Source organism: Xenopus laevis, chromosome 2L, assembly GCF_017654675.1.
Source record: "Xenopus laevis strain J_2021 chromosome 2L, Xenopus_laevis_v10.1, whole genome shotgun sequence".
Taxonomy (NCBI): domain Eukaryota; kingdom Metazoa; phylum Chordata; class Amphibia; order Anura; family Pipidae; genus Xenopus; species Xenopus laevis.
In genome coordinates this window covers 72,267,699-72,556,056 of record NC_054373.1, presented here as the reverse complement: position 1 = coordinate 72,556,056, position 288,358 = coordinate 72,267,699, and the positions used below count along the sequence as shown (strand labels likewise).

Here is a 288,358-nt window from a genome sequence, read left to right as displayed (position 1 = left end):
CTCTTCTGTAGAACGATTTTCTAAGGTTTGGTTTTAGGTGCATGACTCTCTTGCTGCAGCTACATCTGCTCAAAGGAAAGCTGCTGATAAATCCCGTAGGGAAGCACCCAAGTATAAGATAGGAGACTCAGTGTGGTTATCCACCAAACATATTAAGTTGAAGGTTCCTTCTCCCAAACTGGGTCCCAGGTTCATAGGTCCATACCCCATCACTCCAATAATTAACCCATCCTCTGTTCGTCTTCAGTTACCTGATAATTTTAAAATTTCTAATTCTTTTCATGTCTCCCCTGCCACTCATGTTCGTCATTCGTCTGTTCCTCCCCCAGTATTGGTTGAAGGTCAGCCTGAATTTGAGATCCAAGAGTTCCTCGATTCCCGCCTCGTATGAGGCAAGCTTCAATATCTCACTAAGTGGAAGGAGAACTCTTGGGTCTCAGTAGAGGACATCAAAGCTGACCGTCTCAGGAAACAATTCCACTCCAAATTTCCTGGTAAGTCTGGGGGTCCAGTGGCCCCCCCTAGAGAGGGGGGTAATGTAACAACTTACCCCGGTAGGGGTGGTGGGGGTCGAGAGGGACACCCGCCGCACTCCAAGCGGGGACGCCCGCAATGATCTTCTGCACCTAGGGCGCATGCGCGGTGTCTTCTTGCATCTTAAAGGCGCAGGCACACTGACGTATGACATCAGCGCGCAATGGCACGAATTTTAAATGTATTTAAAGGTACATTTTCTTTTTACAAACTGCCCGTGATAGGATCGTGTTTCCTGGTGCTCCTGAGCCTTGTGCTATTTGTTTCCTGTATCCTGAACCTGTTTGATTCCTGTTGTGACCCCTGCCTGGCTATTTGACTATTCTGACTTCTGGATTCTGACCCCTGCCTGATTACTGACTACCTCTTCTGATTAACCCTCTGATTGACTTCCTGGTTTGACCCTTGCCTGCCTGACTACGTTTATTCTCTGCCTGCCTCGACCCGGCCTGATCTGACTACTCTATTGCCTAACGCCTTGTACTACGACCTTCTGTCCAAAGACCTTGCTCTACAGTCGTGCCCCTCTGCCTATCCAGAACCTTCATCTAGCACCTCTCTTTAAAGTCCAGGTGGCATCCAAGTAATCCGAGGGCTCCTCCCATGGCCCAAAGGCATTCACACTACTTGTGAAGCACAGGCCCGAGACCAGGGTGCCTGGTGTTTGTTTTGGTGTTGGGTGCCGACCGTTACATAACTTTTTCATTTAATTTCCATGGCTTTTCTTCCCCTTGCATCCTAATGCTGCCAACCACAATAATACACCCACTGGGCAGCATCCCTCGCCCCCAAAAAATAGGACCCTTCGGAGTGTAGGATTGGGGACCACCTCCCAAGTATTATTCAAAACCACCATGGAGCAGACCCCTGAACATTACCATTATCGAAGGAACCACCACCACAGTTGAATTTGATGCCTGTAAAGTAATTCAGTGTGATTCCCTAGAAACTGCTAGATCCTTTTCCAGGGAAAATAAATATATGTGCATTATTGAACACCCCAACTGTTGCAGGAACAGACCCTATGGGATTGATTAATATAACTGTAAGTAGGACAGGCAAAAGACTCTCCAAAAACTCATCCCCCAAAGAGAACCTTACTATACTTGGTGATCTAGGCTCAAGCCCTCGAAAAAAAAACATTTTGAAATAGAGACAGGTTTCCCCGAGGGGAACGAGTGGTTAAAATGGGTCACATTCACGGCCACCTGGGAAGGGAAAGAAAACTGCTTTGCTGGCGCAAAAGCACGGCCAGCCCTTGGTACAGTGCCATTCCCGCTAAACCCTGATAATGACAGAAGGGTTGCAGTGTGTGCTAAAGTTATACACAAAAACAACCTGCAACCTGTACCACCCTGTCCCTTCTCTACCCTGCTAGCCCTTTGAAAGATTTGCCACCTGCCATTACAGTGTATGCAGGTAATCACACCTGCTTCCAAGATGGTCAAGGGCACTGTCAGAAATTACAGATGCTGCCAGCTTCCTTCTGTGCCCACAATATAATTCTGACACAGAAGGATACTACATTCAAAAAACTATGGTTCCAGGGCCACTGTAATGTGCAGGCAGATATATGACTGTTATGTGGAGACATGAGATTGCGCCCCTTACTGTCGAGTCTCTGGAGTGGGAGCTTCTGTTTGGTACAACTGATACTGACTTTCTATGCTTTTCCCGTAACCTCTATTTTGTAGTCATACAGATTGGGAATGATTCGCCGCTCTAAATGACAAGTCTGGCCTAAAGGGTCTTTCGACAATCATGTATACATTGATGCTATAGGAGTACCCCTAGGAGTCCCAGATGAATATAAGGCCAGAAATCAAATCACCGTTGCTTTTGAGTTTTTCCTCGTCTGGTGAGCAACTATAAACAAGAACAAATACATCTACTACAACCAACAGAGATTTGTCAACTTCACCCGTGATGGATTTAAAGGTGTAGCAGGTCAACTGGAAATCACCTCCTTATTTGCCTGGTAAAATTTTATAGCCTTGGACATGCTTCTTGCCGAGAGAGGTGGCATATGCAAAATCTTCGGTGACATGTGTTGCACCTTCATCCCTAATAACACGGTTCCAGATGGGAGCATCACAAAGGCATTGGAAGGACTGACTATGCTATCTAATGAACTGGCAAAAAACTCTGAGATATCCAACCCATTAAAGGAAAACTATACCCCCCAAACAATGTAGGTCTCTATTAAAAGATACTGAGTAAAACCGCTCATGTGTAAAACCCTGCTTCATGTAAATGAACCATTATCATAATAATATACTTTTTTAGTAGTATGTGCCATTGGGTAATCATAAATAGAAAATTGCCATTTTAAAAAATAAGGGCCGCCCCCTGAGATCGTAAGATTCACTGTGTACACATACAAACCACATGTAAGGTCACATGAGCCAATTAACAGACAGAGTTCTGCCTTTTGCTTCCTCACTTCTTCCTGTTACAGTTAGAGTTGTAGTATTTCTGGTCAGGTGATCTCTGAGGCTGCACAGATAGAGTCACGAAATGGTGGTTCGAGGCAAGAGATGTAAAAGGGCAATATTTATGTAAATATATATTCCAGTTTGGTAAGATTCTTTAATATGTCATTCAATTTGATATAAACTATCTGTTGCTTAAGTATTCATTTTGGGGGTATAGTTTTCCTTTAACATTCTTTCTACAGACTTGGTTCGGGAAATGGAGTGGACTTGTATCCAGTGTGTTAATTTCAACTGCCATACCTGCAGCTATTTTGATAACCTGTGGGTGCTGTTGCATCCCTTGTATTCATGGCTTATTTCAGCATCTTACTGATACTACCTTTACCAAAACCATGTATACTGCAGCCTCACTCCGCTCTTATGAATATGTGGATAATTGTGAGACAGATACATGATGCGTAGGATAAAAGCTATGCTAGTCCTAATCACTGATGTTTTTCTGTCACACATAATGCATTCACAAGAATAAAAAGGGTGGAAATGTAAGGGAATTTAAGAGTTAATACTTGAGATACATGATGTGTTGATATGATATGTTGATATCATATGTTGTGACGGTTGAGAGTTGAATATGTAAGCAGCTAGCTGACCCGAAATAAAGGAAGTGTAAGCGGGACCAGATAAGGTGCAGATACGCTTACAGCATCTTTACAGTATCTATAAGTCTGATACTTCCTGTATGTCAGACAACTTGCAGCTTGCTTCTGTATTAGCTTGTCTCCTCGTATACAGGAATAAAAGTAACTTACCTTACTCCTTTTACTAACAGTGATATATTCAGACATAGAGGATACCATCCGACACCCTAGGGATCTCCCCTCACCACCAACCTGAGAGATGGAATTAGGGGTTTAATGGGTATACCAAGTTTACATGCAAATTCAGCATCCAAAAAATTCCTGGCTGCCCCAGAATCCTAGAAAGCAGGACTCTGTATGCAAATCTTATCCCAATTTAATCCCAATGTTGGGGAGTAGAAATGGCATGACCCAAACATGACTCCCCAGACCTGCTAACCCGTTAGCCAACTTACGACCCTTCTTTTCAGGAGACAGACAGGTAGTACCCAATTGCATGGGCATAAGAGCAATAGAAGGGGTTTAGGCGCCATATCAGGAGAATTAATAGGAGTAGCAACCTATGCCAAATCCTCTTGGCATCTCTCCCTATATCTCCTATCTATCTGGCCAGGTGCATGAAGGAGTCTAGGGAAAATGGGGTAGGGAAATTTACCAGACTATTCTTAATAGTTACAGCCAGGCCTACCCTGAACTGACTCTTTAAAGCTGTCTCATTCCAACCTGTCTCTACTGCGCACCGACGGAATTCAGTGCAATATTCCTCAACCCGCTGTCTACTCTGCCTGAGATTACGAATAGCAGCATGAGCAGAAGTGGCATGGTCGGGATCATCATAGAGGACAGCCATTTCCTTAAAGAAGCCTTCTAGGGAGAGATGGGCTGGGTCACTAGCTGACAGGCTGAACACCCAAATCTGGGAATCTCCTTGTAGCAGGGTTATCACAAAATTAATTGTGACGCCTCCTTAGGGAAGGAGTAGGGAAGGAAACTGAAGTGGAGCTTACAAGCCTCCCGAAAAGCAAAATATCTGCTCCTGTCCCCTCTGTACTTCTCCAGAAATGGGAGTTTGGGCTCCACCATAGGATTAATGGATGTAGTCAAAAGCCAGGCCGGGTCGGTAACAGTCAGACAATGCGGTACAAATTCAGGAATATTTGGGGTCACAGGCCAGGTCAAAACACACTGATATCACAGTACAAAGCAGGATTCAAAGGAGTAGACAAAACTAGCAAGGGTCTCGACAGGCATCTAACTCTCTAACAAGAGAATCAGGGACAGGCAGGGGCAATAACAGATCAGGAATACTTGAGAAAACACACCCAGGAGCTAAGTAAGTAGACCTTTAGTTGGACAAGGAATTTAAATATTTGGGCAAGTCATTTAAATATTTGAATTTTGTGCCAGTGCAGAGATAATAAATACAATTACAGCCCACACTCATGGAACAACGACTAACTTTTATAACTTCCCAGACAACCACAAAATGAAACCTTCTCTCTGAAACAGAAGAGGTTATTTCCTGCCAAGAAACAATTATCAGTAGTTGCTGGATGAATACACACATACATACCAAAAAAGACAGTAATTCAGACAGTAAATCAGACACTGTAATTCATACAAGCAAAAGGTTATATTCTAACTTGCATTAAAAAAATGCTTATTCTCTTAAATGATGAAAAGCAAAGTTTACAGTAACTTTACATTGTGATCAAAGACAGATATAGCGAAAGAATGACCCTTATAGTTGCACCACCCCACAATGTATGCCAGAAGTTCCCACTATATGATCATACTTAAAACTTAGCGTTTATTGAAATATAGTAAAAAATATGCCCAGGAATTTTTACTATATTTCAATAAACACTAAGTTTTAAGTATGATCATATAGTGGGAACTTCTGCCATATATTGTGGGGTGGTGCAATTACAAGGGTCATTCTTTCTCAATATCTATCTTTGATTATCCTTAATTTGACCTTGCACACCATTTATTTGTTTTCATTGGTGGGAGGTGCGCTCTAACCCACACGTTCTTAGCAACTTTACACTGTGTGTGATCATTTACACCCTATGACCCACCCAATCTGTGTAGCAAATATTGTTGATGTCCACTAAACTTGCACCACATTTTATATACATACAGTTAATGGGGGTAATGTTATAAGCAGTCTAAAGTTTGCTACTTGTCTAGCAACCCATTACTAGGTAGCATTTACATTTACCTACTGGTCAATTGTTTGAAAACACATACCTGATTAGTTGCTATAGGTTATGAGATGTGGTCAAACTTTAGACCTTAATGTAACGGTTGGCACTCTAAATATAGAACTGATGCCAAGCACCCTGGTCTCGGCTCGTGCTTCTTGGCTGTAGCAGCCGCCTTTGGCCTCGGGAGGAGCCCTCAGCTACTGTATTTAGTTGCCGCCAGGTCTTAAAACGAGAGGTGCAAGGTGAGGGGTTCTAGACAAGCAGAGGGGCACTATAAAGCAAACTATAAAGCAAAGTCTTTGGGCAGAAGGTCATGGTACAAAGTGTTGAGACAGAATCGTAGTCAGATCAGGCCGGGTCAGGGCAGGCAGAGTGCAAACGAAGTCAGGCAGGCAAGGGTCAAACCAGGAAGTCAATCAGAAGGATTAGGCAGAAGAGGTATTCGGTAATCAGGCAAGGGTCAGGATACAGAAGGTAGAATCGTCAAAAGCCAGGCAGGGGTCAAAACAGGAATCAGATCAGAATCAAATAGCTCAAAGCTTAACACCACCAGGATAAATCTATAACGGGCAAGGTCTGAAAGCCCAAATGGGTCTTTTATAGTGTTCCACTTTCACGCCATTGTGCGCACTTGCACGCTTGCGTCATTACGCCAGCACGTCCGCGCCAATATAAACGATGCGACACGGGCACGCGCGCCCTAAGGATCCAAGATGGCAGCTGAAGAGGAGAATAGGGCAGGCATAGTATGGCACACCCAGGGAGCATAGGGCTGGCAGAGTATGGCACACACCAGTAGCTTGAGTGTCAAGACCGCCGGGAGCGCGAGGAGTCGCGTCCGCTCCCGGCGGCGAAGAATCCAAGATGGCGGCGCCCAGGCAACCCACGTGGGTTCCGACGCCGGCGTTGTGACGCCAGCACGGCGCGACGGTCGCAGGCGCGCTGGCGCTGGCGCAAGGGCGCCAAATTCAAAGATAAAAGGACGCCTGAGGCGCCAAGATGGCGCCCGAAAATAGGATCCTGTTCCCTAAGTGATTCCTGGGTTCCCTTGCTGTTTCCCCTGCTATTTCTGCCTGATTCCTTGGAGTGACCCCTTGCCTGGACCTGGACTTCGCTGTTACTCTGCCTGCCTTTGACCCCCTGCTTTACCCTGGACTTTGTTTGTATTCCGCCTGCCTTCTGACCTGTGCTTGGACTTTGTTTATTCTCTTGCCTAACCCCTGGATACCACGACCCTGATCCCTCCTGAGGGGCTTCCTCCTAGATCCGGACTACTCCCCAGAGGGGGCTCCCTGACATTATTTTCGGGCCATGGATCCTTCTGGGGAAGCCACACCTGATGTCGGACGAGCACTCCGCGGACTGGCATCCCGCATGGAGGACTACGAAAACCAGCAGGTTCGCATTGGGCAAGCACTCGATGTCCTGCTTGCTCGAGTGCCTTCTGCGCCCTCCGCTGCTCCACCTACTGGAGATCCCCCCATGGCGGCAGCCTCTATGAACGCAAGCTACCCGACAGGTGAGCCTCGCATTCCACCTCCCCTTCGCTTTAGTGGGGATCCACAAGCCTGCAGGGGATTTGCCACACAGTGCCAAATTCAATTTGAGTTCCAACCCACACAGTTTCCAAGTGAGCGTTCCAAGGTGGGGTATGTGATGTCTCGATTGCAAGGCAAGCCACTGGAGTGGGCAACGTCTCTTTGGGAGAAGAATTCCCCGGTGACTTATGATGTTAAAGACTTTCTCCAAGCTTTTCGCATAGTCTTTGATGCTCCAGGTCGGGTCACGAACGCCCCTGCCCGTCTCTTGTAGCTCCGGCAGGGAAGCCGCAGTGTCAATGAGTACGCTATAGACTTCCGAACACTGATGGCGGAGACTTCCTGGTGTGATGATGCTTACAAGGCCGTATACTACCAAGGCCTATCCATCCGCATCAAAGATGATCTCGTCTCCAGAGAGACTCCTGACACCCTGGAAGGACTGATCGCTCTATCTATTAAGGTGGACACCCGCCTCAGAGAACACCAGGTGGAGAGAGAGCGCAGCAGACGATTTTCTCCCATGTTGGCCCCTCGCTTTCAAAGGCCGATTCTGCAAGCACCCGCTGTCCCTGTGACTCATGTGTCCACGTCTCCCCTGGAGGAACCTATGCAAGTAGGAAAAGCTCGCCTCTCCGAGCAGGAAAGACTCCGAAGATGTATGGCAGGGCTCTGTTTGTACTGTGGTGGGCATTCCCATTTTGCCAACGCCTGTCCTGCCAAAGCCAAGAGTTTTGTACCCCGAGGTATGTCTCAGGTTTCTCATGTAGGGGGCATCACTCGAGGGCCTCAGGAGAAGTATCAAGAAAATTCACGCAGACTTCTCCTTCCTTTGCAGATTCACCTGGCAAGTAAGTCTATCTTCGAAAAGGGCCTTCCTCGACTCCGGAGCGGATGGCAATTTCATGGACGCCTTCTTTGCCGAACGCATGAAGATTCCCCTGCTTCCATTGTCTTCACCCTTGCGAATTACCGCCATAGATGACAAACCCCTGGAGTTTGAATTCGTCACAATGTTCACGGCGGAACTGTCTGTACAAGTTGGGGCACTGCATCAAGAAAAACTTTCATTCTTCATCATCCCCTGTCCTTCTACTCCAGTAATATTGGGTCTTCCATGGTTACGTCTGCATAACCCCACCATAGACTGGTCCACTGGGCAGATCTCTCGTTGGAGTTTATTTTGCCTGCAACATTGCCTTCCGCCAAAACCCCTCGAGAAGGTGAATGTCTCCACTGCGGAACTAAAGACTTTGCCCTCCACTTACAAGGGATTTTCCGATGTGTTTTGTAAAAAGTCTGCAGAGTTCCTTCCCCCACATCGCTCCTATGACTGTCCGGTTGAACTCCTGCCTGGAGCCATGCCCCCCAGAGGGCGCACTTACCCTCTCTCTCCTGCAGAGACTACCGCTATGAAGGAGTACATCCAAGAAAATCTCCAGCGGGGGTTTATCCGCCCTTCTACCTCTCCTGCACGGGCTGGGTTCTTCTTCGTGGAGAAGAAGGACGGAGGCCTTCGGCCTTGTATAGACTATCGGGGCCTGAATAAGATCACCGTGAAAAACAGGTACCCCCTGCCCCTGATTGCCGAGCTCTTTGACCAGCTGAAAGGGGCAAAGATTTTCTCCAAGTTGGATCTCCGGGGGGCCTACAACCTCATTCGCATCCGGGAGGGTGACGAATGGAAGACGGCATTCAACACTCGGGATGGGCACTATGAATATCTTGTTATGCCCTTCGGCCTATGCAATGCTCCTGCCGTCTTCCAGGAGTTTGTTAATGATGTGTTCCGAGATCTCCTAGGAAGGTTCGTAGTCGTATACTTGGACGACATCCTGATCTTCTCCAAGGACCTTGAAAGTCATCGCTCCCAGGTGAAGGAGGTACTCTCTCGTCTGAGGAAGAACTCTCTCTTCGCCAAGTTGGAGAAGTGTGTCTTCGAGGTATCCAAGATCCCCTTCCTAGGGTACATTATCTCTCCAGAGGGATTTGAGATGGACCCCGTGAAAGTGTCGGCCATCCAGGAGTGGCCTCTCCCACTGAGTACCAAGGCAATCCAGAGATTCATCGGATTTGCTAATTATTATCGACAGTTCATCCGGGGGTTCTCTTCCCGCATTGCACCTATCCTGGCCCTCATCCGGAAAGGGGGTAAACCCAGCCTGTGGCCTCCATCTGCCATAGAAGCCTTTCAGTCCTTGAAAGAGGCCTTCACGTCCGCTCCTGTTCTCCGACATCCCAATCCTGCACTACCCTTCTGCATCGAGGTTGATGCTTCAGAAGTCGGAGCCGGAGCTATCCTTTCTCAGAGACACTCCACTGATGGAAAATTGCACCCCTGTGCGTATTTCTCCAAGAAGTTCTCATCCGCAGAGCAGAACTATGATGTCGGTAATCGAGAACTCTTGGCAGTCAAGCTTGCCCTTGAAGAATGGCGTCACCTCCTGGAGGGCTCTGAAATTCCTGTCCAGATTTACACAGATCACAAGAATCTGGAGTTTATACAGTCCCTCAAGAGGCTAAATCCCAGACAAGCCAGGTGGGCCCTTTTCTTTTCTCGATTTAACTTTGTTTTGACTTATCGCCCAGGTTCCAAGAATCTGAAGGCCGACGCCTTGTCTCGTAGCTTCACTCCGGTGGACCGTGACCCTGAGAGGCAGGAACCAATCATTCCACCAGTCAAGATCATTGCCTCTCTGTATCCCCAATTTGCCGACCAGATCCTGGCTGGGCAGTCCTCGGCTCCTCAAGATACTCCGATTGGCATGGCCTTCGTCCCTCCAGAACTTCGCCTGGCCATCCTGCAACAAACCCACTGCTCCAGGCAAGCTGGACATCCTGGTCCGGCCAAGACCCTTGAACTCTTGAGGCGCCTAGTCTGGTGGCCTGATATCCGCAAGGATGTAAAGGACTTTGTGACTGCTTGTAATGTCTGTGCCACTTCTAAGCCTAGCCATTCCCGCCCCAGCGGGTTGTTACAGCCTTTGCCGGTTCCCTCTCGTCCGTGGACGCACCTCTCTATGGACTTTATTGTCGAACTTCCTCCCTCCGGTGGGAATACTGTGATCTGGGTTGTCATAGACCGCTTCAGCAAAATGGCCCATTTCATCTCTTTGAAGAAGTTACCCTCTGCGGTGGAATTATCCCAACTCTTTATTAAGTACATCTTCCGCCTGCATGGTTTCCCGGTGGAGATTGTCTCCGACAGAGGCACCCAGTTTACCGCCAAGTTCTGGCGTTCCCTATGTAAAGACTTGGGAATAGCACTTCAATTTTCGTCTGCCTACCACCCGCAGACGAATGGGGCAGCTGAACGTGTGAACCAAGCCTTAGAACAGTTCTTGAGGAACCACGTGTCTCTTTGCCAGGACGATTGGTCTGACCTCCTCCCGTGGGCGGAGTTTGCTCATAATAATGCATGTCATTCCTCCACAGGAAGGTCTCCATTTATGGTGGTGTATGGACAGCACCCTCAAGCCTTTCCTCAGGACTTCGTGTTGTCGGACGTCCCGGCTGCAGATGATCTGGCAGCCCATATGCTTGCTATTTGGGCTGCAACCAAGTCTAATCTGGAGAAGAGTGCTCTAGTCCACAAGACTTTCGCGGATCGCCGTAGAAGGCCCTCTCCTCCCTACAAGGTGGGTGATAGTGTCTGGCTCTCTTCCAGGAATATTCGCTTGAAGGTGCCATCTCCCAAGTTGGGTCCGAAGTTCCTGGGTCCGTTCCCCATCTTGGAGATAATTAACCCTGTAGCCATCAGACTTCAACTCCCACCAGAGATGAGAATCCCCAACGTGTTCCACGTCTCCCTGGTGAAGCCCACCGTCTCCAACCGTTTCTCTGGTGTTCAATCTCCTCCTCCTGCCGTCTCTGTGGAGGGTCAACAAGAATTCGAGGTGGAGAGAATCCTTGATTCCAGAATCTCCAGAGGGTCCCTTCAATACCTCATCCATTGGAAGGGCTTTGGCCCCGAAGAATGCTCTTGGGAGGGACACCGTGATGTGCATGCTCCTCGTTTGGTAAGAGACTTCCACTCCAAGTTTCCCCAGAAACCAAGTCCCGGTGGTCCTGAGGCCCCCCGTGAGGGGGGGGTACTGTCAAGACCGCCGGGAGCGCGAGGAGTCGCGTCCGCTCCCGGCGGCGAAAAATCCAAGATGCCGGCGCCCAGGCAACCCACGTGGGTTCCGACGCCGGCGTTGTGACGCCAGCACGGCGCGACGGTCGCAGGCGCGCTGACGCTGGCGCAAGGGCGCCAAATTCAAAGATAAAAGGACGCCTGAGGCGCCAAGATGGCGCCCGAAAATAGGATCCTGTTCCCTAAGTGATTCCTGGGTTCCCTTGCTGTTTCCCCTGCTATTTCTGCCTGATTCCTTGGAGTGACCCCTTGCCTGGACTTGGACTTCGCTGTTACTCTGCCTGCCTTTGACCCCCTGCTTTACCCTGGACTTTGTTTGTATTCCGCCTGCCTTCTGACCTGTGCTTGGACTTTGTTTATTCTCTTGCCTAACCCCTGGATACCACGACCCTGATCCCTCCTGAGGGGCTTCCTCCTAGATCCGGACTACTCCCCAGAGGGGGCTCCCGGCTCCCTGACATTGGGGCAGACAGATCATGACACATTCAAGCACAGTAGGACCAGCAAAGCATGGCACACACATGGAGCATAGGGCAGGCAGAGTACAGCACATACAGGGAGCATAGGGCACGCAGAGAATGGAACACACAATGAGAATAGTGCAGGCAGAGTATGGCACACATAGGGAGCATAGGGCAGGCAGATTATGACACACACAGGGAGCATATAGCAGGCAAAGTATGCCACGGGGAGCATAGGGCAAGCAGAGTTTGGCACACACCAGTAGCATGGGGCAGACAGATCATGGCATACACAAGCAGAGTAGGACCAGCAAAGTATGGTACACATGGGGAGCATAGGGCAGACAGAGTAAGACACATACACAGGCAGCATAGGGAAGGCAGAGTATGGCACACACAGGCAGATTATGGCACACACATGAGCATAGGGAAGGCACAACAGAGCAGGAGACAGGGAAACCTATTAGGCCCACTCTAAGATGTACTACATACAGTGACACCATGATGGTGCCCCTTCAGCAGTTTGTATGAGGTGTACAGTATGGGCAGTTTCATTCTGGGTCTGAGGTGTGAACAGTACAGGATTTTAGGGGTGTGAACCTTTAGAGGTGTTACAAGTGTGAACAATGCAGGGGGATTACCCGTGTGAACAATGCAGGGTATTACAGTCTAAATTTGAGGTTTAAACAATGCAGGGGCCAGTTAATCTCTGCAGTGATACCTTTTAAATTTTACACATGCTAAACCAACACAGCAGATAGACTTTCATATTGGGAGCCACACAATGGAGGTATCCCATCAGTTGGACAGCCCTGCACTACGGTATGGGAAAGGCCACCTCTTCCTGCTTCTGCTTCTGAGTCTTCTGTTCCTACAGTCTTATTATTATTAGTTATTTAAAAATTCAATTTAGAATTCCTGTACCATGTCTTAATATCAGTAACCTTTTCATACTTGTCTAAATCCTTTTACTGTCAAACATTCCTGGACAGTTGGGAAATCCATTAGTGATCTGTTTTCTGCCCTTCTCAAAGAGATGGCTACATAACCTCTTCTTCTGCAAGTGAGCTGCCTCCATTCTAAAGAAATTTGTATTCTGATAATCAAATGACCAGCAACTCAAGTCATTTTGGAACTTATATACACCGAGGGGCAGATTTATTATGTGATGTAAAAACCAGCAGAATAATTTGCCACACATCTGCAGGCATCGTTGTGTAAAAAACACAAAAATGGCATCATTTGTTTGCGCACTTTTTCTTTCAGCAACTTCTGCTGGAACTTACAAAGGTCTGAAGCAGTAAAATATGAGTAAAATATCTTGCACTCGCGTCGCGTAAAATAACACACACCTCATTAAATTGCCATTTATTTTACACAGCTTTTTACACAGTTTTTCCAGTGAATTTTGTTTGACACAGCATAAAGAGAACTCGCTGACTGGAGTTTGTTTTGTCAATATAAATAGAGAGTAGGGATTTTTTTTCCCATAGAAAAGATCAGAGAACAAAAGAGGCCACCAAAGAGGCTACCCCTTTAGATTTGAGGAACTGAATTTTTATTTGAGCAGCGATGGTGGCTCTTCAAGTTAGGGGCAGTAAAGTTGTGGAATGCCCTCCCAGGTGTTGTTGTAATGGCTGATTCTATTAATACAGGGATTCATTTTGAAAAGTTGAACCTGATGGATGTTTCTGTTTTTAAACCCAAGTTAACTAATTAACTAGCTAACTAGTCACAACAATTTCCAGTTCACAGTATATTTTCTTTTAATAGACATAGGGGCTTATGTAATAAAAGGCAATAAGTTTGCCCGGGTGCAGTAACCCATAACAACCAATAGGATGTTTGCTTTTAAACAGGTGATCAGTAAATGCTACCTTCTGATTGGTTGCTATGGGTTTTTAACATTAGAGACAAATATCACTGGTGATGTTGCCCATAGCAACCAATCAGATTTTGTTTTTGATTTCTAACTTGTAGGTGACTATTCAAATCGAATTGCTATTGGCGTGGCCTGGTAATGGAGGAGAGAGGACGTGACTAACAAAGCTCCGATACACGAGACTGCACTACAGAGATAACAGCTAGTTAAAAATACAATGGGGAAAGAAAACAGAAACAGCCGGATATAGAGACACATCCATCCAGGTAAAAAATAGATGCTTACCTCCCAGCGTTGCAACAGCAAACAGACATGCCAGAGGAAGTGTGGAGCAGCTGCCATCTTGGTCTGATGCAACAGATCTCCCTGAAGCGCCACAAAATGTAGAACAGCGGTCATAACAGACTCGCCAGTGTGGGAAAACGGAGACAACTGGCAGCAGGGAGGTAAACGAAACCAGCAGTCCCATGAACGGCACGGAGACTTAGATGGGGTTGAGTGGTCGGAACTGCGCCATGCCGCCTTCAGCACGCCAACATCAGCGCACGGGAAGGGCTCCCCATCAAGAGGTAATAATCCCTTACCCGCACAATTTGCACATCAAATTGGAGATGGCAAACGGCACTAGACAGAAACTCATTGAGACCTATATGCATGAGCCCCAAGAAACAGCATCCAGGGCAATAAGAACCCCAAACACTTACTGGGGTAGCCAAGGGACTTCAGACCCATATATAAGGCAATTGCTATTGGCCTTACCAGACAAAAAGGATCTACAAAAAGTGACAACCCAAGTAGAAAACACCCTTAAAATTGAAATTTCAGTGCTGAAAAAAGAGATAACAGGACTAGGGGAGAGAGTGTCAGACAAATCAAGGGAAATCGACTTTGACAGAGCAAAGCTGGAAATCTTTCCAGATCTATCGAAAGCAACACTTTATCAAAGACGGACGCTAAAGCCACTCACAGAAAAGCTGATAGCCGCAAACATATGCTACAAATGGGGATTTCCGTTCTCCTTAACCACAACAAAGGATGGCAAAACAGCCACAGTAAAGACGCCAGCAGATATTCACACTTTTTTAACAAAGCTAGAGATTCCAAAGGTCAACATCCCTGGATGGCAGCTTCCAGAACCCCCAACGCACTTCCCACAAAAAGAGATATGGCAGAAAAGTGGAAAGAAAAGAGCCAGGAGCAGCAACACCACGACATCGGAAGCCACAATGGACTAGAACAAACCACAGCAGTGAAGCACCATAAAGGCTCCCCAACTCAACATAGCAACAACTGAATACATGAGACATTATAACGAACAGGCAAAGATCTACTTAGACAGTTGATCACCACAACCCACAGAGCAGGGGAGACTATGGTTTGAAACCAGATGATGGCCTAAAGAAGCTAATGGTGGTGGTAACTATATTAAAAGTTATTTGGTGTATACTTTTCTTGCATTATATTGATACTGCCAGAGAACATATGATTACAGTTGGGGAAATAATTAATCATCAGGGTTATAATAAGCAAGCAGAGAACTATTCAGACAATTTACTACCACGACCCGTAAGTTAATGGAGACCAGGATATGAAGCCGGTTCACAAGTTACAACCCTGCGATGTGGTGATATCATTCCTAAAAGTTACATATTGCATATTTTACATGCTTTTTTTAAATAATAGATGCCTTCGCTACTGAAGAACATATGTTTAAAGTTTGGGAAATATATAATTATAATCAATTGAGACACTCTCTCTAAAAGTTACCTATTGATATTTTAAATGCCTTTCCTTCGTTACAGTAGATGCCTAAACTGCTAAAGAACATAAATATATAGGATAGGAAATATATGTATGCCTTTCTCTTGATAGAGTAGATGTTTTATTTACAGAGAACATATGATCAAAGTTCAGAAATGTGATATACTTTTACTATTTATACAGTAGACATTATAATTGTTATAGAACATAAGTTCACAGTTTAGGAAATGCATAATCTTAATTGTTATGATAAAAAGGTAACATAAAGGTTGATAAAGCTTAAGTGGTTGAGAAAGAAGTTATATTTTATACTATATAGAATGTGGAGCAGTCTGTGACAATTGGAGCAGATGACAAGTGCTTGGCCCTCTTAACCCTACTACGCTCCCACAGTAGGGCACAGCAGTAAAAGATGCTGCAACAAACCACATGGCAAAATAACTATCCTAACTGGTATCCTAGACTAGCTGTGGTACCATCATTGTTAATTGTTGTAAATGTCTTTCTCTCACTGAAGACTGTTCTCTTTACTTACCTCTCCTCTTTAACATGTAGCCACTCCATATCACAAATTGGGCCCAAAGGCCATACACATAGAATAAGCAGCACTGAAACACTGTGAAATGCAATAATGGCAATAACGATATGTTCATACAATGTAAAAGGACTAAACAGTCCACAAAAGTGCTCACAAATACTGCATGAAATTCACTTTAATACAGGAAACACACTATAAAACTTTTCACAGACCAGTGATCAAGAACAAACATTATACAACTTGGATATTTAGTGACAACCCACTTGTGAAATTAAAAGGAGTGGCAATAGCCTTCCACAGAAGGCTAACGCACACCATAATAGATAGTAAAGTAGACTCACAAGGATATATCTAAGCAAAAATCAATGTCCAAGGCCAAATAATGACTCAAGTCAATATCTACAGCCCTAATGTAAAACAGACAACTTTTATCACAGCGGTTCTAACAAATGAACAATGGTGGCGCCCATAGCTACCACACAGCTGGTAATTCTCCTCCAGTGGCCTCATCGTCTGGTGAACCCCGTATTTCTCCAAAACCCCGCTACAATGAGGATCCTCAAGCCTGCAGAGGTTTTGTGACGCAATGCTTGATCCAGTTCGAGTTTCAACTGTCTTAGTTCTCCAAGGTGGGGTATGTGTTGTCTCGCTTGGAGGGAAAACCACTAGAGTGGGCCACACCACTTTGGGAGAAAGATTTTCGCTGACCTGCAATGTTAAGGCCTTCCTCCAAGCCTCCTGCACAGTATTTGACGCTCCTGGTCGGGTCGCAAACGCCTCTTCTCTACTTGTACAGATTCGGCAAGGCAACCACAGCGTCAGTGAGTATGCCATTGACTTCAGAACCTTGAAGGCCGAAACAACAAGGCATACACTGCAGTGTTCTATCAGGGCTTGTCTACCTATCTCAAAAATGACTTGGTCTCCAGAGACCGGCCTGAATTGTTGAAAGATCTAATTGCTCTCGCTGTCAAGGTGGATACACGGCTCAGGGAACATCAATCTGACAGGGAGCGCGGTAAAAGACTTCAGTTACCTTTGGCTCCCCGCTTCCAAAGACCCCTGTTGCCTTCGTCCTCCCAGCAGTCACCTTTGGTCTCACACGTTCAACAAATACCCCTGTTGCCTTCGTCCTCCCAGCAGCCATCTGTTATTCCCCCAGAGAAACTCATGCAGGTCGGAAAAGCTTGTCTCTCCGAGCAGGAGTGACTTCGGAGGTGTCTGGCAGGACTGTGTCTGTACTGTGGCGGCCAAACTCATTTTGCCAATTCCCGCACTGTAAAGCCAAAGGGTTCTCTTCTCCAAGGTACACCTGTGATGACACATGTGGGGGGCATTACTCCTAAAACGTCTGAGATAATCTCCATGACTACGGGGGAATTGCCAGTGCATGTTAGGACTTTGCATAAAGAAAAATTATCGTTCCTGATTATTTCCTGCCCTTCTGTTCCTGTCGTCTTGCCATTACCCTGGCACAATCCTTCCATTGATTGGTCTTCCGAGCAGATCTCTCGTTGGAGTCCATTTTGTCAAGAACATTGTCTACCCGCTACTCCCCTCCACCGGGTGACTATCTCTTCGACTGATCTGCAAGCCCTGCCGTCTTTCTACAAGGAATTCTCTGATGTCTTCTGTAAAAGGTCTGCAGAATTCCACCCTCTGCATCCTCAGTACGACTGCCCTGTCAATCTTCTTCCTGGAACCATGCCCCCTAGAGGCCGCACCTATCCTCTCTCTCCGGCGGAAACCTCCGCCATGAAGGTCTATATCCAAGAAAATCTCCAGCGGGGTTTTATTCGTCCCTCTACCTCTCCGGCAGGGGCTGGCTTCTTCTTTGTGGAGAAGAAGAATGGTGGTCTGCGTCCCAGCATTGATTACCGTGATTGCCATATCCTTTGCCTCTGATCACTGAACTATTTGACCAACTGAACAGGGCTAAGATCTTCACTAAGTTGGATCTACGCGGGGCATACAACCTCATCCAAATTCATGAAGGGGACGAATGGAAGACGGCATTCAACACTCGGGGTGGGCACTACGAATACCTTGTGATGCCCTTTGGCCTCTGCAAAGCTCCCGCTGTCTTCCAAGAATTTGTGAACGACATCTTTGTGGTCGTGTACCTTGATGACATCTTAATCTTCTCCAAGGACTTGGAAAGTCATTGCTTCTAGGTAAAAGAGGTACTCTCTCATCTGAGGAAGAACTCTCTCTTCGCCAAGATAGAGAAATGTGTCTACAAAGTGCCCAAGATCCCTTTCCTTGGCTATATCATCTCCCCAGAAGGTTTCGAGATGGATCCTGCCAAAGTCTAAGCAATCCAGGAGTGGCCACTTCCTTTGAGCACCAAGGCTATACAAAGATTCGTCGGGTTTGTAAACTACTATCGACGGTTCATCAAGGGCTTCTCCTCCCGCATTACCCCCATCCTTACACTTATCTGAAAAGGGGGTAAACCTAACTCATGGCCTCCTTCAGCTGTAGAAGCATTCCAGTCCCTGAAGTGTGCTTTCACCTCTGCCTCTGACATCCTGATCCTGTGTTACCCTTTTTTATTGAGGTGGACGCTTCCGAAGTTGGAGCCGGTGCTATTCTTTCCCAGAGACATTTTGCTCTGGCGGAGCAGAATTATGATGTTGGGAATCGTGAACTCTTGGCAATAAAGCTAGCTCTAGAAGAGTGGCATCACCTCTTAGAAGGGTCTTTGATCCCGGTCACTTTTCAAACTCTTAAAAGATTGAATCCCCTACAGGCAAGATGGGCCCTCTTCTTTTGCTGCTTCAACTTCGTCTTGACCTACTGCCCTGGTTCCAAGAATCGGAAAGCGGATGCACTATCCCGTAGCTTCACTCCAGTGGACCGGCTCCCTGTCAAGCAGGATCCTATTATTCCTCCTGCCAAGATTATTGCTTCCCTTTTCCCTCAGTTTGCCAGGCAAATCCTGTCTGTTCAGTCTTCCACTCCTGCTGATACACATATTGGGGTGGCATTTGTACCCTGTGAGCTTCGTCTGCCCATCTTACAACAGACTCATTGTTCCAAGCAGGCTGGGCATCCCAGTCCAGAAAAGAATCTATGACAGTTTTCGGACAGCATCCCCAAGCATTTCCACAAGATTTTGTCTTGTCAGACGTCCCTGCTGCAGACGATCACGCAGCCCATATGTCTGCTATTTGGGCCGCGACTAAAGTGAATTTGGAGAAGAGTGCTCTGGTGCATAAGACTTTTGCTGATCGCAGACTGAGATCCTCACCTCCATTCAAGGTCAGAGACAAGGTGTGGTTGTCCACTAGGAACATTCAATTAAAGATTTCTTCTCCCAAGTTGGGTCCAAGGTTTGTCAGTCCTTTTCCCATTTCAGAGATAGTTAATCCTGTGGCAGTCCGACCATCACTTCCCTCTGAGATGCGAATACCTAATGTGTTTCATGTCTCCCTGGTGAAACCAGCAATTTAAAATCGCTTCTCTTCTGATCAGTCACCTCTTCAGCTTTCTAAGAGTACGAGGTGGAAAAGATCTTAGACTCCAGACTCTCCAGGGGTTCTCTCCAGTTCCTTATTAAGTGGAAGGGCTTTGGAAATAAAGAATGCTCTTGGGAGAAACACTCTGATGTACATGCCCCTCGGCTGGTAAGGGAATTCTAGAAGCATTTTCCCCAGAAAAAAAGGGGTGGTCCAGTGGCCCCCCATGTGGGTAGCGGAGGCGCTGGCGATGTGACGCCGGCATCAGAACGGCGGCACGATGACGTCACAAACCGGCGCCAAATTAAAATAAAAGGATGCCTAGGACGCCGGTTCAATGCCCAAGTATAGAAATTGTTTGGTGAGTTCCTGGGTGCTTGTTATTTCTTGTTACATTGCTTATTGGACTTTTGACCCTGCTTGTACTTTGACTTTGCTTCTATTCTGCCTGCCTTTGGACCTTTTGCCTGCATTTGGATTACGATTCAGCTTGACCCCTATTTGTACCATGAACTTGGACTTTGACCCCTGGGCTTCCTCCTTGGTCCAGACTATTCCCGCTGGGTGCCGATAGGCCCCCTGACAATCACCAAATCTGAAGCAATGGGCATCACATTAAAACCAAATATGCTGGCAGACCTAAAGAAGAATTTCCCCTTTGTTTGGTCGCAGACACATATTAAATACCTGGAAGTTCTGGTCCCTGGAAGGGCAGTAGAAACGTATGCACTCAACCACAATAGGATGATACAACAGATAAAGAAAGATCTAGAGGATTGGGATAAAGTACAGCTTTCCTGGTTCTGTAGATCAAGCGTAATCAAAATGAATGTACTCCCCAGGCTTCTGTATATAATACAAGCATTGGCTTGCCAGATCCCAAATGCAATTCTATGTGGAAACGCAAAACTGATCACGAAGTTCCTGGGAGGATGAAGGTCCAGCAGAATCTCGAGATCAATCTTGGTGAGACCAAAAGCAAAAGAAGGAATAGGACTCCCAGATATATTCACAAGCAATAACAATGGCTAGGATACTGGATTGACAATATCACCAATGTAGCAAAGTTAGCCAAAATGTTAACAGCACTCCCATGGATATGCAAGTCGAACGGGCTGCCATACGATAAATATCCAATAATAACACAAACTATCCTAAAACATTGGGACCAGACAAGACAATATGACGAGATCATAAACCCCGCTGGCCCGCTTATGCCAATAACTGGAAACCCCCAGTTCCTGCCAGGCATGACAACTATAGACTTCCTAAACAGGTAAGAGGGGAAGTGTGTTAGAGCATATGAGGTTTTAAATAAGAAAGGATTACTCCCTCTAAGCAAAACAGACAAAGTTCAAGACAAGACCTGCATACACCATAACATGGGAAAAAGAAATCGGATGCTCCTTCACAGACAATGACTGGCAAAAGGCTTACACCCTCACGCACAAGATGAGCATAGCAACATTCTCACAAGATGGTTTCTTTGCGCATCCAAATGAAAGAAAATCTATCCTACGACCACTGTTCAGTGCTGAAGGTGTCATAGAGAAGTGGGTACTCCACTCCATATTTGGTGGGCATGCCACATTAGACCATTTTGGGAACAGATCATTAAAAATCTGAAACAAGCTCTAGGGTTAGACTTACCTGAAACTCCAGAAACATTGATACTATCCATGATACCAGGTCCTATAAACAACGTTAAAAAATGCGGCAAAGGATTTGTATTACAGGCAGCAAGGGCAGTTATACCCAGGCATTCGAAATCTAAACAAACTCCTTCAGTGGGAGAATGGATAGAGGAAATAGAGACAACTGATTTCCGATACAAATGGAACGCAGGAACAATATATAGCTACATGGACATCGTGGACAATATATAAAGAAACAACCGAATCTAAAAAAACCTTAACACCAGAACCCCTGTGAACAAGAGACAACAACATGACAAGATTAACAGATAACATGCAGAATTTGTACAAACAGAAGGGATACAAGTGAGATGCTCAACCAAAATGAATAATACAATAAGGGTGGCTACATTCTTCCTCTACTACTCTCTCTTTCCTTTACCCAACTTCTCTCTATTCGTTTCTTTCCATACACCAACAAGTTGCCAATGCAGAAATGACATTGAAATTGTTTATGTAATGTAAATTGGTGTATTTATTTTAATTGTTGTATAAAAGGAAAAATGGAAAAATAAAGAATATACAAATCGAATTGCTGATTGGTTTCGATGGGCAACACCACTGGTGATGTTTACCTCCAATGTTAATAAATATGTCCCTAAATCCACACCAAGTCTGAGCTCTTTTTTTCTCCAGATTCAACTTCGTCCTGGTTGTAGAGAAGGGATTTCTTGTCCAGGTCCATTGCTCTTGATGACATGTGGGCCTTGACCTTGATCAAGCTCATCAAGCTCTTATGTGGGCCCATTCCTCTAAAATGTGTTGTCATCCTGGAATCAAGAAAATGCTTAAATTTGTTTCTAGGTGACAACAGTGCAAACGATTTTTGTTTCATATGTTTTATAATGATCATACCCACCACATGTTGAAATGATTTAAAAATAGCAAATGTTCAATACACAATTATTATACAGTATGCCCTGATAGCCAAAAAATGTAATAATGTATTAAAAGTCTTTAATTATTATGCTTTGTGTATAACAAAGTTTCAACGTTCATGACCTTCAAAAAGCATTGCTAACCTAATTAACCCATTAATCTACATCTGTGGATAAAAGTACTTAATGTACAGTATGTGGCTGTATGCCAATGTCACGGTCGGCACCCTAAATCCAGAACCATTGCTAAGCACCCTGTTCTCGGCTCTTGCTTCTGCCTTTAACAGCCACCTTTCACCTTGGGAGGAGCCCTCGGCTAATCGGATGCCGCCAGGTCTTATTAAGAGAGGTGCCAAGCGAAGGGTTCTGGATGAGCTGTCAGGACTGCCAGAAGCACCCGACGGCGCTGCTCAACTTCTCGGCGGTCGCGATGAAATTCCAAGATGGCGGCGCCAATGTTGAACACATGGGTGCAGTGTCGCTGCATGATGATGTCATCACTGGTGCCGGGTTTTTGTCATAAAAGGGCGCCCTGGACACTGAAACCCTGCCCAATTATAGGTTTCTTGTGCTATAGAACTTGGGTGTGTTTGCTATTGTTATCCTGATCCTGATTCCTGCCTGAAACTCTGACTTTGAACCTGATCTGCCTGCCTCCTGAAACTTTGCCTGGACTTTGACTATTCTCTTATTTAACCCCTCGGATACCACGATCCCTTTGGGAGCCGCTAGGCCCCCTGACATGAGCAAAGGGGCACGACGGTAAAGCAAAGTCTGTTGGGCAGAAGGTTGCAGTACAAGGCGTAAACAGAAGGCATAGTCAATCAGGCTGGGTCAGGAAAGGCAGAGTACAAGCGGAGTCATGCAGGCAAGGGTCAAACCAGGAGATCAATCAGAAGGGATTCGGATACAGAAGAGTTGTTTACCAGGCAGGGTCAGTATTTCAGAAGTCAGGATTGTCACAAACAGGCAGGGGTCACAACAGATAATCAGAAGCTTAAACAGCACAGAGGCAGCAGGAACTCTTTGGAAAGAAACCTATAATGGGCAGTGAGAAAATCGAAATTGTGCCTTTAAATACATTTAAATTTTGTGCCATTGCGCGCTGACGTAATCATGCCAGCGCCAATGCGCATACAACAATGGGGAGTGCACGCCGCGCATGCCCTAAAACAGAAGATTAACCGGCAAGCCAAAGGGGCAGCACCACGCGGCAGGCGTCCCCGCTGGCCCACTGGACCACCAGGGTCAGTGCCCCTTACAGCCACCTAGTTTGGTCAATTTTTTCATATCAGGCATTAAACTGTTCAGTAGACCTCTGGCGTTCATATTTAGGATGCCTTTTGCTGGTACATTATGAAATGTGGGGTATATAATGGGGCAAAATGCAAGCTTTGTGATGCACTAACTTCATTTTGGGTTCTCTATGCCAGATACTTTTACCCCAGAAATGCACTCAATGCGTTGATTTTTTGTTAGCTGAAGTGACCTACAGGACTATTTGTATGCGCTAACTTTATTTTGGGCCCTTTAAATGCAAGATATTTTGGTAAACCTATGCACAATGAGCATCAATCAGTTTGGAGGACCCCTGACAATCATATTTAGGGTGCTTTTTCTTGGTACGTAATGATACATGGGTGATACAATGCTGGAAAGTTAAAGCTTTGAGACAATTTTCAGGTATTTCAGGTATTTCACCAAAACGTAAAACTTAATTTGGAAAAGCCTTGCAACTCTGTAGTTTGGAGCAGAAAGGTATGGGTACCCATTTTAGATTTGGCAGAAAGTATATTTTCGAAAAATATATGGTTTTTGGGGTAAACATATTTTCTGTATTTTTACCCAACAAAAAATTTGGTCAATGTGTTGATTTTTCATTAGCTGAAATGACCTACAGGACTTTTTGTATGTGCTTACTTCATTTTGGGCCTCTAAATGCCAGATACTTTGGCAAACATATGCACAACGGGCATCAAACTGTTTGGAGGATCCCTTGCAATCATATTTAGGGTGCTTTTTCTTGGTGCGTAATGATACATGGGTTATATTACATGCTGGAAAGTTGAAGCTTTGAGACAATTTTCAGGTATTTCACCAAAACCTAGCCTTGCTGCTAAGTAGTTTGGAGCAGAAAGGTAGGGGTACCCATTTTAGATTTGGCAGAATGTGTACTTTCCAAAAATATATGGTTTTGGGACGTAAACATATTTTCTGTGTTTTTTAATGCAGCAAATGTGTTGATTTTTCAGTAGCTGAAGTAAAGTTCTCGACAATTTGTATGCGCTATACTTTGGTAATCCTATGCACAATGGGCAATCATATTTAGGGTGCTTTTTATTGGTATGTAATGATACCAAAGCGATACAATGCTAGAATTGCTTTGAGGCAATTTGCAGGTACAGTTTTTCACCAAAACTTTGAATCTTGGGAATGCCTTGTTACTAGTGTGACCTAGTTTGGATCAGAAAGGCAGGGGTACCCATTTTAGATTCAGCAGAATGTGTACTTTCCAAAAATACATGGTTTTGGAGGGTTTTCACCCCACAAAAAAATGTAGTAAATGTGTTAATTTTTCAGTAGCCGAAGTGACCTCTGGGACAATTGCCAGTTTTGTAATCCTGTAAAAAAAAATTTATACAAACCATTAAGTTTGGACAAGTTTTGATGTTTGGTAGTTAGGAGTAGAGAGACATAGTTACCCATTTTGGAATCAGCGAATGTGTACTCTTCAAAAATATATGGTTTTCTGGCGTAAACCTAATGTTTCAGGATATTTTGGCTTTGGAATCTTAAGTATGCAGATTTCTGCTTAGTGCTTACAAAATTCGGTAATAATCTCCATAAAACTATACATATCTGGTATTGGCGCATTTGAGAGACATTAGGCTTTCCAAATAAGTTGCATTTTTGTATTTTTGCATAAAATGAAATATATTTCTGGTACAAATTCAAATATTATGAAAAATAGTAATTTTTCTCTTTTTTTGGTATTTAGCGCTATCAATCTTTTTGCAGAGCTGGAAATGCACAAAATCTCAGGGAGATTTAGAAAGCTCAGGTTCTCTAAAAAAAAAACAATGTATAGTTTTCCTAGGTAAGCTAAAGGTTTCCCCTCAGAAAATGCCCCAAAAGTGAGAGAGCTCAAAATGTTCCAAAAACGTCTGGCACTGAGTGAATGAAATGCAAAATACTGCTGACACTTAAGGGTTAACACACAAATTCTCTAAAAAAAACATGTGCCATAAATTGTGCATGTTTTAAGTTGTGGCCCATGATACTGTATATTGTCAGCCCCTGCAAAGAGGGAGGAAGGAGCAATGCCACCTAAGTCAATGTTCTTACCCTGCCTATTGACAGGAGCACCCCTGCACAGTGAGTAAAAAACAGGGCAATTTGCATCTGTTTTAATACTTTGCACTTAAAAACATGTTCTTTATGTCCTTTTAACCCATAATATAGTTTTCCAAATAATTTCTGCATAACAGAGAACTGTTTCAAGATTGCGGACGTCAGTAATCCCTGATCCTTATGAGGTTTAATAGTGAATGTATGGGTGTTGGTGTATACTAAGAATGAAAATTCAGCTATAATAGATGGTTTCATTCTGAGATGTACTGTGGTGTGTGGATTGTGGGGAATTTGCATTGATAAGTACTATGAAAAGAACATTGCAGCATGCAGAAGAATTATGCCCTATATGGTTCAGAAGGCTACAAAGCAGTTGCTGCTCTCTAATGCCCACCACTGCCATATTATGATAGATGTAAAAAAAAAAGTTTAACATCAATTTTTTTATTAAAAAATTTGTTTGTGTAGAACGAAAAATACACAAAGACATATTAAACTTTTAAATCGCTAAGTCTTTATTAAGAAATAACTTACCAAAACTCCACCTGTGCTCCTCTTCAGAAAAGGTGATCCATCGTGCATCGATCGTTTTCTCCTCCCTGCTTTCCTTATAGGAGATAGCCAAGGACGAGAAATCGAGCACCGCATGATGGATCGTCGCCGTTTCGCCTTTTCTGAAGAGGAGCTCAAGCGGAGTTTCAATAAGTTATTTCTTAATAAGGACTTAGCGATTTAAAAGTTTAATATGTCTTTGTGTTTTTTTTTCCTTCTACACTAACACATTTTTTAATTAAAAAAATTGATGATACTGATCCTTTAATTTCTGGTGTCAGCATCTATTTAAGACACAAATTAAGATCAACTGACTTTTACATATCTAGTGCACCTAATTGCTATCCCTATAATATAAAGATGTGCAGCTTGTGGCAGATCCTTTACAGGGGAGGACTGTGAAATTTGTGTTTGGGAAGACTAAATAAATATGGGATCACTTAGAACTCTGCAATGTGGATTGGACTCCTTTTGTGGAGGCTATGCCTTCTTAAAACATCATTATTTTCCTCCAAATATGTCAGAATTAAAATTAAAGGTAATAAAACTTATAAATACCCAGAAAACACATAGCAACAAGTTAAATTAAATGTCTCAAACATTATTAGCAGCATAAGAAATAGTATAAAAAAGATACAGATCAGGCAAGACAAAAAATATAAACATAACTGCTCTTCAGACAGAAAATAAACAAGTTCCAATGCAGAGTTTACTTAATATTAGTAATACTTTTTAGATGTCTACCTGTGTTTTCTTGCAGATACAGTCAGGTTAAGACTTTAGCTCTATACAGGCAAAAAATAATCCTTGTGCAGTAAGTAAGTGGTTCCTCCAACTTGAACTCTAACTGGAGCAATAGGTTATGCAGTAAATCACAATGGTAGACTTTGCATTGTTAGTTCATGGTTCACCTTTAAGTTAACTTTTGGTATGTTATAGCATAATTGTTTCTAAGCAAGTTTTCAATTAGTGGTAGTTCAACTTTAAATTAACTTTTAGTATGATATAGACATTGATATTCGGAGACAATTTTTCTTCTTCAGTTTTTTGTGTGTTTTTTCAGTTATTTACCTTTTGTTCAGCAGCTGTCCAATAAATCTGGTTGATTCAAACCAAGCAGTTTGAATGAGAGACTGGTGTTAAAATTACATCTGCTCCTGATTCAAGGCTGTGGTAGCTCCAGAATTTTCTGAATTTTCTGTTTCAGATATACCTAACTTACCAGTTAATACTGGGGCAGATATCGGCACTATTTGTCTTTTGTGACTGTGCATCCTCTTGGACTCATTTTATCACTGCTGCTCAGATATTAGTTTTCACCATTCTAATTTTCTTTTCTCATTGTCATTTTCATTATTGTCTTCATTGTCTTCTAGTTTAGGTTGACATTTGTTTTTCCTTTCATACTCTGCTGATTGGGACATTTGTTGTCAAAAGTGCAGCCCTTTAGAAATGATCTTGCATTCTTCCTTTTTTTGTTGTAGTTGTAGTGTATATTTGATCATTCTTTCATTGCAACTGTAATATTTGCTATATATTTATGTAATATTTGCTATATATTTATGTGATGTATCCACTGATGCAATGAATGATATAATTTGACTTCCTTTTATAATTTGTTGTCATTTATTTTGTTTCTCATTGTTTTAAATTAAATATTGGATAAGGAGATCAGTGCGGGAAGGAAAAATCAACAATTGGACAAATGAAGAATTGTTGAAGAACTGAACTAAAATAGAAAGTACAATGGTCTTGGTTTCTGTATATCAAAGCTGGAAAAAATAAAAACAATCATCATTTTATATATATCTGAAAATGATTACCAGTTCTTACTTTATTACAGAGCAACAAATGAAATCAGGTCAATAGGGTGAGAGGTACACATGGCAAAAGTGTAGCTGCTTTTACATAGATTAATAAAGGTATAATGAATGAAATGTGAGTAATTTGGATCGCGTTTGTATGTCTGCAAACCATTTTGTAAGCAAATGACACCTATACGTTCCTTAGAATCCAGTCTTTAGAATCAGTCTTAAAGGATACCAAAAGAGTCTGGAAAAAATGTTTTTATTTTTACACTGAACTGTTTTAGTGAATAATCAGCATGTATGCCCACTTCACAACTAAGTTCTACTTCAGTATGTCACTTAAGGATAGGGGATGATCATTTCCTGAGGGGTCATTTGAGAAGTGCAAAAACTGGTGCAAACTGACATGCACCCTGTTCTGCACTTTTCCAAACCGCCAAATTGGGTTCAGCAGTATAGTAAACAAAGTAGTAACCAAACTGTCACGTTTAGGCTCATATATTTCACTATATATTGTTCTAAACACCCAAAACATATTTTGGCAAAGCTTTACAAGACATTTATACACAATATCATGGATATATGCTATCTATAAGTTAGTGCCATGCCTAGGTCCAAAAGCACTAAGCAAACAATCAAATAAATATGCACGGTAAATCACTTCAGGCATTTATTTGTGCAAATTCACAACAACAATTAAATTACAAAATTGTAAAAAAATTAATATCATACCACATGGCAGTGTCTCCCCCCTGTCCACATACCTCATGCAAGCCACTCCCTCCTGATGTTAGGCTTTTCAATGATTATTTGCTTAAAGCTTTACAAGACACTACAAAAAGTACACTGAAAACTATGTATTTTATAAAAACATCTACTGAAGTCACAGGGGTATATTTATCAAAGAGTGAAGTTAATAGTGAATTTCCGCCACTAGAGTGAAATTCCGCATCTCTCAATTCATTTCTATGGGATTTTGAAAGGCGTATTTATCAATGGGTGAAAGTGAAAGTTCACCCTTTGATAAATACACCTATAAAAATCCCATAGAAATGAATGGAGAGTGGTGGAATTTTACTCTAGTGGCGGAACTTCACTATTAACTTCGCTCTTTTAAAAATATACCCCATAGTCCTCTTATGTATTTGTAAATCACAAGAAATTGAAAGGGACAGACAGACCTTTCAAGTTATTGGTAAGAGCCTGGGTTCAAGTGATGTGAGGGTGTATCTGAAACACCTGTAGGTTAATGGGTAAGGGGTTGCTAGTGTGGATTTGGGCAGGTCAAGCTTTTGGTATTGCAGATCTGCCACCTTGAGCCCATGTAATTACCGTTGCTGCGATCTACTGGTGAACCCTTTATAGTGGTGACATCAGTGGCAGGCCCCATGTTGTCCATGACATCACTGATGGGTTTGAGTTGAGTTAAAGGTTAAGGTCGATGGGCTTGTGTGGGTGCTCACTAAGGTCAGGTTAGGAGTGGGTGCTGGTCACAGTTTTTTGGCCTGCACATCACTACAGGGTTCATCCCTTAGTTGATCAGAGTTATCTATTGAAAATGTACCTTTATAGCAAAATCAGTGGTACTATTGTTTTAAGTAGTGCTCATCTTGGTATCACTTGATTACTGAGATTTTTGTTGCCATAAATGTTTTTGTATTGGAAACATGACCAGTGCTGATTTCCTGCAATCACATAACAAATATATTGTAGCACCTTGAATTACCTTCAACTAAGATTGCCACAAACCCTGAACTAGTTCAATATGTTTCTGTTATAACCCACCTTGGGTCTTGCAGAAACATTTAAATCCTCTTGGGTTTTGCTGGCCCACTGATTAATACGGGAGGTAACAGGTAATGCTGACAAATACAGTATCCAGTAAATGTAAAACCATGAACATAGAGACAAACATGAAAGATGAATTTAAGGTAATTTAATATAATCTATAAGAACAAATATGAAAAAAGCATTATCTGTTTTCCAACAAATATATTTCTGATTCAGGAAAAATTTGATGTTAACAAGAATGTGTGTCAAGCAAATTATTCCAGCTGATAGGTTGCCATGGGTTATAGCACCTGGGTAACTTTATTGTGATATGTAATGTTTGTGAAGGTGCAGTAACCCATTTCAACAAATCAGCAGGTAGCATTTATTGAGCACCTGTTTAAAGTGATACTGACACTAAAAAAATACTTTTTAAAATATGAATGTACATTAAAAGTTACCTATAAATCATGTTGATTGTTTTTTGCTGAGAGGTTTGTTTTGTAAGCAATTGTTAGTTGAAGTTTCTAAACCTGACTGTTTTGCCAACCTGACTGTACCATCTCAGCCTCTCTGTAAAAGTTTCTAATGCAGCCCCTCATACAGGAACATGGGGCATCAGACAGATAATGTAAAAGCATTATGCAAATACTTACCGTATATACTCGTGTATAAGCCGACCCGTGTATAAGCCGAGGTACCTAATTTTACCTACAAAAATGGGAAAACTTATTGACTCTTGTATAAGCCTAGGGGGAGAAATGCATTTCACACTCCTGATCCCGACTGTGTGCCAGCGAACTACAAGCCAGTGAACTAGAAGCCAGTGAACTAGAAGCCAGTGAACTGAGCACAGTGGGGGGGCTGAAGCTGAAGGAGGGCTGGAGAGACTAAGGTTGAACATAGTTGTGTGGCCAGACCAAAAGTGACAGGAAAGTTGCAGCAAGTTCTACTCTGCACACACTCACCTCCACAGTCTGTCCCAGCTCCAAATGAAATCCCACCACACACACAGCATGCAGCCAGGCAGAGAAACAATCCCAGGGAATTCGTGCTGTGCTGCTCAAGTCCTCCCTCTCTCTCTCTCTTGTGCTGCACGAGTCTGCTCGATCTCCCTCCCCCTCCCTTCCTGCTTTTCAAGTCTCCCGTTCTCTTCGTGCTGCTTTCTCCGTGTCACAGCCCGAGTAATCTGATCAGGCTGCAGGAATGTGACAAGGGAGGAGCGGAGCCGAGCACCAGTTGATTCAGACAGCAGAAAAGAAAAGCTGCGCATGTGCCAGGGTTCTACTGCGGGTCAGTGTAAAGCCGGGAGGCGCTTCCTGATGACGCACTGAAGCAGTCAGAGAGGAAGACTTTTGCCAGGATGGGGGTGAGTGAGAGCACGCAGGAGCTCCTAAGCGCAGCCTTTCCTTTTGCAGCCTGACCCGCGTATAAGCCGAGGTAGAGTTTTTCAGCACATTTTGGGTGCTGAAAAACTCGGCTTATACGCGAGTATATACGGTACTTACTTGTAAGTTGCTTTCAAAGGCAAAATTATGATAGCTGTAAAAAAGAGTTTCATTTTTGGTGTCAGTATCTCTTTAAGTCTCTTGTGTACCTGTGCTGCAGAGGGACGTTAGAGAAAAGAGGATTTGTTACTCACCGATAAATCCCTTTCTCGTCCCGATAAGGGTTCCAAAGGGTTAATGTCCACTTCCCTTTAGGAGGCAGAATGATAGGAAAAAACTGCAGGGCTGCTCCTCCTCTTCCCGACATTAGCCCATCCCAAATCAGTTGTTGTTATCAAGTATAGAAAGGATATTAGTCTGATTGCATAGGGTGGGACATCCTGTGCTGCCTCATCAGGACCACAAGAAAGGGATTTATCGGTGAGTAACAAATCCTCTTTTCTCTAATGTCCTTCGGCAGCACAGGTACACAAGGGTTACATCCCAAAGCAGAAGGGAGGGAGAAAATTATTATGAAGATAAAGAGGAAGAGAGCTAGAAGCTTAATTGTTAACAGCGATAAAGTCATACCTTATGTAGGAGGAGTCTCACGGCCACTTGTAGAACTTTACAGCCGAAACTTGCATGTGAGGAGGCAAACACATTAAGTTTGTAAAACTTAGTAAACGTATGAACAGAGGACAATCTGGCTGCGTGGCAAATTTGATCCACTGAGGCCTGGTGCACTTGAGCTCCATGAGTGTGGAGTGCGCTGAAACATTGAAGGGAGCTTGCCGTCCCTTTGTAGTGTAAGCCAGCGAAATGGTTTCTCAAATCCATCTGCTGATGGATGTAGCACTGTCTTTGTTTCCCTGTTGTGGGAGCCCAAAAAGGAGTCAGACTTTCGGAAGTTCTGTGTCCTGTGAAGGTAGTACTTGATAGCCCTCACTACATCACTACAGTGTGTGTGGAGAGACTTCTCCTTTGGAGTTTTGGGCTTTGGGCATAGAGATGGTAGAACAATCTCCTGGTTTACATGGTAGTCAGAAACTACTTTTGGTAAAAAGTCTGGTTGAGTACTTTATCCTCATGGATAACGCAGAGAGGTTCGACAAGATAGAGCTGCTAGTTCTAAGACCCGTCTTGCGGATGCAATTGCTACTAGGAAAGCCACCTTAAGTGAGAGCATTTTAACACAGATAGAATGCATGGGTTCAAATGGCAGTTTCTGTAAGGTGTGGAGAACTATTGTTAAAATCCCATGGAGGCATTGGTGAACGCCATTGGGGGCGTATATGTTGTGTGGCTTGTAGAAAGGTTTTGATTTCCCTTAGCTCTGCTAAAGCCAATCACATTGGCTGTGGTGTGGTGTAACTTGAGTTTCTGTATAACTTTGTGTAATATGGGTAGCGGTGGAAATACATAGACTAGGTCAATGGTTAGAGTGTCCACTGCTGTGGCACTGGGGTTGTGGTACAGTGTGCAGTAAACTGGTAGTTGGTGATTGAAGGCTGTGGACATGAGACTGACCTGGGGCCAACCCCATTTGCTGGTGATTTGCAAGAACATCTTGCATTTTAATTTCCATTCTCCTGTTTGTACCTTATTGAGGACCCACAAAGGCACTCTGTCCAATGAAATAGAGCATGTCTGATGGCTCGAAGTTTAAGAAAGTTGATCGGTAGCTTTGCTTCTGCCGTGGACCATCTTCCTTGAACAGTCCTGTTTTGGAAAACTCCTCCCCAGCCAGAGAGGCTGGCATCCGTGGTGACGGTTAGTGTAATAAAATTACCTGCGCGGCGGGGTCGCCCGCCGCCTGTTTCCTAGGCGCCATATTGATTGACCATCTGCCTGCCTAATCCTTTTGTACTGTGACCTTTGGCCCAAAAGACTCTGCTAACAGCCGTGCCCCTTTGCCAGCCAGAACATCTCGCCTTGTACCCCTCGTTAAGTACAGGTGGCACCCAAGTAAGCTGAGGGCTCCTCCCGAAGCCCAACGGTGGTCACACTACTGGTGAAGCTGAGCCGAGACCAGGGTACTTGGCACTTGTTCTGGTATTGGGCGCCGGTCGTGACATTTTGGGATGGAGCACGGTCGTCCTACCGAAAGATTCTGGGTCTTTGTCCACCAAAGTAAGGATTGTTTGATACGGTGACAAAGAGAGATTTTGGTCTTGAGTGATGAGGGCCATCTGTTCCTAGTTGAAGGTGTCTCATGTGGAATTGTGCGTAAGGTACCAGATCTATGGACGCAGTCATAAGTCCCAAGAGATGCATCCCAATTCTTATGGCGATGTTTGACTTCTGTATAACTGTTTGGGCTGCATTGATGAGCTTCTTGATTTTTTCTTGGGTGAGAAATACTCGAAGTTTTCGGGAATCGAAAAATGCCCCCCCAAAAATTATGGATTGGGCTGGTGCAAAGGAAATCTTCTTGGTATGAATTATCCATCTGTGTTGTTGAAGGATAATTTGACAGGCATTGGTGTGTCTTTGTGCGACTTCTCTGAATGGGGCTCTCAGGGGCAAATCATCTAAGTATGGTATGATGATTAGTTGTTGTTCGCTCATGTAGGCCACTAGGCTGGCGATAACCTTGGTAAAAACTCTCGGAGAGTGGTCAGGCCGAAAGGTAGAGCTTGAAACTGGAAGTGCTCGTGGGTAGGGCGAATTTTTGATGATGTGGGTGTATGCGGATGTGCAGATAGGCATCCTTGGGATCTATTGATGTGAAGAAATCTCTGTGTTCCACGTTGGTTATGAATGCTTTCAAAGATTCCTTCTTGAAGGTTGGGATCTGGAGAAATCGATTGAGTTTCTTTAAGTCCAGAATGGGACACAGGGAGCTGTCTTTTTTGAGTACCATGAAGAGGTTTGAGTAGAAGCCTTGGTTGCGTTGAGGTACTGGAACAGGAATGATGACTTCTATCTTGCGCATTTCATGAATGGAAAGTTGCCCTCTTGCTTGGGGTGGTTGGAATTTTGGATATTAGGAATCTGTTTGGTGGGAGTTGCCGGAAAAAAGGTTTGTATCACTGAGTTAGAATTCTGTGTACCCACTTGTCGGATGTATGAGCAAGCCATGCCTCTTTGAAAAGACGGAGTCATTCCACCGCCGCCTCCAGTGGGGTAGAGGTGGCTCAGGAATTAGGAATTTTGTTTGTCTGTGACGGATTTAGTTGGGCATCGTTGAGAGTTCCATGATGTCTTCCCGGGGCCCTGAAACCCCTTGGGATTGGATGTGGTGGAATTTCTAGGATTCCGGGAGTCATTTTGTGGGAACCATTTGTTGTAAGAGGGTCGAAAGGAGCATTGTGGGTTGTGTGTAGGTCTGGATCTTTTGTCCTGGGGTAAAAAGTTGCTTTTCCCACCTGATATCTTGGAGATTAAGGTAACCAGCTCGCTGCCGAAGAGCGTGGTTCCTGTAAAAGGTAAAGTCACTAAGCTCATTTTTGGAGGCAGTGTCTGCGATCCATGGTTTTAGCCTCAGTGCTCTCCTGGCTGCTATTGCCAATGCTGATGGTTTGGCATGTAAATGTAGTATGTCCATGGATGCATCACATAGGTAATGGATTGCATTAAGCATCTTGACAGATGGACTGACATATCAAAATTGTCATCAGAGGCTGCTAGAATGGCTTCCTAGGCCCACAAGGTTAGTGTAAGTGATACGCACGCAGTTGCTATAAATGGTGTGAAAGCCAAAATGGAGGATGTAAAAATGTTCTTTAACAGGTTTTCAGTCTTATGATCCATGGGAAGTTGAAAGAAGTTACATCTTCAAGAGGAATAGTTTTCCTTTTGACCAGTCGGGCCACTGGGACATCTACCTTCGGGACTTGATCCCATTTGTTGGTGTGTTGTTTGTGAAAGGGGTAGAGATTTTCAAGTCGTTTATCTCTGGAAAGCTTCCTGTCGGGAGATTTCCATTCTTTCTTAATAACTTCCTCCACTGTCTCGTGGACTGGGAAATGCCTCTGTGATTTTGTGACTGAGCCAAAAAGTTTGTCAAGAGTTTGGTTTCCTCCTGTAGGCCTAAGGTGAGGAACATATCAGCCAGTAGAGCATCTACCGCTTCAGATTGTGATTTTTTTGGTGGATCTGTAGAGGCCTCTATTTGATCTGAGTCAGAATCATTGTCATTGGCATCTATGGAAGGATCCTCATCTGATGCTTCTGGGCCTGTTTCAGATGTGCCAGGATTGCTGCTATGTGTAATAGTGCTGGTGGGCTGTTGTTTGTGTACGGCTGCTGCCTTCAGTTTTTCAATGGATGCAGTCATCCCTAAGAAGGATGTTTGAAAATCTTTCAGCCAATCTGGCATTTCTGTAGGTGGAGGTGGGGAAGTTTCTGCTGGTTTTGCTTTCTTGCCCGGGGCACTGGTAGTTGCCTTAGACCGCTTGTTGGTGGTCTTTTTGGGGGGTTGTGTCTGGGATGTTTCTCCCATTTGAATTGTGCCAAGTGCACCAGTTGTATTCTCCCCCTCCATAATGGTACAAGGCAAATAGTACGTATAATAGACAGGGGAAAATGGAGAAGAAAAAAAAAGATGACTTATGTTCTTGGAAGCATGATGACAAAAAACTGATTTGGCATGGGCTAGTTTCAGGAAGAGGAGGAGCAGCTCCCTAAAGGGAAGTGGACATAAACCCTTTGGTACCTGTGCTGCCGAAGGACGTTAGAGAAATAGTATTTATTACATAAATTATATAATTCTGTTGCCAAGCTGGGCCAGGCAGGTGCCCCCGGCAACCTCGGCGGTTGCGGCAATTCACAGATTCACATATGAGAATCGACACCGAGTGGACAGTCGGGCACAGAGGAGAGAGGGGACCATACTAGAGGTAGGAAGCAGAGAAAGTAAGTGCCTGGCACCCCCCATATAACGAAAGCTGAAAAACAGCTAGACTGAAAGACTTGACAATGCAAGCAAAGCCTATGCTGCTGCAATCAGATTGACACAGTGGGGGTCATTTGTCAACATTAGGCAAATTTGCCCATGGGCAGTAACCCATGGCACCAATCAAATTGCTCCATTCATTGTTCTACTTGCAGCTGGCTTTAATTTGCCAAATGTTAATAAATGAGCCACAGTGCCTGTTAATGCAAACAAAGAAGAGAACGCAGACAAGCAGTTAGCTGTTTCGTAGGCTGACAACAGAGCTCTCGCTCTTGCATTTATTGCAGGCTGGAGTCACACTTCTATTACTGGAGTATAATAAAGGAAAGCTTCATGGCTGCCAGTTTTGTTTGCAAAACAATGAGCATGGTTGGGTTGTATATATTATTGCTTGCATTTGTATGGTAGTTCTCATACCTTTCAATGTGTGTACTCATGTTTACATGTGTGCTTGTGTTTACAGATATTAACTACCATATGCACATGTAATGGTTGGCACCCTAAACCCAGAACCGATGCCAAGCACCCTGGCCTCGGCTCATGCTTCTGCCTGTAGCAGCCACCTTTGGCCTCAGGAGGAGCCCTCAGCTACTCAGATGCCGCCAGGTCTTATAACGAGAGGTGCAAGGTGAGGGGTTCTGGACAAACAAAGGGGGACAACTGTAAGCAAAAGTCTTTGGGCAGAAGGTCGTGGTACAAGGCGTTAGACAGAGTCGGATCAGGCCGGGTCGAGGCAGGCAGAGAGTAAACGTAATCAGGCAGGCAAGGGTCAAACCAGGAAGTCAATCAGAGGGGTTAAGCAGAATCAAAGTCGGATATCAGGCAAGGGTCAGGTTTCAGAAGTCAGGATAGTCGAATAGCCAGGCAGGGGTCACAACAGGAATCAATCAGAATCAAAACAGGATCAGAACAGATAGCTCAAAGCTCAAACCACAGGATAAACCTATCACGGGCAAAGTCCTGCAGCTTTAACAAGCTCTTTATACTTTCAAAATCAGAGGCGCGCTGCGTGAGCCCTAGGAACCCGGAAGTTTGGGAGAAGAGGAGCGGCGAGGCGGGCGTCCCCGCCGCACCACTAGGCCACCAGGGTAATTTTTAATTACATTACCCCCCTCTAGGGGGGGCTACTGGACCCCCAGGTCTCTCAGGAAACTTACGATGAAATTTGGTCCTGAGACGATCAGCCCTAACATCACAAACAGGAACCCAAGAATTCTCCTCAGGGTCATAGCCCTTCCAATGCACAAAATATTGTGCCAAGGAGTTCTTGGATTTCAAATTCAGGCTGACCTTTAACCAACACTGGGGGAGGAAAAGACTGTTGGCACACCTGTGTGGCTGGTTTCAATTGAGAAACATGGAAGGAATTAAAAATCTTGAAATTATCAGGTAGTTTGAGATGAACAGAAGAAGGGTTAATTATTTCAATGATGGGTTATGGACCAATAAACCTGGGACCCAATTTGAGTGAGGGAACCTTAAGTTTGATGTTTCTTCTAGGAATGGTTAGCTAAGGTTGAAGAAGTAAGACAAATGGAGGAAATCACATATCTTACTAATAATCAAAGTCACAAGTTTTGGTCAATATGGCATCCATGGGTAAACTTTATAAAGTCAACGAACTAAAATATACAGGACACTTATTATTTTACGCAGTAAGGAGGAACTATACGGGACAGGACTTGTTACTATAGTGATGAAATAGATAAAACTGCTATAAAATACAAAAAAATGGATATGCCTGCAACAATTAATAAACATACTCGGAGCCAAACCTCCCCCCTTCTACCCCCCCCATTTTGTCCTTTTTTTTTTCTTGTACCCCTCCCCTTAATAAACCTTTTCTTTTTTCTGTACCCCAAAATATTTAAATAAAGAATTGTTAAAAAAAAAAAAAGTTTGATGTTTCTTGTACTGTAGATAACCATACAGAGTCTCCTACCTGATATTTGGGTGCCTCGCTACGAGACCTATCGGCTGCTTTTTTCTGAGCGGCTGTAGCTGCAGAAAGAGAGTCCTGCACCTCAGACCAAATTTTTGCAAACTGTTTGACAGAAGAATGACAGAGGGTACAGGGGACAAAGAACCAGAAAAAGAAAAAGCTTTGGGATGCAAACCATTAACAATAAAAAATGGAGATTCACCAATGGAACAATGAGTTGCATTATTGTAAGCAAATTCTGCCCAGGATAATAGATCAGCCCATGAGGACTGGTTATCAGACACAAAACACCTTAGAAATTGTTCAAGGGACTGATTAACCCTTTCAGTCTGACCATTGGTTTGGGGGTGATATGCGGTAGAAAACGACAATTCGATACCAACCAAAGAGCAGAAAGCTCGCCAAAATTTTGAAACAAACTGTACCCCTCTATCAGAAACAATATTGACTGGAAAACCATGCAACTTAAAAATATTGGAAATTAATAATTCAGCCAAGGTTTTGGCAGAAGGGAGTTGTGGGAGGGAAATTAAGTGGCTCTTTTTTTTCTAAACCTATCCACCACCACCCAAATCACAGTCTTCCCCTGAGAAGTGGGAAGATCAACAATAAAATCCATTGAAAGATGGGACCATGGTTTGTCGGGAATTGGTAGAGGATTTCGACCTTTGACAAACAGGGCAGGAATCAACAAATTTTTTGACATCCTGCTTAAAGGAAGGCCACCATACATTGCGAGACAAAAGGGACACCGTTTTAGAGATGCCAGGATGTCCTGCCATCTTGGAATTATGGGCTTCGCCCAAACCCTGTTCCCTCAAATCTTCAGGAACAAATAACTTCCCAGGGGGAGTTTCTACAGGGGCAGAAGACTGAACTGAGGATAATAGTGTGGCAAGGTCTGATCCCAGAGCTGCCACAATTAATTCGCCAGGAATGATGGGAATGCACTCACTAGATTCAGAAGAATTGGATTCGAAACTTCTAGAGAGTGCATCTGCCTTCATGTTTTTAGAACCAGGCCTAAAAGTAAGAGAAAAATTAAATCGGGTAAAAAACAAAGCCCTGTCTAGGGTTCAATCGTCAAGCAGACTCAATATACAGTAAATTTTTGTGGTCAGTAAAGACCGTTATCATATGCTTAGCCCCCTCCAACAGATGTCACCATTCCTCAAAGGCCCATTTGACAGCTAACAATTCTCTATTCCTGAAGTCATGATTAGCCTCAGCAGGCGAAAAAAATTTTTAGAGAAGAAAGCACAAGGTTGTATATTGTTGGTTGTTGGATGCCTTTGGGAAAGGACTGCCCCTGCCCCAACCTCTGAGGCATCAACCACAACAATGAAAGGAAGAGTGGTATCAGGATGACGAAGAATGGTGGCAGACACAAATTCTTTTTTAAGGATTTCAAAGGCTTGAATAGCATTGGGGGGCCACATACTCGGATCTGAACCTTTTTTGTTAGATCGGTAATAGGGGCCACAATCAGGGAAAAGTTTTTAATAAATTGGTGGTAATAGTTGGCGAACCCTAGGAACCTTTGGGTTGCACACAAAGAAAGAGGCTGGGCCCAGCCCAATACCGCTTTAACTTTCCCAGGATCCATTTCCAGACCCTTACTAGAGATATTAAACCCCAAAAATTGAACGGAAGAAACCGTGCACTTCTCAAGTTTAGAGTAGAGGTTATTTTTTCTCAGCCTGAGTAATACTTCTCGATAGGGATGTAGCGAACTGTTCTGTCCGCGAACGTTCGAATTTTTTGCCGGTGTTCGCGAACGGCGTTCGCGAACACCAAATCGGCAGTTCGCTACATCCCTACTTCTCGAACTTGTTTTTGATGATCAGTCAAGTTGGAAGAAAAAATCAGAGTATCATCTAGATAGACCACTACGAATAACCCCAGCAGGTCCCGGAAGATGTCATTGACAAATTCCTGGAACATTGCGGGGGCGTTACAAAGACCAAATGACATTACCAGATATGTCTGTAGTGGCCATCCCTGGTGTTAAAGGCCGTTTTCCACTCATCCCCTTCACTGATATGGACGAGGTTTAATGCACCTATAAGATCAAGCTTGGAATAAATAATGGCATTTTTAACCTGATCAAATAATTCGGAAATCAGAGGAAGGGGGTAACCGTTCTGTATGGTGATCTTATTAAGACCCCTGTAGTCTATACAAGGACGAAGACCACCATCCTTTTTACCAACAAAAAAGAAACCCGCACCGGCAGGGGAACTAGAGGGTCTGATGAAACCTCTCTCAAGGTTTTCTTTGATATAGTCTCTCATTGCCTGGGCTTCAGGCAAGGAGAGAGGGTAAATTCTTCCACAAAGGGGATTAGACCCAGGGATGAGGTAGATTGGACAGTCATACTGCCTATGTGGGGGTAAGGTCTCTGCGGCTTTTTTAGAAAAAAACATCTGCATATTCTACATATGCCACAGGTAAATCCTCTAGTGAGGTAACTGCCACCACCTGAGGAATACAAGAACCCTCACATTTTAAACTCCATTGAAGAATCTCCCCAGTTATCCAGTCAATATGTGGGTTATGAGTTTGGAGCCAAGGTAACCCCAATATTAGAGGAGAAGAAGCACCCTCAATAATCTAAAAGGTTAACTTCTCACTATGCAGGTTGTTCAAACACATGGATAAGACCACCGTTTTCTTGGTTACCAGACCTGGCCCTAAAGGTTTTTTGTCAACCGCTAATATTTTCATAGTAGGATTTAAAGAGGTTAAATGAATATTAAACCTTACTGCGAAGGCAGCATCCAAGAAATTCCCTTCCGCCCCAGAATCCACAAAAGCTGAAACCTTAACCGAGCCCGCAGGCCAGGTTAACTCAACTGGTAACATAATCCTAGAGGAAGAATGGGGAGAGGAAACTTCTTTACCCAAATGGAGCTCCCCTTCTCCATTTAGGCTTGGAAGTTTCCCGGCGTCTTAGGGCATTGATTTAGAAAATTACCCTTTTCCCCACAGTAAATGCATAGACCCAAAGATCGCCTGCGAGCCTTTTCCTCAGGAGTTAGATGGGATATGCCCAGTTGCATGGGTTCTTCCTGAGGTAAAGGCACAGAGGAATTAGGAGGCTTGACATTTGAAAAAGAAGTTTTAACATTGGTAAGACCAGTATGAAAGGAAGTACCCCTCTCACCCCTTCTTTCCCTCTGTCTTCTGTCTACCTGGATGGCTAGAGACATGAGATCATCCAAGTTGGTAGATAGAGGGTAGTTAACTAGATGGAACTGGCTACGAAGAGCCAAGTCGTTCAAACCAATTTCTACAGTCCACCGGCGGAACTCAGTGCAATACACCTCCGCATCCCGTTTTCCTGGCATAATTTAAGAATCGCGGAATTGGCTGATGTTGCACGATCCAGGTCATCGTAGAGTACCGCCATGGTGTTAAAAAAAGTTTCTAGGGAAAAGTGGGTAGGATCAGTGGAGGGTAATCTTAGGGCCCAAATTTGGGGATCACCCTGTAACAGGGTCATAACAAACCTCACTTTCTCCTCACCGGTTGTGAATGATTGAAAGAAAAAGCTAAGGTAAAGTTTGCAAGCCTCTTTAAATACAAAAAATTTCTCAGGGAAGACAACTTTGGGTTCATGGGTTTTAGTAACGTTACCCAACATGGCAGAAGAACCCACTGGAGTGGCCACAGGAGGGGTGACTACTGGACCTGGAGACTGTAAAAAATAATCCAATCGTCGGGTCAGATTATGAAAACCTTGCATCAGGTAATCTTGCCTCTGCTCATGTTCTTCCAGGCGCTGTAACAGAGTGGTGAGTAGCGCATCAGTGGTGGAAGGAGCAGTGACAGCAGCTGCTTGACCTTCTTCGTCCATGGCCCGTGATAATATAACGGTTGGCACCCTAATCCCAGAATCGATGCCAAGCACCCTGGTCTCAACTCGGGCTTCTGCCTGTAGCAGCCGCCTTTGGCCTCATGAGGAGCCCTCAGCTAGTAACGTTACCCAACATGGCAGAAGAACCCACTGGAGTGGCCACAGGAGGGGTGACTACTGGACTGTAGCAGCAGGCAGAGAGTAAACGTAATCAGGCAGGCAAGGGTCAAACCAGGAAGTCAATCAGAGGGGTTAAGCAGAATCAAAGTCGGATATCAGGGTCAAGGGTCAGGTTTCAGAAGTCCGGATAGTTGAATAGCCAGGCAGGGGTCACAACAGGAATCAATCAGAATCAAAACAAATCAGAACAGATAGCGCAAAGCTCAAAAGCACCACAGGATAAACCGATCATGGGCAAAGTCCTGTAGCTTTAACAAGCTATTTATACTTTCACAATTTTGCGCCACTGCTTCTGCACCTTTAAATAAAGCAGAGGCGCGCCGCACGCCGCTAGAAAGCAGCGAGGCGGGTGTCCTCACTGCACCACTAGGCCACCAGGGTAAGTTTTTATTACAGCACACCTGCTACAGTTGCTATCTGTCCAATTGCCTAGGGTCAGTGTGTAGTACAAGTAATTAATTGCAGCAGGTTAATGCCTCTATTTATCATTTAATGTTGTAAGGACCCTCAGGTTGTTGTGGAAAGCTCCCAGCCACCTAAGATGCTGTAATTTAATGTCAGATGAACAACCTTAGGTGGAACATCAAAGATGCAATGTAATCCGCTATGTACTCCTGTGAAAATTTTTGATGCTTAATATTGTATTTCAGTTATCAATAAATGTCCCTCAATATTAGTTAAAAAAATCTCTCAGTCCCTCACCTTTTTGGTAGTGCTGGGAGCATTATTTGTAGGGTTATCATCTTTCTCAAAAATGCTTCGCTTGCTGGCAACACCATCTGATGCTCCAATGACACATCTACTTTGGGTTTTGTTTATGCGGACACTTGATTTCTACAAAGAGAAGCAGGCATTAAGCGCGTTGTACTTTGAAGTGGTAACTGCATCTAATTCTTCTGTAGGAATTTTTTTTTTACAGTTTATGTTTATTTCTTTCTCCAACAATCCCCAGGCCCAAATGCAGTGAAATTTGTTTGATTTTGCCTTCTCTGTTATATATAGTAAAAAAATAAATAAAGAAATAAATAAATCATAGAATGTCCCATATGGATATTTCTAAACGTTTACTTTTTAGCACACAAGATGCCACAAAAATTCTAAATCACACTGCTCATACACCTCACCAACCTCTCATCCACTGCCATGACACTTTTTTGTTCCTTACACTTACGTCTACTTCCTTTCAGAATAAAGTAAAACTACTGCCAGCAATGGTCAAAGGAGTTCTGCCCTACCATCTCTACCCTGCACAATTAAATAATACCAGAGAATTGGGACAATATTTTGAATTTTAGAAGCAGCTTTTCAATTCGTCATCTGAGGCTACCTCACTCCAGAGTTAAAATAAAAGTTCCACCTACATCAGCTCCAAACTGTTTTCAAGAATATGAGGAACTAAATTTTTTATAACATATGTAGTGGACTTGCCCAATATCCAGCACTTATTAGAATCATGTATATACAGGTATGATATCTATTATCCGGAATGCTTATGGCCTGGGGTTTTCCAGATATGGGGTCTACCAATAATTTGTATCTCCATACCTTAAGTGTACTAAAATCATGTAAACATTAAAGGGGTGGTTCACCTTTAAGGTAACTTTTAGTACGTTATAGAATGGCCAATGCTAAGCAACTTTTTAGTTGGTTTTCATTATTTCTTTTTTATTGTTTTATAGTTATTGTTTTATAGTTATTTGCCTTTTTCCTCTTTGCAGCTTTCAAATGGGTGTCGCTGACCCCTTCTATAAAACAAACGCCCTATAAGGCTACAAATGTATTGTTATTGCGAATTTTTATTACTCATCTTTCTATTCAGACCATCTTCTATTCATATTCCAGTATCTTATTCAAATCAATGCATGGTTGCTAGGGTAATTTGGATCCTAGCTGCTAGATTGCTTTAAATGCAGATTTAAGAGCTTCTCAATAAAAAGCTAAATAACTGAAAAGCCTTAAATAATACAAAATGAAAATGCATTACAAATTTTCTCAGAATATCAATACATTTTATTAAAAGTTATATCAAAGGTGAACAACCCCTTTAAACAAACCCAATAGGATTGTTTTGCTGCCAATATGGATTTTTGCTTGTTTTGTTAGGATCAAGTACAAACTACTGTTTTATTATTACAGAGAAAAAGGAAATCATTTTAAATTTTTTTAAATTATTTGATTAAAATGTTTTCTATGGGAAATGGCATTCCTGTAATTTGAGCTTTCTCAATAAGGATCGCATGCTTTGTGGTTAACAGGATTTATTGTACTTCCATTCTGTCTGAATTTCTACCAACTTTGCTTTCTACAGCATAAAAATTTGACCAAATCTCAAAATAAATTACAAAAGTATATACATCCAGCAAAACAAAGCACTATCAATTTTCAATAAAAAAATAGACTGGACACCATGCAGAATTGTATCAATAAGACTGCATTATTAGATGATTCTGCAGATAGACAAACAGATATAAGGGTCCATTTTTTAGGGGGGCAAGGTGCAATTGTAAAAGATCAGCATGTGTTTGTTCAGAACCCAACTTATTCCCATCCCTCTGCTGTATCTAGTGCTGTCTTTGTTGTCATCACACTATCATATTAAAAATGTGGTAGTACAGTATTGCATGGCATTACATTTACTTGGGAATATATCTTTGTAATCTATCTTTGTAAACAAATTAAGCAAGATAACATAGTGGATCTGCATACTATATTTAAACATTTCAATGGTAACTAGTAACGGTAGTCAGTTGAACACAGATTAATAAATTCTACCTGCACAGCTGATGCATATTTCTCCATTCTGTCTTCTATATTTCGGCTCAGAAGAGAAAATCGTAAACTGGAACTGCAATGCATTTCAGAGTGTCAAGGTTACATGATCAGTGAATCTAATAAACAAGGTCGCTAAATAAGAAAAAATCTTTTATTATGCAAACTTCAAATTCATAGATGCAGAAATATTTCCAGAAACATGCCTTACTTGCGTGAGAAAACACCATCATCTTTATCTTCACTTCGAGACACTGCCTGAAATAAAATCTTAAAATCAGCTTACAGAATATTTAATGTTTTTCTCGTAAACCTGTTTAACCAAATTTTACTCACCCTGAAGGAGCTGGTCCGTGGACTAAAACGTCTAAACTGATATGAAGGTTGTGGGGACAAAGGAAGGTCATCCTATAAAAAAAGATATAATTTAATATATTGCTAGAAAACAAGATCAGACATTTATGTTAGAAGACAATGGTTATGATTATAATCTGTATAATGGTATCTGCATTTTAAAGGAAAGATTGGTATTTGCATTTTTACATACATTTACTGCACATTTAAAAGCCTGGAAATATGTTCTGAAAGGACTCTGCATTTTGACATACATTTGCAGCTCATTTAAAAGCCTGAATATACAGTATTATGGGGAATCTTAAGCAAGCAAGCTCTTAAGATCTGTGCTAATCTGTTTCAGGTTTGTACAAAACACTCTTTTATTTTTGGGTTGTACACAGGGGCGATCCTGGTCCCTCCACCACCGTAGGCAGCAGCAGTTGCTGCTGCACCTCCCTCCCCCTTACCTTTTTGCGCCTGAGGGGGTCTGGGGGGTCCACCAGGGCAGCAGAGAGGGCCAGTGCACTAGCGCAGAGAGCCTAACTGCGCTCTCTGCGCTTTCTGCGCTAGAAGAGCCGAATTTCGGGTTTGAAAACCGGAAATTCGGCTCTTAAAGTACCAGGAGGGGCATTTTTGCAGCAGTGGGGTCGCTGCCGCCTGAGGCGACAGTCTCAAGTCGCCTCATTGGCGAAGCGCCCCTGGTTGTACAGTGGAGAAGAAAAGTTGGTTAACTGTACATATTTGCTATTCTTGTACTTGAGAATAAGCTCTTTTAAAAAAAATATTTTTTGTCAGTAAACCTTTTGGTAACAGTTGAAGAAAAATGACAAAACACAATATTTACAAACACAGAGTGCAAAAAAAGGGCCACAGTCAGCCATTTTCTCGCACTTTGCATACTGTATCTGGTGTGTGCAAATAGCTACGGCATGACCTTTGGCTCCAACACTGACTGCATTAGTCACCACAGGATCCAAAAGAGGCAGAACGGGGAAGGCCACCTCCTACCTGCACCTAACTTGAGTGTAATTTACACACACAAGTTAGGGAGCTTCAGAAGTTGCATTCTACATCGGGCCCTATCCTTATCACCTGCCTTGTACTCGGGGTCTAAATAAATACCCCCAAGTATGTGAAAGTGGAATTTGTGCTGCAAATAAGCATAAATAATGTTCCTTATTTTATGGAGATTATCTTCCTTACACATTTTTGATTAGGAGCAAGAGGTTTTGAGCAGTTTGGAAGATATCACACCATGTCACCCATGTCACACCAGGCCAATTTGTTTGTTTCTGCCCCAGCATTAGTGAGCACTAACAAGCACTGAACTGGCCTGTTAGTGCACAGACTGGGCAGATTTCAAGTATGCACACCGTCTGCCCACTAATAGGCCAATGCCATGCCTGACGGTGCACAATGATGTCAGGGCAGAAGAAAGCAGACTGTTGTTTTCTCCTCTGCCTAGATACACTGACAGAGAAGACATCTGGTTTCAGATTTTTTTTTGTTTATATCAATGAGGAACCTGAGCTAATGATGCCATTGTTTACCCGGAAAAAAACAGGTTTAAGTTAAGAATAGCTGACTGGTTGATTCAGCAAAAAGTTCAAAAGAAGCTAGAAAATTTGAAGGCAAACAAAAGTCCAGGACATGATGGTATTCAACCCAGGGCAATTAAGGAGTTCTGCTAAGAGCCGAAGCACTGTACTTATAGGAGTAGCTAACTTTTTGTTCATTTTTAGTATGTCATAGATTTCACTATTCTTGGCATTTTGTATATGTCTCTTTATTTTCTATTGGCTTAAGTTGTTAGCCTTTCTCTCCTGCCTCCTTCCAAATTTTCACTAACTCCATGCCCTGTTATGTCCAAATTCATCCAGTAACATACTGTTTATGCTGATAAATAGAAATGAGTCGATAACTACAAAATGACGGATAGCACTGATAAATGCGTAAATGCATAAAGTTATGCAAGTTTTCAGTTATACTTTAAATGGAGTTAGGGGTTTCTTTAACTTTTATTGAGGGGGGGGGCTTGTTGAAAAGAATTCTAGACAATTCTGTGCAGCAATCTGGCCACTATGGTCCAAATTACCCTAGTAACCATACACTGATTTAATTAAGAGACTGGAATATAAATGGGGAAGGTCTGAATAGAAATGTGAGTAATGAAAAGAAGCATTAACAATACATTTGAAGCCTTGCAGAGCATTTGTTTTTTTAGATGGGGGCCAGTGAGCATCCCCTTTAACAGTATAGATAAAGATTTTATATTTGTCAACATGGAAGTTGACAGCTTACATACCTGCTTACCACATGTAGCGGGTTTGGAGGCTGTTAGAGAATTAATGAGTGGCAATGCATTCTACAAAGGTCCCCCTATTGAATTCATATTATCTCTAGTGGAGTTAATTGTATACAACATGTATTTCAAATTGGAAAAACAGTTTTTCTTGCAACTCCTTGAGTTCAAATGTTGCACCCCTGTATATGGATACTTTTATGCATATGTATGAATCTAAACTAAAAAAATCTAAATTTTTGGCAACCTCCTATTCCATCAATATGGTGGTTACTATACAAGCTAGAAAGATTTTTTTGTGTTTTTGGATAGAGGAATATTTAATACATTTTGTTGAAGATCTCATTAAAACTGAAATCTAACAGAAGAAATACCCTACTTCATTACACTAGCAGTCACTCCAGGAATCTGTTAAACTTGGACCCAAAATCCCAGATTCTACATGTAGTAAGGATGATGAATGACCTACAGAGAGAAGTGTGGCTTTGAATGACATGGCTTAGAAAGGGAAAATTGGAAATTAATGATGTTAAACAATGGGCCATGTCACTGGAAGTAATAAGGTGTGATATAAGTACAAAGAGATTCAGTAAATCCAATGGCACTAGAATGGGGCTAAAGAGCCAGATGAGAGATGCTTGCACAGTTCCCACTCAGTCCTTCCATGGCTGTGCTTTTCCTGGGATTCTTTTAATTCAGGCTTGTTTCATACAGTACATCAAGGAGAAATAGAGTGCCGCAGGATGGATCATCGCCATGTCGCCTTTTCTGTACAGGTGCGGAAGTGGAGTTTCCGTAAGCTATTTCTTAATAAAGGCTTTGCAATTTTAAAGTTTATTTAGTGTTGGTGTATATTTTTCGATGTATACTAACACATTTTTTAAAAAAAATTAGTTTTGATGTTACTGGTCCTTAAGGGCTTCCTGCCCGTGTTTATTTTCCAGTGGCTGCAGAATTTTCCCTCACAGGGGAAAGGTAACTAAAGAAGCAGTTAGACAGAAACATCCAGTCTCCTGGCTAATACAAAATAAATGTCTTTCTTTTCTCCTGACACTGAGAATGGTAGCAGTTTTCTCACACACACACTCTCAGCCCTGCTGCTCAGCGTCAGGTGTACTAAATAGGCCTAGCCTCTTGAAAACCTGGCCTACAGATCTGGGAATCCATCCCACCCTACTCTTGTGGATTCCCAGTAAGACCAGTCCCGGATCATCAATTAAAAAAACCCTGCAGAGAGACAAAGTGTCTGAGAATCTGTGGCCCAACATACACGCTATCAATCACTTTTCCCCAGGAAACTGGGGACCTTTTTGTCACCATACCATATATACCCCCCTCTGACCCATAGGGCTGAGCACAGTATGCTACCAATGCATGTACCCTGGAGAGAGCATCTGCATTCCCTTGCATCTTTTCAGGTCTATGTTCTACTGAGAACTTGAAATTTTGAAGTGACAAAAACCATCTGGTGACCCTGGTGTTCTTTTCCCTATTTTGGGCCATCCATTTAAGTGGGGCATGGTCAGTGACAATAATTCGGAAAAAGAAAATGAGAGGTGCGCTGGGAATACCTATAGAAAAGGGAGATAAAGCCTATATGGCGTAATATCCTCTGTACACCGGAGCAGGTATTATGTAATTAAACCTACTCACATTCATGAAGGGATCGTATCACAAAAGAGATCTGATCGCGTCTGTCTTCAGTCAGTTTTGTGCCTGTTGGATAAGAATGCCGGATAGTGTAGTACCGTCACTTTAGATAGGGCTATTAGCCGGTAATGCGCTTACCTGAAGTTTGTGTAAGGCTAGCGTATAAATCACTGTCAGGGCGCCTGCTGTCAGGAACCTAATCGCGTCTGTCATCAGTCGGTCTTGCGCCTGAAGTATGTGTAAAGCTGGCATATAGATCACTGTCGGGGCGTCCGTTATCAGGAACGGTTACATTCGAGTCCGCCTCTTCTGAGCTGGCTGAGCAGCACTTTCGGCCGTGATGTACAGATTTTTGTCAGACTGCGGTCAGATGTTTCTGGAAAGAATGCGATCGTTTCTTGCAGACACTGATCAGGTGTTTCCCGCAGTCTCTAATGTCGGCGTTCTCTTACACACGGTCTCTGATCTTGCCTGGGTATGTTTCGGCGATGCCTTCCACTTCTCCACAGGATAGTTTAGCTCAGGGGGTTTTTTTCAAAAAGAAAATTCACGGCACCGTATTTGCCTTAGAAGAATTTATTACAATCGGATATTTTAAATACACAGTAAAAGGCCCAACGCGTTTCGTATCCAATGATACTTCCTCAGGGGCTGATTTCCCATGTTGCTTCACGGAGGTGGGTGGTTCCCTCAATTAAAAATGCAAATCACATTTATTTAATTGTACAAACTAAAATATATAATATATAGTAAAATAGATTAAAACATTCAATCTTTTAAGAAGCATTTTATATCAATATCAATATTAAGACCATTAGGGGTCAGAGTCTTTAATTTATGTATCCAGAAAGTTTCTTCTTGTGATATTATTTTCGTCATATTGCTCCCACGCCAATGGTTCTTTTTTAGGGATATTCCCATAAAGGTAAGCAGTGTGGGATCTGAATTGTGATGTGTTTTAAAATGGGCAGGGACGCTATGAGTGATCATTTCTTTTTGTATGTTATTGACATGTTCGCGTATTCTGGTTTTTAAATTTCTAGTGGTTCTCCCTACGTATTGTAACATACACGGACATTGTAACAAATATATTACATTTTTTTTGTTGCAAGTAATTGTATCTTTTATGTCAAATTCTTCATTTGTTACATTTGACTTAAAATTAAACTATTTTCTTGTATTATTTTTGCAGGTATTACATGCTTTGCAACTTCCACATGAATAAAATCCTTTTTTCCCACTGCTAAGAAATGTATTGTTTCTTGCTTCATTAAAGGGTAAACAACTTGGTTCTAGCATTTGTCTTATGGTTTGCGGTCTCCTGTATATTACCTTAGGTTTTTCAGTTAGGAATCCAGACAAATCTTTATCATTTTTTAAAATGTGCCAGTGTTTCTTTATTATTTGTTCCAGATTTTTATTAGAATTATTAAATGTGTAATAAACAAAATGGAGTTGTCTTGTGTGGTTTTTTGTTTTTTATAATTCTGTTTTAGCATTTTGTTTCGATCTTTCATATCACAAATCTTCTTGGCATTATCCACAATTTCTTTTTTATATCCTTTTTCTTTGAATTGATTATATAATATGTTGCATTCTTTTTCGTAATCACTTGTTTTACTACAATTTCTTTTCACTCTATTAAATTGGCTTAGAGGGATGTTCTCTAACCATTTCCTATGGTGACAACTGGAATTCAGGATGAAGCCATAACAGTCGGTGGGTTTACGGTAAAGACTGGTCACAAACCTATTATTATCTATTGATACTGTCAAATCAAGAAAATGTACATTCTGAGTACTATATTCACTAGTGAAATTCAGATTAAATTCATTTTGATTTATGGTATTCAGAAAGGTTTTTAAAGATTGTTCAGGACCTTTCCAGATAAAAAGACAATCATCTATATAGCGTTTTGTATCATGTACATGCCTCTCTCCCCCCCATGGGACCCCCCCTCTTGACCTACTCTCCCCCCTACAGGGCCCCCCACCTAACCTACTCTCCTCCTTCTCTTCCTCCCCCCAGGAACCCCTCCCAGCGACTCCCCAGCTGGTGTTCCCCTCTCTCCCCCTCCTGCAATGACTAAGATCCCACATAGTGTGGGATCCAGCTGACCTCTGCACCTCTTCAAGCCTGGAGACGCATTCCCCCTTCTTCTCCTCGTGCCTCCTGCGTGAAGCCATAAATTGTATATTTGCCAAAAAGTACTCCTGCTTTAGATATAGCTCCTCCACCTCTGTAATCTAAATAGCAAGTGCAGAATCAACAGGAAAATGCACTTAAAATGGCCACTGGAAAACTTCACGTGTGAAAAAAATGACAGAAAGGAAGTGGGGCATTAAAAATTTTAAACAGTTGATTCAAATTTATGTGGGGCAAGGTCAACTTTTGATCATATTCGACTTTACGCTACGGCCAAAAACTTCATTAAATACAAGCTGTTAGATTAAAGAGTCAAAATTCTACTACCTTGATAAATATGTAAATAATCGAATTTAAAAAAAAAAATTAAGTCGAGCTAAATCGAAGTTTACTGTATTCGAAATTCAACCCTTGATAAATATGCCCCATAAAGTAGTACATTGTGCAAACCCTTCCAATACATAAGTAAAAACATATGAATTCTCAAATTTTATGTGCTGTACTAATGTAATAGTGAGTACTGTTCTGAATCAAATGCATACCTCCAAACTGTCCTGTTTTTAGAGGAACAGTCCCTCATTTGACAGCTCATCCTTCAGTCCCGCATTTGTACTGGAAAGTCCCATTTTTCTCTGCGCTGAACAGCCAGAAAAAGAAACTATGGGGCAAATTCACTAAAGGACGAAGTGACTAATGTTAGTGAAAATTCGCCAGCGTGACGTAATTTCATTACTTCGCTGATTTACTAATGGGCGTATGCGTAACTTCGCTAGCAAAGGAGATAGACCCTATCAGTAATTCGCTCCCTTACGTCTGGCGAAGTTGCGCTCTGGTGAAGGGACGTAACTATGCAAATTCACTAAGATGCAGATTTTACTGAACGTTACCTCTTGCTCCAGACTTGCCTTTGCCACCTCAGACCTGGCGAAGTGCAATAGAGTAGATAGGAGTCCTCAAAAAATAGTAATTGTTCAGGGTGATAGGCTGCAAAAGATAGTAAATTTTTTCTGGGGTACCCGATTTCCCCCCCTACATTTCCTAACATGTGGCACATAAACGATACACTGAGATAATGTGTAGGGCAGTATAACAAGTCTATTTATGTTATTAAGGTTTCCCGGGCTTGTGTAGTGTAACGTATTGGCTGCAACATATACGTCCATTCAACTTTAACTTCCCACCGTATGCAAATTAGCCAACGCTAGTGTAACTGCACTTTGCTTGCCGCAGTAACGCTAGCGCTATTTCACCAGTGTTTGGTGCCCTGGAAGCAACTTCGGATTTTAGTGAATTAGCGTTGTGTGGCGAATCTACTCCTGGAGAAGTGCTGCAATGTGAGCGAAGCAGATGCTAGCGCAAATTCGGTGCTTAGTGAATCTGCCCCAATGTTTCTAACTTAATTGGCTTTTGGCAGAGAGCCCATTTTTGTAACAATTTCAAGAAGGAAATAAGTAATTGTAACAATATAAGATAACAGGTCCCTTGGCAGAAGTTAGGCTCACAGCCTAAAGGGAAATTCACCTTCATTAGCAAAACTGTAATTACTGAAAAAAACAGAAATATGTTCAAACTTTCATAAACTGCCAAATTTTGTAAAATAATTAGGGGACGTGGTCACAAAAAATTAGACACGCTACACGCACCAACCTTTTTGTCCCTGTTTTTATTTCCAAAATGTTGGGAGGTATGCAAATGCATGTTGGGGCAAACTGGTTTAGAATAGGGATGTCTCACTTCTGGCACAGGGGCAAGGTGTGGGCACATCTACTTTTGTGAACAGCATCAATGCGTCACCTAGTAACAAGAGGTGAGATTGATGGGCGCCATTTGCGCCGTGACTTGCTGCACTTGATATAACTAGGCCCGGGAGTGAGCGAGGGGGGAAGGGGGCCTAGGAAACTTTGGCTACAATTCCCCCCTACAAATTTTTTAAATATATAATTCTTTCCTAGCTGCGGGACATTATATAAATCCGGACAAGGAGGACTGGAACACGCTTAAGTGAGGAAGAGTGCCACGTGGTGAGAGACTCTAATAATTTATATATGTCTTGGGGCTCTGCTATTTATATATTCTTATACTCTCTGCCTTATGTCATCGCTTGATATTTGATAACAGATATCGGATTAATGACTTACACCAAGTAACCCTACACTATTGCTATGATTGATAATAAGCACATGTGCCATAATTGTGAAATTCCTCTTGGAAACAAAAAGAGTTGGGATTTTATACGAGGAACATCATGCCCTGGGAACAACAATTAGAGGGCACATTCCACAAACTACAGATATCTTGCAGTTCCTCTACCCTTCTCCTCTTTGCTTCCATTAATTTATCAATGCTTGGAGGATTTACTTTATATTCTTACTTATTATATTTTAAAGAGACATGTTTATATTTATGAGTTTATATGCATATATTCTAATACAGCTAAACACAATGGAGGAACAGGCAGTACAACAGATTATGGAAACACAGGACACAGCAGTATTCTATATGAATGACATTGATACATTGAATCTTACACGGGAGAACAGAGCGGATGTTCTATTTACAAGTGGAACTTTTGTCCAACATGATGCGGGTACAAAACCTATGCCATTATTGTTTAACGACATGGAAAAACTCATGCTGATGGAACAGAAAACTTGGTGGGATTTTAGCACGATGCAACGATATTTAAACAAAGGAAGAATACCTAGGGGACTAAGAATTAACAAATACCCCTCCTTCTATGTGGATTCACATGACCAGGACTTTATTACATCATGGAATGAGGTTTTAACACAATGTTCAATGTCTCTTATGGGACAGAGATAAATAATTTACCTAAGAACAATGATTTTTTGCAACGGGATAAGAAACTGAGAACAAAATTAAATTTAAATGAGAATAATATTATGCAATCTAAACAGCAGAAATATAATCGGGATAAATTAGACTTTGATAATGATAATGTGTACACATGGCATAAAGATAGATTGTCGCGATCCCCCAAATCTGTAATTAAACAGAAAAACTTTGGGAATGGGAAAAAGAAAACTAAAGCCAAAACTGCACAGGTTGACATGTCTTCTACCCGGGTCTCATTCTCAGACATGGTTAATACAAGTGATGAGGACTCTGAGCCTAGTTTGAGAGAGAAACCCAGGTTCTTACAGAATGCTAAAAGGAAGAGATTCTTGGAGGGTGGGCCCACTACTGGGGAAAAAAACTAGAAGTGCCCAACACTAAAAAATGTAATGAGAAAAGTAATATTATAAATGTATCGTCACATGTTTTAACAGATGCACAGCATTCCCTTTTAAATAAGGGTTTAAATTTTGCACCCAATAATGATTTTTCACTTTTTTCCACTATCGTAGATTTAAACAAGTTCACCAGGAAACTCACTTTAAAGAGATTTTTTCACCAACACATTGGAGAGCAGTCCAATTCCACACAAGTGGAGACATTAGCACCTACTGAACACATCAGTGATGAACAGGTAGACATAGAACCAACACTTTCTCAAATGATTTCTTCTTCTTTTTCTTTTTTTCAGCACTGCAACACTATAGACACTGATTCAGATAGAATTAGATACACAGATCTTCCCACTAGTGTTATAAGAGTACCCACCCCCTCTTCCTTTAATCCAGCCTCCAATAGGGGACACTATATAGACTTGTTTCAGAAACTTGTGGAACAGGACATCATTACATTAGCCCAAAATATAAGATAGATCCAGAAATAGAAAGAAGTATGATAACCTGAATAGAGCAGAACGTATGGCATTAAAACAGTTAAAGGACAATTTGGACATCATCATTAAGGATTCGGATAAGGGTGGTTCAGTAGTAATAATGAATCGATTAGATTATTTTAAGGAATGTTCTAGACAATTGGATGATTGTGAAACGTATGAACCCCTACAATGTAATCCGACCAGTGAGTATCAAACATTACTGAAACAAATATTTCACTATGGTGTAATTGCCATAGTATTCAGTATAGATCAATTGAAGGACATAGTGGTTAATACTCCAAAGATACCAATTTTTCATATATTACCCAAGGTTCATAAAGGTTTAGAGAACATAAAAGGGAGACCGATTATCTCAGGCATATATGGACTTAATGAAAAATTGTCTAATATAATTGATATGCTGTTACAACCAATTGTTAAAGCCCTACCCTCATACCTAAGAGATACGGGACATTACCTGCAAATAGTACAAAATGTTGAATGGATGGGGAGTTATAGTTGGTTAACGTTGGATGTAACCTCATTATATATTAGTATTGAACATAGACTATAGGATTGCGAGCAGTTGAGTTTTGGTTGCGAGATTCCGATCTATATGGTGATACAACACGGGAATTTATTTTATTAAGTATTGAATATTTACTTACCCACAATTTTTTCATGTTTGATGGGGTGTTTTACCTCCAGAGACGTGGCACCGCTATGGGGGCAAAATTTGCCCCAACCTATGCCAACCTAGTCATGGGTTGGTGGGAGCGGTGCCACGTCTATGGATGTGGGAACCCCTGCAGACACAGAATTATCACTTATCACCGTTTTATAGATGATTTAATATTTATTTGGGGCAGCACCGAAGAAGAGAGTATCAAATTTTTGGAATATTGCAACCAGAATGAATACAATTTACGCTTTACCTATACAACTCATAACAAAGTGATAGACGTTTTAGACATCAAGTTGGAAGGAATGGAAGCTGGTGAAATACGTTGTGACCTCTATGTAAAACCAATAGCTAGGAACACTTTATTGAGAGCTGATAGCTGCCATCCTCGTCCTGTTTTGGGGGGAATACCGGTGGGCCAATTTTTGTGACTTAGACACATATGTACCACATGGGACGCCTTCAATAAACAGGCGATGATACTTTGGGACAAATTGGTTGAGAGAAAATATGATGTTACTGTAATAAAGAAAGCTTATGAAAGAGTAGTCAGTACCTCCAGGGAAGAACTCTTGTACCCAGTTAAATACCAAAACAACAAGAGGAGAACATTTAAAAACAAAAATGAGAACAAAAAACTTAATGGATCTTTATTACTAAATACAGCAACCAAGCCGACCAAATAAGGAGAATTATAGACAAAAGATTGGATGTATTGAAGGTAGATCCCTTGATAGATAGAGGGAGGTTTGAAGTATGTATTTAAAAAGAGCAGGACCATTTCAAATGACTTGTCACCCAGTCTATATCAACCTAAGAATAAACAAATGGAAACAAACAAAAATTGGTTAGTGAAACAAGGATCGTTCAAATGTGGAAAAAATAGATGTAAAGTGTGTAAATACATACTAGTTCAAAATTTCTTTAAGAGCACAACATCAGGGGAGATGTATCCCATAAAAAGTTCTATAAATTGCGATTCAAGGGGTCTCATTTACCTAGCGACCTGTAGTTGTGGTACTCAATATGTGGGCAGAATGTACAGGTCACTGAAAGTGAGGGCAAGGGAACATTTAATATCCATTGATCTGGACAAAATAGAAGAAACAAATTTTTCAAATAAATGCACATCTGCTATTGGTAAACATATCATGTGCAGACATGGGGGTGATTTTTCACATATCAAATTTCAGGGCATAGAACATGTCAAATTGGGACCACATGGAGGCGATATTAAGAAAATAATTGACCAAAGGGAAATCTTTTGGATTTTCACTTTAAAGACTAGGGGGCAAATTCACTAAGGCGCGAAGCGCCGAACGCTAGCGTTAATTCGCTAGTGTTTGGCATTTTCGCTACTGCGCAAATTCACTAACGAACGCTGGCGTAGTTTCGCTAGTGTTACTTCGCAACCTTACACCAGGCGAATCTTCGCTAGCGACGAAACTACGCAAATTCACTAACTTGCGCAGTGTAGTGAATGCTACCTTTTACGCTAGACTTCCTTTGCCACCTCAGACCTGGCGAAGCGCAATAGAGTAGATAGGGATTGCTTCAAAAAAAGTCAAATTTTTTTCTAAATCCCAAAAAACGCTGGCGTGTTTTCTACATGATGGCTGATAGGCTGAAAAAGATCGAAAATTTTTTGGGGCTCCCCTTCCTCCCCCCTACATTTCCTGACTCATGGCAACTTACCTAGACAGTGGGCACATGTGTAGGGCAAAATAAAATTTTTATTTGCAGATTTGAAGGTTTTCTAGGCATTTGTAGCGCAGATACGTGTTCCTCCATTGAAATTTGAATTTCGCGCCGTATTTAAATTGGCCTTCGCTAGCGCAACTTCGCTTTATATAGCGAAACAACGCTAGCGCAACTCCGCAACCTTACGCTACCCCTGTGCGCAACTTCGGATTTTAGTGAATTTGCGAAGCGCTGGCGAAACTACGCCTGTCGAAGTGCGGTGAAGTGCGGCGAAGTGCGGCGAAGTTGCGCCTGGCGCAACTTCGCATCTTGGTGAATTTGCCCCTTGGCATCCGCATGGTCTCAATAATGACTGGGAAGTAACATGCTTTTTTCAGCCATAATGTGTGTATAACAACCCAAAAATGTGCAAATGTAATGATTTATGAGTGAATAACATCGCTGTTAAGGAAGTCTAAAACTAATGTCTCTTATATTACATTATGATAATATCTGTTGTGACCAATATGACTTGTAACAAATAAAACATATATTCTTTTGTTTGCTTTGTTTTATATCTGAGATTTTTTTAATGAACACAGGTATATAAGGCACAGGATATCCTGTGACCTCACCTCTGATGAAGTGCCAGAAGGGGGCATGAAACGCGTCAGGTGATCTAACATGTCAAAGGGTAGGAGTACATCTGTTAAGGATGCCTGTTTGTTGTTTTAATTTTTCCAATAAAGCTGGACAGTGATTTTTTATCCCATGTGTGTGGAATGGCTTTCTTGCCCGCTAAACCCCCAGCATCGATGCAAGCTCAGTTTTGTGTCCATTTCAGTGCTTTAGAATGTAAATAAGTTTCAGAGAATGTCATTTAGCGCTTAGAAAAAACTGATAACCCAGTGGACTGGTCAGAAATGTTGCCAAGGCTAAGTCCATACACAAACTTTATTGTCATCTCAGCAGTATACAAATATACAGTGAGACGAGACGACGTGGCTCAAGCTAGTACATATCACAAAAAGGCACTTAAAAATACACAATAAATATGTAAACATGAAATGTGCAATATATTGGCAGAAATTGGATATATACATGTGTAAACCTTTAGAATTGTGCAAATAAATTAACGGTTCACAAAGTTAAGTTCACAGTTCAGGTGTGTCTGGAATGTAGTGGGAGGGCAGGCAGTGAGTTGAGGAATCTGATAGCTTGTGGAAAAAAGCTTTCACGCAGCCTGGTTGTTCGGGTTTTAATACCGCAAAAGCGGCTGCCGGATGGGAGCAGCGTGAACAGTCCATGTGAGGGGTGTGTGGAGTCCAGTGCAATGCAGGAGGCCTTTCTTACACAGCGCTTGTGGAAGATGTCCTGCAGTGGTGGAAGAGCCACTCCAATGATGTTGCCAGCTGCTCTGACAGTCCGCTGTAGACTTTTCCGGTCAGCAGAGCTGGCACTACTGTACCAGATGGAGATGCAGCTCATCAGGACGCTCTCTATTGTGCCTCTGTAGAACACTGTGAGGGTGGGAGGCGGAAGGCTGGCCCGTTTCAGTCGTTTTAGGAAGTGAAGACGCTGCTGAGCCTTTTTGGTAATGGAGGCGGTGTTGGTGGTCCAGGTGAGGTCATCAGAGATGTGGACTCCCAGGAATTTGGTGTTCTTTACTGTCTCTACTGTGGAGCCGTTGATGTTGAGTGGTGTGTGAACAGGGAGAGTTCTCCTGAAGTCGACAATCATCTCTTTCGTTTTATCCACATTCAGTGACAGGTTGTTCTCACTGCACCAGACTGCCAGCTGCTGAACCTCATCTCTGTACGCCGACTCGTCGTTGTGGTTGATGAGCCCCACCACAGTTGTGTCATCGGTGAACTTGATGATGTGGTTCGAGCTGTGTCTAGCTATGCAGTCATGTGTCAGCAATGTGTACAACAGGGGCTGAGAACACATCTTTGAGGAGCTCCTGTGCTCAATCTGATGGTGCTGGAAACCTTGTTGCCGATACGAACAGACTGAGGCCTCTCTGACAGAAAGTCCAAGATCCAATTGCACAAAGTGGTACTCAATCCCACTCAGCTTTTGAGGGATGATGGTATTAAATGCTGAGCTAAAGTCTATGAACAGCATTCTCACATAACTGTCTTTCTTGTCCAGATGAGTTAGTGAGAGGTGGAGTGCAGAAGATATGGCATCCTCAGTTGACCTGTTTGGCCGATATGCAAATTGTAGTGGGTCCAGTGAGTGGGGGAGGGTGCTCTTGATGTGTGCCATCACAAGTCTCTCGAAGCATTTCATGATGACCGGGGTTAGTGCAACAGGGCGGTAGTCATTCAGGCAGGTTACTGAAGATTTCTTTGGCACTGGAATGATGATGGTGGACTTGAAGCATGTGGGGATGATCATCTGGTTTAGCGATGTGTTGAAAATGTCAGTGAAGACGTCAGTCAGCTGATCAGCACAGTCTCTGAGCACACGACCAGGAATGTTGTCTGGTCCATCACGTCGGCCGTGGGTAGACAGATGACTTGGTCGGCGAGAGGAGGTGTGGGTTTCCTCACAGGCTCTTTGTTTAGCGCATCAAACCGTGCTTAGAACTTGTTCAGTTCCTCTTGGAGTGTGGCGTCTTCGTCGCTGCTGCTCCGCGCAGGCTTGTACTGTGTGATAGCCTGAATGCCTTGCCATAAGTTGCGTGAGTCTTTTGAGTTGTCAAAATGATTTTGAATCTTCAGTGTGTACTCCTGCTTTGCTTGTCGGATGGTTCGAGAGAGGTTGGCCCTGGCTATTTTAAGAGCAACTCTGTCCCCTGATCGGAAAGCGACATCTCTCTCTCTCTTAGCCGTGCACGAACTTTTGCTGTAAACCAGGATTTTTCGTTGGCTCTCGTGGCGACAGTTTTGGAGACGGTAACATCCTCAATGCATTTGTTGATAAAGCAGGTCACAGAGTCTGTGTACTCCTCCAAGTTGATGGAGCCATTGTGGGTAGCAGCCTCCCTGAACATGTTCCAATCTGTGCAGTCGAAACAGTCCGGAAGAAGAAGACCCAGTAGAGAAGGATTTTAGCCTTTTTTTTAGCAAAACAAATTAATCCAATTGTATTATCAAATTATTTAAAGCCAGTCTGAAGTCTGTGTTGATCTGGTTAGAGCAAACATATTAAGTCTGGACACACCCATTGGGAATTGTCCACATAAAAGAACCAATGACTTTCAATTTATCATATAAAAATTAAAAGGTTATTCACCAAAAAACATTTTTTTCATTACGCAAAAAAAGCACACCGTAATTATTAAAAGTGAATAGAAATGTCCAATGTTACAGGACCACAGCTAAAAATAGGAGACTGTATAATTGAAATATTAGCTATATATGGGCCCCTTGTGAATTATGTACAATAAAAGACACAAACAACACTCCTAAAAGTAGAGAAATAAAACAAAAAATGAATGAAGGGTATTATTAAGGTCATTATATAAATAAACAAACTAGATGCAGATTTGAAGTGTTACATTGCACATGAAGTATAGAATTGTACTAGTTAGTAATGGATTAGTTATTATTTACTAACTGTAAATGCAAGCACTGGGTACATAAATTGCAACACAATGCATCACTGAAATGTTATTTATTTACTACTGAACCTGCCTGCAATCCCAAAACAGAGCTTTACCTTTGTATATTTTTGTTCTGATGCAAGAAATTCCTGTACTTAAGATGATTTGACTGACAAAACACAGCAAATTTTATTTGACTTCTACCCTGAATAGAATCTAGAATGTACAGATTCTAGAATACAGTATGTATCATGCAGTAGCATTGCTCTGTTAAATAAAAAAAAAAAATATATATATATATATATACTGTACATATATGGAGAGGAAAGCCAACATCTGAAGTGCTTCACTGATAACCAAGAATAGCAGCATCTGGAAAAAGATCTCCTCCCATTGCAAATTTTGTCCTCTTTCCTTGAGTCAATTATAATTACACACCCACAACTCTTATCAGGATACTTTAAAGATATATATATATGATGCAAATTCTCTTTCTTTCCCAGACTCAACTTGCTTCCTCTGTTTTTGAACTCCCAAAGGTAAGATACATGTGTTTTTTACATTTTATATCATAAGTAAAGCTAAAATAAATTTGTACAGTATATGGGTAGGCACATTCCTTGCTAACTTTATTACATCAAAGAACATACATGTTTTTTACATTTTATATCATAAGTAAAGCTAAAATAAATGTGTACAGTATATGGGTAGGCACATTCCTCCCTAACTTTATAACATCAAAGAACATACTATAACTGTTCAATCTATCACAGTAATATGCTGCACACTTAGTATATAATGTCACATAACATTGTGCTCTACAGATACAAACTAAATATTTTAATGAAAATACTGCTAAATTGGAAGCGGTCAGAACTCCAGAGTTGGAGGAGTATATTTTTTGCACTACTAATACAATTTACATGTACCAATTCAGAAACAAGACCACATTTTTTGCTGAAAAGCAAAATCAAGTAAGGAATACAGTGAGTAAACACAAAAACACTTATATTATGATGGAGCTGCAAATATTTCAACAATCCAAGTTTGAATATATGAAAGTAGGTCCATATAAATACTGAATTATTGAAAAGACTTTTTTGGAAACACTCACTCTACGGGGTGAGTTGAATTGCTGAGATTTCTGCAGCTCCATCATTACTTAGCACTTACTCCTAATCTGGCTGTGTGAATAATATTTATGCATACAAATACATCAGTTTAGGGGAAAGATGACATGAATTTGCTCGTAACCACATGTTCCCCTTTCAATATGAATAGTTTGTGCTTCGTGCATAAGCCAGAGTTGACATATCATATCCATGTCACACCTATAGTTACGCTAACACCAGAATGTGAATTAATAATAATAATAATAATAATAATCATGGATGATAAAAAATGTATTTGTCGGCAATTTTCTTGTATGCATTTCAATTATTTTAAAGTTTCATTGAGGGCCCTTTCAACCTCTTGTATAGGTAAATGTTTTTTTGTATAAAATCTGTATGTTCAATGTATACCCATTTATAGTACAGCCTATGAGTAAGTGCCCCAATAGGCACGAAACGCGTTAGGTTTTTATATCTTAATAAAAATGTTCTATTTTTTTAATTAACTGCTTCTTCATTATTGGAGGTCCTCACATCTTTTATGAAATGCTGTTCAGAGGCACAAGTTCCCCTAATGTTCTATGATTAAAAGAAGGAAAACACTGACAACTGAAAAAAAAAAATAACAATTTTTTTTTAATTCATGTATTTTGGATATGAAATTTGCTTAAAATTACATGTTCTATCAATAGAACTTTTCCCATTTTAAATGCAATCATACATTAGGTATATTTTATAAGCTAGCAATCATTTTACAAACATGCTGCATCTCGTTGAAATGAATGCACCCCAAAATTGCATATATTGCTTTTTTTTATTTTTTCTACTGATATGTTTAAACATTACTTAAACATACAGATTGCTTAAAGAAACAAAATGAATTCACACATTTATCATTAAAGAGTTCCGAAGGTAGTAAAAGTGGTATACACTTCTGTATCACCACAGTGTATCAAAGACAGTGCAGTAAGGATTTTTTGAGTGCTATATTGATGTTCCCAAAAAATACCTTGCCCATTATGAACACATTCTATTGCATACCTCCAAATTGTCCTTTTATGTACTGGATAAAAGACCGAAAAAGGGTGGGTGTGGGGCATGATGTGACATGGACAGTTTTTGAGGCAAATCTTGGGCATGTTAGGCATAACTGGGTATGGTCAGGGTGGGATGTCTACACACACACTCTAACTATATATAGAGAAAGAGAAAATTTTGTACGTGAGTCCTACACTGTTTGTGAGCATTATAAGTTTGTAGTGCAGAATCAAGTCCCCCAGCAACCAATGTGACTGAGTAATAAGACCGTTGTGCACTTACTCTCAGGAACTAGAGCTCAGGAGCTCTAGTGGGAAAGCAGGGAGTTACACCTGTAAATAATTACCTTCCTACACTATCTATTAGCATTTAAAGTTTGTAGTGCATTTAAAATCAAGTTCCCCATTAAACAATGTGACTGAGTAATAAAACCATGGTGTACTTTCCCTTAACTCAGTGGCTATAGTTATAAAGCAAGCTGCTTTTTAGCCCCAGACAATTAACATACATCTAAGTAATTCCCTGTTTTAAAGGCTAAATGGCAGCCATAGCAATATTTAGCTACAATTTGTACACGAAACACAGAAAGAATTAGTCAGCACTCGGTCTAACTCACGCAGTGGCTTTGACCAGCTGCAGTAGACACCATTGTCCAAGCATTCAGTCTAACCCACACTCTGGAATTCACCAGCTGGCATAAACGATAAAAAGCCAATATTTGTGCACAAATAGAAAGAGAAAATCTTCCTCTAATATACTTAACTCTTCCATCCCCTTAACAGAAGCTTGCGGTACTCCACTGACAACACTGGCCCAATTAGAAATATATTCCATTTACCATAAATCTTTGTAATAAATCAGCCAGTTGTTTGTCCAAGTACAAATATTATGTACCAAACCAATAATCCTTAATAATTGATGTGGCCAAATTTGTTCTATTTTTGTGAATTCAAATGTCTTTGCCCTTACCAGCCCTTACAAACAGCTTAGAATTATTACACAAACGGGGTTATGCAATAAAAGGTGCAAAACCTGTTACCAATCACCATTTTATTGCATATGTGGGCAAAACTGCTAATATCTACCCAGGTATAGTAACACATAGCAACCAGTCAGTAATAAATTAAAATCAGTCATCTGCGGAAGGCTAATGACAGCAAATCTACTCAAAGATGTTTCCAATTATACTGCTTGCTAGATAATTTGCTGTGACTTTTTTTTAATAGAAATTAGCTGATGCTATACAGGAAACATGTAAGTTCTGGCAGTTAGGTGGTTAAGTGTGGCAGCAGGAATATTGTTCTAAATGTTGTGCTATATGCCATAGATGGAAATGTACTGTGAGTGTTCTGATAAAATGACACAGTGATAAGAGAGCTTGGCCTAAAAAGAGTGTACTAGAATAGAACAGTAAGATAACACATTCTTTCAGTCTTAAAGCTTCCATTTCTGTCATTCCTTTGTACTTTGTCACATGTATTGATTAATATTTGTTTTAAAATTGTGCATTTTGAGTGTTTTCTTCCAAAATCATACAGTAATCTTGTGGCCATATTTGGCAATGTTAATTTTATTTTCAATAAAATCCACGCTAGCATAAATATATGCCCTATAACACTAGTGACAGCACTAAGCAAGTCTAACTGATTAAATCACAAATGATTATTAATAATATAATTTTACTGGTTATTCCTCTTGTTTTTGTCATTTATCAGAACATAACTATTACATATTGCACATGTATAAAGCAGTACAGCAGTAAATAAATGTGATACTTTTAATAAATTACAGTATAAATACCTTTGTTGAACACAAATTAAATTGTTCTAAACAATAATGGAATGCAGTTTGGGGCATTTTGCAGCCAGTACAAACATGTTAAGATTGTGGCCATCAATTATGTGTTACTAAGCTGGTATGTGGTATAATTCAGAAAAACTAACACTGTATATTATATGAATTAACAAAACATTTCTCAAGCCCTACTTTAAAGGGTTCACATTGTTATTGTAATGGGATGTCAGGTAAAGCTTTAAGGAACTGTAACACTATTTTAGTATTTTAACACAATTTTTTATTAAAAAATCCTTTCTACCCACACTAATAATAGATCTACCCTGCATAAAGTTTATTAATATCAATGCTTTATTAAAAAAAATACTGTTAGAAAACACTGCTTCTTGTTGCGACAGCTTCACTAATGTCTCTTTAAATAACTGATATGCTCTAACCATAATGATGCCTGGGTGGCTCAAGGTCTGGAGCATAGTAACCTCCTTGTGAAGTTTGTAAGTGGCGAAAGTGCGGCAGCCAGTGGGGTCGCCATATCGCCGCATGCAGCAAGTCACATCTTTGCCCTTGTTGTGCGCAGATTTAAATGCAATCTCCTTCCGGTTATGCAAAGTTCCATGTGGACAAGTTTAGTGAATCCGGAGCCCACATACTGGAGGCCAGTTACATAGGTGAGATCCTCGCAGCTTAAAGCCCCTGTCAATGGGAAGGAGATCACACTCAAATCTGTACAGAACGAGGGGAACGATGTGATTTACTGCGTGCGTCGATACGGCGACCCCACTGGCTGCCACACTCTTGCCCCTTACAAACTTCACAAGGAGGTCACTCTGCTCTGGACCTTGCGCCACCCGGGCATCGTTATGGTAAGAGCATATCAGTTATTTAAAGAGACATTAGTGAAGCTGTCACAACAAGAAACTGTGCATTACCAGATTTTAAAAGAGACCAATTCTTCTAGGAAAAGTCGGGTTAGGGGGAAGATGCAGGGCGCAGTCACTCTATCGCCATTTTCCGTAGACAGGAAGCAGTGTTTTCTAACAGTATTTTTTTCATAAAGCATTGATATTAATAAAATTTATGCAGGGTAGATCTTGATGGTATTTTTAGTAGTACCATTTTTGACCTTGTGTAAGACAAAACTCAGTAAAGGAAAACCTTTAGTAATTGTCAGGCAATTTATTCATACAGAATACAGCATAACAGTTTTGTCTGGGTAAGCTGTTGGAGTAACACACTGAATGTCACCCAAGGACTTAACAAAGACACACCTCTTGGTCCAAGCATTATATAGCTTTCAGAAGGCATTTACAGTAATTATGACAAGGGGTACACGGAAATACCATACATGGTCTGGCGAGGAGTTTTACTGGCATATATATTTATACATTCCTGTAAGATGTGCAGTTTTGCAACATAAGAGATTTCTGGTTCCAACTGTCCACAGCCTCGTAGACATCTGTTAGCTAAATATAGCCATTGTGGTACAGCCAGTAATTGAGCAGCACTTCTGCAAAAGGGGCCCCAAGAGACATGCTGACACTATGCTGACACTCTGGAATCTAAGTAACAGAGTGGAGATCATTTATTTATATGGCCTAGTATAAGTTATATAAGTGACCATTGTCCACAGTTGACCATAAGCCCTTATAGTCCATCCTGCCTTGGGCCCTATAGCGTTATGGCGTCATAGAGGGCGGGGGTGTCAGGCTCTTTCGGAGACTTTAGTAGGAAGAGCAGTTAAAACTGCTGTTAGTGTACAGCTCGCAGGGATTGACACGAGGAAGCGAGTGCAGGTTACAAAAGCGTGGTCGAATCACAGGCAATGGGTCAGTAGGCAGGCAGCAGGGACAGGCCGAGGTCGAAGGGCAGGCAGAAGATAGTCGTATCGGTAATCAGGCGGAGGGTCGGTAGGCAGGCAGAAGAGAATCGAAGTCCAAAGTCAGGCCGAGGTCGGTAACGAGAAAAGCAAATCCAAGATTAATCAGGAGACACAATAAACGAATACAAGCAAGGGAAAAAATCACCAAGCACTGTTTGCTCGTGCTGACGTCTATTTACAGGGACAAGTTTGGCGACAAAGCGTAACGACGCAGCGTTAACGCGCCCGCGTCATCGGGACGCGCGCACGCCCAAATGAACGGATGCGCGCCCGCGCAAAGACGCCCGCGCGGACGGCAGACGCCGAGAAAACGCCACAGTTACAGGAACCTTACAGGGGGTAATAGATATCAACCCTCTGACACTAGCCATTCGTCCGTCATAGGAATTAGACCGTTCCAGATATATTTTATATAAACAATCTATTATTAGTGTGGGTAGAATGGATTTTTTAATAAAAAATTTTTTAGTGTTACAGTTCCTTTAAATAGATTGCTGATTTGTTTTTCTACTAAAAACATGCTCATGTACATATATTGCACACTAGTATAAATTCTAATGGTTACTTGAATTTTTTTCACTTTAGATTGTGGTGAAAACATGTCTGATACAGATGATATAATAGAAGAATATGAGTAAGTATATATTTATATATGTATTTGACAGAACTTACTGTTTCTTCTGCACTGCTCAGAACATTCCTTCAAACACCCACTGTATAATTTAAACGAGCAGTACATCTGATCCATTTTGCCTTTCAGAAATTCGTAACCTTCCCTTCAGCTATCCCATAGTATCCCATCTCTCCAATTTGCCTCAGTGAGGGAAAAAAAAAATCCTTCCTTTACTCCAAAATGACAATCAGACTAGTAATAATTATTTAGTTGTAATATTTAAATGCATATCTCTTCTTTGCTATTAACTTTTTAACTTCTTTTTTAAGCCATAAAGGTTGATTCTTAGTGCTTCTACATTTACTCCTTAAGGAAATAAATTGAGAACAGTAATGATTTAATATCATTTTAAATGACAACCATTTCTGTTCTGTGTTTTAAGCTAAAAACTAAGCTCCGAAGGGCAGCCCTCAAAGTACTAGAATTAGCTTTTCTGAAATTCATGTTTTTTGTTGCCCCAGTGTATATTTGTTTTTTGCACCAGACATTAAATGATATCAGATTATGATCACTATTACCCAGGGGTTCAATTATTAACATATTTGCTATACGTTCTTGGTCATTAGAGATCACTAGATCCAGTATAACATTTTTTTCTGGTTGGCTCCTCAACAACTTATAAAATGCAATGAGTTTATAAATTGAACTGGCAGTACTTTTGCCCCAGTCAGTTACCTGGGTAATTAAAATCCACCATCATTACTTTCCCCAAGCAAGCAGCCTTTTCTATTTGCATAAGGATCGTAGCCTCCTCACTTATGCAGGGAATGTCTTAGTCAGCTAGGTTGGGTCCTTTTTCTCAGAAGGGAGGGGGAGTAGTTCCCCAGCTGTTATAAAGTTAGATCTTGCCATGTGTTCCCTCTCTTTCTAGTGCAGCCACTCACTGGATGAGGTGGTGTGTAGCTGGGAGGGCCTTAGGTGGAGGTAAGCCGCAGTATAGGAGCAAAAAAGTGTCAGGTCAGAAACTGTAATAGGTCACTATTGGAGTAACAGATAGGTTCAGGAAAGTTAGTGAGCAGCTAAAGCTCAAATGAGGAGTTTAGTGAATGGTTAGCACTCTGTGGCGACAAGGCCGCCAGGTTAGGGACTCAAGCGGTTAGGCTTAGGGATAGAGAGATCCTTGGAGCATGAGACCAGCTGTGAGATTCACCTTTGATGGGGATTGTGCACCAAAGGCAGACAAGGTGACTCAATTCAGAAAGCTGACTAACAAAGGATTAGACAGTAACCGTGATTAATACAATTGTGTAAATGACCTGCTGCCACTACTTGCTTTGTGGAGTGTACCATCTGAGCATACATCTTGATTTTGTGGCTGACTATTGAGAAGTGTACCATGAGCGCCCAAAGTCTATTTAATCAAGAGTGATTGCTGTGTGCTTATACCCAAGTAGTAATCCCTTACTCCATACCATAATGGGCCCCACCTGAAGATAAAGAGTCTAATTCTATTGTGCTTATCGGGAGTTGCTGGGAGTTGGACCCCTTGCCTGGGTACCGAAACCAGTATATAGTAACCAGCCATGTTTCAGCCATTTTAGCTCACATCATATTTTTCCTCCAGCACCAGCACCTCCAGATCTTCCATTGTACCAGTCAGACTCCTTGCATTTGCAAACATACATTTAATACTGGTACCATATTGAACATATGACATGTGGCCCTTCCTTTGCCCATCTAACCTGTCCTTTATTGAACCCACCCCGCCCCACCCTAGTTTAAATTCTAGCCATCTTCTACCCCAAAACAGCTGCATCATCATCATTGAGGTGCAGCCCATCTTTAGCAAAGAGCCTTTAGCCAATTGAGAAATCAGCCCAGTTCTCCAAAAACTTGAAACCCTCCTCCCTACACCAATCTCTCAGCTATGCATTAATCTCCCTAAACTCCCGCTGTCTTTTTAACATTAAAATATCAAACATTTAAACTCTAATTCTAGTTTGTGAGCTTTAGCACAAACATTTCCTGTTCACAGATGATACTCAAAAAAAGTTACTTAAAACCAGGCGAGACCGGCCAGGCTCCATAGGCAACCTGGCCTGTCACGTTGCCAGCTAGGCACGCACATGCGTGAATCACAGCAATGCACAAGAGTAATCTAAAAATGACTGGGAGAGAGAACAGGCAGAGAAGGTACGTGCCTGGCGCCCCCAGCTTTGCACCCTCACCATGTGCCTACTCTGCCTACCCCTAGTTCCGGCCCTGATTTACCGTGAATTTCAGAATTTCACAAATCTTTTTGTAGAACATTAGGTTTGTGGAGCTAAAATGATTATGGATTTGATTCAGTTCCCTTCAGAAAAAAGCATTCCTGGGTCAGTGTGGGTGTGGGGCCACAAAGGCCAGGGTCCACCAGGTTTTTCCTGGTGTCCCACTGGCCCAGTTGAGTGAAAAATATTCCTTGAAGGGTAGAGGCTATTACAGCAGCAAAGGAAGGACCAAAGTCTTTGTAGAGCCCTTTGTTTCACAGGCAGGGGTCTGCATATTTTTGCAATATAATAACTGTAGACTAGACCTTTTCAGGGCTCATTATGATCACAGTCACAAGGAAAGCTAAAATGGGCACAATTGTTGCATGTATTCATTAGATGCTTGCGTCCAGTGGCGTAACTATAGAGGAAGCAGTTTAATTTTATTCTCAAGTTTTGACAGTATCTGTTGCTGTATTCCAAAAGAGGGGTTATTGTGTAAAAAATTTATTTATTGCATGTGATGAATTTTTATTTTATTGTTTGTTCCACAACAGCATCTCAAAATTTTTAAGTTTAACTTTAAAGGCACTTCTTTATATTGCTCCAGATCTATTGTTATATTGTATAAATATCTATTACCAGAAAATAATTACCTCAGTTACCTGCATGTTAAATATAAATATAAATATATATAAAGTTTATTGGCAGACTATGCATTTACTTTTTTTTCAGTACTGATCAGTGATGTTCAGTGTAGCATAAGGATTATAGTGACAGTTGCAAAGCTTGCTCCAGTAAACCATAAAACCAGATCAGATATTTGTTTTTCAAATAAGTTGCCAGTAAATTATTCCTGCTACTTGAATGCTATAGATAACTGGAGATGGCACAAACTTTGGAAAAATAATAGGATATGGAATGATGATATGGAATCATATTTTTTTTAAGGCCATTATTCTAAATTAGCTGCAATCCAAAAAACAGTTTTTTTGCTTTCATTGCAGGGAAGAAGATAAAGGTAAGTTATTTTTCTTATCTGACTGCCAAAAACAGTGAGACTACAAAGTAATGACGTATATGCTACATTACGTAAGTAAGTCAAATCAAATGGACTGAATGTGTTTTCTTTTTCCTTGAAAAAGTTTTGCTAGTCATCAACTGGCTGAATCGCCTGAATGAATGAGAACTTTCACAAACGTATATGCTTATAAGCATTGCTAGGAACAGGGTTAGAAAAGTGCTGGAATGTGTGCTTCTCAGTGCTAGAATTGGGGCAGGATTCGGCGACTGAAGGCTGAGGGCTGAGGGCTGAAGGTTGAGGGCTGAGGGCTGAGGGCTGAAGGCGGAGTTAGCATTACTGACAGCTGAGAAGAGAGGGTAGAGGACGGAGGTGTGACTGCAGATTTGGACGATGAGTGACGGTAAAAAGCACCCGATGCGCCATTCAGAAGGCATAGGACATCGCTGGAAGGAAGGGTATTTCGCCGCAGGATGTCCTAAAATGCGGAGTGTGTCCTAAAATGACACACTCCTGCTCAGCCAATCGCATGGACCCTTTCTCTGGCCCAGCTCCCTCAGCCAAAGAGAAAGTGAGAATGGGGCTCCCTTGCACATCCTCACTCCATGCACATTCTCCCTGCCCGGCACTCACCGAGGAAAAGAAGTGTGAGCGTCAGATCACCTACCCCAGACCTGGCAGCCTGCCAGTGAATGAAAAATGGATGAATGTTGAGAGGGGCCATTAGACTCGCAGGGAGATTTAATGCTTGTGCTGGAGCCGGGTACAAATTGTCTCCTGAGCCTGCAGCTCCTCAGCCCTGTATGCAGCCCTACCACAGTCTCAGCACAAGCAGGCAAAGCAGCCCGAGGAGTGTTACACACGGGGTCCTGTTGCTAAGGTGCGGAAAGAATTTTCAGGTATGTCTCTGCACAAATTTATGGCTGTCTACTTTCCGGATTATCAGACCGGTAAGAACTCTAGTCTTAACTCTTCACTTGTCTGCCATTATCTGGAATAATATGTGATGTTTATTTATTTTTATAAATGTGCTGAGGCTGTTTTACATAACTGTTCAGTGGGTATTATTTGTGACTCTGCCACTATGCCATCCTACTATGAATTATGGGAGTATAAATACCCCCAGAATTCATAGTAGGATGGCACAGAGGCAATTACATGTATAAACATGTAATTGCCTCTGTGCCATCCTACTATGAATTCTGGGGGTATTTATACATCTAATTGCCTCTGTGCCATGGGTATTTAAATGTGTAATTGCCTCTGTGCCATTCTACTACTATGAATTCTGGGTGTATTTATACATGTAATTGCCTCTATGCCAGTCTACTATAAATTCTTGGGGGTATTTATACATCTAATTGCCTCTGTGCCATCCTACTATGAATCCTGGGGGTATTTATACATGTAATTGCCTCTGTGCCATCCTACTATGAATTCTGGGGGTATTTATATGTTCAATTGCCTCTGTGCCATCCTACTATGAATTCTGGAGGTATGTATACATGTAATTGCCTCTGTGCCATCCTACTATGAATTCTGGGGGTATTTAATTGCCTCTGTACCATAATACTATGAATTCTGAGGGTATTTATACATGTAATTGCCTCTGTCCCACCCTGCTATGGGTTCTGGGGGTATTTATACATTGCCAATATGCCATCCTGGTTTAGTTGGGGGCGTGGTAGTGGGAATGGCCGCTAAATGGGGTGTAGCCTCTCAAAAAACTTCCGCGGTGCGCGAGCCTGTGGGCGGCACTTTTAGCTTTGGGCAGGGCTATAAAGGCCATACCCCCATCCCTTCACCTTTTTGTTCCCAATTCAAGCACTGGTGCTTCTAGAGTAAAACCTATAAATCCTATAAAAGGTGACAATGACACAGAGAGAAATGCAAATAAAGAATGGTATCACACTTCTGGTTTAACCCTTTAAGTGTCAACAGAATTTCGCATTGTATTTGCCAGATGGTTTTTGAACATTTTGCACTCTCTCTTTTTAGGGGCATTTACTGGGGGGAATTTTTACTTTACCTAGGAAAACTATACATTGTTCTTTTCGGGATAACCTGAGCTTTCCACTTCTGGAACAAGATTTTGAGCTCTAAATACCACAAAAAATAGAAAAGTTGCCATTTTTTTTTACAATATAGGGATTCATACCAGAAAATATTTTATGCAAAAAAATTCAACTGATTTGGAAAGCCTCTCATGTCTTGAACATGCTAATACTAGATATTTATAGTTTTATGAAGATTTCTGGCTTCGATAGGTCAAAAACTCCCAGCAGTAAATAACTGAATTTCAACGCAATACAGTAGAATATGGCATACATAACCATTTATGTTTGAAAAGTACAGATTATGTTAAATCCAAAATGGGTAACCATGCGATTTTTTATAAAAGTTCATGAAAATTCAGAAAAATCACCTCAAAGGTTCCACTTTCTAGAATCTTATCTCCCAAGTACCATTAGGTACCAAGAGAAAACATTCAAATATGAATGCCAGGGGTCTACTGAACATTGTGATGCCCAATATGCATAGATTTACCAAATTATGTGGTGTACAGGGATACCCAAATCAAAATAGTGCATATGAATTTTCACAGCTGACATTCTGGCTGCTGCAATATGAGCATCCGGTATGTGTATTAATTGCCATAAGACCCCCTAATACTATGGAGACCCTAGAAAACCAATTTTGAAATGTACAAATTCTAATGAATCCAAAATGGGTAAATACATCTTCTATTGCAAACTACCAAACTGCAAAGCTATGCTGAACTTTCTGAAAATTTCTGAAAATTGTCACAAAGCTTGCATTTTAGCCCATTATATGTCCCACATTACATAATGTATCAGCATAACACATCCTATATGTGGACATCATGGGTCTGCTGAACAGTGTGATGCCCCATATTCATAGATATACCAAACTATGTGGAGCACAGAAACCACCAAATGGATATATAGCAGACAAAATTTCATGGGCAAAATTTTTTTGCCTAGTGTAATCAGCAATCAGATCACAGTTTGAATAATTTATTCTGGCCAAATAGGTTTCACGGGCAGAAACAAGCAAGCAACACTTATGCAGAGCTGAAAATGCAATAAAATGGCTAAGAATGCAATAAAATTGCTAAAAATGCCATATAATCACCTAAATAACATACAAAAGGTACTGCACAGTGCAAATATGCTATTCACAATGGCAATTAAACAGTTTTTTTATACAAAAAAAAGACAATGCTTGTGTTGTTCCCCAACTCTTTTTACAATTGAATGTGGCGCATGGATGAAAAACATTAGGTATCCCTGCTCTAGAGGAAGGACACCATGTGAGAATAGATATTTCCTCTTACTAAGGTCTGCAGTAGTGAATTTCTCCCATTTCAGCAAAAAATTTGCGAATTTCCCACAAAATTTGTGAAACAGCAAAAAATTCACGAAAATTGGAAAGCTCACGAAAAAAATCGTGAAATTCGAATGTTTCCACGGAACAAAACAAAAGGTGGACAAAACAAAAAAGGGAAAAAAAAACCCAAAACAGCAAAATAAACCCTTGCCAGCTTGGCAGCTAACTATACATTCAGGCTTCCCTGACTATCAGACCGGAAACAACCTTGAGTTGCTTTGGTCCCTACATTAGCAACAGCAGTCTTTACCACACACAAAAAGGTTTGTATTTCACCCAAAAGTTTGCTTACTAAAAGAAAGACATTTTAAGAGACCATGATCTGTAATTAAATCAAAATGTTTCCCAGACAAATAGTACCTCGGAGAGTCTAGACCATTTTATCGCTAAGCATTATTTTTCAATTGTTGCATAATTTTTCTCATGTTCATTCAACTTCTGGCTCAGGAAAACTACGGGGTGTTCTTCCCCATTCTGCACTTGTGCACTGGGGACCATTTAATCATGACTGAATTTTTACCTTTAGTCAGGTATGAGAGGGGAGCCGCTAAGGTGGTAAAGTGAGGAATAAAACAGCAGTAATAGCCAACAATCCCCAAGAAAGCTCAAACTTGAGGTTTTATCACACCCCTCCCGATGGTATATCCCAAATACTTGGCCTCCTCAAGGCCAATAGAACACTTCTAAGGGTAGGCTTAGAAATTTGCCTCCCGCACAGCATTCAACACTGCTTGTACTCTTGGCAAATGTGTTGCCCGATCAGCACTATAGTTACATAGTTACATAATTAAATTGGGTTGAAAAAAGACAAAGTCCATCAAGTTCAACCCCTCCAAATGAAAACCCAGCATCCATACACACACCCCTCTCTACTTTTAATTAAATTCTATATACCTATACTAACTATAGAGCTTAGTATCACAATAGCCTTTGATATTATGTCTGTCCAAAAAATCATCCAAGCCATTCTTAAAGGCATTAACTGAATCAGCCATCACAACATCACCCGGCAGTGCGTTCCACAACCTCACTGTCCTGACTGTGAAGAACCCCCTACGTTGCTTCAAATGAAAGTTATTTTCTTCTAGTCTAAAGGGATGGCCTCTGGTACGGAGATCCACTTTATGGGTAAAAAGGTCCCCTGCTATTTGTCTATAATGTCCTCTAATGTACTTGTAAAGTGTAATCATGTCCCCTCGCAAGCGCCTTTTTTCCAGAGAAAACAACCCCAATCTTGACAGTCTACCCTCATAATTTAAGTCTTCCATCCCTCTAACCAATTTAGTTTCACGTCTCTGCACTCTCTCCAGCTCATTTATATTCCTCTTAAGGACTGGAGTCCAAAACTGCACTGAGGCATAATTATGTTTTCATCCATTGAGCTAATGCCCTTTTTTATGCAAGAGAGAACTTTATTTGCTTTAGTAGCCACAGAATGACTTTGCCCAGAATTAGACATTTAGTGTATAATTTAGTGTATAACTTGCATTGATATTAATTTTGCCAAAGTGCATAACCTTGCATTTATCAACATTGAACCTCATTTTCCAGTTTGCTGCTCAGTTTTCCAATTTAGACAAATCACTCTGCAAAGTGGCAGCATCTTGCATGGAACCTATAGTTCTGCACAATTTAGTATCATCTGCAAAAACAGAAACAGTTCTTTCAATGCCCACCTCCAGGTCATTAATAACCAAGTTGAAAAGCAACGGACCTAGTACAGAGCCCTGCGGTACTCCACTAACAACACTGGTCCAATTAGAAAATGTTCCATTTACCACCACTCTTTGTAGTCTATCTTTTAGCTAGTTCTCTATCCAGGTACACATACTATGATCCAGGCCAACATTCCTTAATTAAACCAGTAACCTTTTGTGTGGCACTGTATCAAATGCTTTAGCAAAGTCTAAGTAAATCACAACCACTGCCATCCCAGAATCGAGGTCTCTACTTACCTTCTCATAAAAAGAAATTAAGTTAGTCTGGCAAGATCTATTACGCATAAAACCATGCTGGCACAAACTCATAGTATTATGATTTGCTATGAAGTCCAGTATCTTATCCTTTATTAACCCTTCGAAAAGCTTTCCTACCACTGACGTCAGACTAACTGGTCTATAGTTTTGAGGCTGAGAACGGGATCCTTTTTTGAATAGAGGCACCACATTAGCAATTCGCCAGTCTCTCGGCACTATGCCAGATCTCAATGAATCCTGAAAAATTAAGTAAAGAGGTTTGGCAATCACAGAGCTAAGCTCGCTAAGTACCCTGGGATGAATACCATCTGGCCCCGGACCTTTGTTAATCTTAACATGTTCTAGTCTCTTTTGAATGTCTTCATGTGTGAACCATGCATCATTAGTTGTATTACTAGAATTGGTACTATTAAGAAGTAAACCTTCACTTACTGGTTCCTCATTTGTGTAGACAGATGAAAAATATGAATTCAGAATCTGTGCTTTTATTTTGTTTTCATCAACCAGCTGACCCCCCTCTGAAACTAAAGGCCCCACCCCTTCCTGCTTAATTTTTTTTACTATTAACATATTTAAAAAATTATTTTGGATTTTTTTTACTGCTTGCTGCAATATCCTTTTCTATATCAATTTTAGCTTGCCTTATAGCTTCTTTGCATGATTTAATGGCCTCCTTGTAACTTATAAATGTTTCGGCTGTACCAGATAACTTGAAAGCCTTAAAAGCACGTCTTTTCTTACCCACCTCAACACCAACGCTTCTATTGAACCAAAAAGGTTTTGCTTTGCAATGACGTTCCTTGCTTACAAGTGGAATATACTGACACTGAATTTATTAAGCAGCATTTTAAAGACTTCCCATTTTTGTTCTGTGTTTAACCCTGTGAAAAGCATTTCCCACTTAATATGTTGCAGAGATGCCCTTATGCTGTCAAAGTTTGCACGTCTGAAATTTAGTGTTTTAGTTACTCCCTTATAGAATTGCTTCTGCAACAGAATCTCAAAGGAGACCATGTTATGATCACTATTCCCTAAATGCTCACCCACACAAATGTTAGAGATGAGTTCAGTATTGTTAGTTATTACAAGGTCCAAAAGAGAGTTATTCCTAGAAGGTTCTTGAACGAGCTGGAATAAAAAGTTGTCATTCAGCATATTTACAAACCTACTAGCTTTTTCTGTCTTAGCAACCCCATTACTCCAGTCAATGTCTGGATAATTGAAGTCACCCATAGCAACAACTTGAGCCAGCTGTAAAGCCGCTTGTATCTGCAAGAGAAGCTGGGATTCATACTCGACACTTATACGAGGTGGTTTATAGCATACACCAACGATAATTCTTTTTGTTACCTTTTGTCCAGTCAAAATCTCTACCCAGAGTGATTCTACACCCTCACCAGTGCCAGCTATTGGTATTTCTTAAGCGCATGGCTTTAATTCAGGCTTTACATACAAACACACTCCTCCACCCTTTTTAATCCCTCTGTCCCTCCTAAAAAGGGTGTAACCATTTAAATTCACATTCCAGTCGCATGTTTCATCCCACCAGGTCTCAGTGATACCAATTATATCATAATTTTTAGAGCATGCAATTAATTCTAGGTCTCCCATTTTACCTGGCAAACTCCATGCATTTGCCAGCATACAGCGGAGGTTACTACTTTTACTTTTGAAATTTGCATTACTTAGTGGGGAATTATATGTTAAGTTAGTATTATTCTGTTTTCCTTGTAACAGAGGGACCTCCTTAACTGGTAAACTATATGCCCCCTCACTCCTCCCCCATGACCCCTTACTAACCCCACTGCCCCATCTACCCTAGCTTCCCCATAATTCTTTATCTCACCCCCCCTTGCCTAGCTGAAACACTCCTCCAACCTCTTAGCCATTCTTTCCCCTAGCACCGCGGACCCCTTCCATTGAGGTGCAAACCCTCACGACTGTATAGGTTGTACCCCAACGAAAAATCAGCCCAGTGCTCTAGGAACCCAAACCCTTCCTTCCTACACCAAGACTTGAGCCACGCATTTAGCTCCCTAAACTCCCGCTGTTTTCCTAAACGTGCACGTGGCACGGGCAAAATTTCAGAAAAGATGACATTGGAAGACCTTTCCTTGATCTTAGAGCCTAGATCCCTGAAATCACTCTTTAAGGTCTTCCATCTACCATTTATTTTGTCATTAGTACCGATATGCACTAAGACAGCTGGGTCATGCCAAGCCCCACCCAATAATTTGTCTATCCGATTAACCACATGCCGGACACTGGCACCAGGCAGCAAACTGTTCGGTTGTAGCGATCCGGACGACAAATTACCCTATCCACTTTCCTAATAATTGAGTCCCCTACAACCACAATCTGCTTAGGCCTGACTCTACTCTCCTCCCCACCACTACTAGAGAAACTGGTCTCCCGGCTGTTAGAGAGATCAGCCCCATCTAGAATTGCCAATCCAGAGTTCATACTCCCATCATCTTCACAAAATCTGGCAAATTTGTTGCGATGTATAATCTCTGGCTCAGCCTCCATTTTCCTTTTGCCCACCTTAGATTTTCTAACTGTCACCCAGCTAGCTGCCTCAACATCCTGCTGATGTTCTGTTCCCCCCAAACTATCTGACCCCGCTAGGTCCTGCTCAGTGAGCAAAAGACTCCTTTCAAGATTGTCAATCGACCGCAGTGTTGCAATTTGTTGCTCTAGTGCTCTAACTTGAGCCTCCAAAGTGGCAATTTGCTCACAACCACCACAGAGGTAAGCATTTTGGATCTCTTGTTCCAAATCTGCATACAAATGGCAGACTGTGCACTGAGTCAGACCTTCAATCTTGCTAGCACTCATTATCCCAGTTACAGATCAAAACAGGAAAAATAAAAATTAGGGTTTAGAACAAACTTTTGACCTAGTTTGAACCTCCTTTAGTTTTAAACTCCGGTGTTTATAACTCCACTTACAGATCCCCCACTTAACTAGCAAACACTTAAGAGAAGCTAACACTAGAGCAAGCTCGACTGGAGTCCCAAGGGTTCTATTTATACAGTCGGTTCCGGTGCAACTAATCAAACCCCACCCCCTCAAACGGAGGGAAAACTAACTGCAAAGTAAAGCAGGTTGTGACAAACTTGCTGTAAGCACACTAGGACACCAAACTTTGCTGTTTAGCACCCAAGACAGAAAAAAAAAACCTTTAAAAAATAAAACCACAGTGGTTAAATATAAATCTTAATATAAAATAGTAGTTAATAAATACTTATCCTTTTTAGTTGATTTGTTTGCTTTAAGTTGCTTTATTCCAATCAGCAGCCTGATTCAAACAGGATAATGACATCATCCAAGTAGGCAGCAGCATATTTTTGATGAAGCCGAAGGATTTTGTAACCCAAATGGCATCATCCAGAGTTACAAAAGCTGTTTTCTCCTTGGCTCCTTCAGAGAGAGGTATCTGCCAGTACTTGGTCAGATCTTGAGTAGTCATATAATGGGCAGGTGCCGGGCAGTCGATCAATTCATTGATATGAGGCATGGTATATGTATCAAATTTGGTGATGGTGTTTACCTTTCTGAAGTCCTTGCAAAAACCCCAACTTCCATTGGGCTTGGGTACCATCACTATTGGACAGTACCAGTCACTATTGGATTCCTCTATTGCTCCAAGCTCTAACATTTTAACTTCTTGAGCTATTGCGTCCTGTCTAGATTCAGGAATGCGATATGGTTTCAGTTTAACCTTTTCCCCAGGGTTTTGTAACAGTTGTCTGCCCAGGCAGCTCTGAAAATATATATTTACTCCTGAGCAAGAGAACTTTGACTTCCTGTTGCTGAGCTTTTGACAAGGTGTCTGCTATTTTTATTTCAGAGATCAAACATTTATACTGAGTGGGAACCAGGTTACTGTTTGCCATCATGGATTCTCTCTTTCCAAGGTTTCAGCAAATATATATTGTAGATTTGCTCTGGTTCCCATTTTTTCCCATTGGGCTAGGAATTTGCTTTCTACAGTGGAGACCAGTACCAACAACCTATCACCAGGTGAAAATGTATGGACCTGGGCCCCACGATTATAAATTATTTGCTGAGTCAACTGTGCTTGCGCTAGATGTTCCCTTACCATGGGCATCACCTGTGAAAATCTGTCTGGGAGACATGTTCAATGATACTTCTTTGAGGCATACATTCACTTTCCCAAGTTTCTTTAGTGATGTCTAACAACCCCCTAGGGTGTCTACCGTACAACAGTTCAAAAGGGGAGAACCCCCTGGAGGATTGTGGGACCTCTTGTATAACAAACATCGGATAAGGACTAAGGGAGTCCCAGTTTTTCCTATCTCTATCCACCACTTTCCTCAGCATCTGCTTTAGAATTTTATTAAATCTCTCCACCTATTTGAGGGTGATATACTGAGGTCAATTGTTTTACCTTAAGGAATTTACAAAGTTCTTTAGTTACCTGGCACATTAAAGGCATACCTTGGTCTGTAAGGACTTCCTTGGGAATGCCCACCCAACTGTACACCTGGAGCAATTCTTTGGCTATGAGGAATTGCGAAGAGGTATGGCTTCTGAATAAATGGGTGGCATAGTCCATAATTACCAGTATATACTGATGCCCTCGAGTGGACTTTAGTAAAGGACCAACCAAATCCATAGCAATCCTCTCAAAAGGCACCTGAGTGGGGGGCGCATGCATGCAATGTGAGAGGCGGACGTCTTGTGAGAGAGCTCCAACCAGGGTTTTTTTTATATATATATATTAACTGACAGAAGAACATAACCTTTGCTTTATACGATGCAAGAAGGTCCTAAGTGTTTGAGGATGCCTCCGAAAGTTCAGGAAAAAGGACCAGCAGAGTTTGTCTGGTTACTTACAATGAACTCCGGCGCGACACAAGGGTGATGATTTCCAAGATGGTGCCGCAGCTGCATCTCCTGTGCAGTCTGATGATTCAGCAGAATGGGCAATGGCAGTCACTTTCAGGAGCTACAAACTCAGCTTGAGCAGCTTTACGCTAAGATTTCAACTACTGTTTCGGAGGCAGTTGGTAAGGCGGTAACTATGCTGCAAGCAGACATTACTGACTTGGGCCAACGTACTGCGCAATTAGAAACCAAAATGAAGGAGTCAATTCATCGGCACAATGTGCTAGTAGATGAGTGTGATCGCTTGTCCAATGACTTTTATTCCACGCAACTCCATTTGGAAGACAAGGAAAATCGCGATTGGAGACAAAATTTGCGGATTAAAGGTATTCCTAATAATATTACTGCTATGGAATTACCATGGGCCTTAGGTCGCAATAATGATTCTCCGGATCACCCTAAGGATGTGGTACTTTAACTCCATTATTATTCCAGCAAAGTGGCCATAATACAGGCGACACGCAACTCAAATAAACTTCTATTTCAATAACGGGAACTACAAATCTTTTCTGATTTGGCACCCTCAACCCTAGCAAAGAGAAGAGCATTGAAAGGCTTGACAACGCAGCTACGGGAGAGAGGAATCCGTTATAAATTGGGGTTCCCATTCAAATTGATCATTTCTCATAACGATAAGACTTTTACTTTCCATGATCCAGATGGAATGGACAGCACAGTTTTGGATGCGGGACTGCCCCGGAAACTGCGAAAGTGGTTGCCCACAAAATGGAAGTAGAATGGCACACTCCTACAAAAACCAGCAAGCCTACCTCACCCTGAAGAGGGTACAGCTTTATTTTGAATGTCTACCATTGACCTATATTTGTTGATGACAGATTACCCCTGGCGGAGCACCATGGTTGAAAGTGCTCATGAATACCCCCTGACCGATGGTATTCGTCACCCAGACTGGTTCTGGGTTGAAATTAACAATGTTTTTTCCCACGGCCTACCAATACAAGCAATGGTTCTGATGTTATTTATCATCGGCTGGGTACATTTTCAAAAACGCTTGTTTCTGGCAGACACTGTACGAGGCCTGATGTGGGCATTATGGTTACAGTTCACTTGTATATGCTTATTGTTATTGTCTCTCTTTCTGGTCTGTTTTTTCCTTATTTTTTCTTTCTCTTTTCACACTTTGATCCCCCACTCTCTAAGGTTTGATGATGATTTGTTTTGAAAAGTGAGTCTCTTCAGTAGCAGTATGGTAAACATGATATTATGGCTAATTGTTGCAGAAGCAATTCTATAAGGGAGTAACTGAAACACTAAATTTCAGACGTGCAAACTTTGACAGTATAAGGGCATCTCTGCAACATATTAAGTGGGAAATGCTTTTCACAGGGTTAAACACAGAACAAAAATGGGAAGTCTTTAAAATGCTACTTGATAAATATACTTGTCAGTATATTCCACTTGTAAGCAAGGAACGTCGTTGCAAAGCAAAACCTTTTTGGTTCAATAGAAGCGTTGGTGTTGAGGTGGGTAAGAAAAGACGTGCTTTTAAGGCTTTCAAGTTAGCTGGTACAACCAAAACATTTATAAGGTACAAGGAGGCCAATAAATCATGCAAAGAAGCTATAAGGCAAGCTAAAATTGATATAGAAAAGGATATTGCAGCAAGCAGTAAAAAAAAACCAAAATTATTTTTTAAATATGTTAAAAGTAAAAAAATGAAGCAGGAAGGGGTGGGACCCTTACTATCAGAGGGGGGTCAGCTGGTTGATGAAAACAAAATAAAAGCGCAGATTCTGAACTCATATTTTTCATCTGTCTACACAAATGAGGAACCAGTAAGTGAAGATGTCCTTCTTAACAGTACCAATTCTAGTAATACAACTAATGATGCATGGTTCACACATGAAGAAATTCAAAAGAGACTAGAACATGTTAAGATTAACAAAGGTCCGGGGCCAGATGGTATTCATCCCAAGGTAATTAGCGAGCTTAGCTCTGTGATTGCCAAACCTCTTTACTTAATTTTTCAGGATTCATTGAGACCTGGCATAGTGCCGAGAGACTGGCGAATTGCTAATGTGGTGCATCTATTCAAAAAAGGATCCCATTCTCAGCCTCAAAACTATAGGCCAGTTAGTCTGACGTCAGTGGTAGGAAATCTTTTCGAAGGGTTAATAAAGGATAAGATACTGGACTTCATAGCAAATCATAATACTATGAATTTGTGCCAGCATGGTTTTATGCATAATAGATCTTGCCAGACTAACTTTATTTCTTTTTATGAGAAGGTAAGTAGAGACCTCGATTCTGGGATGGCAGTGGTTGTGATTTACTTAGACTTTGCTAAAGCATTTGATACAGTGCCACACAAAAGGTTACTGGTTAAATTAAGGAATGTTGGCCTGGAACATAATATTTGTACCTGGATAGAGAACTTGCTAAAAGATGGACTGCAAAGAGTGGTGGTAAATGGAACATTTTCTAATTGGACCAGTGTTGTTAGTGGAGTACCGCAGGGCTCTGTACTAGGTCCCTTGCTTTTCAACTTGTTTATTAATGACCTGGCGGTGGGCATTGAAAGTACAATTTCTATTTTTGCAGATGATACTAAATTGTGCAGAACTATAGGTTCCATGCAGGATGCTGCCTCTTTGCAGAGTGATTTGTTGGGAAACCAGGAAGCAAACTGGAAAATGAGGTTCAATGTTGATAAATGCAAGGTTATGCACTTTGGCAAAAATAATATAAATGCAAGTTATACACTAAATGGCAGTGTGTTGGGAGTTTCCTTAAATGAGAAGGATCTAGGGGTCTTTGTAGATAACACGTTGTCTAATTCTGGGCAGTGTCATTCTGTGGCTACTAAAGCAAATAAAGTTCTGTCTTGCATAAAAAAGGGCATTAACTCAAGGGATGAAAACATAATTAAGCCTCTTTATAGGTCCCTGGTAAGGCCTTATCTGGAGTATGCAGTGCAGTTTTGGACTCCAGTCCTTAAGAGGGGTATAAATGAGCTGAAAGAGTGCAGAGACGTGCAACTAAATTGGTTAGAGGGATGGAAGACAAATTATAAGGGTAGACTGTCAAGGTTGGGGTTGTTTTCTCTGGAAAAAAGGTGCTTGCGAGGGGACATGATTACACTTTACAAGTACATTAGAGGACATTATAGACAAATAACAGGGGACCTTTTTACCCATAAAGTGGACCACCATACCAGAGGCCACCCCTTTAGACTAGAAGTAAAGAACTTTCATTTGAAACAATGTAGGGGGTTCTTCACAGTCAGGACAGTGAGGTTGTGGAATGCACTGCCGGGTGATGTTGTGATGGCTGATTCAGTTTATGCCTTTAAGAATGGCTTGGATGATTTTTTGGACAGACATAATATCAAAGGCTATTGTGATACTAAGCTCTATAGTTAGTATAGGTATGGGTATATAGAATTTAATTAAAAGTAGGGAGGGGTGTGTGTATGGATGCTGGGTTTTCATTTGGAGGGGTTGAACTTGATGGACTTTGTCTTTTTTTCAACCCAATTTAACTATGTAATTTAACTGTTATCTCGCATAATGTTAAAGGGTTTAAAAGCCCTGTTAAAAGGAGAGCTGCGTTTCAGTTTTATAAGAAAATATGTGCAGAGGTAGTTATGCTGCAGGAGACTCACTTCTCTACATGTCATATACCCAAATATTTTGATAAAATGTATTCGCAAGTTATGCTTACCACTTATGAATCCAAAACTAGAGGAGTTGCAATTTTTTTCAAAAGGTTTGCCACTCATTATTGATCAAATTGTAAGGGATCGTGAAAGCAGATATGTTATTGTAGTAGGTAGCTATAATGGGAGAAAGATTACCTTTGCTAACATATATGCTCCTAATGATTCATCCGAATGCTTTTTTTGGTAGATTTTCTTTATACATTGGAGCGACATACTGAAGGACAACTTATACTTGCAGGGGATTTTAATATAGTATTGCAAGCGTTGTTGGACTGCTCTAGTTTGACAGTACACTCTCGGGAAGCTTCTAATGTAGTTAAGCGTTTTCTAGGGTCTCTAATGTTGATAGATACTTGGCGATATGTCAATCCCTCTACATCCAAGTACACATATTATTCCCCTTTACATGATTCGCTTTCTCGGATTAATTATATTTTTGCGCATTCTGATTTCATTCTGCAGATTCTGGAGGTCGACATTATCTCGGTAGGTTGGTCTGACCATAATGTTTGTACTGTGACGATCCAGATGGCACCTTCAATACCTCCAACTCGGTCTTTCAATGAGTCATTATTGTTGAATTCCAAAAACTCATTAAAACTGAGTCATGAGATTGAGGAATATTTTTTTGCATAATTCTACAGCTGATTCTTCCCCCATTATGGTCTGGACAGCCTTTAAGCTTTTTCTACAAGGCCATCTTATTAAAATAGGGGCATACACTAAAAGAATTAGACAACAAATATAAATCCGCTAACTAGACGATTAACCCATTGTTTTGGCAGTCCAGGTCAAAATACTGCAGAGATACAGGTACTAATATGTGGATTGGCAGATCTGCAATTTACTGAAGCAGAAAAAACTATTAAGTGGACAAAACATAGATTTTATGCAAACACAATTTGTGAAACGACTTAAAATAGATGAATCAGACAGGTCAACCAGTTACAGGTACTACAGATATCTCACATGTTTTTCAGAGTTATTACAGCACTTTATATAATTAAACATTTACTCTGGATATGGAAAAATGTCAAGCAGATTTGGCCCAAGTGCAGTTACCCCAACTTGACCATCAGGAAAATTTGTCTTTGAATGAGCCTATTACAGAGGAGGAGGTAGAATAGGCTATAAAAAAAGCTTAAAAATAATAAGACCCCAGGTCCTGACGGGTATACAGCGAAGTTTTATAAGCATTTTTTGAAGTTATTGATCCCTCATTTAGTAGCGGCTTTTAATAATATCATACAGAGGGCAGCCCTTCCACAGGAACTGATGGAAGCTATTGTATCCCCTATACCAAAACCTCACACTGATAGTTGTCAGTATACCAACTATAGACCTATTTCTATGATTAGTGTAGATTTAAAAATGTTCACTTCTATATTAGCTGCTAGGTTAGCACCTACTTTACCGTATTTGATACATCCTGATCAAACAGGGTTTATTACCACACGTAATGCTGCCGACAACATTCATAGGATTACCAATATTGTCCAACGAGTTAATAGAACTAAAGAGCCAATATTGATAGTTAGCCTCGACATACAGAAAGCTTTAGATTCCTTACAATGGTCATATATGTATGTGGTTTTACAAAAATTTGGAATAACTGGGAAATTTTAACAGCAATACAACGAGTATATTCTAACCCTACAGCTCGTACAAAGGTTAGAGGCCATCTGTCAGAAAAGCTTTCTATTAGCAATGGTACACGCCAGGGGTGCCCATTGTCGCCGCTATTATTTGGCTGGCAATGGAACCATTGGCACAAATGATCCAAACACATGCTAATATCTCTCGTTATCGCTGGAAAGTTGCTAAGCAATATACAATCAGTTTATACGCTGATGACCTATTGCTGACATTATCTAGGCCGTTAACGGCTCTCCCTATTCTTTTTGCACTTTTGTCCCAATATTATAGCTATTCTGGTCTGAAAGTGAACCCACATAAATCTGAAATGATGGGTGTTAATATGTCTGATTCCACGCTTCAATTAATACGCTTAAACCTTCACTTAATATTATGTTCTAACAGTATTAAATATCTAGGGGTTCAAATTGCTCCATGGTACTTGCAATTTTTTAAAGTTAATTATCAGCCTTTAATCAGGCATTTGCATAAGTTATTGGAATGTTGGAAACATTATTCAATTTCATGGCTCGGTCGTACATGTGCAATTAAAATGACCTGGCTACCAAAATTGCTTTATTATTTTCACGTTTTGCCACTAGCTGTCCCATTAAAGGATATTGCGTATTTGCAGAAACAGATATTGTCTTATATTTGGTACAATAAGAAACCTAGGGTATCAAGTCAGGTACTATATCGTAAAAATACTCGGAGGTTTGGGGGCCACAAATTTGCTGCTTTATTATAAGGCAGCGCAGATTGGCCAGTTGGCCAAATGGCAGCTTTTGCCAACTACTACAGTATGGGTTGAGGTGGAAGCACAGGATTGTCATCACCTAACAACTAATAATCTTTTGTGGGCAGATCATAGGGACAGAAATAAGTTTGGGATTCATAATTTGGTTGTACAACACTCTCTGCGGATTTGGGATTCATGTAAATATCGTTATTCATCATGTAAACCTAAATCGTTACAGCAATCTATTGTAGGTAATCCTTCCTTTGTACCAGGCCTGCAAGCATAACTTTTTGAAAAATGGACGCAAAATGGTTTAAGTACTGTACAATCTTTTAGGTCCTTATCACATGGTCTTTTCAACTTTTACAATTTGCATATGACTTCCCTGATTCTGAAGTATATGTTTATGCTCAAATGCGACATTTTGTACAGGGTCTCATACATAATATGACATCCCAGGACAACACCATTTTTGAAGCTTTATGCAAAATCTCCCCACTTACTACAGGTATGATTTCAACACTTTATACTCAGATGCTTTCAACTACTTTTCAAGCTAGCCCAGCTTATTGCATCGCATGGGAACGAGATATACCGATAATGCTTCCTAGCAATGGCTGGAATAAAATTTGGATGGCTACTAAGAAAGCGTCTGAGAATGTAGCGATAAAAGAACTCTTGTATAAGCTTATGACAAGATGGTATTATGACACCTCAAAGAAAACATCGAATTTCGCAAATGCATTCGCCTCTCTGCTTCCGTGGCTGTGATGATATCGGCTCTTTAGTTCATATATGGTGAGATTGTCCCAAAGCACAATATCATTGGCATATAGTACACGCTTTGATACAGGAACTCTGTTCAGTGACATTTCCGTTAAATCTATGGGAATTGTTGCATAATCTTCCAATTTCATCGCTTAATAGATCAGCTAGGTATTTAACATGTTCTCTCGGCTGCTAAGTGGACCCTGGCAATCAGCTGGTTATCTCCAGATATACCTTGGCAACAAACTTTGCACAAAATAAATGCTATTTACGCAACGGAAGAGCTTACTGCTCGTATACAAGATAATATGGACAATTTTCTTGAAATTTGGTAGCCCTGGAAGGATTATATGGTTACAAGACTTGCAGTAATATAGTGGAGCTATAGAGGGTTATTACCCTCTTGTATGTATGTATGTATGTATGTTTGTATATTTTTATTTGTAAAGCGCTCCTTGAAGGCAAAGCACTGTACAGCCAAACAATAAATTAGTAGTAGCAAACAAGGGGTCATTGGAATAAAAAATAACAATAAGTGCATAATTAGAAATACAATTCACATAAATATAAAAAATATAATTACAATACAGATTAAGTGCCCACTGTCAAGGAAACAAAAGGCTAGAGGACCCTACCCCGTAGGTCTTACAGTCTAAATGGGAGGGTAAAATACAGATACAATTCAGAGGGGTATTAAGGTGCTGTGGGTTACAGTTAGTTACACTGTTATATAAGTGCCTGTTCAGGTCTTATCCAGGTGCTCCCAGAGGTAGGGGTATATTTATCAAAGAGTGAAGTTAATAGTGAAGTTCCGCAACTAGAGTGAAATTCCGCTACTCTCCATTCATTTCTATGGGATTTTTATAGGTGTATTTATCAAAGGGTGAACTTTCACTTCATCCATTGATAAATACGCCTTTCAAAATCCCATAGAAATGAATTGAGAGCTGCGGAATTTCACTCTAGTGGCGGAACTTCACTCTTTGATAAATTTACCCCATAGTCTTTGAGTTTTGTTTTAAAAACACTGAAGGAGGATTGACTCCTGAGAGATTCAGGAATGGCATTCCAAATATAAGGAGTCTCAAGAGAGAAGGGTTTGATACGGGAAACAGCAGTAGTAGTGGGGGGTAAAACCAAGTGGTTGCTCTGAGAGGAGCGGAGGTATCGGGCAAGAACATATAGAGAGACAAGAGAGGAGATGTAGTTAGGTGCAGAGGAATGAAGGACTCTGAAGGTTATGAGGAGGAGTTTATAAGTTATTCTTTGTTTTATAGGAAGCCATGATAAGGACTTCAGCAGCAGAGGGGCCTGTACCCTTTTGGATGAGAGGAGGATAATTCTGGCAGCAGTGTTTAATACAGACTGTAGAGGGGAGAGATGGGAGTTAAGGAGGCCAGTTAGTAGAAGGTTACAGTAGTAGTAGTAGTAGTAAATCTAGTCTGGATAGGATGAGAGCATGCATGAGCATCTTGGAATAATCAGGAGAAAGGAAGGGACGGATTTTGGCAATATTGCGTAAGAAAAAGTGACAGATTTTGACAGTGGTGTTAATATGATCAGACAAGGAGAGAGAGTAGTCAGAGATTACCCCCAGACAGCGAGCGGAGTTGACAGAATTAATGAGCATGCCATCAATAGAGATAGTAAATAGGGGAGTAGGACCAGGCTTAGGTGGAAAGATGATAAGTTCCGTTTTTGTTAGGTTGAGTTGGAGGTGGCGCTGGTTCATCCAATTTGAGATAGCCAGGAGGCAGTTAGAGATCTGAGCCCCTGTATCAGCTGTTAATGAAGGGGTGGATAAATATATTTGGGTATCATCAGTATACAGATGATAATTAAAGCCAGATGAATGGATAAGATCTCCCAAAGACAGAGTGTACAGGGAGAACAACAGTGGAACAAGTACAGAGCCTTAGCTCTTAGCTATGTTTTGCTTACATGGAGTGGAGTGGGGGATCCATCTTCTAAACTATCTTTCTATTTTCTTGCTTTTCTTTTCCTTTTTTGTTACTTTTTATTATCTGGTTCAGTAATCAATATATAGGTCATACAGAATTTAGATACATTGTATAAACATTTGAAAAGGATATACTGTAAAACTGCGAAAGTATGATTTTTTTTATTGTGCGAACTGGAAGTAAAATGAAAAAATTCTTGAGTGCAAAATAAAAAAGGCACCTGAATGATGGGTAGTGGAACCAGGGGACTGTGAAAATGTGGCATAGAGGAAGACATTTGGCTAAAAGGACAGTAAGCACAATAGATTTGTACTTCTTAGCTATTCCTGGCTAGTAGAACCTCTGTATAATTTATTAAAACATAATTCATAAAGCATTTTTTCCAATACTAGCTTCTGGTATGTTTTAGGCACCACAAACTGTTCAATTATTTCTTCTTCCCTTTTTGACACCCGGTATAACAGGTCCCTTTCCGTTATAAAGTAGAGAATAGCAACCATCCCACTGGGGTTAACTGAAACCTCATCTACTTCTACCACATTCCCTCGTGCTCCTATCAGAGTGTGATCTTTTAACTGTTCAGTGGCAACATTTTCCTGATGTAGGGGAAAATCAGGGAAATCAACATTCTCTGAGGTTGCAAACTCTTTCCCAGGCTCTATTGTTTCAACTGCTAATACAGTCAGGGGGAACTCTGGAGAGTCCCCAGGAACATTTTCATGCTCAGAGAAAATAGATTGGTGATCAGGACAATCCCACAGCTCCCAAAACTTAGGGAAATCCCTTCCCACAACATACCTCCCAACTGTCCCGTTTTTAGAGGGACAGTCCCTCTTTTGACAACTCAATCCTCAGTCCCTCGTTTCGTTTGTACTGGAAAGTTCTTACTGCACTGAACTGCCAGAAAAAGAAACAAAGTTTCTAACTTAATTCACAATATGTCCAAACTTTCATAACCTGCCAAATTTTGTAAAATAAACATGGTAATTAGGGAGTGTGGCCATAAAACTGGGTGTGGTCAAAATAATTTTGCCGCGCTACACGGCAACTTTTTTGTCCCTCTTTTTATTTCCAAAATGTTGGGAGGTATGCAATAGCTTCATGTGGTAAGTTGGTAACCTGCCACCTGATGACATATGTTACCAAAAGAGGTTTTAAACAACACAGTTGCCATGGGATATTCTTTAGTATCCCCATGCACACAAAGCTCAGCCACTCTCCTACCAATGAGAGTTTCTGGTGACACAAGCTTGGTTTTTACCAATGTCACCAGACTTCCTGAATCGAGTAATGCCACAGCCTTTTTACCATTCATATAAATGTAGGAGAGCTGTGTACACTCTCTCCCCTCTGTATTGATTTTGTGCAAGGAGGGGGAGGAGCCCCAACTTCTGTGAGCTGAGAGAAAGGAAGAGGGAGAGAGAAAGTGCAGCTGGGAGAGAAAAAGGGCTGCTGGGAGAGAGAAGCAGCAGAGTACAAGCAAAGTATGCATGCTCCCAGAGTTCCTGTGTGGGAAAGTTGTTAGGAAACCCTAGTGCCCTTAGATTCTCTGCAGCCAAATACCATCAAAACAAGATCCGCCAGTTTATCAGCTGTTGCTGGATCTCAATGGCTCATCCACTTTTGGAGGGTGACAGGAAGGGATCTTAAGTACTTGTGCATGATGACTCGTTCCACAATCAGGTGCTGAGTAAGTTTCTGGTTGTAGCCGCCTCCTGGTCAAATGTATCATGTCATACATCTGCAATCGGGATAGTTTCCCCCCTTGATAAGTCCAGTTATACACTCGCTAAGCTCGAACAGCTAGGGTTATGCCTAGCCATGCATGTATTTCAGCCTTTAATAAGTACTCATAGTCTCTGGCTTCCATAGTTTCCAGATCAAAGTAAGCTTTCTGGGGCTCGCCAGTTAACAAGGGGGCCTACAGTCCAGCCCACTGTTCCTATGGCCAGCACTCCCTCTCAGCAGTTCTTTCAAATGTTGTCAGAAACACCTCAGGATCATCATCTGCTGTCATGACAGCGCTATATAAATAAATGATGATGATCTTGGGTAATATCTGCTTACCCTGTATGATGGTGTACTGCTGAGACTACCTTCTGCTGAAACCGAAACTTGTGTCCTAAGGGTGTTTGTTGCCAGGCCTTTCTCAAATTCTGAAGGGAGGAATTCTATTATTATTTGTGGCATGCTATGTTCCCAGATTAGCTGTCTAGTGAAACACCAGGAAAGGAAGGTTCACCTTGTGATAGGCGTCAAAAAAAAAATTCAAACTATGGCGCCAAATCTTTTTAAATGGCCAAGTCTCCATTTTGAGAGTGCCCAAGCTAGGTTCCAGTTTACTGTTCCAGCTGAAGCATTTATTCTGAGATTGTTTTTCTGGTTTTGACTCCTGCTTGACTTCTGACTTTGATTCCTGCCACCTGCCTTGAACTTTTTGCCTGATTCTCGACCACGTTTCTTCGAAATCCTTGCCAGTACCTCGTTTATGGACATCGTGTTTTGTTATGCACTTTCCTGGGGACCCCAAAAGGGCATCGGTGAACACCGGAATTCTGGCTCAAGCCTTGCAGCACATCACCACTCGTTTAGAGGATTTCTGAGATCGCTGCTACTCCTCCCACTTTGGCTCATTTTTCACAACCTGCGCCTCCCAAGGTTCCTGCTCGTGTTCATTTTGGAGGTGACCCGGATGCTTGTCATGGATTGCTGACACAGTGTAAGATCCAGTTTGAAGTGGCTTCACTGGTCAGTTCACGACTGAAAGATCAAAGGTTGCTTATATTATTGCCCTTCTACAGGGGAAGGCCCTTGCTTGGGCTTCTCCATTGCTGGTTAGAGACGATGCTTTGGTACACGACTCCACTGTCTTTCTTTCCGCGTTTCATCAAGTTTTTGATGTCCCGGGTTGGAAATTGAATGCTTCTGATCGGCTCATGAAAATCTATCAAGGATCCAATACGGTCTCCGAATACGTTATTAACTTCCGGACTCTGGATGCAGAAGTGTCTTGGAATAATGAGGCACTTATTGTAGCTTTCTGGAGGGGGGCTTCATGAGGATCTTAAAGATGAGCTGATCACTCGGGATTTGCCTACTTCTTTTGATGAATTTGTTGTCTTTATTGTCAAGATAGACTACCGAATGAGAGAGAAGTTGTCACTCACGTCCTGTATTCGCAAACCCTCTGTATCCACACTTGTCTATTCTGATGTTCCTCCTCCTGCGGTTCCCACACCATGGGTTCATGACGAACCTATGTAGATTGGAGCAACACATGTAACTCCCGAGGAGAGAACCCTTGGGAGAACTGACGGCCTTTTTATGTATTGTGGCCTCATTGGACATCTTATCAGATCCTGTCCTACAAGACCCCAGCGTCCGGGAAACACTCCAGCCTAGGTGTGAAGGGGGGAAGTCTCCCCTAGGCAAGATTGTCTGAACATATTTCTCAAGTGAAAAAAGTTTTGTGCAAGTTAAGGGAGAATCATCTCTATGATAAGCTTGAGAAGGTTTGAGATGGATCCTGCTACGGTCTCTGCTGTCTTTGATCGGCCTGTTCCCAATGGTCTCAAAGCTATTCAATGTTTTTTGGGTTTTGCCAATTCTTTCGTAAATTCATTCAAGAATTTTTCTCAGACGGTGGCTCCTATTGCAGCTCTCACAAAGAAACCGTTTAACTCTTCTTGGACCCCACAAGCACAGGAGGCGTTTGTGACATTCAATAAATTGTTCAGTTCGGCTCTGATTCTTCTTCATCCTGATCCTGCCCGGCCCTTTATTCTGGAGGTCAATGCTTTGGAGGTGGGAGTTGGGGCCACCTTGTTTCAACATGCAGAGTTTCAAGGTACTCTTCATCCCTGTGCCTATTTTTCTCATAATTCCAGTCAAGAGGAATTATGATGTGGGTAACTGCAAACCTTTGGCTGTTAAGCTTGTCCTATCACCCCTTAAGTGCCTCTTCTCCAGTGTGAACATCCCCAATTTGGCCAGTCTTTGGTTTATTCCAAGCGAGGGGAATTATGATGTGGGTAACCACAAACTTTTGGCCGTTAAGCTTGCACTGGAGGAGTGGCGTCATCTGCTTACATAGTAACAGAGTAAGTTAGGTTAAAAAAGGACACACGTCCATCAAGTTCAACCTTTTTACTTTTTTTAATCTGCCAGTTGATCCAGAGGAAGGCAAAAAAAAAACCCATCTGAAGCCTCTCCAATTTGCCCCAGAGGGGGAAAAATCCCTTCCTTACTCCAAAATGGCAATCGTACTAGTCCCTGGATCAACTTGTACTATGAGCTATCTTCCATAACCCTGTATTCCTTCACTTGCTAAAAAGCCATCCAACCCCTTCTTAAAGCTATCTAATGTATCAGCCAGTACAACTGGTTCAGGAAAAGAAATCCACATCTTCACAGCTCTCACTGTAAAAAACCCCTTCCAAATATTTAGGCAGTACCTCTTTTCTTCTAATCGGAATGGGTGACCTTGTGTCAGCTGGAAAGACCTACTGGTAGATAAAGCATTAGAGATTATTATATGATCCCCTTATATATTTATACATAGTTATCATATCACCCCTTAAGTGCCTCTTCTACAGTGTAAACATCCCCAATTTGGCCAGTCTTTCCTCATAGTTTAGATTTTCCATACCTTTTTCCAGCCAGTACAACTGGTTCAGGGAGAGAATGCCACATCTTCACAGCTCGCACTGTAAAAAACCCCTTCCAAATATTTAGGCAGTACCTCTTTTCTTCTAATCGGAATGGGTGACCTTTTGTCAGCTGGAAAGACCTACTGGTAAATAAAGCGTTAGAGATTATTATATGATCCCCTTATATATTTATACATAGTTATCATATCACCTCTTAAGTGCCTCTTCTCCAGTGTGAACATCCCCAATTTGGCCAGTCTTTCCTCATAGCTTAGATTTTCCATACCTTTTTCCAGCTTAGTTGCCCTTTTCTGCACCTTCTCTAATACAATAATGTCCTGTTTGAGTGATGGGGACCAAAACTGTACAGCATATTCTAGATGGGGCCTTACCAGTGCTCTATAAAGTGGAAAATGACCCCCTCCTCCTGTGAATCTATGGCCTTTTTAATACAGCTCAAGACCTTATTTGCCCTTGATGCTGCTGAATGGCATTGCTTTCTACAGCCAAGTTTATCATCTACAATGACTCCAAGATCCTTTTCCATAATGGATTTGCCTAGTGCAGTCCCATTAAGGGTATAAGTGGCTTGGATATTTTTACATCCCAGGTGCATGACTTTACCTTTATCAACATTGAATCTTATTTGCCACTTAGCTGCCCAGATGGCCAGTTTATCAAGATCCTGTTGCAAGGATGCCACATCCTGGATGGAATTTATTGGGCTGGATAGTTTTGTGTCATCTGCAGGTACTTACAATAACCTATTACCATCTTAACTGACCATAAAATTCTCAAATATATTTCTACTGCCAGAAGACTCAATCCTTGTCAGGCCTGTTGGGCTTTGTTTTTCTCCAGATTCAACTTTTTAATTTCCTATCGTCCTGGCTCGAAGAACATGAAGGCGGATGCTTTGTCCAGATGTCTGGTTCAGAAAGAGGTGAAACCAATCCCACCCGCTCCTTCTATCTCCCCTGACTTGGTGGCGGCACCTACTTCTCTTTTATGGTCAGATCTGTGGAGCACCCTCCTGCGTGTCCTCCTGGCAAGGTTTTTGTACCCCATCGAAGGGTTGCCCAAGTCCTCAAGTGGGCGCATTCTTCTAAAATTTCCGTACATCCCGGGATTAAAAAGACTCACAATTTCATCTCAAGATATCATTGGTGGCCTTCTATGCTCAAAGATGTTAAACTTTTTGTCTCAGCCTGCACTGTGTGTACACTACAAAAGACTCCTCGTTCATTGCCATGTGTTCTTCTCCAACTTTTACCTGTTGCTGCTCCTGCTCGTTTTCATGGAGTTCCTCAGTCTATTGTGTCTGATAGAGGGGTGCAGTTTGTCTCCAGATTTTGGCGTGCTTTTTCTAAACATCTGGGGATCAATTTAAGTTTTTCTTCGGTTTATCACCCGCAAAGCAATGGGCAGACGGAGAGGACCAATCGGGTCCTGGAGCAGTTCCTGTGTTGTTTTATTTCCCAGAATCTAGACAATGGGGTTGAGCTCCTTCCCTGGGCTGAGTTTGTTGCATATAATAACCTTCAACATGACTCTCTGGGCTGCTCTCTGTTTTTCTCTGTATTTGGTTACAATCCATCTGCTCTTCCACCTGATGTTTTCAAGACTGAGATACCTGAAGCTGATGCACTTGTCCGTGACTTTAAGACCATCTGGTCCCAAGTCCACCAATCCCTTCTCAAAGCCTCTTCTTCTCAGAAAGCCCCTGCTGACAAGCATCATCGTGCTAATCCTCCCTATCAAATCTGAGATTTTGTTTGGCTTTCCACAAAGCACATAAAAGTTTGCTTGCCTTCTCACAAATTCAGTCCTCGCTATGTGGGTCCCTTCAAGATTAAGGAGATAATCAACCCTTTGTCTATCCGTTTGGATCTGCCTTCTTCCATGAACATCTTGAATTAGTTTCACGTGTCCTTGGTCAAGAACATTTTTTCGGTTGATCAACCTCCTCCTGATCCCATTATTCTTCATGATCACCAAGAATTCGAGGTTCAAGAGATTTTGGACTCCAGGAAGGTGCAAGCCAAGGTCCAATATTTGGTTTATTGGAAGGGTTTTGGACCTGAGGAGAGATCTTGGGAGAGATCAGGGCCTTCCACAAGAAATTTCCAGAAAAGTTTTGGGAGTTCCCGGAGGTTACTCCTGAAGGTATGGGTACTGTAAGATGGGAGATTGCTTACCTCCAGGTGCGTCTCTCGAAGGCTTTCGGTGCACAGGTGTGCATTTCTGGACTCCCGTTTGGGTTGACGCTGAGGTGTCAGATTCAAACTTTGGTGCCAAATCTTATTTAAAGGACCAAGTCTCCATCTTCAAAAGTGCCCAAGCTAAGTTCCAGTTTACTGTTCCAGCCAAAATGTTTATTCTGAGATTGTATTCCTGGTTTTGACTCTTGCTTGACTTTTGACTTTGGTGCCTGCTTTGAACTTTTTGAATGATTCTCGACCACGTCTCTTCTAAATCCTTGGCGGTAACTCATTTATGGACTTGTTTTATGCACTTTCCCTTGTGTTTTCCACAGCAGAAAGCCCGGGGCCCCAAAAGGGCATCGGTGAACACCAGAATTTGCAGGGATCCCCTTTATATTGGGAGTGTACCCATCCTTAAGCAAGGTTCCCGATAACGAGATTATTACAAACTCCCGTTGTTGAGAATGATATTGGCACTGAGCTAGCGGTTCATTTTAAACTCGAACCCTATAGGATTCCCGAAGCTAGACAGAACGCTGAAGTGTCAAAAATGCTTGAGTTAGGAGTAATTGAAGAGTCCAGTAGGGACTGGTCTAGCCGATTGTTCTTGTTCCCGGTTCTGTAATGATTTTCTCAAGCTTAATTCTGTGTCCAAGTTTGACACTTACCCAATGCCTAGGGTAGACAAGCTCATAGACAGGCTGGGTACTGCTCGGTATCTGCCGAAATTGGATTTTACAAAAGGGTATTGGCAGATACCATTATCTGAACAGGCCAAGGAAAAACTGCTTTTGTCACTCCTGTTGGTCCTTTCCAGTACAAAGTAATGCCCCAGCCACTTTTCAAATAGCTATGGATAAAATCGTAAGACCTCACCAACAGTATACAGCTGCACACTTAGTTGATGTGGTGATACACAGTATGGATTGGAACTCTCACCTGCACAAAGTTCAGGCTGTGTTGGATGCCCTCCGTAAAGCAGGCCTAACTGCCAATCCCAAGAAATGTGCCATTGGTTTGGAGGAGGCCAAGTATTTGAGTTACACCATTGGCAGAGGTGTGCAAATAAAATAAAACAGCAGCCATTCAACAGCTGCCACACCCTCTTAATAAGAAGCAGGTTCGAGCTTTCCTATGTATCACTGACTACTACAGGAGGTTTAATTCTCATTTTGCCACCATGGCCACTCCCTTAACAGACTTAAAGAGATACTGACACCAGCAATTAAACCTTTATTATATAAGTATTTGCAGATACTTTTACATCCCCCATGTTCCTCTAAGGGGGCTGCTATATTTGAGCTTCAGTAGTCTGTTAGCATTAGAAACTCTAACTGACATGTTGAGAAGGAACAGTCAGGTTGGCAAAACAGTCAGGTTTATGAACTTCAAGTAACAATTACTTACAAAAGCAGCTCTACCATTCATATTTTGAATAATATTTTTTTAGTGTCAGTATCACTTTAACAAAGGTATAAAAACATTGTCATGATCAAGTGGTCCCCTGAGGCAGAAAAATCTTTTCAGGCCTTCAAAGATCCGTTATGTGCATAACCAGTCTTGTATTCCCCAGACTTTTCAAAGGACTTTGTGGTCCAGACACATACATCAGATGTGAGTTTAAGGGCAGTATTATCCAGGGTTTATAACAGGGAAGAGCATCCAGTGGTGTACTTAAGCAGAAAGCTCAATGATTGTGAGAGGAAGTATGCCACAATTGAAAATTGGATGGCCCAAAAGAAGGAGACAAATAGACTTGTGAATTGTTGATTCCTCACGCTGCAGGACTACTGTTTCACAGTAAAACATAGGCCCGGGTCAAAAATGGTCAATCTTGATGCCCTTTCCCGGGTTCATTCAACCATTGGGTTGAAACAAGGATGTGGGGAATGTGGTGAGGTCACCACTAGGATACCTGGGAAAGTCCAGGATGAAGCTTATTTATGGGCCAGGTTCCTAACAGAGTGGTTCCGGGACTGCTAGTCCAGCCAATGTGTTTTGTGTTTTCCTGAGGCATCTCAGGTGGATAATTAAAAAGGCAGCTCAAGCCAGAGTGATGAACTCCAGTCTGGAAAAAGACACAGAAAAGCTGACTAGCATTAATGGCTAGTGATGGGTGAATTTATTCGCCAGGCGCTAATTCGCCCGAAAAAATTCGCCGGCGGCAAAAAAAATTGTCAAGTGACAAAGAGTCTCACGAGACTCGAAACATATTGAAACAATTGGTTTTTGCAGTTGGTTTGAGGTAACAGCATCACTTCTTTTTAGACTACACTCACCTGAGTTGTGATTGTGCAGTGAGCTGCTTAACCCCCAGAAAGCTGATCCCAGCTACCTAACCCATTACAATATATAGTATAGCGTGTGGTAGAATGACCCCAGTGTAAAAAGGTGTGTTTTGACTTTAATTTCTCCCCTGTAGGAGTTAGAAGCTACAAGGGAGATTTGTCTAAATAGAGAATGGTTGATCTGGTTAATGGATTTTGGCTGGCTGGCCCTGGAAGCAATAGTGTTCTGGAAGGAACAGGCAATCCATTCCAGTGGTCCAGTTCACAGTTGGAGCTCACTTTCCACAGGAAGGCTGTCCTGTGGAAAAGTGGGGTGTGAGGTAACACCAGTGATAAATAGTGTTGGGATGAACCCTGGTTTAAATGTTTCCCAAAATAATGGGAAAATTCTCAGGTGCATGAATGTGATTCAACCTGGAAGAGTCTTAAAGGTGAGGTGAAATCTAAATCCTTCACCATGTATTAATTGTGTGAGACCGTGTGTAAAACAGCACCTATAAACTGCATTAGCTTGCCCCTTTAAACAGGCTGCCCAAATAATGAAGACATGTGACGGGTAGTTAAAAAGGAAAGTGTCATTTTGTTCAAGTTGTCTCAAGTGGAGATACACAGTCCACTGAGAGTGAACCCTTAGAGCAGTTCTGTTGAGCTCACTGATTGTGGTATATTGAGTGAGACACCCAACAGTGTGTGAAAGTACTGAACTAATTCACCCCAGGCTGTGTGTGTGAACACTGATGAAAATTATGCAAAAAATGTTAGCATGGTAATGAGTAATGGACAGCCAGATGGAGTGTCTGAGGAAATTGGAAATGGTAACATGGCTATGAATGGTGATTAGCCAGACAGAGTGTTTGAGGAGGTGAGTAAGAAAATGTAACCTGAGGGCTATTAGCACACAGTGGCATGGGATAGTGACAGCCTATGAGGGGAGTTAATATTTTAAGTGATGGTTAGAATTGTTTAGCCGGTTGTTAGGCAGTTAATTTATTGGTGGTTGGGATTTGAATGGCAATGGTTAGACTCAGGTAGGAGTATATAAGGAGCCAGGCTCAGCAGTTAGCTGTAATTTTTCATTGGATCATTGTGGAGGAGCTGCTATGAGGTGTCCGAGAAGATTCAAGAAGAAGAGAGAAAAGGAGAAGGGTGATTGCTTCAGGATGTCCTCCTGTGGATCCAGGATGGAGTGGGTGATGATGATATCCAGTCCCTTCTTAGGCACTGCAAGTCGTCTTCCTTGTCAGCTCAGCAGAGGAGTCGTCTTCCTTGTCAGCTCAGCAGAGGAGTTTCCCAAGCCCTCCATCGGAAGAAGCTACATCTACTCCTTCAGCAGTGACATCTTCAAACAAGCATCGCCATGTTGGAGAAGGTAAATCTGGAGAGCCTCTTAGTACCCCTTCCACTATTGGGACCTTATCTGCGGCTGGTCCAAATTGCAGCTTGGGGTCTCAGGGCTGCCAGCTGAGCACTTTTCCTTCCCCTTCTCAATCAGCCAGCAGTGTTGGCACATTCTGTGGCAGAGACAAGAGCTGTAGTTTCAAGTGGCATGCTAGGTCAGCAATCGCTTCAGAAGCAACAGTCAGGAAATGGTCAGCAGTTCTGCGCTCGACCATGTTATAAATGTTAAATTGGCTACAAGTATTTTATATTTATGCAAATGTCTTATGTACTAAACAGCCACATTTGGGTCCTGGTTTGTTTAAGCATGTTGAAATAGTTTTGGACACATATAAGGCTTATGGAGGTATTGCATGGTTTATCTGTGATGATATGATTCGTCAAAAATTGTCAATTCAGAGGTCTATTTCTTGGAAATCCAAGGATATTCATCTTTCAGAGGTCTATTCCTTGGGAATCCAAGGATATTCATCTTTGGATGGGCATGTTGATCCCTAGGCCTTCTCCACAAGGGCTGGTTGTGGGGGCAAAAGCAATATTAATAATAATAATGTAGAAAGAATCTTAATTTTGCTTTGGCAAAACTTGTCAAATCTCTTAACCTGTCGTTGGCAGTTTAAACATGTGTGCTCATTGTTCAGGGGGGCCACCTGGCCTTTCGTTGTGTCAAGCAATTTGTTTCCAGTCAGCTGGAAGTGGCTGGAAAAGAGTCAAGCAATAGAGTTAATCACCCCAGTGAGGTTAGCCGCATTAATTACTTATCTAAGGTTGTACCCAAAACAGGAGAGGCCAGTTTTGTTCGAGAAGGGATTTGAGTTTGGGTTCTGGATCCCTTCCATTGATCAGAACGTTTTTTACCCCTTCACGGACAATTTAAAATAATTTGTTTTTCCCGGTGGGAGGCTTGGTTAATAATGGTACAGGCCAGGAATTGTCCACAGTTAGTTATGCATCGTTTGACCAATTGCTGTTGTCCACCATTGTGGTCAGGGTGCTTTAAAGGGGACCCGTCACCCAAAAAAATTATTCAAAATCCTATTTTATCACATTAGTCAAGCAAAATGAACTTTAATTACACTATATAAATTATTTGAATCTTGTTTCCTTCAGTCTGGGAATTCATAATTATAGCAATCAGGCAGAAGCCATTTTGTGGACACTGTTATTAAGACAAGCCTTGCATCATCTCAGAATCTTGTTTGTGCACAGAATGAGGGACCCAATGTCCATTCCCATGCCCTGGCTACACAATTAAATGGTAAAGAGAATGAGGGAAAATGTGGAGAGCAGTGAAATCTATGAAGTACTGAATGGAAAGTGATTGTCTGCCCTGCCTCTATGCCCAGGGCATAGAGGAGGGGCAGACAATATTTGATTGACAGCTGAGATTTTTAAATGTGCTTACAACAGCTATGAATGCTTGAATAAAAAATAGAAATTGGATTTCATGTTTAATTTGAAAAGGACTTTTATTATACAGATTTTTGTGTCTGGGTGACAGGTACACTTTAATGGCCAAGAGTGGAGTCGATTTTTAGACTTCTTCCAATGCACCCTGAATGTTATAGGTTATTAGGGTTTTATTTTAATGGGTTATTTTATTCTGATCAATGCCTCCCTATGGGATGTTCATTGTCTTGATTTTACTTCGACATTTGCTAGTTTTTTGCATTAGGCTGTTAGAGTTTGAGATGGACTGTGCTACAATTGTTAATTTTTAGATGATTTTTTATTTGTGGGCCTTGCTGATACCAACATTTGTCACTTGCTTTGGCACAGTTTCATGTAGTTAGCTGGTAAATTTGGCATCCTCCTTTCTGTGGGCAAAACAGTCATGCCAACTACTATTATACAGTTCTTGGGGATTGAGATTGATTCTGTGAATAGGGAATTTAGATTACCTGCAGATAAAATAAAAATAGTTGAAGAGCCTAATTTCTTCTACTATTGCTGCAAAAAAAAAGTCAAGCTGAAGCATTTTCAGGCATTAATGAGTCAATTATTTCTGGTGTTTATAATCCATGTTGGCACATTAGGGTTCCTGGGGAGGTCCAGAAGGATTTTGGAACAGTTTTTACTTTACTTTAATGGGTGTACTTATTGGCAGAGTGAGTTTATGGACAGTACCGATTTGTATACAGACGCTGCAGTGGTTGATTTTGAAGTAGTCTTGAATACGCGATAGTGTGCTGATAGTTGGCCCATTAGCTGGGTTGAACAGGGGCTCACTAAAAACCTGGTTTTATTGGAATTCTATCCCTTATTTGTGGTATTGGAGATTTGAGGGGGGATCAGTTGTCTATGGCATTGTGATAATATTGGTGTTTTGCATGTGGTGAACAATCTTTCCTCTGATTCTCCACCAGTTTTGCGTTTATTGAGAGTGTTTTTTAGGTCTTAAAATTTTAATATATGGATTAAAGATAAGCATATTTCAGGTAGATTAAATATTGTTGCCAATGCTTTGTCACGTTTTCAATTTCACAGGCTCTGGGACAGCATGGATCTTCAGGAGATTGCTTGTCCAAATTATTTATGGGACCTGGTGCTGCCAGAGTTGAGCAGTGGTTAAGGTGTTCCATTGTGGAGAAAACTTAGCAGTCTTATGTTCGCAGTTGGCATGACTGGAAGGTTTTTAGGGATTACCTGGGTCAAGAAGTGAACCTTGTTGATTTGGAAAATATGGTTTGGTATGTCCTCTAGCTGGTTCAGGCTCAGTATTCAGCTGGAGCCATACGAAAGCATCTCTCGGGTATTTATTTTTGGTATAAATTGTTGGAACGAGAGGATGTTACCAAATCTTTTTAATTAGACAAATAGTGAAGGGCATTGGTAAGGCAAGGCAGGTGGTTGATAAGAGGAAACCGATAATGATGCTGATTTTAAGCAGATTGTTGAAGGTTTTGTAGAGAATTTGCTACTCATTTTATGAGCAGATTTTATTTAAAGTTGTATTTGTTTTTTGTTTTTTCCCTCCGTTGAGGGTTGGTGAGGCGGTTTTGTGCAGTAAGTTAGTTGCTGGAGGTTCGCAATGGGGAGCTGTTATTTTAATTGAAGGTAAATTGTGGTTGCTTTTCAGAAAGTCAAAAACTGATCAGTCTGGCAAAGGGGTTGTTTTACGATGGGGCAGCTGTGTTGTGAGTAGCATTTGTCCTATTAGAGCCTTTCAGGCATTTGCAGAGGCTCAGTGTCACGGCCGGCACCCAAAACCAGAACAAATGCAAAGGACCCTGGTCTCAGCTCGGCTTCACCAGTAGTGTGACCACCTTTGGGCTTCGGGAGGAGCCCTCAGCTTAATTGGGTGCCACCTGGACTTAACGAGGGGTACAAGGCGAGGAGTTCTGGCTGGCAAAGGGGCACGACCGGATAGCAAGAGTCTTTGGGCAGAAGGTCAAGGACAAGGCGTCTGGTGGAAACGGAACAGACCGGATCAGGACAGGCAGATAACAGACAGACTGGATAAGGCAGAAGGATGGTCAGACAGGCTGGGTCGAGGCAGGCGGATATCAGAATCGTCAAACAGGCAAAGGGTCAAACCGGGTGATCAAGCAAGGGGTTAAGCAGGAAGAGTTGTCGTAGGCAAGCAAGGGTCAGGATACAGAATGCAGAGTAGTCAGGAACAGGCTGGGTCAAACATGGATAATCAGTCAGGATAGCAAATTCAGAAACAGGTAGCAAAAGCTCAGGAAACCACAGGATATGATCCTATAACGGGCACTGGCTACAGGTCTGAATGGGCCTTAAATAGGGAACCAATTGGCGCCAAAACGTGCGCAATTTCGCACAGTTGCGCGCTGGCGCAATCACGCCAGCGCGCCTGCGCCTTTAAGAGGCGCGCAGGCGCGCCGCACGCGCCCTAGTAATCCAAGATGGCGCCGGCAAGGGCAGGATAGGAGCGGCGCAGCGGGCGTCCACGCCAAGGACGCACCGTGGACCCCGCTGCCCACTAGACCACCAGGGTAAGTTTCTTACATTATCCCCCCCTCTAAGAGGGGCCACTGGACCCTCAACCTTACCAGGAGACCAGGGATGGGACTGTCTCTTAAGATGGTTTCCCTTGACATCTGATTTGGCCAGAGTCTTAGCCAATACTGGGGAAGGGCAGGATTGCTGAGGGACCTGTATGGCTGGTTTCAAAACAGAAATATGAAATAAATTAGATAACAAAAATAAATCAGGCAATTCAAGACGGACAGAGGTTGGGTCTACAATCTCCACTATGGGGTATGGACCAATAAACCTGGGCCCCCGCTTAAAAGATGGTATTTTAAGCTTGATATTCCCCGTGGAAACCCAAACCAAATCCCCAACCCGATATTTAGGTACCTCCCCATGGGACTTAACAGCTGTCTTTTTCAGAGCGACAGGGTTAGTCAAAAGGGAACTATGTACCCCTGAACAGGATTTGGAGCAAAATTCAGCAGAAGGGAGTTTTGTGAGGGAAGCAGCTGCCACCCCAAGTGTGGAAACAAAACAGGAATCTTTATACCCAGAACCCCACTGAATAACCTCCCCAGTTACCCAATCAATGTGGGGGTTGTGTGCCTGCAGCCATGGTAACCCTAAAATCAGAGGAGAAGATAGAGAACCCTCGATAGCATGGAAGGATATCTCCTCAGAGTGCAAGTTGTCAATGCACATAGTCAAAGCCACAGACTTCCGGGTTACCAGCCCAGACTTCAAAGGATTTTTATCAATGGCCAGAATCCTTACGGGAGGAATGAGAGGTGTTAAGGGAATATTAAACTTCTTTGCAAAGTTAGCATTTAAGAAATTCCCCGCCGCCCCAGAATCTACCAAAGCGGAAACCCTTACAGAACCAGCAGGCCAAATTAAATTAACAGGAACCACAATCCTGGAGGAAATTTGGGGAGAGGAAACTTCTTGACCCAAATGGAGCTCCCTACCTTCATCTAGGTTTTTGAAGCTTCCTGGCCTCTTAGGACACAGGTTAAGGAAATGACCCATCTCCCCACAATAGATACACAGACCCAGAGACCGTCTGCGAGCCTTTTCCTCAGGAGTTAAATGAATAGTACCCAATTGCATGGGTTCCTCCTGAGGCAGAGACACAGAGGGGTAAGGAGTTTTTACACTAATATCCTCGGGAAGAGAATAAGTGCCCTTTTCCCCCCTATTCTCCCTTTGTCTTCTATCAACTTGGATGGCTAAAGTCATTAGATCATCCAAGTTAGCTGATAGGGGGTAATTTACCAGGCTGTCTCTTACAGACACAGAAAGCCCTAAACGGAATTGGCTGCGAAGAGCCGCATCGTTCCAACCGGTCTCCACTGACCACCGGCGAAACTCAGTACAATACTCTTCTACAACCCTCTTTCCCTGGCGAAGTTTACGAATTGCGGCATCAGCAGAGGAGGCACGATCTGGGTCATCGTAAAGGATTGCCATAGAATTAAAGAAAGCTTCAAGGGAAAGGCGGGCAGGGTCAGAGGGGGATAACCTTAGCGCCCATATTTGTGGGTCGCCCTGTAATAAGGTCATAATAAACCTCACTTTATCCTCTCCAGAAGAAAAGGAGTGTGGGAAAAACCTTAAATACAATTTACATGCCTCCTGAAAGACATAAAATTTGGTCCTATCCCCACTGAATTTGTCGGGGAAGGAGATCTTAGGCTCATGGATTTTACCCGACACTGCAGAAGGACCCACTAGCAACTGTTCAGTGGCATCCACTCTATTCGACAGGTCACGGAAGCCTTGCAGCAGGTGTTCTTGTCTTTGCGCCTGACTCTCCAAACGCTGCAACAGAGTAGAGAGAGAAGCAGTTCAGTGGTGGAGGGAATCTCGGCAGCAGCGACTTGACCTTCTTCATCCATCATGGCCCGTTATAATGTCACGGCCGGCACCCAAAACCAGAACAAATGCCAAGGACCCTGGTCTCGGCTCGGCTTCACCAGTAGTGTGACCACCTTTGGGCTTCGGGAGGAGCCCTCAGCTTAATTGGGTGCCACCTGGACTTAACGAGGGGTACAAGGCGAGGAGTTCTGGCTGGCAAAGGGGCACGACCGGATAGCAAGAGTCTTTGGGCAGAAGGTCAAGGACAAGGCGTCTGGTGGAAACGGAACAGACCGGATCAGGACAGGCAGATAACAGACAGACTGGATAAGGCAGAAGGATGGTCAGACAGGCTGGGTCGAGGCAGGCGGATATCAGAATCGTCAAACAGGCAAAGGGTCAAACCGGGTGATCAAGCAAGGGGTTAAGCAGGAAGAGTTGTCGTAGGCAAGCAAGGGTCAGGATACAGAATGCAGAGTAGTCAGGAACAGGCTGGGTCAAACACGGATAATCAGTCAGGATAGCAAATTCAGAAACAGGTAGCAAAAGCTCAGGAAACCACAGGATATGATCCTATAACGGGCACTGGCTACAGGTCTGAAAGGGCCTTAAATAGGGAACCATTTTTCTCAGTGTGTTGCTAGGTTTGAAAAACACAGGGACATGGTGTTTGTTGAAAATCCTCCTGAGTTTCTCTGACACTCCAGCTACATATGGGATGACTATGTTTCGCCTACTATGTGTCTCTGGGCGGTTATTTCTATTGGTGTTCCTGTTGGGCTTGGTTGCTGCTGTTTTGACAAAGGCCCATTCTGGGTAGCCAAATGCTTTCAAAGCTCCTCTGAGATGTTTTTGCTCTTTGTCTTTGGACTGTATCAGTTGCCACACATTCCGCCCGGTGGCGCAGGGTTCGAATGACACCCAGTTTGTGTTCCAGTGGATGGTGGGAATCAAACAACAGATATTGATCCGTATGAAGGGTTTCCTGTATACTTCCATCTTCAAGTTACCCCCCTCTTGGATACATATCAAACAGTCCAAAAAAGCAAGTTTGTTCTCTTGGACATCTTCCCTTGTGAACTTGATGTTATTGTCCACTGAATTAATGTGTTCTGTAAAGGCCGCCACTTCATTGGATCTGATTTTAACCCAAGTATTATCCACATTCCTGAACCAGTGAGTCGGTGTAGTTCCCTGGAAAGTAAGTAAGGCCCTCCTTTCCATTTCCTCCATGTACAAGTTTGCTACAATGGGAGAGACTGGAGAACCCATTGCACAGCCATGTTTCTGTCTATAAAAAAGGTTCTTGTACTTGAAGTATGTGGTGTTAAGGCACAAATCTAGCAACAAACAAACTTGGTTGGGACTGAGCTTCGTTCTGCTGCTGAGGGTGTTATCATGTTGCAGTCGATTTCTTACAGTCTCAATCGCCTCTGTCGTAGGTATACATGTGAACAATGAAGTGACATCACATGACACCATTGTTTCTTCTGCCTCTAGTGTAACACCGTGAATCTTGGTTACAAACTCTTTGGCATTCTGGATATGATGCACTGTATTGCCTACCAATGGGGCTAAGATGTTAGCCAAGAATTTTGCAATGCTGTATGTCACTGAATTTATGATGCTGACAATGGGTCTTAGTGGGGCTCCTTCTTTGTGTATCTTGGGGAGTCCGTAGAAGCATGGTGTGGCTTCCCTGAGATACAGACGGTGGTATAAAATTCGATCAATGGCTTTCTCCTTTTCAAGTTGTTGTAGGCAACAGATCACCTTTTTCTTGTAACCACTGGTTGGGTCTTTCCCTAAGGGTTCATACACCACCTGTCTGCTACATACAATGCTGTTCTAACATCTGTACCCCTGCAGAACACTTCACACATCCATTCATGCAACTCTCACAAGTAACACCTGTAGTGACGTTGACTATCCCTGGCTAGCAGGCTACCTGTTTCACTGCAATTTAAATGTATAGTGTCCTGCCAAATAAACACATCAGCCGTTCCACTGTGTATGTGTATTGCGGATCAGAGAAGTTCCCAGGGAGGGGTATTACAGTTCAGCCTGTCCTGACCTTGGGTGGAGGCACGCAATATTAAAGTGAGCAGAGGCACAGGACTCCTGTAGCACCACACGCAACTAAATGCGTGCTAGATCTCGTGCAGTAGCAGAAGAGGGCTATACATAGGTGAAGCAACGCAGTATGACTATGAAGATTTTCATTCATCCAGGTCATAGTATATCTAGTATAGGTCAATCTAAAAACAACTGGACTTGCTGAGTTTCACTACTCATCCGAGCAGCTTCTTCAGTTCAACTGACTGGTGTGGGAAATTCTCGGCATATAAACTCTTCCACTAATCCATTTATAATGGCACATTGTAACTCTTCAAAGAGGTGACATCTGAAGAAACTCACAGAGGTGTTGATTCTGTGTAGTTGTGATAGGATTATCCAATGTGTCATGTGACTCCTAGATACGGGTGTTACTTGTGAGAGTTGCATGAATGGACGTGTGAAGTGTTCTGAATCCGCCGGGGTACAGATGTTAGAACAGCATTGTATGTAGCAGACAGGTGGTGTCGAAGGCCCCCACCTCTGTTCAGAGATGGTCTCTCCACCTTGACATGAATCGCCTCTTTCACGCCTCGTTCAAACCAGCGGTCTTCTTTATCCAAGATTTGAACCTTGCTGTCTTCAAAGGAGTGTCCCTTGTCTTTTAAGTGTAGAAAGACAGCTGAGTGTGGCAACTGATACAGAGTCCAAAGACAAAGAGCAAAAACATCTCAGAGGAGCTTTGAAAGCATGTGGCTACCCAGACTGGGCCTTTGTCAAAACAGCAGCAACCAAGTCCAACAGGAACACCAATAGAAATAACCGCCCGGAGACACATAGCAGGCGAAACATAGTCATCCCATATGTAGCTGGAGTGTCAGAGAAACTCAGGAGGATTTTCAACAAACACCATGTCCCTGTGTTTTTCAAACCTAGCAACACACTGAGACAAAAACTGGTACACCCAAAGGATCCAACACCAAAAGAAAAACAAAGCAATGTGGTATACGGAGTCCAGTGTAGCGAGGAGTGCCCAGATCTATACATTGGGGAGACAAAACAACTGCTCTCCAAGCGAATGGCTCAGCACAGGAGGGAGAACTCTACAGGGCAAAACTCAGCTGTCTTTCTACACTTAAAAGACAAGGGACACTCCTTTGAAGACAGCAAGGTCCAAATCTTGGATAAAGAAGACCGCTGGTTTGAACGAGGCGTGAAAGAGGCGATTCATGTCAAGGTGGAGAGACCATCTCTGAACAGAGGTGGGGGCCTTCGACACCACCTGTCTGCTACATACAATGCTGTTCTAACATCTGTACCCTGGGGATTCAGAACACTTCACACATCCATTCATGCAACTCTCACAAGTAACACCTGTATCTAGGAGTCACATGACACATTGGATAATCCTATCACAACTACACAGAATCAACACCTCTGTGAGTTTCTTCAGATGTCACCTCTTTGAAGAGTTACAATGTGCCATTATAAATGGATTAGTGGAAGAGTTTATATGCCGAGAATTTCCCACACCAGTCAGTTGAACTGAAGAAGCTGCTCGGATGAGTAGTGAAACGTCTTCATTGATTACTCAGCAAGTCCAGTTGTTTTAGATTGACCTATACTAGATATGTAGCAACGCAGGCTTCGATACTAGGTTTGAGTGATGGGTCAATTCAAAAATCGGCCAGGTGTTCCTCTAAGTGCCTTCAATTATATATCAGGCCAGAGTTACTTGATCTATAATTTTTTATCTTCTTTTTCAGTGTCACCACCGCTCATTTGGTTGATCTGCCACTCGTAATTGTACAGTGCGAGGCAGCAAGCTGAGGTCCGCAGTTATAAAACAAGTTTAGGCTTAGACAAAGTTTAGATGGGGATCCGTGGTCTTAAGTGGGTTGATTTTATCCCTGTTAGGCTGCAGAGAAGGCAAAATGGGGATTCTCAGCAGTAATTTTTGTTCATCTGGGTGGTAGTGACATTGGTAAGGGTAGGAACATCGATTTAATTTGATCAATTAAGTGGGATTTGGCACAGGTTCATTTTATGTTTCCACATTCTGTTTTGGTGTGGTCTGAGGTTATACCTAGACTTGTGTGGTTATAGGAGATTAAAGGAATTGTTCAGTGTAATAATTAAAACTGGGTAAATAAATTTTTTATTTTGCACAGCCTATCTATTTACACAGTTTTTATTTTCACACTGAACTGTTCCTTTAACTTATGACCACTTAAAAAATGTAGAAAGAAGCTTAATTTTGCTTTGGCAAAACTTGCCAAGTCTCTTAACATTTTGGTTCACAGACATTATGAGCTAGACTACAGTGGGGTAGGCCTTTAAGCAACAGATAGGATTCATTTATCTGATTATAGGGTTGGACATCTTTAACATGGGCATACAGGATGCCCTGGAGAGAGCCTTGTCTTGGTGGGGTTTGGCCAAGTCCAATATAATTGTTTAATTGGTCATGGTGTGGAGGCAAAGCTATACAGTATGTATCAATAAGGCGGCCCGCTGGGTACTGGTTATCAGGGGCTTGTGTTAAAATTCCCTGTACTTGGGGTTCTAAGGTGATGTAGTATATTGGGTTTCATAGATGTTATGTTGAATATAATAAAATCTGCTTCGGCCTTTATCTCCACATATTTTATTGGTGTCGTCTCTTCTGTTCTTATGCTATAAGTGCTGTGTATGTTTCCCATGGAACCTGAGGGCTATTAGCACGCAGGGGCATGGGATAGTAACAGCCTATGGGGGGGATCAACATGCCCATACAAAGATCAATATCATTGGATCCCCAAGGAATAGACCCCTTACCCCCTATATTTTAAGTGCTGGGTAGATGGTTTAGCCGGTTGGTAGGCAGTTAGTTTATTGGTGGTTGGGATTTGAATGGTGACGATTAGGCTTGGGCAGGGGTATATAATGAGCCAGGCTCAGCATTTACCTGTCATTCTTCTTTGGATCATCATGGAGGAGCTGCTGAGAGGTGTCCAAGATCCACCCTCACATCCCCTTATGGTGTTTTAAAAAAAAAAAAAAGAAAAGAAAAAAGAGGAAAATTTAAATATGTTTATGTATGTATTTTACTGCTTTGGCAGTGTAAGGAGGCAAAGTTATATGAGGCAGCCTGATGGGTACTGGTTATCAGGGACTGGCTTGTATGAAAATTCCTTGTACTTGGGGTTTTAGGGTGATGTACTGTAGTATATTGGGTTTCATAGATGTTATGTTGAATCTAATAAAATCTGCTGCGCCTTTATCTCCACATATTTTATTGGCATGGAAACACAATGTGCTGGAGTGGAAAATGTATGTCAGGTAATATTAAGGTGGAGTTAAAAATTCCCTAGCAAAATGTGTATGTTCTGTTGAGAAGCAAAGTCTGCCTGAGAGTGAATTAAAGGCAAAGTTGGCCTGTAAAGCAGAGAATGAATGTTTTGCTGGCAAAGAAGGTAATGTTGCTATGGAAGGAGTCTTGGAGACAGAAAGCGTGTGTCTGCCAGAGATCTGTTTTAGTCCCGATACAGACGATGCCAAGTATGGGGGCCTTTTAACACTGAGTGGGTATCTAAGGGGGTTATTTATTAAAATCTGAATGCCAAATACCCAAAAAAATTGTGTTTTTTTACCATAACATCTGAATTTTTAGTGGGATTTATTATACACAGAGGATGGAAAAATTCTGATTCCAAAATCCGGCATCTCAGACCTGCCAAGGTTGCATATAAGTCAATGGGAGAAGTCCCAAAGATATTGTGATTTGGGCTGGTTTTTGTGCAATTATCCGAAGATAGGTGTTGTAGGGTGTAAAATCCTAAAAAAATTGTATGATTCGTTTTTTTTCTGTTTTTTCCCCACAAAGAATATTTTCAGGAAAGTGTATTGATAAATAAGGTGAAAAAACCTGTGCAGATTTGGTCTGGGTAGTTTTCAGAAAATTTTTAGATAAATTTGGACTTTGATAAATGGACTTCCCTGTCTCAGCCAGTCTGTGTGACTGCATGTGATGGTGACTCCTGCAATTCAGGTATGATAACCTGGAGGAGTAAAGGAAAGCAAAAATACAAAAGAGAGAGGTGGTGATCAATTTAATAGATTTTTCTATTTTTGTGAGAAAAATAGAAAAATATAGATGTAAGAAAGAAATCAAAAAGTGAATAACGAGAGACAATAGACAACTGGAGAAATATAAGAGAATTTTTCAAATGGCTATTTTTTTGCACTTTTCCCACTTCATGGGACATAGTGCACATAGCCATGGGCATCTGTGTTTCAGAGGCCTGTGGTGAGGCATGTAGATGTTTCCAGTTCTGTTTAAAGCCTTTAAGGTTATAAAGCCCCAAAGAACAGAAATTGATTTTCTTGGAAATTCATTAAGGTGAAGGCACTCCTTATGTTTTTCACATAAAATGTTTCTTCAGGGCTTTAACTATAGCTAAAAATTAAACAAGTCTAAATGCATTTTGTATTTTTTGTTCCTAGTGTCAGAAAATGAAGGGGGAGAGGAGGAGCCTGAAGAAGATGGTATGTAAAAACAAAAGGCATAATTTACGTCTGTAACCACAAGTTGGTAACAGGTAAAACCCTATTCATTAAAGGTACTTGCATCAAAGGGCAATCTTTGCACCTCTGTATAGTTGCGCTTGCCAATGTTCAGTCCTTCCTGCCTCCTGGAAGACATGTCAATTGCACTCTAAATTGCATTTTGCACACTGTACTTGCTGTCATAAAAGACCCCTATATTATATTATTTGTACTCTAAAGGCATTTGCCTCTAGGGGCAAAGCTTACTTCTTAAAGACTTTGAGAAAGGGGCACTGTGTTATCCTGAAACACCAGTCCGTGTTGAAATAAGTTTGGTTCCCCAGGGAATGGCGTTCTAACATTATCTGCCCATATGTATCCAGCTTATAAAATTCACTTCCTCAGATATCATTCCCAGAACCTGATTTCCTCAGGATGAAACTTGGCTCATTTAGATTTGTAGATTTGTATTTATATTTGGTTTGGGATTCAGCAGAATCTTTTGTGATTGATTGGATATTTCTCAAATCCTTAAATGATGGACTGGACTCCCTACAAATAACACATCATTGATATTGCTAATAATAATAGTGGTCTTTAATGTAGTATTCACTGATTTCACTGTTCATGGCATTATTTATTAGATAATATTATAGTATTCTAATAATATCATAGTTTGGTAATGGAAAGATGTTTTTACATATGTTAAAAAAATTAGTTCATCCGTTCCAAAATATATATGAATAAACTGATGGAGGGGAAGGCAAAAACTCTCATCAGGCCAGTTACTAATCCATGCTACTTGGATGAAAGAAGTCTAGGAGACATTAGACAATTTTATCTTTATCATAGCCATGTCAATGTCACACAATTTTAACCATATCTGTATGGGGTGCTGTTTGTCCCAAATACTTTCTGTACACAAAACTATCCCTAATACACAGAATGATTGTCTCACATGATATATAAGTATTTGTGACCATAAACACAGATAACAAATTATACAAAAAATGTATTTCAATTAAAGAATGCGAACAAAGTCTGGTTAGTGCACAAAAGGATGTCATTGTATTACAAACTCCATTCTGTACATTTTAACAAGCAATTTGGCTCACAGCTGTATAACATTCATGTAACAGACACACACGTGTTAAGTTACTTACCGAATGAAATGTAAAAAAAAAAAACTTGGTCAGAATTTATATATATATATATATATATATATATATATATATATATATATATATATATATATATATATATATATATATATATATATACACATACATATATACATATATATATATATATAGCTACATGCCAAGCTGTCGATTTTAATGACAAAATAGATGTTTTTACAAAACAGATAAAATATCCGTTCTGTGAAACAATACTGAATCAATAAGAACAAAGCTTATTGCCATATAACAAAAGATGTAAGATGAAAAGATGCCAGCTCTGCTCCACATGGCTGCATCATCCCTAAGGCATAGGATACTATTTGGCCTGCTATTGAGGGTGCCCTCTAATGTCTCCTGTGCTGCATAGTAAATATGAAGAAACATTTCCTAAAAGGGCTGCTATTAAACACTACAGGTTCTTAATTGAAAGTTCTTACAAATGGCTGAGAAATACTATGCTGCACTGATAATAATTCTAGAGAAAGAAAAGTATGCAAAACATAAATATGATAAGTAACTTTACACAAGTGCTTTTGCTACATGGATGTTATACATGTGAGACAGATTGCTTGTTAAAATGTACAGAATGGAGTTTGTAATATAATGACATTCTTGCGTGCACTAACCAGATTTTCATTCTTAAATATAAATAAGTAATTTGTATATTTTTTATCTTTTTATATGGTCACAAATACTTTTATATTTTGAGAGACATTCATTCTGTGTACTAGAGATAGTTTTGTATACAGAATATATTTGGGACAAACGGCACCCCATAGAGAACTGGCCTTTTGTAACATGGTCTTACAGAGCACAGTATAAGTCGGGTAATATCTTTATGGACATACTTGTCTCTAACTGATTTATATGAATGCACACATAGGTAATGAAGAAGAAGTAAATGAAGAGGAAGAAGGTAAAGTATTGTACAATTGGTATAGTACTGAGACATTTTGTCCATTTTTCTTGAAGTATTAGAACAAATAGCCTAGACCTTCTCATGAACCACACTCACTCTAATTTTCTGGTAGTTTAATCTCACTGTATCCCATGCTGTAATGAAAAGTCTCTACCACTGCCATTTCACTATGAAACCCCCAAGCATGCTTTTCCCCAGCTGCTTCTCTACCTTCCTCAATATCGTTAATTTTAAAGGGGAAGGAAACCTAGTCGGCGCAAACCCCCAACCCCCCCCACCCGTTTGTTGCCCACCCTCCCTCCTCCCCCTGGCCTACCCGTCCCGCTGGGCAAATGCCCCTAACTTGTTACTTACCCTTCTGCGCAGGTCCAGTCCAGGGAGTTCACAGACGACATCTTCTTCCACCCGATCTTCTTCCAGCTTACGCAGTAGATCCGTACCGGCAAAATGATCCTACTGCGCATGCGCCGTTCAAAGCAGGAAGAAGATCGCGTGGAAGAAGATGTCGTCTGTGAACTCCCTGGACTGGACCTGCGCAGAAGGGTAAGTAACAAGTTAGGGTAGGGGGCATTTGCCCAGCGGGACGGGTAGGTCAGGGGGGAGGAGGGAGGGTGGGCAACAAATGGGAGGGGGGGTGGGGGGTTTGCGCTGACTAGGTTTCCTTCCCTTTAAAGTAGAACTGAATTTGAAAAACAAATATGGGTAGAAATGCAGTATTTTATATACTGAACTTACTGCACCAGTCATGCTTTTGCTACAGAACAGTTTATATGAATAAAAAAGCTCGAGAAGCTCTCTGTTTTAAAGCGTTTTAAAGTTATTTTTATGTACTTCTTGAGGGCTGTCCATGGGTATACTGAGGTTGCTTTTCCATTGAAAAACCACTCTGGAGCAGACCCCATGGCCGCGTGCAGCCCGGGCAACAGTGGGGGCGGACTGTGGGTTCACATTATGGTTGGCAAACATTAGGGTTGCATAACCTTGTTAAACTAGGGGGTATGCTATAAAGGAAGAAATTATAATTTCACACCAAACCATGTTTATTTCTTTCCCTTTACATAAACTGATTTTTGGAACAGAGGAGTCAAAACCTAAACCAAAGTAAGTAAACAGACAGAATAGGAAAACTTCTAAAGGAAATCTGAAAGTTGTTGTTTTTTGATTGCTTTGCTTTTTTGTATTGTTCTAGGCTCTTTATGCCAAATTTGATACCTCTAAAAATACCAGATGGAGAAAAAGTGGATTTTGATGTAAGCATAATTGCAAAATATTTATCAAAATAAACCAACCATTTAACATTGTTTTACATTTCATACTGCTGTTTTGTGCCTTGTCATCTTTTACTCAAAGCAAATGTGAACAAACTCAATATTTCCTTTATTCCAGGTTCCTAGTACTGAATTAGACTAAATCCCAACAACTTTACATTTGGGGGCAGATTTATTAAGGGGCAGATTTACCTAGGGTCAAATATCGAGGGTTAATTAACCCTCGATATTCGACTGCCGAATTGAAATCCTTCGACTTTGATATTCCAATTTAGCGCTATTCCTACGATCGAACGATCGATTCGAAGGATTTTAATCCATCGATCGAAGGATCAGAAAATTGTTAGGAAGCCTATGGGGACCTTCCCTATAGGCTAACATTGGCCTCGGTAGGTTTTAGGTGGCGAACTAGAGGGTCGAAGAATTTTTGAAAGAGACAGTACTTCGACTATCGAATGGTCGAATAGTCGAACGATTTTTAGTTCGAAGCGTTCGATTTGAAGTCATAGTAGTAGTCGAAGGTGGAAGTAGCCAATTCGATGGTCGAAGTAGCCATATTCGACCATTCGAAATTCAAAGTATTTTTTCATCTATTCCTTCACTCGAGCTAAGTAAATGGGCCCCTAAGTGTCAAGTAGTGATGGGCGAATGTATTCACCAGGTGCGAATTCGCGACGAATTCCCACGATTCACCGCCGGCGAATAAATTCGCAAAACCGGTGCAAAAATTGACAAAAAAAATGCGAATGTGTGCCGGTGTAATGGTTTCTTAAATTAGAAACCATTCGAGTTGTTAGTTCATTTGAGTTCATTCAAGGTCTAATAAAGCTCATATAGCTCTAATGATAAGTAACCCCTTAAGTGTTAAATATATTTCGCTCACAGGGCTGCAATATTTCACTAATAATAGTAGCCATATCACTGCATAAAGATGCATTATATTTTTTTAAGTTGGTTGTAGAAGTAACATTTTCATTTGTGCACATTTTGTACAAACACACACTATTGTTTATATATAGTTTTCACAAATTATTTGTGAGCATGCACAGGCATGCATAGTTTATGGAGAGTATAGCCTGACCCTCTCTGTACGAAAATATGAAATAAATTATGAAATAAAAGGTGCTACAAGTTTAGTCACCTATAGCAATACATCAGCAAATAACATTTACTGGTCTGCTTTGGTTGCCAACTGTCTAGTATTAATGGCAATAACAAACCAAGGGCCCAAATGTGCCACAAAACATACTGGCCAATGGCACTTGTAGGGCCATACATTCAATTTTGTATCATGCTACAAGTTTAGTCACCTATAGCAATAAATCAGCAAATAACATCTACTGGTCAGCTTTGATTGCCAACTGTTTAGTATCAATGGCAATAACAAACCAAGGGCCCAAATGTGCCACAAAACATACTGGCCAATGGCACTTGTAGGACCATACATTCAATTTTGTATCATACAGTCAATGTACCTGCAGATTTATATAGCATGTGAAAAGCACAGAAAAAAATATAATATGTTTAGTGCAGGGGAGGATTAAGCAATGGTAAGGTCCTGGGTGTTGCCTTAACCCTGTCTTGTCCCAGCTCCACCCCTGGTCCACCCCTTTCATCCATTGACATTGACTGCATATGTTGTGTTCTTAATAAATTAATTTGTCATTGCATGTGATAATCCCATCAATCTTCGATACAACTGCAGGATATACACAGGAAGCGAATGGAAAAGGATCTTACTGAACTGCAGACACTTATTGAGGTTCATTTTGAAAGTCGGAAGAAGGAGGAGGAGGAACTTCAAGCCCTGACAGAAAGAATGGTATATAGGATCATAGGAATGTGTTTGTGTGTGAAATACACACTAGTCTAAGATCTATTATCCAGAATGTTTGGGGCCTGGGATTTTCAGGATAAGGGATCTTTCCATAATTTGGATTACCATACCTAAAAATCTGTGGGAAACACAGAACTTCCACATTGGCACCCAGGTATGAAATCTCTGCTGAATCTTATCTGGGTTTGAGACAAAAGGGTCTTTAAATAATCCATGTGTGGGGATCCAATTAAAACAAGGTTCAATGCAAAAGCTGTCCTAGGAAGAAATTTCTAACTGGGATGTAATTCTCTTATAATGCTGTGAGTAGTGTCATTACTGTCTTATATTGTAATTCATATTGTTTATATAATAATTATAATGTAATATAATATGAAACAAACTCAAATCAGTTTCCATATAACAGAAACTGTATTATTTTTTATTGTGTAGTTATATAACATATTTTGCACAGCCTATTTACCCAGTTTATTTTTACACTGAATTAGTAGAAGCTTGGGATAATAAAACAACTAGATAATAATTATACATTATAAAAATTGGAAGGTAAAGATATAGTGGTTAATTTTTATAATTTTCATTTAATATTTTTGTTAGGAAAAAAGACGAGCCGAACGAGCAGAACAGCTAAGGATTCGAACAGAAAGGGAAAAAGAGAGGCAAGCTAGAGTTGCAGTAAGTACCTTGTATAAACCCACAGGATTATAGAAGGCAAGCTGGAGTTTCAGTAAGTACCTTGTATAACACACAGGTTTAAGGAAGGCAAGCTAGAGTTGCAGTAAGTAACTTGTATACCCACAGTTCTATTTAGAATTGCATTATAGCCAAGCTTCATATTGCACTGCTCCTACTAGTTATATGTATATGTATCATTGTGTATATACTATATAATTGTGTTCTGATACACATCACACAGTCAGAGCTAAGAAATCCCAGTAAGCATCGATATAGGTGCTCTAACAGCACAAGGCAGAGTGTGCCTGGGTAGCTAAATTCATCCAAAGATTAGCAGTGAATTCAATATCCTAGTCATATCAACAACAACAAGGACCTGAAATAGGGTTACCACCTTTTCTGGAAAATAATACCGGCCTAATAATATTGGCATCAAGCATCATTTTTACTGGACAGGCCTGTAAAATACCAGCCAGGTGGCAACCCTAACCTGAAATATAATGTAAAATGTATATTTCTCTGAAATGTCTTGAAGAAGGTATTGCTAGAGTCTGTGCCACTGAGGTTTATGGTATCAGACTTCTGTGAACCAGCGCTAAAATAAAACTTGAAATTGTGTGTGAGTCTCACCTGGGTGGAGCAGTGTCAACTTAAGTATGACTAGTGTTGGAAACAAGGCAGGGACTATTTCAGTGTGGGTTAGAAAGGGAGATTGGAAAGGTAATAACTAAAGACTGGGTTGCAGTATCAGCATTGGGACCTGAGGGAAAGCACCTACTCAAATACTTTTAAAGAGAAGGAAAGTTGCCAAAGCAGTTAATTGCTAATAGATTAGCCACAATAGTGCAAACTATAAGATTATATTTATTCTGCAGAATGTTTTAGAAGCTCTTTCTGTTTAGGATATCAGCTGCCATATTAGCTTTGTGTGACATCACTTTCTACCTGAGTCTCCCCCTCTCATTTATAGGTCTGGTAGGGGAGGAGGGAGGGGGAAAAGGGAGGAGGAGCAAACTGAGCATGCTCAAGCCCTATTCCGATACAGAAGCCCATGTGTACACAATAAAAGGAAAAAATGCTGTATTTCTGTTCACATTCTGATAAAGCTTACTTTCACTTTCTGATAAAGCTTATTTAGTTTTAGCCAATCTTTTTCCTTTAATACTCAGCCAGGCCCAATTTGGGACTGCCAAACCAAAAGTAGTTATGATACAACAGTAGTCTCTTGTCAAGCTTACCAGTATAATCCAGTCGTAGAAGGAGCTGGAGCCGTAGATAGTGAACCCACAAGCGCCTCACACAACCGCTACCCACCTGGAGTGGAACAGGGAGCAGGGTTGTGGAGAGTAGCCAATGAGACGATCAGCGAAGTACAAAAGGATTAGGCAAAGTCGTGGTCAGGAGGTCCGAGGTCAAAAGGCAGGCAGTGAGATTCGTAAACGATGAGACAGGCCGAAGAGTCGAGACAGGCAGCAGAAATCGTAGTCCGGGAACAGGCAAGGGTCAACAACAGGAATTCAAAGAGTATAGAGACGCTAGGGTTTCAGTTAAACAACCTAATAACCAGGCAATGCATCTCAATCTGAACCAGGTTTAAATATTGTTAGTTTGGCGCCAACTGGCGTCTTTTCGCCGGCGTCGCCGTACTGACGTCACGTCCGTCTTAGGCGTTTTCGGCCGCGTCCTTGCGCCAGCGACCGCCGCCGGCGCCTTCGCCGTCCCCAGCGTCCAGCGTCACGCGCCGGCGTGCATTAACGCGCCTGCGCCGGATAGAACGCGGACCCGAATCCTCACAGTCTCTACATCTCCTGCTTCTAAACAGCTCTTATTAAGCGTATTTGAAAATTTAAAAACAGTTTGGCAATCTGCTCAGCTTCTTGAAAGCTGGTCATAATTTGCAGATTGTGCTGTTTGAGGCTAAATGCACACAGTATTGTTCCTGTGCTTTCTTCTGTGCTTAATTAATCATGTGACTCATGCTGGATATAGCGCACTGAACATCATGAAATGCAACTTATACAATGCCCCTACACCACCAGTCTGTCCCCTGTTATAGTATGCCCCGCACTGCCTCTCTCACTGTGCATCATGTTTAGACTTAGAGTTTGGCTGCCTGGGCGTCTCTACAAACACCGAATGTTTTTCAACCATTACAGTGGTCAGTGTTGTGACTATTTCATGCACAAGAATCTTTTTAGGAAACAAGTTTCCAAGTAAGAGTTTGGTAGTATAGTGTTGCATGTCATGAGGGAGAATGGGGTTTGATTCCCTAATGGGGATGCTAAATTTTTTTGCTAATATTTATAATTATTAACTGAATAATGCATTTTTATAAATAATCAAGGGGGTTGCCACCACCTGTCCAACCTGCTGTTCTGTTTGGTGAGAACAAAGGCCATACACTGCAGAAACTACCTGTTCCCTAAACCTGAGGCAATTTTTAGCCAATAATAGCACTTTGTCATGTGAAAGCATTTTGGAATGCTGAGGATTGCTGGTTTGAGCAGTTTGCCTCGTTATCAACAAGGATGTCAGGTGGGGGGAGGCAGTTGTTGATTATATCTTGCATCCAAGCTTGTATCGCTCTTTACTGCTAAACTTCAAGATATTTCTAATATAAATGCCTAATTTTGGAATGCTGAGGATTGCTGGTTTGAGCAGTTTGCCTCGTTATCAACAAGGATGTCAGGTGGGGGGAGGCAGTTGTTGATTATATCTTGCATCCAAGCTTGTATGGCTCTTTACTGCTAAACTTCAAGATATTTCTAATATAAATGTCTAATTTTGTTTCTTACTGTTAAGTAGGTAGACAAAGAAATACTGGCCTTCCTATGTTCTTGCTGTTTTTTCATATTAATAACATTGGCATCAAGCATCATTTTTACCAGCCAGGCCGGTAAGATACTGGTCAGATGGCAACCCTAGTTTCAGACCACATTGTCCTCTCTGTGCAATCAGAGGCAATTGGAACAAGTATACAAGCATCAACTGGGGTACCTGGGTCCTACTGGAGAATCCAACTCCACCCCACCTCACCCCCTGGATTTTGCAGCAAGTGTCCTAGTAGCGAGAGGTGGGAGTGGGAAAAAATAAGGAGAAAATAATTATATTGGCAACCCTGAAGCCACAGCCTTATGAAGTGATTTCTGGATAGAAAATAAAGCCCTGCCTTCAGAGTGGTCTCAACTGTGAAGTCCCCATACACAGTGCTGGAATTGGGGAATTTTTTCACTAAACTGCCTCAAGTGGCAACTTCGAGCGACCTCTGGAATCCAAAGCGAGGCAGTATGGTGAGATTAGTTGCCCGCAGTAGAGGAGCTTTGTCATTGGGTGAGACTGGGGGTCTGCCACCCCCCTAAAAGAACTAAATGGACTTATTCTTGCTGGAATGTGAAAAGATTTATGGCACCAATGGAAAGGATAGGGCTTGCTTTTAGTAGCCATTATGTATTTACTGGACTTCCTCACATTCTGAAGAGAAAGGGAAAAATGGGAGATAAAAAGAAAAGGGGGGTGCTAGCAAAAAAGTGGAAGAGGCAAAGTTCTGTATAAAGAAGTAAAGAAATGCTAGAAGAAAGAAAGAAGACAAAAGTGGAAAGCAAGACAGGGGTGTATAAGAATATAAAAGGGAAAGACAAACAGAGCAGGGAACAAAAACATAAGGTTAGTAATATCGTATTTATACATAATGGCCTTTGCCATTATGCTATGAAATCTGGGGGTATTAATACATGGAATTGCCATTGTGCCATTATGCTATGAATTCTGGGGGTATTTTAAATTAAGTTGCCATTATGCTGTGAATTCTGGGGGATTTATAAATGAAGTTGCCATTCTGCTATGAGTATATAGAGTATATACATGGAATTTATACTGTGCCATCCTGCTTTTTTGGGGGGGGGGTATACAGAAAATACAGGGTTAGTACAAATTTAATCCAGAAAATGGTCCAATTGCATCCTGGAAATTTTTTGAAGCAAATTGGAGAAGCTTTAGAAGGGGTTGTTCTCCTTCCTTTGTATCAGCTAGAAGTTAGACAGGTTTTACTTAAGCCAAAAGGCTTTTTTCAATCTAAATTACTATGTTTATATATAATTATTATGCTGATCCAGTGGGATTGCAGAATTTGTACAAATGTCCCTTTATAATATAATATTGCTGTCTAACTAGCAGAAAAGGGATCCATGTAGTGAGAGATATTTGAATTTTTCACATTACTAATGCAGTCACTGCATGGCTATTCCGACTACAGGTTACACAGTGCTACAGGCCTACAGTTCCTCATACCTTGCATTTTGCCAGACCAATAGAGCGAGGCAGTGCATGGGGAGGTGCTAGAACTCATAATAGGCCTGGAGTGCCTGTGCTCTACTATAGGCCTGGAGTGCCTGTATTCTACTATATAATCCATTCTTGTACTCATACCCACTTTGTTTTATGGTATGTTGTGCTTGGCCTGCCAATATTCTCGATATCTTACTGCTTGTGGTGCCATTGTCCATTGCTGTCTATGTATGTATTTAGTGTGCCAGTGCCCTCTGCTTCTTACTACAATATCTAATGTTCTTTTTAGTGAATATGGTGCATGTTATTGGGAGATCAGTACCTACTAGTGATGGGCGAATAAATTCGCCATGGTTAAATTCGATGCGAATTTCGAAGTTTTGTCGCAGCTCATTTCTCCGTGCATCAAATTTTTACAAACGGAACATCAGCCACAGCAGCCAATTAGATGTGAGCCATCCCACTGTCTATATAAGGAGGTGCAGAGGCGGCCATTACTCGTGGCGTTTTTGGTAGAGGTTAGAGAGAGCAGGATAGTGAGAGATTTGTGTTTGATTTAGCTAGAGGAGTTTGTGTAGAGTGCAAGTGGAGGTTGTGGATTTCAGTTTACTGTTTTCCCTCTTCTGCTTGCCTGCTCACCACCCAATAGCCCGTTTTAGGGCTAATTGTCTTTGTCTGTGCTTGTGTGTATTCCTTGTGGGTACACACTTCTGCTGAGGGGATTTAGTTAAGGGTTTTATTTTTTTCTCATTTCCTTCCCCCAAATATCCAATCCCCCCTTGTTTTTTTTTTTTTTAAGTTTAGTTGTACCCACTATGATGGGCCGTGGGAGAGGGGGGGAGGGGTGTTGGTGGTGGGAAGAAGGGTGGGATAGGGAGGGGCAGCTGAGGAAGAGGCCGTGGTGCTGGCCGTGGGCATCCAATCCCACAACAGCCCAGCCCACGTGCCCTGCCCAGTCTGGCCACTGTAGCGCAGCACAAGCTGTCATCACATCAGCTGCTATCACAGCAGCAACAACAGCAGCAACAACAAAAGCAGCAAGTGCCACAGCAGCAGGTGGCTCTGTGTCGCAGTGGGGCAACTGGCACACGTAGGACTGTTTTGATTTTTTTGCCACTGCTTCGCATTCCTCACCCGCAAGACGCCTCTCTCCCCCAGCCACCCCCAAGTGCAGAGGCTTAATGGCTGCCTGGCAAAACTTCTGGCAGTGCAGCTGCTGCCCTATCAGCTAGTCGAAGCAACCCCTTCTGACAGCTGATGGCTTGCGCTGCCCCTAACTGGCAAATCCCCAGCCACCAATATTTTGCCAGGAAGGCTGTCCCTTCCCTCTACCAGCAGATGGTGGAGAATGTGTCCCTGTCGCTGGATCATGCAGTCGGTGGCAGGGTGCACTGCACCACTGACACATGGACCAGCAGGCAGGGGAGGTACATATCGTACACTGCACACTGGGTCTTCCTGATGAGTGCTCGGGAGGGTGCAAGCAGGGGCGCTCCCCTCAGGCTACAGGTGCCTCCGTGTGGGGTACAGGGCAAACCCCACATGCCCACTTCCTCCTCCTCCTCCACTATGGATGAGCCACCCCTGAAGCATCCCCACAGTTACGCTTCAGTGCAGCACAAGCGATTTCAGGCTGTGCTGCAACTCCTCTCCCTGGGCGAGAGGAATCATAATGCACCTGAGTTCATGGCTGCCTTCCAGACTCAGGTGCAGCGGTAGTTCACTCCCTGCCAGCTCCAAGCAGGTAATGTTGTTTGCAACACCTGCGGGCCGACCATCCACCTAGGCCACCTGACCCACGTGCCTTGCTTTGCACATGTCCTCAACCTTGTGGTGCAGCGCTTCCTCAAGAACTGCCAAGGGTTGGGTGACATGCTGGAGAAGGTATGTAGGGTATGCGCCAATTTTCGCAGGTCCCCCACCGCCAATGTGTCTTTGGCACAGATGCAGCGGCAGCATAATCATCTGTGACCTGCCGACGCGCTGGAATTCCACCCTGCACATGGTGGAGCGCCTCGTAGAGCAGCACTGGGCTGTCAGCAATTACCTGCTGGAGCACTGTGCCAGGGGTACTCAGGGGCAAGATTTAGGGTACTTCAGTGCAGAGCAGTGGCAGCAAATGAGGCAGCTCTGCCGAGTACTTGCCCCCTTTGAGCATGCCACATGCTTTGTTAGCAGGGACAATGCGTGTCTTAGCAATGTGATACCCCTGTGTTCCTCCTCAAGCGCACATTGGATGGGCTGCTAGAGGAGGGTGACATGCCTGAGGAGGAGGAGAGTAGGCCCCGTAGGCAGGCAGAGGGGGCTGGGAAGCAGGATGAGGAGGAAATGGTGCCCGATGAGGACGAGGGAGAGGAGGACTGGGTGCCTGCGCAGCTTGGGGAGCAGGGCACACACCACCCAACTTCCCCAGCTATTGTCCACGGCTGGGAGGTTACAGAGCAAGGGTAGATTGAGCCAGATGACCTGCTGCATCTGGAGGGCAGTCAAGAAGAGGTTGGTCGGGGGCACCTCTTTTACATGGCTGCCCATATGTAGACTTGCCTCCGAAGCAATCCCCGGGTCTGTTCCATCAAAGACCAGGATGATTATTGGGTGGCCACTTTGCTTGACCCACGGTACAAGGGAAAGGTGGGGGAGTTCCTTGTACCCAGCCAGAGAGAGAGGAGGGTGGGTCAATTGAGGAGGTTTCTATGCTCAAAACTTGTATTGCACTCCTACAAGTGTAGTCTGACACTTCTCCATTACTCCATACACCCAGCAGAGACGGGGGCCTAGCAGCAGCAGCAGCAGCAAAGGTGGAGATCTCATGGGCGTGGGGAAAAGCTTATTCAAGCCTCAACGGGCAGCAGCAGGCCCAGTCAGCACCCAAAGCCACCAGCAGCAGTGGGTGAAGCATATGGCTGACTACATGGGGTCAGTCAGCGTGCAGGATGCCATTCGCCCTGATGATGACCCCATGCATGACAACATGCATTTTTGGGTATTGAGGCTCGACCAGTGGCCAGAGCTGGCACAGTACGCTCTGGAAGCTGGCTTGCCCCCTGCCAGTGTCCTGTCAGAGCGTGTCTTCAGAGCCGCAGGTGGGATGGTCACTTAGAAGCGGACACGGCTATCCACTGGCAGCATGGATATGCTGACATTCATAAAAATTAATGAGGCCTGGATAAGCAGGGATATCCAAGTTCCCATTGCAGACAGCAGAGACTACCCTCCTCTCCTCCTCCTCTTCACAGATGTAGCCTCCTCTCTCTCCTTTGCTGCCCATACTCTCCTCCTCAGTAGTATTGCCCATTCCCCATCTGTCTGCACCTGCTGCCCTTGCTGCTGCTGCCTGCTACTAGCCCTTAGTAGTACTGCTGCTGTGCTGCATTGTCAGCAATTTTTTTCTGGTGGGGGCCTATCAAGGCTCCTACTTCTGTCACTGACACTACAGCTGCATTGTTGACAATTTTTTTTTCTGGTGGGGGCCTATCAAAGCTCCTACTGCTATCGTAGATACTGCTGCATTTTCGGCACATTTTTTTTGTAGTTGAGGCCTAATATGGCTTCTAAAAAAGTTTCTTCGAATACTGCCGCTTAGTCGACTAATTTCTTCTGGTTGAGCCCTAACATGGCTTCTAAATATGTTGCTTCTAATTTTGCCGCTTAGTCGGCTAATTTCTTCTGGTTGAGGTCTACCTCATTTAATTATTCTGGTTCTAATACAGTTGATTCCAATACTACTGCTGCTGCTACTGTTACTACTATTGCCTCATTATTTGGCAAATGTCTTCTGTTTGAGTCCTAACATGTCTTCTAAAAATGTTTCTTCGAATACTGCCGCATTGTTGGCTAATGTCTTCTGTTTGACGCCTAACATGGCTTCTAAATATGTTGCTTCTAATTTTTCGGCTTAGTCGGCTAATTTCTTCTGGTTGAGGTCTACCTCATTTAATTCTTCTGGTTCTATTACAGTTGATTCCAATACTACTGCTGCTGCTGCTACTGTTGCTACTATTGTCTCATTATTTGGCAAATGTCTTCTGTTTGAGGCCTAACATGGCTTCTAAAAATGTTTCTTCAAATGCTGCCGTGTTGTTCACTAATTTCTTCTGGTTGAGGCCTAATGTGGCTTCTAAATATGTTGCTTCTAATTTTTCTGCTTAGTTGGCTAATTTCTTCTGGTTGAGGTCTACCTCATTTAATTCTTCTGGTTCTAATGCAGTTGATTCCAATACTACTGCTGCTGCTGCTATTGCCTCATTATTTAGCAAATGTCTTCTGTTTGAGGCCTGCCTCATTTAATTCTTCCGGCTCTAATACAGTTGATTCCAACACTACTGCTGCTGTTGCTACTAATGCTTCATTATTTGGCAAATTTCTTCTGGTTGAGGCCTAACATGGCTTCTAAATACAGTATGTTGCTTCTAATTTTGCCGCTTAGTCTGCTAATTTCTTCTAAAGGTCTACCTCATTTAATTCTTCTGGTTCTAATACAGTTGATTCCAATACTACTGCTTGGTTGGCAAATATAGTCACACTATTATTACCCCTGAAACGACTGTGGCCAAAAGTCCTGCTGCCTCAGTCATCATACAAATAACAAATTAACAATCTGTTCAAACTCTACAACTAATGCTAGTGTTGTGTTATATTATACTTGTATTGAAGGTTTGCATTATGTGAAACGTGCAACTAAAAAAATATAATGGATTTTAGGGACACTCAATTCAATAGCAGATTCATCAAATTATTTCCTGCATGCTTGTCTAATTTCTTCTGGATTGGGTCTGCCAAGGTTCCTAAAAATTATGTGGCTTCTAATAATGCCGCATTTTCAGTATAATTATTTATGGTTGGGGGTTTACCTCTTCTTCAAAGTCTAATTTTAATTCTAATAATGTTACTTCTAATAGTGCCAAGTTAGCAAGTATAGTGTGACTTAATATTAAAATTTAGAAAAAAAAATCAATGTATTTGAGTGTTACAGTAGTCAATTCATCAATTTTGGCGCCTTTGTGTCGAAATATGGTGCAGCGCGTGTGTGCGTTGCGTGGCGCGTGCATCGTATGCACGTCACCAATATAAATAGCCCTGCCCTTACACTTGTAGGAGTGCAATACTTGCAAAACATGGCAGGACCTGGGATAATGAATGAGGAGCAGTTGAGGTACCTCATCAGTTACCTGCACCGGGAGGGATACGACAATATCCCTCCTGGGACAGTAGGCTTTCGGGGACTCTGCCGGAGTATCATGGAGAGGCTGAGGCGCAGGCTACGCAGCCAGTTTGGGATGCGTCTAACTCTGTGACTGCTCAAGAGAATCTGGAGCGATTTAAAGAGGTGCCACACTGAGTTGGTGGAAGAACTGCGCATGGAGGTTGAAGGTAGAGTTATTTAAAAAGAAAACATCTTATAATGATTTGCTATTTTACAGCAAAAATTTTATTAAGTGAATACTTTAATTAGGATTGGAATAGTTAACTTTGACTGACTGTCATAATTGCAGACAAGTTAGATAACAAGTAAATGAGCTGTCAAATGGAGATTATTTAAACAGATTATAATAGATTTATTTAAACAAAATACATGGGTTTCCCTTCTTAATTACAATAAAGCCACTTGATTCATATTTATTTTGGTATTTTAGAGCAAATGTTTGTTTGTTTAGGCCTTTGGCAAGGCTAATAATAATTTTACGTCACATAAAGGTAGATTTATTTAAACAAAATAAATAGGTTTCCCTTCTTAACTACAATAAAGCCACTTGATCAGGCCCAGATTTGTGGAGAGGCCACCAAGGCCCGGGCCTAGGGCGGCAGGATTTTAGGGGGTGGCATGCTGCCCAACCATAACCACTTTGGTTTAGAAACACTGGGGATGCGCAGGAGATACAATAATTTCCCATGCAGCAATCCCCATTGCTCCTGTCCAGATGATGAAAATTTACCAGAATAAAGGGGAGGGGACAGGGGTGACAAATGGCAGTGGGCCTAGGGGCGCCCACTATGTAAATTCAACCCTGCACTTGATTCCTATTTATTTTGGAGCAAATGTGTGTTTGTTCAGGCCTGTGGCAAGGCTAATAATAATTTTACTTCAGATAAAGGTAGATTTATTTAAACGGAATAAATAGGTTTCCCTTCTTAACTTCAATAAAGTTAATTTTCCTGTAGTTACAACATGACACCTTATCCTGTATAATTAATACTGTACAAATGCAATTGCTGAAATTCATTCATTGCCATTGATTGTCCAGGACGACAATCCTGATGATGAAGCACCACCACCTGACCAGGCAGCACCATTATATTAATTTATTTATCACAGACTACAAAGCTTGAAACTAAGGGGAAATGTTTTATTCATAGCCCCAAAGGTGTAAAAAGGTGATACAAACAAAACACCCATAGAAGATGGGTTTCATCAAATTGCACTGCACGTCAAAAAATAACGTTGCGCGCCAAAATACAGATACGTGGGCGTGACAAATTATTTTGATGCACGACAAAATTGCGGCGTGCGTCTCATTTTGCAAATTTTTCACCATTTCGTAGATTTTGCTCGAAATTCACTAATTATTCGTCGAAACGCCACAGATTCGCACATCACTAGTACCTACTTTCTATGTATTTTGAGTACCTCACAGTTTCTGCATGTAATAAACTTTAGCTGCCAGAATCTTTTTCCCCTTTTCCTTATAATGTGCTTGCAGTACCAGCAATTGTATGTGTGCTTAATACCCCCTGCCTGCAGTACCAGACTTTAAGCAAATTTTGCCCCCACTGCTATGGTTTGATTTTCCTGAAAATTCAGTGAAAGCACATGGGAAAGTGGGTGGAGTCCAAAGGGGGGCATGGCCAAAATTTTCTGCGGCACGCTCCACTCCTCGTCTTGGCCCCACCAGGCAAAAACATCTTCTGCTGCCTATGGCCGATGCAGACCATTAGAGAGTGAAGGGGCCAAGGAGAAAGAAGAGTTTCAGCCAATCAGAAATAGTTCAGTTTAATGGTGTAACTATAGAGGAAACAGACCCCTTGGTCATGTGGGGAAAGGGGGGGCACAGAATGCAAGGTCTGTTTCCTCTGTAGTGTTAAAATCGCCCTCCCCACCGATTTCTTCTTCTTTAAATTGACAAGCTTGCGCTGTTGTTACGCCCCTGGTCTAGTACACAGTATCCAAAAGTGTTATGAGTTACTCAAATTTCAAGCACAGGTCATAACAGGCAGCAATTAGAGTAGTTAGTAACAAGCACACGAGTCAGGAACCAGAGGATCAATCAGGATAGACAATTTAGAACACACCCAGCTACTCATAAGAAAAGTTCTATAATCGGCCATTAAACTCACGTCTGCATCCTTTTTTTTTTTTTAATATGACACCAAACTGATGTCACACACAGATGTCCTTATGTAACTACGTTGGCGCTGCATCCCATGTGGAGACCATGGGTGCCTCCATCTTAGAAGAGGAAGGAAGCCCTGACAGATGCTTGTAACAGTACTTTTACTACAGTATTTGAAGCATGTTTATGTAAATGCTCTCAGTGAATTTTAAGAGGTTCTTGCCTTTCTTTCCTTTCTATAATTTTCCAGTAAAATTTCCTCATCTAGGTTAATATGTTACAAATTTACAGCAATTATTTAGTAATTATTTATACCTCTTATTTTCTTTTTTTTTAAGGAAGAGCGTGCACGTAAGGAAGAGGAAGAAAATAGAAAGAGAGCTGAGGACGATGACAGGAAAAAAAAAGCATTTTCCAACATGCTTCACTTTGGGGGTTACCTTCAAAAGGTATGTTACTGATTTATTTTTTAGTCGAGCCTTTGCTTTACCTGTTTTTATGATGTTTTTGTTCTGTAGCTGTCACAAAACAAAAACTATGGTACCATGTTAGCCAGTAGTAAAAATTACAACTAAAAAACAAAAAAATACAAAAGTATTGTAGACGTGATACCTATGTATATAGGCTAACAATAAAAATACATTGCAAGCTTTCGAAGCACCAAGACTAGGGATGGGCTAATTTTTTCACCTTCTTTCGCCTCTAAAATGACGCCCATAGACTAGTATGGCATAGTGCATCAAAAAAATGTTTGGACGCACATATACTTTAATGGGTGTCTGTGACATTTCACTGGCGGCAAATTTTTGGCGAAACGAAATGGGTCAAATTCAGCCAAGCCTTACCAAGACTCCTTCATCTGGCAAAATACAAATAAAGGCTTGAAAGGAGCAGCATATATACTCTTAGACCATTGGAAAGTATTTATGGACAATAAATTAGGAAGTTACAGATAGAGATAACTTTTAAAGATAAAAATAATTATGGGGTTGTAAATAATCCAGGCTTCTGGATTCAGTTAAATAGTGTGGTATGAAACCTGACCCTAAATTAAGGCCCTGTCTTAATGTGTTAAATAACTCCATACATTTTAATTAGGGATGCACCGAATCCACTATTTTGGATTCAGCAGAACCCCCGAATCCTTTGTGAAAGATTTGGCCGAATACCGAACGGAATCCGAACCCTAATCAGCATATTTTAAATTAGGGGTGGGAAGGGAAAAAATGTACTTCCTTATTTTGTGACAAAAAGTCACACGATTTCTCTCCCCACCCCTAATTTGCATATGCAAATTAGGATTCAGACTCAGTTGGGCCGGGCAGAAGGATTCGGTCGAATCCAAATCCTGCTGAAAAAGGTTGAATCCTGGCCAAATCCCGAACCGAATCCTGGTGCATCCCTCATTTTAATACAGAGATCTTCTTTTCCCATTCAGTTTTAAAGTTCCCTTAAGAATTAAGACCTTCATATCCTGAAGACTTTGATTTTGATTGCAGAAGTGTTGCCCCACTGGTGTATGACATGCTTTGGTCTTGATCTTATGTCGGTGATGGTTCATCCTTGTGCGTAGTTTTTGCCTTGTTTCTCCAATGTATATGCCTCCTGTAGAGCACTTAGTACATGTAATCATGTACACCACATTGGATGAAGCACACAAATAGTACTCCTATATGGTGTAGACTTTTTGTGTATTTGGTATTGCAACTTTATCTTTGCACATGATATATTTTCAAATTTTGCATCTGTTGCTATTGCTATTGTACCTGCTTTCATTTCTTGAGGAAGAGCACTTTTGTATATTGGACAGGAGAGGTACAGTAGTTCCGGCAATATTTCCTTTAGTCTGGTTTCTTTATGGAGCATCGGCTGTAGGTCTTTGGATATTTTTCTAATAATGTTTAGGTGAAGATTGTAGGTTACTACCCTGTTGTTTTCTGTCTTTTGTTTGTATTCCACGAATGGTAAACTGTCCCATCGAAGATATGCAGGACGGCCTGTTGGTTTTTGGTATAGGGATGCTTGTATAGTTCCATTTTTGATGTAGATGGTGGTAATGTGTGAATAAGAATGGTTAAGGGTAAGGTTGATAGAGGGGTGGAATTGGCAAAATCTTTGGTGGAATGACCTTTGTAAAAAGGTCAATGGCCTGGTGTTGCAGGAAATTTTCCTCAAACTGGGCCATAAACAGATTGGCATACTGATGTGCCATTTTGCTTCCCATAGCACTTCCCATCAGTTGGAGGTATATGGCATCTCCTAATGAGAAATAGTTGTCAGAATGAATCTGATTAGTTGTAGAGTTGGCACTGTGGACATATGACATTTTTCAAGGAAGTATTGGCAGGCTGCAACACCATCTACAAGTAGGATGTTGGTATATATCTATACTCTACATCCATGGTAGCTAAGATGGTGCCCCCTGGAAGTGGACCTATATTGGCCAGTTTGTTTAAAAGATCAGTGGTGTTCTGTATGAAGCTGGGTGTTTTTCCTGACAGTTGGCATCAGGATGGCCAGGTATGCCCTCAGTTAATGTTGAGGGATGGGAGAATTTGATCCGTTTCGTTTTGCCAAAAATTCGCTGCCGGTGAAATGTCACTGACGCCCATAAAGTCTATGGGCGTCCCAAAAAATTTTGATTTTACGGTGACATTTTTTTGACGCCCTTTTTTTTTTTTTACGCACGCTGCCATACAAGTCAATGTGTGTGATTTCCGCAGCAAAACAAGGCAAAAAAATTTGCCCATCCCTAATGTTCAATACTTTATAGTATTTTTGGTGCATGTAAAAATTACCAATTGTGGGATTCCCTGGTATCAAGCCCATTAAGTGTGTCTGTTGGAGAGAGAGGCCACTGATGAGTTGTTTAAATTCCCTTGTATTTTTTTTGAGTTGGGCAAGCCTTTTATAATATGTGGTGTTAGACAGTTGGCTATTGACTTCTTTCATGGAATTTCCATGTCACTGTAGAGCCTTGTTTTATCAAGGCATTTGTTAGGGCAGAAAGTCAGTCCTTTTGAGAATGCTTGCTTGATGTTAACAACCAATCCATGCAGTGTACCATTCAATAGATTAATTCCTCTTGAATCATCTTCTTGCAACAAAATCTCAGTGTCCTTTTAGAACGTTTCACAAATTTTTCGCTGTTTCACAAATTTTTCGCAAAATTCGCAAATATTCTCTGCCGCACAATGCATTGGATGAAACCCATCTTCTATGGGTGTTTTGTTTGTGTCACCTTTTTTCAGCTTTGGGGCTACCAATAAAACATTTTCCCTTACTTTCAAGCTTTGTAGACTCTGTGATTATAAATGAATATGGCATGTTTTGCTTTTGTTTCAAAATGTGCTGAATTGCATTGGAGTCAATGGGAAGACCAATTCACACTCATGTTTCGCTTAGTATACTGCTACACACATGCCCTACATTGTTAGAGGACTCCTAGTCCTATCTTTTCAAAAAATAAAAAATAGTTGCTCACATTTTGCCAGTTTCTTAAAACCGTCTGGCCGACTGTTAACAGTATCTACTGCTTCTCTATATTGCTGTTTAACCAAATAGTACCATCTGTACTTTACTACTAGTAGATTACTAAAACAATTACAACTAATAAATCTGTGTGCTTAGTATCCCAGATAAAAATGAATAAACCATATATTTAGGTGAATGAACCTTTTATATATAATATTTATATTGTAATTATGATTCTGAAATAGTTTGTAATGTAATGGTAATGACTGCAATTGAGAATAGTCATAGCTGTGTTATTGAATCCAAACAACTTCAAGTACCATCTGGGTAGTAGTTAAATGAAAAATAAACTCCAAATATAGACGTTTAAATAACTTTTTTTAATGTAAAAAAAAAAAGCACAACTGTGCTAAATATGATTTTAGTAGCACATAAACTACAGTGGAGGAGGAGGAGAAGGAGCATTGTCCCTCTGTAGAGATTGGACTGTCTCTCTGACCCCCTGAAGCTCCTGCCTCATGCAATGCACCTGGTGGACTAGTGTGATGAGCAGCTCAGTATGGTCGTAAAAGGCATTTCCAGTGTGAGTGCCCACATCACTGAGTGCCTGGTCAGGTGGCGGGGCTACCTGGTCAGGTGGTGCCGGGTCAGGTGGTGCTGCCTAGTCATGTGCTGCCGCATCTTCAGGATCATTGTCCTGGATCCGCTCAGCTGCTAATGAATGAATTTCAGTTTGATTAATACAGTAATTGCATTTGTACAGTATGAATTATACAGAATGAGGTGTGTCATGTAGCAACAACAGGAAAATTAAACAACATCTATAAGGATGGCATTGGCAGGTATGGGACGGGCAACACTCAACTCCTCAACTAGGTCTGCATGCCTCTGGAGCCTTTGCCTCAGCCTCTCCATTATTGCCCATCTTAGGGACTGTATCCCATTGGTCCCAGGGGGGATATTATCGTAGCCGTTCTCAGCCTCAAAACTATAGGCCAGTTAAGTCTGACATCAGTGGTAGGAAAGCTTTTCAAAGGGTTAATAAAGGATAAGATACTGGACTTCATAGCAAATCATAATACTATGAGTTTGTGCCAGCATGGATTTATGCGTAATAGATCTTGCCAGACTAACTTAATTTCTTTTTATGAGAAGGTAAGTAGAGACCTCCATTCTGGGATGGCAGTGGATGTGTTTTACTTAGACTTTGCTAAAGCATTTGATACAGTGCCATACAAAAGGTTACTGGTTAAATTAAGGAATGTTGGCCTGGAACATAGTATTTGTACCTGGATAGAGAACTGGCTAAAAGATAAGACTACAAAGAGTGGTGGTAAATGGAACATTTTCTAATTGGACCAGTGTTGTTAGTGGAGTACCGCAGGGCTCTGTACTAGGTCCCTTGCTTTTCAACTTGTTTATTAATGACCTGGAGGTGGGCATTGAAAGTACTGTTTCTATTTTTGCAGATGATACTAAATTGTGCAGAACTATAGGTTCCATGCAGGATGCTGCCACTTTGCAGAGTGATTTGTCTAAATTGGAAAACTGGGCAGCAAACTGGAAAATGAGGTTCAATGTTGATAAATGCAAGGTTATGCACTTTAGCAAAAATAATATAAATGCAAGTTATACACTAAATGGCAGTGTGTTGGGAGTTTCCTTAAATGAGAAGGATTTAGGGGTCTTTGTAGATAACAAGTTGTCTAATTCTGGGCAGTGTCATTCTGTGGCTACTAAAGCAAATAAAGTTCCATCTTGTATAAAAAAGGACATTAACTCAAGGGATAAAAACATAATTATGCCTCTTTATAGGTCCCTGGTAAGGCCGCATCTGGAGTATGCAGTGCAGTTTTGGACTCCAGTCCTTAAGAGGGATATAAATGAGCTGGAGAGAGAGTGCAGAGATGTGCAACTAAATTGGTTAGAAGGATGGAAGACTTAAATTATGAGGGTAGACTGTCAAGGTTGGGGTTGTTTTCTCTGGAAAAAAGGCGCTTGCGAGGGGACATGATTACACTTTACAAGTACATTAGAGGACATTATAGACAAATAGCAGGGGTCCTTTTTACCCATAAAGTGGATCACCGTACCAGAGGCCACCCCTTTAGACTAGAAGAAAAGAACTTTCATTTGAAGCAACGTAGGGGTAGGGGTGAGGTTGTGGAATGCACTGCCGGGTGATGTTGTGATGGCTGATTCAGTTAATGCCTTTAAGAATGGCTTGGATGATTTTTTGGACAGACATAATATCAAAGGCTATTTTGATACTAAGCTCTATAGTTAGTATAGGTATGGATATATAGAATTTAATTAAAAGTAGGGAGGGGTGTGTGTATGGATGCTGGGTTTTCATTTGGAGGAGTTGAACTTGATGGACTTTGTCTTGTTTCAACCCAATTTAACTATGTAACTATGTAACTATGTAGCCCTCCCTGTACACGTAGCAGATGAAGAATCTCATCTGGTCATCGTTCATGAGGCCTGGACCTGCCATGTTCAATGCAGAAAAGTTTTACACTCCTACAGGTGTAAGGGCAGAGCATTGGTTATTTATACTGTTGATGCCCATTTTTGACGCATAAGATGTGAGTGTCACGTGCTGTATGCGCGTCCATTTTGATGCTCGCACACCGAGTATAACGCGCGGGCGCAAAATTTGTCGAAATAGCTATAGAATTGAGTACTACTTAAATACATTGATTTTCTTATTTTAGTAATAGTGTGACTACATTATCCAACCATGCTGCAGTATTAGAAGTAACATAATTAGAATTAAGAGAGGTAGAACTCAACCAGAAGAATGTAGACTACAATGAAGCAATATTAGAAGTGAAATTATTTTTATGAGGCTTGACAGACCCAAGTAGTAGCATCAACATGGAATTTAAAGTAGAAATAGAAGAGGTAGACTCCAACCAGAAACAATTAACCAGAAAATGCAGCATTATTGGAAGGCACATCATTTTTAGGAGCTTTGGTAGACCCCAACAAGAAGAAATTAGACAGCCTTTTGGCAGTAGTAGCATCAACATAGAATTAAAATTAGAATTAGAAGAGGTAGACCCCAACCAGAAACAATGAACCAGAAAATACGCATTTTTATAAGCCACATCATTTTTAGGAGCTTTGGCAGACCCCATCCAGAAGAAATTAGACAACTATGCTGGCACCTAATTTGATGAATCTGCTATTGAATTGAGTGTCCCTAAAATCCATTACATATTTTTTTGGTTGCACGTTTCACGTAATGCAAACTTTTAATACAAGTATAATACAACACAACACTAGCATTAGTTATAGAGTCTGAAGAGATTGTTAATTTGTTATTTGTATGATGACTGAAGCAGCAGGAATTTTGTCAGCAGTCATTTTAAAGACCTCATGTGTGTACTTGCAGACATCTAACTTAAAGGCAGGGCTTTGGGTAGTAATAGTGTGACTACATTTGCTAACCATGCAGCAGCATTGGAATGAACTTCATTAGAACCAGAATAATTAAATGAGGTATGCCTCGAACAGAGGCAGTATTAGCAACTAGCAATAGCAGCAGCAGTAGTATTGGAATGAACTTTATTAGAACCAGAAGAATTAAATGAGGTAAATTAGCCAACTAAGCAGCAAAATTATAATCACCATTTTGAGAAGCCATGGTAGGCCTCAACCAGAACAAATTAGCCCACTGAGCGGCAATATTAGAAGAAACAGTTTTAGAAGCCATGGTAGGCCTCAACCAGAACAAATTAGCCCACTAAGCGGCAATATTAGAAAAACATTTTTAGAAGCCATGGTAGGCCTCAACCAGAACAAATTAGCCCACTGAGCGGCAATATTAGAAGAAACAGTTTTAGAAGCCATGGTAGGCCTCAACCAGAACAAATTAGCCCACTAAGCGGCAATATTAGAAAAACATTTTTAGAAGCCATGGTAGGCCTCAACCAGAACAAATTAGCCCACTAAGCGGCAATATTAGAAGAAACATTGTTAGAAGCCATGGTAGGCCTCAACCAGAACAAATTAGCCCACTAAGTGGCAAAATTAGAAGAATCATTATTAGAAGCCATGGTAGGCCTCAACCAGAACAAATTAGCCCACTAAGCAGCAATATTAGAAGAAACATTTTTAAAAGCCATGGTAGGCCTCAACCAGAACAAATTAGCCCATTAAGTAAAAAATAAGGTTTTTTTTGGATATTTGGGGGAAGGAAAGGAGAAAAAAATAAAACCCTAAACTATAACCCCTCAGCACAATGTGTACCCACAAGGAATACACACACAAACACAGACAAAGACAGTTAGCCCTAACAAGGGCTATTGGGTGGTAAGCAGGCAAGTAGAAGAGGGAAAATAGAAAACTGAAAACCTTTACACAACTTACACTTACACTGACTCCACAAACTCCTCTAGCTAAATAAATAGGGATGCACCGAATCCACTATTTTGGATTCGGCCGAACCCCCGAATCCTTTGTGAAAGATTTGGCCGAATACCGAACCGAATCCGAACCCTAATTTGCATATGCAAATTAGGGGTGGGAAGGGGAAATTTTTTTTACTTTCTTGTTTTCTGACAAAAAGTAACGTGATTTCCCTCCCCGCCCCTAATTTGCATATGCAAATTAGGGTTCGGATTCGGTTCGGCCTGGCAGAAGGATTCGGCCGAATCCGAATCCTGCTGAAAAAGGCCGAATCCTGGCCGAATCCCGAACCGAATCCTGGATTCGGTGCATCCCTATAAATAAAACACAGATTCTCTCTATCTCCTGCTTTCTCTAACCTCAACAAAAAACACACTGAGTAATAATGCCCACCTCTACACCTCCTTATACAGACAGTGGGAGTGCTCACATCTAATTGGCTGCTGTGGTTGACGTCCCGTTTGTCACACATCCTTTTTCTCTGATGCACGTGCCTTCGGCGTCAAAAATTCAACGTGAGTCAAAAAATTCAAATGAGCCGCGTGGTGAATTTTTGATAAGTTTTCATGAAAAATTTAGTCCGCGCAAAACTACGAAAATATGTCGCGAATTGTTTCACCCATCACTACTGATAATTTGATTTCAAAGCCTTCCTGAAGCATAACTTATGTGAAAAGTGGCTGTTGTAGGATTTTTGAGTTGGAGTAATTTTGGAATCAGGCTATCTTTTTTGAACTTTGTTAAAAAGAAAATGTCACTGTACACTTGTGCCAGTTTCTTCAGCAGGGTTTTAAGTCTCATTTGTGTGCAGTACCGGTATTTTGTGGTATCTTCCATGTTAATCACAGAACCAAAACTAACTAGTGATGGGCGAATTTATTCGCCAGGTGCAAATTTGCGGCGAATTTATGCGATTCGCTGCCAGCGAATAAATTCGCGAAACGCCGGCGAAAATTCGCGGCAAAAACGGGCGTCGGCATAAAAAAACGGGCGTCGGCGTCATAAACGAGACGCCATCGGCGTTTCGCAAATTTTTTGCCGTTTCGCGAATTTCGCTCGAAATTCGCGAATTTTCCAGCGAACCGAAACGGCGCAAATTCGCCCATCACTAAAACTGACCAGCAACCAAATTTAAGGATCAATTTAGGGTCAAATTTCATGTCACACTATGTGACCTAATTTAATCCAGACCCCTGGACTATTTACAACCCACACTTATTACTTCTATTATCCTTACAAATTATCCCTATCTATCTGTAACTTCCTAATTTATTGCCCATTAATACTTTTTTCAATGATATAACAGTATATTTGCTGCACCTTTCTAGCTTTCATTTGTATTTGCCTGACAAAGGGGCCTTAGTGCTTCAAAAGCTTGCAATGTGTTTTTATTGTTAGCCAATATAGTAATCACTTCTACTATACTTTTGTATTTATTTATTTTTTTGTTTTTTATTTGTTAGCTGTAAAACTTGCCTAAACTCTAACATAGTCTTGCCTGATCTCTATCATAGTAGTCAAACAAGTTATACTTTCATCTCATTGTAGTCTTCTACAGTGCACACAACTATACCCTGTGTGTGTATATACAATCATTTACATGTGTTTTTTAAATTATTATGTAATGATATATCAGTAAACATTACATTATATTATAGGATTCTGCCTATGACTAAGTGCTGGGTAAGCATGAAACGCGTCAGGCGTTAGAGGGGATACTTTTCATGTTTTTTAACTATTGATGTAAATAAAGTATATTTTTTACTTACTAGCATGCCTTGGAGAAATTATTGGGTTTAAGATTTTAAATGTGATAAATTACTGAGGCATTTTGACTTATTTCAGACAGAAAGAAAAGTCGGAAAGAAACAGACAGAAAGAGAGAGGAAAAAGATGATTCTAGCAGAAAGAAAAAAAACACTAAATATTGAAAACCTGAATGAAGACAAACTGAGGTATAGTGTGATACTTTCACATACAAAGGGGAGAATGTATTAAAAGTCTGTAACAGTAAAAATAGTCACAATATAAAAACTAGCAAATAGCTGTTGCGAACCCGGACACTTTTTAGCGACCACTCCAACAATGGAAGAAAGATTGCACATTTTATAGTTTATGATAGTGTACAGTATATGTAATAAAACTACTTACTGAAAAAATTGTGCGCCAAAATATTAAGTTTCAAGCATATCTTACAATGAAACAAACCCTTAATAACAAAATAACCCTACCCCCTACCCTACATAGACCCTCCTCCCCCCAGCCTAGCTGCCCCCCTGGGCAAATCCCCCTAACTCTTTACTTACCCCTCCATGCAGATTCTGTCCAGTGGAGTTCACAGACGCCATCTTCTTCTCTTCTGTAATCTTCGGAATGAGACCGGCGAAGCAGCACATGTGCAGTTGGAAAAATTTTCTGTTTTGTGACAACTGGCATGCACAAACCTCACGAAAATTGCCAAAGCCCCGGTCTCATTCTGAAGATAATCAGCTGAAAATGGCGCCCGTGAACTGGGGTAAGTAAAGAGTTAGGGGCATTTGCCTGGGGGTGCAGCTGGGGGGAGAGGGGTCTATGTAGGGTAGGGGGTAGGGTTTTTTTTATTTAGGGTTTGTTTCTCCTTTAAAAGTATGCAATGCACAATTAAAATTAGCAATGTAATAAAAGACTAATGAAGAATATTACATTAAAAAATGCAAATTGTGTTCTACTTTTTGCAAATTTGTATTAAAGTTGCATATTTTATTACATTCCCCCCCATAGCCTTTTTTGTACTGTGAAACACCTGGAGTTTGTAACTTTGAAAATATGGCATGTGTTATAATCACTCTACTAGAAGAAGTACAAAGGGGTTGTAAAGTCAAACGCATTTACATAAAATATGATTTTCACACATCTTCCTCCTACAATACATTATGTATACATATAACCCTTTCTCTGATATTTAGTCTTCCTTTAGTATTCCTTTAACATGTCATACCACACACACATGTCACACATTTCATATTCATCCTTTTCTTTAAGGTATCCTGACTACAAAAAAGTGCATTGACTAGAGAAGAGATAGTAAATGGAGGTTTTAAGATATAAATTGGGCCCAAGTTTATATATACCCCCATGTTTAATAAAAGGCACTGAGTTTGCCCTGTAGCAGTAACTAATAGCAACCAATAAGGTATTTGCTTTTAAACATGTGACCAGTAAATGCAACCTGCTGATTGGGTGCTATGGGTTACTGCCCCTGGGTAAACTTAGTGCCTTTTATTACATGAACCCAAACGTCTCTTCTGGATAAGGACCCTGCAAAGGTAGTCCTTCGTTGCAAATTAAATAATGCAATGAACTTCAAGAACCTTATATAAACAGTGTGCTTATAAACTGAGCAGAAGAGCAAGGTGTGTTGGGAAAATGTGATATGATACAGCTGCATTATCCTAGTATCCTCTAACCAGACAATTACTGCAGGAAATGCTAAAGCCTTACTTTTCTACATAGTATTGGTGGCCTTGAGTCTAACAAAAATGTTTCCAAAAAGGCCATGAGACTCGTCCCTTGTCCCCGTTCAGTATTTACTCTTTTGCTTGGTTAAACCTATTTTACTGATGAAACATATGGTGGCAAAGCTTTAGGCAGGCCCGGACTGGTAATCTGTCCGTTCGGGAAAATGCCCGAGGGGCCACCCTGAGTTCAATTGGACCGCACACTGCCTAATTAGATGCGGTGCTCGCTGCACTTGCCTGCTTTTAATTACTGACACCAGCTTTCACCTTGAGCCACCTAATTATCTGATCTTTAAACTAATCCTTGACCAGCCGCCTGCTTCATGTAAACCTGTCATCCATCTGATTCCTCACCTACTGTCTGGCATGACCATCAAAGGCACAGTTGCTGTAAAACCCAGGTCTGGAAGGGCAAGAGAAATACAGGAGCGGCATATGCAGAAGAATGTGAGAATGGTTACAGACAACCCAGATAACCTCCAAAGACCTGCAAGAACATCTTGCTGCAGATGGTGTATCTGTACATCGTTCTACAATTCAGCGCAATTTGCACATAGAAAATCTCTATTTCAGGGTGATGAGAAAGAAGACATTTCTGCACACACACCACAAACAGAGTTGCTTGTTGTATGCAAAAGCTCATTTAGACAAGCCACAGTCATTTTCGAACAAAGTGCTTTGGACTGATGACTGATGACAAAAATGTAGTTATTTGGTCATAACAAAAAGCGCTTTACATGGTGGAAGAAGAACACTGCATTCCAAGAAAAACACCTGCTACCTACTGTCAAATTTGGTGGAGGTTCCATCATGCTGTGTGGCTAGTTCAGGGACTGGGGCCCTTGTTAAAGTCGAAGGTTCAGATGAATTCAACCCAATATCAACAAATTCTTAAGGATAATGTTCAATCAGTCACAAAGTTGAAGTTACACAGGGGTTGGATATTTTAACAAGACAATGACCCTAAACACACTTCAAATGTACAAAATTATTTATGCAGAGGGAGAAGTACAATATTCTGAAATGGCCATCACAGTCCTCCGACTTGAATATCATCGAAAATCTATGGGTGATTTGAAGCAGGTTGTCCATGCTCAGCAGCCATCAAATTTAACTGAACTGGAGAAATTTTGTATGGATAAATGGTCAAAAATACCGCCATCCAGAATCCAGACACTCATTTAAGGCCATAGGAGGTGTCTAGAGGCTGTTACATTTGCAAAGGGAGGCTCAACAAGTATTGATGTAATATTTCTGTTGGGGTGCCCAAATTTATGCACCTGTATAGTTTTGTTTATGATGCATATTGAATAGTTTTGGTTAATATGATACCTGTGTGGCTACAGAGCTATATTACACCTAGGGGCAGATTAATTAAGATTTGAGTTGTTGTTTTTTTTTTGTTAAAACTCACATATTCGGGTAAAAAAAAACTTGGATTTTTCAAGATTTACACTGGAAATAGCTTGAATCAAAAAATACACCATCTAAAACCTGTCCAGGTCATGTAAGAATCAATTGCAGAGGTCCCTCTCTAGTTTCATAACAAGTGATGGGCTAATAAATTCGGCAATCAAGGATCCAGGTGTCGCCGTCGGCGAATAAATTTGCGAAATTGCGGAAAAAAATAGCCGGCGAAAAATCCACTGCAACAAAAATTATAGCTCACATAAAATTGTTGCATGTCAAAATTATATAGACGTCCATTGACTTGAATGCATTTGGACAAAATAGTGGCGCATAGAAAAATTGTCACTCGTAAATTTTTCAGCAAAGCGAAATGGCACAGATTCACCCATCACTATTCGCAACTCAAACTCACAGAATTACATTTTTTCCAGTTGAGTTTTTTCTTAAATAAGATACCATTTGAGTTGTGAGCTCATTCAAGGTCATTTGAGGTATAAAAACCTCTAACATTGGACCTTTGATAAATAACCCTCTAATGCTGGGCCTGATAAATGTATCTATGATCTTAGATATTATCTAATATATAATATGTATCTAATATGCTGTTTACAAGACGAGTTTATTTAACCCTAAAGCATAATAAATCCTTTGTGTGATTATATGTGTGTAGGACAGAAGCTCAGCATCTCTTTAACAGAATTTATCAGATAGAAGCCGAAAAGTTTGATCATCAGGATACATTTAAGAAGCAGAAATATGAGGTAAGTCATTATAGCACTGAGTTAAATTAATTTTATTTCAAGTAGTTAAGTTAAAAAAAAGCACAAACATTTTTCATGCCTTAAATATAGCAATAAATTGCACTATATATATATATATATATATATATATATATATATATATATATATATATATATATATATATATATATATATATATATATATATATACAGCAACAAAAAACCGCACACACAGGCCTTTTCAAAGGTGCAAAATCCAAAAATGATGTTTATTCCAACGTTTCGGCTATTCACTTAAGCCGTCATCAGGAAGTGAAACACATACAAACAACCCTCCATTTAAACCCCCTTTGGCGCCAAAACCTATTGTATGACGTCATGAGTGGGTGTGCATGATGAATCAGACCCATATGGAGTGTAGACACCCACCACATTGATATATTCATTGTGCATAATAAGCCCTGTGACATTTCATATATCCGAAAGTATTCCTGTGTCCCTTAATGTGCAATAGTGTGCTATAGCCCACACCATTATAACGTGAAGCCACATCTGTGCTCTGATCATAGCCACATGTGCAGCCAGTGCGTAAAAAAACAGACCCACCAGAGGATATGCTGACTGCTCCGTACGTATCTCGCCATCCACTGTAGCTTCCGCCATCACATGAGATGCCACACGCTGCCAGTTCCGATTACTACTGCGCCCGTCCTGCTTGATCAGTGCGGCTTCTCCGCAACTATACTGAACCTTCCGTGCCTGCCGTCTATCTAGCTCCTCCTCTCCTCCGTGCGGATAACCAATGGGGAGCCCTCACCTGCTTCAAGCCGGTGTAGCTCCTCCTGTCATTGCCGCACACATCGCCTGGGGATCGAGTGGTGCTTCTGCACCTTACAGCCAATAGCAAATTCCCCTTGCTATTGGCTGTAAGGTGCAGAAGCACCACTCGATCCCCAGGCGATGTGTGCGGCAATGACAGGAGGAGCTACACCGGCTTGAAGCAGGTGAGGGCTCCCCATTGGTTATCCGCACGGAGGAGAGGAGGAGCTAGATAGACGGCAGGCACGGAAGGTTCAGTATAGTTGCGGAGAAGCCGCACTGATCAAGCAGGACGGGCGCAGTAGTAATCGGAACTGGCAGCGTGTGGCATCTCATGTGATGGCGGAAGCTACAGTGGATGGCGAGATACGTACGGAGCAGTCAGCATATCCTCTGGTGGGTCTGTTTTTTTACGCACTGGCTGCACATGTGGCTATGATCAGAGCACAGATGTGGCTTCACGTTATAATGGTGTGGGCTATAGCACACTATTGCACATTAAGGGACACAGGAATACTTTCGGATATATGAAATGTCACAGGGCTTATTATGCACAATGAATATATCAATGTGGTGGGTGTCTACACTCCATATGGGTCTGATTCATCATGCACACCCACTCATGACGTCATACAATAGGTTTTGGCGCCAAAGGGGGTTTAAATGGAGGGTTGTTTGTATGTGTTTCACTTCCTGATGACGGCTTAAGTGAATAGCCGAAACGTTGGAATAAACATCATTTTTGGATTTTGCACCTTTGAAAAGGCCTGTGTGTGCGGTTTTTTGTTGCTGTATACATGTTCTGTTATAACCAGCACCTAGGCATTAACGATTGTTTTGAGTGCACCAGTATTTGGACTATATATATATATATATATATATATATATATATATATATATATATACATACACATAGTGAACAAGGATTGCGGCACTCACAGGGTTTTAGTAAAAAAACAACTTTTTTTTTATTATTAAGCCTCAGCGTTTCAATCCCCCACAGGGATCTTCATCAGAAGCAAAAACAAACAAACATCCAGCACCCACAACCCCCCAGAGGTAATAAAGCATTGAAATGGCGCCCAAATCTGTTGCTAGGCAACCATACAGGCATGGCCGCCATCAGGGGGGGCACAGGGGGTACAACTGTGCCGGGCCCGGCTGTGCTGCAGTTTTCAAATTAGCCGTGCCCCCCCTTACGCTATGCGCAATGCAATTTCCAATGTCCCGAAAAGTCCCCCGCACTTCCTCCAGCCGGTAAAGCAAGTGATAGAGCCAATGCACAGAATCCCCATGCAATAAGCAACACAAGTTCTCAGCAGATGAGCTAATGTTGTCCTGCCTCTCACCTCCACGCCCTCTCCTGATGCCGATCCTCTGCACACATCCCTGACAGCCGATGAGAAGGCAAATGTGACCAACACTGACTGAAACAGAGGCGGGGCTTATGACATAGGACGGGAGTTGAACTGTGCTCTGTTGAATTGAGGCTGTGGAAGGCAGGTGTGTACAATGTACAGCGTTCTGCTGCAGTAGAATTTCAGGCAGTCAGAAATATACCCTACAGAGTAGAAAATGGTGAAATACTTTGTGCAGGACTTTTGTGCTACATAACGTAGTGTAGGGGCCCCTACGGGTTAATCTGCCCTGCAGCTTTAAGGACCCCACCTTTTCTCAGAGTGATCTGCCAGGAGAGAATGACACTCCCCTGCTACACTGCTATATAGTGTGTGTAGGGAGTGGCCTCTTCCTCTTTGGCCTGTGGATGGTGATCCAGCTGGGTGTGCCCAGGGGAGCCTGGGTACAGCTAGGCCCAGAAAGGCCCATGTGCTTTGGAGAAGAAGTCGGGTACCAGGAAACCCTGTGAATGAGGAATAGATATACTAGGGCAGTCATACTTGCCCTAGGAGAGAAAGGCAGAGAGGTGAGAGAGAAAGAGCAGCTGAAGCTCCAACGAGGATTTGCAGTGAGGGAGTAGCTTCCCAGAGGCTCTATGTGTTGCCTCCAGTCAGGGACCTCAGTGAAGAGGGACTGTAGGGTAGAAGCTGCTTTCCTGACAACTTCCAGGAGGGAATGTGTGTGAATACTGCAAATGCCTAATGGAGATCTTTCCTCTGTGAGAAATGCCTAATGCCTGCAGCTCTGTGTGAGTAATGTGCTCTTGCCTCAGCTCCCGTGTGAGTACTAAACCTGTGGTCATTTGCCTCGTGCATAGTTAAATAAACCGTTTTCTGTTTTACTGCAAGAACCTCCTGGCGCCCATCTTTTATTGTATGCACAGTAGCCTGGGGGATGTAGTTGCACTACACCATAGAGGGAACACTTCCACATGGCGAAGGCCCTGACCCTGTTGTGTGAGTCGCAGTGTAACCCATGCTTCTACTGCTAGCTGGACAGTTTAACTATTTGTGTGCTATGCAGCCCAAATAGGTGTTACAGTAGGTTGTGCTGCAGGTGGTGTGAGAGCAGGCACTGAGAATCGATCTCTGCTCATAAGATCATTGAATCCAATCAGTGCAAATTGCAGACTGCAGATGTGTTTGTAATGCTCACTGAGCTGCTCAGTTTTATGAGTTAACCCTATTAGTAGCTGCATTAAAGGGGTGCTTCATCGTTAAGTTAACTTCTAGTATGTAACAGAATGGCCAATTCTAAGCAACTTTTCAATTGGTCTCATTGTGTAGTTTTTATCATTTATTTGTCTTTTTCATCTGATTCCAGCTTTCAAATAGAGGTCACTGACCCCATCTAAAAACAAATGCTCTGTAAAGCTACAAATGTATTGTTACTGATACTTTTTATTACTCTTTCTATTCAAGCCTCTCCTATTCATATTTTAGTCTCTTATTCAAATCAATGCATGGTTGCTAGGGGAATTTAGGCCCTAGCAACCAAATTGCTGAATTTGCAAATTGGAGCGCTGCTGAGTAACTCAAAATCCACAAATAATAAAAAATGAAAACCAATTGCAGATTGTCTCAGAATATTACTCTCTACATCATACTAACAGTTAATTTAAAGGATAAGTAAACCTTTAAAATGAGTGAATGTAAAATTGATGAGGGGGCTATTCTAAGCACTTTTTTTTTATACAGGGTTGAATTCTCCTTTAAAGGAGAAGAAAAGTCTGTTTGCCTAACATTTGGCACCCCAAGTGCTCCTAGCTTTTTCTTCTCCTTTAAAGGGCAATTCACCAAGTAGTCAAGGAAGTTGTCAGGAGAAAGAAAGATGCTGCTCTGATGTTCTTCTGCTTAGGAAAGATGTGAGAAAGGTTTCTGATTTTATTCCTAAGCAGAAGAACATCAGCCTCTTTCTTTCTCCTGACAACTTCCTTGACTACTTGGTGGTCAGACTGGTGGGAAACTGACCAGCAGGTGGCGCTGTTGTAACAAAATTCATTCATATTAACAGCACATGTATCCCTTAATATCTTGGAATAAAAAAGAAAATAAATAATGAATGTAAATTACAAAAGTACTTAGAATAGCCCCCTAATCAATTTTACATTCACTTATTTTAAAGGTTTACTTATCCTTTAAAGGTGAACAACCCCTTATAAATCATCAGTCACAGGCAGGCTGACTGTACTGCAATTTATCTAGGCTGAGGCCACAGCAAGGTAGGTGCCTAACTTAGAGTTACTAAAATCTTTGGGACTGCCAACCTGCTTGGACTCTCAAGAGATTCTAGGCGATGCCTGACAGAATGGTCTACCACTCATATACAGTAGCTGATGTCTCATTAGCTTGTGACCATTCATGGCCCCCATCAGTGGGGCACAGGGTACAACTGTGCAGTTCAATTATTTTATTTTAACTTGTCGGGGGCCCTGACTATCAATGTTTTTTTAAAAAATTTTTATGGGGGGCCCTGGCGCCAATGTTTTTTTTTTAAATTTATAGGGGGGCCCTGACCACCAATGATTTTTTTTTCTAACTTATAAGGGGGCCCTGACCACTAATTTTTTAAAAATAATCTTTTATGGGTTACCCTGGCCGCAAATTGTTTTTTTTTAAACACATTTATGGGGGGCCATGATGCCAATGTGTATTTTTTTAACTTATAGAGGGGCCCTGACCATCGCTGATGTCTGTATGGACTTTTTACTGTGGTGTGGGCGGTATCTGGGGTGGGGCTTGAGGGCTGGGGTGGGCAGGGACAGGGGGCCCAGAAAATTTTACTGTACGGGGCCCCGTGATTTCTAATGGCGGCCCTGCATACAGGTGTCCGTGAAAGTGCTCAAATCTATTAGCCAGTGACATAATCTAAAAGGCACATAGGGAAAGGTATAACAGCAGGGTGAAACGCACAAAAAAGATTAAGCGAAAAAGAAAACAAAATGCAGAATTAGAGAGACCCGGTAGAAGCACAGTATACACCCACCGCTGCTCAGTGATAGGTCGCCAGGCCCACCTTTGACACGTACCGACAGTTAGAGCAGGAGTCGGGGGAGCGGCCTTTATACTGACACTGTGCACTCATTGTACTGCGCTCTTGTTTTCTTTTTCTCAATCTTTTTTGTGTGTTTCACCCTGCTGTTATACCTTTCCCTATGTGCCTTTTAGATTAAATCACTGGCTAATAGATTTGAGCACTTTCACTGACACCTGTATGGTTGCCTAGCAACAGATTTGGGTGCCATTTCAAGGCTTTATTACCTCTGGGGGGTTGTGGGTGCTGGATGTTTGTTTGTTTTTGCTCCTGACGAAGATCCCTGTGGGGGATCAAAAAGTTGTGCTTAATAATAAAAATTTTTTTTGTTTTTTCACTAAAACCCTGTGAGTGCCGCAATACTTGTTCACTGTTTATTTCCCATGCTGGCACCCAGGTATTAATTTTGTCTACGGAGTGCACCATTCCTTTGGATGGATGGATATATGGCCGTGACTGGACCCAAGGGAGGAGAGATGTGTAAACTGTGGAGTCACAGACTTGACACCCTCAGCCCCCGTGGAATGAATTGATCTCATATGCACCTTTTTTCTATTGAAACTTACGGTATGTGTTTTGGCCATGTACCTTTATCACAGTGGTTTACACAGGACATGGTCCCCTTTTTCCTCCCCTTCCCATATACCTTGTCCCATCCCTTTCTCTGTAATCAGGCTGATACCATGGATATGACTTGCTGTCAACCTCAAATTGTCTAAATATACCTGAGAATTGGGTACTCCACTGACCACTACCCTCCTTATATGGAATGCACTCATTAGGACTACCTTTCGTGTCCAATATACAATACCGCAAGTCCCTCACAATAATTGACACAGCACAGCTATGAGGTTAAAATATGCTTTTATTCACATAAAAACACACATTTTTCGGACAGGCGATATGTTTTTACAACCCTCACTTTACAAAAGTGGTGAACCAATCCTAGTATCCAGGGTGTGATACAGAGCACTCAATGTTGTCTGGTCGATATTATTGTACCCAGTGCACCCTGCAAGACCAGATGGTGCTTATTAGATGGAGACTAGACATTCTCCAACAACAGATGTAAATCTTAGCACACTCCCATAACTGACACTGAAGCATAGGTAGCAGAAGATGTTTTTGCCTGGGGGGCCAAGATGAGGAGTGGAGCACGCCACAGAAAACTTTGGCCACGTCCCCTTTTGGACACTCCCTTTGGACTCCACCCACTTTACGTGTGCTTTCACTAAATTTTCAGGAAAATGAAACCATAGCAGTGGGGGCAAAATTTGCTTAAAGTCTGGTACTGCGGCCAGTTCTGTTTCAACCTACTGTGCTTAGTGAAAATTTCCTTTAGATCTGGGCCAGGACCTTTACAGGACACAACTCACTGTTATTAGCAGATTTCCACAGACAGTTGAACTCAACCGAACTGACACAAATAGAAAGATTTTGCTGTAGTGTATTCCAAAAACTGATAAAAACTTCTATACAATGATCAAACCAGTAGGTCAGAGAATATTTGCTTACCAGTGTTGGTTAGGCAGTTGCAGAGCACCTAAAATGGCTACTAACTGAACACTAGAAACTGTTGAAGAGGGGAGGGGGGTTAAGGGTCACAGCAGCTTCCTGGACTATATTGGGAGGTGAAGGACAAATTAAGAAAAATGCGTCTCACAACAAAAACAATAATATAAAGAGAAGTTGTGTGTAACATAACAACACGTACAATTGCTGGCACTACAAGCACATTATGAGGAAAAGGGCACCTAACGTACATTACATGCAGAAACTGTGAGGTACTCAAAAGACATAGAAAGGAGCAGTAGGTACTGATCTCCCAAGAACATAATATCGGGCACCATAAGCACTACAAAGAACATTATATAGTAAGAAGCAGAGGGCACTGGCACACCAAATACATACATAGACTGCAAGAATGCATTATATAGTAAGAATCAGTGAGTACAGGCACTCCAAGCCTATTACAGGTTCTAGCACTTCCCCATGCACTGCCTCACTCTATTGGTCTGGCAAAATGCAAGGTATAAGGAACTGTAGGCCTGGGGCACTGTGTAACCGGTAGTAGGGATAGTCATGCAGTGACTGCATTAGTAATGTGAAAAATTCAAATATCTCTCACTACATGAGACATGTAGTTAGACAGCAATGTTATATTATAAAGAGACATTTGTACAAATTCTCCAATCCCACAGCATCAGCATAATAATTATATATAAACATAATTGAATATAGCCTTTTGGCCTAAGTAAAACCTGTCCAACTTCTAACTGATACAAAGGAAGGAGAACAACCCCTTCTAAAGCTTCTCCAATTTGCTTAAAAAAATTTCTTCCTGACTCCAGGATGCAATTGGACCATTTTCTGGATTAAATTTGTACTAACCCTGTATTTTCTCTTCCCCCCCCCCCAGAAAGCAGGATGGCACAGTAGAAATTCCATGTATAAATACCCCTAGAACTCATAGCAGAATGGCAACTTTATTTATAAATCCCCCAGAATTCACAGCATAACGGCAACTTCATTTAAAATACCCCAAATTCATAGCATAATGGCACAATGGCAATCCCATGTATAAATACCCCCAGATTTCATAGCATAATGGCAAAGGCCATTATGTATAAATTCGGTATTACTATCTTTATGTTTTTATTCCCTTCTTTGCTTGTCTTTCCCTTTTATATTCTTATACATCCCTGTCTTGCTTTCCACTTTTGTCTTCTTTCTTTCTTCTAGCATTTCTTTACTTCTTTATACAGAACTTTGCCTCTTCCAATTTCTGCTAGCACCCCCTTTTCTTTTTATCTCCCATTTTTCCCTTTCTCTTCAGAATGTGCAAGTCCAGTAAATACATAATGGCTACTAAAAGCTAGCCCTAACCTTGCCATTGGCGCCATAAATCTTTTCACATTCCAGCAAGAATATGATCATCTCCTGTCCATTTACTTCTTTTAGGGTGGTGGCAGACCTCCGTCTCACCCAATGACATATCTCTTCTACTGCGGGCAACTAATCTCGCTGTACTGCCTCGCTTTAGATTTCAGAGGTCGCTTGTGGTTGCCACTTGAGGCAATTTAGTGAAAACATTCCCCAAATCCAGCACTGAGTATGGGGACATCACAGTTTAGACCACCCTGAAGGCAGGGCTTTATTTTCTATCCAGGAATCACTACATAAGGCTGTGGCTTCAGGGTTGCCAATATAATTAGTTTCTCCTTATTTTTTCCCACTCCCACCTCTCGCTACTAGGACACTTGCTGCAAAATCAAGGGGGTGGGGTGGAGTTGGATTCTCCAGTAGGACTCAGGTACCCCAGTTGACGCTTGTATACTTGTTCCAATTGCCTCTGATTGCACAAAGTGTGGTGCCTCCCCCCACCTGACATCCTTGTTGATAACGAGACAAACAGCTCAAACCAGCAATCCTCGGCATTCCAGAATGCTTTCACGTGACAAAAGTGCTATTATTGGCTAAAAATTGCATCATGTTTAGAGAAAAGTTAGCTTCTGCAGTGTATAGCCTTTGGATTCACCAAACAGAACAGCAGGTTGGACAGGTGGCAACCCCCTTGATTATTTATGAAAATGCATTATTCAGTTAATAATTATAAATATTAGCAAAAAAAATGAACCCCAGTCTCCCTCATGAGAGGCAGCAAGCTTACCACTATACTAGCAAAAGTCTTACTTGGAAACTTGTTTCCTAAAAGGATTCTTATGCATGAGATAGTTAGAACATTGACCACTGTAATGGTTGAAAAACATTCCGTGTTTGTAGAGACCCTCAGGCAGCCGAACTCTAAGTCTAAACATGATGCACAGTGAGAGAGGCAGTGTGGTGCATACTATAACAGGGGACAGACTGGTGGTGCAGGGGCATTGAATAAGTTGCATTTTGTGCTGTTCAGTGCGCTATATCCTGCATAAGTCACATGATTACTAGTCTAGAAATTAAGCATTTAGCCTCAAACAGCACAAACCTCTGCCACTCCAAATGTAAAAAAAAAAGCTCAGAAAAAAAACCCCAGCTCCGGTATTCTCAATCTCTGCATCCCGCCCTGGCTGACTGCAACTGGCACCTAAAAGCTAACAGCATTTTTAGGGCACCTAACAGCTAAACTGCACCTGCGACCTTCTCCCTTCCTCTTGCTTGCCACTGCTTCCGGAACTTGAATTTTAAAAAGCGGTGAGTCTGCTACTGCCTGCCCATAAGTTCCAAACTGGAGAAGGAAAATTCTGGGGGGGCCAGCACCCCTGTGGCCCCCCAGTTCTGATGCCTATGCACTGAGGTCTTTGATTACAGCCTACCCTCCTCTTCCCTATACTATGCCCTCTCTTTCACCCCCCTCCTCCCATACCCTTCTCCTATGCTCTCCTACACCACTTCCTTTGTTTCCGCATTGTCCCTTCTCCAACACCTGGTCCTTGTTGTAAAGGTCTCATTAGCCAAATGTCCCACTCTCTGTATATATAGAGAAATATATACTGTTTATTGCGTGGTAACTCCCCAGCCAAGGATGTCATGATTTTCCATTTACTTTATTTTTTAATAACATTCTTGAAATTTTGGTTGCTTTGAGACTATCTTAACAACGCCACATTTATCAGTTGATTGAACTATGCACAATAGCTAAAGACAAATTAGCACCATCTATTGGCCATATTTGAAGTTTACACATCTCTCCTCCCTTGGGTCCAGTCACGGCCTATGTCTGACTACAACAGTCCACACGGGTAATACAGGAGGGACCACATACTCTGGTTCCCCCCCTTTCAAAAGATTGATGTCCCAACAGTGGAACACACAGGTACTGACATTTTCAATTTCTATAGTTCTACGAATGGGGACCTTCATGTTACCGCCTCTGGAACTAAGCACTGTATTAAGCACTATGATGTCACTACACCTCCTTTTCCCGCCCCTGGGGCTGTTAAATGGTTGTGGATTGTTTGTATCAAGCACTTTGATAAAGGCTAAGAGTGCTAGCTAAAACGTCAGCTTTTTGTTCCAATAAACACCAGAATTTTTGCATTAAATCCTTCGAGTGCGATCTTCTGTCCACATTGTACCGTATTTTCTGGCTATTGCACCCAGGCATGATATACCTACTATATGAATAGTGCTGGCATCCATTGCTCTTTCAGTTTATTCTGTTACACAGTCTTTGGCAACAAGCACACAAAGAAATGAAAACAAGGAAACATAAACTCTTGCACCAGAGCGTTGGCTAAACACAGTTGGCAGCCTAACTACATTTGGGTGGCTTTCCACCAACTTAACAGCAAAAGAACCAAAATATATAACACAATCACTGGTAACCAGTACATTCCCTGTGTATAAATACAGTTGGGTGGCTTTCCCAACACCAACTTAACAGCAAAAGAACCAAAATATATAACACAATCACTGGTAACCAGTACCTTCCCTGTGCAGTGCAGCTCCTGCTCTCTCTCAGATAGATAGATAGATAGATAGATAGATAGATAGATAGATAGATAGATAGAGTATTATATAAATAATTGAGCTGTTAATAGGTTACTTTTAGAAAAGATCACTTAAGGCAACCTAACCATGCAAATGTACCAAACTGATTTGGTGGATAGATTCTACTTGCAGGTAAAAGAATAAGCACATGCTATATTAATTAGTGTTACTAGATCTATTTTACCTTAAGTTTAGTGAATTAAATCAAAGGACAATTTGTCTCTTTCAGATTAATGTTCTACGGAATCGAGTTTCGGATCATCAAAAGCTGTAAGAATCTGTGAAACAACAACCACTTCACTAACTAAAGCATTTTTGTATCCCTGTTTATAGTTTTAAATGCTCCAAATTCACTTGTCACCACTGAGTCGCAGGGGCATTACTGCCATAAGGCGAGGTGAGTACCTTGCCTCAGGCAGCAGCTACCCAGCAGTTACCCAGGGCAGCAAAAAGCCGCTCCAGGTAAAGTTAAGAGCCAAATTTCTGGTTATTAAACCGGAAATTCGTTTTTTCTATCACAGAGAACGCAATTTCGATCTCTACGCTAGCGATGCGACATTTCGAAAGCTGCCTCAAGTCCCTTTTAAAAGAGTATAAAACCACCCTCAGGTGTTGTATGAAGAGCATTTCTCCATCTATGAAGCCATTTTGACAGCCTGCTAATTTATATAACCAATGGACTTTAGTAGGATTATTATAAAGGCTTATCTTTATTAGTGGCATGTGATATTGATATTTTATACACCTCTTTATACATAAAATTTAAAGCAGTACCTTGTAGTTAGCATTCACTTATCTCTAATTCACTAAATCCTATGTCTAATTTGCCTTTTATCTTCATATAGTCCCATATCATGCTATGCCTCATTCTTTCATTTCTTTCTCTTCCCTAAACTCATTGCTTTTATTTTTAAATGCAAACACTTTTTCACTATGTAACCTTTTTTTCTGTCTCTTATTTACTTTTTGATGCAGTAAGAGGTGAGTTTACTATACATATTGTGTTTTAGCAATGTTGTAATACTACTAAAATAAGGAATTCTAAGTATGCATAGTATAATACTACTAAAACACATTACAAAGCATTAGTAAGATATTCTGTTATTGTGTAGCCAGTGTCGGACTGGCCCACCGGGATACCCAGGTGTCAGTGGGCCTTCATGCTTCCTACCATTTGGCCTATTTCATGGTCATTCCCTATTATTTAAGGGGCTTAATAATGGAAGAATAGAGTATAGTAAGTAGAGATAAAAGACTAGCCCCATATGTAACATAAGGCACTAAGTTTGCCCAGGAGCAATAATCCATAGCAAACAATAAGATGTTTGCATTTAAACAGGAGGCCAGTAAATGCTATCTGCTGATTGGTTGCTACGGGTTATAGCCCCAGGGCAAACTTAGTGCCTTTTACTACACAACCCCCTAGGAGAATAAAGAGGTTGCGTGAAAAGAGGATGAATAATAATTTGGAAAGTGGGCCCACGGTCTAAGGTTATCTGGTGGGCCCTTGACATCCCAGTCCAACACTGTATGTAGCCCATATTATACTGTCCCACATTGTATAATACTCTTTCATACCATTTCATTTTCTTCCCTAAGATCACTGTTTTTGTTTAATTAAACATTTTTAAACTTTTTAATGTTGTTTTCTTCCCTCTCCTATTTACTTCCGATTATTTGGATACAGTAAGAGGTGAGTTTACTATGCAATTTGTGTAATAACAGTGTTCTGATACTGACTACTAAACTAAAGATTTTTCAGTATACATATATTATATTTATTAGACAGGAGACTGGAAATTGTAAGGGCCTCACATGTGGCAGTTGGTTTCCCAAAAGGAGAACATGTTCATGTTGTTTATACAGCAATACAATTTAAGCTCATTTTCGAAGGGAGCAAGTGCAGTGTGCATTTCAAGTATGGCCTTTAGGGGGCAATTTTCCTGATACAATTGCAGCCAGTGCATTTTAAAGCACGATTGGGCACATGCTATGCCAAAAATCGGATGCAATTGTTTTGATTGTTTTGGGCCAACATGAAAATTACATCTGTTGCTAATTTTTTTTAGGGCATAAGTTCAGGTGCAAATCCTGGTAATGGACTTGGTGAGAGCCTAGTGCAAAGCTTAAAAAAGTGAACCACCCTGATTTATTGCACCTTGCCTGCTGGTCATGCCTAAATACATAGCTCTTTTACAATGCATTGTAAAGAAATGCACATTCATCTTAACACAGGACTGTCTGCTTCCTTGAACACCCCTAAGGTTGTGCATTATTCAGACATAAAGGCTATGTATTGTCAGAGACCACATGGTGCAGTCACTGCAACCTCATTTATAGCATTTATGTCCCCTGACTTCACTAAGATGTTAGTTACTGTACTTTTGGTCTAGAACTGCTTCTTCAACTGAGAGGCCTCTCTTTACCTCAGGCCCTCCAGCACATCCACCCTAAAGGTGATGCATTGAACATGGCTGTCTTTATAACTGTCATCACAGAGGGTGGGAGGATTTAATAGTAACTTTGTAATTTACCATTAGTTTTAGGGGCCGATTCACTAACTTCGAGTGAAGGATTCGAAGTAAAATAAACTTCGAATTTCGAAGTGTTTTTTGGGCTACTTCGACCATCGAATGGGCTACTTCGACCTTCGACTACGACTTCGAATCGAAGGATTCGAAACTAAAAATCGTTCGACTATTCGACCATTCGATAATCGAAGTACTGTCTCTTTAAAAAAACTTCGACCCCCTAGTTTGCCACCTAAAACCTACCGAACTCAATGTTAGCCTATGGGGAAGTTCCCCATAGGCTTTCCTAAGTTTTTTTGATCGAAGGATATTCCTTCGATCGTTGGATTAAAATCCTTCGAATCGAACGATTCGAAGGATTTAATCGTTCGATTGAAGGAATAATCCTTCGATCGTACTATCTGCACTAAATTTTAATTCCCAGTTGAATATCGAGGGTTAATTCGACCCTTAGTGAATCGGCCCCTTAGTGTACAGTCAATAGCGTACCGTGTTTAAATGGTGGTTATTTTTTCTAACTCAGCTCCAAAGGTCCCAGAGCAGGCAAAGGAATTCTTGGAGGAAGATGGAAATAAGCATGAGAGAGGAGACAAGACCTCATTGACACCTGGGATGTGGGATCCACTCTTCCACACATTTATATGTATACATTTGCAAATCACATTATACATATATTTATGTATATCAGATATTTAGTTAAATAATGTAATAATAATAAAATAATGAATTTAATTCTAAAGCTAGTTTGCAATGTTACGATTTATGGACATTTAGAAAATATTATGTATCCTTGTGTGTATAATTTCGGGTTTTGAATGAATATAATCCTAAAGCTAATTCTCAGACTGTGAAAGTCAGGGTGATATCCACATCATGTTTAGTTATTTCATCTGGTCTAAAACTCGTCTTCAAAGATATTCTACACCTGAAATGTATTCAAGTTTGTTTGGTTCCTACAATACTGCAATAAAGTGTGTCAAAGTTATGACCTCATAAAAATTATTTTGTGGGACTGTATAGACATTCGTGGTTGCAAATAATATAAACCTGGTGTTTTAAGGCAGTTGTTGTGCTTTGTATCCAGTGTCCAAATAGTAAATAAGCTCTAGTGGTATAAAGCATTACACATATACAGTAATATTTAAGTATAAAATTAATAAATTGGGATTAATGTACCCTTTCTTGTAAAATATAATCATCATGGAGTTCCATGACCTTATAAAGGCCGCAAGTCAGTTGTTTTCATGTAGGTCATGGAACTTCAGGTAACATGATATTGTCATATTACAACAGGAGGTACACATCTTGTAATCATGACATTTAATCACTGAGCATCACTTACAACTGATGACATCTCTAAGTGTACACAAGCGGCTCTTGTGTATTATTGTAAATTATAGCATTAACTAAAAAGAATTATAATCTGCTATTACAAGTAAAGACTCCAAAATCTGTGAAAAAGAATTGTTTATTTGACATATACTCAAAATGTATTTATATCCCATATAAACCATGATAAGCATAACATGATAGAGAATCTACAAATACCCACACTTTGCTTCTTTAAAGGGTAACTATGGTGAAAATGAAAATGTTATATTAGCTTCAGCATAAGGAAATAAGAAACTGTCTAAATACAATCAGTTAAAAAATCAGTACCATTTATGAAGTAAACAAGTTTCTCTTCACTATTCCTCTCTCAGCATCTGTTTTTCCTCATTCTGTATTCATTCAGGAGTTGGGTGTCAGATGAATGATTCAATATATCTTATAGGGGGCTCTGTTTGCCTAGAAAATGTATTAGAGCTCACTTTATTATTATATTAAAATCACCAGAAATCCTCTCTCTCTGCATGCAGAATTAGTGCAAAAGTCAGTTATTTTATTTTGATTTTGTTTGTACTTGAATCAGTTATTTGAGTGAGCTCTAATACATCTGTTGTTCAGAAACAATGCAGAATTGTTAATTGATTTTATTTAGAAAGTTTCTTACTTCAGTATGAGGAAGCATATATTAGATTTTCACTTTTGCGATAGTTACCCTTTAATTAGCCTTTAAATTGCAATCAGCAGTTTAATCAGCAATCTACACCTAATATCTTAAATTTGAACTATAACCATGAGCAAGCATGTTGGATAATCTTCCCTTATGAATCTAGTCAAAATTAGAAAACAAACAACAAAACAGGTATGTTGGTGACACTTATTGGTATATTTATGGGAAGAGTGATCAACAGAATCGGGTGCAATAATCAGTACACTAATCTCCAGATGATTGGCTACAAAAGTATGCCCTTGGGTAGTATTATATACATACAGTATATATAAGTGATGGAAAACATTGACACAGCAATATATATGAGCCAATGCAAAGCATATCTCCTGTAGTACAGATAGAAAACTTGTTTTTGACAGTTGGCTAAATGGCTCACCATTTCCAGCCATTCCACTTTATTTAAACAGATCATTATCACATTTGTATCAGTTATAATTATTGCTATTATGCCATATACTTGAGCCCTCTCTTGTATCAAAACAAAATTTACCCTATCTGTGTTCTCTGCCATTGCAAAGACGTAGCATTTTGGAGAGTTACTCTTAATCTGGTGAAGGCATTAAGGCTACAGACACATGTGGATTTAGCGAGCGGTTTGGTGGTTGGTGCTGGCGTGTATCCACTAGTGTTATTGTGCCATTTCCTAAGGTTAAACTGAGTATCTACGCTGCGGTCGGCTTTTTTTAAAAAAAAAAACATTGACGCGAACCACGCCAAAACCACACTGTAAATCTATATGTTTGTCGAGGGTCTTAATGAAAGGATAACATCTGCTATTAAATAAACTACAGACCATGCCTTTATACTGGCTCCCATGTATTGTAGTGTTTACTTGTTTCACAACATAGCACTGGGGAATATTGCTAGAGAGGGATGGAGTAAGTCTGTAAAGCACTACCACCACACTACAGAAAGCACCATAATAACTATTTCACTTTAGAAATAAAACTTGCTTGAAGCACTCTTAGTTTTTGAATATATTTAGCTTTAAAAACAAAAGGTTGTTTTGCAGGTTCATTTATTTTTATATGATGGATTGTAACAAAAACATATGACATTGAGCCCTCTCCCTGTGCAAGCAACTATTTTTGTTTTAAATATAAATATTTCATTGCATGCATGCAATTAAGCTATAACATACCTCCCAACATTTTGTCGCGCGTAGCTAATAAAGGTGAATTGCCCTTTAAGCTGTGAGTCTAAACTCTCCCAAGGGACCTGTTATCTCATATTGTTACAATTACTTATTTTCTTATCTCGAAATTGTTACAAAAGTATCTTATTTGCTGCCGTGGCTGTTCTGGGCTCTCTGCCAAAAGCCAATTAAGTTAGAAACTTTGTTTCTTTTTCTTGCTGTTCAGTGCAGAGAAAAACTGGACTTTCCAGTAAAAATTAGACTGCAGGAAGAGCTGTTAAAAGAGGAACTGTCCCTCTGAAAACGGGACAGTTGGGAGGTATGGCTATTAGACACCATGCTAACTGTGCATTTATTTTAAGAAAACATTTTGCAACGAAACATGCAGCACATACTGTATACATTTTGGTAAAAACTGCCTTATACACATAATATATTACAGGTATGGGATCCCTTATCCAGAAACCCATTATCCAGAAATCTCCAAATTGTGGCAAGGCCATCTCTCATAGATTAAATTTTAAGCAAATAATACAAATATTTAAAAATTATTTCATTTTTATCTGTAGTTATAAAACACTACCTTGTATTTGATCATAACTATGTTGCTTGAATTCACTTTGGTGGTATGATGCTATTGGGTTTATTTCATGTTTTAATGAGTTTTATACTTAAGGTAAAGGGATCCAAATTACAAAAAGATCCCAGGTCCCAAGCAATCTGGATAACTGATCCAGTACCTGTATCTCAATTGTACTCCTCATCTGTTAAGAATCAGATTATTGTTGACCATGGATGAGTTTCTCATATAGGCTTGAATTCTGTAGGAGGGAGAAATAAAATTGTTTTAATATTGTTATTTTAATTATAACAAATTATAACCATCATGATAAACAGTAGCTGACGAATAGCAATTGCAAACATTTCAATACATTTATTTTACAACCAAGCAGGGCCGGAACTAGGGGTAGGCAGAGTAGGCACATGCCTAGGGCGCAATGCTGGAGGTGCGCCAGGCACGCACCTTCTCTGCTATTCCCTAGTCCGGTGCCTGCTGTGGGCGACGTGCGCGTTTGCACGAGTGCGCATGCACGAAAAATACTAGTGCGCATGCGCGAAAAACAAAGGTGCGCACTCGTATTTTTCCGCGCATGCGCACTAGCGTATTGGGCGCTTTGCCAGGCCAGGCTGCCTAGGGGGCCTGCCCGCGTTGGCCCGGCACTGCAACCAAGACTTGCCTCCAAGCCTGGAATTAGAAAATAAGACCTGCTTTGAGGCCACTGGGAGCAACATCCAAGGGGTTGGGGAGCAACATGTTGCTCACAAGCTACTGGTTGGGGATCACTGCTCTAATGTATAAAAGCAGAGTCCAAATTTGGGCAGGGAAACTCATTACTAAGGGATAAACTAATGTAGGGTTCATATAAAGAGCATACGATCATAAGAAAGAGTTGATATGCCGGGAAACCATTATTTATTATTATTATTTGTTAAAATAGTTCTATACAATGAATTCGGCAGGATTTAATAGCATGATTAAAAAATAAAGCAATTAACCAATGGAACAACATTGTTTGTTCTATTAGCAACGCATGGCAGGGCAAGCACTATACAATAGAACCCCCTTTTGACATCCACTGATTTTAAGTTTTCCCTCATTTAACATTGTTGTTTTGTGGTCGCACCTATATATTATGCATAATACATTTCCCTGATTTTACATTTTCCAGGATTTTTTCTGGTCCCTTGAAAAACTTAAAATAGGGGTTCTACTGTAGTGAGTAATTTATTGCTGCAGTTGACTAGCCACTAGACCATGGCTCAGTTGATGCAATGGACAAGGGACACAATGATGTTGCTGCAAAATGTTAACAAAAATTCTCACCTAAAATACTTTGTCAGTTATCAATTAAAGACCCGTGGTATAGTATTCCTGAGTGCTGTGCTTGCTAGGGATCCCATCATACTCTTGTCAAGACCTTGCTGTTAAAACAGGAAAACATAAAAGATGTATTGAATATTAGAGAGAGAGCAGGATCTGCACTGCACAGGGAATGTACTGGTTACCTGTGATTGTGTTATATATTTTGGTTCTTTTGCTGTTAAGTTGGGAAAGCCACTCAACTGTAGTTAGTGCTCTGGTGCAAAAGTTTATTTTACCTTGTCTTCATTTCTTTGTGTGCTTATTACCAAAGACAGAACAGAATAAAATGCAGGCACTCGTCTTTAAGGAGAACGACTTCTGTGAGTGCTTTGCTTACCCTAAAATACTGTGGAAAGCGGCCCAAGACACTGACCCAGGTACCCCTAGAGGTCTAGTTGTCACAATATATATATATATATATATATATATATATATATATATATATATATATATAGATATATATGTGTATATCTATATATATATATATATATAGTGGATAATGTACCCCCTACTGTAATTTATAAAGATATTATGTTACCGAGGAGTTGTGTGACCATATAAAAGCACGAGGCCGAAGGCCGAGTGCTTTTATACAGGTCACATAACTCCGAGGTGACTTCTAATATCTTTATAAATTATAGCAAGGTGTACATTATGCATTATAATCTACAATTTCTAGGTGCAGTGTCGTGATTCCTAAAGATGTCTGGCTTTGCTTTATGAACTACAAAATTAGTCTGTTTTGCTTCTGTCCCACTTGCTGTTCTACAGTACCTGTAGTTGAATTCCTAATTTTTTCTCCCCTTGCCTTCTTGTCTGCCATGGGTAACATCAAAGGAGAAAGGCCAGGGAAGGAGGGAGATTGAAGGTGGGAGGGGGAACAAGGGTTGAGAGAGAGAGACTGAGAGAGAGAAGTTATGCAAAAACTGGGAGGGTTGGTGGAAAAGAGGGGAGGCAAGAACAGAGAGAGACCATGTGAGGGGAAGGGAGATCGAAGAGGGGGCCTAGACAGAGTGAAAATGGAGAGGCAGGTAGCGAAACTTGATGTGCTGGAGGGGGGGAGTGAGACATGACTGAGATCGAAGCAATGAGGGCCAGTATCTGAGGACTGACAAAGGTTTCATTTCTAGGGGATAGAGGGCTTAGTTTTGTTCGCTTCCATCTACTCTGCAAGATCCCCTCAATCCCAGCCTATCCCAAATGTGCCCAGGAACAACCTCTGCGCTGATCATCCCCCCAATTATTTTCTTTTGGAGCACAAGCCTTTCTGCTGCTGCTCTTAGAGAGCCTGCCCTGCCTGTGTTGCCATTGCATTAGAAGCAGCAACAGGGCTATTTGGCAGCCCGAGCACTGTGTCAGGCTGCAGCAGTCACTCAGCACTAAACAAGCGGCGCTGCTCCTAACAGGAGGGGGAGGGAATCGGCGCCATATAAGGTCAAAACTCCGCCTCCTTAGACGTCACGTCTGACAGCGCAGCTGCCCGTGGCTTAGAGTTTTGCCTCCCAGGAAAGGAGGAGTGTTCCGTGCTGCGTGTGCTGCTTGTGCTGCTGCGAAAGTAACATTTAATCCTGGCAGTCAGATGGGAGGGGGCAAGAGCGGAGGTAAAGCTGCAGGGAGACGGAAGTACTGAGCAGCGTGTCGGAAGTGCTGACTCAAATAAACGGTGCGTTCTGACGTCAGAACGCGCCGTTTATAGGGATATAATTTACAGTCTGGTCCCATAGGGAAATGACCAGACTGTAGATTATATATATATATATATATATATATATATATATATATATATATATATATATATATATATATATTTTTTTTTAATCTTTGGTTATTTAGAAGTGGGACCATCTTGCTTCTAATGTACAACCTAATAACAATGGCCCCCAACATTTTTGGGCTTGTTTGTTTAGTGCCTGCTGCAGCAAATATATTGTATATATGTATATATGCTGCGGCACATGAAAGCATGCTCCTGCCAAACTGAAGGCATTGCTGTTTTAATTCACAAGCAGTTACCTACAATACCTGGGAATGCAGAAAATAACTGCACTATAGAGGAGAGGGGGGGCATCAGTGAGAAGAGCAATTTAGAGGAAGATAATAAAAGTAATAACATAATATAAAAATCATTGGAAAAGTAGGATAATCCATAAAACAGATAGATAGATAGACAGATAGATGTGTGTGTGTGATGCTAAGGGTGAATGATTTCTATTAGATGTACCTAAGGTGCCCAACCACCTGTTTCTAGGGGGAAATGTAAAAAAATTGGCAAAGAGCAAAACTTTGCGAATAAAAATTTGTCTGTTGCAAAGTAATATTCTTCGTTAGGCTTTTATTGTATTACAAATCTGAATTGCAAATATAAATATTTTGTTGCAAAAAATGGTTGAAAAGATTTTATAACATACACTGTGAATGTTCCCAAAAGCAATTTGGTTGAAAACTTTGAGAGAGAGTCGTTGAGATCTTTAATCAGTCAAAAAAGGAGGAAACATGGTCACTAACGATTGCAAGCATGTTTGTAAAAGTTTTTGCACTAACAAAGCATATTACATTACCCCAGGAGCAGTATCCCATATCAACCAATCATCAAAAAGCATTTACTGATCATCTGTTTAAAAGCAAAGATCTCATTGGTTTGTATTGGTTACTGCTCCTGGGCAAACTTGTACCTTTTATTACTAATAAGGTATGTCTTTGTTTACATACTTTGAGCTCAGTTAATACATTTTAGCCAAACTGATCTGACAGTTTTGCTTCTGGTCCGATAAAATCTAGGTCTATGCATGCCCATTGAAAGAGGACCACATCTAATGCCACACTCTTTTCCTTTACTTGATCAATAACTTGCTCAGCTCCAATAGGTTAAATATAAGGGCAACGTGTACATGTTCACTATGAGCAAAACCCATTTTCCTATAAAAGAAAAAGAGTAACTCTCTTTTTAAAGGCAATTTTTTTAGGTTTTTTGAAAATATTTTTTACATATTTTGTTTCTCATTTAAACCTTTTATTACATATGAATTGAGGTGAAGCACACTATAATAATTGTTTATATTATATAATGACTATAACCTGATTTCTGTCAGGTTAGCTGAGCAAAATAAACTTTAGTTTCACTACATAAATTACTTAAATTTGGGCAGACTTGGTCCTTGATGGAGTAGCAGTGCGTAGTAAGAGCTCCTGCACATTAAGGCTCTACTTAATGGAGATTGGCCCTGAAAAGGCACATCAACAGAGCAGAGTGATAAACCAACACTCCAGCAACAAAAAGGGTAGAAGGAAAGAAGTAACCATTGATGCTTACCGAGTTCTATGGTAAAAAAAACTTCAGATATGGCCCAACACTCTGAAGACAGTCAAGATGGCGGCTCCGCATGTTCACAGATGCATCCACACTGGAGACTGCAAGTCCAAAACGCACACAAAGTACACACAGAGCAGTGCAATGTGCAGCCGACACAATATCGCTACCCGCACTTAAAGAATGTCAGAATTTCAAGCAGGCTTATGCTCAGACCAGGTGTAAGAAATTGCCGTCTTGATTTTGGTATTTTTTAGGAAAGCAGTTTTTCAGGGAACTTACATGAAGGCCTAATTATCATAACAAAGGGTTTCCTGTTACTACTAAATCCTATGTCTGCTGTGGGGAGAATAAATCAACTTACTGTATGCGAGAAAACTTGCTCAACAGGATGTAGGCAAGTTGGGGGTTTATCACAGCATCTTGGCAGTTGGGAGGGTTTCTGTTGGGGCAGGTGAGAACCCAGAATAATAGTACACTGGACAGAGGAAAAGGGGTAGGCAGCTGGGAGGAAGAAGGAGGCAGCTGGGGAGCTGGAGAAGCCAGAGGAGCCTGGGACAAGACAACATGATGATGCTTACAAGGGATGGGTGAATTTTTGCCTTGTTTCGCCGTAATTCTCCCAGTACAGAAATGAAAAATATTTTAGACGATACTAAACAACAGCTAGAACAGGTTAAAGTAATGCTTGCCTCCACTAGTTTCCCTTCTTTTCCTCCACCAGCCTATACTCCGTACTCAAACCCTGCACCCTACCGAGGGCGCGGTAGAGGGCGTGGCTATCCGCCCTACCAAACCTCACCTCCCTTTTTCACTTCCTACACTGCTCCTCCCACTCAGCCCACTTCCTTCTCTCCTCCTCCAACTCAACCCTCTACCTATACTCCTCCTCCTGCCCCGCCTACCTCCTATCCTCCCAAACCTCACCTCCCACCAACTCTACTGTTCCTCCCCCTCAACCCTCTTATCTTAGTTACATAGTTAAATTGGGTTGAAAAAAGACAAAGTCCATCAAGTTCAACCCCTCCAAATGAAAACCCAGCATCCATATCTATACTAACTATAGAGTTTAGTATCACAATAGCCTTTGATATTATGTCTGTCCAAAAAATCATCCAAGCCATTCTTAAAGGCATTAACTGAATCAGCCATCACAACATCACCCGGCAGTGCATTCCACAACCTCACTGTCCTGACTGTGAAGAACCCTCTACGTTGCTTCAAATGAAAGTTCTTTTCTTCTAGTCTAAAGGGGTGGCCTTTGGTACGGTGATCCTCTTTATGGGTAAAAAGGTTCCCTGCTATTTGTCTATAATGTCCTTGTAAAGTGTAATCATGTCCCCTCGCAAGTGCCTTTTTTCCAGAGAAAACAACCCCAACCTTGACAGTCTACCCTCATAATTTAAGTCTTCCGTCCCTCTAACCAATTTAGTTGCACGTCTCTGCACTCTCTCCAGCTCATTTATATCCCTCTTAAGGACTGGAGTCCAAAACTGAACTGCATACTCCAGATGAGGCCTTACCAGGGACCTATAAAGAGGCATAATTATGTTTTCATCCCTTGAGTTAATGCCCTTTTTTATGCAAGACAGAACTTTATTTGCTTTAGTAGCCACAGAATGGCACTGCCCAGAATTAGACAACGTGTTATCTACAAAGGCCCCTAGATCCTTTTCATTTAAGGAAACTCCCAACACATTGCCATTTAGTGTATAACTTGCATTTATATTATTTTTGCCAAAGTGCATAACCTTGCATTTATCAACATTGAACCTCATTTTCCAGTTTGCTGCCCAGTTTTCCAGTTTAGACAAATCACTTTGCAAAGTGGCACCATCCTGCATGGAACCTATAGTTCTGCACAATTTAGTATCATCTGCAAAAATAGAAACAGTACTTTCAATGCCCACCTCCAGGTCATTAATAACCAAGTTGAAAAGCAAGGGACCTAGTACAGAGCCCTGCGATACTCCACTAACAACACTGGTCCAATTAGAAAATGTTCCATTTACCACCACTCTTTGTAGTCTATCTTTTAGCCAGTTCTCTATCCAGGTACAAATACTATGTTCCAGGCCAACATTCCTTAATTTAACCAGTAACCTTTTGTGTGGCACTGTATCAAATGCTTTAGCAAAGTCTAAGTAAATCACATCCACTGCCATCCCAGAATTGAGGTCTCTACTTACATTCTCGTAAAAAGAAATTAAGTTAGTCTGGCAAGATCTATTACGCATAAAACCATGCTGGCACAAACTCATAGTATTATGATTTGCTATGAAGTCCAGTATCTTATCCTTTATTAACCCTTCGAAAAGCTTTCCTACCACTGACGTCAGACTAACTGGCCTATAGTTGTGAGGCTGAGAACGGGATCCTTTTTTGAATAGAGGCACCACATTAGCAATTCGACAGTCTCTCGGCACTATGCCAGATCTCAATGAATCCTGAAAAATTAAGTAAAGAGGTTTGGCAATCACAGAGCTAAGCTCGCTAATTACCCTGGGATGAATACCATCTGGCCCTGGACCTTTGTTAATCTTAACATGTTCAAGTCTCTTTTGAATTTCTTCATGTGTGAACCATGCATCATTAGTTGTATTACTAGAATTGGGACTGTTAAGAAGGAAACCTTCACTTACTGGTTCCTCATTTGTGTAGACAGATGAAAAATATGAGTTCAGAATCTGCGCTTTTATTTTGTTTTCATCAACCAGCTGACCCCCCTCTGATAGTAAGGGTCCCACCCCTTCCTGCTTCATTTTTTTACTATTAACATATTTAAAAAATAATTTTGGATTTTTTTTACTGCTTGCTGCAATTTCCTTTTCTATAGCAATTTTAGCTTACCTTATAGCATCATTGCATGATTTATTGGCCTCCTTGTACCTTATAAATGTTTCGGCTGTACCAGCTAACTTGAAAGCCTTAAAAGCACGTCTTTTCTTACCCACCTCAACACCAACGCTTCTATTGAACCAAAAAGGTTTTGCTTTGCAACGACGTTCCTTGCTTACAAGTGGAATATACTGACAAGTATATTTATTAAGCAGCATTTTAAAGACTTCCCATTTTTGTTCTGTTTAACCCTGTGAAAAGCATTTCCCACTTAATATGTTGCAGAGATGCCCTTATACTGTCAAAGTTTGCACGTCTGAAATTTAGTGTTTTAGTTACTCCCTTATAGAATTGCTTCTGCAACAGAATCTCAAAGGAGACCATGTTATGATCACTATTCCCTAAATGCTCACCCACACAAATGTTAGAGATGAGTTCAGTATTGTTAGTTATTACAAGGTCCAAAAGAGAGTTATTCCTAGTAGGTTTTTGAACGAGCTGGAATAAAAAGTTGTCATTCAGCATATTTACAAACCTACTAGCTTTTTCTGTCTTAGCAACCCCCATTACCCCAGTCTGGATAATTGAAGTCACCCATAGCAACAACTTGACCCAGCTGTGAAGCCGCTTGTATCTGCAAGAGTAGCTGGGCTTCATACTCGACACTTATACGAGGTGGTTTATAGCATACACCAATGATAATTCTTTTTGTTACCTTTTGCCCAGTCAAAATCTCTACCCAGAGTGATTCTACACCCTCACCAGTGCCAGCTATTTTTATTTCTTTAGCGCATGGCTTTAATTCAGGCTTTACATACAAACACACTCCTCCACCCTTTTTAATCCCTCTGTCCCTCCTAAAAAGGGTGTAACCATTTAAATTCACAATCCAGTCACATGTTTCATCCCACCAGGTCTCAGTGATACAAATTATATCATAATTTTTAGAGCATGCAATTAATTCTAGGTCTCCCATTTTACCTGACAAACTCCGTGCATTTGCCAGCATACAGCGGAGGTTACTACTTTTACTTTTGAAATGTGCATTACTTAGTGAAGAATTATACGTTAAGTTAGTATTATTCTGTTTTCCTTGTAACAGAGGGACCTCCTTAGCTGGTAAACTGTATGCCCCCCTCACTCCTCCCCCAGTTGCAGTGTTGCAATTTGTTGCTCTAGTGCTCTAACTTGAGCCTCCAAAGTGGCAATTTGCTCACAACCACCACAGAGGTAAGCATTTTGGATGCTCCAAATCTGCATACATATGGCAGACTGTGCACTGAGTCAGACCTTCAATCTTGCTAGCACTCATTATCCCAGTTACAGATCAAAACAGTAAAAAATAAAAATAAATATATAAAATAAAAATGAGAGTTTAGAACAAAACTTTTGACCTAGTTTGAACCTCCTTTAGTTTTCAACTCCAGTGTTTATAACTCCATTTACAGATCCCCCACTTAACGAGCAAACACTTAAGAGAAGCTAACACTAGAGCAAGCTCCACTGGAGTGCCAGGGGTTCTATTTATACAGTCTGTTCAGGTGCAACTAATCAAACCCCACCCCCTCAAACGGAGGGAAAACTGCAAAGTAAAGCAGGTTGTGACAAACTTGCTGTAAGCACACTAGCACACCAAACTTTGCTGTTTAGCACCCAAGACAGAAAAAAAACCCTTAAAAAAATAAAACCACAGTAGTTAAATATAAACCTTAATATAAAATAGCAGTTAAGAAATACTTATCCTTTTCAGATGATTTGTTTGCTTTAAGTTGCTTTAAACCTGTCAGCAGCCTGATTCAAACATCTTATCAAACTTATGCCCCGAACCCCCCTCCTAGACTGTTTTATTCCTGTCAGCAACCTGGTTACTTGGCCCGCAATTGCCTATTAGGGGCAAACTATCCTTAGCCCTAGAGCAGTGCAGTAGAGCCTGGGGCAAGTGTAAACCGAGATAATGCTGAGACGTCGAAACCCCTAAGCACATGGTTCTCCAGTTTCTTGCCTCATTGATACAGGGGCTTCCTGCTCACTACTGCGGTGTGATGACCATCCTCCTCACCTCCCTTTGTCAGGTCATACTATCTCTACTGTTGGTGTAAGTAACACTCCACAGCAGCTTCCGCTAACCCAAGAAGTATCTGTTCAGGTAGGACCTCTCACAGCAGTACATAGTTTCCTTCTTTCCTCAGACTCTCCTATAAATCTCCTTGGCAGGGACCTGCTTTGCAAACTCGGTGCTACTGTCTACTGCTCGCCTGATGGTGTCTACTTAGACATTCCTGCATCCTCTGTACCTGCCGCCACTGTCTCTTGCTTAACTATGTCTTTGGTACAACAGGAACAGGAATCCTGAGTCCCAACTTGCTTCCCAATGCCGATTCCCGAAGAGTCCTCAGACCCAGCCCCAATGACTTTACCTCCTGAACTCCTCACTGTCCCTCAACATGTGTGGGCTACTGCTTCCAATGATGTTGGCTATATGCCCATCACCCCTATAAAGATCCAAATTGACCCTTCCAAGCCTATTCCTCGAATTCCTCAATATCCAATTTCATTAGCCACTCGTGCAGGCATTGCTCCCGTTGTAAGAGACCTTATTTGCCGATTTGTCCAAGATCTCCGTGCCATTAACAAGATAGTAATCCCACGATCTCCCCTGTCACCGAATCCCTCTACCGTTCTCAGTCAAATTCCACCTGAGGCAACCCATTTTTCGGTGCTTGACTTATGTCAAGCCTTTCATAGTATCCCTATCAATCCTGAGTCTCAATGGTTGTTTGCCTTTACCTTTGATGGCCTTCAATATACGCACAGACGTGCGCCAATGGGCTTCATCGACTCTCCAGCCTTGTTCCAGGCGGCCCTCAAGGAATTTTTGGATACGTTCCAACCCTCCCAAGGCTCTGTCCTTTTCCAATACGTTGATGACATTTTGGTTGCATCTCCTTCCGAGGAGGCCTGTAAGACCGATACCCATGCTCTCCTATGCCATTTGGCCGCAGGAGGACACAAGGTTTCTCCTCAAAAGCTACAATTTTGTAAAACCCAAGTCCAGTACCTAGGTCACTGTATATCACAAGGGTTATGTCATTTGTCACCCAAGCAGGTCTCCCTCATAATCAATCTACCTCTTCCTCCTAATGTAGGTGCTCTCCGAACCTTGGAATGATCGGTTACTGCAGGTTTCCTAACTATTCCGAACTCACAAACCCCAATATGAGCTGCTCTCTCAGTCATCCCCTGGACGTTCTACCCCACTTATTCCCACTGAAGAGTTTGCTTCCAGCTTTTTCACACTCACTCATATGTTAACCATGGCACCTGCCCTTGGACTGGCTGATTATTCAAAGCCCTTTACCCTTTACTGTCATGAACTCAATTGCCATGCCGCTGGAGTTCTCACTCAAGCCTTCCTCGACAAGCAAAGACCTGTAGCATATTACAGTTATAAACTTGACCCCATTGCTAGAGGTCTTCCAGGCTGCCTGCGCTCCTTAGCTGCCGCTGCACTCTTGGTCGACAAATGCAGTGATGTTGTACTTTCCAGTGCACATGTCCTATGTTGTCCCCACTCTCTATTTGCCCTGTTCAATTCTGCACATACTTGTCACCTATCCTCTGCAAGACTATCCTGATATGAGCTGTCGTTATTAACCAATCCAAACCTGACCCTTAAGAGATCCTCATCACTGAACCCAGCCACTCTACTACCTACTGATGTGGCCTGCCTAGACGAAGATTCATTTGATCTAAACCACAACTGTGACTCCTTCTTAGACTCCATCCTGTCTCCACGCCCTGATTTAACAGACTGCCCACTTCCCCATGTTGACTTTGATCTGTTCGTAGATGGCAGCTGTTCCCGATCTCCTGATGGCTCGCTGTTAGCATCCTATGCTATTGTTCAGTCCTTTCCTTCCATTCCCAACACTCCCCCACCTTATCGATTCCGAAATAGTACTGGACTATTCTGCCCAAGCAGTTGAACTAAAAGCTTTGACTAAAGCCTGCACACTTTCAATTGGAAAAGATGTCAATATTTTCTCTGAAAGCGCATATTCTGTAGGTGTGGCTCATTCCTTCGGACAATTATGGAAAGAGCGTTGCTACCTCACTTCGTCTGGAAAACCTATTGCCCACCATAAGCTTGTTGCTGAACTTTTAAATGCAATACTGTTGCCTAATTCTGTAGCTATTATCAAATGTGCAGCACACACCAATTGTACTGATTATGTGTCCCTGGGTAACAATGCTGCTGACATTTCTGCTAAAGATGCGATTCAATCTTATTCCTGACCTACCCTAATTGCATCTGTTTCCATAGGTGCCCCGTTCCCTTTGTCCACATGACAACTAATGGCCCTCCAACAGAATGCTCCTCCCACTGAAATTGCATCCTGGATTCGACAAGGGCGTACAAAGAGTCCCAAAGGACCATATATTCGTGGCAAACTACTTGTTGCCCCAAAATCACTATTTCTCCACTTAGCCTTAGTTTCCCATAGTGCTTCACACTTGGGAAAAGGGGGGGATGATGCGAACAATTTCCCAATTCTGGCACACCCTTGGTTTTCTTAGAAATGCCACCTTGCCAAAGATATAAATATGTCCTGGTGTGTGTCGATATTTTTTCCAATTTGCCAGAAGCCTTCCCAGTAGTAAAAGCCGATGCTCACACCACAGCCAGACTGATTGTGAGAGAAATCATACTTCGCTTTGGGGTCCCACTACAAATTAGTTCTGATAGAGGGACCCATTTTGATAACCACCTCATGAATACTGTCTGTTCTGCTTTTACCATAAAATAATAATTACATACCCCCTACATGCCAGAAGCTTCGGGGCTTGTAGAAAGGACAAATGGCACACTAAAAGCTAAACTAGCAAAGGCTACCAAACAAATAGGGTGTTCCTGGGTCAAAGCCCTCCCTCTGGTACTCACATTGATGAGGTGCACTCCCACTGCAAAGCATGGACTGTCCCCTCATGAAATTTTGTACGGGAGAAAAATGAATACTAATGTTGCCATGACCGTCCCTACAGAACTCAGAACCTGTAGCGATGATATAGCACAGTACTGTATACAACTCTCACATAATATGTCTTTGATTAAATCACAGGTGCAAACTGCTCAGCCAGTGGAACAGCCATTGGAACCACATCGACTGAAGCCTGGAGATTGGGTATATTAACGAAACCACATCAGGAAATCCCCTTTGGAACCCAGGTGGAAAGGACCATTCCAAGTGCTACTTACATCACCTATGTCAGTGACCTGGATGGCATGTCATACTGGGTGCACGCATAACACTGTAAATCGTCAGTACCTCCAACTGCCCAAACGGTGCCAAAACAAGAGGTTGCGAAACCCCCAGTAAAGCCAAGCCCACCACTGACCAGATCTAGAGCACGACAACTCCAACCTACTACAATTGACGACAGTCTCTGCACGGACTGGCTGTAGTGGTTTGACCAGTGAGACATAGGAGGGTGAGTGTTTGTATGGTATAATTTTTCCTCCACAGGTGGCCATTCTGAGAGTTATCCTTTTCTCCCATATAAGTTTATTCCCATATAAGAATATTTGGCTTAGCATTATTTTGCAAGTAACATTTTAGCCAATCATGTATAACTCAATGCTTTTGGATTATAACCTGTAACCTAATAAATATCTGTGCAAGGGTCGAGACCAGCATAACATTCTCACCCGAGCTACTGAATGCTTGTATTCTGTATCTCAATAAACTTCCTTCTCTGATTGCAACATTGATAAGGGCGTTGGCTGAATCATTGGAAAGGTCTCTCACCGAGGTCCAGACCCAACAATGTGTAACTTTTAATATTATAATTATTGTTTAGTAATCATTGTTATACATTAATCAAGTGTAATCATTTATGTATAACAAGCAATTGATTTATTTTACAATATATCACTTTGATATATGCTTATTGGTGTGGATTCATTGTCTGCTTGCTCAAAAGAACCAAAACCATAGTAAGAGGGTTGAGGTATATATTATTATTAATATAATATATAAACTTACACAGGTTGGTGCGGTAAAAGAACTAAAGACAGAGCTCCACTCCATAGGGGAGTGTACTGACCACCTAGAAGGTAAAGAGCTTGTCATGGCACACAATGCGATAGTGGATACAACACATGCATTAGAGGAGAAAGTAGCCGGACTGAAATCCAAGCTGGCAGATTTGGAGGACTGAAATAGGCACAATAACCTGTGTTTTAGGGTCATATTGGAAGAAATTAAACAGGATGGCCTAGAAGTATATTTGCAGGCATTGTTTGAGGCACTATTACTGCATATTGGACACTCGATCATGCGGATAGACTAAATCCAAAAATGCACCAAGAACAGCCCCTAGGGACACAATTTCCCGAATACATTTCTTCCAGGCCAAGGAGCAAATACAACAAGCACACCACAATGCAAAGCATCTCCCAGATCACTACAAAGAGCTCAACATATTTGCAGACCTCTCTACACAGACAATACAGCGGAGAAAAGAATTTCAGCCACAGTTCTACACAACCATGGGATTCCCTACAGATGGGGATTTCCCACTAAGCTGATCATTCTGAAGGATAACAAAGCATACTTCGCGCTGTCACCAACAGCAGCAACAGTGATGCTGGAAGAGTTGAACCTTAGCGCACCTAGCACATCAAAACATTTATCACTTTCTTCTAAAGTTGGCCAGAGTTAGCAAACCACACCAACACCAAGCCATTGAGAACATCATCACCAACGCACTGTAATCAACGGAAAAGAGAAGTTTCGACCCACAAAAGTATCGCAAACTAAAGTACCTGTTGAAATCTTACCAAGAGTGCTGTCTATAGAGAGGAACAAAATTCAACATTTCTTAACACCAGCACCACTTGAGGAATGACAATGAACAGGAAACAGGTTATTCTAGTGTTATGAAAGTTCATAACTAAAACTATGGGTCAACTGGTTACATCTAAGTTAGTGAAGAGTTTATTAGTTTAAATTACTACATCCAAAGAACCAGGTACCAGTAACAAAAGGACAACATAGCAACTTCAATATGCCTTAACACTGCAGATGCTACTGCCTTCCACCACATGGGAGTACATATCTATTGCCGGTTAGCACCGGGAAAATGTACCAGCTAGCTATGCTACCCAGTTAATATTTTTAAGGTTACTTTTTTCCCTATTTTTTACTAACAATTTTGAAGACACTTCAATAATTATAGAATGTTTGTATTGTAACTCCATTCGACTATCACCCAGATATCCAAGGTACAGAGGGACATTAATAGTCAGGTGGGTCACCTCACAGCGGATACCAATAGACTAAAATGTATATAAAGCGTATGTCACTTAATGTACAGGGCTTAAACTCCCCATACAAAAGAAAAAGACCTAAACTCTGGAATGAAGCTCAAATTCAAAAATCAGATTTAATCTGGTAGCAAGAGACACATTTTAGAAAGCATGACCCAATACAACTCCAAAACTCTAAATATCCAGTTATACGAGTAGCTTCCATGCAAACTAAAATAGCTGGAGTTGCCATTTTAGCTAAAAATTATCTTGGACTGGTGGTGACAGATGAGTGGTGTCACCCAAATGGCAGAGCCCTTATTGTAGTAGGCTGTATAAAAAATGTAACATATACTTTGTTAAATGTGCATGTTCCAAATGAAGGTCAAATTCCCATTCTACACAAGATTTTCTCCAAACTGAGTCAAATGAAACAAGGATTACTCATAATGGGAGGTGACTTCAACCTTCCCCCAGATCCAACCATAGACACCACTAACTCTGCATACCTAACACAAGCCTCTAGAGTTTATTACAAAAGAAAACTAGCAAATGCCACTAAGCTCAGAAAGATGTTTCATATGGAAGGGCTCTATGACATATGGAGAACTCTACACCCAACAGCCACAGACAACACATACTATGCCCCAACATAAAAAAAGTATTCCAGGATAGACATGTTTCTCACAGACGCAACATTATTACAACAGACATCTCTATAGGATGGTCAGATCATGGTCTGGTGAGTGTGACTATTGAGCAGGAGATTATTACTGATGCTTCTAACAGACCCCGTTTTCGACAAGAAGATCCAGACATTTTCAGGGAAAATGACACCCCCAATATCACACAGGCCACTAAATGGTGTGCCCATAAAGCTACAATCAGAGGTCTACTAATCCAACAAAACAGTCGCCTTAAAAAACAAAGGACTCAAACAAAAAAAGACCTTTGCGAAAAACGGACCGCTCTCACAACCCTTATCAAAAAAAAAATCCCACAGGAAAAAGGGAGAGTCAAATACAAGACCTTAGAGACAAATTGAAAACAATAGACATAGTCAAATGTGAAATTGCAACAAACTACTTAGCTATACAGGTTAAATAAAAGAGCCAAATCCTCAATAGTCACGCTTACACACCGTGATACAACTCTTTACAACCTGAAAGATATAGCCAATACATTTGCAGAATATTATACCAATCTTTATAACCTTAAAGACAATGGTACCCTACCTCAGCCCTCTACAGGCCATTGAACAATTCCTTAACACCCTAAACCTTCCCAAACTGTCTGTAGAACAACAAGAACTGCTGAATGCACCCCTTTCTCTAACAGAAAAACAGGAAGCAATTAAGGCTCTACCCCTACACAAAGTGCCTGGCCCAGATGGATTCTCTAATGTTTATTACAGGGAATTTTCTAACCAATTAGCACCCCATCTCCTCCTCCTGAACCAAGAACAACAGGAAAAAGTGACATTCCCACCAGAGAGATGCTGACTGTGATTATCTCCACAATCCCAAAACCAGGAAAGGCCCCAGAGCTGGTCCAGAACAACAGGCCAATAGCCCTCCTAAATACAGATGTAAAGATATATGCCAAACCGTTAGCAACTCGGCTTCAATGAGTCCTGCTATCCATAGACCAAGACTTTGAGAGGGCTTGGGAGTACCAAATGTCAAGTAGGCTTTATTAAAAAATGACAGGCTACAGACGCCACCAGCCGTATGATTGATCTCATTCAAATAGCACAAAATACACACACTCCACTGTTGTTGCTTTCCTTAGATGCAGAGAAGGCTTTGATCAGGTGCAATGAAGTACTTCAACTTGGGAACCCAATTTACTAAAGCAACCTTAGCTTTGCCCTCAAACCCAGAAGCACAAGTAAATGTGTCAGGGTTTCTATCCCATGAATCTGCCCTCACAAATGGCACAAGACAGGGCTGTCCCCTATCCCTCCTAATATTTGATTTGACCATGGAACTCTTAGCCCAGAAAATAAGACAAACTGAAACAATAGAGGGGGTAAACATAGCAGGAAAGAAACATAAAATCAAACTCTATGCAGACAATGTCATCATTATCATGACAACCAACCCACAAACTGCAATTCCACATCTCTTAAAAATTATAAAAGACTTTGGCACCATCTCCTACTATAAGATAAACCTAGAGAAAATACAAGCATTGCCTATATGCTTAAACTCCTTAATAGTAAATAATCTTCAACAGCAATAGAATTTGACTGGAGAACAGACTATCTTGGCTATTTAGGCATAAAACTCACCAAAATAATACACACCCTTTATAAACACAACCACTGTACCTTAACAAGAGAGAAATATTGCAATAAAAGCTGACCTATATATCATAGCAATTGTAAAAAATTTTACTTTTTCCCAAGATTTTGTGCATGCTACGAACGATTCCCATACTCCTACTATTCCCCAGAATATTTTTTTCTGTCAATACAGAGGTTGGTGTTGGACTTTATTTGGGATGGCAAGAGAAAACAGATCGCAAAAGACACTTTATATAGACCAAGACTCTCAGGGGGCTTGGGAGTGGCAAACCTCAAGGAATATCACAAGGCGATTATGTTAGAAGCGGTACTATATTTGACAATAACGAAGTCTGATAAACATTGAGTGGACATTGACAAAAAAGATTTACTCCCAATGGAAATAGAAGAGCTCATATGGTCTCAAAAAGTCATTAATCCACACAAAAGCAACCTCACTTTACAAACAATCAAAGACTTACTCACAATCTGGAGAAAAACCAGGAAACACAAATAGTTTAAATTCAAACTCTCTCCACTACAGCCCATAACCAGGCTAGAAAAAGAACAACGGAAGATACAGTATCACTGCGAAAATTGAAAAAACAAGGCAATCAGAACATTGATTTGCTATTACAAAACAGTCACATTCAGTCATTCCCTTAGTACAGCAATATGCACTACCCCATGAGATTCCTCAACTCACTGCCTGCCCTCCCACTACATTCCAGACACACCTAACTTAACTTTGTGAACCGTTAATTTATTTGCACAATTCTAAAGGTTTACACATGTATATAACCAATTTCTGCCAATATATTGCACATTTCATATTTACATATTTATTGTGTATTTTTAAGTGCCTTTTTGTGATATGTACTAGCTGGAGCCACGTCGTCTCGTCTCACTGTATATTTGTATACTGCTGAGATGACAATAAAGTTTACTTTGACTTTGACTTTAATGTGGACCATTTTAAGTATCTACAAATATGCCACTACCTCTTCACACAGGCAAAATTTCCTCTGGCACAAAAAACGTGGCTGGAATCTGTCTCCAGGACAAGATTCTAAAAGGAATGGTATCATCTTTGTACAAACTACTGATGTCAGAGTACTCTGAGAACAAAAGCCAACAAATGATCAGTTGGGAAAACAAACTTCAACTACAAATGGAGACCTCAGACTGGGAAAGAGTCTTCCAGAAAATTAAAAAAGTCACCAGATGTGGTAATCACTTGGAACAATATACCAAACTGCTATTGAAATGGTATCTGACCCCACACAAATTAGTACACATATACCCAGCCACCTGTGCTGGAGACAATGTGGAGCTGTTGGCACGCTAATACACATATTTTGGGAGTGTCCCAAAATAACACCCTTATGGAAATGAATGGAGGATATTATTGCCACAAAGTTGAATGTCACAACAACATTGATGCCAGCCATAGCGTTGCTACAAATATTTCCACCAGACCTTGAAAGCGGAGAAGCATTTATACTACACCACATGGTATTTGAGGTCAGAACTGTAATAGCCAGATAGTGGAAATCAATAACAGCCCCAACAGTAATGCAGGTACTCAAAGAAGCACCATATAACATGACAATGGAAGAGCTGATGGAAAATCAAACGGAAAACTAAAAATACAGCCTTGTGGGGAGTGTGAAGATGAACACAAGTATTAGAATTGTGCAGACAAATGCTGCTAAGGCAAGGAGCACATAGCAGTATTACACAAACTAAATGAATTGGGTCAACATAGAGCTAAAAGCTGCAATAAGTAAATAAATGAAGTGCATCTCTCTTTTCTCCCTGTATTCCCTCCCCACACTAATATCCCCCCTTCCCCAAACAGTATACTAAGAAATGTATAAGACTGTATATACAACATGGAAAAGTATACTGTCTTGTCCAGTTTATTTATCTGTTAAAAAAACAATAAAATGAATATTTGAAACATAAATTACTTTTATTATGTTTCCTTCAGTCTTGGAATTCACAATCACAGCAAGCAGGCAGGTGCCATTTTGTGGACACTGTCATTAATGGAAGCTTTGCAACATCCCAAAATCTTGTGTATGCAACGGAATAGGGGACTTAATGTCCATGCACTTGCTACACAACTACAGACACAAAGAGGCTAGTGCTTAAGGCATAGAGGCAGGGCAGGCAATACATGATTGACAACTGAGATATTTAAATACAGTTAAAACAGGTAGGGATGTTTTCATAAAAAAATAATTTGGGTTTCATGCTTTTCTTGCAAAGGACTTTTAGTATATAGATTTTTAGGTCTGTGTGACAGGCTGATAGGCTGGACAATCAGTTTTTAATGAGATAAAGATTGGGATACAGCAATAAATCATGACACTGTAAATTCAATCTGGTGTATTACTTGCCAATCTTCTGTGGAGAAAAGTGACATGGGTGGTTAAGGCACCCACCTGTTTGTGTCAAGATTGCATAACATATAGACAGATTAATGAAATAGTTCTTTAATAGGATGTTTAATACAATAAAACACATTTTATTGCAACATTAAAAGAGATTCCATTTCTATTTGACTGACCTTAACTTGTTAATAATTTACCTGTTTAAGAACTCCCTGCAGTTCCCTCTGAGCCCACATGTCAGTCAGGAAGACACGGGCTGCTTCTCCAATCTTAGGAGAGGCTCTGAAAGGGAATAAAACACCTTAAAGGGATTCTGTAAGGGGAAAACATTTTTTTTTTAAATGGATAAGTCAATAGTGCTGCTCCAGCAGACTTCTGTACTGTACTTTTTTTTAGCCCAGGCCCATGTGAGGTTTCATAATTTCAGGCTTAAAAATAACTTTCCTACTTCCTACTCAGGGTTAGACACTTTTTGAAAACTGGAATGACATAGTCATTTTATATTGTTTGGTACCATACAAGGAAAAAGATAATCTAAAAATATTAGAATAATGGTGATCCAGTCCCAATGGTACCATGATTCTCATTTAGGCAGGTGCTAATTTTTTAATGTACTTGATTGGCAGTGTGAATAATTGTGAAACCACCAGGGTAAGGATGTTAAAGTGTGTTAATGACCAGCGTTGCAGTTCTCTTCTTCTGTTCAGGAATGGTTGTATGGCATAAATTGCCTCTTTCACACCTGTTTCAAACCATCTTCTCTGTCCAATATATGCACATCCTCCTCAAAGGAGTGTCTGTTTTTCTTAAGATGTGGATAGATTACTAAATCTTTTCCTGGGGAGTTAGCCTTCCTATGCTTGGCCATTCTCTTACTGAGAGGTTATTTAGTCTCTTCAATGTATAGATCTACACCATTCACTATAGTGGACAGCATATATCATATTACTTTTCATGTGCTTTGGTGTTTGCTCTTTTGTGTGTACTAATTTCTCGCTCAGGGTATTGCTTTGTTTGAAAAACAGAATGGAATGTGTCTTGAAAATTCTCCTAAGTTTTTGTGATGGTTGAATGAAAACCTTCATAGACACCTTTAAATGAACTTGTAGTATGATCTAGCAAAGTTCCTAGAAATAGGACTTTATATAAAGTACTAAAAGTTAAGTTAACATTGAGCCACCCCTATGGTATGTATGTGTCATAGATTGTGTCTGTGTACACAATAGTTTGATAAACAGAACTCACCCACTTTTACACATATTGACTAAGTTTCCCAGGAGGTTGGCTGAAATATTTTGTTTAGCTATCTGAGGTTCAGCCATGGCAAGGTTTCTCATTGTGTAACAAGCAGATGACAGAATATCTTCAGAGTTCATTGTTTTTCCAGAGGACTGAGACAGGAGTCGTGAAACATCAGGGAGAGCCTGGGTAGCTGGTAGAAAAAGGGGTAAGAAAGTTAGCCATATTAAACAGTAGAAATATTAGAAAGGTAAGAATGTCAATGGATGAAATTGTTGATATGTATGTTACCCATAGTTTTGTGAAGAGGTGGGTGACGGGACATGTTGCTCAGCAAAGAGCATCCTGTCTTCACAACATCCGCATTTCCTGACTGCAAAAGACGAGTAATCTGGGGAAGCCCCTTGTTTTGTAACCCAATGATTTGACTCATTCCATTGGACATCTGTAGGCAAAAATAAGAAATGATTGCTCAGGCAACCTCTTTCAACTCATTAACAGTATTTTTTATTCTGTTTTATTTAATAATAATAGGACTACAAATAAGGTTTGGGGATTAACAAAGGGAGAAAGTGGGAGAGGACAAAGGGGGGTATAAAGCTGAGTACAAGTGAATGAATGTGCATTGACCAAGGTAGTAAAATACCTACTACAACACTGAATAGTATCAAGAATGTGCTAGTAGATTACATATCAAGGAACAATAATGATGCACTTATTAAAATTGGGTATGGTAATCTTTATGAATTTTCTGTGATTCAATCTGCCCAAACAGACTAACGCATCAGTTACAGAATAGCATCAGTTACAGTATGTTTACGGTTGATTTGAAGAAACCCCTCAATTACTCTGGTTTTAGAGCCTTTATAAAAGACTTTTAAACAGAGTGAAATATATTCTGGTATATTTGCTGTATATATGGATGAAATTGGTATATTGTAAAAAAAACATTACTCAATGAACTGCAAATAATTTAGTTTTTGTATTTTCCCACCTGCCCCTTGCTGGCTGTAAGATTTTGGAGTGCCCCAGCACAAGCTTCAAGTGTTGAGTCCTTCTTACTCTGTCCCAGTAGAGAAAGGTATGTACGAATAGCACTGGAGTGAGACAGAAGTGCAGCGCCCCTAGGGTTAGCATCTTCTTCTGGTAGGGGCAGCTCAAAATTGTTATTCTACAGAAACAGAAAGTAGTAAGACATTAGATTTGTAGAAAAAAAAGAGCATTTCATTTTCCCAAAAATGCCCATGGTGACAATTGTGCTTCTAAATAGGATTCATGGTACACTGTGGAATGTTAAGTTTACAAGACTAATGAAGAGAGAGTAATGTAATTCTTACTACTGGTTATTTTTTACAGTTCTTGTAATTTTATCTATAAGTACACTGAAGCTCATTTACTTTAAACAGACTTCTGCGTGTTTAACCATCAAACCATATTTCTGATTGATTGCTATATTTGCACTGGTGCACATTTGCTCTGTGTTAGTAAATTATACACTTTTGATGGCAGAGGGTTACATTGTAATGCAATTGTCAAGCACTGGTGGGACTGGATACACACTAGGGCATTTCACTAGGGCATTTCTGATGCAATTTATATGGATACCAGCTTTATAATATTCTTTGGGGGACACCTTGTGGGCTCCTTAATCCTCTTTACCAACAATGTGGGAACTATGGGGCAGATTTTTCATGTATGGAATTATGTATGGAAGTATGGAGTTCACTGCAGAAAAACTCACCCATTTTCTATTCATTCCTATGGAATTTTTAGAAGTGTATTTACCAAATGGTTTGCTTTAACTTTCACCTATTGATACATACACTTCTAAAAATCTCATATGAAATTTGGAAAGAGTTTTTCTGTAGTGAGCTCTAATTTCACACAGCGATATGTCTGCCCCTTAGTGTAACAAATATATGGGCAGGGTTGGGGCAGGCCGGCTGGGCACTCCGACCATGGTGAAGGGAAGAGCAATGAAGGGGAGGTAGGGGAATGCAGGGGTGAGCGACAGAGGGGAGGAGAGTGCACCAGAGGGGAGCGCGATGCAGGGGAGGGAGGAGATCGCAATGGAGGGGAGCGAGGGGTAAGTGACTGAGGGGAGGGAGGGTTGAGCGATGGAGGGGTGGGTGACAGAGGGAAGGAAGGGGAGTAAGATTGAGGGATGCAAACATGTACTAGGGGTAGGCAGAAGACAGTTTTAGAGGAAGCACCCCCCTATAATTGCGCCCTAGGCAGCTGCCTCTTCTACCTACCCCTTGTTCCGGCCCTATATGAGGCTATGGACAGACAGGTTGAAGGCTGCAGCTGTTCTCAGCCTGTGTAATTTTGCAGGCTGAGAGAAATGGATCTGCTCCCTGCCCCTGCTCCATTGATTTTAATTTGATAAGCCTGTGCTGTAGCCATTGGGGCAGTCATTCAAAGTTGAAAAAGGAGAAAAGGCACAGGATACACAGCAGATAACAAATAAATTAGGCCCAATACAGACCCCTGTGGCTTTAATTGACAAACACCCCTGAACACAATTCTTAAACCGGTTTTCTATCTACGTGCAAACAGCATTAATGCCAAAGCCACTAATGCCAAAAACGTCTGAGTGGCACTGTTTAGGATGCTTTCAATTTAAGTAGACCATACTATCTACTGCAAACCCACTGTCCAAGTCCCTACTTAGCTCATCTTTAAAAGCTGTTTAATTTGTCTTGAATGAGCTATCCTTCATAAAGCCATGCTGATTATTACTCATTATTCTCCAGAATTTAATCTTAAATGTGATTTTAAATTGTTTGTCCACAGATGTCAGATTTACAGGATTGTAATTGCCAGGCTGAGATTGTAATACATTTTTTCCTTTCCCTTGTCCTTTATACAGTTTTTTTGCCATCTTTTGCATGTACACCCTAAGGAGCCCATTCACTAAGTTCGAGTGAAGGAATAGAGGAAAAATAATTTGATTTTCGAATGTTTTTTTTTCGACCATCAAATTGGCTACTTCGACTAAGACCTTCGACTTCGAATCGAACGATTCGAACTAAAAATCGTTCGACTATTCGACCATTCGACCATTCGATAATCGAAGTACTGTCTCTTTAAAAAATACTTTTACTTCATACTTTGCCACTTTAAACCTACCGAGGTGTAATGTTAGCCTATGGGGACCTTCCCCAGCACTTTTCTAACCTTTTTTTGATCAAATGAAAATCCTTCGATCGATCGCTTAAAATAATTCGAATTGTTCGATTCGAAGGATTTTATTGTTCGATTGAACAATTGAAATATTTTTATTCGATCATTCGATCTAAGCATTTGCGCTAAATCCTTCGAATTCGATATTCGAAGGTTTATTAACCCTCGAAATGTGACCCTTGATAAATCTGCCCCCTAGAGTGATATTGCCTTTTTTTCATTAGCTCATAATGTTGGAACAAGAATAGACTTTATTTTAGTTTCCAACAATTTAATCCATAGAACTATAGGGACCCATATTGGAAACATTGACATATTTGACCATGCTCCAATATCACTCCTAGTTTCCAAGTCTCCAGCCCCAAAAAACTACATCCTTTGTTGGTCCTTTTCTGATTTTCTTAGAGAAAACCCTGATTTTATTGAGATGCTACATAACAGATGGGATTTATTTCTAGATGAAAACAAAGAACATTTAAATGACCCTTCCTTAATGTGGGAAACTTGGAAGGTGGTGGTCAGAGAGGAGAAACGTTCATTTAAGTCCCACTATTTTGGAAAAGTTCACAATAACTTTCTCGAGTTAAGTAAAAGACAGAGTGCCCTATATTTTCGATTTAAACAGAACAAAATATAAGAACATTTTGGATGAACTCAAAATCTGGATTAAGATTAGACATACATTTTTTGCATTTTACTCACAAACTAAATTTAATAATTTAAGTAATAAAGCCAACCAAGGCAAAAAAAATTTTTTTGACTAAGGCAAAAAATAAACAGGCTAAACTTATCAAGATTAAAGACTTTCTTAACCAGCTAACAAATGATCCCAATAAAATAATGGATATCTTTAGAAATTATTATAAAGAATTGTACTCTAATCCTAATATAAACTCAGAGAAATTTATTTTTGAGAGTTGTAAAATCCCACAAATTTTGAAGGAGCAGTTGGAAAGCCTAAATAGTCCAATCTCCATTGAAGAAGTGTCCAATATTATTAAGAATCTGAAAACTTCAAAAGTGGGTGGCCCTGATGGTCTTATTCCTTCTTTCTACAAAATTATGAAAGATAAAATATCGCCTTTTCTAACTAATTTATTTAATGATATTTTATTTTTTGGTAAAAGGCTATCCTCTAGTGAACTCTCGAACCTTAGCGTCATCCCAAAAAAAGACAAAGATTTATTCCTTGCCTCCTCCTTTAGACCAATTCTTTATTAAATCAGGATATTAAGATACTTTCCAAGGCCCTGGCTGAGAGACTTTCTTTAAGTCTTTACTCTGTAAATTCTGAGGCCAAAAATGGGTTTATTAAAAATAGATCAGGAGTCAAAAATATTAGGGCTTTGATTCATATTTTATGTTTTGCCAAAAAACATAAAATTCCTAGCTCTATATTCAATATTGACGCTGAAAAGGCATTTGATAATATCACATGTGAGCATCTATTTGTTTGCCTAAGTAAATTTGGTATTATGGGCCCTTTTTCCAATATATTTAATATCTTTATAAATGTCCTAAAACTAATAACTCAGATAATTTTTGGGGGAGCAAAGTCATCAACTTTTGAAATATTTAAAGGTACAAGGCAATGCTGTCCTTTATTGCCCCTTTTATTTAATATTGCTTTAGAACCATTAATTTGTTTTCTTGACTCCTCTATGTTGATTAAGGGAATCACTATCAATAATAAGTAATTTAAAGTATTAGCCTTTGCTGACAATTTGTTGCTAATTTAAAAGAATCCAGAGTCTTCTATTAAAATTGTTTTTGATTTGCTACATGAATTCCAGTAATTTTCTGATTATAAAGTCAATGTAGACAAATATGAAGTAATGAATATATATGGTTCTCTTTCAAACACTATATTTAAAAATGTTCAACTTAAATCCCCAAAAACTCAGATAAAATATTTAGGTTTAACAATTCCTTTGGATTTAAACAACTTATATGCACTAAATATTACTCCAGCATGTCAGAAAGTTTTTTCCACTAAATGGGCCAATTCTTCCCTTAACCTTAAGGGGCAAGTGCTCTCCTTTAAGTCTTTGATATTTCCATTAATTAACCTCCCTCGGCTTATAAAACATTTGGATATCAAAAAGCTCAATTCTGCTTTGATTAATTTTGTTTGGAATGGTAAAAAAGCACAGATTGCCCTACATAAGTTGAGAGCTACAGTTAAGTTAAGTCCTTTAAAACCAAATTTTAGAGCTTTTAAATTTAATTTATAAGCCCTCACCAGATATCTCATTGAATGGATTTCCCTGGGTAATACATTTAATAATCCTGAAATTGAAGTTTTTCAAGAATCCTGTTTTGACATTTTATCTGCACTACATAGCAAATAGAGTAATGTTCCTTGTGACTTTAAAAAGAATCCTCTCTTTTGAGACTCGATTTTTGTATGGAAACATTTATTTTCTCGTCATATCTACAGCTATACACAAAATGACTATGAATATTTTCATCCAGGTCATGGTATATCTAGTATAGGTCAATCTAAAAACAACTGGACTTGCTGAGTAATTAATGAAGATGTTTCAATACTCATCTGAACAGCTTCTTCAGTTCAACTGACTGGTGTGGGAAGTTTTCGTCATATAAACTCTTCCACTAATCCATTTACAATGGCACATTGTAACTCTTCAAAGAGGTGACATCTGAAGAAATTTGCAGAGGTGTTTATTCTGTGTAGTTGTGATAGGATTATCCAATGTGTCATGCAACTCCTAGATACAGGTGTTACTTGTGAGAGTTGCCTGAATGGATGTGTGAAGTGTTCTGAATCCGCCGGGGTACAGATGTTAGAACAGCATTGTATGTAGCAGACAAGTGGTGTCGAGAGACCATCAGAGATGGTGTCTCCACCTTGACATGAATCGCCTCTTTCACGCCTCGTTCAAACAGCGGTCTTCTTTATCCAAGATTTGGACTTTGCTATCTTCAAAGGAGTGTTCCTTGTCTTTTAAGTGTAGAAAGACAGCTGAGTTTTGCCCTGTAGAGTTCTCCCTCCTGTGCTGAGCCATTCGCTTGGAGAGCAGTTGTTTTGTCTCCCCAATGTATAGATCTGTGCATTCCTCGCTACACTGGACTCCGTATACCACATTGCTTTGTTTTTCTTCTGGTGTTTGATCCTTTGGGTGTACCAGTTTTTGTCTCAGTGTGTTGCTAGGTTTGAAAAACACAGGGACATGGTGTTTGTTGAAAATCCTCCTGAGTTTCTCTGACACTCCAGCTACATATGGGATGACTATGTTTCGCCTACTATGTGTCTCCGGGCGGTTATTTCTATTGGTGTTCCTGTTGGGCTTGGTTGCTGCTGTTTTGACAAAGGCCCATTCTGCGTAGCCACATGCTTTCAAAGCTCCTCTGAGATGTTTTTGCTCTTTGTCTTTGGACTCTGTATCAGTTGCCACAAATTCCGCCCGGTGGTGCAGGGTTCGAATGACAACCAGTTTGTGTTCCAGTGGATGGTGGGAATCAAACAACAGATATTGATCCGTATGAGTGGGTTTCCTGTATACTTTCGTCTTCAAGTTACCCCTCTCTTGGATACATATCAAACAGTTCAAAAAAGCAAGTTTGTTCTCGTGGACATCTTCCCTTGTGAACTTGATGTTATTGTCCATTGAGTTAATGTGTTCTGTAAAGGCCGCCACTTCATTGGATCTGATTTTAACCCAAGTATTATCCACATACCTGAACCAGTGAGTCGGTGTAGTTCCCTGGAAAGTAAGTAAGGCCCTCCTTTCCACTTCCTCCGTGTACAAGTTTGCTACAATGGGAGAGACTGGAGAACCCATTGCACAGCCATATTTCTGTCTATAAAAAAGGTTCTTGTACTTGAAGTATGTGGTGTTAAGGCACAAATCTAGCAACAAACAAACTTGGTTGGGACTGAGCTTCGTTCTGCTGCTGAGGGTGTTATCATGTTGCAGTCGATTTCTTACAGTCTCAATCGCCTCTGTCGTAGTTATACATGTGAACAATGAAGTGACATCATATGACACTATTGTTTCTTCTGACTCTAGTGTAACATCGTGAATCTTGATTACAAACTCTTTGGCATTCTGGATATGATGCACTGTATTGCCTACAAACGGGGCTAAAATGTTACCCAAGAATTTTGAATGCTGTATGTCACTGAATTTATGCTGCTGACAATGGGTCTTAGTGGGGCTCCTTCTTTGTGTATCTTGGGGAGTCCGTATAAGCATGGTGTGGCTTCCCTGGGATACAGATGGTGGTATAAAATTCGATCAATGGCTTTCTCCTTTTCAAGTTGTTGTAGGCAACCAATCACCTTTTTCTTGTAACCACTGGTTGGGTCTTTCCCTAAGGGTTCATATGTATTGCTATCACTGAACAGAGTGGTTATCTTGCAGTCATAGTCAGTTGTGTTGAGCACAACTGTGCATCGCCCTTTATCTGCTGGCAGGATAGTGATGTTCGGGTCCTTACTCAGAGAGCTGAGTGCTCTCCTCTCTTCTGTAGTAAGGTTAGAGGGAGGTGTTCTGGCACTTGACAAAGCAGCTGACACTTTTAGTCGGAGTTGTTCTGCTTCTTCCTTTTTCAAGTTATTATTTTTGATAGCAGACTCTGTGGCTGTGATGAGTTCAACTACTGGTATGTGTTGTGGTGTCACTGCATAGTTTAACCCCTTGGCTAACACATCCTTTTCAGGCTGGGTTAGAACCCTATCTGATAGGTTCCTAACCCAAGTGTCTTTGGTGTTCTTTGGTGTCTCATCTTTCTGCCTCCAGGTTAATTCTTCAGTCCTTTTCCAACTGCTGCTTCGTGACAGTAATGTGGTGAATTTGCTTATTTTTCGCTCCTTACTCTTAATGTGTTGGGCAATATGTGCATGTTCAAAGAACATAACCACCCTTTCCAGAGTTCCATCAGGCAGCTCTTTTGCCAGACTCCATTTCAGATGTTCGACTTTCTGCTTAAGGGCATCAATGGTAAAGTTGATCTGTCTGACTCGTTCATTTAGTAGATGTTTTTGGGCTTTTTGTAAAATCTTGTTGGCTCTGTGACTTTTTTCTGTGGAACCCAGGCGCAGGCTACAAGGGGTGAGTCCCTGATGTCTGCATCTGAGATTAAAGCGTAGATGGTTTCTATAGTCTGCCACTTTTCTTGCTGTTCTTTCATATTCCCGAACCAGTTTTAGAGTATTCTCTCCAAAATGAATGGCAATATGACTATGAAGATTTTCATTCATCCAGGTCATGGTATATCTAGTATAGGTCAATCTAAAAACAACTGGACTTGCTGAGTAATCAATGAAGACGTTTCACTACTCATCCGAGCAGCTCAGTCCCAACCAAGTTTGTTTGTTGCTAGATTTGTGCCTTAACACCACATACTTCAAGTACAAGAACCTTTTTTATAGACAGAAACATGGCTGTGCAATGGGTTCACCAGTCTCTCCCATTGTAGCAAACTTGTACATGGAGGAAGTGGAAAGGAGGGCCTTACTTACTTTCCAGGGAACTACACCGACTCACTGGTTCAGGTATGTGGATGATACTTGGGTTAAAATCAGATCCAATGAAGTGGCGGCCTTTACAGAACACATTAACTCAGTGGACAATAACATCAAGTTCACAAGGGAAGATGTCCACAAGAACAAACTTGCTTTTTTGGACTGTTTGATATGTATCCAAGAGGGGGGTAACTTGAAGATGGAAGTATACAGGAAACCCACTCATACGGATCAATATCTGTTGTTTGATTCCCACCATCCACTGGAACACAAACTGGGTGTCATTCGAACCCTGCACCACCGGGCGGAATGTGTGGCAACTGATACAGAGTCCAAAGACAAAGAGCAAAAACAAGAAAGGAGCTTTGAAAGCATGTGGCTACCCAGAATGGGCCTTTGTCAAAACAGCAGCAACCAAGCCCAACAGGAACACCAATAGAAATAACCGCCCGGAGACACATAGTAGGCGAAACATAGTCATCCCATATGTAGCTGGAGTGTCAGAGAAACTCAGGAGGATTTTCAACAAACACCATGTCCCTGTGTTTTTCAAACCTAGCAACACACTGAGACAAAAACTGGTACACCCAAAGGATCAAACACCAAAAGAAAAACAAAGCAATGTGGTATACGGAGTCCAGTGTAGCGAGGAATGCACAGATCTATACGTTGGGGAGACAAAACAACTGCTCTCCAAGCGAATGGCTCAGCACAGGAGGGAGAACTCTACAGGGCAAAACTCAGCTGTCTTTCTACACTTAAAAGACAAGGGACACTCCTTTGAAGATAGTAAGGTCCAAATCTTGGATAAAGAAGACCGCTTGTTTGCACGAGGCATGAAAGAGGCGATTCATGTCAAGGTGGAGAGACCATCTCTGAACAGAGGCGGGGGCCTTCGACACCACTTGTCTGCTACATACAATGCTGTTCTAACATCTGTACCCCGGGGATTCAGAACACTTCACACATCCATTCATGCAACTCTCAAAAGTAACACCTGTATCTAGGAGTTGCATGACACATTGGATAATCCTATCACAACTACACAGAATCAACACCTCTGTGAATTTCTTCAGATGTCACCTCTTTGGAGAGTTACAATGTGCCATTTGTAAATGGATTAGTGGAAGAGTTTAAATGCCGAAAACTTCCCACACCAGTCAGTTGAACTGAAGAAGCTGCTCGGATGAGTAGTGAAACATCTTCATTGATTACTCAGCAAGTCCAGTTGTTTTTAGATTGACCTATACTAGCTATACACAAACTCCTTTTATGCCGGCTAAGTTCTTACTTAAACCATCGGATTTTCTAAAATATGATGCCTTTTTATTTTCCATGAAGGAAAAATTACTAGTCTTAATAAAAGACTTATTCAGATAGATATTACCTTGCCTGTCAATTTGGTCTTTCTTTGATACATAATAAGAATAACCTAGTATTATCTGACCACAAACTATCTGAGGATTTGTCTAAATTTATGGAACTCCGTTCATTGATCTCATTGATCTCATTCTCAAAAATTTTGGAATGAGTATGGGTCAGGCCCACATCCACTACTAGGAGTTTCTTTAAAATGGTCTGAGTTTTTACAATACCAAGTGTCCCCTTCTGATTTGGTGACGTCATTAAGTAATTATAATTAATTAATCTTAGTAGAAAACTGGAGGTTACAACATTTCAAGCTAGTACACAAAAAAATTTTCTAAAGATACTTTTACCAGTCCTGTTCCATTTTGTCCTAAATGTAATTTTGCCCCTTAATGTTTCTCTTTTCCACAATTTGAAGTCTTGCCCTAAAGATAATTTCTTTTAGAGGGAGGCCACACATTTTTTGAACAATAGATTAAAAATTAAGATACAATTTTCTCTGTGTTTTGCTCTATTAAATCAAATACACGGCGATAAGCTAAAAATTATATCCCATGAAAAAAAACACTGACAAGTTTAATTTTGGCTTCTGCCAAGAAAGCTTTTATTTAATTTTTGGTCACAGAAAGAGTGTCCCTCATTATTGGATACCATTTCCTATATGAATGGGCTTTTTCTTTCTTTCTTTCTTTCTTTTTTTCTTTCTTTCTTTCTTTCTTTCTTTCTTTCTTTCTTTCTTTCTTTCTTTCTTTCTTTCTTTCTTTCTTTCTTTCTTTCTTTCTTTCTTTCTTTCTTTCTTTCTTTCTTTTATTTTTGTCTTTACATCCACTGGTTTAGTTACATTTTTCATTTTCTGTATTTATCTATTAATGTTTGAAAATGACATGCCATTGTATTTATTGCAGCACATTCTCTAATTCTGCTTGATATATGTATGTCATACAGATTTTTCTTGTTTATGTGAAAATAAAAAAATATTTTAAATATAAGGGTGTTGTTCATTAAAGCTCACATTTGTATGGTCGGGCTTTTATAGTGGAAAATGCAAATTTTTCGATGAAAAAAACTTAAATTTTTCGAGATTTATTATACCCAAAGCTACTGAAAGTCCGAATCAGAAAATACTCCATCTTAAACCTGTCGAGATCCTGTAGAAGTCAATGGCAGATGTCCCTTTTTCAATCAAGGATATTATGGTCTGTGCTGGGTTTCGTACAATAATCTGAAAAATTCAGGCTTTTTGTGCAATAACTTAAAAAAGATCGAGTGATTTGATCCAAAAAATTTGTACGATTCAAGTTTTTACGCGATTTTATCAAGACTTTTCCCCAACCAAATTTTTCAAGTTATTTTATTAATAAATAAGGTAAAACTGTGGATGGGAGTTTAGTCGAGTTTGTTTTATTGAAATTATTAGAAAAATTACAGTTTTAGTAAATAACCCCCAAAATTGCTTTTGTGATTTTGCTACAATTCACAGTAAAATTGTGGCTGTATTTGATTTGTTTTTAAATATTTTGCCCATAAGTATGTTCATCTTATTCTTTTTTCTGTATGCTGTTGTGGTTGTGTGTCTATGTATAGGGATATAACTTTATAAATTCACTGTGCACTATGAGAAACAGTATTTCTTTGTGCCTCTGTATAGTAGTATATTTTAGGAGGATATGACCTTATCATTGTCTACATACAGTATAACCATTTCCATGTCTTATTATGCATATATTGTGTGTTTAATATTAGAGGGTTGTATTTACTATTCTCCTGGTGAGTGGACCAATTTGGCATACACAATATAAATATAAAAGAGAACTGTGCTGAATAGAAACACACCTGCAGTTTGTCACTCTTGTTGCTGAAGCAGCCAGTAGAGGTCTTATCATTTTGCAGGTGACGGGCCATTTTCTCATTCAGCTGTGAGTACTTATTTGGTACTTCAGAGTCCAAGTGGTAAGACAGGTTATGTAGGATACAAGCAGAGTTCTCAACTGACTAAAACAAAAAAGCATATGTTGCTAATAAATGTTGATGTGCAGCTGAGGTGTTAACATATATTTAACAAAACAAATTACCTTTTCATCAGGGCAATTATTAGCCAAACATTTTTGAATGTAACACATCAAAGAGTCCACAAGACCTGGGCAGTTGCGCATAGCTTTGCGACCATCATCTGCAGAGCTTAGGTTCCTGGAAAATATAGACACAGTCACTCCAAAGTAAGGGCATATGTAATAGAGACTGGCCTTTGACTGCAATCAAATTAAGACAATTTTTGAATGTGGTGCAATATGCAAAATTTGGACACAGAGTTTCATGTTTTTTTACCTGTAATGCAATATTTTTTATTCTCAGAATTTAAGTTTAACAACAGGTGCTTGCTAAGTTTACATAGATTTTTCCTGCATGTGTTCTAATGGCATCACTTCTAAAATGGCATTATCATTAGATTTCTTGGTAAAATTCAGTTGTGGCTATTGATACAATACGTTTAAGGAGCACTGGAATACTGTTCAGGCTCAAAGTTATTTCGGGGGTTCCCATGAATCTATGCATGCACTTGCACATAATTCATCCTGTGCACTTTTGGCCCTCTACGCACAATGCAAAGGAGCATGATCTTTATAAATATTGTCAATTGCGCACTCAATATTGAGTTAATTTCAGAGATTTGCAATTATGCTTTCCATTATAATTGAGGGTAGTTTGTCTAAAAATATTTTTTAGTATGATGCCTTTTGCATCCTATCTCTTGTATTTACCTCTAGTATTAGTTATTGGCTGTATTTTTGTATATTATATGTATGGGTATATATGAATATACACACATTTAGGGAGTTATTTAATTAATCTCAAATCTTTTTGGTCTGGCTTTTTTTTTGTTTGATATTTATTAAACCTGATGCTGCAAAAAGTCAGAATCCGAATATCTGCCATCTCAGAGCTGTTGAGGTCATGTATAAATCAATAGGAGATGTCCCAATTTGAAGAGATTGTGAAAAAAAAATCTAGCGATTCGGGAGAAAAGTCCAAAACAAATCCTACAATTTGGGTTTTCACTAGATTTTATCAAGTTTTTTACTGATGCAATTAATTTGAGTTGTTTTTTTAATAAAAAAGGCAAAATAAGGCAAAATCGAGGATGGGCGTTTGGTCAAACTTTTTTTATTGAAATAATGGGATAAAATCGGACTTTAGTAAATAACCTCCTTATTGTACTGAGCTGCAGAATATGTCGTCCCTTAATAATAATAATAATAATAATAATAATAATGACATCATGATTCTATATCATTAGAGCCTAATTTCCCTGGCAATGAGGCAGCAGTTTAGAAATCATAAATTAAGATCACTATGCGTCGACCAGAAAAGAAACATAAGCACATTAAAAATAACAATAGTATCACAGATAAAACCAGATAGTAGAGACTGGAATTAGACAGAATATGGATACTAATAATTCAAAAACCATAGAAAATTCATAATGAAGACCGCGGAATGTTTAGGTCCATTTATAACATACTAAATTACTAAAGGTGAACATAGTCTTTAAAGGGAATGTTGAAGGTTGTGTTATCTCACCTTTAACTGGACATTATTATACATGCATACATTTTGGTAATAATATAGAGTTATATAAGATATTAGAAATGTTATTTCACCTTAAGCAGCCAGTGGTATTAAAAAAGACCTCAGGATCTGGAATACAGTTCTGATTAGACATAGAATGGTCAGACCAACCAGAATATGGGATCACCACATGTTCATTAAGAACAGGAAGAGCTTCTTTAACCAGTTCATCTTTCAGCTGATCCGTAGAAGACAGATTCCAAAGTAAGCCTGTAAAGAAAGCATGGTGCTGACATCTTAAAAGGACACTATCCATTTGGTCATTCTATACTTGGTAAAGAAACTCACTCCTTAAAACATGCATCTGGTGATTTGTTTTAGAATAAAAATGTAAACATTGCAGAAATAACTTGTGCATTAGGAGTTAAACAAACAAGGGGGAATGTAATAAAAGTCGCAAAGAGCTAAACAGTTAGCATAAATAAGAATAAAAAGTCTAATTTCGCAATGTAATACTCTTCCTTAAACTGTTATTACATCGCAAATTTTAATTGTGCACTGCAAATTTTAATTGTGCATTGCAAACTTTTAGAAAGTGCTTGAAGGTGTCGTAATCTTTTGAAGCAAACATAACAACTTGTTCAGTACATTCACTACGCATTGGCGCTAACTATAATATTCGCAAACCTTCTTCCACTGTTGGAAGTGGTCGCTAAACAGTTTCCAGGTTCGCAAAAGCTACAGTGTACGGTATATTGAATTCACACAAAGGCAGATTTGTTTGCACAGAGGCATAACATTTCTTATTGCGAATATATTTTTCGTTACCGACTTTTATTACATTCCCCAAAAATGTTTTAATATATTTAAGTAGATAGTATTGCTTAACAGTATTAAATATATACAATATATAAATATAATTGTAGTATAATGGCCATGTATATGGTAAATGTAATCACGGTTAACCCTTTCAGTGGGTTGACCGTCACAGTAGAAACAGCATTACAGCCATTGTTCAGCAGAGAGCTGAAACTTTTCTGCAAAGTATTCCTACTGCTACTCCAATCTCCATCTGTTGTTTTCCAACAGTTAAACCATACATTCTATAATTTCAGGAAAACGTCTGCAGTTTTAAAGGGGAACTATCCCAAAGATGAAAATTTAATATAAATCTCATCTCATGGAAATAACAAAAGTTCTAAATGTAATCAATTATTGTATGTTCTGTACTGTCTCTGAAATAATAAAGTTACTCTTTACTACTTTCCTCTCGGACTTTCTCGGATATTGATGCATATCTATCAATACATCCTTTGGGGGGAGGGGTCCCATTGCCTAAAATGTGTATTAGAGCTCACTCTTTCAAATTAACCAGAAATATTCTCTTTCTAACACATATGCTAGGAAAGAGAGCCCCCCTTAAAATATATATTAGATGTACCTGTCAATCAAAATATGCCCCCAACTTCTGCATGAAGAGAGAATGAACAGATTGATGAGGATTGTGAAGAATATCTTTGCCATACATAAATAGAACTGCATATTTTAGTATATGTGTTCTTTGATAATTTTTCATTTCCATCACATGGTCCATTAGCAAGACATTACAAAAACAATCAGGCATATTTAACGATGAACACAGTGTCAGATTTCATTTCTCTCCCATGGGTACAGACCTAGTGGGAGCCTGTTATCTATTCTCTCCTATATTGCCATATGGTAGAATGCACCAAAAATGCACCAAAAATGCACCAAAAAATGCACCAAAATCAACTGCAGAGCAAATAAGGGGTCTTGCTTGATGTTCTCCAACTTTGTGGTGCTCCTAGGGACCAGAAAAAACAAATAGCTAGATCTTGGGAGAAACTCCACCCTCTATATAATGCACAAACCACTTTATGTTGTGCACCTTAGATATAAGGAATTGTTGAATTAATTCAACTCCATAAGTCACTTTATAATTTATTAGAAATAGTAGCAAATTGATTTTGAAATCAATTGTATAATAAATTACACAGGTCACTTTATACAATTTGCACAATTCATTTAGATTTAAGCTGTAGAATTAAATTATTGTACAATTTATGGAGTTGAATTAATTCAACAATTCCTGATATCTAAGGTGCACAACATATCGTAGTTTGTGCAATTAATTAAAGCTGGTAATTTAAAAAAAAAATTATTTCATTGCGATCTTAAACATAAACCCTTGATTTTTATCCTTCTATGAAGATAAGGAAAGGGGAAAAATTGTATAGAGGGTGGAGTTGCTCCCAAGATCTAGCTATTTGTTTTTTCTGATCCCTAGGAGCACCACAAAGTTGGAGAACATCAGGAACTGTAGGGCTGCCTTTTGAAAAAGCCAATATCGAAACGTGCGTCAGGGCAACCGACGGACTCTCTGATTTTAGCTAATAATCACCGGATGGTGGGGTGGGATTGAGAATAGAAATTTTTTAAAACATCTTCTCAGACTCTTTTACTAATCTATTTTCTATTCCAAGGATGTGGGGTTTGCAGTTTTATAGGTTTTCCAAGTAAATATAGGAAGGTAATTTTGAGACTGCAGCCCTACAGTTCCTGATTTTCTCCAACTTTGTGGCCAGGTAGGTTGATTAAAACGTTAAGAGCAAATATTTATAATCACTAATTAATTGGGGTTTTACATAGTACTGGTATTTAGAATTGATTAAGGTGATAAAAGCAATATCAAGAATTAATTGTGATTAACTTTTTATTGCTATTAATTGTTTACGGCGGCATTTTTAACTTTTTAGAAGTAAACAAACAACCAAACAATTGAGATTTTTCAAAACGTTTTATTTGAGATCCATATGGTGAATATTGCACGTGGCACTTTATATTTATTTACTATACAGCTGGTTCTAGCTCAACTAAACTTATCTCTATATTAAGCAACATTGTTTATATTCTGTAATTTATGTAACCCAGTGTTATCAGTTTACCCTTGAGATTTACAATAAAATATCAATTTGGGTACCTGAAGCAGAAAAGGTTACTTGTTTAACTTTAATCGAGCAAATAGAAACCAAGTAGCAACCATAATTGTGACAAACAGATATTAAAGAAAGTGTGTATTAAACATATGAGGTTTGGTGAATTTTACAGTCACAAACAAGGTTCTTTTCTTTCTCTTTCTGTTTTTAAACTCCAATAATACTCCTTGAATGGCTGGAGAGTCTAGGTATTTATATATATTAAGAGTTAACTTTTCCTTTTTCTTATTAAAAAAGTTTCCCACCAGTCTGACCACCAAGTAGTAAAGGAAGTTCTCAGCAGGCTTTCTTTCTCCTGACAACTTCCTTGACTACTTGGTGGTCAGACTGGTCAGAAACTGACCTGCAGGTGTCACTGTTGTAACAAAATTCATGCATGTTAACAGTACATGTATTCATTAATATCGTGGAATAAAATAAATAATGAATGAACATTGCAAAATTTCTTAGAATAGCAACCTCGTTGATTTTACATGCACTTATTTTAAAGGATTACTTATCATTTACGTTATCTAGCTCTATAACCACAATGTCATTGAGAGAATTTAGTCACAGTGCCACAGAGTTTTGAGCTTATTCAATAAGGGGTTGATCAGCTTTAAATTAACTTTTAGTATGATGTAGAGAGTGATATTCTGCATAGGCAGATTTTCATTAAGGCTTGGGGAGGCTAAGCCTCCCCAAACCAGTTTGCCTGAAAAATTCAAAGAATAAAAAATGTAAAATCTCTGACTGACCAATATGTCTATTTGAGCTTGTCTGGAGAAGGGGCAAAGGGTGCTGCTAGGGATCAGGGCCAAGAGACAAAGCAGCAGTTAATTCTCCACCTGCTTGTCTGGTATGTGGGGATTATTTTATACTTACATTGCACAAAAAATAAATACCATCAATGGTCAATGGTAGTTCCACTGATCTATTCAGGTAGATGTTTGCTGAAAAAAAGTGTGAAGGTGGTGGCTGTTTCCATAAAGGGGTTGTTCACCTTCAAAACACTTTTTTCATTGGTATTTTTAGATTGTTTACCATAACAAAGTCTTTTTTCAATTGCTTTCCATCTTTTACTTCAGGGGTTCAGTCTGATCCAGGAGCAGATTCTGAACTGTTACAATTTGCTACATTTAGTTGATACATTTAGTAAAAACATTTCTTAGCAGTATATTAGCAATTATTGTATCAATTCAATTCATCTTCCTCTGGATCAGTTAACACAGATCAATTTGGCTACTTTCACTTACACAAAAATGTTGTGTTGATGGTTGAATGCAAGTTTTTTTCTCAACCTCATATCTACTGTTATATTGTGTTACATTGAAGCTGCAATAAAAAAAGCAGCCACTGTTCTTTGCAATGAGACCAAAATATATCTGCATTATACTTTCTATGTATAAGATCTCTCATAAATGACAGTAAACATATCCCTTGTGTTTTGTGTAAAAGTAGACCAATAAACATGCTTTAATGTTAAACAAATGTATCAAACTTTTAAAATGTGAACGTTAATAAATAATTTATTTTTACCAGATATAAGCCTTGGGACATATATCTTTTGATATAAAAATTTTTTTGTGTTGGCTGCCTTTGGAACCGTGGCATGTCCCTCTGGCTGTGGTGTAAGATATACGGAAATCAGATGCATGGACTCCCAATTATACAATGATTAATGTTAAACAACCCAATCATTAGCCCTGATTTCCAGTAATGCGGATGAACTGAATTTTTTCTATAATTTTGATAATAAAGAGTGCTATGCATATTATTTGCAAAATAGTCTGGGCTTTGTCTATGTCAAGTGAAAAATTACTTTGTACTTAACCATGCAGCGTGTCAGTCCATCAGTTAAGTCAGCCTAGGTATGGGACAGATTTCAGATTGTAGTGCATTTTTAGACAAAAATCCTCCCTGTGTGCTCAGACAGGTGAATTACAACTTTTGCCAGTGGGCGGCGAATAGTCGAATTTGAGTTTTAAAGGGCTAGAGTATGATAAATTTCGAAAATCAAATTCAATTTTTTTTAAAAAACTCAAATCGAATTTGAATAATTCCCTAGTCAAATTTGACAGTTTTGGCCATTAATAAACTTGAAAATTAGAATTTCCAGTTCAACCCTTGATAAATCTGCATCTAAATCTTGTCCTGTAACACTTTAAGAATGGTTTCTATCTTTTGTAAAACTAAACTGATTGTTTAGACAGATCCATAATACATAGTTTTTATGTGTGCTATTCCTTCCATACTATTCATATGTACTTATTTACTATGTACAGCAGTACTTTACAATGCATACAGGTATTATGACACATTTTCTAACCTGTAAGTTGCTTTTGGATATCTGGGTTAGAGGTCCTCTTCAGAAGTGAGACAGCCTCTCTTGTGCCGCCTTTCTGACTTGTTTCAAGCTTATTTGCAGCATTTTTGAAAACTAAATTTCTTAGAGCTCCTGCTGCAGCTTGCTGCACATTTTCATTGGGGCTCTGGAGAAGGCTGATTAGCTTAGATATTCCATTGCTTTGGTAAACCTGAAAAACAATTAGGTATTAAAACAGAAAAATTATTTTGTAACATTGTCACGCAAAGCAAGGTAGCCATAAGGCAGCCATAACTTTATGGAGCCCAGTTTAAAAGCAAGTGTTATTCTGTATGACACATGTGGCCCTGGGTCCCATTTTCATTAGAGGTACTTGCATCAATATGTGTTCTTTGCACATATAGTTACACTTGGCACCATTGAGTCCTTCCTGTCTTCTATTACAAAACAGGTGAATATTGACTGGAGCTACCACCACCTTCTGACCAGGTAGTACCTCCAGGGTTCTCTCAGCACCCTGGGTCAGACTGGGACACTGGTAAAAAAGCTAGTGGGCCAGCCAGCCTTCTTTGTTGCCTCCAACCTCCCTAACTGCCCCCCGGCGCAGCCACAAAAAGAAACAGTTATGCGAGGGGCCAAGGGGGGTTGCAGATTGGCAGGGAGGCCTTATGGCTGGGTCGCTGCCTGCATCAATAGGCACAACACACTTGCAACTAAAGAATCAGGCAGAGAGGGCACTGCCACACTTAACCCCAGAAATGGTGTTCTCTCTGGCTCATTAATATCCTTCTACAGGAGAAGTAAAGGCTCATTCATATCCTTCTTAAAGGATATTCTTTCTCATCTACTTCCTGATTAGAATAACATCAGAATACTTGTTTTCCTTCTGAAGGTATATTTTACTGCACGTTTACAGGAACTGTCCAGTGAGTGGTACTGTTGGTACATAATTTATTATATTGCACTTTTTTATGCAAGACAGTATTTTATTTGCTTTAGTAGCCAATGAATGACTGGAATTACATAGCTTGTTATCCACAAAAATCCCCAGAGCTTTCTTAATTAAGGATACCTAAATGCACTACCATTTAGTGTATAACTTGCATTTATGTTATTTCTAACAAAGTGCACCTTACATGTATCAACTTTGAACCTTATTTGCCAGTTTGCTCTCCAGTTTTCCTGTTTAGTTAAATCACTCTGCATCCTGTAAGGAACTTATAGTTTTGCATAATTTAGTATCATCAGCAAAAATAGAGACAGCACTTCCATAAACAAGTTAAAAAGCAAGGGCAAAGAACAACACTGGTCCAATTAGAAAATACTCCATTTACTATCACTCATAATAAATCCTTCAGCCAGTTCTCTATCCAAGTACAAATACTATGTTACAGAACAACATTCCTTATTTTAACCAGTAACTTCTGTGTGGTACTGTATCAAATACATTTGCAAAGTCTAAGTAGATTGTATCCACTCTCATCCCAGAGTCCTGCTAGGTTCCTACTCGCCTCCTCATTGAATGCAAGTAAATTAGTATGGGGAGATCTATTACATATAAAAACCATGCTGCCACAAACTCATAATATTGTGGTTAGCAAAGTATTTCATTATCTCATCCCTTATTATCCCCAGGTTGCTCCCATTTGTTTTTCAAATATTAATATGAAATTTTGAAGGTTTGCGTGATTTACCAAATTCTTGGAGTTTTCATCCTGATAACATGCATGCTGTATGAAATTGGCTCCCGATGTCTGGAATTTGTCATCAGGGCATCCCAATAGTTCCACAGCTCGGTCCAAGGTCATAGCCCCTGCATCAAATTCATACCGTGCATCCATCCTTAGAGAAAAATTTGGATGGGTTATTTTTAGTGTCTATAAGTTGAAATATAGCATTTGAAACAACAACAACAGAAGCAGGCAGTTATAAAATAGCAACATATTCAGCAGTACTGTACAACAGAAGGTTGTATGCTTCAAACATAGAACTTTCAGTATATACAAATACTGACCAATGCATTAGGCAAAGAGTACCACACTTGCTAGCGCTTTCAATCTGTAATTTGTAATATTGTTAGGCATGATATAACTATTCTATATAGTGTAAGAAAGCATTAAGATGTCCAGCCTTAGCACTCCAGTAAAGCAAAGGGCTCTGGTACATTGTTATTTTCATATTTTACATTATGGGGCCGATTCATCAAGCTCGAGTGAAGGATTCGAATTAAAAAACTTCGAATTTCGAGTGGTTTTTTGTGCTCCTCGACTATCGTATTGGCGTAAATTCGCCTGAGTAGAATGATTCGAATAGATCGAGCGCAAAAACGCTGCGACTATTCGCCATTCGATAGTCGAAGTACTGGATCGAGCACAAAAACGCTGCGAATATTCGCCCATTCAATAATCGAAGTACTGTCTCTTTTAAAAATACTTCGACTGCCTACTTCGGCACCTAAAACCTACCGAATTGCTTTAAAAGCCTATGGGAAAGTCCCATAGGCTTGTTTTCCAAGTTTTTGATCGAATAAAAAGGCATTCGATCGAACGAAAATCCTTCGAGCGAATATTCGATCGGGCGCCTTTTCGCCTGGCGAATATTCGCCAATTCGACTATTCGCCAGCGCGTAAATTCGCCAGAATTGCCTATTCGATTCTATTCGATTCTATTCCCCAGTCGAATTTCGAGGGATTTAACCCCTCGAAATTCGACCATTGATACATCTGCCCCTATGTATTTGCCTAGCCAGAGTTAAGAAAGTAGTACATCTGTGAGTCAGGTGAACCATATATAAGCACTCTTGCACTCTTTGTTTTGTTGCCTGCCTGGATCTAACAACAAACGTACCAGTAAAGCACATATAACTCCCATATGTAGTACAGCACACAGCACACAAAAGTACTAGGTACATGCAGTTCACTGCACTATCCCTCATTGGTCCTGGCAGATTTTGTCCAAATGCATTAAAGTCAATTGGTGTCTGAATAATTTTGACGCGCCACAATTTTTATGTGTGTGACATTTTGATGCGCAACTATCTTTTTTTCACAGCTGATTCTTCAAGGAAATTCACAGCAAATCCATGTCTTGTGAATTTATTCGCCATCACTAGTTTTGATGCTATCCTATGCTTAACAGGCAGCCATGATAAATAAATAAATGATATTCCCATTATTAGTATTCTATCTGCAAATACTAAAGCCCGATTGGTCTGCACCTCATACAGGCAGGACAAATCACTTATTGCTTTAGGTTGTGCACTTTCAGAGCAGTGTTGCACATGCTGTCCCATAGTGTAACATTAATGCCGCAATGCTTAAAGAAGACATATTCAGTGAGAAAAAGAATCATGATGTGAAAAGTAATGAACAAGATTCAATTTGAGATGCAATTCAATTTAGAAAAACTTATCTCACTGTTTATCACGTGAAAACTTCACTGAAGTCTATGGGACTTATTGTATGTTTCCTTTAACCATTGTAAACACAGTAAGGGGCAGATTTATCAAGGGATAAATTGAAAATTCAGATTCGAATTTTCGAATTTTTTATGGTCAAAACTGTCAAATTTGACTAGGAAGTTATTCAGATTTGATTTGAATTTTTTTAAAAAATTTGAATTCCATTTTCAAGATATTTTATAATTTGGTCCTTTAAGAACTCAACTTTTACTATTTGCCACCTAAAACTGGCCGAATTGCTGTTTAAGTCAATGGGAGAGGTCCAGGGATCAATTTTGAGATGTTTGCAGCCATCCTGACATTCGAGTTTTTTTTGGAGTAAAAACTCGAATCTAGTTTTCGGGTCAATTCCATTCGTCCGAGTTTAAAAATTTGATTTTTTTAATACATTTCGATTGGTCGAATTTTGAATTTATGGGAGTTTAAGGGAGTTTTTAAAAACCCACATGAATTCGACCTTTGATAAATGTGCCTCCTTTTAATTGTATTTCCAAGTAACTACTGATTCCTTTGTTTATATCCTTTGAGTACTTGAATAAGAATAAGTTGCTTTAACATATTTCCCTGATTTTAAATATTCCCAGTTTTTACACTATTTTATCTTGGTTTCCAAAAAAAACAAAAAATGAGGATTGTACTGTACTTTGTTTCAGAGATGTACTTTGTTTCAGAGAGGCAGGGAACATGGAAAAGGGGATGGGGTATATCTGTTTGTTAAGCAGAATTTAAAGAGTTTCAAGATCCACTATGTAGGGGCACATAGGTTCAACTCAATATGGTACTTAAAAATGTAAAAGTTAATATTACAAGGCACCAGGGCCAAGTAAGGAAATTGGTAATTACACCACCATCATATTATATAAGGAGAGTAGTGTGTCCTGAATCCCAACAACATTATATATTCAGAGTTGTTGGCGCTGTACGTTCTTTAAACAGTTTGAATCAGAGGGTACTGGTAAAACTAATACAAATGGGATCCCTTAACTGAAAGGAAGCTCCAAATTACTATAGGGCAATTTATCATACAGTCCATTTTAAACATTTTAATTCTAGTTTTTAAAAATTATTTTCTCTGTATTAATAAAACAGTATACTGTACTTGATTTTTGAACAATCCTACTGGGTTTATCTAATTCTTGAATAATTTTTAGCATATTAAAGGGATAATGTCATGGGAAAAAAAATTGTATTTCAAAATTAATCAGTTAATAGTGCTGCTCCAGCAGAATTCTGCACTGAAATCCATTTCTCAAAAGAGCAAACAGATTTTTTTTATATTCAATTTTAAAATCTGACATGGGGCTAGACATTTTGACAATTTCCCAGCTGCCCCAGGTCATGTGACTTGTGTCTGCACTTTAGGAGAGAAATGCTTTCTGGCAGGCTGCTGTTTTTCCTTCTCAATGTAACTGAATGTGTCTCAGTGGGACTTTTTTTTTTATATATTCAATTTTGAAATCTGACATGGGGCTAGACATATTGTCAATTCCCCAACTATCCCAAGTCATGTGACTTGTGCTCTGATAAACTTCAATCACTCTTTACTGCTGTACTGCAAGTTGGAGTGATATCACCCCCCCTTCCTTTCCCCCCACCCCCCACCCCAGCAGCCAAACAAAAGAACAATGGGAAGGTAACCAGATAGCAGCTCCCTAACACAAGATAACAGCTCCCTGGTAGATCTAAGAACAGCACTCAGTCCCACTGAGACACATTCAGTTACATTGAGAAGGAAAAACAGCAGCCTGCCAGAAAGCATTTCTCTCCTAAAGTGCAGACACAAGTCACATGACCTGGGGCAGCTGGGAAATTGTCAAAATATCTAGCCCCATGTCAGATTTTAAAATTGAATATAAAAAAAATCTGTTTGCTCTTTTGAGAAATGGATTTCAGTGTAGAATTCTGCTGGAGTAGCACTATTAACTGATGCGTTTTGAAAAAAACATGTTTTCCAATGACAGGATCCCTTTAAGAAGATCCAAAATACAGAAAAACCCAGGCCCTAATCATTCTGTATACTAATAGATCCTCTGCCTGTATTAATTACTGAGACCACAGACATATTACAAAGTCAGAAGCAGAAGGTTCTTGCATGCTAAACACACCATACTCGAGAGAGTGCATACAGACAATCCAAGAATGTTATAAACAGCAAGTGATGACACCTGAAGATCTCTTGCATGTTTTCTTACAACTTATTGTCCGGATCCCAGTTACAACTAATAATAAATTTGTCCTACTGAGTCAGTAGGGCTCATTTATAATTGCAACTACAGCAGCAGATGGGCAAAAATAAATGCAGTTGTTGTGCAAATTGACACCATTCATTAAAGGTAATTTAATGAATTGCCCCCTTTCACTAATTTACTAATATAACAATATACCAATATATATTGCAATCACTGGATCTTCCACTACTACCTCCCAACAAATAAACTGTTCCTTTGCTCTAGCACAAACAGAAGGCTAGCATCAGGCAAACTACATAGTTGTCAGCATGTATTCCAGTTAACAGATTACTCTGTGCACCTCTATAATATTTGTGCTTTCCATTGTACTGTAATGGTTGACCCGCAAGTGTCAGCATACTCCATACATGCCAGTTCAGAGCTGACTTCCATAGCCAGAAGGGCAAAAGTCAGTAATATGGGTGGAACTGGCTTGCACTACTGCCCTTTCACATTGCATAAAAACTGGTCTCACGTGAGATTAGTTTAGGGTTGTTCCCTTTCAGTAATTTGTAAAACATAATAAAAGAATGAATATATGGAGCAAAGCATTTTTTGGAAACAAATATGGAGAAATATTACAACAAAAGATGCAAGAAAAGATAAATTCAAAAACATTTTTATAAACCTAATAATAATATTACATTTTGAAATCCACATTCCTTGGTGTATGCCCACCAACACCCCCACAGCAAGTTTCTTACCTGGATGGTACATTTATGGTTCCGTAATTGTCTTGTTTTGGAAAATGGAAGTTTTGAAAGTTTGCATCATTCCTTTGTGCATTGGTGTTATAACAATATTGCTGCTGTTGTTGCTGATGTTGTTGCTGCTGCACAGTTGAAAGTGAAGATGGAGTTCGGGCTGGTGTCATTGGCCCCCGTTTCTTCTGCTGAGTGCTGTGGTAGCTGTAAAAGCTGGCATTGTGAGCTCTTCCGGAACGTTGTTGCTGGTGGTATTGATTCTGCATTTGATTATACTGGTTCTGGCGTCTTAGTGTAGACCTTACATCGGGTCCTGTCAGGTCTGGCTCACTTCGGCTACTTTTAAGGGTCTGCTTATAGTCAAAATCACTCCCCGGACTAAGAGGTGACCCATAGGACATATGGCGGTGCTGACCCCAGTTGTCAGCTTGACTATGAGAACTAAACCTTTGTTGCTCTTTCTTTAGAGTCCCATTGTACTGAAAATGTAAAAACAGATTGAATTTCTGGGCATATATATGGAAAAAACATTTTAAAGGCATCACGAAAGCTGAAAAGAGATTTAGGGATGTACAGATAGTCATCCCTGCATAATATGTGAACATATTAGCCCCATATTAGAGCTAGATCCTTACTTACAGTGAATGTTCCCTTGGATCTAAGACTGGGGGAGCTAGTGAAGTCCCCAGCAGTTATATGACCCGCCCCCAGTAATGAGGAAAAATGAGTTCCTGAACCTGAAGCACACAACTTAATGCCACCTTCTTGGGTCATTTGAGTATTTCTGGTTGGGGAAGAAGATATATATATTCAGATGACTACCCCTCTCCTCCCTTTGTAAACCCCTGTATTATGAGAATATTCAATACATACAGTATATGTGTGTATATTTAATATAGAAATGCACATAGTAAATGGAAATAATTTTTAAAAATTAGAATTATTTGAGTAAAATTACCTCTATGGGAGATGGCCTTTCTATAATTCAGAGTATTATGAATAACAGGGGGCCCTTACATTTATATATATTTATATTAGATGGAGAACAGGGGTGATATGAAAGACAGAAAGCAGTAATTAAGTTGAAAAGTAGAGATCGAAAGGTAAACTAAAGAAGGCAAGCAAGAAATGAGAACTGTAAGTGTATGAGAGAAAGGAAAAAAGTGAAATGGGAAATTGTGGAAAAGATAGAGAGCAGAATGAATATGTAGGGAGGGGAGAAATCAAGAAGTAATACAAAATTGCTGGCCAAGAATAACAGACTTTGTGCCATGTTGCATCAGTTTATTGTGTTTTACCTGATATCCTATTGAGTTTGCACTCTGATATTTCGAATATTGATTACCATTGCTGTTGTAGTTCATGTTGTTATAATCTGCCATTGTATCATACATTGAACCTAAAATTAAAAAACATATATTTGTAGAATCTCAAATTTCTCAGTAATATCAAGTATTGCAGTTAATTTTGCCAGTGAGTAAAGAAACTAAAATCCAGGGTAATGGGAAAGGAGAATGCTCATCGCAGCATGACAAATCAATGTCACTCAATCAATTTAACAACAATGGAAACATTCTATATGAATAAATATTAAAAATACACAATCACACCAACAGTAGCCTTATCAACATCTGCCTACTTAAGAATCCCATCACAGGAACTGCATCCCTCCAGCATTGAGCAATTGATAGAGCTCTGACACGTTATGTTACTGTCAATTCTTCTTCCCAGTTTGTATATTTATGTAATTTTTGGATGGGTCCTGCCTCCATTACAATGGGCAGCCCCACATTTTGTAGAAAAGTCTGTAGAATAGTAATGGGTGAATTAATTCGGCAGACATGGATTCACTGTGAATTTCTGCTTTTCGACAAATGTTTTGACCCCACATTTTGTAGAAACTGCTGTAGACTAGCGATGGGTGAATTTATTCGGCAGACATGGATTAGCTGCGAAATTCTGTGTTTCGACAAACTTTTTGGCGAAACTGCAGTGAAAATTTAGTAGAATACTGCTCTTTGAGTAAATCTCTCTCTCATGCAGAATGTATTAGTCGATAAATTTGTGTTGTTGTGGAACAAATCCAAGGCAGCAAACTTGACTGCAGTATTCTTTATTGGGGAATGGAGTTACACAACATGTTTCTGGATTAGTCACATGAGATTTTAAATGTTTGTTTTTTGAATGTTCCTTTACACTTGACAAAGGGCATAGCCCGAAACATGTTGTGTAACTCCATTCCCCAATAAAGAATACTGCAGTCAAGTTTGCTGCCTTGGATTTGTTCCACAACAACACAAATTTTCGACTTATCAATTGGGATATCAAACACAGGATAACCCGTGGAATAAACCGACAAGAAAACTTGGTGATCCGCACTTACTTTCTAATAGAATGTATTCATCAGAATGGTTTCTCAGATGGCAAATCCAATAGTTTCCTTGCATGGAATGCAAGATTTTGTGGTAAAGGACCTTATCAGACATTATGATGCTGTATCAGTGGTCCATATTAACTTGCTGGTCATATGAACTGCATCCCTCCAGCATTGAGCAATTAATAGAGCTCTGGCATGTTATGCTACTGTCAATTCTTCTTCCCAGTTTGTATATTTATGAAAGTGGACTCCACTTGTAATTTTTGGGTGGGTCCTGCCTCCATTACAATGGGCAGCCCCACATTTTGTAGAAACTGCTGTAGACTAGCGATGGGCGAATTTATTCAGCAGACATGGATTCACTGCGAATATCTTTGTTTAAACAAATCTTTAGGCAAAACCGAAGTGAAAATTTGTCTGTGAAAAATTGGCAGCAATAAAATAAAATTGACGCGCGTCAAACTTGTCCTGCGCATAAAAATTGTCTTCTGTCAAAATTATTCGGATGACCATTGACTTTAATGCATTTGAACAAAACAGTTGCACATATAAAAATTTTGCCAGTGAGTAAAGAAACTAAAATCCAGGGTAATGGGAAAGGAGAATGCTCATCGCAGCATGACAAATCAATGTCACTCAATCAATTTAACAACAATGGAAACATTCTATATGAATAAATATTAAAAATACACAATCACACCAACAGTAGCCTTATCAACATCTGCCTACTTAAGAATCCCATCACAGGAACTGCATCCCTCCAGCATTGAGCAATTGATAGAGCTCTGACACGTTATGTTACTGTCAATTCTTCTTCCCAGTTTGTATATTTATGTAATTTTTGGATGGGTCCTGCCTCCATTACAATGGGCAGCCCCACATTTTGTAGAAAAGTCTGTAGAATAGTAATGGGTGAATTAATTCGGCAGACATGGATTCACTGTGAATTTCTGCTTTTCGACAAATGTTTTGACCCCACATTTTGTAGAAACTGCTGTAGACTAGCGATGGGTGAATTTATTCGGCAGACATGGATTAGCTGCGAAATTCTGTGTTTCGACAAACTTTTTGGCGAAACTGCAGTGAAAATTTAGTAGAATACTGCTCTTTGAGTAAATCTCTCTCTCATGCAGAATGTATTAGTCGATAAATTTGTGTTGTTGTGGAACAAATCCAAGGCAGCAAACTTGACTGCAGTATTCTTTATTGGGGAATGGAGTTACACAACATGTTTCTGGATTAGTCACATGAGATTTTAAATGTTTGTTTTTTGAATGTTCCTTTACACTTGACAAAGGGCATAGCCCGAAACATGTTGTGTAACTCCATTCCCCAATAAAGAATACTGCAGTCAAGTTTGCTGCCTTGGATTTGTTCCACAACAACACAAATTTTCGACTTATCAATTGGGATATCAAACACAGGATAACCCGTGGAATAAACCGACAAGAAAACTTGGTGATCCGCACTTACTTTCTAATAGAATGTATTCATCAGAATGGTTTCTCAGATGGCAAATCCAATAGTTTCCTTGCATGGAATGCAAGATTTTGTGGTAAAGGACCTTATCAGACATTATGATGCTGTATCAGTGGTCCATATTAACTTGCTGGTCATATGAACTGCATCCCTCCAGCATTGAGCAATTAATAGAGCTCTGGCATGTTATGCTACTGTCAATTCTTCTTCCCAGTTTGTATATTTATGAAAGTGGACTCCACTTGTAATTTTTGGGTGGGTCCTGCCTCCATTACAATGGGCAGCCCCACATTTTGTAGAAACTGCTGTAGACTAGTGATGGGCGAATTTATTCAGCAGACATGGATTCACTGCGAATATCTTTGTTTAAACAAATCTTTAGGCAAAACCGAAGTGAAAATTTGTCTGTGAAAAATTGGCAGCAATAAAATAAAATTGACGCGCGTCAAACTTGTCCTGCGCATAAAAATTGTCTTCTGTCAAAATTATTCGGATGACCATTGACTTTAATGCATTTGAACAAAACAGTTGCACATATAAAAATTGTTGCTCGAGTCAAAATTGCTGCGCAGCAAAGTTATTTTGATACCCGTTGACTTCAATGCATTTTGCAAATTTTTTGCCATTTCGTGGATTTTTTCACTGCTGTATCAGTGGTCCATCTTAACTTGCTGGTATAGGCTTCAGTAATTTCCTTACTTTAGGTTCCTGTGGACCACCTACTCTTACGAAACTCATTTAAGCCTATTGGCAAAGTGTTGGAATGGGCACACTGCTTGTGAAATTCTGTGGCTTGGCCATGCCTGTTGTGAAACACTGGGGGGCAACACTGTGCCTGCTGTGAAACATTGGAGGGGCATACTGTGAGGGGCACGCTATAACTGTCATGAAACTCTGAACAGCACTCCGTGGTTGTCATGAGGTCTGGACTCCCACTTTTGAAGATACTGTATGTCATTTAGCCCCAGTATGGATCTCTTGAAAGAAATTTGTACATAGCGAAAGTACAGCATAATATTGTGCTAAGTGGCTCATTTACCTCAGTTTTCTGCCTTACTTAAACATTCTGCCTTACTTAAAAACTATTGTCCTTCTGTCTAATTTACATCTTGAATTTCAGTCAAATTTCAAAACAATAACATTGATAAAATTGATAATTTATCAATTCCGAAAAAATCAGTTTTTCAAGCAAAATCCATGATTGCCCAACAGGCACAGTATGTTTGGTAGTGTAAAATACTAAATATCCTTAGCTTTTGTGACAATACCAAGGTGAGCAAAAATCTGACAATCTGAGCATTTTGCGCTGACAAGCTGATGGATGGTTTATTAAATCTTATCAAGCTCCTTTTAATGAGTTGTTTTTGATGCATGCTTTAAACATTTTGGTGTATGCTATTTACTTCTTAATAGTCCTAATTCTAGTAATACAACTAATATGCATGGTTCACATGAGGAAATTCAAAAGAGACTAGAACATGTTAAGATAAACAAAGGTCAGGGGCCTGATGGTATTCATCCTAGGCTACTTAGCGAGTTTAGCTCTGTGTTTGTCAAACCTGTTTACTTAATTTTTCAGGATTCATTGAGTTCTGGCATGATGAATGGCTAATGTGGTGCCGCTATTCAAAAAGGGACACCGTTCTCAGCCTCAAAACTATAGGCCAGTTAGACTGACGTCCGTGGTATGAAAGCTTTTTGAACGGTTAATAAAGGATATATACTGGACTTCATAGCAAATCATAATACTGTGAGTTTGTGCCAGCATGATTTTATGCATAATAGATCATGCCAGACTAACTTAATTTCTTTTTATGAGAAGGTGAGCAGGGACCTCAATTCTGGGATGGCAGTGGATGTGATTTACTTAGACTTTGCTAAAGCATTTGATACAGTGCCACACAGAAGGTTACTGGTTAAATTACAAAATGTTGGCCTGGAGCAAAGTATTTGTACCTGGATGGAGAACTGGCTAAAATATAGACTTCAAAGATTGGTGTTAAATGGAACATTTTATAGTTGGACCATTGTTGTTAGTGGAGTACCGCAGGGCTCTGTACTAGGTCCTTTCCATTTCAACTGGTTTATTAATGACCTGGAGGTGGGCATTGAAAGTACTGTTTCTGTTTTTGCAGATTATACTAAATTGTGCAGAACTATAGGTTCCATGCAGGATGCTGCCACTTTGCAAAGTGATTTGACTAAGCTGTGCAGCAAACTGGAAAATGAGGTTCAGGTTCAATGTTGATAAATGCAAGGTTATGCACTTTGGCAAAAATAATAAAAATACACAGCGTGTTGGGAGTTTCCTTAACTGAGAAGGATCTAGGGATTTTTGTAGATAAAAAGTTGTCTAATCCGTGGGAACTGCCATTCTGTGACCACTAAAGCAAATAAAGTACTGTCTTGCATAAAAAAAGAGCATAAACTCAAGGGATGAAAACATAATTATGCCTCTTTATAGGTTCCTGGTAAGGCCTCACCTTGAGTATGCACTACAGTTTTGGCACAGTTTTGGTCTTCAGTCCTTAAGAGAAATATAAATGAGCTGGAGAGAGTGCAGAGACATGCAACCAAACTGGTAAGAGTGATGGAAGATTTAAATTAAAGGAGAAGGAAAGCTACCAAGGCAGTTTATTGCCAATATATTAGCACAATAGTGCAAATTGTAACACTATATTTATTCTGCAGAACGCTTTACCATACCTGAGTAAAAATCTCTCGAAGCTCTTTCTGTTTGTTTAGGATAGCAGCTGCCATATTACCTTGAAGTGACATCACTTCTTGCCTGAGTCTCTCCCTGCTCACTCATAGCTCTGGGCTCAGATTACAGCAGGGAGGGGAGGAGAGAGGGGGAAAAGGGAGGGAGAGAGGAGCAAACTGAGCATGCTCAAGCCCTAGCCCAGGGGATTTAAGCAAAAAACAGGAAGTCTGATACAGAAGCCCATGTGTAAACAACAGAAGGAAAGAAATGCTGTGTTTCTTTTGACAGAGGACTCAGAGCAGCATTACTTTGAGGGTTTACTGGTGTATTTATATAGACCTTTCTGATAAAGCTTACTTACTTTTAGCCTTTCCTTCTCTTTTAAGATAGTAGACTGTCAAGGTTGGGGTTGTTTTCTCTGGAAAAAACCAGATTTAATTGTGTAAGAGATTGCCACATATGGCATCATTCAGACTGTAGTAATTGTGCATTCATTAATGAGCTTTACTGCCATCAAGTGGCTGTGATATGCACTCCTAGCTTAGTAACCTGAGCTAAGACATTAGTGATAACAAAACAGCAGCCCCCTCAGTATGTTTCAGCTTTTACTGTCTTTTAAGAATAGGTCAAATTCTAATAAACGAAAACTTATGCTTTCTCAGTGTAAAAATCAGCAGTCAAGATACCAGTATATACTGTATATGAACAGTGAATTAGGTGCACTGTGTCACCAGAAAGGGGGAGGCCAAACAGAATAGCCCTTTAAGAAGAAATCAGAAAACTCTTGTAAAGTAGGGTTTATTTAATATTAGTGGTGCATAGTGCTAGCGTATAAATAAGCCTTTTTGCATGGCATTTAAATTGATAATAGTAATAATGGCAACATTAAGCACATAGTGAACATTTAAAAAGTATAAGGCAGGGTGCAAAGTGCTTGCACAGACCACCATGTCTGTTGGCATTTTGTCCCTTGCCCCAAAGTGAGCCACCACAGATGCAGGTCTTTGGACCCTTTCCCACAAAACCTTAATAAGTACCGAACCCTAAGCCACAAAATTAAGTTAAGAAGCTGTAGTTTCATTCAGCAAAAAGTGCAAGGAGCAAGCTGTATCAAAATCCCCTGCCACAAGTGCTCTGTAAACGAGGAGAGAAAGTGGAGAGATTATGTGTTGGTGGACTCCGTAATTGACCCCTTATGAATCCAAGGTTATGGTGTCAAATGATTGTTATTTGATTTTATTTATTCAAATTACATTTTTTGTATATATGTATCATTTGTTATTGTGCAGACTACTAAAGACCACTACAAAGACTTGGATTCCCATGCACAGAAGATAAGTTAGGATAGTTAGGATAGAAGTTAGGACTTTATCCTAAGAAGCAGAGAGCTGCAGGCTATGGAAACCTGTTACCCAGAATGCTCAGGAACTGTGGTTTTCTGGATAAGGAGTCTTTCCATGATTTGGATCTCCATACCTTAAATCTGCTAAAAATCATTTAAACATCATTAAACCTCCAGTAAGGATTAATTATTTGATTTAAATGTAGCCTATGGGAGATGGCTTTCATTTTCCTGAAGCTTTTTAGATAAAGAGGTTTCCAGTTAATGGATCCTTTCTTTCGTATATACATGTGATAATACAACATATTATTTTTGAGACTACAGTAAAATAATTTTTCAATATTAAAACTGGGTAGATTTTTTACTGTAAGGTAATTTATGGAATTCCTGGCTGAGTTTAAATTCTAGATACTATATAGTAAGGTGGTGGGCATTACTTGCAAACTGAGGGGTAGGTGCAAAGTGAAAAAAATTGGTACATTTAGCAAACAATGGCTGACTTTCTGAGCAGTCAGCCATTGGTTGCACTCAAATCCCAAGTAAAATTTTTCTTAATATTTTATATTCCTTACAATATTATATGTACATGGAAATCTTAATCAAAAACATTAAAAAAACAAAACTAGCTGTCAAATGAAATTTCATGCAAAAGTATCATACATGCTATTATTAATAATAATTTCTTTGTGCATTGCCACTGTTCTCTCTTGTAAGTAAAATCAAAGAAGTGAGATTTGAAGGATGAATCCAAGCAAGGGTTTTATAAAGGGCTGTGCCCCAAACATGTTGTGTGACACATATCCCCAATAAAGGATTTTGTAGCTAAAACGCTTCCTTGGATTCATCCTACAAACCTCACTTCTTTGAATATTCGCTTGGGATATCCTCACAGGATAATCCGTGGGATGAAGATTAACTACTCTAAATGGTGAGCTGCAATTAAACCCACTTGAATTGAACTGTAAGTAAAATCACAAGCAATGTTTAATCGAATTATTCCCAATGTTTAGCGCTGCTTGCAATATAACATCATTCACTAGCAAGTATTACACTGCTCATTATCGCTTATGCATACTTTAGTGTTAACACCTGCTCTGAAGTTTTGTTAAATAATTTGCCTCAAAAAACACTTTGTGATTGCAAAATTTTATTACATACATTGCCCATGTCCTCAAAAGCTATTTGTTCGCAAACTTTGTGAGGAAGTCATTGAGGTCTCAAATCTGTCAAAAAGGATGCATACAATTTTTTTGCGCTGACGAGACATATTACATTCCCCCATTATGGTCTTATTTTTAAAAATGTGACTCAAGAAATAGAAAGATCATACGGTACAAGTTTAAACCATTGATACTACGGAAAAGGATTATACTATTACATTTACAATCTAATCTTCACCTAACTTCACATGTATTTTTCAAACGTTCACCTTCTGTAAGCCTTTGTTGTTATTACGGGGCCGATTCACTATGGGTCGAATATCGAGGGTTAATTAACCCTCGATATTCGACTAGGAATTAAAATCCTTCGACTTTGAATATCGAAGTCGAAGGATTTAGCGCAGATAGTTCGATCGAACGATCGAACGATAATTCCTTCGATCAAACGATTAAATCCTTCGAATCGAACGATTCGAAGGATTTTAATCCAACGATCGAAGGAATATCCTTCGATCAAAAAAAGTTAGCCAAGCCTATGGGGACCTTCCCCATAGGCTAACATTGACTTCGGTAGCTTTTAGATGGCGAACTAGGGGGTCAAAGTTTTTTTTAAAGAGACAGTACTTCGACTATAGAATGGTCGAATAGTCGAACGATTTTTACTTCGAATCCTTCGATAGTCGTATTCGAAGGTCGAAGTAGCCCAAAAAAAACTTCGAAATTCGACGTTTTTTACCTTCGAATCCTTCACTCGAAGTTAGTGAATCGGCCCCTACGTGTCTGTTATTCGCTTGGGATATCGGCACAGGATAATCCGTTGGGATGAACATTAACTACTCTAAATGGTGAGCTGCAATTAAACCCAGTTGAATTGAACTGTAAGTAAAATCACAAGCAATGTTTAATCTAATTTTCCCAATGTTTAGCACTGCTTGCAATATAACATCATTCACTAGAAAGTATTACACTGCTCATTATCGCTTATGCATACTTTAGCGTTAACACCTGCATCTGAAGTTTTGTTAAATAATTTGCCTCAAAAAACACTTTGTGATTGCAAAATTTTATTACATACATTGCCCATGTCCTCAAAAGCTATTTGTTCGCAAACTTTGTGAGGAAGTCGTTGAGGTCTCAAATCTGTCAAAAAGGATGCATACAAAATCTTGGGCGCAAAGGTGTTTGTGAAATTTTTTTGTGCTGACGAGAAAAAATGTGACTCAAGAAATGGAAAGATCATACGGTACAAGTTTAAACCATTGATACTACGGAAAAGGATTATACTATTACATTTACAATCTAATCTTCACCTAACTTCACATGTATTTTTCATACTTTCACCTTCTGTAAGCCTTTGTTGTTATTCCGTGGCTGTTATTTATATAGTGCAAAAATTTTGCAGCACTTTACAGATATTATAAATATTCACATTTGTTAACTTACCTCTGTAACCTGGACTTGAAGTTGAACTCCTCGACTTATGCCTTTTAACGGTCATCATGACTTGTTCCTTGACGCGCTGATCCCCAGACACTCCACCGTGCATACATTTGTCTGAAGGCACAGCTAGAGAAGATTCATTTGGCCACAGAAAGACTTCTGATGCCAACGCTGTTTTCAATGGTGACGGTGAAGCCAGCATTGTGGAAACTTTATCTTTGTGAGTTTATGAATATATTTCCAGTAAATGTACTTAAGAAATAATAATACTGGAACACAATGTGGAAGTGCTGTTCCTCTTTGCAATGTAAGTCCCTACTCCTGTTCTAATACTGTTCACAAGTGAGGCGATAGTACAGGTTTAGGAAGGCGTCTTCCTGACACACCTCAATGCTGACTAAAACCAAGCAAGACACACCTAGCTGGAGATTAACCTTTTCATTGCCAGTGCACTAAAACCAAAAATTATATATTAGTCAAAATTCTTATTAAAACTGAATGGATACATTTTTTGGAGTTTAGCCCAGACATAAATGGAGATTTTACAATAACAAAAATGATTCTTCTTATTCTATTCTCATGAAATATCCATACAGGTATAGAATGGAATCTCTTTGAGGCAGATAATTATGATTATGCAACAAGTTCAAACATGTTATTATTTGAAACATATTGCTTGGCTCCCTGTTAAGATAAGATTCACGCTCACAGACACATGGATGAGTAGTTGTTTTGTCATTCAGACAGACATAATCACACACCCATCAAACACATCATAAAACATCATCCTCCTTTTTCCAGTTTTGCTGGATATTAAATCAACATAGAAATTATAAGAAAAGAAAAAGGAAAGATCAGCATAGGGAAGTCTTTCAGGGACCACAGGAATGAGATACAATAGCAAAATCTATTCTGAATGGTTATGCATACAAACATAGTGACTCATTTCACTGCAAGATGTATGACAATATAACTTGTAGAGTTTGCTGTGAATGACAACCACATTCTAATTTTCTTTTAAAATGTAATGCAGCACACAAAATATTTTGTATGGATACTTATAATTCAATATTTGTCCAGGCACACGCAGTACCCAGTACACAGTACACAGTTTTTAAAATATATTATATATTTTTCAAGCCTACAAGAAAGTAGAATAAACACTGACCATGATGCGAGAATACTTAAATGGCTAACAGTATTTGTTCTTCCTCTTTTTGTATTGAGTGAATTTAAAGCACTGTGTTATTGTTATATCTATTTTCTTCTAGTGGCAAAAATAAAAGATTTGATATACCCTTTTGTTAACAGTAGTTTACAGATATCAGTGGATAGTTGGCCATCATATATAGAGAACACATGGGATCCTGAGTTCCTATACAGGTATTGTGGCCTTTGTTAAATATTAGAATTGACAGATGTCATAAATAGGGTAATGTAATAGATTCCTAAAAAATGCATATTAAAATAAAATGTAAAATATATAAAGAATATTATTTGTTAGTTATTGCAGATATTATAGTTATTAGTCCTGCTTGAACATGTACAAAACATAAAGAATCCTTTTTCCAACACAATCACTTTCTTTATTTATTTTGAAAATATTTTCTTTGATTTTCATGTTAAACAAGTGATAACAGTATGACAGCAAATATAATGCAGATGAAGAAAGACATGTTGTAATTGATACAATGGCATCGTATTATTAAAAACTAAATACCATTTAAAGAGACTGACAACAACTAACTGAAATTAACTAAAATTAACTAAGCCAGTGGATGTACACATATTGTATAAAAGAAAAATGTCCATTTGCCAACTGGAATGTCTAAAAGCACATCTTACAATTGGAGAAACCGTCCTATTTGTTCACCTGTATTAGAGTTACAGGCTTCAAGATAAGGAGACCAAATCAGTTTAAAAGTTTTACAAGCAAAGGGAGATTAATTAATGGATATATTAGCTTGGGAAATATCAAGGATTTAAAAAAGAGCGTTTGTCCCTTAATATTAAGGGGAGGGTTGGCCCATTTTCACACATGGAAAAAACCTTTTGACAGGCTGGGGTAATATTTAAAGAATATAAATTATTTAGATCTGAAGGAATTATTAATCCTAGCTACTCCACATTTTTTATTAACAGCAGGGGAAATGGCTAGATCACCATCCCAATCTTTTTTCAACCAGATATTCTCCGAACCATTAAGATGGGTTTCTTGTAAAAATGCTATGCCACATTTGTTTAGTTTTTTTTTCAAGTTCTGAGTATACTTTTTCTTTGGAAAAATGATTCAATCCATTAACATTCCAGGAAACAAAGGACAAAGAATTTGATCTAGATGAGAACGTCAGCCTGAAAGATGAGCTCGGGTAGATCTAAATAAAATAATACATATTTAGTTGCATCCACTGGAATAAACAAAACAGAGCAAACAGTAATGGTCAATAACAACATATACAACTGAAAAATAGAGAACGTAACACCCACTACAGGGTAATATTGAAGAAAAAGTTAGTTCCCTTTAAGAGTCAAGTATCGGGGATCATGTCTTCTTCACTAGAGTGTGGAAGACTGCCTGTTCTAGGAGGAAGTGCAGATCTTGATCTAGACCTAGATTTGGTCTGCACCTGAGAAGGTTTTAAGTCATTTGAAAATTTGGATTGTCGAGGAATATCATATCTCTTCCATCTTTGATCCTTTGGGGGAGAGCCACCATTCGAGTTAGATGTTGTTACTGAAGCAAGATTTCCACTATTCTTCTTTTCCAGATGTGAAGTAAATGTGTGAGCCTCTCCAGAATCACTAAAAATTCTGGCTCCAGAAGGCAGGAAAATCTTAAGTTTTGCAGGATACATCAAGGAAAAAATGAAATGTAGATTAGCCAGTGACTGGCAAGTCTTGGAAAATTCCTTTCGTTTTTGAGACAGAAACAATGAGTAGTCTTGAAATATCAAAATTCTATTTCCTTCAACATCAAGTGTATTAAATTTTTTGTAGGCTTGAAAAGTCTATTAGTAGTAGTCCAGATATTGTGTTGGAGATCTTTAGGTGGACCAATCCTGTGAAGTCTCTCTATTCTGAAACTTTGACATTCCTGAGGAAGTTTAAGGGGAATTGTTTTGGAAATAAATGTGTTTAATGAGTCATTCTGGAAAGATTCAGGTATGTTTATGAATCTAAGATTGTTTCTCCTAGGTCTATTTTCCAGGTCGTCCAATTTCAACTTAAGCTCTCGATTTTGATTCTCTAAAGAGTTCAACCTGGATGAAGAATCGATCATATCATCTTGAAGTTGAGAAACCACGTCCTCAATCTCACCAAATCGTTTGTCATGTGTAGAGAGCTTTTCTAAGATGCTAGTAATTTTGATCTGTAGTTTATCGATGGCTTTACTAATTGTAGACTCTATGACTGGATTAATAAGTCTGGCTACTTCAGCCGCAATAAGAGAGTAATCATCAGATAAAGATGATCTGAGAGGAGCAGATGTGTGAGATAAAGAAGTACTATTCGCATCTGAATCTTGTTGCTTTCCAAATTTCCTATTACCTTTTTCATAAGTTTTGCCATTAGCTTACCTAAACATTTTGGAAACAGGAGAAAATGCTTCTATAAACAAGGAGAATTTAATAACAATCAAAAAACAAGTGTTTAATAAAGTACAATAGGATTGATGTTCCCCCTTTTTTTTTGTTTTTTCTCCCCCTATTTTTGTTTTGTTTTATTTTTTTTCCTCTTTTTTTTCTTTATTCTTTTCTTTTGTTTGTTTTTTTGTTTTGTTTTTTTATTTATTTAAATAATCCTTTACTGTATCCACATATTCCAGATCATGAGAGCAACTCCAGAATAATGTCATTCATACACCTAGCAGACAACCTCAACAACTGCAGGGAGATGGTTGAGAGCCACATAACGAATGGCAAATGTAGAGCGTGAGCACTAAAGTTCCCTCAGCTCCCTGCCTCCTGCAGAAGCGCCATCTTGCTGAAAGCTAATATCCGCAGGGTAGCACAAAACAAGGGAGAAAATCAGCAGATCCACAATAGAACCTCCAGGAAATAGAACCGCTACCTTAACTGAAGACACCACGGGTTAACCACCACCTAGGCTACCCCAACTGCAATAGCACAACGGTGAGCAGAGTTTAGCAGCACAGTCACATAAGATGGCGGGCCATGAGGTAAAAGAGCGGACATCGCCGCTGAGTCAGAACGAGCACGGGTAACTGCTAAAAGTGTCTCCTTACACTTTCAAAAATCCCCGCCAACTCCAGTAGCTATTAAGCATGCTGCTGCAAGGGAGCGCAGGTTATACACGGCTTAAAAGCACTGCAGCGAAAGTGAATCCAGCAGTGCGGTCTCCTACCCCTGAGGTAAAAGAGCGGACATCGCCGCTGAGTCAGAACGAGCACGGGTAACTGCTAAAAGTGTCTCCTTACACTTTCGAAAATCTCCGCCAACTCCAGGAGCTATTAAGCGTGCTGCCGCAAGGGAGCGCAGGTTATACACGCCTTAAAAGCACTGCAGCGAAAGTGAATCCAGCAGAGCGGTCTCCTAAGATAGCTGGCCCTGAGGTAAGAAAGCAGAAAAATTTTCCTTCACACTTATATAAATCTCCGTTAGCTCCAGGAACTCCAGGAACTGGTGAGCGGTAATTACAACGGGTTAACTAGTTATCAGTGCAAATTCTTGACTCCGTTAAGCAGGAGCACTATCCCTGTGCTTCCAAATTCATGGGCGCCGAACCGGAAGTTCACACTTTCTTTATTGACTCACTCCAACAACCTGACCTGCTTTTAGGCCCATCCTTTTCCTCGCCATTGACTGCTTTTCCTCATCTAATCACTGAAACATTCAATACAGGTATAGGATCCCTTATCTCGACACCAATTATCCACATCCCATAGACTCCATTAGACTAGTCACAGGATCAACTTGCACTATGATCTTCCATAACTTTCCCTCACTTTCTAAAAAGATATCAAACCCCTTCTTATATATCTAATGTATAAGCTTGTACGACTGATTCAGGGAAAGAATTCCACATCTTCACAGCTTTCACTGTAAAAAAAACCCCTTCTGAATAATTAGGCGGAACCTCCTTTCTTCTAATCAGAATGGGTGACTTTGCATCAGCTGAAAAGACCTACTGGTAAATAAAGCATTGGAGATCCCCTTATATAAATATATAATGTATAAATATACATAGTATATATTGTGACAGGGTGTTTGGGAAACGCCACTGTCTTAGAGCAAAAGGCACATAAAAGAGTGCATTTAAACTGCATTGTATGTGCTGCAAAGGAATATTTGGTTCAGGTAGGGTTAATATTCCCTCTCAGCCAGGTAATTAAGTGGCAGCTGAGAGAGGATCGACCTGGCAATGTAAAAGGGCTGTGTGAGCACAGTTCAGGGCTCTCCAGGGAAGTGAGGTGCTGTGAGAGAGCTGGGCAGAAGGAGCTTTTCTGCCAGCAAGAGAGTTCCAGAGCTTGGAGCCTAAATCCCTTGTGGGGAAAGAAAGAGAAAAGGACTGGCAGAGGCTAGTGAGTCTGAGTCCCAGGAGGGTAAGCCAGCAGGGCTGAGTGTGAAGCCCAAATACTTCAAGGTGCAAGAGGGTGAGAGTTTCCCTTGATGGTGAGCGACCAGAGGGAGGGAAAACCCTGAATGTTTGGCAGTGTACTGAACTGTACCCTGCATTTTCTACAGTGAAGTTGAACTGTTACCTGAACATTTTTCTGTTGCCTTTTTGTTGGGAATGTCCAGTGCTTAATAAAGCTGTGTTTTTGTCGAAAGCCTTGGTGTCCCTGTCTCTAATCTCAAAAATCCTACGCTACCTGCCTACCAAACGCTAATTCCCCCTTAAAAGTGCATGTGCACTTTATACATATTTGCCCAGTCTTTCCTCATAGCTAAAGATTTTCAATACCTTTTACCAGCTTAGTTGCCCTTCTCTGTACCCTCTCTAATTCAATAATGTCCTATTTGAGACCTGGAGACCAAAACTGTATGGCATATTCTAGATGGGGCATTACCAGTGCTCCATACAGTGGAAGAATAACCCCTTCCTGTTGTGAATCAATGCCCCTTTTTAAAACAGCTCAAGACTTTATTAGCCCTTAATGCTGCTGACTGGCATTGCTTGATATAGCCAAGTTTATTATCTACAAGGACTCAAAGGTCCTTTTCCAGTATGGATTTGCCTAGTACAGTCCCATTAAGAGTATACAGTAAGTGTTTTGGATATTTTTACATCCCAGGTGCATGACTTTACATTTATCAACATTGAATCTCATTTGCCACTTAGCTGCCCAGATTGCCAGTTTTTTAAGATCCTGTTGCAAATGCCATCAGCCATGCTGATTGCTGTTCATAATGCCATTCACTAGGACAAAATGTTGAATGTGATCCCTTAACAACCTTTAAATAATTTGCCCACCACAGATGTCAAATTTACTGGCCTATAATTGCCAGGCTGAGATTGTAATCCCTTTTTAAATATTGGAATAACATCAGCTTTTCTCCAATCCATAGGTACCATAGCAGATGCAAGCGAATCTCAGAAAATCTGAAATAGGGGCCTAAAACATTACTAAGCTCTCTTAGAACCCAGGGGTGTGCCCTGGCACCTTGTTACAATTCATTTTTATTAAAGCTTTATGAATCATATCCTGAGTCAGCCACTGACTAGATGTGAAATGAGCCTGGGAACTCTGACTCCTCTATTGTATACACTGAAGAAAAGAACTGACTTAGCACATTTGCCTTTTCTGTATCTGGTATAACCATACTAGTACCATTTAAAGGAGCAACATTCTCAACCCACATCCTTTTACTATTAATATAATTGAAAAAGTTTTTGGGGTTAGTCAGCCTCTGTTCTGTGTTTTAAGCTAAAAACATAATGCCTCTGAAGGACAGCCCTCAAGGTACTAAAACTACCTTTTCTGAAATTCATGGCTTTTGTTGCCCCAGTGTATATTTGTTTTTTGAACCAGGCATTAAATGATATCACATTATGGCCACTCTTACCCAGGGGTTCAATAACTTGCAAATTCACTATACGTTCTGGGTCATTAGAGATCCCTAGATCCAGTATAGCATCTTTTCTGGTTGGCTCCTCAACAACTTGTGCCATAAAATTGTCATGCAACAAGTTTATAAACTTGTTCACATTAACTGACCTGGCAGTACTGTTGATCCAGTCACTATCTGGGTAATTAAAATCCCCCATTATCATTACTTTCCCCAAACTAGCAGCCTTTTCTATTTACATCAGGAGCTTAGCCTCCTCCTCCTCACTTATAATTAGGGGGGTCTATAGCATACGCCTACAATTAATTTGCTGGACTCTTTACAATCGCTGAAGAGCTCCACCCATAAGACTTCCGCCCTCTCAATTTTCTAACATCACCTCCTCCTTTATATTAGCTTTTAAATGCTGCCTAACAAACAGACATACCCCTCCTCCTTTTCTATTGCCTCCTAAACAAAGTATAGCCGCTGATATTAACTGCCCAGTCATGTAACTCATTTTAATGATTTCCTTTTTCTCTGTAATAAAATGGTACCTGGTACTTGATCCAAAATTAGCTGCAGTGATGGCAACAAAATCCTATTGAGTTTATTCAGATTTAGGAGGTAATTTACTAAAATCTGAATTTCTCATATTTAATTAAAAAAGCCACAACCAAACTCCCATGCTCGATTTGACCTTATTTATTAATAAAATAACCCAAATTAATCAGATTGCGGAAAAACTTGCTACAATTGAGCAAAAACCTGAATCGCTTGAATTTTTCGATTTTTGTCCTGCATCACTCTTATTTTTCCACAATAAATTCGAATTTTTTCCCCCCAAAAAGACAAACCATATAAAGTCAAGGTTTAGTAAATAACCCCTTAATGTATGGAGATCAAAATTACAGAAAGATTCCTTATCTGGAAAATTCCAGGTCCCAAGCATTCTTGAAAATAGAGCTTATAACTGTACTTCCTGTTGTTCTCTGTTTTTTTAAAATATAACTTTATTTAAAATTAACATTTTATATTGCTATAGCAAATCAAACAACAAAGGTCAATTATATAACAAGCTAGTCAAACATTATGTAAGTATACTTTTCGCTTGCTCAAATTATAAATCATGCCATCATTAGTAAGTGGACTTGTCGTTTTTAGATTGGCTAGAATCTGTTACATTTACTGATTAATCATCTAAATAACTGTAAGAAGAAACACATTTACAGGTTATTCAATTTATTATTATAGTGATTGTTCATATTTGAAGAGCATCAGTGTTTAAAAATAAAAGCAACAAACAAGGCTGTTAAAAGAGAAATGAACCAAGCACAATGTCTATGCAAGGTTGCAAACTCCCAACTTTTTTCTGGACAAAAAATTGGAAATGAAAAGAGGATAGGTTCTGCCTATGGATGGAACTGAGCCAGCAATTAAATCAATAATTTATGTGTGGTATGCGGGACTGGGAATGATGATGAGATAATGCAAGTCCTCGAAGAGCAGGGGAAGAAGTCACAAGAAGTTAGCATGTGTTTAGGGTGCTCACTGAGACCCTGCCAGAAAGCTGCCACCATAGTTTCATTGTTCCATGAAATCTCAGCAGCAAGTATGCATAAGTCAATGGCGTAGGAAGAGCATGACTCTCTCAAGAGATGGGCAGAAGAACTCACCATACGACCAGGGCAGGGGCGTAACTATAGAGGAAGCAGACCCTGCGGCTGCAGGGGGGCCCAGGAGGTATAGGGGCCCCATGAGGCCCTAATTCATATACAATTTCAATAAATATCGGAGAAACAAGATAACCTCTAAACATTTTGGGGGCCTGAAAAATAATTTGCTGTGGGGCCCAGTAATATCTAGTTACACCACTGGACCAGGGGCATAAAAAATCTTCTGTAAGGTAGCAAGAAAGGCAGCAGAGTCATTGACAAGGGGGTAATCTTGTTCCCAGAAAGGTGATGCCCAAGCAAGGGCTTTAATGAAACGCAAGGCAATAATATAAGGTACCTTAAAATTTTCATGAGGAAATAGTTGAGGGAAAAGTTCAAATTGAATCATGCATTAATTTATAAAGAAGAAAGCAAATAAGTAAGAAATCCCCAGAAAGTCTCAATAGAGCAAAGGAGGAGAAATCTTAGGTTTAGAAGTTCAGGAAGCAGGTGAAGGTTGCAGTTGGTGACCTTTTGAGAAACCTTTTGAGAAACCTGCAAGGTTGTCAGGTCTGGCCACTGACCACAGGTGAAGTACTGGCAGGTTGGAGAATATGTGCTGTGTAACTGAGTAATACATATATTTAACTTATGAAAGTTATGAAGAAAGTTGATTTAATAATGATGAAACAAGGAAACAGAACAACAGACACAGTGCAAGGAAGGACAATAGACAGGCTGAGATCAAATGGCAGGCAGCATGCAAAGAAAGTCCAGTAAAACAGGCCATGGTCAATACCAGGAGATCAAAGAGAGAAATTAGGCAAGGATGGGGCTAGGAACAAGGCATGGAACAAGAAACAAGACAGAAGCCAGGCAAGGGAAAAGGTGCCAATTATCAGGCAACTATCTGTTTAAAGAAAAAGATTATATAGCATGTGTGTGGACATAGGACATCACATGGCAATATCTATTAATTATTTATTCAGTCAGTTTCCTAACTATGTGCAAACATTACAAAGACCAACTCACCTTTGTGAAGAAAATATATGTTTATGCAGCACTGTCAAAAACATTGGCAACATTTTAAATAAATCACCTCTACTGCAAATTCAGTGCCCATGTCCTACTTGCTTCATCATAAAATACAATTAAATTTGTTTGACATGAACTGTGCTTCACAAAGTCATATTGATTGCTACTTTTCACTTGCCTATCACAGATGTCAAACTTACAGGCCTTTAACTGCCAGGCAGAAAATCAAGAAGCCTAGCTAAAACTGGACTCATTTTATCAGGCCTTGGTGCCTTGTTCAGATTAACTTGGCTTGTGTCAGCCAATGACTTAATTGAGCTGAGACATATGTGCCCCTATAGAGTGGGTCTTGAACCCATTTTTTTAATAGGGTCACAGTCCAAAACTGTATCTTTTTAGTACCAATATACTTAAACAATGTTGCATGGTTTAAAGAATTACATATGTATTTAGATGTAGATGATTTATAAGAAACAAAAAATGTAGTACAGGTATATTATCTGAAATGCTTGGAACCTGAGGTTTTCCAGATTATAAATCTAAAGAACATTTAAACATTAATTAAACTCAATAGGATTTTTTTGCCACCTATATGGATTTTGCAGTTTAGTTAGGGTCAAGTGCAAAGTACTGTTTTATTATTGCACCAGACCAGGTTTCCTCTCAGTGAACACCAAAGAGTGATCCTCTTCCAGCATGTCTTCCTTTGCAAAGGTGTGCATTCACAGTAGAGTGATAGCTAGTTTTTTCACTCCACTGCACATTCATCTGCCCTAGGGAATGGAGAACGAAGAAGAAAAGAAGCGGATTGCTCTGTGGTTTGTTGTTACCCCTGGCTCGTGCAGTTTCCTGTTAAAAAAAAAATGGGGTTTTAGGTAAGTGATTACAATCACTGGGGGGGGGTGCCTAACAATAGGCACCCCCAGTGATTTACATTTTCCTATGAAGTGAAGGTGTGTGTTTGGATGTAATGAATTACTGAAGTACTGAAAGTACTGAAGTAATGAATTGTACCAATATGCACTCTCCATTGTGTCCATTTAAGAGGGTTACAAGACCCCTAATGTGTAAGTCATTTAAATGATCTTGAAAGTTATGAACCTTTAAGATGTGATTGAGTTTCAGTCTTAACCAGTCTTTTAGAAGCTGTTCGGTTTTGTAGAAGGTATGTTGATTAAGCAACAATTTAATAAACTTATTAAAGTGGACCTGTCACCTACACATAAAAAGCTGCATAATGAAAGTCCTTTGCAATTTAAATATGAAACCCCAAAAATTCCTTTCATTGAAACATCCATACCTGTTATAAAGGTGTTTAAATATCTAAACTGTCAATCAAATATTACCTGCCCAGCCTCTATGCCCGTGGCATAGAGGAGGGGCAGTCAATTACTTTCACTTTCCATTCAGCACTTCCTAGATGTCACTGCTCTCCTCACATTCCCCCTTCCCTCCTCAGGCTCTATAATTATGTAGGGCACTGCACATGGACATTAGGTCCCCCATTCTGGTGCATACACAAGATTTTGGGGTGATACACAATTTCCCTTAATAACCGTGTCCACAAAATGGCTGCTGCCTGCTTGCTGTGATTGTATAATTCCAAGACAGAAGGAAACAAAATTTAAATAATAAATACAGTGTAAGTAAAGTTTATTTTGCTCAACTAACATGATAGAAAAGAATTTGAAATTATTTCTTAGGGTGACAGGTCCCCTTTAAGCATGATCCTATTTTTTCTACTTTTAACAATAGTAGCTGGAATAGGCTTTATCTCCGGTGAACGACACATTACTACTACTTGTGAGTAAATGCGCACCTGGTGGTCTAGTGGGGGCCGTCTGGGATGCCCGGCATGCCTCCGATGGGGACACATGCCACTATCTTCGCGCACCGATGTCCGTCACTTCCGGGTTTTGACGTGGCATGCATCTGACGTCATCGTGCATGTCGCGAAAATTCAAATATTTAAATGGTGGTGTACTTTTTGTCATTGCCCAATGTAGGTTTATCTTGATAGTTCCTGGGTGCTATTACTAGTTGCTTGCTCCATGTTTGACCTTGCCTGTCCTGACTCCTGTCTGTATTTTGACTATTCTCCTGGATCCTGATTTTGTACCGCTGTTTTGGTATTCTGACTCAGCCCGTGACCCTGACTATGCTTTGTCTCTTGATTTGGTACTGCACCTTCTTGATTGGTATCGACCCGGCCTGTCCCTGACGACACTGCTACTCTCTATTCCTGTTTGCACATACGGTTCCCTTGCTCGCCCAGAACTCTCTCCCTTGTTCTCCTGCATTAAGACTTTGCGGCATCTGAGTAGCGGAGGGCTCCACCCGAAGCCAAAAGCATCTGCAACAGGTAGAAGAGTGGGCTCAGACCAGAACCTTGGACTTAGTTCTAGGTTTTGGACTCCATTTGTTACACTACTATCACAGCAGTGATTTCTTTACCCACGGCCGTAAATTTAAGGAATACAACACATTATTTCAAACTAGTAAGTGGATCAACTGGCAGTTAGGCAGGTTAAAAAAAGTTAAAAGATTGAACTTGATGGGTGTGTGTCTTTTTTCAAACTAATGTAGGGACCTAATGGATTGCTATACCCCATGCTCACACCTGTAGCTGGACACTTTAACTCCTTATGGTCTGGATAGCCCAGATTAACGTTACACTAACTTACTATGTTACTATGCAGTAGCTGATGTTGATTAGAGTATAAGTGGCTTACTCTGCATGTTATTATGGATGTTACTGTCATTGCATCCCTGTATATCTCATATTAAAACATTGATACCTATTGTTTTATGTTTTTAGTTTTAACATAATACTCTTTCAAACAAACTATTCAATATAATTTTACTTGCTTAAGATTACTTGCTTATACATAAATGCTTTTGATTCAATATTTTTCTCTAATTGGAATTGATATGAGTACATGTTTATTAAAGGGGAACTAAAGTCTAAAATAGAACAATGCTAGAAATGCTGTATTTTGTATATTAAACATTAACATAAACTTACTGATTCACAAGCCTAATAAAACAAATGATTTATGCTTTCAAAGTTGGCCGCAGGGGGACATCTTCTTGTAACTGTGCTAAACCATCTTTTGCAAGATCATGCACGTGCTTATTGTGATCTGGGCTTGGGAGGCTAAGCTAAGAGATCCTCATAAATTATCAAAACAGCACAAGTCAATTAATATCTGCCAGAAGCCGATACAGCAAGACCGATTAATAATCAGAATATGCAGACTGCAGTGGGCCTGTGGATACGAATCTCTACATGGTTGCTCTACGGGAAAATTTGAAAGTATTATAGCTTCCCTGCAGCGCAACTAGGGACCGTTTCCTATGCACAGCAATCAGAGAAAGGAAAAGGAAGGGGGAATTTCACTGCATACAGACAGGTTTCTTATAAAAACGATATACATTTTTTAATTAAAGTATATTGGAGATAGGTTTCTTTTTCATTAAAGAAAGTAAAAAAAGGGATTTTACTTTTTTGCCTTTACATCCCCTTTAACCTGTTTATAAATTGGTGGGAATGATCTTAATCTCATTTGTGTGTAAGCAATAGCCCTAGTATGGTATGTAACTATGTTGTGCAATACACTAGTGATGGGCGAATTTATTCGCCAGGTGCAAATTCGCGGCGAATTTGCGCGATTCGCCGCCAGCGAATAAATTCGCGAAACGCCTGCGAAAATTCGCGTAAAAAATTTGCTGGCGTCAAAAAATTTTTTTTCGAAAAAACGGACGCCGGCGTAAAAAACGGGCGCCGGTGTCAAAAACGGGCGCCGGCGTCGGAAAAACGGGCGCCGTTTTGTGAATTTTTCGCCATTTCGCGAATTTTTCAGCGAAACGGCGCAAATTCGCCCATCACTACAATACACTAAATATGCACAGAAACACAAACACACATGCTTATGTATATCAGAAAAACAAGCTCTTAAATAGGCATCATCCAAAAGTGATTCTGTAGTAACTACTTCCTGACCAATTCCTTGGGAAACTCTCCATGAAAAAAAATCAAAGGGTGTGTTGCAACTGAGTCAATTTGAGGACCAATGAACCATAATTTCTATGCCTACAAAACCTTTTATCTAGAATAGATAACAAAAGTACAATGAAAAATATATTCTAATCACTGAACCTCCAAATGTGGTATTTTAAAATAGACAAAAAAATTGATTGCAGGTTCTTACTTTGCAATGTGTCAATGCAATAGTGAGTATCTAAATCTAAATTCTGTTGGATCCCGGTTTGTTATGGCAATGCCACACAAGGCAATCCACCCCCAAACCACCCCATTATTTTCCTGAGGATTGCTTGAAAGTGTTCTGATGCTGGTCATGTGAATTATGTAGTCTTTTTTTCTGGTGAGAATTACCCGACAAGCAACTGAGCCAGCAATTTTAAGCAATTCTCACAGTGGAAAATGGCTTTTTATTACATTTTTGATGCTGCATTTAGCAAGCAAAAAGTATTAGGCAAAATGTCAGAGATCGTTCCATTTGCCATTGCCCTTAAAGGGGACCCATCGCCCAAAAAAATTATTCAAAATCCTATTTTATCAGATTAGTCAAGGATAATGAACTTTAATTACACTATCTAAATTATTATTTGAATATTGTTTCCTTCAGTCTGGGATTTCAAAATTACAGCAAGCAGGCAGCAGCCATTTTGTGGACACTGTTATTAAGACAATCCTTGCATCATCTCAGAATTTTGTTTTTGCACCAGAATGGGGGACCCAATGTCCATCCCCATGCCCTGGCCACACAGTTATATGGTAAAGAGAACGAGGGAATGTGTGGGGAGCAGTGACATCTAAGAAGTGCTGAATTGAAAGTGAAAGTAATTGTCTGCCCCGCCTCTATGCCACGGGCATAGAGGAGGGGCAGACAATATTTGATTGACAGCTGAGATTTTTAAATGAGCTTACAACAGCTATGAATGCTTAAATAAAAAATAGAAATTGGATTTCATGTTTAATTTGAAAAGGACTTTTATTATACAGATTTTTGTGTCTGGGTGACAGGTCCACTTTAAGGAACTTTAACTTTCCCTGGTTAATATGGCATCATTTACAAGTGGGTAATCTCCACCCATACTTCCAACTGGACAGAACACATTCCAATTCCAGTTAGTTTATATTGGTCAGCTCCCTTCCTTGTCTTTTTTTCATCTGTCCTACAGTTTGAATGGCGGAGCATTTTTTTTTTTTTTTTGGCCCACGGGACCCTTGGTTGGCTCCCAAAACCAGTGAGGAGTATTTTTTTTTCACCCTTCTTTTTTCCCACTGAAGAAGCTTGCAATGCATGCCTGGTGCAAGCAGTAAGGAGCGCGATCCAGAGGCTGGGAAAGTGTCTTACCTGGTGGTAATGGTAGCAGGAACATGCAAGGTATATCTCAAGCCTGGTGGCTGGGAAGCAGAGACGCCTGATACAGGGTTAAGCCGGGCTGGTTGCGGAGTATGCTCACAGTGATGTTCGCGGTGACGTTGGAAAGTAGGCGGGGCTTGCAGATGCGCTGCTGTGGTTTAAAGAAGTGGATACCACGCACACCAGATTAGCAGCATGTTGTTGGTCACCGAAGTGTTTAGCAGCAGCTGCATAGGAGGCAGAGCCTGGTCTGAAGCAGAAGACAGCTACCGGTATTATTCATGGTGAGAATACTCACGCTTGTGTATTTATTCAACAGTTTGCCATGGAGTCACGTCTATCACATAGCCCAGGGGTAGCTTGGAGTGATGAAAGGAGGTGGACCATTGTTTATTTTCCACAATCAGTGTGTCTTCCCCAGTAAGAACACGGGAGAAACCAAGATGTGCAGTTTGTGATAATCCACCAGTGAGACATTCACAGTTTTGCTTGGCATGCTCAAAAACGTTATCTGGAGAAACTTCACTCGATTCTATAGACATTATGACATGGATTAAGGAGGCAGTAGCGCAAGGCATAAAGGAAGCTTAAACCTCAGGTGTTGTAAAACAAACAAGGAAGAGAGTGGTGGATAGGGAGTGTTTTGCTAGACAAGACTCACCTTTAAAAAATTTGTCTGAGGAAGAATTATCGGAGTTGGAGGAGGAGGATGTGACGGAACAATTTGCAACCTTTGACTTTATTTTTGTGGAACCATTGATAAAAGGCAGTAAGAGAAGAATTAAAACAAGAATCAAAAGGAACATGAACCACAACCCTCTACGAGTAACCCGTTTAAGGTCCTTAAAAGGGAAAGACAAACTTTTCCATCACAGAAAGCAATAAAGGAGATAATCACAGCAGAATGGGAGAAAAAAGACACTCAGTTTACAATACAGAACAAGATCCAAAGGTTATACCAATTTGCTTCGGATCAGGAGAAGATATGGGAAAAGATAAAAGTGGATGCAGCTGTGGCTAGACTCTCTAAGAGAACAGTGCTACCGGTAGACTATGTTTCTTCATTCACTAATCCTATGGACCGCAAGATGGAAATTATGCTAAAGAAGAACTATTTAGCTACTGTGGCTTTATGCAGACAAGCGATAGCATTAGCTTCAGTGTCACGTGCAATGCAATCATGGCTACATAATATAGAAAGATCTCTTTAACAAGGAGTGGATAGAGAGACTGTTATCAAGTTGATGTCAGATCTCAAGATTGCTACGGATTTTGTAGCAGAGGCATCTATTGATTTAATAAAGACCTTATCCAGGGCTCTAACAGTGCCAGTGGCCTCCAGAAGAGCATTGTGGCTCAGAACATGGAATGTAAAGCCTCTAAGGCAAATCTGTGCAATATACCATTTGAGGGGGATATGCATTTTGGCTGTAGGTTGGAAGACTTTATAAAGAAGGTGACAGGAGGGAAAAGCATGTTTTTGCCACAGGAGCGCAGACTGCAGACTTTTCAACAGATTCCTTTCAGGACAAACAGAAACAATCATTTTGAAATAAAGCAACATTTAGGGAACAGAGAGCATATAGACTGGGAAAAGAATATATTCAATCACAAAGTTGGAAGAGAGGTCAAGGTACATCTACAAGAGCTGAGAGGGGCAGAGGCTCAACAACAAGAGGCTTATGAAGATATTTCTGAAATAGAGGCAGCCCAAACCCAAAACATCCCCAGAAGGTTATCAAAATTTACAAGGATTTGGGCAAAGTCAATATCAGACCAGTGGGTGTTAGACACAATAAAGAAGGGATATTATCTAGAATTCAAGATGATTCCTTGGAAAGATCAATTAATTATTTCAGAGATTCCGCACAACAGCGAAAAGAAAAGAATTCTCTTCAATTATGTGGAACAATTGCAGAGGCAAGGGGTGATCATAGTAGTGCCAGAGTCTCAACAGGGAACAGGATTTTATTCCCCCATTTTCATGCTAAACAAGAGAACAAATGATTTCAGACCAGTGTTAGATCTGAAGGAGCTCAACAAACATCTGGTGGTGAAACCATTCAAGATGAATTTACTATTTACAATAATCCCAGAAGTCAGTCCAGGGGATTGGATGTTGTCAATAGACTTGAAGGATGCGTATTTGCACGTCACAGTTTCAATAGCGCCAGAGGTTTCTTTGCTTCACAGTAGGGGCAAATCAACATTATCAATTCACTTGTCTGCCATTTGGGCTTGCAATGTCACCAAGAGTGTTTTCAAAGTTGCTTATTACTATGATAGCAGAGTTAAGAAAACAAAGGATCAGTGTCTATCATTATTCAGATGACATTCTCCTCTTGGCAAAGGATCCTCACAGTCAGAAAGTACATCTAGTCATTACATTTCTAAAAAAAGCATGGTGGGATCATCAATCAGGAAAAAAATAACTTAGTACCCTCTCAAGATCTCATGTACTGAGGAGCCAGGTTCTGTTCAAGCAGAGCAATAGTCACAATCCCAGAAGAAAAGGTCTGTTGGATGATGGACAAAGTAGGATGTACAGCAAAGCAGTACATGAGTGTTGTGGGCCTCTTTTACATCAACAATACCCATGTTACAATGGGCAAGATGGAATACCAGAGTATCAGAAAGAGAGTTTTTAACTCAGTGGGATGTATGGACTCAGGATTGGGAACAGAAGATATTGATCTCCACGAGAGTGAAGACAGCATTAAAATGGTGGTTGAAGGACAATCACTTGGCAAGAGGCAGAATGTTAGGATACATAAGATGGGAAGTCCTAACAACAGATGCTAGTTCCACAGGTTGGGGAGCATACTGGCGGTCAGAGGTGACACAAGGAACTTGGTGTACTTCCTGCGAATGTTCGAGAACTGAGAGCAGTAGCATTAGCCCTACAGAACTTTGGACACTTTTTGAGAGGAAAATCACTAATGGTTCGAGTGGACAACACTACAGTAAGATGTTATCTGGAGAAACAATGCAGAACCAGAAGTGTACAATTGATGAAGGACTTGGAACCAGTAATGAGTTGGGCACAGAACAATCTAGAAGATCTGTCAGCGATCTATTTACCGGGGAAAGACAACAGTATTGCAGATTTTTGAAATCAGTTAGACAGACACGAGTGACAACTCAGTCATCAAGCTTTCAAAAAGATTGTACACAGGTGGGGTCGACCATTAATTGACTTGATGGTGACAAAAGACAACAGGAAGGTGCATCAGTTTTATTAGAGGTTTATGAGACAAGGAGGAGGGGGTGGGGGCTGACCTATATAAACTACAATTAAAAGCTAATTGCTTTGGAATGTGCTCAGTCCAGTCAGAAGTGAGGGGTGGAGATTACCCACTTGTAAATGATGCCATCTATTAACCAGGAAAATAACATTTCGGTAAGTATGATATTAAATTTTCTTTTATACATAAAATAAAGTAAAAAGATACATTTCACGTCAGAGCACTTAATCATAGATTCGAAAGTGCAATCCAAGCAGTTTCCCCCAAACAACAGAGAAAATTAAAACCTAAGAACTGTGGGGGAAAAATAGGAAAATATATATATATGTTCATGCTGGGAGTGCTGGATGTTTTTGTCAGTTCTGGCTGATAGGTGTAAACTTTTTTTTCCTCTGCATGCTTAAACTAAGTTTAGAAGTGGGTTTGAAAGTTTCTGTATAACTTGCTGTATCGAATTTCATTTGATGGCATCACTTCTCACTAGTCTTTTCTTAACACTTTCTTAACAGGTGGTTGAATTTTATTACTGAAATTAAGGGTAGCGGTTAATTAGTTAATAATTAAGTTAGAGGCTGCAGAGTGAGGATAATCAATCTAAACAGGTATTTAATAGACATTATCAAAAAAGGCTTTTAAAATGAAAAAGGTGGTGTATATGGTAGCAATTGTAATTGTATACAGCTGTAAAAAAAAAGTTAAAAGAAAAATTTTGGTGGGTATTGTCAAATGCAGGTGGGTTTTCATTTTAGAATTTGATAATCTCATTTTACAGCACTGATGGGAACTGCTAATTTGGGGAGGCTACCAACTGAACAGCCACTCCCAGAGCCCACTAAAGAGGGGAGTGGAGATGGAAATTTGAGGTAAAAGAGGTAGAAAGGTAATGGTCCTTTACGGTTAAAAGGGAAGCAAGGGGTGGTAGAGCAAGGGAGGCTGATTTATAGACAGTCCCCAAAAACAGATTTGTAATTTTAGGTAAAGATGTTGGGAAGAAGTTCAAGACATAGCATCATTTATGCCAGTTAACTGTCAATTACCCACTACAGATGGATAAATAATGCCTAGTCCTAAGCCTACCCCTAAGAACAGCATTCATTTTATATATCATCTTATCTATCCTACACCCTAGCACTGCAGCTGCTGTCATCTCCTGCTACAGCATTATCCTTCCAAAGATGAATTATATAATGCAAATGGATTTACCTTTTCACAGTCCGATAACTTTCCTCAGCTCCTAACACATAAGTACAGGTATGGGATTTGTTATCCAGAATACTTGAGACCTGGGTTTTTTTGGATAACAGATCTTTCTGTAATTTGGATCTTCATACCTTAAGTCTACTAGAAAATCATGTAAGCATCATCATTATCTATTAAATAGAATACAAATATATATAAAGATTTGGCAACATAATACATATTACTTCCACAGTGCTGTTTAGTGATACCATTTTTAAAATTATACATACTGCCCTTTTTATGACACTCTGAGATTAAGTAGGATTCTGCAGCTGCCAGTTATGCATTAGCATAGCTCAACTCCATTACCACAGTCATAGTATATAGAATGGAGGTAACAAGGTGCAGATCAAATGCTGTACAATCACAACTTGAAATAAATGCATATCATAAGATAGCAGCATTATAAACTTGCACATTCAGGGGTCTATTTAAAAACTGTGTAAAAAGCTGTATATAATAAATGGTGAATTTATCATGGTGTGTTTTATGTTACACCATTCGAACACCAGATTTGCCGATGTTATTTTAGACTGCTTCAGACCTTTGTAAGTTCTGGTAGAAGTTGCTCAAAGAAAAACACGTAACAAATTATGCAATTTTTACGCTGTTTTTTTACACAGTGGTGCCTGGCAATGTGTGGTGAATTATTCTGCTGGTTTTTTTTACACCACATTATGTATGAACTGGTTTTTTTTTAAGAACGTGACTAGCAATGCCTAGTATGAAGGTCCAAATTGGTCATGAACACAATGGACTCATTTATGATTGCAAATGCAATTGCAGTACGGCAAATTTCCCAACGGTAGTTGCATAAAAAATCCCAATCATTTAAGGTTCTTGAGTCATAAGACACTCTTTGCACTTACATATTGCCGCTCCGACTGTCCTGTATCCTATTTCAAACTGAATGCAGTAGCCTATTGACACTGATGATACTTGGAGCTACCACTGGGGAACATTTAAAGAATCACCACAGCACACAGTGCACTTGAGGCTACAGAATTGAAGGCACGTTATTTTGAAGGAAGTCATGCCATCCAGAATTAAAGTTTGTTTAGTCAAACTGCATCAGATTTACTTCAAGGTGCAAGTGCAACTGTGGAAATTGTGACACATTAGGCACTGATGTCTGTTGCATCACCTCCTCCATAATTATGCTGGAATTATGGGCATAACACTGCATTGTTGGGGGGAAATGGTGACCCTCCAAAAATGACACCTTTCACACTGTGTCAGTGCTGGTAAATAATGCCTAATATGTCGCTCAAGGTGGGTGGTAAATAAGTACCTAATATAAACCAGAAGGTACAGGGGGTGAAGATGGAACTTAGTCTGCACATGATTGTGCCTATATTGCATTGCCAGGGTAGCAGTGGGGTGGGGTGTGTGACTCATAAGGGTGTTGTTGTTTTCTAAGTATGTGAATCTTTTAGTAACACAGGCATCTACATGTCTGCCTTTGTTAAAGGATGAAAATGCTGAGTCCCTGAAAATGCTTGGTACAAAGCACCTATTTTAAAACAGACATTTAAGAAAAAACAAACTGTGCTGGGGAGGTTGCTCCTATGTTAACAGTACATATCCAAAATGTTCACACGGTGTTTGTTTATGAGGTTGCTACCAAGATCAAGAAAATCCCACTTCATGGCAAATCAAATAACAATCACTGCATGTCTTTCCTGTGGGTCTGTAACCATAGAGAATAAGAATAATGCTGATCATAAAATGGGCAGGAGTCAAAAACAGGGAATCGTATAGTCAAATTTCTAGTCACATTGGTAAGCCCTGAATACAGGCCGTCACCAATGCCCTTTAGGGCCCCCAGAATATTCTGTTATAATACCAACAAATTTCTAGTCACATTGGTAAGCCCTGAATACAGGCCTTCACCAACCCCTTTAGGGGCTCCAGAGTAGGGATGTAGCGAACGGCGGAAAAAATGTTCGCGAACATATTCGCGAACTTGCGACAAAACATGCGAATAGTTTGCGAACGTCGCGAACCCCATAGACTTCAATGGGAAGGCGAATTTTAAAAGCTAGAAAAGACATTTCTGGCCAGAAAAATGATTTTAAAGTTGTTTAAAGGGTGCAACGACCTGGACAGTGGCATGCCAGAGGGGGATCAAGGGCAAAAATGTATCTGAAAAATCCATTGTTGACACAGCGCTGCGTTTTGTGCTGTAAAGGGCAGAAATCACACTACGTCACTCAGGTGATGTTTCTGGACACGGAATGTGAAAAAGCTCACACAGCTAGGTGGCACTTGGTTAAAGACTGGGCAAATAATGCCTGCAAGGTCAACGTATACACTACAGCCGTTGGATACGGAATATATTATTGCTGCTTGAAAAACGTCACTCGGGTGGTGTTTCTGGAGACGGTATTATTATTGATATTTAGACAGCTAGGTGGCAGTTGTTTGAAGAACAGATGCAGATGAGAGATCAGCAGCAGGACAGACAGCTGCCCACAGCAGCTACATACAGAGCACTGCAGTAGAAGGTAGATTACTAGCCAGCAAAGCTACCTAACCTAAAATGTCCCTCAAATCCCTGCAGAGTTCTGTCCCTACAATACAGAGCAGTATCAAGTAGATTACTAGCCAGCAAAGTTACTATCAACTGTCCCTCAAATCACTAAACAGCTCTCTCCCTACACTAGCTCTTCCAAGCACACACAGGCAGAATGAAAAAACGCTGCAGGGCTTCAGTTTATATATGGAAGGGGAGTGGTCCAGGGGGTGTGGGGGTGGTCCAGGAGGGAGAGCTTCCTGATTGGCTGCCATGTATCTGCTGGTCTGGGGTGAGAGGGCAAAAATAAGCGCCAGCTAAGGCGAACCCAAATTGGCGAACGTCGCGCGACGTTCGCGAACATTCGCCGAACGCGAATAGTCGATGTTCGCGCGAATTAGTTCGCGGGCGAACAGTCCGCGACATCCCTACTCCAGAGTATTCTGCTTACAATACCAACAAGGAACCAGCTAACTTTAAAGAGCCAATTACTTTAGCAAAGTACAGACTTGGGTTAGGGAAAACAGGGGGCAGGCAGCAAGGAATGGTTAAAGGTAAGGGGACAAAAACCAGGAGAACAATAAAACTGTAATAACAAAAACCAGCTTTGGCCAGGAAATGAAATGAGAATTTAAACCCACAAGGGTGTCAAAGTACAAGTAAATGACACAGAATATCCATTGTGCACTCCCCCAATAAGAAGGACACTCTTTCTCAATCAAACAGCATGGAGGAAACATGTGGGCACTCCTGGGGGCACTTGCATGCTGAATAGCACACATAACATCTACCCTCTGCTTGTCATAATATCTTGGAAGTGAGTTTGCAAGGTTAACCCTTTCCCTGCCAGCCGTTTTGGCCTAGATGCAAACATCTACTGCCAAGCAGTTTTTAGATATTTTGCACTCTTTCACTTTAAGGGCCTTTCCTGGGATGATATTGTTTTTTTCAGGACAACCTGAACTTTCACAATATGCAAGAATTTTGGTGTAATTCTACTTCTGTAAAAAAATATAGGCTTCTAAGTGTCTAATAAAATGAAAAAAAAACATGTTTCACGAAGAACAATCACATATATCAGAAACATCATTTATTTTATGTATGAGAACACAGCCGATTTAGAAAGGACTATGTCTCCTGAACGCGCAATACCAAATATATATAGTTTTATGGAGATTTCTCACTTGTATAGCTCAAAACCTACAAGCAGTACACAACCAAATTTCCAAAGCAACGCTCCCCAAACGGCATACTTTTTATTTCAAGGCCAAACATTACGCTAACAGTAGGTTTACCCTAGAAAACTACCCATTACTAGAAAGAACAGATTCTGGTGAACCAAAAATGGGTAAAAATATCTTTGTACTCCAAACTACCAAGTTGCAATTGTTTCCTAAAGTTATAATGTTTATAGAAATTGGTGACGCCGTACGTGCTTGGCGGTTAAATGTTTTTGCTTTAGTTTATATTCTCTGTGACAGTCGAGAAAGGAAGTGCTTGTGTTGGGTGGTGGGCATGGCATAATCAGGTATTATGGTTGGTAAAATGTTCTCCATATTGATGGCTAGCTTCCAGTGCACATTGGTATATAGGTCACGATTTTTCTGAATTCTTCTTCATTTGTATAGTATTTTTAATGCCTAAAATATTTCAGAAAAAACTACCACAGTTTTAATATTTTTATTCTGGTAATGACCCTGGCTCTTAAACCCCATTTTAAATGTTAAATTAAGAAACACCCATTTTCAGTCAGGGACAAACTAAAAAAAGGATGTGTGGGATTGTATTATAATGGTTACTTATTTGCTGTGGTTTTCATCTATTACCAGTTACATTTGTGACCTGGCATGGATGAGCAAATTAAGGAGGTTGAAAGCAGTTGAGGCCCCACTATCTGGGGTCATTATTAGAACTTATAACTTGATTGCTAAAACTGGCGTTATCAAATGGTTTGTGTAACGTATGGTATCTCAAAACCCAGAACAAACCCTAAGGTCCCAGTCTCAGCTTCTGCCAATAACAACTGCCTCTCGCTTCGGGAGGAGTCCTCCACTACTTGAATACCACCAGGTCTTAAAGTGAGAGGACAAACCCCAAGGTTTGAGTTTTGAAACCTGTATGTTTCTATCTGTACAGCAATTGTGGGAGCTGCTAAGTGAGTGTTGCATGTGATCTAAGTGTTGCTTGTGAATTAAGTGTTAAGCAGCATTAAAAACCTTAAGGCGTTTAATACCAAAAGTCGTTTGTGAGGAATTACACTTGGGAGACTATTCTAAAAAATTCCAAAAATCTGATCTTGCCTGCCTGATTACTCCGAACTCTGCCAATTCTGACCCTTGCGTGCCTGACTATTCTGACTTCTACCAGTATTGACCCTTGCCTTCCTGACTATCCTTGAAGACTGCCTGTATCGACCCCGGCCTGATTGACCTTGCTTGAACACCGCCTGAACTGACCACTGCCTGTCTGACCCTGCTTGATCTCTACCTGTACCGACCTTGGCCTGCCTGACTATGCTTTTCGTGAAGTCCTCAAGAACGATTTTAAAAAATTAGGTGTAAAGTTGAGGGTTCAGTAAAGGATTCAGTGGAAGACAGGTTAGATTAGATATTGGGCAAATGAAGGGAAAATAGGGAAGGAGATTTGGTTGGGGGCATTGTTAAGGATGGGGAGGACCACATACCATTTGTTTAATATCATACCAGTATTAAATGCATGTTTACAAATGCTAGGAGTCTACATAGTAACATAGTAAGTAAGGTTGAAAAAAGACACATGTCCATCAAGTTCAACCTTTTCATTTTTTTTTGTTTTTTTTATCTGCCTAACTGCTAGTTGATCCAGAGGAAGGAAAAAAAAAACATCTGAAGCCTCTCCTAATTGCCTCAGATAGGGAAAAATTCCTTCCTGACTCCAAAATGGCAATTGGACTAGTCCCTGGATCAACTTGTACTATGAGCTATCTCCCATAACCCTGTATTCCCTCACTTGCTAAAAAGCAATCCAACCCCTTCTTAAAGCTATCTAATGTATCAGCCTGTACAACTGATTCAGGGAGATTCTTCACAGCTCTCACTGTAAAAAACCCCTTCTGAATATTTAGGCGGAACCTCTTTTCTTCTAATCGGAATGGGTGACCTTGTGTCAGCTGGAAAGACCTGCTGGTAAATAAAGCAGTAGAGAGATTATTATACGATCCCCTTATATATTTATACATAGTTATCATATGACCCCTTAAGCGCCTCTTCTCCAACGTGAACATTCCCAATTTGGCCAGTCTTTCCTCATAGCTAAGATTTTCCATACCTTTTACCAGCTTAGTTGCCCTTCTTGTAATGTCATGTTTGAGTGATGGAGACCAAAACTGTACGGCATATTCTAGATGGGGCCTTACAAGTGCTCTATACAGTGGAAGAATGACCCCTCCTCCCGTGACTCTATGCCCCTTTTAATACAGCTCAAGACCTTATTTGCCCTTGATGCTGCTGACTTGCATTGCTTGCTAAAGCCAAGTTTATTCTCAACAAGGACCCCAAGGTCCTTTTCCATAATGAATTTGCCTAGTGCAGTCCCATTAAGGGTATAAGTGGCTTGGATATTTTTACATCTCAGGTACATGACTTTACATTTATCAACATTAAATCTCATTTGCCACTTAGCTGTCCAGATTGCCAGTTTGTCAAGATCGTGTTGCAAGGATGCCACATCCTGGATAGAATTAATTGGGCTGGATCGTTTTGTGTCATCTGCAAACACTGATACATTACTTACAATACCCTCCCCTTAGTCATTAATGAACAAGTTAAATAAAAGTGGACCCAATACTGAGCCCTGAGGGACCCCACTAAGAACCTTACTCCAAGTAGAGAATGTACCATTAACAACCACCCTCTGTACCCGATCCTGTAGCCAGTTTCCTATCCATGTGCAAACTACTTCATTAAGCCCAACAGACCTTAGTTTAGAAAGCAGTCGTTTGTGGGGCACAGTATCAAACGCTTTGGCAAAATCCAAATAGATCACATCTACTGCCCCCCCCACTGTCCAGCATCTTACTTACCTCATCATAAAAAGCAATCAAATTTGTCTGACATGACCATTCATAAAGCCATGCTGATTGCTGCTCATAATGCCATTGACTAGGACAAAATTTTGAATGTGATCCCTTAACAAGCCTTCAAATAATTTGCTCATCATAGATTTCAACCTTACTGGCCTATAATTGCCAGGCTGAGATCGTAATCCCTTTTTAAATATTGGAATAACATCAGAAGCAACGTTAGGGGTTCTTCACAGTCAGGACAGTGAGGTTGTGGAATGCACTGCCGGGTGATGTTGTGATGGCTGATTCAGTTAATGCCTTTAAGAATGGCTTGGATGATTTTTTGGACAGACATAATATCAAAGGCTATTGTGATACTAAGCTCTATAGTTAGTATAGGTATGGGTATATAGAATTTAATTAAAAGTAGGGAGGGGTGTGTGTATGGATGCTGGGTTTTCATTTGGAGGGGTTGAACTTGATGGACTTTGTCTTTTTTCAACCCAATTTAACTATGTAACTATACACCTACAATTAATTTGCTCTTTACAATTGGTGAAGATGTCCACCCATAAGACTTCTGCCCCCTCATTTTCTAACATAACCTTTATATAAGCTTTTAAATCTTGCCTCTGTCCCTCTGAAACAAAGTATAGCCACTGATATTAACTGCCCAGTCATGTGACTCATTCAGCCATGTTTCAGCCACACCAATCACATCATATTTTCCCTCCAGCAACAGCACCTCCAGCTCTCCCATTTTACCAGTCAGTCTCCTTGCATTTGCAAACATACATTCAATACTGGTACCATATTGATCATATGACATGTGGTCCTCCCTATCCTTAACAGTACCCCCAGCCAAATCTCCTCCCCCATTTTCCCTTTCTTTGCCCAATATCTCATCTAACCTGTTTTTCACTGAATCTTTTACTGAACCCCCCCATGCCTAGTTTAAAATCTCCTCTAACCCTCTAGCCATCTTCTCTCCCAAAACAGCTGCACCATCATCATTGAGGTGCAGCCCATCCCTAGCAAAGAGCCTGTAGCTGACTGAGAAATCAGCCCAGTTCTCCAAAAACTAGTGATGGGCGAATTTGCAACATTTTGCTTTGGCAAAAAATTCACGAATTTCGTGCGAAATTCGCAAATGGCTAAAAATTTGCGAAACAGCGTGAAGGTGCTGAAGGAAAAATATTATGTAATTGGTGTGGTGATTGGTGTGGCCGAAACATGGCTGAATGTGTCACATGACTGGGCAAGTTGCTTCAGAGGTAGAAAGGCAATAGAAAAGGAGGAGGGGTATATCTGTTTGTTAGGCAGAATTTAAAAGCTTATATAAAGGAGGAGGCAATGTTAAAAAATGAGGGGGAAGAAGTCTTATGGGTGGAGTTCTTCACCAATTGTAGAGTCCAGCAAATTAATTGTATGCTATAGACCCCCTAATGTAAGTGAGGAGGAGGAGGCTAAGCTCTTGATACAAATAGAAAAGGCTGCTAGTTTGGTTAAATTAATGATAATGGGGGATTTTAATTGCCCAGATATTGACTGGAGCAAAAGTACTGCCAGATCAGTTTATGGGAACAAGTTTATAAACTTGTTGCATGCCAATTTTAATGGCACAGGTTGTTGAGGAGCCAACCAGAAAAAAATCTAATTCTGGATCTAGTGATCTCTAATGACTCAGATGTGCAAGTCATTGAACCCCTGGGTAATAGTGACCATAATGTTATATTGTTTAATGTCTGGTGCAAAAAACAAATATACACTGGGGTAATAAAAAAAACATTCATTTCAGAAAAGCTAATTTAGTGCCTTGAGGGCTGCCCTTCAGAGCATTGATTGGGTTATTAAGTTTTCAGCTAAAAATACAAAACAGAAATGGTTGTCATTTAAAATGATATTAAATCATTCCTGTTCTCAATTTAAAAATGTAGAAGCACTAAAATCACCCTATGTGGCTTAATATAGAAGTAAAGAAGTTAATAGGAAAGAAGAGAAACGCATTTAAAAACTACAAGTCTGTTGGAACAGAAGCTGTATTTAATAAATATAAACACTATAATAAATGCTGTAAAACAGCAATCCGGAAGGCAATGAAAGGAAATTAAGTGCATTGCGGCTGAAGCTAAACTTTAATAAAAATGAATGTAAACAAGGTGCCAGGGTCAGATGGCATACACCCCGTGCTATAAGAGAGCTTAGTTCAGTTTTAGACCAGCCCCAATTTCTGATTTTCTCAGATTCGCTTCATCTGGTTTATTAACTATGGATTGGAGAAAAGCTGATGTCATTCCAATATTTAAAAAAGGGATTATGATCTCAGCCTGGCAATTATAGGCCATTAAGTCTGACATCTGTGGTGGCAAATTATTTGAAGGCTAGTTAAGGGATCACATTCCAAATTTTGTCCTAGTGAATGCCATTATGATCCGCAATCAGCAAGGCTTTATAAAGGATAGGTCAAACAAATTTGATTGCTTTTTATGATGAGGTAAGATACTGGACAGTGGGGGGGGGGCAGTAGATGTGATCTATTTGGATTTTGCCAAAGTGTTTGATACCGTGCCCCACAACGACTGCTTTCTAAACTAAGGTCTGTCGGGCTTAATGAAGTCTTTGGCACATGGATAGGAAACTGCCTACAGGATCGGGTACAGAGTTTGGTACATTCTCTACTTCGTAGTGGGGTCCCTGGCGGCTTGGTATTGTGTCCACTTTTATTTAAATTATTCATTAATGACTTAGGGGAGGGTATTGTAAGTAATGCATCACTGTTTGCAGATGACACAAAACTATGCAGCCCAATTAATTCCTTCCAGAATGTGGCATCCTTGCAACAGGATATTGGCAAACTGGCAATCTAGGCAGCTAAGTGGAAAATGAGATTTAATGTTGATAAATGTAAAATCATGCACCTGTGATGTAAAAATATCCAAGCCACTTATACCCTTAATGGGACTGCACTAGGCAAATCCATTATGGAAAATGACCTTGGAGTCATTGTAGATGATAAACTTGGCTATAGCAAGCAATGCCAGTCAGCAGCATCAAGGGAAAATAAGGTCTTGTGCTGTTTTAAAAGGGGCATTGATTCATGTCAAGAAGGGGTCATTCTTCCACTTGTATAAAGCTCTGGTAAGGTCCTGTCTAGAATATGCCATAATGTTTTGGTCTCCAATGCTCAAACGGGACATTATTGTATTAGAGAGGGTACAGAGAAGGGCAACTAAGCAGGTAAAAGGTATGGAAAATCTTAGCTATGAGGAAAGACTAATATGATACATATGTATGAATATATAAGGGGGTCATATAATAATCTCTCTCTAATGCTTTATTTACCAGTAGGTCTTTCTAGGTGATGCAAGGTCACCCATTCCAACACTTGAAAAAGGACCAGTGGGTCCGAAACATGTCGTGTGGATGCACAATAAAAAGCTAACTTGCAGGAAAATCTGCCTCTGTGAGTGATTCCCATTCTGTGGATAAAATTAGAAGAAAAGAGGTTCTGCTTAAATATTCGGAAGGGGTTTTTTACAGTGAGAGCTGTGAAGATGTGGAATTCTCTCACTGAATCAGTTGTACAGGCTGATATATTAGAAAGCTTTAAAAATGGGTTGGATTGTTCTTTAGCAAGTGAGGGAATACAGGATTATGAAAGATAACTCAAAGTACAATTTGATCCAGGGACTAGTCCGACAGCCAAAGGAATTTTTCCCCTCTAAGGCAAAGTTTCTTGCCTTCCTCTGGACCAACTAAGCAGTTAAGCAAGCCAAAAAAACAGGGAGCATAGTTGAAGGTCAGGCCGATACTATTTAAGCAGTGCAGTACAGAATCGGGAACCAGGAGTGTAGTCAGGATACAGGCCTGTGTAAAACCAAACGGTAACATTGTACAAAGTCAGGATCCGAGAGAATGGTAAGGAACAAGCAAAGGTACAGGAAGTGGACAAGCAGTAGTCACGGACAGGCAGGGGTTAAAACACAGTAATCAGACTTGAATCACACCCAGGAACTATCAGGCAATAGACCTACATTGGGCATGGAACAACTGGCAGCTGTCCCTTTAAATATTTAAATTGCACCCAAGAGTAATGATGTCAGATGCAGCACACTAAATAAAACATACATGCATGCGAAAAGCGTGTCAATTCCAGATTCAGCACACGCATCAGGAGGCGTACAGTAGAGGAAAGGCTAAAAAGTGAAGGGATGGGCTTGAAATAACCAATAAAAGGGTCACATATAATTCCCCAAAACATGAATTTCACATACCTGGTTTAGTCCATAAATTATTACCAAGCTTTTACCAAGGTACAGTTATATCGCTATGTGACATTTTAGACTTATTTTAAAGTTCTTTCCTTTCTGTTGCCTATATTTCATGCAAACAGAAAATGTGTTATATTGCAGTTTAAAGACATGTATAAACAAGGAATTATATGGGTTAATTTAAAAAAAAATGACTAAAACTCTGAACCGGCTAAGCCAGTACTGCTGCAGTGAGAAACTGCTAATCACCTGGGTGTGTGGAGGAACGCTAGGCCTCACCCTAAAACCAGACGCTTACATAAGTGTTTTGATGTAAGCACTCATATAATCTGGCATGTATATGACCAGAGAAAAAAAGCAAAACATTCATAAATTCTGTAACCAGGATTTTTTTAAATAATAGAGCAACTTTTGGAGATTGCATTATTATGCTAGTATGAGTGTAAAATATAACCCCATAATATGTGCTTGCCAGAAACAAATCCTATTAACATTAACAAGCAACTGGGAGTGGCAGGTGAGGTGGTGTTAGGTAGGTACAAAATGCAAACAATATGACTGGCCACACCCAACAAATTTACTCCCAAACTATATTTGATTTAATTTCTTTATAGATTAGTCACTTATTTGAAACTAATAAAATAAAAACATGTGGCTGTCATTAAACTAGTGTGAGAAAAGATATTGAGAGGTCTGTAAGAAAAGTATAGAAATCTTTTTAACTTTTATGTTTATTTTTTTGCTTTGGAGGGCACTGTGTGACTGATGCATATTGCCAAGCACTCACCCCCTCCAAGTGCCAGTTTTCTCTTCCTGATACGTCAAGACTATTTCGGCAGACTTACAACAGAGCACTCTACAGAAAATCCCAATCACTTCTGTTTTATGGAGATTTTTCCCTGCAAACTGGTGTAACATACTGTCAAGACCGCCGGGAGAGCGAGGAGTCGCGTCCGCTCCCGGCGGCGAAGAATCCAAGATGGCAGCGCCCAGGCAACCCACATGGGTTCCGACGCCGGCGTTGTGACGCCAGCACGGCGCGACGGTCGCAGGCGCGCTGACGCTGGCGCAAGGGCGCCAAATTCAAAGAAAAAAGGACGCCTGAGGCGCCAAGATGGCGCCCGAAAATAGGATCCTGTTCCCTAAGTGATTCCTGGGTTCCCTTGCTTTTTCCCCTGCTATTTCTGCCTGATTCCTTGGAGTGACCCCTTGCCTGGACCTGGACTTCGCTGTTACTCTGCCTGCCTTTGACCCCCTGCCTTACCCTGGACTTTGTTTGTATTCCGCCTGCCTTCTGACCTGTGCTTGGACTTTGTTTATTCTCTTGCCTAACCCCTGGATACCACGACCCTGATCCCTCCTGAGGGGCTTCCTCCTAGATCCGGACTACTCCCCAGAGGGGGCTCCCGGCTCCCTGACATTATTTTCGGGCCATGGATCCTTCTGAGGAAGCCACACCTGATGTCGGACGAGCACTCCGCGGACTGGCATCCTGCATGGAGGACTACGAAAACCAGCAGGTTCGCATTGGGCAAGCACTCGATGTCCTGCTTGCTCGAGTGCCTTCTGCGCCCTCCGCTGCTCCACCTACTGGAGATCCCCCCATGGCGGCAGCCTCTATGAACGCAAGCTACCCGACAGGTGAGCCTCGCATTCCACCTCCCCTTCGCTTTAGTGGGGATCCACAAGCCTGCAGGGGATTTGCCACACAGTGCCAAATTCAATTTGAGTTCCAACCCACACAGTTTCCAAGTGAGCGTTCCAAGGTGGGGTATGTGATGTCTCGATTGGAAGGCAAGCCACTGGAGTGGGCAACGTCTCTTTGGGAGAAGAATTCCCCGGTGACTTATGATGTTAAAGACTTTCTCCAAGCTTTTCGCATAGTCTTTGATGCTCCAGGTCGGGTCACGAACGCCCCTGCCCGTCTCTTGCAGCTCCGGCAGGGAAGCCGCAGTGTCAATGAGTACGCTATAGACTTCTGAACACTGATGGCGGAGACTTCCTGGTGTGATGACGCTTACAAGGCCGTATACTACCAAGGCCTATCCATCCGCATCAAAGATGATCTCGTCTCCAGAGAGACTCCTGACACCCTGGAAGGACTGATCGCTCTTTCTATTAAGGTGGACACCCGCCTCAGAGAACACCAGGTGGAGAGAGAGCGCAGCAGACGATTTTCTCCCATGTTGGCCCCTCGCTTTCAAAGGCCGATTCTGCAAGCACCCGCTGTCCCTGTGACTCATGTGTCCACGTCTCCCCTGGAGGAACCTATGCAAGTAGGAAAAGCTCGCCTCTCCGAGCAGGAAAGACTCCGAAGACGTATGGCAGGGCTCTGTTTGTACTGTGGTGGGCATTCCCATTTTGCCGACGCCTGTCCTGCCAAAGCCAAGAGTTTTGTACCCCGAGGTATGTCTCAGGTTTCTCATGTAGGGGGCATCACTCGAGGGCCTCAGGAGAAGTATCAAGAAAATTCACGCAGACTTCTCCTTCCTTTGCAGATTCACCTGGCAAGTAAGTCTATCTTCGAAAGGGCCTTCCTCGACTCCGGAGCGGATGGCAATTTCATGGACGCCTTCTTTGCCGAACGCATGAAGATTCCCCTGCTTCCATTGTCTTCACCCTTGCGAATTACCGCCATAGATGACAAACCCCTGGAGTCTGTACAAGTTGGGGCGCTGCATCAAGAAAAACTTTCATTCTTCATCATCCCCTGTCCTTCTACTCCAGTAATATTGGGTCTTCCATGGTTACGTCTGCATAACCCCACCATAGACTGGTCCACTGGGCAGATCTCTCGTTGGAGTTTATTTTGCCTGCAACATTGCCTTCCGCCAAAACCCCTCGAGAAGGTGAATGTCTCCACTGCGGAACTAAAGACTTTGCCCTCCACTTACAAGGGATTTTCCGATGTGTTTTGTAAAAAGTCTGCAGAGTTCCTTCCCCCACATCGCTCCTATGACTGTCCGGTTGAACTCCTGCCTGGAGCCATGCCCCCCAGAGGGCGCACTTACCCTCTCTCTCCTGCAGAGACTACCGCTATGAAGGAGTACATCCAAGAAAATCTCCAGCGGGGGTTTATCCGCCCTTCTACCTCTCCTGCAGGGGCTGGGTTCTTCTTCGTGGAGAAGAAGGACGGAGGCCTTCGGCCTTGTATAGACTATCGGGGCCTGAATAAGATCACCGTGAAAAACAGGTACCCCCTGCCCCTGATTGCCGAGCTCTTTGACCAGCTGAAAGGGGCAAAGATTTTCTCCAAGTTGGATCTCCGGGGGGCCTACAACCTCATTCGCATCCGGGAGGGTGACGAATGGAAGACGGCATTCAACACTCGGGATGGGCACTATGAATATCTTGTTATGCCCTTCGGCCTATGCAATGCTCCTGCCGTCTTCCAGGAGTTTGTTAATGATGTGTTCCGAGATCTCCTAGGAAGGTTCGTAGTCGTATACTTGGACGACATCCTGATCTTCTCCAAGGACCTTGAAAGTCATCGCTCCCAGGTGAAGGAGGTACTCTCTCGTCTGAGGAAGAACTCTCTCTTCGCCAAGTTGGAGAAGTGTGTCTTCGAGGTATCCAAGATCCCCTTCCTAGGGTACATTATCTCTCCAGAGGGATTTGAGATGGACCCCGTGAAAGTGTCGGCCATCCAGGAGTGGCCTCTCCCACTGAGTACCAAGGCAATCCAGAGATTCATCGGATTTGCTAATTATTATCGACAGTTCATCCGGGGGTTCTCTTCCCGCATTGCACCTATCCTGGCCCTCATCCGGAAAGGGGGTAAACCCAGCCTGTGGCCTCCATCTGCCATAGAAGCCTTTCAGTCCTTGAAAGAGGCCTTCACGTCCGCTCCTGTTCTCCGACATCCCAATCCTGCACTACCCTTCTGCATCGAGGTTGATGCTTCAGAAGTCGGAGCCGGAGCTATCCTTTCTCAGAGACACTCCACTGATGGAAAATTGCACCCCTGTGCGTATTTCTCCAAGAAGTTCTCATCCGCAGAGCAGAACTATGATGTCGGAAATCGAGAACTCTTGGCAGTCAAGCTTGCCCTTGAAGAATGGCGTCACCTCCTGGAGGGCTCTGAAATTCCTGTCCAGATTTACACAGATTTCAAGAATCTGGAGTTTATACAGTCCCTCAAGAGGCTAAATCCCAGACAAGCCAGGTGGGCCCTTTTCTTTTCTCGATTTTACTTTGTTTTGACTTATCGCCCAGGTTCCAAGAATCTGAAGGCCGACGCCTTGTCTCGTAGCTTCACTCCGGTGGACCGTGACCCTGAGAGGCAGGAACCAATCATTCCACCAGTCAAGATCATTGCCTCTCTGTATCCCCAATTTGCCGACCAGATCCTGGCTGGGCAGTCCTCGGCTCCTCAAGATACTCCGATTGGCATGGCCTTCGTCCCTCCAGAACTTCGCCTGGCCATCCTGCAACAAACCCACTGCTCCAGGCAAGCTGGACATCCTGGTCCGGCCAAGACCCTTGAACTCTTGAGGCGCCTAGTCTGGTGGCCTGATATCCGCAAGGATGTAAAGGACTTTGTGGCTGCTTGTAATGTCTGTGCCACTTCTAAGCCTAGCCATTCCCGCCCCAGCGGGTTGTTACAGCCTTTGCCGGTTCCCTCTCGTCCGTGGACGCACCTCTCTATGGACTTTATTGTCGAACTTCCTCCCTCCGGTGGGAATACTGTGATCTGGGTTGTCATAGACCGCTTCAGCAAAATGGCCCATTTCATCTCTTTGAAGAAGTTACCCTCTGCGGTGGAATTATCCCAACTCTTTATTAAGTACATCTTCCGCCTGCATGGTTTCCCGGTGGAGATCGTCTCCGACAGAGGCACCCAGTTTACCGCCAAGTTCTGGCGTTCCCTATGTAAAGACTTGGGAATAGCACTTCAATTTTCGTCTGCCTACCACCCGCAGACGAATGGGGCAGCTGAACGTGTGAACCAAGCCTTAGAACAGTTCTTGAGGAACCACGTGTCTCTTTGCCAGGACGATTGGTCTGACCTCCTCCCGTGGGCGGAGTTTGCTCATAATAATGCATGTCATTCCTCCACAGGAAGGTCTCCATTTATGGTGGTGTATGGACAGCACCCTCAAGCCTTTCCTCAGGACTTCGTGTTGTCAGACGTCCCGGCTGCAGATGATCTGGCAGCCCATATGCTTGCTATTTGGGCTGCAACCAAGTCTAATCTGGAGAAGAGTGCTCTAGTCCACAAGACTTTCGCGGATCGCCGTAGAAGGCCCTCTCCTCCCTACAAGGTGGGTGATAGTGTCTGGCTCTCTTCCAGGAATATTCGCTTGAAGGTGCCATCTCCCAAGTTGGGTCCGAAGTTCCTGGGTCCGTTCCCCATCTTGGAGATAATTAACCCTGTAGCCATCAGACTTCAACTCCCACCAGAGATGAGAATCCCCAACGTGTTCCACGTCTCCCTGGTGAAGCCCACCGTCTCCAACCGTTTCTCTGGTGTTCAATCTCCTCCTCCTGCCGTCTCTGTGGAGGGTCAACAAGAATTCGAGGTGGAGAGAATCCTTGATTCCAGAATCTCCAGAGGGTCCCTTCAATACCTCATCCATTGGAAGGGCTTTGGCCCCGAAGAATGCTCTTGGGAGGGACACCGTGATGTGCATGCTCCTCGTTTGGTAAGAGACTTCCACTCCAAGTTTCCCCAGAAACCAAGTCCCGGTGGTCCTGAGGCCCCCCGTGAGGGGGGGGTACTGTCAAGACCGCCGGGAGCGCGAGGAGTCGCGTCCGCTCCCGGCGGCGAAGAATCCAAGATGGCGGCGCCCAGGCAACCCACGTGGGTTCCGACGCCGGCGTTGTGACGCCAGCACGGCGCGACAGTCGCAGGCGCGCTGACGCTGGTGCAAGGGCGCCAAATTCAAAGATAAAAGGACGCCTGAGGCGCCAAGATGGCGCCCGAAAATAGGATCCTGTTCCCTAAGTGATTCCTGGGTTCCCTTGCTGTTTCCCCTGCTATTTCTGCCTGATTCCTTGGAGTGACCCCTTGCCTGGACCTGGACTTCGCTGTTACTCTGCCTGCCTTTGAACCCCTGCCTTACCCTGGACTTTGTTTGTATTCCGCCTGCCTTCTGACCTGTGCTTGGACTTTGTTTATTCTCTTGCCTAACCCCTGGATACCACGACCCTGATCCCTCCTGAGGGGCTTCCTCCTAGATCCGGACTACTCCCCAGAGGGGGCTCCCGGCTCCCTGACACATACAAAAGAATCTTAGCAGCTCTGTGCATTCTAGGCAGGAAAGCAAGCAGTTACAGAGACACAAAATCCCAAGTTTAATAAAATTACCTGTTTTAAAGCTAACATGGTAAAATCCCCATGGCTACTGACACATGGGAGTTTGTGACTGCCACAGTACTCCAAGAAAAACATGTATCTCCGTTGGAATTGCTTCCCATTCACCTGAAAGAGAAATGTACTGTCTTTGGCTGATGCTTCTATAAATCGGTGGGTTTTGTACAGAAATGTTGACATCCAAGTAATGTCTATTGGCAGAGTCATTTGTTAGAGATAGGGTGTCTCCTATTCCAGTGAACAGGAAGTATCTGTCTCTCGAGATATTTTTGTAACTGGTTCTTACTGAAAGAACTATAGAACACACCTGTGTGCCTTTGAGTCCATAGCTATATACGATATATATACAGTGTACACTTTTTAACATTAATGACTGAAATGCATTAGAACATAAAGGAAAAAAGGGACATCATGGAAATGGGGGTATTTAAAATCAAGGTTTGATTGTATTCTTCCAATTTTTTGTGGCAGCCAACATGCCCCGTGTGCCAGAGATGTTATTTCCATATTTATTTACTTTACTGTTTTCCAAAATTCATCGACTCATACCCATATGTCTCCTGCATCCAAGCCCCCTTCTGTCATTTTCAGTTAACTACTAGCATTAATTCTATATGAGAACTTGTAGGAAATTGATTATCTTGGCTCGGAATTATGATATAAATCTTGTTTTTATGATAGACGCTCACTCAGCAATATTTGAATAAAAGGCTAGTTTAGGGCTTAGTGATAGTGAGGGAGCCATCAAAGTATTTGCTTGGGCTATATTTTAAATAGTTTTACCCATTCTGGGAGCTGACCAGAAAAAGTGATGCAAAAGAAACGCAACTGAAAAATACTTTATCAAGGTGCCCCATCTAACATTAAGGGGGTTATACTAAAATCCAAATGCAAAAATCCCAAAAAGTGTGATTTTTTTTTATATAAAATCTGACTTTTAAAAAAAATCACCAAATTTTCTGAATTTATTAAACCCCGAGAATGGAAAAGTCTGAATTAGAAAATCTGGCATCTCAGATCTGTCGCGGTTGCATATACCGTAAGTCAATGGGAGAACTCCCAATGATTTTTTTGATGTGTGCTGGATTTTGATACCCCGAAGTTTTCGTGTGAAAAATCTGAAAAAAATCGGGAAAATGTAACAATAAATAAGCATAAAAAAACCTGAGCGGATTTGATCAGAGTTGGTAGCAGAAAATGCTGAGATAAATTCAGAATTTGATAAATAACCCCTTAAAGTGTTTCACCAAAAAGGACCATGGCTTAAATCTGTGTATATGCTACATATCATTTATAACAAGTTGTAAACTATGGAACAGAAAGTGAATTGGGTCAATAAAGCATAATTTTAGTGCAATCAAGCTGCTACAAGTATGTGGGAAATTCTTATTGAAAAAAGCATCTTTCTATTAATTTTTTAATTCAGACTTTGATAAATAACCCCTTAAAGTGTTGTACCAAAAAAGGACCATGGCTTAAATCTGTGTATATGCTACATATCATTTATAACAAGTTGTAAACTATGGAACAGAAAGTGAATTGGGTCAATAAAGCATCATTTTAGTGCAATCAAGCTGCTACAAGTATGTGGGAAATTCTTATTGAAAAAAGCATCTTTCTATTAATTTTTTAATTTTTTTAATCAAATGCTTGTGTAAGGAATTAAACTTACCCTGCTGTTCTAGTGGGCGGCGGGGTCCCCCGTCATGTCTCCGGCGGGGATGACTACCGCATGTGTCCTGCTTTCCCTGCGTCCAGTCCCTCTATAGCGCGCTCCAGCGCTCTTCCTGGGTTATGCGCTGGCGTGATGACGTCACGTGCGAGATTCAAAATTATTTAAAAGGGCCTTTGTTAATTTTCACATTTTCACCCCGTTGTTAGGTTCAATTAGCTTGTTCCTGGGTGTTATATTCTTTGTGAAGCCTACTGCTCTTGTGTATTGACCCTTGCCTGCCTGATTAACTACTCTGACCTCTCCAATCCTGATCCTGCCTGTCTGTGACTATTCTGACCTCTCCAATCCTGATCCTTTGCCTGTTCACTGACTATTCTACATTCTCCAATCCTGATTCCGGCCTGACGATTCTCTGCTTGTGCTGGCCCAGCCTACCTGTTCCTGGTGGTGTTCTTCCTTCCAGTATCCTGGTGAGACCATCGTGCCCCTTTGCTCGTCCAGAACCGTTAGCTTAGCTCCTCTCTCTATTAAGACCTGGCGGCATACGATTAGCCAAGGGCTCCTCCCGAGGTGAAAGGCGGCGGTTAAAGGCAGAAGTGAGAGCCAAGACCAGGGAGCTTAGCTTGGGTTCTGGATATAGGGTGCCGAACGTGACAGTTTGCCAATGAGATGTTCTCTTTCTTGTTTTTATTTTCAAACATGAGTAGGTTACTAGTGGGTTGAACAATATGTTTTGTTTTTTTTACTAGCCCATTAGTTGCTATTTACTAAAACTGATTCTTCTTACCCCCTCCCCGGGCCCCTTCTTAATCCACAAAGATGCTTTATTAATTTTTAGATGTCAGTTTGATAAAGTGTTGAAAGCCTTTCTAAGCAGGCTGAACATCCCAAATGAGAACTTTAACGCACACTCATTACATATAGGGTTGGCAACAAGCCCACCATTAATGGATCTTTCAGAGAGTCACATTGAACTTGTCTTGAACTTTCCTTACATTGCAGCATGAGGTTAAAAAATAATTGATTTATTTTTACCATTATGAAGGTGCAAAATGTGTTTTACTGTGACACAGAGGGCAATGAGTGCGCCATCATAACTTACATACCTGTACCTGCCCCACCTCTCTCTGATACCATTTAAGAGGGTAGGACACATAAATACTGTAACTGGCCTGCAGAAGGAAGGAGGAAGCATCAGAGCACAAGTCTCGTGGCTGAGGTGGAGTCATAAAAAGAGGTCTGTCCACCTGCCTGTCCTGAGCCCACTAAAATCATGTGCCATCCTGACACTGCCCTATATACATTATACACTAATATGTACCCTATTAAGGGCTCTTACAGACAAGTGCATGAATGTAATTGGTTGCAATTACAGTTGTAAGTACATACCAGCTTTGTACACTTCTAGAGAAATGTTGGCAAGTTGTTTCAGGAAGATTTTTTTCACCTTGTTTAGATTAGTTAGATTACACTTGCACACATTCATTTCCACACAGTAGCAGACACAGGATTGAGACTGCAGGGATTACACTTTTAGAGCCACTCGAATGCTACATTGATAGTAAATGGGATATTTGTCCTGCTTTCTCTTAAAAAAATATTTTCCAGTTCAGTTTTTTTGGATAATACAGCAGAAATTAAGATATATCCAAATACTAATACAAAAACCTCAAAATCTTCTAAAGCTTTGCACAAATACAGATGAAAAAATCTGAAAGCTTTAAAAGCTTGAAATAAAGATTTTACAATTGGAAAAGGACAACTCCCAGTTTTCTTCTACCTGCCTTTGTCAGCTTTTAGATTGCAAAGTATTATATTTGTGTTTTCTGTGGGGGGGTTTTTTTTTTCATTAAATAAAATTACTAATTTTTAGTGGTTTCAAGTAATTAGTACAATCCACAATTTTTAATGCTAAAAAAAAATATGAGATGGGTAAAAGAAAAAAATCTGAAAGTAAATTGGCCACTTTTCCTCTTTTTCTGATGTTGCAATCTCTCAGAAATCCAGGTACATATTTCTACAGTGTGTTACATTAGTTGATAAGCAGGATCTGTGCAGTATTAGCAACAATTATATCAATTATAACTAATATCTGACTTGTTGTTACACCTTTAACTTAAATTTTAGTATATCATCGAATGTCTAATTCTAAACAACTTTTCAATTGGCCTTTTTTTATTTCGTATAGTTTTTGAATTATTTGCCTTCTTTTTCTGACTCTTTACAGCTATTAAATGGGGGTTTCAAAATTCAAATATTTAAAGAGCTGGCTATGGGAAAATCATTACCCAACACAAAGGTATTTTTATAAGTTCCTGGGTGCTTTCTTCTTTGTATTCCTATTGTTACTGATCCTGCCATGGTTTTCGTCCTGTTTGCTGCCTGTCCTGATTATTGCCTGTTTTGACTACTCTCTTGGATTCTGATATTGTACCATGATTCTGATGTGTTTGACCTGACCTGTGAGCGCGACTGTTCCTACATGTCCTGTATCTGTACCATAATGACTGATTGTTACCAACCTAGCCTGGCTTTTTTTTTTTTTTTAAAAAGGTAAGTTTTATTTCCTTTTGAACACAAACATTCAGACACACATTACAAACAGTTGAGCAAACTGACACAAGGAAGGTACATAGTAGAAGTAGAAAACCAAAGTGGAGGTAGGTAGTACTTCCAGAAAGAGATGTAAAATAGTTACAACACAATGGTTAAGGCCTTCTCCTGACAGGCCAGGGCTAGGGAACCCTCTATCACCACTGCTAAGAAGGGATGCTCTGACACGGCTCAATCCGGGGGGTCTGGATCCACGTCAGCCCATGGGCCCCAAATGCTGTCAAATTTCGTTAGGGCACCCCTAGATTCATACGTAAGTTTATATAGAGGTATCACACTATTAACCAGGCGTATCCAGGCACTAAGAGAGGGTGGGAGGTTGCCCATCCAGTGCATTGGTATCGTCTTCCGTGCATAGAAGAGGAGGATGCGGAAAGCAATTCTAGGGTATTTGGCTGGGACCAATTCCTCCAAGACCCCCAGTAGACAAACAGTAGGGGAGATGACCCTCGGAAACTCTAGGTTATCCGCTAAGTAGTGTACCACTCTAGTCCAGAATTCGAAGACGTGTTGGCACTCCCATATTAAATGGAAAAATTCCGCACCCGGTTGCTGGCACCTGGGACAGTTGTCGAGAGGGACTCGGCCCATTTGTTTAAGGCGGATAGGGGTGATATATACATGGTGTAGAATTTTATACTGTATCAGCTTATCCTTGAGGGAGATAAGACCAGCGTATACATTGTCTATTGCCTCCTCCCAATCATCCTGAGTAAGACCTACAATTTTAGTAGCCCACCAGTCTTGGACAGCTCGGAATGGTTTGGGACCAGATAGGAGAAGCCGGTGGTAGAGTCTGGACACCAATTTGGAGGAGCTAGGGTCCCGGAGAATATCTTCTATAGTCAGGGAGGATTGCTGGGGGGTAAGGGAGTGAAACTGGGAGTGAAAGGCATGTCGTAACTGGAGATATTGAAATAGTAGAATAGGCGTGGGGTGGGTCTTGCATTGAAGAGCAGGGAATGTGGGGAACGTTTGCAGGTCAAGGAGGTCCTTTAGGCACTTAATTCCGTGGAGTGGCCAGAAGACAGAGGCTGGCAGGGTTCTGAGGTGAGGTAAATGGGAGTTTCCCCACAGGGGCAAGTGGGGGGACAGTATTGGAGGCTCACAACCCAACACCTTGAGGGCTAACATCCAAGCTTTGTGAGGGGTGGTTAACGTAGTTGGTAGAGAGTTGTAGTCCTTAAGGGACCGGTATGGGAAATTGCGAAGACCCTCCCACGAGGCCACAAGGAGGGCCTGCAACTGTGAGTTGGGGTTATAAGGGTCAGGGTTAAGGCACCAGTGGAGGTAATAGATTTGCGAGGCCAGGTAATATAGGTGAAAGTTAGGGAGGGCCAGGCCACCCTCATCACACGGGGCACACAGTTTAGTCAAAGCAAGTCTGGGTGCTTTATTGTTCCAAAGGAAGGGGACCATGATCTGGTTAATGCGTTTAAAGTAAGACTTCGGGAGATATATAGGTGCATTGTGGAGCAGATAAAGGAGTTTAGGAAGATAAATCATTTTAATAAGATTGACTCGGCCCCACAATGACAAGGGCAGCCTGGTCCACCGATTTAGTGTGTTGGCCATGCCTACTATGAGTGGGTCCAAATTAAGGGAGACATATTGTGCAATGTCAGCATGAATGGTCACACCTAAGTATTTGAACTGGTTGGCCCACTCCAGAGGAGTCTCCGCCGGCAAGGATTGGGGTTGATTGGGGTCAATGGGGAACAAGACCGACTTGTCCCAATTCACCCTGAGGCCAGAGAAGGATCCAAACCGATTGACCAGGTCCAGGAGGGCAGTAAGGGAATCGTTAGGGTCGGCCAGATATATAAGAAGGTCATCAGCAAATAGAGACACTTTTTCTTGTACGGTGTCATATGTTAAGCCTCTTATTTGGGGGGAGCGTCGGATCATAATCGCCAGAGGTTCAATCGCAAGAGCAAAGAGAACCGGGGAGAGGGGGCAGCCCTGTCTCGTTCCCCTAGTCAAGGAGAAGGGGGGCGAGATAAGGCCGTTGACTCGAACGCGTGCCATGGGGCTGCTATAGAGGAGCTTAATCCAGGTTAAGCACCGGGGGCCAACTCCGAAACGGGTTAAAACCTCCCACAAAAAGTCCCACTCCACCGAATCAAAAGCCTTAGCAGAGTCTAAAGAGGCTACAACTCTGGTGCCCGTCTCAGCATGAGTGACTTGTAAGTTAGTAAAGAGTCTGCGAAGGTTAATGTTAGTGGAGCGCCCGGGCATGAAGCCTGATTGGTCAGGGTGGACAAGGTCTGGGACCACTTGCTGAAGGCGAGAGGAGAGTATTTTGGCTAGGATTTTGGCATCCGTGTTAAGTAGAGATATGGGGCGGTAGGAAAAGCATCTAGTCGGGTCTTTGCCCGGTTTAGGGATAACTACGATGAGGGCTTCAGTAAACGAAGGGGGCAGCGAGTTATTGTCAAAAGCACATTGAAGTGTGGCAAGGTATTTTGGGACAATTTGGTCCGAAAGGGCTTTGTACCAGTCCGGGGGAAGGCCATCCGGCCCCGGTGTTTTATTTGGAGTGATAGGTGCATCTAAGAAAGCTTGGTCAGAGGCGGTGAGAGTAGGCATAGGGATGGAATCTAGGAATTGCTGGAGTTGGGCATTGGAGTAGAGTGCTGTCGTGGTGTATAAAGTTTGATAAAACGTAGCAAATTCCTGCGCTATAAGCCTAGGTTCTGTAACCACTGAGCCATTGTCTAGTACAACACGCGAAACTGCTGAAGGAGCAGCCTGCTGTTTGGCCAAGAACGCCAAAAGTTTGCCATTTTTATCACTCTGGTCGAAAAGTCTTTGATTTTGGTAGAGCAAGGCTTTCCTGGTTAGGGAAATAGAGGCATTGGAGAGGGTGTGCTGAGCTTTCAGGAGATCAGTATAGTGAGCCGGGGTAGGATCTTGGGTGTGGAACGTAAGAGCATTTTGAAAGTCATTTTCCGCGATTGTGACTTGTTCTAAACTATCATTCCTGGCTTGCGAGATTGCCCCCATAAGAGCACCTCGTGTGACTGCTTTTGAAGCATCCCATAAGATTAGTGGGGAGGCAGAGTCAGCGTTAAGGGCCCAGTATTCTCCATATGCCTTCGCATTTGCGATGGCCACAGTTGTGTTTTTAAGCCAAAGGGGGCTCAGACGCCATAGTTTATCAGTGGCCGCAGGAGTCCACCGTATAGTGAGTTGTAGTGGGGAATGGTCAGAAAGGGCCTGGGGTAGGTATTGGACCTGGTCAATAAGCGGAAGAAGCTCTACTGAGGCAAGGGCAAGATCAATCCTCGAGAAGGATTTATGGGTTGTAGTATGACAGGAGAATACTCGTTGAGATGGATGCTTCCACCTCCATGGGTCAGTCAGTTGTAAGGCCTCTGCCCATGTAGTAAGTTTAGTTAGGGTGTGAGGGTCGGGGCCCAACTTGTCTAATGAGGGATTCAAACAGCAGTTAAAGTCCCCCAAAATACAGAGTGGACTGGGGGGGAATTCAGTGAGTTTAGTCATTATCAAGTCTAGGATCGACACAGCGAATGGCGGCGGCATATACAAGTTAACTAGCAGAATGGGTTTGTTGGCAATAAGGCCATGAAGTATCAGAAATCTGCCATAGTGGTCAAGGTGGAGCTTCAATAATTCAAACGGCAGACTCTTTCTGATTAGTATGGAGACCCCCCTCGAGTGCGAGGAGAAGGTGGAGTGAAAGTGCCATCCCACCCACGGTTTTTTCAGTGCGAGAATTTTTTGCCCAGTAAGGTGCGTCTCCTGAAGGAGAAGGATAGAGGGGGGGTACTTTTTCAGATAATTGAACATGAGACTCCGCTTAAATTTGGAGTTGAGTCCCCGGATATTCCACGACAGAATCGATATGTTAGCCATACTTCACAGGTAAAGGTATATGCCAGGCCAAACGGAGTGTCCATCCCTTAACAGGAAGCAATGCAAAATTCACAGAGAGTACCTTATGTATACAATTTACATCAGTCAACAAAGCTTGAGCAGTTTGCAAAACACATTGAAACAGAAACCCAAAAATAGGACATACCCAACCCACCCTACTCACCCCCCCAAACTTGAGCGAGTCTAGTACCCATAACACTTACAAACCAAAATAGAGGCTCAGTCCCTAGATAACTGCTAAAAAACAGTCCCTCCTTCGGGATCTAGGGCGGCACAAGTCCCAACGGTTGCCCATCGCTGAGGCCCGCATATTCGTGCTGTGCGATTACCCTGTGGCAAAAGGTAAGAGCCACCCCCATCGGGGGAGCAAGAGTCACAATCCAAAAAGGGAGAGCGCAGGAAAAAAAATTCACTGGGAGAGAGAAAAAAAAAAACAAGGGGGGGAAGGGGGGGGAGACCATAGAAGGGGCCAAATGAGGCAGGGGAAGGAGGTTCCCATCATGAAGGTGGAGTCCTTGGTAGTAAAGACAGGGCCAGGCGTCAACATAGAAGAGGAGGGCCACGACACTAGGGTCGTAGAGGACAGAAGCAAGGTCCCGTAGCGTAGGATAGTGAACCCAAAGTGAGCAAAGGAAAGCTGGGGCAGCCCTTGCACCAGTGGTATAGGTGTCACATGGCCACAGGACACATCAAAGGGCCCAGTTGCTAGGACTGAATTGAAGTAGTCAGGCCTCAAAGGGTAATCCAGCAGGGTAAAAAAAAAAAAAAAAAAGGGGGGGAAGGGAGGAGGGAAGGCAAAGTCGTGGAGGTGACAATAATGTGAGCCACTGTAGTCACCCTTAGCAGGTAGTACAATCGAAAGGCATCAGCCCGAGTCAAAGCGGTCCAATACTGGTGTTGGTAGAGATGTTTCCCACAACCTATGACATCATAGGGGTCTTAGCCATATCAGGCATTACGGTTCGGGGACCGGCGAGGGCCCCGCAGATTAAGCCAGTCATCGATCTCTCTCGGTGAGGCAAAGAAAAGTGCACGGTCGCCATCCTGAATGCGCAGCCGCGCAGGATACTGCATACTGTATTTGATTTGTGCGTCACGGAGGTGCCTCTTAATTCCTGTAAATTCTGCCCTCTGTTTCTGAATAGTGGGAGAGAAGTCCGGGTACAATGACACAGTAGCCCCCTGGTATTGAATCGGGCCCTTTTCTCTGGCAGCAGTAAGGGCTGCATCCCTGTCCCGATAGTTGAGGAGCTTTAGGAGAAAGGGGCGCGGGGGGGCTCCAGGTGGAGGAGGCCTCGCCGGGACCCTGTGGGCTCTTTCCACGATAAAAACCTTGGAGAAGGTAGTGGCACCTAAAGTTTCTTGAAGCCAGGTTTCAATGAAGAGCGTAGGGTTAGTGCCCTCCACTCTCTCAGGTAGGCCCACTATCCTAACATTGCTGCGCCGTGACCTATTCTCAAGGTCATCTGTTTTATCTAGGGCCGCTTTTAGCTGCAGCTTTAAGGCCTGTACATCGGTGTGAAGAGGGGGAATGGCATCATCTATGGCCGAAACTCTGTCTTCCAGGGCCTTGGTGCGGTCTCTCACCTTTTGGAGGTCTTGGCGCAGCAATGAAATATCGACGCGCAGTTCCTCAAACTGCGCAGTGCTGGAGGCTCTGTTCTCCATGATGGCCGCTAGTACCTCTCCTAGAGTGGGTTCAGGAGGCTCCGACGGCTGGTCAGGCGCAGGGCCCGGCGGGGAAGATGGCGGACTCGCCTGGGGAGGGGATGGTGGCTGAGCGTGGTCGCGGGCGAAGCGCTCCAGACGAGACGCTGCCTCCGGTTTCGGCTTGGGATTGTTCCTCCGCATATTCGAGCAGGTGAAGGAAGTGGGTGCGACCTCCTTTACGGACCGGTCAGTCGGGTAAATAGCCGGGTATCTGCATGCGGTGCACGGAGCTCAAGGCACACGCGTCTGCTCACAGCGCCATCTTGGACACGCCTCCACCTAGCCTGGCTTTTGACTACATTCCTTGTTTCCCATTCTACTACACCATGCTTGGTTCCCTTGCTTGCTCAGAACTCTCTGCTTGGCTCTCCTACAATAAGACCTGGCGGCATCTGAGTAGCGGAGGGCTCCACCTGAAGCCAAAGGCAGCTGCTAAAGGCAGAAGAGTGGACCAAGATGGAACCTTGGGGTTAGTTCTGTGTTTGGGATACCCTGTGTTACAATACATTGGACCCTAACATGGACGTTTAGGGTACAGCCACTTCCTCTACAATTATGGAAGCAATTCTGGAGAACATAATTCAGCACCTTGGGGGACAAGAGTCTAAACAGGACCAGATTGTCCAGTGTCTGCAAAGACTCCCTTCAAGATTGGACAACATCCAGCAGCAACCTGTTGCTCAATTGTTTGCATCAGCTCTGTCAGGAAGGCTTCCAACTGTATCATCCATGAACGCTATGGTGGAGCCCAAACTTCCATTTCCTGAAAGGTTCAGTGAAGACCTAAGCAGGTTTTGCTTTTTGGGGACTAAGCTCCACTTCAGCAGTCTACCCTACTCCTTCAATACAGAGGAGTCAAGGGTAAATTTCATTATCACGTTATTGCAAGGGGATCCCCAGCTTTGGCCATTCAGTTTACCCCCTAATGATCCAGCCCGTTTTCTTTAAGGTTATTATTTACGATGATTTGTAATTTTAGGCAAGGCAAGTGGCGGGTTGAGGATTATTGCAAGAAGGTGGGCTGGAAAGGCATGGCTTTAAGAAGCCAGTTCAGGGTAGGTTTGGCCAAGGTTATCAAAGATAATCTTATACATTTTCCTACCCCATCCTCTTTAGACTCCCTTATGCATATTGCCATCTAGACAGACAGAAGGCATAGGGAGAGACGCCAGTAGGAATTTTCCTTGATTGCCTCCTCTAGTACTTTCCCCAACCAGACTCCTAGCCTTTCACCTTTTGCCCTTAGACCCTCTGAGGAGCCTATGCAATTGGGCTCTACCCATCTATCATCTGAGGAGAGGGATCGTAGGCAGGTTAATGGGTTTTGTCTTCTCTGTGGGGAAAGGGGGCATTTTCACAGTACCTGTGTTATGGACAGAAGCTTGTCCCTAGAGTATCTGTCCCTTCCAAATTGTGATGAGTAGATTCAACTAGTAGATAGAAAGAAAATGACACTGACACAACTGTTCAGTATGCAAATGTTTCTCACTCTGCTTTATTTCAGGATACAAAAGGGTTATATAGGCAAAGTGGGGGTTATGACACCCCCGTAAGCTTGCGGTTATGCTATATAGCTTCAAATGGAAAGTTACAAGGTACAAAAGTCTCTTATGCGGTTTAATTCAGCAGTCATCTTCAGGGAACAGGTGCAGAGTGGCTTAACCACAAACGTACGTGACCTTCTTAGCACGAGCCTGTTTCCATGAAGAGGTTCTTCTTGGTTTCATCCTAGCTTGCATCGATATATGGTTTTGCAAAATAGCTGAGCAAGGAAATATAATATAGCAGACGCACAGTATAACAGTAAAATAGACTTTTTTAAATGATAGTATGCATAATAAACTGACCAGTCCACCACAATCCCCCCTAAAAACGTCTATTTTGCTGTCCCTACCTAGATAGAAGTTAGTAAGTTGCTCCAGAGGGAATACACCCTAGTGGTGGGTATGATGCTTCAGCGTGGTCTGGAGAGACCGGCACAAAACCAGTGACCAACCCTTCCAACTTATCTAACAGCACTGACCTTAAACTAAGCGAGGGAGGGGGTGGGAGTGGGTGGGGTCAGAGGAAGGAATTGTGATAGGGTAGTAGTAGGAATGTAATGGTAGGCAAGGGTACGAAGGATGTCAGGGTCCGATCCATCGTCCGAATCATCGTCAGTAGCAGGGTCCGTATTGTTGATGTAGATAGTGGGTGTGGAGAGTACAAAGGTAGGAGTTAGGTCAGAGGCAAGACAAAGTTTTCGAATGCATGGAATAAAACAGCAAAAGATGAGAGCACAGAGAGTAAAAACTATAAGGGAAACTATACCTATCCCAGCAAGCACCTTCTTCCAACCAGTTAGCCAGGCGAAATACTGATCCCAGGGATCAGTGACACCGGAGTTGCGCTTGAGTTCCGCAGAAAGTTCCTCCAATTTTTTAATGGCGATGGTGACCGAGCCATCGGGGCCAGTGTTGTCAGGGATATAAGTGCAACAGGTTGAAGATTTATCAAGGACTTTGCAAACCCCACCTTTCTCTGCTAACAACATATCTAGGGCTAGGCGGTTTTGAAAGGTCATGTGAGAGGTAGAATTAAGCTGGTCTGCTATGCCCCGTAGGGCATCTTTGGTGAAATTAACAAAGCGCTGTTGATTATAGTAGATATAATTAATCCAATCTACATTCTTATTGACTGTAACAAAGAGGAAAAGGGATTCAAACCCAGCCGCAACCTGATCTCTGGCTTTGAATTCATTTGGGACTCCTCTAGGGACACCGATGGCATCAATGTATACATGTGGGTCAAGGCTGCCAAAAGGGGAGACATCACGTTTAGTGATAGAATGGTGGTGAGAGGTGGCGGTAGCGGGGGGTGAGGGGGGTCCAGGGAATTATGTGGAGAGGAATGATGGCTTTGCTTAAGGCACACTCACCATACCAATTGTTAGGTAGGAGATTACGGATTTTCATATCGCCACATATCCAAAAAATATCGCTCAACGCTTGGGTTTGGGCATGCAAGGTTGGAGATGTACTATTCAGATAAACGGAACAGTACCCCGTTGTGAAGTTACCTAGGGGCCGAGCTGAGGAGGAATAAGGAGAAGTGAAACAGGTATAATTTCCAGGATAAATAGTAATACCAGGGGGTGGAGGGGAAGTGGAAGGGACGATGGGGTAATTAAGCTTCCAGGATTCACAGGCTGAATGATTGGTAGAAGTATTAGAAAATAAACTGAGGAAACAATCTAGTTCCTCTGCGGGAACGTGCAACGGGACAGAGCCTAGGTGGGGTCTGGCAGCCCCACAAACAAAACAGTTGCTTTTGTTATGCTGGGCTGCTGAATAGTGAATCCACTCCAGCCAGACATTAGAGTCGCTGAACCCAGTTTCAACAGCTAGGGAGTCAGTAAAGGTCAGATTAGAGATTGCTAGCATGCCTGGCACACTGGAAGAGAATTTACGAGGACTAGATGGTTTTTGAAACACTGGTGGGTTAGATCCCTTATATGTAGACATGTCTTGCAATCGAAAGCATATTAGAAAATTAGGAATGTTGTGCCAGTATAGACCAAAAACATATAGATCAGAGTCTATCGGACTGGGGTCCGTAATCGAGAGAGTGAATTGGGAACTACCTGGACCGGGACGTAATGTCATGCGTGTGAGAAGGGAGCGTTTATTAACACATTTGCGTTGTGCACTTTCTGGGTAGTAGCCCCAATTGGAGTCCCCAGAATTCCAACCAACAGAACCCCAGTAATGACAATCCCGCCCATAGTAGGAGTCGGTAACGCAAATGTATCCATAAGCGGTGCGAATGAGGCTGGGGGTCAGACTTTTTGTGTAAAAATTCCCAAACTGATTCCCAAGACTAAGAGGGGAGAAAGTGAAAGTGGCAACTCTGGTATTGGAGGAATTGAACCAAAGGATACTGTCACCAGACTCGTCTTTAGTTATGGCCACTTGGCCAGGGGAGCTGTTGTGAATAACCAATTGCCCCCCACCCCCACAGACCAAGAAAAGGATATATAAGAACATGGTAATGTAGGTGAGATGGAGTCTGGAGCAGACTCGGAGTCACTGGCAGGAGTGGTAGGAGGAGCAGACTTTTTACAGTGGGATGCGTGGATCCAGGTGTTTTTGCCGTCCAATTTCACGGAGGTGGCAGTTGTGAGTAGGACTTGGAAAGGCCCGTCAAACCTGGGTTCGAGAGAGGATTTGCGGATGAATTTCTTGACTAGAACCCAGTCACCTGGCACCAATGAATGTGAACCTTCCACAGAGGTAGGATCTGGAATAGAAGAGAACACCTGACCATGCACTTTAGATAATTCGTTAGACAATTGACATACATATTCATTAAGAACATCAAACTGTAACTGTAGGGACTGAGGGAAGTAACATCCTAGCCTAGGGGCAGATCCAAACAAGATTTCAAAGGGAGAAAGATTGTTAACCCCCCTCGGTGTGTACCGAACGCTGAAAAGAGCAATAGGCAGACTGTCAGGCCACAACATATCCGAGTCCTGGGACATTTTTAACATTTTGGTTTTGAGAGTACCATTCATACGTTCGACTTTACCACTACTCTGGGGGTGGTAGGGTGTATGGAAGTGAAGGGTCACTCCCAAAGCAGTCCAAATGTCTTTAGTAACAGATGCCGTGAAAGCGGGGCCCTGATCGCTTTCGATCACCTCGGGGACTCCGTATCGGCAAACAATTTCAGAAAGTAGCTTCTTTGCGGTGGTTTTAGCGGTCATATTAGCCACTGGGAAAGCTTCTGGCCACCCTGAGAACATGTCGACGACGACCAGCACATATTCAAACCTACCGCATCTGGGCATCTGTATATGGTCGATTTGTATGCGCTGGAAAGGATACAGCGGTTTAGCCAAATGTAAGACTGGTGGTTTTACCATGCGTCCAGGGTTACACTGAGCGCAGATGGTGCAGGCTGCAGTATAGTTTCTGGTGAGGGTGGTGATTCCTGGAGCAAAGTAAAGTTTAGAGATCAGATTGTTCATCAAATTCTTTGAAACATGTGTAGGTCCGTGAGCCCATTGGACTAGAGATGGATAAAGGCTCCTTGGTATACATGGTTTTTTGTTGCATGAATATAACCCGTCTTTACAAGTTGCCCCCTTGCTGAGCCAGCCGTTGATTTCTTCGGTGCTGGCTGAGGCTTGGCAAGCTTGTAGTTTTTCAATACTGTCCAAGAATGTAACTTGGAGTAGAGGAGTGGACGTTGCAAGAGGCGGTGCATCGGGTATTGGTGCAATGGCAATTTCCTTAGCAGTGGTATCAGCTAAATGGTTTCCAATAGCTTCGGGGGAAGTGAGTCTGCCGTGAGCTTTCACTTTTAGCACGGCCACTTGTTCAGGGAGTGTCAGTGCTTCCATAAGATCGGCGACGGATCTGCCATTCTTTATGGGTGAACCAGTGGTGGTCAGGTATCCTCTGGTCTTCCAAATGGTCCCAAAGTCTAATGCCACTCCCTGAGCGTATCTGGAATCAGAAAAAATATTTGCTTTCTTTCCTGCCGCGAGCTTATACGCGGCCGTTAGGGCTTTAAGTTCCGCTTCCTGGGCCGAACACGAGGCTGGAAGAGGTTGTGCCTCGAGGACAGAGTCAGTGGTCGTGACGGCATAGCCAGTATGGAATTTTCCAGAGGTATCCGAGAATCGTGATCCATCCACGAATAACGTCAAGTCTGGGTTTTCTAAAGCGGTGTCACTGACAGTAGGGAGGTGAGCTGTTTCTTGTTGAGTTCGAAACAGTCGTGAGAGTCCAAGGTATGTTCCTCAACCCCCCCTAGTTCGGGTATCGGTAACAATGTAGATGGGTTCAGAATAGTGCACCGCTGCAGGGTGACATTGTCCGGCAAAAGTATAGTACATTGTAGCCGTAGGTGCCTAGCAGCGGACATGTGTTTTGGTTGGGTTTGATTCAATATATAGCGGCGATGTCGTGAGGTGCTAGAAGAGTACACTCGTGTCCCAAAATTAGGTCTGCAGTCTTGTCCAGTAGTAGTTGAGCAGCGTATACAGCACGCATGCAGGAAGGGCTGCCTTTTGCCACGGTGTCGAGTTGTCCGGAGAAATATCCAATAGGCCGGATTCGTTGGCCGTATGATTGGGCCAGGACTCCGAGGGCATGTCCTTGACGTTCAGAGACAAATAATTTGAAGGGCTTTTCATAGTCCGGTAGGCCCAAAGCAGGAGCCGTGGACAGAATAGATTTGAGTGTATGGAAACTGTCCTCTGCAGCGGGAGTCATTGTGAAAGGGTCAGATTTCAGTACTTCATAGAGAGGTTGCATCAGAAGGGAAGCTTCTGGAATCCAAGACCGGCAGTATGAAATGAGGCCGAGAAAAGCGTGTAATGGTTTGTGTCCTTTTGGTAGAGGGATGTCCTGAAGAGTTTTTATTCGGCCGTCGGTGATGTGTCTCGTGCCCTGGGAGATGCATTGTCCTAGAAAAACCACAGTGGTTTGACACCACTGAAGCTTCTCCTTGGACGCCTTACAACCTTGATCGGCCAGAAAGCATAACAGATCGGCAGATGACGCTTCGCAGGTGGGTAGGTCAGGGGCACAGAGCAGCAAGTCGTCCACATACTGCAGGAGCGTGATTTCAGGATGGGAAGATATCCATGAGTCCAGAATGGAGGTTAGTGCAAGTGAAAAATGAGTAGGAGAATTTTGTGCCCCCTGGGGGAGGACAGTCCAGACATATTGCTGGCGTTCATGAGTGAACGCAAAAAGGTATTGGCAATCCTCCCGCAATGGTATGGAATAGAATGCGTTGGTCAAGTCCACGGCCGTAAAGTGGGTGGCCGAAGGTGGAATGCCGGACAATATGGTGTGTGGGTTTGACACCAAAGGGGTCTCTATGACTGTGGCTTCATTGACCGCACGTAGGTCTTGCACCAGACGGTACTTATCTGGTTCTCCCGCCTTGCCTTTCTTCTTGACAGGGAAAAGCGGAGTATTGCAGGGGGACGCCTGTCGCTTGATAGCCCCATTTTCCAGTAGCTTCTGTAGTTGCTTATTGATGGATTCGGACTGGGCCGGTTTGAGGGGGTATTGAGGCTTTCTGGGTAATACCGCACCTTCCTTAAGACAGACCGCAACAGGAGGGACGCGTAAACGTCCAATGTCTTCCGGGCCCTGTGACCATAGGGTAGAGGGGATGCGGGACAGCACATGAGCGGGGATGTCACAATCCGGTATTTCTGTTAGATCTGTGGAGAGAAGAAGTGGTACAGAACACAGAGAAATGGCTTCAGTTTGGTCCAACGGGGAGGAAACAGTTATGGACCCGTCCGGCAAGAAAGCAAGTTTCGCCTGGAGTCGGTAAAGTAGATCCGTTCCTAAAAGATTCAAGGGACAAGTAGGTGAGACAACAAAACGGGCCAATAGTCCAGAATAGGGTCCGACCTGTAAAGGACAGGTCAATGGGTTGTCTCGCGGCCGGCCATCCACCCCTACACAGGAAACACTGGTGTTAGATAATATTGCTTGTTTGGGAAGGTCCTGGGTCCTGATAACGCTTCTGGCTGCCCCTGTGTCTATCAGGAAAGTGGTAGGGGTACCCTGTATTGATAAGGTCAATTTAGCTAAAGGTCCGGCTTCCTCAATTGTGTCCATATTGGTCAATACAGGGGTGGGAGACACGGGGCTGCCTTCGTCCTATGGACGGGCAGTCGGGGGATCAGGGGGGGGTGGAGGCGGCCAATGGTCGCCATTGGTAGGTGTCTGATGTTGACGTCTGGGGGCCTTGCAGTCCTGACTGATATGGCCGGTTTGGTCACAGTTAAAACATTTCTTGCTTCTTTTCTTACAGTCTCTGATAACGTGTCCAGGTTTCTTACAATAATTACACACTACACCTTGTTTGGCCTCGCTAGGACTACTATCCGTCAACATCAGAGGAGTGGTCTTGTGGGTCATATGCTGTGAAGCTTCTAAACCTTTAGCCACGAGGGCTAATGTCTCAAGTGGTAAGGTACGGTACTCTGGTCTCGCTGTAATCAAACCCCTCCTAATATGTTCCTGCAGCCCAGTCACGAAAGCAGAGGACAGCATCTGCGTATGGGTTTTATTGTGACGACTGAAACCCAAATCAGTGAATACTTGTAACATCCTGACTTGGTACTTCTCAACAGATTCAAATTTATCCTGGACCATGTCGTGAATGCTAATGGCCTGATCAGCGAGCCTATTCTGCGCCCAGGATTTAATTTGATCACAGAATTCTATCCCTGACTCATAACTAGTGATCCCCCTGACTCGGCGGCGGTCAAGCGCAGTTAGCATAACGGGCCAATAGGCATCCCCCGCTTTTATTTCGCACAGGCTCTCTAAATCTTTCCAAGTAGCTGAATAATTTTTCTGGATTTGGGACAGTCTGCGATAAAACTGCATTGGCTGATGATCAGGGTCAGGCAGTTGGGCAAGGAGTGTGGACGCCTGGGAAGGCGTAAAGGTAACATATAATGGGGGTCCATTACCACTCATTGTCTGCATCTCTGCCCCCCGACCCTGGTTGGGAGAGAAAGAGTCCTCATCACCGGGATCAAATGCAGGCAGTACATAGGGGTGGTATCCCGACGGAGCTCCTTTTGTTTTTGACCGGATTGTAGGGGGGTACTCATATGCTTTATGGACTCGCTTATTGCGTCTAAAGTCCTCCATGGGTCATTTTGTGGCATCAGATGCTCTTTTCTAGCATCCCCCCGTAACTGTGCAACCCTACACCCTTGGGAACGGCCCCCAGAATCCCTGGTGTGGTGGAGGTAACCCTACACCCCTCATCATCTGAGCCTCCCCCTGTAGCCCCTTCGGTCTCATCACCTGACAACATAAGGTGAGTCAAACTCGGTACTGGTACATAGTAAGCGCCTTCAGGGGTCAAGACTGGATACAATGGCGTTACCCCACTTTTTTTTTTTTTTTTAAACTTGTTTTTATTGAAGGTTTTCACACAAAAATTACATTGTCATGTATGATTAACATTATCTATCATTAATTCTAAAGTATTGTGTTCTGAGATTGGTTATGATTTGTAAATGAAAAACAGTAACAATTGAACTTTCAGCTCAGATAAGAGATCAAGTTAGTTGAAGAAGTCTCTACACAGGAATCGATGAATAAGAACTTAACAATCTGTTGGTTTGGTGGCTCCTGGGGGGTGTTGGACTCGTATGATGTTGGTTTAATGGTTGGTTTCCAAGGTGCTGGGATGACTCCATGACCATCGGGTGTTCCGTGAGCAACGCTGTGTCATACCATGTTGTATAGCGAAATGTATGTATTGTGAGATGTCTGGTTTGTTGTGGTAGGGTTCCTATGTATGTCTCCCATGTCTTGAAAAATTTTTCAGTGTTTTGTTCCTTACTGGTTGTGGCTTCCAACCAGTCCATATAAAAAATGTGGTGTAGTTTTTGTTTCACAAAAACAATTTTGGGGGGGTCTTTACTCAGCCAATGCTGTAGTATCGTTTTTCGGGCTGCTGCCGCCAGTTTCCCTATTAATTTTTTGTCAGTTTGTGTCAGTTGAGTTAGATTTGTAACATCGCTAAACAGTGCCCATTCCAATTGTGTCTGAATAGGTTTTCCAGCCATCTGAGCACCATAGTTTGTCACCTCCTGCCAGAAATTTTGTAGAGGGGGGCATGACCACATGTTATGTAGTAAATCTGCTCTGGAAGATAGGCACCTAAGGCAATCATCAGAGGGCAGAAGTCCCATCTTATATCTCCTGCTTGGAGTTAGATAAGCATTATGTAATATTTGTAAGGCCATTTCCTGGTACCTACTGACTGGAAGCATTCGCATGATTTTTGTATGTTGTTGTAAGATATCTACAGTCGTGGAATTTGGAATATCTTTTGTCCAAGCAAAGCCTGGTCTTCGTTCATCTTCCAAGTCTATTGTTGTTCTAATCAATTGATATAGGTGTGAGGTTGTATGTTTTTCTCGTTTATTTTTCCAAATTTTGTTGAAATAACTGGTTTTATCAATATCAGTCATCTTTTTAATCTCATGTGTTGCGAAATGGAGAAGTTGTAAAGCTAAAAATATATGTTGAGTTGTAAACGGAAATTTGTCAGACAGTTTTGCCCTAGAAAATGCAGTATTATTTATGTCCATTATGTCATGTAGGTTTTGTAATCCCTTCTCTCTCCATTGTTGTAGAATTGGGTTACATATGCCGATTGGGAAGTTTTTGTTTTCTATCCATGACAAATATGGGGAAGAGTTTGTCGATAGCCTTTGTTTTTTCCTGACTACGTGCCACGCTTTGTATGTGTCCATCAATATTGGGTTGTTGCGTACAGTGGATGGTAGTTGGAGGATCGGAAGGTGTAAAAGGTAGTTAAGGGAAAAATTGTGTGTTGTGTAGCTGTCAAGAGATGTTGTGGTGTAAAGGTCTCTGTTCAAGATCCAGTCACCTGCGTATCTTAGGAGTGCCGCCTCATTATACTCCTTAATATTAGGGAGGTTGGTTCCACCTAATTGTTTGGGTTGTTGTAACTTGTAAAGACTGATCCTCGGTCGTTTTTTATTCCAAATAAATAATCTAAACGCTTGATTCAGCTTTTTTAGGTCTGTTGCTTTTATATAGTAGGGTAGCATCTGTATTGGGTATAGTATTTTGGGAAAGAGGAACATTTTGATAAAATGTATTCTGCCTAAAAATGTTAAGTTCAAATGTTTCCATTGTTGAATCTCTTGTAAGATGTTATCAATTGTTTTCCGTATGTTTAATGCGTAAGCGTCATTGTGATGTGATGGTAGTCTGATACCTAGATATTTAATACTGTGTGTGGTTTTTTTAAAGGGGAAATGTGGTAGCCAGTCTGTTGGGTTGGAGTGATGTAACTGTAATGCTTCGGTTTTATCTAGATTAATCTGGAATCCTGCAATGTTACCGAACCTGTTGATTAGTTGTAAGATTATCGGTATATCTGTTTTAGGTTGACCCAGGAACATTAGGATATCGTCAGCAAATGCAGTAACTTTTAACTTTGAGTGTCCTATTTGAATGCCTTGCAGTCCTTGGTGTTGTAATAGGTGTTTTAGCAAAGGGTCAATAGCAATGTTAAATAGATGAGGTGATAGTGGGCAGCCTTGACGTGTGCCCCTGCAGATTCGGAATCTGTTGGAGTTGACGTTATTTACTGTTAGGAAAGTGGTGGGTGCCAAATATAGGTTCCTGAAAAGGTTAAGCATGTGTAAGCCAAAATGTTGGAATTTAAGTAACCGAAGTAGATGTGAATGTGTTTTTCTATCGAAGGCTTTATCTGCATCTAAATTGACTAACATCCCATGTTTTCTTTTTTCCAGATTGTTGACGTATATTGCCGTTAGAATTTGACGCAGGGCTCGTACCGGATATCTATGTTTAAGGAAGCCAACTTGATTTTCGGTAAGTATTGATGGTAGTACCTGCTGTAATATATCGGCCATTATTTTATTTAGGATTTTTAGGTCTTGATTCAGGAGTGAAATTGGTCTGTATGATTTAGGGTCTGTTGGGTCTCTGCCCTCTTTGGGGATTAATATTATTCGGGCTACATTGGCTTCATGCCATAATGGGTTACCCTGAAGTGTGTCTGAATATAAGGTATTAAGAAGGGGCACTATATCTGGTAATAAAAGTTTGTAGAATTCTGCAGTAAAACCGTCTGGCCCAGGTGTTTTGCCATTTTTTAGGCGTTTGATTGTGTCTGATATTTCTTTTTCTGTTACAGGTGCATCAAGAATCTCACGGTCTTGGACTGATAACTTTGTTAAGTTGGCTTCTTGCAGAAAACTAAGGCCATCATTTGGATCATCTGGTGGGGCTTCATATAGGTTTCTAAAGTGTTCAATTAAGATGTGTTGAATTTGCTCAGGTTGCCGTGTCCAACCGTCAGCTGTCTTAAGTTTTTGTATGTATGTGTTTTTCATCTGTTTCTTTGCTATGTGTGCGAGCAGTTTCCCAGATTTATTGCCATATCTGTAAAATCGATTTGCCATGTGACTTAAAGTGTTAAATGCTTTACCAGTCAATAAAGTATCAAAAAGTGATTTTGTCTCTTTATATTTATTTTTATCCTCCTCTGTATTCGTTTTTTTAAAAGTTTTGTAGTGTGCTGTTAATTGTTTTTGCAGAAGGTTATATTTTTCTTGGTATGATTTTTTTTGTTTTATCAAATATGAGATTATCTGCCCTCTTAATACTGGTTTTGCCGCTGCCCACAACAAGTGCGGGTCATCCCAGTGGTCAATATTATCGTCCATATAGTTTACCCAGCTTGTTTTAAGAAATAATTGAAAGTCTTCGTTAGTGCTCAGATAGGCCGGAAACCTCCAGTTAAATGATTTCAGTTGGGGCGTTGTCATCTCTAAGTCAATTAAAATCGGGGCATGATCAGAAACGTCTATGTTTCCAATTTTGGCAGAGGTCAATATCGGTAATAGGGATTGAGAGATGAAAAAATAGTCAAGTCTTGAGTGAGTTTTGTGAACCCCTGAGTAAAAAGTATAATCTTTAGTCGTAGGATATATATGTCTATAGGTGTCATATAATTGTAAGGTTTCACATAGTGTATGTAGGGGTCTCGCTCTGTTTCGTGATTGTGTCGTAGCTTTACCCGATTTATCCATGAAGTCATCCCAGACCACATTGACGTCTCCTCCCAAAATAATATTGTCAGTCCCCCAGGAGCTTATTGTCTGTAAGACATTCATGAAAAAAGATTTGTTTTCATCATTAGGAGCATATACATTTACAATTGTGTATACTGAACCATTTAAGTCAAGATCTATAATCAAAAGTCGCCCATTTTTGTCTTTATGGGTACGTAAAATAGAGCATTGTAAATCTTTACTAATTAAAATTGCAACCCCTCTCGCTTTTGATTTGTAAGACGAATCTACCACAACTTGCAACCATTTACTTTTTAGAGTTTGTTTGTCTTTTCTACGCCAATGAGTTTCCTGTAAGAGGATGATTTGGGCTTTTTCCTTCTGTAAACGGTCTAGCACCTTTCGTCTTTTAATTGGAGTGTTAAGTCCTCCCACATTCCACGAAAGTATTTGGAAATGTGATGTGGACTTTACAGTCGGGTCTTCCAATTGTTTTGTGTTAGGCATTATCATAATCTAACCCACTCCCTTCAGTGGGTGGTTAAAGGCAAAGTTTTGAAAAATCGTAGGGGTTGGCTTGTCCCAGCGAGCAAGCCAGTGTCCCTGGTTTTTGACTATGTAGGGGCTAGATATATTTGTTGGGTTGTGTAGTGGTCTCTCATGTAGAGCTTGAACTAATGTACACATTTGTAACAAGATTAATAACAACAACATGATAACAGCAGTTAGATTATCAAAATCTCAAAAAGATAAAAAAAAACGTTTAGCTTAAAATTTAAACTTAAAAAGGAGAGAGGTGTAGGCTAGAGCCATTTCTCAGGCTGCCATCATTTTTAAGTTCCGTACATAAATTCCAGAAGCTAGGGGTCAATGAGTATTGCAGGAATCCACATAGGGTTGCTTTAATCAGGTGTGTTCAAGATAGTCCAGATTTGTCTTTGTGGTATTCCATGGCTTGCAGTGGGTTGTCAAAGAACAGGGGTCTTCCAGTATCTTTGTCGACAATTTTCAACTTAGCAGGGAACATCAAAGAGAATTTGTATCCCGAGTTATAGAGAGTGGTACAGATCGATGAAAATTCTTTTCTTTTGGAGGTGACTGAAGCGGAGAAATCCTGAAAAATTAAGATTCGGGCATCTTCGTATTTCAGCGTTTTTATTTTCCTGTAAGCCGTTAGAATGTTGACTTTATCCATATAATTGAGCAGTTTGAATATAACCTGTCGTGGCCTTGTGGAATCTGTTGGAGGCAGAGGGCCAATTCTGTGGAATCGTTCTATGATAATATTGGAGTGTGATTCGGTCATGTTGAGCATGGTTGGTAATTTTTTAGTTAATAATTGTTCCAGCTCGGGCCCTTTCACAGCTTCTGGGATGCCCACAATTCGAAGGTTGTTTCGTCTGCTTCGATTTTCCAAATCGTCCACTTTGTCGGCCAATATGGTTATCTCCCTCTGCTGTGTGTCAACAGTTTGTTGTGTTTTGTCTAATTCGTCCTCCAAGGTACTGATTCTTTGTTCTGCATCTGTTAGTCTTTGTGTTTGGGTGGTGATTTGTTGCAGGACTTCAGTTAAGGTTTCCTTTATTCCTGCTAATTTTTGGTCTAACAAGGGTCCCAGCGTTTGGGCTAGGTCTTGTAATTGTAGTTGAGGTGATTTGGGTGAGTTCGGAGGTTCCGATTCAGATTCCATTGGGTCATAGTCCTGTGATTCCTTTTTTTTCTGCTTCAATTGTTTTGGTGGTTTGGTTGTAGATCGGCCTACATATTTATCCATAATGAATGCAGGAAGGTTTGATATGTTGTCTGTTAGAGATGAGTTTGAATTCCAGTCGTCGTTTGGAGGTTTGAGAGATAGGTTTTGCCCCCGTTACCCCACTTTTTATCAATTTGTCGGTGGGTATGGTGGGCTGTCCTGGATCAGAAAAAACATTTAGTGGGGAACTTTCAGTATTTGTCTTTTCCTTATCACTATGAGTGTCAGACGGAGCAGTGGGCATCTCTGGTGACCCGTCCTTATAGGGTGGAGGGGGACTGGTGCTATTGACCATACAGTGGAAAGGGGGTTCTCTATGGTACAGATATTTGATATTCCCATCTGACTGGATAACTCTTTGTTCTGACCATCCCTCCCTCTGTAGTCCCTTGGCCACCCTGAACCACGCTTGTGCACTGGATAACAGACCCTTGTCCTGAAGAACACCCTTCCGTTCCTTCACTACATTATACCAGGAATCCGGTTGTAGCCGGGGTCCCTTAGAATTCAGATCACATACTTTAGCTAGTTGGATGTAATCTTTGGCTGGTTTTTTCCCTTCTCGGCTTTTGACTATTTCAAACGCTGAGATTCCCTTTTGGTCGCCCCCCCCCCCCCCGTTTTTGATTGCTCATTACCCATTATTTTCTCAGTAGGTTTTCCCAAAATTCGTCTGCACTGTGTAGGAGTTGTTTGGCTTTATCACTGCGTATACGTATGAAATCTAATATCTCGGACTCTAAGTAATCTGTGTCTGGGTGTTGACTGCAGATCATGGGACTGAGTCCGTGTTCGAAGGCAGATTTTCTTATCACAAATAGACTATGACCCCAACCTTCGTCTAAATCAACAGGGAAATGAACATTAAGGCGATACACATAGGTTGCCTGACTGCTAGAGGAGCCCAGACCCGTCTCGGGAACAAGGGGATGTCTGCCTAATTCTTCCTGTTTGTATCCCGTGGTCTGGATGCTACTCAAGCGATATCCGCCCTCACTTATGATGAACACAAGGCCGCACACACATTCTGGACAGGATATGAGGCGAAAAAGTGGACCTAAAGGTATGACAAAAGGTCCCCAACTCTAACTATTTCCTCAGCTTCACACTCGTCTAATCCAGTAGCTGGGTGAATGTTACACACCTCGGGATATTGACCGGTGGAAATCACTCTTGCTCTTATATCAAACAAACTATCACCCAGGTCAGTGGGACCTACAGGAAAATGGACGTTGAGGCGATACACCAAAAAGTCCGTGAACCCAGGGAGAACCGGTCCTAAACCTAGGCTACTTGCAGGATAACCCTCTGGGGTGATTTTTGCTAATCTCCACCCCAAAGGAGTGATTCCAAATGACAACCCACACACACAATTAGGGCATGACATTAGAAACAAATAACACACAATGACTACCACAATGAGAACAAACAGCCTCGATACTGGTGGGTCTTTAGATCAGCACAACGAAAAAGGACAACAGGGACGAACTGTCACGGACCCCAATACTGACACCCTCCCACGTTTTGGGAGATTATATTACACAGGCTCCGAAATAGACACGTTTGTTCGGGACACGTTTGTCCCTCCCCTCGGAGCAAACACTACTAAACTCCTTGACCAGTATTTACTCAACACTTCGTGGTGTCCCACGTTTGTGTCGTTGGGTTGACACGTTTGCCCCTTCCCTCCCACGAAATGTTAAACCTGTGTATATTCAGTGGGATCGACACGTTTGTTCGGGACACTTCTGTCCCTCCCCCCACTAAATGTCAGGACTTAGGTATATCCAGTTGTCGCCTGTTATGCAAAGTATTGAGATATATATATATATATATATATATATATATATATATATATATATATATATATATATATATATATAGATGCATCGAGTGGAACGCACAACCATAAGTAGTAAGAAGCCTGGGTGCCAATGCGATATCAGGTTCAGTTCTATAAACATACGAGTGACGGCACTCCCAGAAGAACAAAAGGTTGAAATAGGCAATGTTGCTAATAAAATAAGGTTTATTAGATCCGACGTTTCGGTTCTTATACTAGAACCTTCCTCAGGGAACAAACACCAAACAGTGCACAAAATGGTGCTTTAAACATTCAAAGTTGGCGCCAAAAAGTTGTTGCTAGGGAATCCTAGCAACCAGTAAACATAGGAAAGTGTACGGTGTGGACACCCCAGTGTGTAAAGTGAAGTTTAAAACCAAACCGCATAGCGCATACTTGCCAGCATTGTAAGGAGGGCAGAGAATTGGGCTCCTTGCGGGAGAACAGCGCAACCCGACCTTCCTCCATAGCGGTGGACCGGAACTGATAGCAGCGCCGTACAGTACAGAGTACCTGCGTTCGGAGCGTTGCCTAGCAACGCATGTAAACATGTCGCGGTATTACAAGCCTAGGGGAACGTAGAGCGAGTGTTGTAGCAGGACAGGCTATTATTACTGGGGTACGTCGCGAAGCTTGGAAGGGCCACGATGGGCTAGTTAAAGTCCACCGTGATCCGTTCTCAGTGCTGCATTAACCCCTTACATCGGAACCTTCAGTCCATCGGAGCCTTTTGTCCACACTATAGTAGTGTATAGAGGGAACCCGGTCTGCTAGTTAAAGCAAGCCGAGAGCCCATTAACACCCTACTATTGCTCGTGCCCCTATTTTTTGTAAAAATAAAGCGTTATTTCTATTTGCTGTCAGTGGTCCACATATGGAATAGGGGTATTCAAGTATAAAGCGCAGAGGAGCCACTTGTACATTATTAGACAAAATGCCCATACAGGGCACCAATAGTGGGGCGAGCCCAAGCCCCTAGCCAAAAACATTCTTATATGGTACTGGCAAGTCTTAAAGCACTAGCGGAAAAGGGAGTGGACTGTTCTAATCTATAACAAACGGGACTGGGACAATGGTAGCACGTAGTATCAAGGAGACTCTACTGTTGGGGAATATTCAGGGTATCAAGTAAAGTACAAATTACATAGTGTATGGACAGTCATAAAAAGCAGCCCAAGGGCAAAGTCTCATTAAGGCCCCGGGGGGTCACAGTGTCCAATCTATGGATCCATCTAGATTCCCTTCTCAGTAGTGCCCGATCACGATTGCCACCCCTATCCAGTGGTGGTTGAAAATCGATGGCCATGCAACGAAAAGTTGGTAGTGAATGTCCTTTAAGCAGAAAATGTTTGGCCACAGGTTGTAACGCAGTTCCCTCCCTTAGGGCTTTGCTGATCGACGATCTGTGATTGCCAATGCGTTCCTTCAATGTGGTGCTTGTTTTGCCCACATAGTATAGACCACATGGGCAGGTAATGATGTAAACCACATAGGATGATGTGCAGCTTAATCTGTGTAGGATTTTAAATCTTTTGCCAGTGTGAGGATGAGGGAAATCTATTCCAGTTAGTAGACACCTACATGTTACACAATCAGGGCATTTGTAGCAACCCAATTTCTTCTGTTGGGTCAACCAGTTAATGCTGGTGGAATCTGTTTTCAAGAAGTCAGTGCGGACAAGTAAGTCCCTCAGGCTCCGGTCTCTCCTATATCCTACCATTGGTTTGTCAGTTTGGTATAAGGATAATGTTTCATCCATGTTTAGCATCGGCCAGTTCTTTTTGATGCTTGCTGAGAGTTGTTGAGAGGCAGGGCAGAATGTGGTGGTAAAGATTATTGGAGTAGAAGAGTCATTCATGGGTGCTTTGTCAGCCAACAAAGTTGCCTGTGAGTTTTTCAGGGCTCTTGTTAGTTGTATGTTTAGTAGTTCCTCCGAATATCCTCTTTCGAGGAATCTGGTAAACATCTCTTGTGTTTGTATTAATGCAGTTTCTCTACAGCTATTATTGCGTATGACGCGGAGGAATTGGGAATAGGGGATCCCTCTAATTGTGGCAGGTGGATGATTGCTGTGAGCATGTAGTACTGAGTTGCGGTCCGTAGATTTCCTGAAAAGTCTGGTCCCTAGATGTGAGTCTTCCAAAAAGATATTCAAATCGAGAAAGTCAATGCTCTTGTTGTCAAAGTTTAAGGTAAATTTAATTGGACTGTCCAGATTGTTCAATTCTTGGTGGTAAGTTAATAAGGATTCCTGTGTATCCAGCCAAACGAAAAACAAATCATCGATGTAGCGAAAATAACAGAGTATCTGTTTGCCAATTCTTGGTTGTATATGAATGGTTTCAAAGTCTAGCATGAAGATATTTGCATAGGACGGAGCCAGCGCACTTCCCATAGCTGTGCCTGAGATTTGAAGATAAAACAGTTTTTCAAAACGAAAAAAATTTCGGGTCAATGTTAGTTCAAGTAAGTGAAGGAGAAATTCAGTAGGGACCGTCCTGGAGTTTGGAAAAAGTAACGCTTTCCTACAGGCAGAGATGCCTTGTCCATGTGGGATTACGGTATATAGACTTTTAACGTCCATGGTAACAAGAAGACAATTTGGAGGGATGGCAGACAGATCATTAAGTCTTTTGATGACATGGCTAGAATCCTGTGTATATGATGGCATCGATTGAACTATGGGTTGTAGAAAGTGGTCTACGTATGTCGCAACTGATTGGTATAGTGATCCAACCGCCGAGATGATGGGTCTGCCCGGTGGAGCAGAAAGGGATTTATGCACCTTAGGTAAGGTGTAAATGATGGGTGTACGTGGGTAGTCAGTGATCAAATAGCTATATGTCGTTTGGTCCAACCAACCAACCCCGAGGGCACCTGTCAATACTTCATCCAACTCCTTTTTAAATTTTAACGTGGGGTCACCTGGGAGTGGTCTATAGGTCACAGCATCCGATAGTTGGCCCAATATTTCATTGCGGTAATAAGTATAGTCCAATAGTACTATAGCGCCCCCCTTGTCTGCAGGTCGTATGACTAAGTCATTGTCGATTTTGAGAGTCTTAATAGCCCGGCGTTCCATTGGAGACAGGTTGCTGTATCTAGGGGTATTGGCTTGCATCTGTTTGATGTCCCTACTGATTATGTTGCTGAAGGTTTTAATAGGTGCCGGTGTATTAGGGGGATCAAAGGTACTTTTCTTCTTGAACTTCGGCGGGGTTTGTCTTGCAGACTCCTTGAAATGTTCCTTGAGTTTGAGCTTTCTTTGGAATCTGTGGATGTCTACTAGTAAGTCTAGTGTATTGGGTTTATTGCTGGGGACAAATGACAGGCCTTTTGATAATAATGAGATCTCTCCTGGTGTTAGAATATGTTTACTGAGGTTAAACACTATATTCTCCTGCCCCTGGGGGGTTTTCCTCTTGGGTTTATGGCCTCCACGTCGAGTGTGGGCCCTTTTCCTCCTTCCTTGTTTTTTTCTTTCCTTGATCTTGTACTCACCCCTAAAAAAGATTCGGAAGTTCTATTGTCGGTGGCTGTGTCGGAGTCGGTAGACTGATCTGAGCTATCTACTGTTAAAAGGGTCCTAGGAAGTCTTCTTCTCCTAAAGGGAGCCCTATAATTGTCAGGTCTGAGTCCTAGTAGCCACCCATACACCCGTTTGTTTTTATAATCGTCAGATACTTTTTTCAGTTTGTTTTGTTTGAAATTAGTCAGGTCGGTCTTATATTTGTCTACTACAATCTTAAGTTTATCCAACCAGTCAGTGGCAGTGTCAGTACGTAGAGTATTCAGGTATTGTTCTTCAAGTTTACCAATATCCTCCTTGATCACAGCCAATTCTTTACCCACTTGTTCTACAACCAATAGGATCAAATCAAAGGAGCATCTATTCAGAATGCCACACCACTTTGCGCAAAACTCAGGGTTATTGCGGCCAATTGTGGGGATATTATTAATTCTAAAGCCGCGTGGAATTAATCGCTGTCTATGGTAATTTGATAAGTAAATGCCGTGTAGTTGTAAGTCCAACTCCTTTTTCTTTAGATTAGTCAGTTCATGATAAATATCAGTATTGGTTTTACTCACTGCTATGTCCAGGGGGGTTTCTGAGAAGAGTATCCTATCCGCGTCTTGTGTTGTGAACGCAAAATCTGAGTTGGTATCGATGTCGTAAATATGTGATGCAAGGTCATCTGCCATCCTCCAAGGTACAATGTGTCGTGTTGGTAGCTCACCTCCTGCCAGTGGTTCCAATATGCCCCAGTCCCGCTGTATAGAATGGGTTCCCGAATAAACCTTGAGTCAATAAGTTTTTCAGTGGTGATCGAAGGGGAGATTATTCAAATCAATAGTCTCCCATGCAGATCATAATCCTGGGTGCGAAGCCGAGAAAAAACCCCTATGTCGAGGTAGATTCATGTAGATGCATCGAGTGGAACGCACAACCATAAGTAGTAAGAAGCCTGGGTGCCAATGCGATATCAGGTTCAGTTCTATAAACATACGAGTGACGGCACTCCCAGAAGAACAAAAGGTTGAAATAGGTGTCTACTAACTGGAATAGATTTCCCTCATCCTCACACTGGCAAAAGATTTAAAATCCTACACAGATTAAGCTGCACATCATCCTATGTGGTTTACATCATTACCTGCCCATGTGGTCTATACTATGTGGGCAAAACAAGCACCACATTGAAGGAACGCATTGGCAATCACAGATCGTCGATCAGCAAAGCCCTAAGGGAGGGAACTGCGTTACAACCTGTGGCCAAACATTTTCTGCTTAAAGGACATTCACTACCAACTTTTCGTTGCATGGCCATCGATTTTCAACCACCACTGGATAGGGGTGGCAATCGTGATCGGGCACTACTGAGAAGGGAATCTAGATGGATCCATAGATTGGACACTGTGACCCCCCGGGGCCTTAATGAGACTTTGCCCTTGGGCTGCTTTTTATGACTGTCCATACACTATGTAATTTGTACTTTACTTGATACCCTGAATATTCCCCAACAGTAGAGTCTCCTTGATACTACGTGCTACCATTGTCCCAGTCCCGTTTGTTATAGATTAGAACAGTCCACTCCCTTTTCCGCTAGTGCTTTAAGACTTGCCAGTACCATATAAGAATGTTTTTGGCTAGGGGCTTGGGCTCGCCCCACTATTGGTGCCCTGTATGGGCATTTTGTCTAATAATGTACAAGTGGCTCCTCTGCGCTTTATACTTGAATACCCCTATTCCATATGTGGACCACTGACAGCAAATAGAAATAACGCTTTATTTTTACAAAAAATAGGGGCACGAGCAATAGTAGGGTGTTAATGGGCTCTCGGCTTGCTTTAACTAGCAGACCGGGTTCCCTCTATACACTACTATAGTGTGGACAAAAGGCTCCGATGGACTGAAGGTTCCGATGTAAGGGGTTAATGCAGCACTGAGAACGGATCACGGTGGACTTTAACTAGCCCATCGTGGCCCTTCCAAGCTTCGCGACGTACCCCAGTAATAATAGCCTGTCCTGCTACAACACTCGCTCTACGTTCCCCTAGGCTTGTAATACCGCGACATGTTTACATGCGTTGCTAGGCAACGCTCCGAACGCAGGTACTCTGTACTGTACGGCGCTGCTATCAGTTCCGGTCCACCGCTATGGAGGAAGGTCGGGTTGCGCTGTTCTCCCGCAAGGAGCCCAATTCTCTGCCCTCCTTACAATGCTGGCAAGTATGCGCTATGCGGTTTGGTTTTAAACTTCACTTTACACACTGGGGTGTCCACACCGTACACTTTCCTATGTTTACTGGTTGCTAGGATTCCCTAGCAACAACTTTTTGGCGCCAACTTTGAATGTTTAAAGCACCATTTTGTGCACTGTTTGGTGTTTGTTCCCTGAGGAAGGTTCTAGTATAAGAACCGAAACGTCGGATCTAATAAACCTTATTTTATTAGCAACATTGCCTATTTCAACCTTTTGTTCTTCTGGGAGTGCCGTCACTCGTATGTTTATATATATACAGATGCAGCCACTTTGGTTTGTCTGTTTGACACAGAATAACTAAACACAGATATCCCATTTATCTCATTTAACACAGAAAACTGCGTCACAACATCCCATCTAATTAAAGCATTCACCATTGTTCACAATGGTGCTTTGGTATGCTAATGGAAAGGTTAAATGCATTAAATGAGTTAAGATGACTTTAGATAACGCAGTTTCTTCAATTAACCATGAGTCATGACGCATTTATCTCACAAATCCAAGTGGCTTCATCTGTATATATATATATATATATCCCTTCTCTCTATAGTCCCCTCCACCAGTAAAGAGTCAACAGACAATAAACGTAGACCATATATTAACAGGCGACAGATACTCTAATACAGGTCAGGTAAATGGCACCAGGCAAGATGTTACCTGTCTTTGCTGGCTACTAAAAGTCGATATTGACAACAAACACCATCAGCAGTAGGTATAGGTATGACACAGGCAAGAAACTAATAACATAGGTCTTACCTGTGTCCCGGAGGTGATCAGTCTCCGTCCTTTCCTCTACTGGGCGTCTGCTGTCCGTGGCATCGGCTAGTGGTCAGCCAGAACCTGGTGCCCCACGTTGGGCGCCAAATGTTATGGACAGAAGCTTGTCCCTAGAGTATCTGTCCCTTCCAAATTGTGATGAGTAGATTCAACTAGTTGATAGAAAGAAAATGACACTGACACAACTGTTCAGTATGCAAATGTTTCTCACTCTGCTTTATTTCAGGATACAAAAGGATTATATAGGCAAAGTGGGGGTTATGACACCCCCGTAAGCTTGCGGTTATGCTATATAGCTTCAAATGGAAAGTTACAAGGTACAAAAGTCTCTTATGCGGTTTAATTCAGCAGTCATCTTCAGGGAACAGGTGCAGAGTGGCTTAACCACAAACGTACGTGACCTTCTTAGCACGAGCCTGTTTCCATGAAGAGGTTCTTCTTGGTTTCATCCTAGCTTGCATCAATATATGGTTTTGCAAAATAGCTGAGCAAGGAAATATAATATAATATAGCAGACGCACAGCATAACAGTAAAATAGACTTTTTTAAATGATAGTATGCATAATAAACTGACCAGTCCACCACACCTGTCCCAAGAGGCCAGGAAACTAGGGATGCACCGAATTCACTTTTTTGGATCCGGTCAAACCCCCGAATCCTTTGCAAAAGATTCGGCCGAATATCGAACCAAATCCGAACCCTAATTTGCAGAAAAAGAGAAGAAAATAGAAAAATTTAGCAATTGCACTTTATATAGTAACATAGTAACATAGTAAGTAAGGTTGAAAAAAGACACACGTCCATCAAGTTCAATCTCTTTTTTTTTATTATTATTGCTGCCTAACTGCCAGTTGATCTAGAGGAAGGCAAAAAAAACCCATCTGAAGCCTCACCAATTTGCCTCAGAGGGGGAAAAAATTCCTACCTGACTCCAAAATGGCAATCGGACTAGTCCCTGCATCCACTATGAGCTATCTTCCATAACCCTGTATTCCCTCACTTGCTAAAAAGCTTTCCAACCCTTTCTTAAAGCTATCTAATGTATCAGCCTGTACAACTGATTCAAGGAGAGAATTCCACTGTAAAAAACCCCTTCCAAATATTTAGGCAGAACCTCTTTTCTTCTAATCGGAATGGGTGACCTTGTGTCAGCTGGAAAGACCTACTGGTAAATAAAGCATTAGAGAGATTATTATATGATCCCCTTTTCCAGTGTGAACATCCCCACTTTGGCTAGTCTTTCCTCATAGCTAAGATTTTCCATACCTTTCACCAGCTCAGTTGCCCTTCTCTGTACCCTCTCTAATACAATAATGTCCTGAGTGATGGAGACCAAAACTGTATGGCATATTCTAGATGGGGCCTTACAAGTGCTCTATACAGTGGAAGAATGACCCCCTCCTCCCGTGACTCTATGCCCCTTTTAATACAGCTCAAGCATTGCTTGCTACAGCCAAGTTTATCATCTACAAGGACTGCAAGGTCCTTTTCCATAATGGATTTGCCTAGTGCATTACCATTAAGGGTATAAGTGGCTTGGATATTTTTGATTGAGGGTTTAGTTGGTGATAAGTGGAGATTGTTGATTCCTCACTATAGGTCATTATAGACTGATTATAATTTGGAAATTCTATTATTAAAGGTCAAACGGGGTACTTCTTTACCTTCTTACTGAGTATTATATCTATTTAAGTTACATCCCTGCCTTGACCTTTTGGTTATTAAAGTAGACAACCAAGGTATCAAATCAATTCACAAAACCATTATCCCCATCCCTTGATTTCAGAGCTTTTCAATAGACTTAAAACGTATGGAAAATCTTAGCTGTGAGTAAAGACTGGCCAAAATGGGGA

General features: G+C 41.1%; 2 protein-coding genes and 1 long non-coding RNA gene across 5 annotated transcripts; 1 reads left to right on the top strand and 2 right to left on the bottom strand.

Moving 5' to 3' along the window:
- Nucleotides 1-19,900: 19,900 nt before the first annotated feature.
- LOC121399974 lies at nucleotides 19,901-31,142 on the bottom strand. Its single transcript, XR_005965390.1, has 3 exons — nucleotides 30,303-31,142; nucleotides 27,140-27,840; nucleotides 19,901-22,057 (listed from the first exon to the last, which is right to left on the bottom strand). It is a non-coding gene; the product is annotated as an uncharacterized LOC121399974 (long non-coding RNA).
- A 30,162-nt stretch (nucleotides 31,143-61,304) lies between these two features.
- On the top strand, nucleotides 61,305-157,795 carry LOC446916 (troponin T, cardiac muscle isoforms). Of its 3 annotated transcripts, XM_018246541.2 has the most exons (16): nucleotides 61,305-61,340; nucleotides 67,210-67,258; nucleotides 70,494-70,507; nucleotides 112,469-112,510; nucleotides 114,575-114,607; nucleotides 115,690-115,711; nucleotides 115,800-115,860; nucleotides 117,584-117,700; nucleotides 118,313-118,390; nucleotides 130,341-130,451; nucleotides 139,738-139,847; nucleotides 143,470-143,560; nucleotides 154,509-154,549; nucleotides 155,255-155,260; nucleotides 155,967-155,972; nucleotides 157,334-157,795. In XM_018246541.2, the coding sequence occupies exons 2-16, from the start codon at nucleotides 67,224-67,226 to the stop codon at nucleotides 157,383-157,385; spliced, it is 819 nt and encodes a 272-aa protein (XP_018102030.1). In that variant the 5' UTR covers nucleotides 61,305-61,340; nucleotides 67,210-67,223; the 3' UTR covers nucleotides 157,386-157,795. The 3 variants fall into 3 exon arrangements, with proteins under 3 accessions (XP_018102030.1, XP_018102031.1, XP_041437966.1); XM_018246542.2 differs by lacking the exon at nucleotides 155,967-155,972; XM_041582032.1 differs by lacking the exons at nucleotides 154,509-154,549; nucleotides 155,255-155,260; nucleotides 155,967-155,972; nucleotides 157,334-157,795 and adding an exon at nucleotides 149,187-149,352.
- A 2,741-nt stretch (nucleotides 157,796-160,536) lies between these two features.
- On the bottom strand, nucleotides 160,537-217,474 carry pkp1.L (plakophilin 1 L homeolog). Its single transcript, XM_018246540.2, has 14 exons — nucleotides 217,136-217,474; nucleotides 207,929-208,029; nucleotides 206,631-207,109; nucleotides 201,933-202,080; nucleotides 200,242-200,449; nucleotides 195,009-195,186; nucleotides 193,422-193,536; nucleotides 193,183-193,341; nucleotides 182,299-182,475; nucleotides 181,596-181,749; nucleotides 181,311-181,497; nucleotides 180,263-180,347; nucleotides 161,887-161,984; nucleotides 160,537-160,822 (listed from the first exon to the last, which is right to left on the bottom strand). The coding sequence occupies exons 1-13, from the start codon at nucleotides 217,332-217,334 to the stop codon at nucleotides 161,907-161,909; spliced, it is 2,268 nt and encodes a 755-aa protein (XP_018102029.1). The 5' UTR covers nucleotides 217,335-217,474; the 3' UTR covers nucleotides 160,537-160,822; nucleotides 161,887-161,906.
- Nucleotides 217,475-288,358: the final 70,884 nt, after the last annotated feature.

Bases quoted from the DNA above. Each gene is read 5' to 3' on its own strand.
- LOC446916 (XM_018246541.2), top strand. From the start codon at position 67,224: ATGTCTGATACAGATGATATAATAGAAGAATATGA. The intron at 112,511-114,574 runs GTATGTAAAAAC...ATGCACACATAG, and splicing joins GGAGGAGCCTGAAGAAGATG to GTAATGAAGAAGAAGTAAAT. The intron at 117,701-118,312 runs GTATATAGGATC...TATTTTTGTTAG, and splicing joins AAGCCCTGACAGAAAGAATG to GAAAAAAGACGAGCCGAACG.
- pkp1.L (XM_018246540.2), bottom strand. From the start codon at position 217,334: ATGCTGGCTTCACCGTCACCATTGAAAACAGCGTTGGCATCAGAAGTC. The intron at 208,030-217,135 runs GTAAGTTAACAA...TTTTAATTTTAG, and splicing joins TTCAAGTCCAGGTTACAGAG to GTTCAATGTATGATACAATG. The intron at 181,750-182,298 runs GTGGGAAAATAC...TTTTGCCTACAG, and splicing joins TTACAGCCAGCAAGGGGCAG to ATGTCCAATGGAATGAGTCA.